The 262,048-nt window shown below is 46.7% G+C and overlaps 1 protein-coding gene across 2 annotated transcripts; it reads right to left on the bottom strand.

Moving 5' to 3' along the window:
• Nucleotides 1–97,541: 97,541 nt before the first annotated feature.
• On the bottom strand, nucleotides 97,542–243,562 carry LOC118207495 (chemokine-like protein TAFA-2). Of its 2 annotated transcripts, none has more exons than XM_035381135.1 (5): nucleotides 243,436–243,562; nucleotides 146,450–146,562; nucleotides 108,546–108,695; nucleotides 107,470–107,594; nucleotides 97,542–98,203 (listed from the first exon to the last, which is right to left on the bottom strand). In XM_035381135.1, exons 1-5 carry the CDS (start codon nucleotides 243,501–243,503, stop codon nucleotides 98,192–98,194), a joined length of 468 nt encoding a protein of 155 aa, XP_035237026.1. In that variant the 5' UTR covers nucleotides 243,504–243,562; the 3' UTR covers nucleotides 97,542–98,191. The 2 variants fall into 2 exon arrangements, with proteins under 2 accessions (XP_035237026.1, XP_035237027.1); XM_035381136.1 differs by lacking the exon at nucleotides 243,436–243,562 and adding an exon at nucleotides 208,509–209,062.
• Nucleotides 243,563–262,048: the final 18,486 nt, after the last annotated feature.

Consider the following 262,048-nt stretch of genomic DNA (forward strand, 5'->3'; position numbering starts at 1 on the left):
AACATTCATGCAAAGAAAACCTTTCTTGGGTGGGGCTTGCATACTTTATGTCAGAATACTGATGGTCACAATGTCATTACCACTCGTGGTCAAGAAGATAACTGTTTCGAATACATTTTTACAGATGAAAATGGCTCAGAGAAATAATAGCAGAAATAAGTTTTAAGAGTGCTAAGCCTATTCTTTAAGCACAATTCTGCCAGTACTATATATATACACACCAGTAACACGTGGTAAACCATAGCTTTGAATGACAGGTACCCTGTGCTCCTGAAGGAAGAGAAGTTCTATGTTTTCCTCTGATTTTCCAATGGGCTTTTCATGTTGACTCTGAAAAGTGGGGTGGCACAGTGATGTGCCACACCTACCTTCCCTCCCCCGAACACCTGTAGCAGAACCAAGGGGAAATTAAGGACCCAGCCTAGGCATCTGATTGGCTGAAACCAGGGAGGAGGGCAGGGTGGGTAGGCAAGGGTATAGGTGCTTTTTTCTGAGTCACCGGACTTTCAATACACAGAGAAAAGGAACATGGGTACCAGTGGGGCAAAACAACTTTGGAAAAGCTGAGGGAAAATGCACAGAGCTTCTCTGATCCTCTGAACTTCTCAGATTTTAGGTCCACATCCTACCAAGTGCCTTCAAAACCGCATACCTCATGGCCAGAATTTATGTCACTGAAAACATTTACCCTTTGTAGAAAATGCATTGTGACAAAGGTTAGTGAAGAATTGTGAACAATTTAACAATATGAGTTTTGATGAATTTTCACAAGTCGCTACCTTACACACCATCCCTGGAGGGAGGCATAACCCAGATTTATTACCACATTTACTCCCTTATCTCAGATCCTGTCAATGTGCGGCAGGTCAATGTGTGGCAGGTTATGTGCATTTCCACACCGTACCCAGAGCGCCCAAAAGACTGACACAAATAAAGCCGTTTCATATCGGTGATTTCCCCATATCCCGCTCGCACACGTCACGTAGAAACCAACGCTGTGATGGGGGACTTTCAGATAAGGTGCTCAGGAAGTGCCAGCAGTTCAGTGAGAGCGCGTTGCATTGTTAGCAGCCATAACAAGTGGCTGCAGCGAGCGCGCTTTTAATTGCGAAATGACCTGGGTATTAACTGAAAACCTCCAGGAACTTAAGATTAATCTGCCTGCCAAGCACTGAGATGATCGGGGATCTCTGAAAATGAGATTGGGAATTTAAGAGGGGCCAATTAATGGTTTTAAAATGAGTCCGCGCTCAAGACTCGAATTAACTGAATAAGAATGAGTTTTTTTTTTTTTGCGAGGCACAGTGTGAAGCGAGGAGGCCGGAAGGAGTCGGCAAACAAACCGCGGCGTTAATAAAGAGGTCTTCACCTCCGAATAGCGCACGCTACGGCATGCCACCGGAACCCTCCAGAATAACGCTTCACGGGGACTTAAAAATCATAGCATGCAGCTGACAGCCCCCCCCCCGACCCCCACTCAGCCCTTTGTCTGGCGGTCCGAGGTGAGCCCGTAAAAGGAACGGTACGCCTCGCGCTTTGCGGGAGGGGATTTGAACTGACCGAGGCTACTTATTAAAAGCCACCTGCCGCAGAAAAATCGATGCATCTCCAAGCAGGATCGATGGCTGCTTGCCTGTAGAAGTCTATGCGGGGATGGGGGAGAGAGGAGGAAGGGGGGGGGGGGGGGGGGTTGTTTCTGGCCTGCTGTGGTTGCGGTTGCCCTGGGGGCAGGTCATCCCACGACATTGAAGTGGGTTTTGAAGGGGTGGTGGGTGAGGGGGGGGGGGGTGGTGCATAAAAACCTCATCCAAGCTCATAACTCTATTGATCTCCTGCACTGGCCTCTGGCCCTTTGGTACTGTAGTTCCCCCCCCATCCCACACCCCCGTCCTGCACCCCCACCCACTGACACCTCACAGAGAGTCAGATCATAGCTGCAGTGCACTCCAACAGCAGAGAACTGACATTCAGAAACCAGAGCCCCCCCCGCCTTCTAACAGTTAAAAAGCTCTCTTCTCCGCGCTCACAAGCCGAGAGATTTACTCCGCTGTTTTTTGGCAAAGCGAGAGGGCAGCTCTCTGCCCTCCTTTTTTACGACGCAACATCCTTCGTGCCTCTGCTTAAAAAGACTTTGCCGGTGCACAGGAGTTGTTTATTTGAGGGTAACTTGCAGGCTGAATCGGGGCTCACATGAAATGGAATGCCATTGGAGTGTTAAGGCATATTTTTACCTTTGGTTTCAGGGAAGATCTGCTGAAAAAATCATCAAAGTGCCTTGACTTCACCATGCCTCTCAAACACAGGGAAGAAGTGTGCTTGACTCCAGAACTGCCTCTCTTTCTCTGTCTGTCTGTCTCTCCCTCTCTCTCTCTCTCTCTCTCTGTCTGTCTGTCTACCTGTCGTCTCTCCATCTCTCTCTCTGTCTGTCTGTCTCTCTCTCTCTCTGTTTTCATCCATTGCTGGATGATGCTAATATCAATATTTTTTTTTTGGAGAGATGGAGATCTCAGAAAGCACGGCCAGCAGTGGTGGGATGTGCGGAAAATACAAATCCAACAGTTTTGTCACCAGCACACATTTAATGTTTCCATGAGAGATTGCCAGGTCTATTAAGTCCCTAGAAACTGATATTGTGGAGTTTTCAAGCCCATACTGGAGCCACTGAAGATGGAGAGTGCATTCAGGTTCTCAAAGCTATAGAGGCCACATTGGCAGACCTGCTGGAAATTAAGGCACAGGGGGCATTGCTGAGATCAAGGTTTCAGAATATTTCTGAAATGGATGCTCCAACCAAATGTTTTTTTAGCCTGGAGAAGGAAAATGGCCAGTGTAGGATCGTTCACAGTCTTCGATCATCCACTGGTCAGAAGCTCACTAAGTCCACTGACATCCGGAGAAGGACTGTGGAGTTCTATACTGAACTTCATGTGTGTGAGCATAAGGAAGTGGAGGAGGTGGCAAAACAGTTCCATGAGGGTCTACCCCAGGTCTCTGTGGAGGTTAATAAGGAGCTGGAGCAACCACTGGCTCTGACAGCTCTTTACCGCGCTACAGGATATAGCAAATGGCCGTGCTCCTGGTATAGACGGCCTGTCTGTGGATATTTTCAAGGGCTTCTGGGAGGTGTTGAGCGCTGATCTCCTGGCAGTGTTTGATCACAGTCTGGCTGGTAGGCAGTTGCCAGTGAGTTGCAGGCGGGCAGTCCTCACCCTACTTCCAAAGAAGGGTGACTTGCAGGACATCATGAACTGGAGACCAGTGGCTTTGTTGTCCACAGATAATAAAATCCTTTCCAAGGTGCTGGCTAACAAGCTAAGGAAGATGTTGGAGCAGACCATACACACAGACCAGTCCTATTGTGTCCCTGGCGGCTCAATAATGGATAATATGTCTTTAATTTGTGATGTCATTGATATCTCTGGGTCATTGGGTTTAGATACTAGTCTTATTTCCATTGACTAGGAGAAGGCTTTCGACCGGGTTGAATACCAATATCTGTGGCAGAACTTTGAGGCATTTGGTTTCAGCCCTGGCTCTGAGGCCATGGTCAAAGCGCTCTATGGGGCCATTGAGAGTGCACTGAAGGTAAATGGGGGATTAAGTGCTCCATTCAGAGTTCTCAGAGGTATCAGGCAGGGGTGCTCTCTCTCTGGGATGCTGCACAGTTTGGCTATGGAACCCTTTCTATGTCAGGTAAGGATGAGGCTGCAGGGGTTGAAAGTGGCACTGGGGCTAGATAGGGTTTGTCTATCGGCATACACAGACAATGTGCTGATCACGACCGATAATCAGAGGGATGGGGACATACTGAGTGTTACTGCGGAGCAGTCTGAGGGGCTGTCCACACCAAGAGTGAACTGGGAAAAAAGCAAAGCGCAAATAATGGGGAAATGGCCGGATGGGGAGCCATTGCTGCCGGGTGGCTGAAAGTGGAACAGAGATGGTTTAAAGTACTTAAGGGTGTGCCTGGGGAAGGACACTGCAATGCAAAAGAACTGGGAGGGTGTCCTGGAGACTGTCCAGGGTCACTCAAACAGGTGGAACTGGCTAGTTCCACGCCTCTCGTATTGAGGGCGAGCGTTCATTGTAAATAACCTGGTGGCTTCAACACTCTGACACAGGCTAGCATGTCTAGAGCCACCTGCTGGCCTGTTAGCTAAGATCAAACGTTTCTGGTTGATTTTTCAGGGGAGGTTATCACTGGGTTCCACAGAGCGTATTGTTTTTATCAAGGGAGGAGGGCGGTCAAGGGTTAGCTCATCTGGCTAGTAGGACAGCAGATTTTAGACTGAAGTGGATTCAGAGGTTACTGTACACAAGGGGTAGTAATGTATGGAGGCAGCTTGCTGAGGTCGTGCCGAGGCAAGTCGGAGGGTTGGATCTAGGTTTCTGGTTGACCTCAGAACATTGCCACTTAAGGGTGTGCCACCTTTTTACAAAGGTCTGCTAAGAGTGTGGGGGCAGATTGATGTGTTGAGATCAGCCTAACCTGAATCCGTGGAGTGGCTCCTGGAGGAGCCGTTCGTGTACGGAGCACAGCTGGACATCACCACGGCAGCCACTCCAGGGCTATCGGACCTTTTAGGGAAATTGATTGAGCTGGCAGGGAGAAACCTTGCAGATGCTGGGAGGTTGGCTGAGAGGCTGGAAGTGAGGTCTGTACGGATGACCAGACAGATGCTGGAGCGGTATAGGAGTGCCTTGACCACAGAAGACTGGAGGCTACTGCAGGAGGGAGAAGGTCGGGACACTGACATGGAGGAGCTGTTTTTCAGGCTGCCGCTGGTACCTGCCACTGCAGAGAAAGTGGAAGGGTCTGCTCTAGACTCTGCAGGCAGCCATACAGGAGGCTATATAGACTGTTGGTAAACAGAAACAAGCTGGGCAACAGGGCTGACACCCCCTGGAGGGCAAGCCTGGAGGTGGGGCCAGAGGTGCGGCTTGCACGGACTGACCTGTATGAATTGCCCTCGCCGAAGGATGCAGGGGATTTGCAGTGGAGCGTTCTCCAGGGGCTGTGCCAGTAAATGCATTTGTGTTTCCTGTGAACCCCACAGTGGACAGGGGCTGCCCTTTCTGTGGTGTCAGAGAGACAATTTTCCACTGTTTTAAAGACTCTGCTAGGCTGGGTCCCCTTTTTAGTATGGCTGGCTCGTTGGTGGCTGCTCTCGGGGAAGTGTTCACGACTCAGAGGTTTATTTTTGGTATCCACAGCAGCAAGAAAAGGAGAAAAGTGGGCTCCATTGTTAACTTCTTGCTGGGACAGGGTAAGATGGGGGTGTACCTCAGCAGGTGAACATCACTGGGATGTACAAATCTCTGGTCAAATCAAGACTGTGTGTATTACAGAAGGATGCAGGACCTAAGTAACTGGTGCCATGGGGAGGCTCCGTGTAGACTGGAGGGAGGAGATTTCATATTTAATAACATATTAAGCTGATAGTGATATAAATGCTTATATGTTTCTTTCTGAAAGGTTTTCTTTCTATTGCTTTGTTTGAATTTTTCTCCCCCTGTGTGTGTCTAGAAATTTGTTGTTATTTTTGATTTGGTGGTTTCTTCATTTTGCTGTGACAAATGGCACTATGCACAATGAAGGTTTGTTAAAACTCAAACTCTCTATCGCTCTCTCTGTCTGTCTGTCTGCCTCTCTCTCTCTCTCTCTCTCTCTCTCAATTCAATTTTCAATTTCAAAGTGCTTTATTGGCATGGCAAATATAGGCACTTGTGTTGCCAAAGCAGTGGTTATAACATACAACTATATACAATGAATCCGTTATATAAAAAAATATAAAAATATATACAGAAATATCAGTAAGTGATGTTAGGTTTGTGTGTGTGTGTCTGACTATCTGTGTGTTGTGTGCATGAGTGAATATGTGCTTGTACGTGTGTATGCTGTGTGTAAATGTGTGCATGAGGTGGTCACACATTGTCCCTCAGAGTATGGCAAGAGAACACAAATTGTGCTGCTAGTATGCAGCAACCTTTTTCTTCTCCTAATAGGTAGGGTAATCTATCGTCATTGGGTGTATCATTGAATTGGGGACATTTCTGGATAATTTTTTGGTAGCATTCTTGGCGAATTTGGTCAAATTTTGTGCATTCCATTAGGAAGTGTTTTTCAGTTTCAATTTGGTTGCCTTTGCATTGTTGGCACAATCTTTTTTCTTCTGGCAACCATGATTTTCTGTGCCTGCCAGTTTCTATGGCTAAGTGGTGCTCGCTGAGTCTGTACCTCGTCAAGGTGGTTCTCAGTTTTTTGTCAGTAACTGTGGTCAGGTAGTTCGCTACAGCGTACTGTCTTTTACGACCAAATAACATTTCATTTTACTTTGCAATTTTGTTTTAGTTTCCCAGTAGGTTATATAATTCTGTTTCAGCTGTGTTGCAATTTGGTTTAATCTAATTATGTTTGTAGTTTTGTTCTGATCCTGAGCAGGTGAGGTGTTTAGTGTGTGTTAGTGTATGTGGGGAACTAAGGCTCAGGACCAGCTGAGTGGTCTCTCTCTCTTTGCTGGTCCGAGAGAGAGAGAGAGAGAGAGTGTCCAGCAGGCTTCACCACTGCAAGTCCCAGAAGAGCTGGAAGACTCCTCACTGGTGGCATCGAGCCCCCGCTTACCCCTCCTGTGCAGGTATCGGTGGCAGTGGGTGAGTAGCAGGATGGTCATGGGAAGCTTTTGACTTTTATTTCCTCAGAACTGTGAGATCTGAAGATCGTAAATAAATAAAAAAACTGTGTGGCATGCACAAAGGTGTAACATGGCATTTTTAACTGTTACAAAAGGTCTGGATCTGGAAGACCACACGTCCACAAGCTATAGGTGGAGGGTGTTGTTCCAAAGAGGTCAGGGGACCTCCAGTGGAGAATCATCCATGGAGCACTGGCAACAAACAGGCACCTGGCATATTTTGATCCAGCAGAGGGGATGGGGTGTCCTTTTTGTTTGTCACCTGAAACAATACACCATGTGTTCCTTCATTGTGCATGGTTGGGCTCTATTCAGGAGGAGGTGTGTCGAAGAGTGGGGGGTGCTTTTCCCACCTGGGATTTTTATTTTGGGACCAAGGTATTCAGTGAAACATAACCACAAGGTGCATTTTTGTTAACTTTTTGTTTGGACAAGCAATATGACTCACAAGGAGAAACAAAATTCAAAACAAGGGGCATACAAATTTAGCGAGCGTGCTGAAGGGGGTGATCTCAGTGCACTTGAGTTTTGAGTGTGCATACTACAAGCTGAATAACAATATTGATGTGTTCTGTGGAACTTGGTGTAATGGAGGTGCAGTCTGTGTGGCTGATGAGGAAGGCTGTAAAATCGCACTGTCATGATGTGGGGGCAGGGGGTGAGGTAAGTTTACAAAAATTGTGTTCATGATTTTTGACTTATTTTTTTTTCCTTTTTGATATTGTTTTTGGTTTGATACTGTGTGTATTGGTGTTTTTTTTGGTTGTTTTTATTTTTATCTTTATTCTAGTGTCAAAGTCTCTCTCTGTGTCTGTGTCAAACTTTCTCTGTTTCTGTCTCTATCTCTATCTCTCTCTCACTCTCTGTTAGATGAAAACCAACAGAAAAAAAAACATCCTACCACTGACTCATGAAAAATTCCACTTGAGTCTTTCGGTACCTCATTGGCAGCTTGAGGAAGGAAAAAAGTAATTACATGGAAATTGTTTTGCTGAAATGAACACGCAGAAACAGAATGCAAATTGCTCATAATATTTCCATTCAGTGAATCTTAATGTACAGAAATTCATTGGCCTCTGTGTCTCTTGGAGGCGTGTTTATGAATCGCAACGCATTTGTGCCAAAACCACGACCCCCCAGCTACGCCGAGATTCCAGGGCACTCTGAATCGATTTCATTGGATAACATATTATCGCGCAGAGCGGTCGATGACAGGACAGCTTTTCACTTTAATTACTGTTGCCGCACCTCTGAAAGCGTCTCTTTTTCAAGGTAGCTTCTTCTTTGGTCGCGTTAAACAGAGCATAGGCAACTAACGTTGACAAAGCTGATAGGCTAAAGCATGTAGTTACAATTTTTTTTTTTTCCCTAAATGGTTGTGTCTCCATTGATAAAACTAAAAAAATAAAGCTGCTGCCCAAGCCGATATTGACTGCTCCAAGGCCTGGACTTAATGCTAATAAGAAATGAAAGCCTATACCGTAGCCACAGCCTAACGGTTATGGACCAAACATTACGGTGCCCTGAAATAGGGGGAATGTGTATAAAAGTGCTGCAATTTCTATGACTTGCCTGTTTCTGTATAAAGAAACAGTATCGTAATCACAGAACATTAATATTAAACTGACTTCTTTATAATTAATTAACTTAATAGCTATTCACATTTTCCAATTTACTCACCTTGTTGAGGAAATATCAAGTTTGACAGCATAGTTAGTGTTTCCCTGCTGTTGACGAACTGTCCAATAACGCTCTCGTCTGTGCGAATGAACGTTGTCCAATGAAACTACTTTGCAGAGGCTTAGAACTGTCAGCAACAGCTAAGGGGATTGGTTATGGCAGAAGTTGGCTGGGGGAAAAAAGTCACGTCTCTTGGAGTTCAGAACCTTGGCTTCCTGAAAAGAATCCTGCATGCAGTCTAGCAGGTGTGCAGAGTCAGAGAGGTACTGTGGAATACTGCACATTGCAGCACTTTTTTTTTTTTAAAGACATAAATTCACAATGTACCAGGAAAAAAAAGAGGTGGAAAAATTCACAGGTTATGAATGGTAAAATTTCAACAGGCGTGAATGGTGCTGTACTCATCATTGCATGTCTTCGGTTCAGAGAAACTCTGCTGATGAAATGCATTTTCATGCGTGCTAAGCGTTACGCTTCACTGTCACCCTAAGCATGCAGACCCTCAAAACAACAAGCACTTAAAAGGGCTTATTTCACATGTGGAGTCACACCAAGTGATCCAGAGCCGGGATGCTCGATCAAAGAGCCAGCTGGTGACCACACATAATGGTGGCAGACCCACTGATGCAGTCCTCAGGTTAATGGAAGTTCAGGCTGGGAGAGTACATTACAAGGGCCATGCGGATTATTTAAAAATGAGTTAATCCAGGTGGCTCTTCATTTTTTTCCTCACAGGGGTGGGTTTGCTGGATTGTACAATAATCTGAACCCCTTGATCTGTGTGGCATTTTGTTGAAAAACAGCATATGGCTGAATCCTTATGATGTGGCTCATGTTTAGTGTTCACCTTTGTATCGCAGCTCTTGCTAATGCTAAATGCCTTATCATGGCTGCCCTACACCACCTGTGCAATGTACAAAAACGTCCTCTCACCCATTTCCAGCTTAAAACACTACATTCTCAGTCTCCATCTTGCACCTACTATGAAAAATTTGTGACGCACAGTAGGTTTATGTATTTACTATTTTAAAGTTTAGTTACTATTGGTTATGACCCTAATGACTCGACTGAACCTCTTTATATGCATATGTCATTTGCTCTGGATACGAGAATTTGCTAAATGCACATACTGTTAATGTAATTGTGACATCAATCACCCATGAATGTCGCTTGATTCTTTTTTCATACATTACAAAACACTTGTCACCTTAAAATTCTATTTTGCTTGACTATGTAACTCGGCAATGCAATTCCCATAAACTGTTTCACCAGCATCTCATAGACATCATATATAAGGACTTTGCAATGAACTATGGGAGCTTGAGGCAGGGGAAGCGCAGAAGCCGCTGCATAGCCTTTTGTGATAACCTGCTGATTTGGTTAACAGACAAGGACAAGTAGCCACACATGTATACACAACTGATCTTCAAAATGCAAAGATAATGGGCAACACCTGACAGCTGAATGCTGATGTGCGTATACTTTTCTTATTAATAAATCAGAGCTTTGTTCAAGGCCTGATTTCCATAAATGTCCAAGCTCATGTGACTGATTCCTGGATGTTATTGTGCAGGATGCTTCCTGTTTTTCAGCTCTGCGCTCTCTCCGGACCTGCTACTGCAGGAGAATACTGGCAGGGATTAGGGAGAAAGACTGTGCTTCTTATTAACTGGCCGTTCCTAGATAGAGAGGAGAGGGTAGGCAAGACTGGCAATTGACTCCCCCTTATTAATACAACAATATATGAAAATCAGCATTTCAGTGTGAATGAAATGCAAACTCAACGGAGGTGATTTGAAGGCGATATCCTCTATGAATTTTTATGGAGTCCTTGCCGGTTTGTGAATCTCGAGTGGCCTTTTGCTCTAATGCTGAATTAACGGGGGGTGCAGCACATAGCCACTCTAGCAAGAGGCATCAAATGGATCCATGACAGCACACTGTGGCTTAGTTGTGCGTGTGTTTGTGTGTGTGTGTGTGTGTGTGTTGTTGTTGTGTGCATGTAAGTATTTGTACACTGTTAACTCTACATAAAGGGCTTAAGTACCTAATACATGATTATTATTTAAGGATTCTTAAAAGAATTATTATTATTATTACTATGAATAATAATAATAATAATAATACGTTTATTTATATAGCACCTTTCAAGAGCAGACGTCACAAAGTGCTTTACAATAAAATCAACAACAAAATTAAAAGATGGCTAGGAATTGACCGTTACGCTTGGATATCTATGGTAGACAGAAAATTCAGTTCACATCCATTATTTCATCTCCACTTTTAACCCCATATTAATTATTGAAGGCAATTATTTTAGCCTTTTGGCCCGTCCTTCCAGTGGATCAGCTTTCTATTTGGAGCGCACAGTTTGTCTGAAATTTTGGAAGCATTCTGGCTCGACGAATGTTTCACTCAGGATTAAGATTTATAAAAATCTGTTCGACTACAGCAGCCAAACAGTTGAACCGGAGCACTGATGCTCATCTCTTTAAGGCCCAGTTTATGCTCTTGGTGTTCGCTACCAAACCAAAGTCCATGACCTTTAGATGTCCGTGACACCTGGAGCAGGTGAGAGGCTGCAGCTTTTTCTAATGGAACCACAGCTCAAGGGCCAGATTTATTGAGGAGAAGGTCGCAGCGCAAAACATTCGCCGCTCACAGATATCGACACATTAACGACCAATTTACCAAAAACTGACTGTATTTACACAATCAAATAAATTCAATAGCGACACATTAACGACTGATTTACCAAAACTTACTGTATTTACACAATCAAATAAATTCAATAGCGACACATTAACGACCGATTTACCAAAACTGACTGTATTTACACAATCAAATAAATTCAATAGCGACACATTAACGACCGATTTACCAAAACTGACTGTATTTACACAATCAAATAAATTCAATAGCGACACATTAACGACCGATTTACCAAAACTGACTGTATTTACACAATCAAATAAATTCAATAGCGACACATTAACGTCCGATTTACCAAAACTGACTGTATTTACACAATCAAATAAATTCAATAGCGACACATTAACGACCGATTTACCAAAACTGACTGTATTTACACAATCAAATAAATTCAATAGCGACACATTAACGTCCGATTTACCAAAACTGACTGTATTTACACAATCAAATAAATTCCATGCCCTCATTTTCATTTTTGCGGCAGGAGACACCCATAAAATGGGTCAGAAACACGTCCAGATTTTCAAACCGCTAATAAATAGATAATAAGCAACCAGGCACAAGTAGCAAGGGAACCACGAGAAAAAGGAACTTACATCCACAGATCAGGAAATATAGATAAGGGTCAATGAGGTGCAGCTCCACAATGCCATACTATGAAAGAACAATGGAGGATGTAAAGAAAATATGACATGATGTTATGTGGTATAAAAATAAAAACTTTATGAGGGCGGAAGACACGGGCAGTGGTCCAACTAACAAAAGAACATTAAGACTAAGAAAAGCTGGTGGAAAATCCCAGCAAAATGAGCAAGTCTTGGGAGTGGAAGGAATACACATGGATGAACTTATGATGGGAGAAGGCCACAGAGTGTCTGAAGGTGAAACTGCATTCACAATTCATTATATACAGTACTGAATGCATGCTGTACATAGAACAATTTTTTTACACTATTTAAGTTCAGAACTACATTTTTATACTATCTGTTAGTTGATGACTTCAGTAGAAGTCTTGCAAACTTTCAATTAAACAAACATAATTTCACATTATATCTGGAAATGAACAGGATGTGATTAGTAGGAACGTGTGAAACACGTTAAATCCTTCTTCCCAGAGCACTTTGCACCAGAGCAGGTATACATGCATCCACTCAATGAAGCCCACAATGGAAGATGATTTGATTACAGAGAATGTGCATATACAGGTACAGCTCGAAACCCTTCTCTGGCATCCTGTGTATGATCCATAGGCTATATCAGTGCAAATTGCTGCCTGCTTTCAGGAGTTCTAAGAATTCTCATGCAAATATTGCATGCTTTAGTAAATTAGACTGAATACTTAATTGGCCTAATTTACATAATATCCACCCTGTTTTAGCATGTTCTCTCCAGGTATACATATGCATGAACACATTAACTATACATCAAGAGGAAAGTTGCAGAGTGACTTAATCCCCGTGAAACACATCCTGATTCGATTTTGACCCATTGTGACAGTTTAGTAAATGTGAAATTGCAATGGCTTCAATCTGGCCTTAATTGTTTGTGTAATTGTTGTGTAAAGTCAGTCTGTGACCTGATACCATTTAAGATCCAGAGAGGCTGAAAGTAAGCTTTTGGTGCCAAAGTAAAGCAATGTCGTAATTTTCCCATCAGTCTATGCATAGCCAAAATCAGAGGTGGAAAGTCCAGGGATTTCACTAATTAGGTCCACCTCCTAGCTGAAGAATTGTGCTAAATAGCAAATCCAGTTGATTGGAACAAAATACCTTTACTTTCTGAACCTGGAATTTCCACCTCTGAAAGTCAGTGGCACCTTTTTTAGAATATTGGTAACACTTTATATGAACACTCCATCATTTGACCTATATAACTCTGAATTCTCAAAATGTCAATACCTGCACTTACTGTATGCTTATGCTGTGTAATGTCACTACTGATGCCACATGTGATATTACCATATCAAGCGAAAAGCCATATGCCATTTTCAGTTATTGACATGAACCAAAGCCTCAGAATACTGCATAAAAGGCTGGGGTAATGTTAGAAGAGTCTTCTAATGGAGGTTAGGCTGGCAGTGCATAGAGTTTCAGAGGAGGTTCACTTAGAGTATAGTGTCCAACCTACCCTCCCTTCATTTGCTAAATTAGCCAGAGTAAATTATAAGAACGTGGCTTAATTTGATAAGTCTTCTTTGTTTTATTCAGAGTTCTGAAAGCTATCGTTTAGTCTGAGGAAGTATCCTTTCAGAACCAGCACAGATGCCCATGGAGCCTGTAAGAGCCACTCTTCCACTTATCGCTTTACCCCTGAAAGAAAAGAAGCAAGAAAAGAGTCCAAGAAGAATAATGAAGACAGAAATATATTAATATTTAATAACGCTTTTATTTCAGGCTTGTACGCCAATTATTTTCGCGTCGCCTGCACATTCCTTTTTTGAGTAGTTCTCACATATATTTCAAGAGCTTTTAAAGTTTTCCAATAATGCCCCTTTGTGATATTTCATTTCATAATAAATGTCCTGGAAAGTCTTTTTCAGTCTATGTCATTACTTCAAAATAAAAGTATCCACATTCATGTCTTAACAACGTCCGTTTTTCTTTTTGTACAAACCGCAGTAGATGGATGAGTGAGTCCCCACCTTCTGCTGTTTTGACAGGCACCGTGAGGGATGTGTAAGGGTGCTCCTGTCCCCATCGTCCTCCCCCCTCAGCCTCTTAGCCGCCAGTGAAATGCTGATTAGCGGCTGACCTGTGAAACCGAACTTATGCTGCACATAAAAAGCACAAAATGAGCGATCACCTCAGACCTGAACTGCCCCGAGCCCCCAGCCCTCTGAAGCATAAACTCAACCAGCAGCACCCACACCCCCCCAGCCCTCTGAAGAATGAACTCAACCAGCAGCACCCACACCCCCCCCAGCCCTCTGAAGCATAAACTCAACCAGCAGCACCCACACCCCCCTCCAGCCCTCTGAAGGATAACTGAACCAGCCCCATCACCACCCCCCCCTCCAGCCTTCTGAAGAATAAACTCAACCAGCCCCATCACCAATCCCACCTCCAACCTTCTGAAGAATAAACTCAACCAGCAGCACCCCCCCCCAGCCCTCTGAAGAATAAACTCAACCAGCCTCTCCACCCCCCCAACCCCCCCAGACCTCTGAAACAAACTCAACCAGACTCAACCAGATACCCCATACCCCCCCAGACCTCTGAAGAATGCCTCAATCAAGTATTCCGATTCCCCCATCTCTGGTCGTCTGCAAAACAGAATCGAGCTTTCAGCTGACCTGCCTGGTGAAATAAAAAGATAACTCATTTTAATCCTGCAGCAGTCTCGAGCGTAGGCCCAGCCCAGGAGGGGAGCGTCGTTGGCGAGTTGGCGGGAGGGCAGACGAGCGCGTGCTGCTCCCGAATCGCGCTCCGCCATCGCTCTCCTCTCCTCTCCTCTCCTCTCCACAGTCCGCCGGCAGAGTGGCGTAGTTACCGCGGCGACGGGAGAGCACTCTCCGCACAGCTGGCTCACGCACGCCGCAGTTATCCAACTGACAGGAAGAGTTCAGTCTGCACGAGGAGACGGGGACGGCTCTGCGCTAAAACCCCCCTCCCCGGGCATCCAATTAGGGGGTGCCCTGCTGGGCCGGCAGCCACTGTCTGTGCTGGCACAGTCAGGGTTCAACAGAGGCTGACCTGTGTGTGCCAGACATGACTGCATGTATGGGCTCTCTCACAGCAGCTGCCCTCCACACTGAAGAGTCTCCGTGTCTCAGGCTGCCAGCTGCGTGGAAACTCATCGTTATCGATCACCGCAGTGCCAAATTGCACAGCGGCCGATTTGTAGGATTTTAACTGACTGCACTTTCACTGTAAAGTGAAAACCACGATATAAAATGTAATTTATTATTATTACTGTGATTTATTGCATTGTATTACTTTCTCCTTTGACTTAAAGGAGACATATCTGTATAACACTGTCCTAATTCAGATCTCAAATATTAGTTTATAATTCTTTCCTCCCTACTAATTCATAATCCAGTTGGCTTTCTCAACAAATTCGGTTTCCCTCAAAATACTGCATAATGTATTATTATGCTGATAATTATTAAATCATATCTACAAAAGTTGCGTGAGGTTAACAGAGTCAATATTTAACCATGAAGGTTGCACTTGGCTGGGAGGTTATGAGCCCTAAAACAGCAGAGCAGCTTCCACAGTTGCCGGGGGAAGCACCACACCATAATATTAAAATGAATTTGAAAGAGCATGACTCATTCTTACGATGCATGATTTATGCGACTCTGGCCAGAATGAAATGTGTGGTGCCATCTCGGTTCTGGTACTGTGGCCAATATCTAATTAGTGTCTCAGGTGTTACAGAAAACAAAAACGAACAGACGCATTAAAATGCATTTAAGTGTAAAATCAGTATCATTGGCGTGTTTAAATAATGGAAGAGGTATGAAAAGGGACGCAGTGGCACTTTAAAATGCTGATTTGGAGAGTCGATTGATTTGGGGTTGCAGTAAATAAGAGGAAGATGTTATCTTTGACAGGCTCGGTATGCAGGCTAACGGCGGGCTCTCCTGATGTTTTTGGGCAAGCTCTCCCTTACTGTGCGGTAGCAATCGCAATATTTTCAGACACTGATGGTTGGGAGGGCTTTTCCCTGGGAGTCTAAAACATCCGAATAGGAACATGCTGACTAGAATGAAATGCATTTTGAAATAAAATGTACTGTTGTGGAATATTTTTTCACTTAGCCCACATATTTATAATATATTGTGACACATTGCTTTTCTGTAAACATAAGGTGATATAAATGCAGGATATAAATATTTTTTATTACAATTATGCATCTTTGGTCCTGAATACACCACTGTGTGGTTATACTGTAATTGTTAATTATCACAAATAGATGCAATTGTTCCATCTCCTATTTAACATTTAATATTCAGAGGTTCCAGTTCAGTTCACTCATGCTTGAACACCTGTTAACTTCAGCCATTCTAAAATATTTAATCCACCCAATTAATCCCTCGACTCAGGCCTGAAGTACTTAATGATATTTTTAATTCCATTTGTGAAGTAGTGAGTTGGCCTTTGAGGTACTCAGTCCCTTCCTCCAGTGGAGCTACAATGGGCACAGGCACTTTATTTATGAGGCGTGTATTAGGCGTGTGGCTCTCATTAACTGGAATTAGAAAGCTCCAGGTAGAAAGCGCACGGCTAGGAATGCATGGGGCATGAATTCCTGAGCACAACCGAATGACTCATTGGCTGGGGCGTCCTAACACAAGCACATAAAACCGTGGGCATTCACCAAAACTGGGAATTCACCAAAACTGTGGGCATTCACCAAAACTGGGCATTCACCAAAACTGGCCATTCACCAAACCTTGGGCATTCACCAAAACTGTAGGCATTCGCCAAAACTATGGGCATTCACCAAAACTGTAGGCATTCGCCAAAACTGTGGGCATTTACCAAAACTGTGGGCATTCACCAAAACTGTGGGCATTCACCAAAATTGTAGGCAATCACCAAAACTGTGGGCATTCACCTGTGATCACTATTGGAACCACTCGTGCTTACAGTCTATACATTGCAAACACCACCATTACTATTCACCAATAAAACAGGAGTCTGCTGACATGGTTCTAGAGAGCCAGAGGTGTGCTGGTTTTTGTAATTACTTACCATTTATTTACCTATGCAAGTGTGTGTGTGTGTGTGTGTGTGCATATGCCTGTGTGTGTGTGTGTGTGTGTGCGTCATCTAAAGTAAAGTATTCCTGTACCGCACACCCATGAACAGCCATGCTTTCTTGCTGAGGGCAAAATGACTTATTTTGCAGCGGTTCCCTGCCTGCAAGACGGTATAGGGAGCGAAATCCCCCAGGGCTACATTTACTCTCATAGCACTTGCTAAGAGTTCAATTTGACCCACATCGAAATGCAGGGGACTCTGGGGGCGCCGGCTGTGCAGCGGCGGAGCCGGGGGCCCGCGCGGCCCCCTGGAAGCCCGGGGCAGTAATATGAGGTGCCGCTGCCGCGCGCCAGGCAGCCCATACGTCAGCCGGCGTCCCGGCTGCAGATTACGCCCGGGGGAAATGCCTTTCCGATTGGAAACAACAGCGGCGCGGCGCTGGCCCGGCCCAGAGCGGCGCGGGCCCGGCCCAGAGCGGCGCGAGCGCCGCGCGCTACACGAGAGCGATTAGGAAGCACGATTTAAGGCGGGACCTGCTCGGCGTCCCCCCGACTCGTGAATAAGAACGAGAGGGCCGTCCGTCGCCGCACGGAACGCAGGAACGACGGGGCGGAGGAAGCGCTCTCTCTGAACACGGGCGCGCCCCGTGCCGTTGGGGGGGGGGGGGGGGGGGGGGGGGGGGGGAACCGCGAGCTCAGAGGCGGCTCCCGTGGACGTCTCGCACACGCACTGCGCTCTGCACGTCACCACCCTCCTCTCTCCCAGGGAATCTTTTTCACGGTCACACTGCTCACCGATGAAGACAAATAGTTAAGAAAGCGATCTGGTTTTTTTTGTTGTTTTTGTTTTGCGGGGGAAAGCTACGAAGCTGAAACCAGCTGTGGGTATCTTTGCAGGCATCCGCCAAGGCAGCAGTCTGCCCACTAAAGCTCCCTTTGTCCTAGCAAAGATAATATCGCATTTTGGCTTCTGTGTACAGCACACATACACGCCCACCCAAAAAATCCTCTCTACACCCCATCCCCAACCCAAATGCCATGGACACTGTAGGAAAGGGAAAGGTTTTGCTAAAAACGCATCCATCCATGAAGAGTTATTGTCCAGAAAGGATACCACATGATGTCCAGGCAGTTTTTCCCTGTTGGGAACTCTGTGGGAAGCACGTGTTGCAGTAACCTTTCTATTCAGTTTCCCCAGATCTGAAATTTGCTGTAATCACGTAAGACCAGAAAACTGAGAGTCACAGGAAACACCCCCTGTCCCCTTTTTCACTGTGCGCTTTCTTTAAAGATTGATAGATTTATTTTTATATAGCCACATGTCCTGAGGTTATGAAGTCCATATAGTGATATTCTCCTTATTCGGAGCTATGGACCAGAAAAGGAGAAGAAAAAGATGATTATAAGAGAGTAGAAAAATACAGAGATACACCAGGACTGGCTGATAGGACACATCTTTCCAGGATCCTGGACACAACTGTCAACCCAACTCGACCACCACAAGCAAAAGTCCCTCCAGAACCTAAACTAAAAATCCTGGAGCCAGAGGAGCTTCTCGTTTTGTCCACATTTGATGGATACCTTCGTTACCCAGTCGGACTGCGAGGACAGTGTGAAAGTAACTACGCTGCCCAGAACAAATGCAGTTCCTGAGGAGGACGGGGTTTTCCTGGCTGACGGACAGCGGCTCACACAAAGAGCTCATTCCAGAATCTTCCGAGCTGGAGAGGGGTCTTTGGCCACTGATACTCCACTCCTGGATCTTTAATCACCCAATCGATCTTGCCTGTTGACAAAGGCTTCTTGGAGTCCCCCCTGCCAGAACATCTTTACCTGCGATCTCCCCCAGGGCCTCGGCCTCGATAGGACTCAGGGGGCGAGCAGCTTTAATCTACTGTGGGGGCCAGATCCAATTCCTGCCAATGGGCTGTCTCTCTGTCAAAAGGGCAAATGGTACACACGCAGTGGAGAATATTCAGTCCTTTTTTTCCTTCAGACACATTCAGTCACATTTTTGCACAAATCCTTCCCATCTCCCGGGTCCTTTTTTCTCTCTCTCTCTCTCAATGTCTTTTTCTCTCCCTCCCCCTCTCGCTCTCTCTCGCTGACACGTTCGTCCGTGATAGAACTGAACTCTGCAACTTGGGCGAATCGATGGGGTGCCGAATGTGGGGAATCAAGCTGATTGCTTTTAAAACATGCTGACCCCCAAGTCACACTGGTCATTGATCAAGGCAAGTCCCCCCCACAGCATGAGCCTTGCACCCCACCCCCCACCCCCCACTCTCACTTCCACTGCTTTCTGCTTTATGCAGGAATGCTGTTGGCAACACATTTGTTCCAGATGATGCCTTCCAACAAGTAAACCCAGCAATTTCCAAGCTTAGCAGCAATTTCAGAGTAACTGCCTATTTGGAAACAGAGCAGTGGAGCATTCACAAGCTGTAATTTCCTCTGCCGAGAAACAAAATGGCTGGAGACACATTGGGAGGGTAATCAGGTGTACACCCTGAGGGACTAAGAGCAGGTAGGCCACAGGTGCCCATGTTGTCACCTTCCTCAGTATGGGTCGCCTTTCAGGTAAGCTCCTCGAACTTCTCACTTACCAGGTTCCTTAGTTTGGATGTTCAATCGCTGACAGACGTTAGCACACAGGAGATGTAGCAGTATGAGAGAGATAATGTAGGCACAGAGCAGTGTACACACACACACGCACACACACACGCACGCACACACGCACACACACACGCACACACACACACGTTTTCTTATTTCAAACAAAGCAAGCGGCTAATCTGGACTGGAGTACATCACTTTGAAGAACAACTTTAGAGCTCAGAAGTCATACAGCATGGTATGTTGGACTTTTGTGTTTGCAGATAAGCATCTGTATCGGCTGAAAGGAAAGATAGTCGACAACTTGTTAATGGAAGTGGAGTATCTACGTCTGATGTGCCCTGCCCCCCCCCCCCCCCCCCCCCTTTGAGGATGTAACAGCGTCAGCGAGAAAAAAAGAAACACTATTAATCACTTTGTTACGGGGGCTGAGTTCCTCGTTCTGATCAGTAACTGAGTCGCCGTGAGTCAAGAAGGCGAAGATTGAAATCTAGTTCAATTTAAAGTCGCTGCTTCCTCACTTTTTGCTGCAAATCTAAATCAGATGTGGTAAATGTAGGTGCAAGAAAATGACAAAAAAAAAATCGTACATTTCAGGCTTAGAGAATTGCTGGAGGGAAACAGTGCATGAAACCGATCATTTGATATATTTGATTATGTTTATAGATATGTATAAAGTTGTACCTGCATGCTTGAGAAATTCAGTAGATAATGAGTTCCGGCATTGTCTTTTGAAACTACTGGATCACTGCACTCTAGCTGGAAGAGATTACAAGGGGGGGAACGACTCTCAAGGCTCTCCGCAGAGAATTAATTCTCATACATATTAAATGTAATAGATTCAAGTCTGAGTGCCGCACAGTATGGGTCTTGTACATAATTATGATTGCATTGCTTCAAAAGGATTTGTAGCTTTTAAAAAGTGTTCGATGTCTCTCTCATCCATGCCTTATGATGCATTTCAGAGAGAAGGCACTGGTCCAAGGTCACCTTGCCCACCCTTAATTGTAACCTTAACCATTATGAGACCAGTAAACAAACTGATCTTGCATCAGCACTTTTGGGAGATGAAACTTCTAGCACCTGGCTATTTTATGATTCTAGTGAGGCCTGACCACATATTTTATCCGACCAAACATGAATAATCCACACGCCTCAGCCACCGAAGAACAGACGTTTCTCTTAAAATGACTATCTGCTTCCTTGCTTCATGTTCCACAAGCTTCTCTCTCACCCTGCAGAAATGTGATACCACAGGCAGTCTGGACCTGGCAGTGGAGCAAGGGGGAGCATCACTTTGAAAGGAAATTAATGTGCCTGAAAGCACATATCCAGTGGAAAACTTAGGGAAGGAGAAAAGCTATTACTAAACAATCAAATTGTGACCGCACGCATTTCTATAGAAGGAAATCCATTGACGGGATTACAGATTGCATCGCTCTCCTTGCTAGCCGTCCATCCATCCTTTTCCAGCGAATCCCGGAGAGTGCAGTAATCAAATGGTCAACTGAAATGCTTTACGCTTTTCCATACATGTCCTCAGACATATCACCTTACTGACTCTACCACCAGTTTCCACCCCCGCTGATCGATACCGCTGCATCCGTCTGTAGAGCCTTGAGATCAGCTATGTTTTGAGAGGATCAAGGCCTCAAAACAAAGTGACACTAAAAAGTCTAATTAATGTCCTGTACTCTGAACAAGCAACAGTTCTTAAGATTCACTGGCAATAAAGCCTCATTAGAAATCTGACGAGAAGGCCGTTTGGAGTCATAAGAATCCCGTCCCTCTCGCTCAGGAGGCCCATTTGGCTCAGAGGCACATGCTGGAGTGCAGCGTCGGGCTCTTCGGTAACTTTCTTGCGTTGGTCAACAGTACTCCAGTCCTGCCTCATTAGGGCAAAGGGAGAGCTGCACACAGGGCAAGTACATTAAAGGAATGTGCTTAAGAACTTAAGAAGTAAAAAATAATAAATAAATAAATAAATCAACAGAGCATGCTCCTTCACCCCTCCAGCAGACGGTATAGCACTTCAAAGGAAACTGAGTCTGCTCATCAAGTTCTCACACAGTCAAAAAGCTTCCATTTTAAGGGCTGCAGGTACAGCAGGTATATCTGGTACAATTGGGGTACTGGGTATATAAAGCAGAGCGACTGGCACAGCAGGTATATCTGCCAGTTTTGAGGTACTGGGTATATAAAGTAGAGAGACTGGCACAGCAGGTATATCTGGTAGCATTGGGGTACTGGATATATAAAGCAGAGAGACGGGCACAGCAGGTATATCTGCCAGTTTTGAGGTACTGGGTATATAAAGTAGAGAGACTGGCACAGCAGGTATATCTGGTAGCATTGGGGTACTGAGTATATAAAGCAGAGAGACGGGCACAGCAGGTATATCTGCCAGTTTTGAGGTACTGGGTATATAAAGCAGAGAGACGGGCACAGCAGGTATATCTGGTAGCATTGGGGTACTGGATATATAAAGCAGAGAGACGGGCACAGCAGTGAGAAATAAGAAAGCATGCTTTGTAAGTCACTCTGGATAACAATATCTGCTAAATGCCAAAAATGTCATTGGCGATGTAATACCAACTTTCCACCAAATTATTCAGGGAAGACTTCAGAGTTCTGTAGAGGCAATGTATGGTGGGCCCATATAGGATAGAAAAAGAGAGCTCTCCATAGAAATAGTGGTATACAGAAAGAAAGAAAGAAAGAAAGAAGGAAAGAAAGAAAGAAAGGTGTTTGTATGGAAGATTGGTTTCACTGTGTTCTCACTGAATGTGAGCCAAATGGAGACTTCGCTGGAGAACGCGGGAGGACTTCTGGAGCTCATGACGACTGAAATCCAACAGACACCGAGCGCCGGTATGTTTGGGTTTGGGTTAGACAGACACAGAGTGCCAGTATGTTTGGGTTTAGGTTAGACAGATACAGAGTGCCAGTATGTTTGGGTTTGGGTTAGACAGACACAGAGCGCCGGTATGTTTGGGTTTGGGTTAGACAGACAGCGAGCACCGGTATGTTTGGGTTTAGGTTAGACAGACACCGAGTGCCAGTATGTTTGGGTTTAGGTTAGACAGACAGCGAGCGCCGGTATGTTTGATGGGACTCACGGTCCATGTTAAAACAAACAAGAAAAAACTAAAAAGCGCCCTCGAGCACTCCCTTCTGACAAACATTCGAAAGCAATAATTAATCTTTTATTACCGGTCGATTAGACACTCACAAGACCTGATGATATGAATGAATAAGTAAATGATCAGGACAGAGGCGTCCGCCACCCTGTGCACGCTCTTATTATTCTGGATCTCTCAGCAGCGAGTCCGCTGGCTCTGGCCATGCCAGCTGCACATGCAGCACAATGACTGGGTCTCTCAGCAGCGAGTCCTCTGGCTCTGGCCATGCCAGCTGCACATGCAGCACAATGACTGGGTCTCTCAGCAGCGGGTCCTCTGGCTCTGGCCATGCCAGCTGCACATGCAGCACAATGACTGGGTCTCTCAGCAGCGGGTCCTCTGGCTCTGGCCATGCCAGCTGCACATGCAGCACAATGACTGGGTCTCTCAGCAGCGGGTCCTCTGGCTCTGGCCATGCCAGCTGCACATGCAGCACAATGACTGGGTCTCTCAGCAGCGGGTCCTCTGGCTCTGGCCATGCCAGCTGCACATGCAGCACAATGACTGGGTCTCTCAGCAGCGGGTCCTCTGGCTCTGGCCATGCCAGCTGCACATGCAGCACAATGACTGGGTCTCTCAGCAGCGGGTCCTCTGGCTCTGGCCATGCCAGCTGCACATGCAGCACAATGACTGGGTCTCTCAGCAGCGGGTCCTCTGGCTCTGGCCATGCCAGCTGCACATGCAGCACAATGACTGGGTCTCTCAGCAGCGGGTCCTCTGGCTCTGGCCATGCCAGCTGCACATGCAGCACAATGACTGGGTCTCTCAGCAGCGGGTCCTCTGGCTCTGGCCATGCCAGCTGCACATGCAGCACAATGACTGGGTCTCTCAGCAGCGGGTCCTCTGGCTCTGGCCATGCCAGCTGCACATGCAGCACAATGACTGGGTCTCTCAGCAGCGGGTCCTCTGGCTCTGGCCATGCCAGCTGCACATGCAGCACAATGACTGGGTCTCTCAGCAGGAGAAACACATTCCAAAGGCAAATGCCGGCTGGCAGCACAAGATCTTTAAAGATAAAAAATGTTTTTTGTCGCTTTGCATTTGTTTAAGCTTTGATAGCCCAACCTGGACAAATAGTTAGACAATTCTGTACATGCAAGCTATGCATTTAGCATGTTCTATATTCAATAAGGGTCTATGTGTTACTGTTAATAACTGAGGAGTGGTCAAGGCACTGTCATGGCAATGCCGATAGCCTCAAAGAGCCAAGCTTACATACAGGAAAATGAACCCAGGTACAAGATGTATGGACTCCATAGCATTTGAGAGCCTTGTGGACACGGTTATTGAGCAGAAATTGATTCCTTGTGCTTAGCAAATGACGATTTTTTCCTCAGAATAATGCATGGCTCTTGAACATAAGTATACAATTCCTTTTTTTACCATCAATGGAATCTGCATAAAAGATGGTATGACCTTCCACAGTATGGTATACCACTTCCAAATGCAAGAATAAGTTAATATATTGATATGTACCTAGGACCAGACAGAGCGGTGACTACTAGATTACTACAGATTGTGGAGTTACACAATGGCAATCAATGCCCAGATGTACACTGTGGCCTAATAATAATACTGTTACAAGAGTTGAATTCTGGCAGTCACTTCATTTGACATCATTTTCAGTTACACAAATAAAGTATTTTTGTGCTTCACATCCCGAACTGTGACGCTGCAAGCCTAATACACGTTCAATTTTAAGAGACCTGTCGGTGTGCAGTATCAGACTGCACAGTAATCTGGTCATTTACAGCCATTTGTACAGTTCCAACATTTTGGCTGTTCTAAATTACAGCATGACAACGTGGTGATCTGTGAGGGGAAAAGCTAAATATTCCAGTTGTTGATTTGTGTCATACATTGCATGAAACACCTGTTCTGAACCAGACTAGAAAAGTCTGTTTGGGTAAGCAATGTCCGCACCAGAGATGTGTGTGTTTGGTTGGCAGGGTCCTGGTGCTGCTGCAGAGATGTGTGTGTTTGGTTGGCAGGGTCCTGGTGCTGCAGCAGAGATGTGTGTGTTTGGTTAGTGGTGTGGTGCTGCAGCAGAGATGTGTGTGTTTGGTTGGTGGCATGGTGCTGCAGCAGAGATGTGTGTGTTTGGTTAGTGGCGTGGTGCTGCAGCAGAGATGTGTGTGTTTTGTTAGTGGTGTGGTGCTACAGCAGAGATGTGTGTGTTTGGTTGGTGGCGTGGTGCTGCAGCAGAGATGTGTGTGTTTGGTTGGTGGCATGGTGCTGCAGCAGAGATGTGTGTGTTTGGTTGGTGGCGTGGTGCTGCAGCAGAGATGTGTGTGTTTGGTTAGTGGCATGGTGCTGCAGCAGAGATGTGTGTGTTTGGTTAGTGGTGTGGTGCTGCAGCAGAGATGTGTGTGTTTGGTTGGTGGCGTGGTGCTGCAGCAGAGATGTGTGTGTTTGGCTGGCAGGGTCCTGGTGCTGCAGCAGAGATGTGTGTGTTTGGTTAGTGGTGTGGTGCGGCAGCAGAGATGTGTGTGTTTGGCTGGCAGGGTCCTGGTGCTGCAGCAGAGATGTGTGTGTTTGGTTGGTGGCGTGGTGCTGCAGCAGAGATGTGTGTGTTCGGTTGGTGGCATGGTGCTGCAGCAGAGATGTGTGTGTTTGGCTGGCAGGGTCCTGGTGCTGCAGCAGAGATGTGTGTGTTTGGTTGGTGGCGTGGTGCTGCAGCAAAGATGTGTGTGTTCGGTTGGTGGCGTGGTGCTGCAGCAGAGATGTGTGTGTTTGGTTAGTGGTGTGGTGCTGCAGCAGAGATGTGTGTGTTTGGTTGGTGGTGTGGTGCTGCAGCAGAGTGGATGGTGTTGAAGCTGAAAGCTGCCCGGTTTGTTCCACAGAACTAAACTAATTACAGAGAGGGATGCATGGGCCAGCATGATTATCTCCCTGCCAGCCTCCTCCCATCTTTCCTGCTTTTGGAAAATCCATTATAGCTCCTTTAAATATTCATGCCTGACTCTGAAATATTGATATAGTTTTTGTAATATAAGAGGAATTAAAGGGAGAAAAAAGAGGGTTTTTTTTCCCGACAGCACAACATGTAATAATATCGGTTTCAGGAAATTTACCTTTGGTTCGAATTTCTTTCAGAAGGAAACGATGCTTTTGCTTTTCTGTGAGGTCATTTTGGCCTCCATCTTAGAGAGGTGCAAGAGCATACTTAGCGCAGTTGCTCTTCTGAGTCTCATCCCTGTGATCGATTCCTCTGCCAAACCCCTTTCTGAGACAGTTGAACGTATAAATATCCCTCATGGTGCACTTACTGTAGAGCCAGTAATAATACAGAGAGCTCAGAAGAAGGGATCTGCACTTAGGGACCACACTCCACAATGAATCCGTCTTATCTTGATGTTGACAAAGTGTTCTGGATAATAACCTGACCTTACAGGAAATCAACAAAATGGCTGACATGAACTCAAGACAAAGAATACCAAAGAAGCAAGTGTATGCTCTGGTCCAATATCTACCATGTCTGTGCTCTTACAATTAGACCCCCGCCTACAACAGATTAATAATGTGTCAGAAAATAGTGTCTCGCCACCTGTTGATAAACGGAACACATCCTCGGGGGGTCGGTGAACACATCCCATGTCAGAATGCCGACCCAGTCCGGCTCACAGTACTGCACAGTAAGGTTATGAGCCCGACAAGCGAAGCCAGAGTACAGAAATAAATATGATAATCTCTAGCTTAATAGCATTCTATAAATCAACATCTTACTCAAACAGCCCACAATTAAGGCCCGAGAACTGTGTGCGCTTATAACAGGTGTAACTCCATGACCAAAACATGCAAATAACAGAAGTAATGCCCAGCTGTACAGTATGCATGTAAACTAAATGTCATTGTTGCAATTATTAGACATCATGCAGGAAGTGAAAGTACAGTCTGCACCAGGGCCAGTGTCGGGGCACGAATCCGCTCGGGGTCCTGGCGTATCTGTGTCGCGTAACGAAGTGTCGCGACGCGTCGCATTCTGATTTCTGTAGTCTTTTAAATCACACATTCAGAACCAAGAGTCCACGGATTGCCATTCTCCATGAAGCTCACAAACTCCAAATTAATTTTCAGACGATGCTAAGGTGCTGATTAAGGTGAAGTGGTGGTGATGAAGATGATAAACATGTCAATTAAAAAGATGAGGATTGCACGAATATAAAATAATACGTGAGACTAATTCATCAACAGATTTTACGTCAGCACCCATTCATTTATTATTTATTGACTCTCTCATAATCCAGTGCGCTCAGCAAGCGTGAACATTTGCCTGTGCTGTGACAGACAATCGTGTCAGTGAAAGCAGGAGTTTGTGGAATGCCGCTGTTTTTGAAGGCACGTCACACCCCTGTTAATTGTGGGCTACTACTCGCCGCTTTTCGCCCCACCCCGGCTGTGCGAGGGGCTCCCGCCTGGCCGGACAGCAGGTGTCATCCGGGCGTGCGGGAGAGGATGGCGCTAAGCCGGATTTTTCCTGTTTTCGGTGTTGACAGTGCGGCCTGACACGGTGTCACGCAGATTGGCTGAGCGGACGGGAGCAGGGAGGAGCAAAGCGAGGGGAGGAGGCGCCCCGATCGATTTTCCCTTTCGCCGCCTGGGAGACGATGCAGTCTCGGGACGAGGTCAAACGTCTTTTAGATTTCTCAATTTAATTGGCCCTACTGTTTCGGATCCCATATTTTCAGTAAAACGCGTCTTTCATTGATTTTTTTTTTCTTTCCCAGCACCACTCCGGTCCTCTCCAAAGGTACTTTAGATCCCCATGTGTGCTTCTCTACCTGTGCAGAATCCAAACCCAAAGACTCCTTTGTGGGTATTTTCCATTCCCTGACAGTACCGTAACAAAGATTTGGATTCAGATCGAAGTCTTCTGTTTAACTGTAATGCCTCAAAAAATGTCTGAATACAATGTCAAAAAAGAACACAAAAAAAACATCCACACAGACATTGACACAGACGCAAATTCAAAATGAGAGATGTCGCTGACAGGCCCTTGGTTTTGCTACGGAACTGGCGAAGACAAGCGCACGCGAGCTGGAGCAGGATAAGCCGGGGAGAAGGCGTTGGGACGCGCGCGGAACAAGCTTCCTGACAGAAGAGACCGCGGAGAGCGGGGAGCGGGGGGGGGCGGGGGGGGGGGGGGCGGGCGCTGCTTGACATGCACGCGCGGTCCCGGCGCACACGTCCCACAGGTAACCAATGAAGGATCACATCGCTTCGCACAGGTCTGACAATTAATCACGCACGAACTCCCGCATCACTTACAAATGATGTCGGATCTCCGTGGATCGTGCATGCGCGGACTGGCAAACAGCAGATTACGGCAGGGCCCCCCGTCTCATCAGAGGAGTCGCAGCTCTGCGCAGCTCTGCGCAGCTCTGCGCGCCCGGGGGCAGCGGTGTTCTTTCACAGGGATGACAGGCTGACAGACACACAGATAGAGAAATATATTGACGATCACACACCAGAGGAGGCACGCCAAACACATACGGGGAAAATAATTACGGACTACGGTCTGTAGTAATAGCCAGAGAAGCTAAACTGAATGTACAAAGATGCACACATTTAAATATAAATAAATGCGCTGTGTGTGTCTGCGCATTGATACGGTAAATGATCAGTGTTAAATCAACCCTTACGGAACGTGGTCCCTATTGGACTCATATACTCTATTAGCTTTGAATTAACACGGGACATTTTACAGTGTATGTACAGTATATTATGGATTTCACAAGCAAAAATAAGATTTTCATTCTGTATATATGGATAGAGTTTTGAATTTCAACTGTAAAATCAGACCAGCTGAGCATATAAGTACCAATACCAATAACTGCAGGTTTCCTGTAGTCCATTAAATTATTTTTATATTTACATTCCAGTACGTATTTTGGTTAAGATTTATCCTCCAGCACAGCGATCCTATTCACAATCTTTGCTAAAGCGTCATCAATATTATAGAGGCATTGTAAAAAATTCCTACGCTGCTTGGTAATAATCGATATTATTAATAAAAAATGTACACGACTTATGGCCTGGCAGAGTTAATTGCATTAGCCATAAATGCAACATTGACCATAATTCAAGCGTTTATATAGCCTGTTCCACCTTTCATTGTAGGATATATAAGCTTCTGCCTTCTGCCCGGGCACTTACTCGCGAAATCTCCCATGTGGCAGAGAGTTCTCCCACCCTCTTCTCCCACTTTCCTCCTCTCCCACTCTTCCACCCTCCTCTCTCACTTTACTCTTCTCCCACCCTCCATTCCCACTTTCCTCCTCTCCCACTCTCCCACCCTCCTCTCTCACTTTACTCTTCTCCTACCCTCCTCTCCCACTTTCTTCCTCTCCCACCCTCCTCTCCCACTTTCCTCCTCTCCCACTCTCCCACTCTCCCACCCTCCTCTCCATACTCTGCACACTGCTAATTAGATTAATTAGGTTACCAAATGTCATAAATGCCAATGTGCCAAAGGATTGCACAAGTTTCAGCCACAGTGTGGACTTGGATGAACAACCACTAATTCAAAATGGGGGGGCGGTGGGGCGGTGCTTAAAAACAGAATGAAAGGTTAGCTATTGGACATCCAAGTTCAGAAAGTAAAAGTCCTCCCTATGGTATTTTGTTGCAATTACCTGGACAATTAGCACAGTTCTTCAGCCGGGAGGTAGAGCTAATTTGTGAAATCAGCTGGCTGCGGTCACAGGCGGAATAAACCCGCGGCAGTACTTTTACTGTCTGACCCCTGGACTTTCCAACTCTTTGGCAGGAGCTAGGCTATTAAGCTAAACGTAGCTGTTTCTTCCAGCGCAACGGCTGGTAAGTCCATCAGGTTAGCATGACACTCACACCGAATTCACAGCGTTTATAAATAGAAGCGCAGCCCTAGTTACAGAAACGCACGTGGCCGTTGTTCTGAGTGGTGGGAGATTGCATTATGGGGATGTAATGAAGTATCACTTCAGATGGGCTCTGACTGCCGCCCTCCACGCGATCCCACTCGTTCTCTAACATGCTCCCCGCCGTTGCGAAGCCTGAAACCTTAGAGCTTGCGTTGTAACTGACAGCGCTGCTTAGGAAGCGCGCCTCTGACAGCCGAAGGCAAGCTAGCACCAGTGCAGCGCTGGGGTATCACACGTGTATAAGCGCAGGCTGTAACAGGAGAAAGCTTTGTTCTTATTAGCACAATCAAAATGGCGGGGGCGTGGGTGGCTCCATGGAGACGGTGCAGCCTGAAGAGGAACCGATCGGTCAAAAAGCATTTCTGCAGAAGATGCCGAGAGCCAGTAGCCACGGTTACTGTACTTTTTATTTTTTGCACGCCTAGTACCACTTAATGAACAGAACGCATAATTGCTATTATCAAATGCGTTTCAACAACTCAACAAATAATAACAATTAAAAGCAATTGTTTTCAGCAAAAATACAGTTTGGCAAAAACTAAAACCAGCTAAACTGAGTTTGTGAAGAAAAAATATAACGCTCATGTTTTTGTACATCACAGTTAGGGACATGTATGGATTGACAACAGGCCATTGCTTGTACCAGCCATTCAGTAACTCACTATTGTAGTGAGCTAGCAGGGAAGACCTTGGTCTTGCTACAGGCTAATGGTTCTTTCTCCATAAAGCAGGCTGTACAGTCTAAACAATCAGATCCATTCAATTACAGCCGTTTTACTGGAACAATCCTTCCCTCTCGGTAGCGGTGGTTTTTATTTCCTGTTTAAATTGCTCGCTGCATGGTGCCCTGATTTAGGCCTGTGATTAGGCTTACCTGCCTGTGCGCTGCTCCCATGCTGCAAACGCGGCCAGCGCAGATGCAGCTCCCAAATATTAACTTCAATCACCCACCGACTCTAGTGCTTATTTTAACTTGAGTTGAGAAATTGCTGCCGACTATTGTGTGTGTGTGTGTGCGTGTGTTCGCTCGTGTGTGTGCGTGTATGTGTGTGTGTGTGCGCGTGTGTTCGCTCATGTGTGTGCGTGTATGTGTGTGTGTGTGCGCATGTGTGCGCGTGTGTGTGTGTGTGTGCGCGCACATGTCTGTGAGTGCACGCGTACCTGTGGAGAACACGGTTAGGTACAAACCCAATGACCCGCGCTGAGCACAACTGAGCATTGCTGACTGCCAATCATTGCGCGTCCCCACCAGACTTCCTGGTTCAGGAGCAGATTGTCAGCCGTCTCCCACAATCCCCTTCTGCACGGACGCTGCCAGTCACCCACCGAGGGGGCGTCCGCCAAGTCGCCGTCCTGACAGTCACAGCCGCACGTTAAATTCGGGAGAACGACCGTCAAATTGAGCCGGGGGTCCGAGCTTCCCGGCTTCATAGCTAGTCTGTCTGTTCTAAGACTGACAGAACGAGCACAGTTCTCTCTTTTTTTTTTTTTGGGGTGGGGGGTGGGGAGTCCTGACTGATCTACTTCCTTCAGTCTTGGGACATGCTCTCCATTAGAGCAGTGGCCTTTATTTCCCTGAAGAACTCGCTCCGCCCCAACCTCCCAGCGGAGCCCGCGATCATCCGAACGAAAAAAAAAAAGAAAAGAAAAAAAACAGGAAAGATGTAAACAAGTGAGAACTGGCCCCCGGAGGTCTTTGATCAATCTGATGGGAGGTGTTGTTTTCTTAAGTAAGTAGCCAATATCCCTGCTGCGATCCATTGGAGACAGAAGTGAGACGGTTTCGGGGAGCCAGGCCGGCCATTCCGGCTCTAACTGCTCATTTGCTATGAGTTAACGTATTGATCCGCACGCTCATTAGAGCCAATCGCCCGGAAATATTGGGGGAAATATTGTATTTATGGACTTACGATTGGGACTCAATGGCATGTGTGTGTGTGTGCGCGCACGTGTGGACAATGCAATTATGAAGAAACCCAATGATGTGTGTGTGTAAACTGACATTCCACACTGGCAGCTCGTTTTTTATCTCTAGGATAAATTTACGTTCTTCGTACACAACATTAACACAACCAGAGCAACAAAAGGGGCCAGACACAAAAGAAAAAGGAATTGGACTAAATATTGAGCTAAATATTGTGAATAAGGCTGATGTGAAACCAGAAATATCAAGGAAACGGAGCAACCACACTGAATAGCAACTTCTCTCCAGCTTGTCAATATGTATTTTGAAAAACATCCTGCCGGTATGATCTGTTGAAATGAAATTGGTGTCATCCCTAAATACAAGCATCCCTTTGTACACAGACATATTTAGACAGGATTCAGTGCTGAAAAGCATTTATTTATGATCGTATTGTCACAAATAAATGCTTATTTGACAAATTGATTGAATCCAGGACATTGTAATGAGGCATTCCTATGTTCATTAACGGTACTTAATGGGCCTCAGTAATTACCACATTTAGTTTCATGCACATGATACTGCTTGTGTTTATTGTGACAGCAATATCCACAAAACACAGCTTCATTATTTTTCATGAATTTCAGATCAAAGGTTTTTACAGTTCTGTTGTGTTTTGTGATGTCCTGTTTGGCACTGCAGTACAATTTCAATGAAGTGTTTCAGCAACATCTCCTTGAAATCAGAGACAGAAACTTTGCAATGAACAGTGGGAGCGAGAGGCAAGGGAAATATGACTCCATACACCATCCTTCAAGATAAAGGAATATGGATATCATCTAGTATTCGCCAATAACACACACGCACACACACACACACACACACACACACAAGCCCCTCACTTTTGTTTTTTCTATCTGTTAGTCTCTCAGTTAAGAGGCCATTACTCCACATCAACCCTACCACCCCCGATGGACAATTCATCATACGCACACACATACGCGATTAATATTATATGCGTATATATATGATGCATTTTTAATGGAAGTGAAGCTGCAGTGATAGTAGTGGAGTTGAGGATGTACATACACATACTTATCAAATACTGTAAAGCAGGAGTTCTTTCCAATGATACGTGATGTAATTTGTCTTTTAGGAGCGCTATTAAAAAAAATAATAATTTAAAAATGGTATTATGTGTAACATGCTCTGCATGTTTGCATTATTGTGTGCAGATAGCATCCATACCAGGGACTGGAATGCAAACAATGCGTTCTCACTGTTTCTAAGTAACTACTGCACACGTTCCATTTATGAACTTATTTCACTTTTAAAACATTGAGCAGTTAAGTTAATTAGATAGCTGCTTCCTGTCTAACAGCTCAAGTATGCCGTCACTGCATGAACAATTAAGAAAAGAGCACAACAAATCATAAGAGGACTTGCTGAGTTTGGAGATATCAGTTCTTCAGCGTGCAATTATGGATAATGTGATGCTGCTCGACACTTCATTCTCCTAATACCTCCCATATTATATTCCTTGTCTCGCTGAATACATAGTGATTGTCAGCAGGCTCTTCTGAATTAGCCCTCCTTTCTTGGACTGATAGATTGCTTTTCATTCCAGAAGTGCCAATGATCCTTTTAATTTAATACATTTCCATATTATGAATTGCATTCCCTCAAAGTTCAGCCAATATGCTCCCCAGGATGAAATTTATGGGACAGAGAGAGAGACAGCGAGAGATTAGGTACGTAAACTAAGGCTTGTGGTGAAACAATCTGAAAATAGATACATATACACTACCGATGATTGCCAAATGAAAAATGAAAATCGAAGGATGTCCCTGAACCAACACCTTCAAATCACGTCCTGTTTGTTTCACACGCAGTTGTCCACAGACGTACCTGCCGTCTCACCAGTTTATACTGCATGTACTACTGGTGTCAGGGTATATAAAATATGTTCCCATAATGCAATGCACCCAATAAATCAAGCCAAATGTAGCAAACACCATTAACAAAATGGGCAATAGATCAGCGCAGTGTGTCCATACTGCCGCACCGCCATTTCCTTCTCTGCGCCACAGAGACAGGCTGCGTCCGAATAGTCAAAAAAATTACATCCTATGTCTTTTCCTAACCACTTTTCCTTGACCTCGAAGAAAAATGTCGTGAGGTCAGTGAAGGAGAATTCTTAAGGACTTGGGAAAAGACAACCGCGGTGCTAAGAGAATCCGACTGCACTTGCACTAGGCTACGTAATTATGCAACGGCGAATGTTATTGACGTGGGTCTGCCGTGGTGAAACTACAATGTTCCGAAGGTGGACTATTAAAAGCGCATCTTAGATATTTCGCCCCGTGCGTTCTTACCGTGTCGTTTCATGCAAACTATATAAACGTGGACAACCCGGTGAAAAATATTACTTCATTACTATCATAAGGTTGGAAGTGAAATAAAAAAGTAATATAGGCTACCAGTCACAAAAGTGAAACGAAATGGTTGTCACATTGAGAATGGTTGCTCACGCTCACCCTCCTGTCCACTCATATGTATCGACATGAATCCCAATTAGTATGCTTGTATGAAAATAATTGTTAGATTTAATGCAATATAGGCATAACATGTTAAGACTACAAATCTACTACTGTAGGCTACATATCATCATTCTTAAGTTTCAAGAATATTGAATTAAAAACAACATCTGGCTAAAAACGTCTCGTATCCCTTTTTATTGAAAGACAGACTTCTGTGTTATGGTTAATATGCTTTGTGGGATGGCATTATCTCCTTTCCTTTTGTGAAGGACGGTCCAGTGTAGCCTATGCTAAAGGAGATAAGAAAGGAAGCACTGAAGCACCTTTCCTTAAAAAGGAGTCTCCCAAGCGACCAGCGACTGGAGGACTCTGCCGTGCGTCATTTTTCACGGCACCCCCCCCCCCACCCCGTGTCTCTTTCTGGGGTGGGGGGGGGGGGGGGGGATCTCCGCTCCTTACCAGCTCTATAACCCTGCCCCCCAGGGGAATAGTGCTGGACTGCAGGAACCAAAACGGGCCACTCCTCTCTCGGCATTTTAAGGTCTTGGGCCCCACCCCATGTGATCTGGAGGTAATCCTGTCGGCACGGGCCAGGGCGTGGCACTCTCCATTTGAGAGAAGACACGAGACAGACGTGCATCTGAAACACTGTAAATTAACTCATAAGATACAAATCATGAAAAAACAAAAAATCCCTGAGAAAAGACTAATTATATTTCTTTAAAAAAAAAAATGTAACTCTGGCAATCCATGGGAATGCTGCCCTTGTCTAAAGGGTGAAAGTACTTCAGAAACTCCAGTCCGATGGGTATTCCGGTGAGTGGGGTGAATGAGGGAAATGGATGTGGGATGAACGGCTAAAATAAGCTGTTAATGCTCTGAAACCCACTTAGCTGATGTGGAATCTCCCCCCGCAGCACCCCGCCCCCGCCCCCGGCCTGCCTGCTCTCCTAATGGGCCTCAGCTCCATCGCTGGCCGTGGGGGCGGGGCGGAGGGGTCCAATCTGCACTTTGGGTGCCAGCGATGCTTCTGCTGAGCTCCCAGCAGCCTCGTGGCGGGGCTGGGTCCTCCTCTGCGCCGCACGCTTCGCTCCGAAGCGCTCAGCGAAACCACGCGGACCCTCCTTCGCCTTCCCCGCAAGACCCTAATTTCACCCCCGCCCCCCTGTCTCCCATCCCACCTCCCTCCCTCCCATTCAGACTGTATGAAGTTTTAAAATCGATGAACATGCTCGGGTGCAGCCAGCGCGCCACAGACACGGGGAGCGCTTCGAAGCGGGGCCGAGGAGGGGTCGCGGGTTTCCCCCCCCGAACTCGTTCGCCAGCACGTCGGACACGCTCCCGCCGGCGGGAAGACATTAGCATGTCTTTCCCCGCGTGCATAATTGATGGGCCGCACCTGTTTATTGTTTGGATCCAGCTTGTATTTGGCGCGCTATGATTATTCATTACAATGGCCTTCCATCCAGGATGACAGAGTTTATTATGACGAAGTGCGCGCGGGATCTGGCCTCTGTGTTTCACACAGCTGAGCGGCCTGAATAACAAAGTTATTGAGCTCCACAGATGCGACGCGGGGATCCATTTGCGCATTCAGTCGTGTTGTCTGGCTGGCTTACAAGTGTTGTCATTATCCGGCAGACACTTTCATTGGGCGGAGCCTAAGATTAACATATGACAGACAGGGTCGCGTCTTAGCCCCATTAAAGAAAAGCAGCTCAGCGATTCGGCAAAGGGAATTTAAACGCTTCGTTCTCGGGTTCCAGACCAACTATGTTCATCGTTCGTAAAAAAAAATCGGGGAAATACATGCATTTGATGTAGCCTAGCGCCATTCACATTAGTCAAAACGATTTGCAGAGCTTATGATGCCAAACTACAGTTTGCACCGTCACAATCCGTATGAGTTCATGCGGAATAGACCATTAGTGAATGTTGGTTAGTGCATATTTTAGACTATTTGCAAATGACTAAAACAATGACAATTTTCAAACTTGCAGAACACACTGTGAATATTTGTAACCATCCAAGTGTCCTAGAATGCATGTCTTGAAAAACACAAGTTTCACATTCAATAACAATGATGCCATAGTCAGTGCATATACAGTATAATACTGTAAACTCCCACATGACCAAACTCAACAGACCAGAGGAGAGGCAGATGCATGAGGTAAGATAAACCAAATTCAAATAAGCATGGCAGCTGAAGCAATTTTAAATTAAAATGAATTAAAAAATCAACAAAACATTTCAAAAAGACTAATGACCAAAATATTTAATTGCACCATTTACAGCATTAAATATTTTTCAGTATGAAAACTGCCATAACATGAACCTTGGCCAACAATATCTCATGTAAAAAAAAAAGACCAATTATATTTTCTTGAGTAAAAAATTAAATTCTCAGCAGCATTGTTTCAGAATTAGCCTAAGTGAAACCAATGAATAGGCAACAGATTGTAGGCTGTCACACTTTATGAGTTGAATTAGCGTCCTGTTCAGAAATCAGACACATTGGGATTGTGGAATGAGAAAAAAATTAATGAATCATTGTTTGATGGTACCTGCACTTCTTTCAACCACAAGCACAAGTATGATTATGTCATTAACATACAGCATTAATGTAAAAAATTGCCACTTGCCCAAGCTGTCAATCTTGATTAGAAACTGACATTAAATGAGGGTGTAGGATCTGGAAGGTTGCTTAGGTGGTAGTGCAGGAGTTAACTGAATTTTTATTCATTATTGTTTTTTTTTTCAACTTAAAAATCACGTCTGTCTAGTTCTAAAATTTGTTCAAAATAGGAAATCAAAACCTCGAACATCTCACACAGGATACAAAGGTCTTTTGTTGTAGTTAACCCTACACTGATCATTTTGCATGAAACACTCATTTTGGCAGTTTGGGATAAGATTTAATTATCGTTTATTCAACAAGGATTGTAAAAGAACCCCCCTTATAAATCAAATTACTTACTGCAGTTTGTTATACATTTGAATTCTTTGTCAAAAATAAAAAAGTCAAAAGGGATTTGAGAATAAACCTGTGCAATTGTGTGCCTAGCGCATACCAGCAAAGGAATGCCTTTCAGGCAAGAAGCCTTTCCCCAGGCTTCAGTGTTGCAGAACTGCACTGTTCCTTTTGTGTCCTAACAAGCATTCCATTCATTTTTATCCGCACGGCCTCACGGGAAGCGTTCTCATCACACTACCGCGGTTGTAAAGACCAAGCCAAGAGAGCATCAGCGTGTTTAAACAAAGGCCAGTCAAGTGAATCATTGTCGCCATAACCTAGCGCAAGAGGGCTCTTAGCTGAAGCTAAGCTGAAGACTCGAGATCTTTGATATCTGTTAGCTTTTCGGCTACTCACAGAAGCATAGCGCAAATCAAAAGCAAGATGACACATCAAAAAAGCCAACAGTGGCTATACACTTCAAGCGGACGTCTGTGTAGTCCTATTCTTATTTCCAAATTGCCAGGGCCTATTTCACTTTTTTAACAATTTCATCATTCAATAGCGGGCTGTTGTCAGATCAATGAGTAAACTGCTCAGAGCTACAGTTAGGTGCATTTGTTTGAAGGTGGTTGAGAGGCAAGATCCTTTGATTCTCTTACTTTAATGACTCAAACCTGCATCAAAGAGAAGTGTTTAATTAGAGAAAATGTGAATAAGATCTTGCTAGAGATAATGCAGGAGACCAGAATGGGAAATGGTGTGATATCCTTTTGAGCAGACCATTATTCCCACATTTTAACTGAAAGCTCACGTCCAGCTTTTGGACATTTAGATCTACAGTAAATCTTAGATAATCCATTGCCTTCCTATTAAAAGGGATTTTGCAATACGGTCTGTAAATATGTATTACATAAGCCCTTACTAGGTTGATAACTTGTTAAAAAATGTTTTTTTTTTTTTTTTTTTTTTTAAATGTGGAGACCTGTCCTCACACAACTGCCGAAATGATGCAGTGATACTCGAGCCAGGCAGTCTTTGGTGTCCCTTTCAAGTGGCATCTGCTTCCCTGAAGCTTAGCTGGTGATTAAGCATTACCATTACCGTGAGAAGGCTACACATTCTCTGTGCTAGCTAGGCTGGGAGGAGTGGAATAAGCTGATCTTTATAGCAGACAGTACAGCACAAACATGTGGTGGTACAGCTCTCCCCAGACCCCAGCTGAGCAGGAACCAGTCTGAATGCTCATTCAGCCGCATTAAATAAAGGCTGTACAACTTTATAATAAAGTGAGGATGCATTAAACGGATGCCTCTTCAATATACATTCAATAACAATATCCTCTTCGGTTCTAAAGAAAAAGGTTCTCCCTTTTCCTTTATAATTTATAAGCTTTTCTTTTCTGTTTGAACAGCAAATAACAAAAAGGAATTGTGTGGATAGGAGGAGGTTTTTCAGAACTTAAGAACAAATAGTTTAGGCTATTCTAAAGAACTAGACTTGCAAAGATTAGCCAAGGCTAAGTCTGCTAGTCACCTTAGCTAATGTGACCCAGAAAATAGCTGGGTTTCCCTGAAATCTCTTACCACTTAACCTGACAACTAATGAAAAAAAGCAATGAAAAAAAAACTCAACTAGAAAGTCCTAGTTGGACTTTCTAGTTGAGTAGGATCAGAAATCAACCTGGTTATGTCATTTCCTGCACCTTTTAATGCCAACAGGAAGGGTGCTGTCACACCCTCATTGGACAAGGGAAAATGCATCACAGCTGCTCTCAATGACCAATTGAGACCAACTGCTAGACTCCAAGACACTGATCAACAGCTGATCCACATAGCCCTACAATTAAGTGTTGCATTAAAGGAATCTCAAATTGATTTGGGTTAGAAAATCAAGAAGAAATAATCGAACTAACCAAAAAAAAAAAAAAAACGTGCACAGGATAGGTGACTGCTACAGTTACACTAATTAAATTATTTAGCAAAGGATCCTACAAGATCTGATGGCTTTGAGAAAAGAGAAGGAAGTTATCACGAATGGCTGATTCTTCCTGCTACAGCTTGTGCAATGCCGGCAAATTTTTATGCTTCTGAGTCTTCTGAATGACACAACTTTCTCAACATGTCCATTTACTGATCTCCAGGGTTCGTTGTATAAATATTTATATCCTACCTCTTCACTTTCATCATCCCCACTAAGCATTCTGGCACAAAATGGCTGCCATGCCTGACCGGCAGGTATTGGCCGGTAAAATAAGTACACAATGGTTGGAGTTAAAATGCAACACGTTTCCTACTCTGTAAAGCACAGATGGCCCTTTGAAGAGGTTGAAACTACTAGCAAATGCAGATTCGCATAATAATTTTTGCTTTTGGAGTTATGTTTTACTATATTAGTAATGAATATATCAGTAATGAATTTACGTGGTATGCTTAAGGGTATAGGGGTACACAATGAGGACCAGTCCATTTTGAGATTTCATGGCAGCTTCTGATATTAATTATGCGGTAATTAGCCAGGTCATTTATTTGATCTGAACAATTTAATGATGTCATTAGCTTCAGACGCAGACTGCAGAGCTATCCTTGCAGAGAATGTTTTCACTGCACTACAGTACAGGAGGGAGTATTCGTGTATGCGGTTTTTTTTATGTAGTCAGAATAATTGGCTGGAACTAAATCTGTCACGTACACGAGCCCTCTGGTGCTTCCCAACTCTTGGAGAGAACCCGTTCTCATCTCTTATTCAATCAATTTTGCTTCACCATCGTTAGAGTAGAGCAGGTGGGCATCATCTGCAGATTGTTTCCTTCAGTTCCTGATCTGCAGATGACAGAGCTGAAGGATATTGACCTGCCCTGTATAGGTAAATGCATTTTCTATTCATTTTTTATTTTTCACCAGAATGTGTGTGTTCAGGGTGTGTGTGTGTGTTGTATATAAAATATATATAAAAGATATAAGATAAAAAATAAATACTTAAACTTTGGGTCATATCCACAGCAGAAAAACCCAAAGGAATAATCTGATGCACTTGGATTTGTTTCTCCCGAGCAGTGGAAGCAATAGGAAGCCGGTTAGCAGCGGCGCCAGAGTTTCAGTGTAGCGCCACCATTAGCGCCACGCTAACACCGCAGGTCTGCGGCAGGCTGCCGGAGACGCGTTCGCGGCCGCTGTGGGAAAAGTCACACCGGGCAGGGCGACGGATCACTGTGCCGGACGGAAGCCACCACCGCTCAGCCGGCGGCAGTCTGAGCGCGATCCGCATCGCCCCGTGAAAAGACAAACACCATCGCCGGTCTGCGCCAACCACCGGTCAGCGCGTTTATTAAAAACCCCGGGCAGCGGGGCTACACAGGACAGGAATCCCACGTCCCACAGACTGCGATGGAGGAGAGCGGGGTGCGTTGGGACGAGCCCAGCCCGTGAGCGAGGAGTCAGAGGGATGGACAGAGAGATGGAGAGAGAGAAAGAAGATGCAGAATGCAGCACAGAAGATGTGAAATGAGGTTTAGAGAGGCTCTTGTTAATTAGGTTTTTTTTTTTGTTTTTACATTTCAGCAAATTAATCAGCAGCTGCTGCACTGTTAGTTCTCGCTGTCTTACCCGTGACAAACAATCAAAGCCGTTCTTCTCTCTCAGATCCCAAACAGAGATGCAGACTGTACTGACTTCACCCGCACTGTGTTTACCTCACAGAAACTCTACTGAATGGACCCGCACTGTGTTTACCTCACACAGACTCTACTGACTGCACTGTCTTTACCTCACACAGACTCTACTGACTGCACTCGCACTGTCTTTACCTCACACAGACTCTACTGACTGCATCCACACTGTGTTTACCTCACACAGACTCTACTGATTGCACTGTGTTTACCTCACACAGACTCTACTGACTGCACTGTGTTTACCTCACACAGACTCTACTGACTGCACCCGCACTGTGTTTACCTCACACAGACGCTACTTACTGCACCCGCACTGTGTTTACCTCACACAGACTCTACTGACTGCACCTGCACTGTGTTTACCTCACACAGACTCTACTGACTGCACCCACACTGTGTTTACCTCACACAGACTCGACTGACTGCACTCACACTGTGTTTACCTCACACAGACTCAACTGACTGCACTGTTTACCTCACACAGACTCAACTGACTGCACTGTTTACCTCACACAGACTCACCTGACTGCACCCAAACTGTGTGTACCTCACACAGACTCTACTGAATGCACCCACACTGTTTACCTCACACAGACTCTACTAACTGCACTGTGTTTACCTCAAACAGACCCGCCTGGCAGCACCCACACTGTGTTTACCTCACACAGACTCTACTGACTGCACCCACACTGTGTTTACCTCACACAGACTCAACTGACTGTACTCGCACGTGTATTTCTCTACAACAGCTTTTTTTTTTTGGTAACAAACTCTGAAAACAAAGAAAGCGGAAAGAGTTTTTCCTCCTGACTGTGCAGTAAGGAGGGAGGGTGAGAGGGCAGCATCATTTTATAGGGTGACGCGTTTCTGTCTGTAATGTTGGCAGCTCACCCGCTGGCACAGAGATTTCAGCAAGTGGGATGGCGGAGGAGGGGGGAGGGCTGAACAAAGGAAGCAGAAATTCAGCTGGGGATTTTGACATTGTGAGCTTGGATTGATCACGGCTGGGCCAGCATATGTTCTGATAAATAAAGCAAAGGACGCTAAATAAATAAGCCTATTCTCGTTAGCGGGAGGCCCGTCAAAGTCCCACAGCAGGCCATGTGGGGGAACGGCGCACGTACCGCGATTCCCGCCACCCTGACAAACCCTAACGCTGGCTCCAGAGCACACCTGCGTCTGACAGGTAACCCAGGAAAAGACACGTTAACTCTCCCTGCACAGAGGCATCAAGGCATTGTCACTTAGCCCCAGAAGACCGCTTCAGTATGCTTTACCTTATTCTTTAACAACTAACAAGAACCTCCCCCTCCACCATTAATTGCCCACACATTGCATTGTCCATCCATCCATTATCTATACTCGCTTATCCTGAGCAGGGTCGCGGGGGGTGCTGGAGCCTATCCCAGCATGCATTGGGGAAAGAGGCAGGAACAGACCCTGGACAGGCCGCCAATCTATCGCAGGGCACACACACCATTCACTCACACACTCATACCCATGGGCAATTTAGGGTCTCCAATTAGCCTACCTTCATGTCTTTTGACTGTGGGAGGAAACCGGAGTACCCGGAGGAAACCCACGCGGACACGGGGAAAACATGCAAACTCCACACAGAAAGGCCCAGGCCAGATTCAAACCCAGGACCATCTTGCTGTGAGGCGACAGTGCTACCCACTGCACCACCGTGCCGCCCCACATTGCACTGTAACATTGCATTTTGACACCAAAGCAGCTGCTCTCTATACTTGGGTGGTTGGAAAACTGAGAATATTTGTTTGAGTATCTCCCCCCCCCCCCCCCCCCCCAACCACACACACTCTATCCTTCCCCTCCTCTCTTCCTGTCTCTACCCATCCTCTCATCCCATTACAGCAAGGGAACATTGTGGGATTCCATTTCTAGCTATATCCGCACATTACGCATGCAAGCCAATACAGCAAAAACACAATGGTTACAAATTTGTTTTTTCTTTTCTTTTTTTCTACATCACTCTGTAATACTTCCCATTCACACTGAGATATTAAAACATAATCTTCTTAGGTGCGGTGAATGCATAATCAATATTAACATATTTTACTGTTCTGTTTCTATTGAATAATTGATGTCCCACACACTCAGGCCGAGAAAGAAATAAGATGTGGAAGTATTAAAATAACTTCTCTGAGATAAAAGAAAATTGATTAAAAAAAAAGGGATCTCTAAAATTAAAGACAAGAATAAAGGGCCTAAAGGACTAGCTTAGCATATAAATGAATGAGAGAAGGAAGCAACTTCAGCAAAAGTTACGAGCCGTTTGTTTAACTCCCTACTTGGGGTTTTGTAACCAGTATTTATGGAAATAATTACATCTTTTTTCTCATTTGCTGTCGCATTATAGCCTCAGTCTCTCGGGACCCGCCTGCTAAGCCATCCCTGGGTGTTAGACCATTGTAATGTACCTATTTAATAAAATAATGATCACGGCAGTTATCAAAGTAAGCACACCTTTCTGGTACCCCGCCTCTGCATAAGCCAACTGTGGAGCGTTGGACTCCGCCTCCCAGTGTCAAGTCATTACATTACATTTATTTATTTTATCCATAGCGACGTACAAAAGTGCATATCATGGTCATTGGAACACCGGTTCGATAAGGTACAATACTCATTTCGTACAGCTATTTATAGCCAAGAACACAGTTCAGTTCACGCAGTGACCTAACTCATGCCAAGTCAAACTAGGGGGGAAGAACAAGCTACAATATTAGGACGAAAATACAAATTACAATAAGTAATTTGGTCAGATAATGACATACTTCTCCCACTGAACACTGATGGAGAAAAATACATGGGGCTGTAATTAGGGTCCTGTTTCCACACAGTCTCATTTCAGGGGATGATGGGTAACACCTGCGCACGTGCGACTGGCCACACCGCCGCAGCTGCCTGATTGGGTGGGGGAGGCACCTTCGAGGCCTATCAATTATTCAGCTGGTTTCCCTTTCAATTTACCGCGAGATCGCAACCCCGCGACTCTTTGTGGTGATTAGCTAAATGCCACCGGAGATATCCAAATGGAGGGGGGGTTCAGCTGATAGGTGTGAATGTCAGCCACTCAGGATCAAGCCCCCCCCATCTCCGTGGCACAGGAATGGAGGGTTAATGAACTTTATCTCGCGCGGAAGGTTTGACTCATCCTTTAGAGCGTACTAGCTGGTTAGCGGCTGCAGGTCCTGTGCTAAATGCTGTGCGGACCTCTCTGGAGCAGATTCAGTGGGAAGGAAGCGGATTTTTAAAACACTGGTGCCAACAGCGACTGCAGCAGACCTGGGTCAAATACATATTTGTTTCAGATTCATATAATTTTCTGTGCTCTATTGATCTTGCCTGGTGTAATTGAGCCTGCCAATATGACCAGACAGCGTGGTTTGCACTTTTTGAGAGTATTTCATTGGTTCCACTACACCAGACAAGATCAGTAAAGCTTAGAAAAGTATTTGAATACAAAACAAATATGTTTTTGACCCAGGTCTGGACTGCAGCGGTAGCGCTAATCGCCTCGGCTACTCAGACTCTTAAGGAAGGTTCCGGTTTTGCTGCGTGGAAGGGAAGTGGCAGGAGAACTCATTTGGGCTGTCATCCTCCAATCACATGACTGGATGTCAATTCTGACACATGGTTGTGTTCTGTTAAATAGCAGACTGACCCAGGGGGACCTAATTTGATTGCTTTATAATAGAAGTGTCCTCCTTGAGTCAGACATATCAACGATGCACATTATCCTTTTGCTACCCTGTTCATTGGAGAAGGACATTCGTTCAGTTTTCAACATTATCAGTGGCAACACAGCTCTGAGTTTTCTTTTTTCATTGGTAGTACTCTCAGATGAAGACCATGCTCTATACAACAAATAAGGGTAATATCCAGTATGTGCATTAAATAGGGAACACGCAACAGTTTTATGCAAAACTATTTTTTAAATCATGCATTTGCATAGAAAATGACGTTATTTTTGGCATCTAACAGTTTTAAATATTCTGTGACCCATTTATGAAGTTCTACTTTTTACCACTGAAGTAAATTACCTTGCTCAAGGGAACAACATCAGTGTCCATGGGTGATAATAAGCCTGTGCCATCCACTTTGCAGAAATCAGTATGAAAAATCATTCTGGTGCACCATAACAGAAAGCTGCATTCAGTGTATTGATAAACAAGCAATGGTAAATGGACTGCATTTTATATAGCGCTTTCATCCAAAGCGCTTTACAATTGATGCCTCTCATTCGCCAGAGCAGTTAGGGGTTAGGTGTCTTGCTCAAGGACACTTCGACATGCCCAGGGTGGGGTTTGAACCGGCAACCCTCCGACTGCCAGACAATCGCTCTTACCTCCTGAGCTATGTCGCTCCTGTCGCAATAAAAAGTGTCATGTATTTGTGGCAAACAAGCCTGCCACAGAATCAGAATCAGAATCAGAATCAGAATCGGGTTTATTGCCAAGTAGGTTTACACATACAAGGAATTTGTTTTGGTCAGGTGGTGCGTAACAGTGAACATAAAATAAGATAAATAGAGTAAGAAGGCCACTGAAGTAGCTTTCCAAGGGGCCCTCCAGCACAGAGACACAGGGAGATGATGTTCAAACAGTCCACATTTACGAGGGTGGCAAGATGTTACAGCCAAAGAGTAGATGTTAACACTGTCATGACCAAGAGGCTCTCCTTTGTGTGGGTGGGGATGGCAGATTTAACCTGTGCGCACCGATTGCCTCACTACACACAGGTGCAGCCACCCCTGTTCCCGGGTCCAATTAGCCTGGCAAATTATCTAATTAGCCAGGTCTAATTAGCTTGACCCAGGGCAGGTGTGGCTGCTTAAACCAGCCATCCCCACACCACAGTATTATTCTAGTACTGTAGTCTGAGGTTGTAGGCTTTGTACAACACAGATGTGCTCTTCTGTTAATGTTTTAACCAGCCTAGATCATGTACCTGTAGTTATTAGATACAAGGGACAACAGGCAACACCTCACAAGGGAAGGAAATTAACAGCTTGCTTGTTTGCTTGTTCAAGAGACAGTATCGGTTCACTTTGTTCACTGTTCGGATGTACTTCCATGTTTGTACGCATGTATATTTGCATGTGTGTATGTATTTGAGATGCAATGGTTCATGTAAAAAAAAACTGTTTGGTTTGCTTTGTTCTATGGCTGGCTATGGTTTTGAAATAGGCACTCTCAACTTTGTGCTTTTTTAATTTGTCATGTAAAGGTTATATCGGCCATTTCTATGTGATGGTCATACAACACTGAATATAAGGAATTCAAAGATCATTTAACTGCTCTTTTCATTTAAATAAAAAATTCCAGCAGAACTATTTGCATGGGTGAAGTTGTGGCGAGTGGGGCTTCTAGCAGAAGTTTGGCAGATGTGTGAGGAAAAACCACAGTTAGAGGATCCTCAGACTTGGAACTGAACCATGCATTGTGTGACCCTAGTATGTATGTTCATTATTTACCTTTATCCATACAGGGTAGGTTGACTGTGATTGCATGCTCTTTTGCAGAAACACCATGTGAAGGCCCTCCATATAGTCTAGTCTGCATGTCTTTGGACAGTGGGAGGAACCCACCCGGGCACGAGGAGAACAACCTCCACACCTTCTTGCTGCCCATGCCTGTGCTGTGTGTATATACAGTGAGCTCCATCATTTTTGGCATAAAGACATATTTCTTGATTTGACTCTCTACTCTGCCATTTTAAATTTGTAATCAAACAATTCACATATTATGGAAGTGCAGATACTCAGTTTTATCAAAGGGTATTTTTGTACATTCTGGTTTCACCATGTAGAAATTGTAACACTTTTTATATACAGTCTCCCCCCATATAAGGGGACTATAATGATCGGGACAAATGGTTTCATGGGTGTTTCTGATTTGTCTGATGTGTTCAGATGCTTCCTTGGTGCAGGTATAGAAGAGCTTTCAGTATCTAGTCTTGACTCAAGGCTTTTTATTGCCTTTGAAGTCTGCTATTGGTGTTTGTTTGGCCAGAGTTGTGCAAATGTAAGTCAAAAAAGCCGTTATGAGTGAGAGAAATAAGAAAAGAAAACAGCCAGAGACATAGGTCAAACCTTAGGCTTACCAAAATCAAGTGTTTGGAATATCATTAAGGAGCAATAGAGCTCTGGTGTGCACAGTAATAATGAAGAGCTTGGTAGGCTAAGGAAGATATCTACAATTGATGGTAAAAGAAAATTAACTCCCAAACACCTGTCCAACAAATCAGAAACGCTCTTCAGGAGGCAGACGTGGATGTGCCAGTGACTACTGTCTGCAGAATACTTCACAAACAGAACTACAGAGGCTACACTGTGGAATTCAACACACTAGTTAGCCACAAAACCACGATGGCCAGGTTATAGTTTGCTGTCTAGTACCTACTGTAAAAGAGCCTGCAGAGTTCTTGAAAAAAGTCTTATGGACAGATGAGATTCACTTGTATCAGAGTGCTGGCAAGTGTGGACACCAAACGGAACTGCCCAGGATCCAAAGTCTTTGCATGCAAAGGATATGTGACATCCTTTGTGACAAGTACTAATCTTGACTGCTTTCATTAACGTAACATTAAAATGTTCCAAACATTAAGGTTCCCTAAAATAGAGGGCTATATACTGTACATAAAGTACTGTAATTTCTACATGATGAAGCCAAAGTGTACAACAATACGCTTCAGTAAAAGCTTAGAATTTAACCACATGTGAATGGCTTGATTACAAATTTCAAATTGTGAAGTACAGAGCCAAAATAAATAAAAAAATATGTTGTTGTCCCAAATTTAATGGAACTCACTGTGTGGATGTATGTATCCATGTATGTATATATATATATATTATACATGAAGTACGTATGTATATATAAGACACCAGAAACAATGTAATGTAATACAATTTATTCATAAATGCAAATCTCAGAATTATAGAACAATTATTGTTTCTGTGTCCTTCAGAGTGCTGCGTTTCACTTTTCTGTGATGTTGTTCGGAAGATGGGGTGGGAAATGAATTGCACTCCTGTATCAGAATTCCTTCTGAGGCCTCACACACACTGGGAAATTCTGTGCTTGGCATGAAATGGTAGAACTCGCATTTCCATAATCATGATGGCATCTGGGACATATCATACATTCTGTAATGGTCTGGAACATTAAAAATTAAAGAAGATTCATACAAAAATTTAAAAAAAGATAATCCTGTGAAGGTGACATGTGTGAAGATCATAGGCTTGTAAAATTTTCTTTATTGTGATGTCATGTTTAGTGCCCACGTCTAATCTGCAAAATCATTCTCAGGAAAATAAATAATTAAATGGAATGCAATTATAAGAAATCATCACACTGTTATCACTTACATATCACTGCCATACTGTAGTTATTACACCCTGTATGATCTAATTTACATCAAAAATGTATTGTGTTGGAGAAGATGAAGAGGAATATGTAATAAACTTCAGCTACAAGCTGGTCTGACATTAAACTAGCTCTTTATTGTCTTACACACTTGGCTAGATCTAATCAAGTTCTCTTCAGCCAGCATATTGTAGCATGTACATGCTGCTTAAAAACAATTATACAAATGGTTGATTTTGAGAAGTATTCTTCTTCTGAAATCTGGCAAGGTCAGGTTTGAAACATATCTCTGGATCAGCTCTCTTTACGCATACAATTAAAACATATTGTGAGACGCAGGCCTGGATTCAGACAAGAATTATAACGAGAACTAATTCCAAAGCAGACAAAATGAAGAAAATAACAAAAAATAGAACAGAGAAAAGAAAAAAAAAACATTTAATTTAATTAAAAATTCAGACACAAACCAAATTTTGATTTTATCCAGGTCAGAAAGATAAACAGCATTTGCACAAAGAAATGTGTTTTGAAGTAATCTGTGTATACCCATAGCAGTCACTTCATATTTTGGGGAATAAGAAGTTTATTTGAAATGTTCACATGAAGTATTAATAAAAATGCACTCTGGGCTGTGTTGAATTGCACTGGCTTTCCTTTGCCTCCTGCTCTGGCAGGCCTTTTTCAAAGACATGCGATATAAAAATCTGTTAATGGAGCAGTCGTTTTTAACTTGATTTAACCTGATGTTAGAGAAAACTGAATGTTGGTACAGTACTGTGCAAAAGTCTTAGGCACCCTAGACTTTTAAATATAATATATAGTATATATTTTGTCTTAGATGTTTATTTTTGTTTTCTGCATTAGTGTGTCAGTAGAAAAGAGCAAATTTGAGATTTCCAAACATGCATTTTCCAAAAAATTAAATTTTACAGATACATTTTTGTATTTTGTTAAATAAAATAATATTTTAAGTAATAGACTACTTTTCAGATAAAAACTTGATCAAGGGTCTCTGGGATTACCTGGAGAGCCAGAAGCAAGCGAAACAGCCAAAATCTGCAGAAGAACTGTGGCAAGTTCTCCAAAATGCTTGGAACAACCTACCAGCCAATTTTCTTATAAAACTGCCAGACAGTGTACCTAAGAGGATTTATGTAGTTTTAAAGGCGAATGGTGGTCACAACAAACATTGATTTTCTATTTACTGCTCTTTATATTATTTTTTCACTATTTATAACCATTCATTTCATTATTTTTGAAAGCATCTTAGCTGTACAGCATTTGTTTTTACAGGTACAAGACTTTTGCACAGTACTGTATATTTATATGTGTGTATATGATTCACATACGTGTGCAAAAGTGTGTCAATACATATGTGTGTAGTGTATGTATGGACATATGTTTGTATAGATATGCATGTCTATTATGTAAATGTTTTGGCATCATATATAGTCAAATTATTTTCTTTGGAAAATAACTGTTATTTTCATTGGCCTGTCTGCTTGCCATAGACTACAACATACCAATGTGTGATACATGTGAGGGGCAACTCAAATAATAGCGCAGTAATCTGGCTGGCAATGTGTTATAAATTGCCACATAAACCATGCAACTAATGTGCATTCCATTTACAAATTCTAGTATATCACTGGTATGTTGAAATTAATTGCTTCTGCAGGAAAAAACATCATTTTGTGAGACACTTTAATTAAGACCGAGCAAATTCATAGTAGCTGTAATACTTTTAGCCATCGGTGTTGGCCCATATGTGTCATGTCTCTTAGAATTATGGTTCTTCCTCCTATACTGTAGCTCGTTTAAAAGAAGACACATTTTAAATGGCGGTTTGGGCTGAATCTGAGCATGCTGAAAACCGAACACTGGCCGACGCTTTATGAGAAACAGAACAAAGTGGGTGTGAGTGGGATGATCCTAACGCTTGAACCGCACGGCTCCTGATCAGGGAATCCGAGCAGACGGTTATGACCTGTCTGTCTGTACTTTGGATGATGAAAGAGGCGACAGAATTAGCATCAGATCACGCTGGTCTACATGGTACATTACAGCCTGCTCACACATACACAGTAAGTCTACCTTTTCTCCATGAAGTAAAATTGTGAATGTAAAATTATGAAAGAGGGCAAAACACCTACAGTATTTTCTGTTATTTTCGTCTGTCAAAGAAATATCTCTTTGTCAGGTACAGGAAGATGATAATAAAAGATAATAGCTTCCACACGGTAACAAAAACAGCAGTTACACGCAAGAGCAAAGAGGGACATATCACTTCCTGTTGCAAATGAAAAGATCCTGCCTACTTCTGGAGAATTCCTTATCAAAAGGATGGTAAATTACTGTTATAATTTATGAAAGAAAAGACTATTTTGACACTGAACAAAAACACTGTGGTAAGATAATAACCCTTCAAGGCAGATTTATCCTCACGCTCGTTTTGAAGGAGACGTGCCCACGCGTGCCTGTTTGTGCTCCTGTAGTGACGGGGGGGGTTTAAACGATGAGCTTGATCACACATAAATTGGACATCCCAAACAGGGTAAAAAAATATGGGTACAATACATTTTAAGATCTATCGGTCATATAAGTTCTTCTGTCATTGATTTAAGAGAGGGTACATGAATTACCCGTCACTTTTGCTGTTAGTTTTTTTTCCATTCGCGTACCATTGGCTCGCCAAATAAACCAATGAGGGGCTGTCATTTTTACACCACTCTAAAGTGTCCCTGTCAGCAGGACAATAAAGCAGAAAGGACAGTGGGGAGTTATTGTTTCTTCTCCACTTTGGCCATAAAATGCTGTTTTTAGGCATTTAGCTGCCTCTGGTGAAGCCCTTTACACGTAGAGCACCACACTCCACAGGGCCTGTGTGACACGCACGCCTTGCACAGGAGCGAAAGACCAGCTTCTGCCTTTAAAGCGAACAAATCCCGGTGGATTTTACAACAATACGTAACAAAACAACTCCAGCCTAATTACAAATATGCAATTACATTATTTTAATATAATTATATTAACAAAAAAATATAAATAAATAATACATAATAAAACTACTTTAAAATAATAATTTAAAAAAAATACTAATGTATGCATGCAATTACACGGCAGAATTTATTTGCCAATTCCAAAAGCCATAATCAAATTGTTACGCTTGAGTTTGTTTTTTTCGAAAATAACTGAATAGCTTGTTGAAGGGTAACTGTGCAGGTGCACAAGCACCTGTACAGATATACACTGGCCTGAGTCTCAGAGTCTATGCTAGCAGGGTTCATATTTTACCCACTGTTTGAGCCAGTGTCACTTTTCAGGCATAAAAACACGGGCAAACACGCCCTCAGCAGCAGAGGGGCAAATGGCAAATATAACTGGACAGGCAGATAAGCACTGAGAGGTACACATTATGGGCGGGAGGCAGCCCTATTGGCTGAGTGTGCTGGCACACACACGCACGCAGTGCGTCCTATTGGCTGAGTGTGCTGGTGCACACACGCACGCGGTGCGTCCTATTGGCTGAGTGTGTTGGTGCACGCAGTGCGTCCTATTGGCTGAGTGTGCTGGTGCACACACGCGCGCGGTGCGTCCTATTGGCTGAGTGTGCTGGTGCACACACGCACGCGGTGCGTCCTATTGGCTGAGTGTGCTGGTGCACACACGCACGCAGTGCGTCCTATTGGCTGAGTGTGCTGGTGGACGCAGGCGGTGCGTCCTATTGGCTGAGTGGGCTGGTGTACACACGCAGTGCGTCCTATTGGCTGAGTGGGCTGGTGCACACACGCGGTGCGTCCTATTGGCTGAGTGTGCTGAGAGAGAATTATGTAAAAGACAAACGTGAAAATATTGTGGAATGTACATGTTCTCACTTCTTCAGAAATACGTTTCATAGTACACCTGGACTGAGAAAATATTGTCTTTATAAATTTAGATATCACCATTTGCATCTCTGCGGAGACACCAAACACATGGGAACTTTTCTTTTAACTTTGTTTTCTCTACATGCTTGTTTTCTCAAGATCATGAACTAATTATTCTGTGATCACAAGATAACAAAAAAATGTAGCCAGGTCATCTCTGGCCTTTCAAACAATTACTGTGCTTTCCAGTTTTTATACAATTCCCTTTAAAATACCTCCTGAATTACAATCGATTTTTGAACCTGTGAGCTTTACCATTTTTTTCTTACAAAATGATTAAAGTGACTTTACGTGACCATATTCCAGCATGTACATCAAATGTACTCATTTGCCATCTTTTTCCCCCACAGGCCTGCGAGTTTTGCTCTTCCCATCATGCTCTGCAGTCGAGGTGTTGATAACTGCCAACCAGCAAGGCTTTTTTCGCACCGTGGGTCTGAAGCTGTGATTGGTGGCCGCAGAGTGAGAGCGTGTGGGTGGAGGAGCAGAGGCGGGTATGAGTGTACCCGCTCGCCAGGCCCTCGCCAGGCCCTCGCCAGGCGCTGGCGGCCGCTGCGGGCGCTTTTATCTGACGGTCGCGCCTCAGCCGGGCGGCTCGACCCGTCAACCACCACGTCTCTCAACTGCCGCGCAGCCTGTGCACCGTGGGCTGGGAATAAGGCCTCCCTTTCAGCAGGGCCTCCAGGAATAAGGTCTTCCCTTTCAGCAGGGCCGCCTGGAATAAGCCCTTCCCTTTCAACAGGGCCTCCAGGAATAAGGCCTTCCCTTTCAACAGGGCCTCCAGGAATAAGCCCTTCCCTTTCAGCAGGGCCTCCAGGAATAAGGCCTTCCCTTTCAGCAGGGCCTCCAGGAATAAGGCCTTCCCTTTCAGCATGGCCTCCAAGAATAAGGCCTTCCCTTTCAGCATGGCCTCCAAGAATAAGGCCTTCCCTTTCCGCAGGGCCTCCAGGAATAAGGCCTTCCCTTTCAGCAGGGCCTCCAGGAATAAGGCCTTCCCTTTCAGCAGGGCGGCCGGGAATCCGGGAAGATGGAGATGTCTCCTAATTCCTCACAGCCCTCAAATGGCTCCAATAAAAGGGGGCAGGCCTTCAAGTTGAAGATGGCACCCCTCATCCTCCTTCACTTCAGCAGAGCGAAGGGAGAAAAAAACAAGGACAGAGAGGGAAAGGGACTCAGGACTCCATGTAGGCCTTTGGATTGTTCAGTCTCTGAAGGGGGGGGGGTGTGTTTGTCCTGCACGGGACACGTAAAGGACGGACATCAAAAGGCCCTGGCCAGCCCCCGACCGACACTAGCGCTGTGCGTCTGCCCTGCCCCCGCTTGACAACTGGAAATTAGATGTCGGGGCCTGGGGAGGGACGGACACGCGGGGTGGGGGGGGGGGGGGGTGGGGAGTATGGCAGCAGCCGGAGAAGCGGTCTGGCACTCAGGACCCGGAGCGTCGCCAAGGGAGGTGCCACCGAACTCCTGCTCCTCCTCCTCTGAGATGGGGGTGAGGGGAGGATGAGGGAGGGGAGGAAAGGGGGGGGGGTGAGGAGAAAAACAGCCTGGAGGTGATGAATAAGCTTCGTCTCAGTGCGGGAATCGAACGGATTGATCCGAGCGGGTATCTTGCTGATATTTTCGCCCTCTGTCAAAGGGTTGCCAGGAGGAGATAGATTGTGTCTGATAGAGGAGTGGATTAATGGGACTGGGAGATAAGACTGCCCATTCGCACAGTGTTCCCCCCCCAGGCAGAGAGCGCGGAACTGTGCCAGTGCTCCCACACTAGTTTTATCTTTTTTCGGGGGGGCGGGGGGGGGAATATCCATCTCACTGTCCTAAAATAATTTTTTAAATAAGAGTTTAAAAGGCAAAGGACTCGGACCGGACTTTTCAGAGTTTGTGGCCTCTCTGTTTTTTTGGGATAAGCATTATTAATGGCTCAGAATTTTTATATATTTTTTAACATTCTGCTTTGCTCGAATACACAAACACAGGGGTATTAAAGTGATAAAGAGTTTATTTTCCAGCTCCATTCACATTAAGTATAATGACTCTCCCATCAAAACAGTGATTAAGCTGGATGTCAAAAGGTTGGATTTCATGCTTTTTTATGGATGATGTCACATTCTTCTAACAGAAGGACAGAAATTTCTCACTGAGCACCATTAACACCACCATCATGTGTATCTACATAATTAAACATTGTCTACGACTTATTATAGGCCATTAAATGTGTGAGTCCAATTAGCATGCAACTGAATCTGAATCTTTTTTGTTTTTTTTCACTGTAAAACCATTCAGTGTATACTTATGAGTCAGCCAAAACTGCTAAGCAACAGCAACAAGTTGCTTGTTTTAAAACTACTTCATCAACACCGCGGTTCGGCCATTTTGTGTTATCCGTCTGTTATTTTTAAATGAACGTGAAATCTATAACAGCTTAAAGCATCATCCTGACATTTTAAAGGACACATTTTAGGCTACAAAAAGCCACGGGCGTTTTACATACCATTTAATGGCTCAGATCATAGCCCGAATACATTTCTTCGATCATGCACTCCCTGTGACGGGCGAGATCCGAAATCGTAGAAAATATTTGCTGAACAGTCGCGGCTTCCCTTCATTTGGAAGACAGCCGGGCTCCGTAAAAAACGAAATCATGAGCGCGTGACCCACGCCGTCTCCCCTGGCTGTAATTACGGAAGACAAAAGACGTTTTTAGGGCTCCGTCAAAATTGCATATCGTTACCGCTCGGGGATCGGCTGTCCTGTTCTGCCGCGAAACATCGCCGGCGATTTCTCACCGCCGTGAAGCGCTGATGTTTACGGACCTTCCTGGCAGTCAGCGGAAGACGACGAGGGGGGGGGGAGGGGGGGGGGGGACGGGAGGGCATTCTCTCTCTCTCAGATTAATGAGGACTGAAATGCAAGGGGACAGCAATGTAATTAACAAGAACCTCCATTCCCACTTTTCGACGAGATCCCTCTTTGCTATTATCTAATTAAAAAACTGCATCATGGGATGCGCACCTCGCTCGGTTTTTTTTTTTCTGTCTTCTTCACGTCAAAAAAATAAACGGCTGTCACAACACGCGACAGAGGATGGCCTCACGTTACCATGGCAAGGAAGGGGGAGGAGCATTCTCTCATCCCAGACCGAGAGAAGAGCAAATGGAAGCCTGGCTTCGCTTTTAAACTGAATTTCCCATCTTGTATTTTTCATAAACTTCCAGGCACAGGAAAAGGGGGGCAATGGGGTTGAGGCAGAAGTGTGTGGGGGGGGGGGGTAGGGCACAGATGCCGTATTTCATGAATTTCAAAAGAAGCAGCGGAAGGTTCCCAGAGGAGCTGATCCACGTAGAACGAGCGCACCCAGGGGGATGTGACATCATCGCAGTGATGAGGGCGGGCGCCTGAAACGCTAAACAGCAGCCCGCGCAGAGGGCAGCATGGGATTGCGCTTCACAGACCGGAGGAGCAATGTGCCTGCTGGGTCAGGCCGGAGGACCAACGTGCCTGCTGGGTCAGGTCCAGAGGAGCAACGTGCCTGCTGGGTCAGGTCCGGAGGAGCAACGTGCCTGCTGGGTCAGGTCCGGAGGAGCAACTCGCCTGCTGGGTCAGGTCCGGAGGAGCAACGTGCCTGCTGGGTCAGGTCCGGAGGAGCAACTCGCTGGCTGGGTCAGGTCCGGAGGAGCAACTCGCTGGCTGGGTCGTGTCAAACAGGTTCCACACAGGAATCCTGCCATTCACAAATATCCGTGTTCCTCTTCCTGAAAGCGAGCCGGCCCAACTTCGAGAAGCCAGACTGTGTAAACCGCAACCTCTCCATGTAGGGACATTACCGTGCTTTTTCTCTGACGAGCGAGGGTTTAAAAGTCAAAAATACTCCTGAGTCCTGAGACAGGGAAGATCATGCTTTGACAAGCCTGTCACGGAAATGCACTGTCGAGAGAGAGGGGGGAGGGGGGAGGGGGGGGTCAGGGGAAGAGCTTGGGTCTGCTTCGTATCCCGTTTCCGTGGCGACCGCAGTGACTAGGGGCCTGCAGCTCTCTGACACGGACCAGGACCTGCACCCCCACCCCGGTCCCGGGGGCCTGCCTGTGGTCACCGTACGACCCCCTCAGAGCTCCAGCGTTTTCGGCTGAGGGCGGGTCCACCGGTCAGTCATGCCCAGTACCGCTGCAGACGTATCCAATCGCATCCCAGCGAGGCTGTGTGCGCTCTCAGAACCTCCTACAGTCTGATGAGCACTAAAGTGACCCCCAGCACACTGAGCTGTGTACTCCAACACTCAACACTCCATATTTACTGCAGCTACACAGATGAGGGGAGGTGCTTTGAATCTTGGGCAGATCCTTTTGGCCTCCAGACAGGATCTTTTATGTACTTCTTTGCAAACTTTAACCTGGCCATCCTAGTTTTGCAGCTAACTAGTAAAGTCTTCTATGGACAGTGGTCATTGGCACATACCCACACCTGCCTCCTGAAGAGGTTTCCATCTGTTTGGAAAGGTGTTTGGGGGTTTGTCTTCATTATGGTGAGAATTCTTCTGTCATCAACTATATAGAGGTCTTCCTTGGCCTACCAGGCCCTTTGCAATTACCGAGCACACCAGTACTCTCTTTATTCTTAATGATGTCCCAAATAGTTGATTTTGGTAAGCCTAAGGTTTGGCCTATGTCGCTGACTGTTTTCTTATTTCTCTGCCTCATAATGGCTTCCTTGACTGTCACTGTCAGCACTCTGGACCTCATGTTGACAAATGCCAATAACAGAATTCAAAGGCAATTGGATGCCTAGAATAAAGATTAGATACTGAAAGCTCTCTTATACCTGGACTAAGGAAGCAATTAAACACACCTGACTAATTACAATGTATAAAAAGTACTAGAATTTCTACATGGTGAAAGCAAAATAAAAATTCCCTTTAATAAAAGCTGAGAATCTGCACCTTAACCATATGTGAATTGATTACAAATCTAAAAATATGTAGTACAGAGCCAAATCAGAAAAACAAATATGTCTTTGTCTCAAACAACTTGGAGCTCACAGTATGCCCCTGATCTATAGGGGCATAACATTATTATGTTTCAAACTTTTTAATGGAATTCCCTTAATATTAAGCTGTGCTTGTAGTCTCATTTCTGTATATTTACAGAATCCTTTGTTTAATTTAAAAGCATTGCTGGCATTATCAGGAGTGGTACAGAATGTGTTGGGTGTGGCTGAAAAAACCTATTCTGTATATTTCATCAAGGGCTGTATTTTAGAACATGAGCTAAATCACCTTGTATCTTCACAGTGGCCACTGACACTGTTTTTTTGTCCCGCCCACTCAAGTGATTCATGGCAGCCATTTTGTACCGGAACATTCACCCAAGATTAGTTGGAGTGGAGAAACAAACGCTTTTACTGATTTGTGACATTTGTGCCAATAAGACATAAACCTGTCTTCCATGGCAGGAGCTTCCTTTAGTCACCTGCGATGGTGACACGTACATGCGTGGGAGTGGCCAGTGACGTGTCACCCGTAATTGGTGCTTCCGTGCCAGCACGGCGGTGCCTTCAACGACCCCGACGGCCTTTCATTTCGACGGGAAAATGTGTTAAAGCATCCCGATGCCTGCTGCCCCCTCTGTGAAACTCATCAGGGACTGGATTTAATTAAAACGCAGAGTTATTTTTTCCATCTGCGCGTCCTACTTTTAAGCACAAATTAGAAAAGAAAAAAAAAAAAGAACAGGAAAGCCTCAGCTCTAGATTCTTCGGCGTGCTCCAGTTAATTTGGCAGACGATTTCTCAGAAGCTCGCAGAAACGGGCGGCGGAGTGAAATCGATGGCGGCTCGTCTCCACGTTACTTTCTTCCCCCTTCTTTCGTTTTTTTGTTTGTTTTTCTGAATGGCTTTTTTTTTTTTTTTTTACGACGCTGCGGTGCTTTTGTGTGGGAGGGGAAGCGCCGCAGCGAGCGGGCGCGGGAGACTAGCCGGCGGGATCACGAGCGGTGACTGCGTTTAATGCCGCCGCTCTACAGGCTGCAGCCAAACCGCTCGCCCCGCCATGCCGTCGCTCGGTTACCGCCAAACCGCCGCCGATCTGTCTCCAGCGCCTCCGACTCCCGTCACAAGAAATAAATTGCTTTTATTTTGAAGTGGTCAAAACAACAGAAAAATGTCATTATTGTTCCAGCCATTGATCATACCTTCGGGGGAAAAAAGTCAATAGTTTCCATAATTGCAGTGTCTTCCGCCCTGCAGAGACACGTGGCATGACCTTTATTTATTTATTATTCATCAGATCTATTTTTTTCTGCCATTTTCATATTTACAGTGAAAGGTATGGGGGCCTCAACGTTATCTCGAGGGCCTTAACGTTTTCCCCGAGTGGGGGGTGCGCTCAGGAAGCGCGAGGCTCAGACCGAAGCCTTAATGAGTACTGAGACCTGCCTCTGCCTCGCTGTGGAGATTAGCAGAGCTTCGTAGAGGGATAAAGATCACTGCGCCGGAGAGGAAAAAAAGCACCGACCGCAGGTGATCCTGACAGGGGGGATTGGATGTGAAATGAGACGCGAGGTCAGGAACCAGAGGTGGAAAAATCCCGGTTCAGAAAGTAAAAGTCCTCTGCGGTATTTTGCTTCAATCATCTAGATTTCCTCATTAGTACGCTTCTGCAGCCGGGAGGTAGAACTAATTAGAGAAATCAGCAGTGTTGGTGAAACTACTTTGAAGGTGAAATTGTACTAACTACCAATTAGACGGAAAGGAGGTGAACTACAGTAAAGCTACCTTAAAGAGAAATGTAGCGTGAAAAACTACAATTACTCAAAAAATATAGTTCAAACTATTTTGTAAAAATTGTCAAGAAAATTTTGAATTGTCATGTTCCCCAGACATTATGTACATGTGAGAAATGCCTTTTTTGTACACAGGGAGAACCACTATACAGCTCAGTGGGGTGAACCCCAATACAGCTCAGTGGGGAGAACCACTATACAGCTCAGTGGGGTGAACCCCAATACAGCTCAGTGGGGAGAACCACTATACAGCTCAGTGGGGTGAACCCCTATACAGCTCAGTGGGGAGAACCACTATACAGCTCAGTGGGGTGAACCCCAATACAGCTCAATGGGAGAACCACTATACAGCTCAGTGGGGTGAACCCCTATACAGCTCAGTGGGGAGAACCACTATACAGCTCAGTAGGGAGAACCCCTATACAGCTCAGTGAGGAGAACCCCTATACAGCTCAGTGTGTAGAACCCCTATACAGCTCAGTGTGTAGAACCACTATACAGCTCAGTGTGTAGAACCACTATACAGCTCAGTGTGTAGAACCCCTATACAGCTCAGTGTGTAGAACCCCTATACAGCTCAGTGTGTAGAACCACTATACAGCTCAGTGTGTAGAACCACTATACAGCTCAGTGGAGAGAACCCCTATACAGCTCAGTGTGTAGAACCACTATACATCTCAGTGTGTAGAACCACTATACAGCTCAGCGGAGAGAACCCCTATACAGCTCAGTGTGTAGAACCACTATACAGCTCAGTGTGTAGAACCACTATACAGCTCAGTGGGGAGAACCACTATACAGCTCAGTGTGGAGAACCCCTATACAGCTCAGTGTGTAGAACCCCTATACAGCTCAGTGTGTAGAACCACTATACAGCTCAGTGTGTAGAACCACTATACAGCTCAGTGGGGAGAACCACTATACAGCTCAGTGTGGAGAACCCCTATACAGCTCAGTGTGTAGAACCACTATACAGCTCAGTGGGGAGAATCACTATACAGCTCAGTGTGTAGAACCACTATACAGCTCAGTGGAGAGAACCCCTATACAGTTCAGTGGGGAGAACCCCTATACAGCTCAGTGGGGAGAACCCCTATACAGCTCAGTGAGGAGAACCACTATACAGCTCAGTGGGGAGAACCCCTATACAGCTCAGTGAGGAGAACCCCTATACAACGCAGTGGGGAGAACCCCTATACAGCTCAGTGGGGAGAACCCCTATACAGCTCAGTGAGGAGAACCACTATACAGCTCAGTGAGGAGAACCACTATACAGCTCAGTGGGGAGAACCAGCAGTGTGTGGCAGCTGGCAACTATAATGTAGTGGAGTGCTTCTGACCAATCAGGATTAGAGGGGAAAGGGAAAGAGGTGGCAGTATTTAGTCAAAGTGGCTTGGAAAAAAATACATATTTTAGGGCCAAACGTAGTTGGTAGTTCCTGTTGTTTACTACTCCTGACAAAAAGGTCATTAACTACTACAACCACCACACAGATTTGAATGTAGTAAAACTACCAGCAAACTGCTGTGAAATATAATTAAACTCGCCAACAATGGAAACCAGCTGGCTGACTTCATGGGTGGAAGAAACACAGGGCAGGACTTTTACTTTCTGACCCCTGGACTTTCCACCTCTGTCAAGAACAGAACATTGCAAGAGACAGTTTAATCTATACCAGACTGGCCAACAATAGGGAATGACATTTATATGTATATGCATATTTTTCATTCGCATTTTATTAACAGAAAGAAAACCATCTGAGTCAAATCACGGCATCTTCCACTACTGATTTCGCACCCTTTGCCTGCTGATGTCTTCAGTTTGCGGTCGTCATAAACAATGAGCGATGAGCACAAAAATGTTATTCGTGAACACTGGGCAACCAGCTCCACGTAAATTCCGCAGACCTATCAGTCAGTGGGATTCGACAGCAATTTGTCAAAGCTGTTGCAAAAAAATAAAAAATAAATTTGCATCGCACGGCGACTGCATAATTAATCATTAGTGTCTCTCTCCTTGTTTTCATTATGCTGAATTTGTTAAGGGGAGTATCGGGATGTCGGATGAATGTTAAGCATGCCGAGGACAGTGTCGCCGCGGTAACGGCGTGTGCGCTCGGGCGGAGATGACACGTTCCCGTATCGGAGGCTCTCTCCGCTTCGCCCGCACGCGCGTGGCCTTCCCAAAGTGACAGATGTTGCCGTGCCAACCCTTGATTGAAACGTATTTCCTTCGGCGGCTGAGCCGCTCCGATACCCGTCCTCTCCGAGTCCCAGGACCTCGTCTGCCGGCACGCCCCTTCCGTGTTATTAGTCCTCCTAATGTAACCATCTGCTCTTACGCGAATTTATTTTAGGCGTGAAAACGGCGGGCGGAGGAAGGCTCGGGCGAGCGGCCTCCTCCAGTTGCTGCGCATGCATCAGAGCCAATTAACGGGTCACCTGGGCGGGGGGGACGCGAAGGCGGCGCTCGCGTGCGTCTGAGGGGAAATTAAAAACGGTTAACAGTGTGAGCGCGCTCAGGCTGAACGAGGAGGGGAACAGCCTGCCCGCTTTGGTGCCCCCCCCAGCACCGGTGGGAGAGGGACACAGACTCTGCCTCTCCCCTCCGCAGGGCTGCTCCTGGATATAAGGGCAGTGGCTCGGAAATATCTCGGGATGGCAGTTTGACTGTAGAGCAAATTTCACAAGCCAGAAGTGATAAGGGATAACTGCTTATCCGGGAAACTTGGGTTTAATTCCGTGAGGTCGAAGGAACCAGGCCACCTCGGATTCTCCTCTTCAGTATTCCGATGCTGTTCTGGAACTTTCTGCTAACGCCAAAAGAGACATAAATTGCCTGTTTACCAACCTGATGGTCAGCTCCATATTTAGCAGTGAAAGTTCTCTCTCCCCCGATTGTTGAAGCCCTGGTTCTCATGCCTATTCTGCATATTCATGAAGGGGTGTGGTTGAGCCCTGAACATTCATAGTTAGTGGTGCAATGCAGGCAGACACTGTGACCTCCTGTTACCTACTCGATTGTCTGGAATAAGAAGCTGAACGTCTGGTTTGTGCATCAAACATCTCTGGCCATAATGCCCACATGAAATAATGCCAAACAACTCCACACCTCACAGGATGGCCCATCAGGTTGAATTCATTTGGAAGAGATCACCAAGGCAGTTCTGGAAGATTTGCATAATTTAAAAATGACATTGGAAGATCTTTTTTGTCACGTTCCACGCCAGTGTATATTCTCTGCACACAGTCAAAATCGAGTAAGTTCCTTTTTATTAATCCATCATAATCTGTGACAAATTCAGAGCGATGTTTATGCAAGTGGGACCATCTGGTAAAATCATGTAATGTCATCACTGAAGAAGGCAACCGATACAACACAAGACATTACAGATGTACGAGAGTAACAATAGTCACTCAAGATTCCTGCAGTTCATTGTGTTACTGATATATTCCTGTCAAACAATTTATGCACATATGAAATGCTTGACCTTTGTGGGAGGAAAAATTTGTACAGCAAATCTTTTGCAAACCCCAGGACAAAGAAAAGGTTTGTTTGAAAGAGAATATTTACCTTATTTTATGATAACTAAAAGAACGAAAGAAAGAGAAAGAAAGAAAGAAAGAAAGAGGGGAAGGTTTCTAATGTGTAAAATGTCACTGCGCCGTGTCGGAAGCTCGATCCTGGAGGATGTCTCCTGCTCATCTCTGGGGTTAAGGTACAAACACAGAGAGAACGGAAAGGCGGTCGAGCGTGTGCTAATTTATTTTCGCTCCCTTTGGATGACGCGTATCGAAATTGTCTGACTCCGCTCACATCTAGGCCAGCGTGGCAGAGCTGCGTAAGCCGTGGGGTTCCATTGGGCCCGGAAGGGCGCGCGCTGGCTCGCTCCGGGCCTCCGCGTCAGGCCGGAACGCCGTTGTCTCTCTGTGTTTCGAACCTTTTAAAAAAAAAAGAAAGCTGTGTTTCCGCCGGGCTCCGGTCTCTGAAACATTTATGGGCCGTTTGCGAGACGACGCGGTCCGGCTCGACGCTCTCAGAGAGCGGATGTCTGCTGTCTGAATAATTCATCGTAATAAATGTGGCAACGCTTTATTTGGCCGGGCGGCGTTTCGCTGAAAGCAGATTACGCTAACGGAAAAAAAAAGTGTGGATCAAAGACTATTTGGCAACAAAAAAAAAACAGACTGCCGCAAATATATTTTCATTCAGCCATTTGCAGTCATGACTGAGAAAGAAACAGAAACATCAGACGCAGGGTTTTCCCGCACTGGTGGCTTGAAATTGAGCATTTCAGTTTGTGACATATCGGTCTTCAAGTTGTCATTAAGGACCTTCGAGAAAGCAGTCACCCAGAGGGCAATGGTCTGCATGATTATCTGTGTTAGAATGGTCCCCGCAATGACTGTGTTCACTGCGGTTGATTCCAAATAGCGTTTGCCTGTCACTTGATACGTGACTTATCCCTGAGTCTATATGCTGGGGATCCATAGCTTGTCATAACTTTTAAAGCCATTTTTAAAAATGTGCTATCGCGAGCAACAGGGACTATAGCTTTTGTCAGCATTACATGGAATATGATATTAAATAAATGACTGAATCTTTCAATTACATTTATCCATAAGCCTTAACTTATTCTGGCAGTTTTGTTGATGTGGACATCTTATTATTTAATGAAGCCACAACATTTATATGTATAACTTTTTTGCTGTTACTTTTCCCCATCAGTATGTATTTATTTATATGCAGAGGTCTGTCTTTTAATATTCACATTGTGAAACAAAAATATTCAGAGTCAATATGAATCCATCCTTGCGCATAAAAATATAAAATGTGATCAATATCAATAATATGATACTTCCAGCAACTATATTAAAGTAATGACATTGTTGTGATTTTACTTTCATTGTGCTGATTTAGCTGGAAGGCATGCCATGTATAAATTTAAGAAACAGCTTGAGGGGGAAATTTGTAAACTACTTTCTTTTCTCCATCATTAACCGGAAAACCTCAAGAGCCAGCCATTTACACTGTTCAAATTCATGCTTACAGACCTGTATAAGAAATAAATAAATGTCATTATTTTTCTTGAATTGCCTCAATCATATAAACTAGCAGCACTTTATGTTTTCATATAAATCATATTTAGAACATTTTCGATCCATTTGGCATCACCTCGGTCTTTTTAGCTTTTTTGATGAGCAACAAACAAGATGTAGCGTTGTTTTCATATGCTTCAGAAAGCATCGTGTTGGCCTCTGAAACTTTTATCTTTTGTAAATTTTTCTAGAAAAAGAGAAAATATTTATATTTTATTTCTATCTACTTCTTATATAAAATTTCTATCATGACAGCTGATGTGTATCACTAGGAATGTTAATATTTTTTTATTAGAAAGTTCACTTTGTTAGTTTGTTGGATTTTGCATCCTTGGAACATATTGTTCAGTGCAAGGACTGCAAATGATAAAACTCATATTGATTTCATAAATATACAGATATTCCCATATCGCCAGAAACGGATTGACATATGGCAAAACTGGACAACAAAATTGCATTTCAATCCACCCTTTGCAACTGAACAGCTATAATTCTAAAATAAAATAATAAAATTAATCATTCTTAATCCAGTGAATCGAAATATATCATTTAAATCATTCTTAATCCATGAATCCAAGCCACTCTGGAAAATATTAAGCAGAATTAGATCAAAAAGTCTTTACAATGATGGCAAATCTAAACAAATCTGCTAATTATCATCCAGAGTGCCTGGCTTTCATGTTTATGTTGAAAACTGTTAAATTATAACAGTTTCCTCACAAGCTTCTTTAACCTTGTAATTGTTTTCTGTCACATTGGTGAATGCTCTGTTATCAAAGAGCGCTTGGATCACCCCAAATTACAATGCTTCACGTTTTGATGTGCTTTATTATCGCTTTGAGCACTGCTGTGCGTGGTTGTTTTTGTCACATTTTTTGTATTTTTTCTTCCCCGGGAAAATGAACCAGAGTGCACTGCTGGGCGAAGACGCCCATCAATCACCAAACTTCCTGCAAAGCTGGATAAACGATCTGCATAGAAAGCTGTAACAGAGAGGGGTAGATGGAAGATGGTGTGCGAAAGAAATGAAATTGCCATCTGCACAGACCGTGATTAGACCAGCTGAAGACGAATGGTCGTTACTTTCATTCAAACTGGCAATGGCACTAGCAACTTGAAAACAGTTTACAGAACGAAAGACAGAGGACTTCATTTTGCTTTATGATAATAAACCTGCGATAATTAATTAATAACTAATTGTGGAATGTGGTTAGGGAAGCCCATGTGATGACAAGGCTTTTGTCATTCCTAAAAAAATAACCATTTCCACAAGTCGTGAAGATAATTTACCAATGAAAGATGTGCTCTTTCCCTTTGTTGTGCAATTGTATCAGCGTTAATCAGTGAGAATGTTATGTATTTTCAGGCTGAGTTTGTCTCAGATTTACTGAACTTGTCTTCCTTGCTTTATATCATCGCCTGGCTGTTTGTCTTTGCTCTGCCTGAATATTACATTTGATGTTAAACCCCCTCAACCTTTTACCATCATTTACGATATTTAATGATGCGGATGGGAGCAGTCACGTTGAGCTGAGGGCTGATGCCCCTCGAGTTAAAGGGATTCTGGGATAGACACGAGGAGCCAAGCTGCAGTTTTCTTAAACGACTGAAATGGCGGCGAGTCCTTCAACCTGTGAGAGAGCAGCGGAGAGCCGATCTCTCCCGTGAGATCAGACAGGAGGACAGAACACGTCTCTCTGCCTCGAGCCACCATTCATCACCCCCGCAGAAGACCAACGATGGGCCAGTCAGAGACCCTGGAGGGCTCAATTCTTCCCGTGACTCCTCTCCTCCCCTCTCCTCCCCTCTCCCTCTCCCTCTGTCACTATCACTGATTCCCAATGGACCCACACCACCACCGAACCACCGTTAAATTCACCTGAGGGCCAGGTGGGCGGGGCGTTCCCTTGTCTTGGCGCCTGTGTGGATCAGGAGGGGCAGGACTCCTGCTGCAGCTCAGAGTTCAGCCCCTCAGGTTCGGCTAGCCGCCCCCCCCCCCCCCCCCCACCTTTTTACCCAGACTGGGGGGCACTCCCACACCACAGGAAGTACACCTGTACCCACCTTACAAAAAGAAAGGGGGGGAGATTGAGAGATGCAGGGGAGGCTGCACTGGGCCTGTGGCTGCATGCTGCAATAGGTCATTAACAACGAACATCTGTTTCATAACTTTCCCTTCGCATCTCATCATTTTCTTTCCATTAATGCGTGATAAAATGTTTTTTTTAATGATGCTGTGATGTGCCATAGATACTGTGGGGAGTAAGAGGGCCAAAGGCCTTCCCTTCCACTAAGACACAGTTGGCTGAACAGTAAACTACAAATGTAAATATTCTTATTCTAGCCTGATTATCTGTCATTGTGCTCTGATAATCAGCAAAAACGGCAGTAAAAGCACACAGGGTGTAGTGCTAGTATCAGTGGACACCATGTCACAGATTCTATCATCTTCTGAAAATTGGGTGACCGCTCATCCTCTGTGGAAGGGGGTATGGTTATCTCAGGAGACACGCCCTACCTGCAGAAAAGAAGTGCTTTAACATGGAGAGAAGACGAAGCAATGGTTGACACCAACCATGCCTTATAAGGGCATGAGTGTGCCAAACCATGCCTTCTAAGGGCACGAGTGTGCCAAGCCCTGCCTTATAAGGGCATGAGTGTGCCAAACCCTGCCTTCTAAGGGCATGAGTGTGCCAAACCCTGCCTTATAAGGGCATGAGTGTGGCAAACCATGCCTTATAAGGGCATGAGTGTGCCAAACCCTGCCGACGACACGCAACTCTTTCTCTCCTTCTCCCCATCGGACACACAGGTCCCTGCCCGCATCTCCGCTTGCCTGAGGGACATACAGAGCTGGATGGACAATCACCACCTGAAGCTCAACCCAGGAAAGACGGAGCTAATCTTTATTCCTGCTCTATCCTCTCCCCTCCTCGACTTTTCCATTTCCTTAGGGGACACCGTAGTGACATCATCACCCTGCGCCAAGAATCTCGGAGTGATGATGGACAACAGGCTGTCCCTCTCCAACAACATTGCAGCAGTAACCCGGGCATGCAGATTTTTCCTATACAACATCCGCAGAATCCGCCCCTTTCTCACCACCTACTCAACCCAGCTCCTGGTCCAAGCAATGGTTCTATCCCGCCTGGACTACTGCAACTCTCTTCTGGCTGGACTACCGGCATCTGCCACCAGACCCCTGCAGCTCATTCAGAATGCTGCGGCTCGTCTGGTCTTCAACCTCCCCAGACACTCCCACGTAACTCCCCTGCTCACTACCCTCCACTGGCTGCCTGTTATAGCTCGCATCAAATTCAAAACATTGGTCCTAGCATACCAGGCAGTCAAGGGATCAGCCCCAGCATACCTTCACAAGATATTCAAACCCTACATGCCAGCCAGATCCCTCCGTTCTGCTACCTCAGGACGCCTAGCACCTCCCCCTCTTCGCACCTGCACTTCCAGAACACGTCTCCTGTCTGTTCTGGCCCCACGATGGTGGAATGACCTCCCTGTGGAGGTCAGAACAGCTGAGACTGTGACCCATTTCAAACGACGACTGAAGACCCACCTCTTCAGGCTGCACCTCTCCCCATCCCTCCCTTCCCCCCTGTAAATGACTAAAACTTAGGGTTGTAACTAGGCAGCTGTTTCATAGGTGACTTAGTCGATGCGCCTGTCTTAACGACTAATTGTATTTTTATTTATTTTTTATTTTTCCATAGATTGCGTTGTTGCCGTTCTCGTTGTTAGTGTTAATCAGTTTAACCATCAGGGTCCAAGTTGAACTATGCGGTTGTTCCCTGTACTTGGACCGGTACTTCTCTCTAGGGTTTTCGTCATACTTGTTCCTGGTTATGATTATACACTTTGTTGTACGTCGCTCTGGATAAGAGCGTCTGCCAAATGCCTGTAATGTAATGTAATGTTATAAGGGCATGAGTGTGGCAAACCCTGCCTTCTAAGGGCATGAGTGTGCCAAACCCTGCCTTCTAAGGGCATGAGTGTGCCAAACCCTGCCTTCTAAGGGCATGAGTGTGCCAAACCCTGCCTTATAAGGGCATGAGTGTGCCAAACCCTGCCTTCTAAGGGCATGAGTGTGCCAAATTGTGCCAGGAAGACGTGGCCTGCAGCTTTATGGAAACAGCAGAATCCTTCACCGCCCAAGAGCCACAGACATGCAACCTGTGTTGTCTTTCCATTTAATTTCAGTTGTGACTTTAGTATCATCATCCAGCACAGGTTGTGTAGTTATGTAATGGTGTAGCATTTAAAAATTAAGTTTTATGTCTTTGCAGAACTTTTAAACCAAACTGGAGGTGCCTCGGATGTACAATGAATTCAATACTCTTACAATATAACAAATTATTTCTTTTGCTGACAGAGGAGTTTTCTCTCAATGATATCTAAATATTAACATGGAGATATGATTTTCATTAACTGCTGAAGAAATGAGTAGACTGGCCTGTACCTTGGAATGAGAGGAAATGTTTTATGTTCATATTACAATGTTAATTTTCAAGAATTTTAAACTATTCTCTGTCACGCACTTGTCACGTTATCTCTCCTTTAAAGAGTAAGAGCGATGTTTTAAAAAGCGTATCACATAATGGCGCCTTTGAACGCGCTCTGCGCAAGATGATACGATCTCCTCTCGAGTCAATTTTGTTTGAAATGTGGACAAATGCTATCTCTGCGAATAACATCAGAAGCGAAGCCTGATATCGCTCCTCATCCGTTCTGATTATGAAATGTGACATCCTCCTTCACGCGCACGGATGCCAAGGCTGACACATGCGTGTGCGAATGTGAAACACTAGTGCCCTCTGCGCGTCATGTGCAGTCTCCCTCAGCGCTGAACAGTCTGAACCAGTAACGGCCGACAGGCATTTCAGAACCCAAAACCCACCGGGCCTGAGCGGCCCAATCAGATCCTTCAATCAGGGCGGTTTGCCAAAAAAGGAACAACATTTAGACTCGCGACTTCAACTGTGGCTTATTAATGCAGCCAAAATGCTTTCAAAAATGCATGAAAAAAACGAAAGATCCCCAAAAAAGGAACCAGAGTTGTAGACCCTGAAGGCTCATGTGCTGCGTGAAAACCACACCTTTAAATGCCCACATCTGTCTCAAGATGTCTGCAGGTAACGCATCACATATTTACATATTTGATGAATTTGACAAAGAATTCGCACATATTTACAAAAATGATCATTCTTTGAAGCATGTGATATACCACGTATGTGGAGATCACCTGACAGGTATTTAAAGATGCCGTAGACCAAAGCACAATGTGCAGGTCCAAACGCAGTGCGTAGACCCAAACAGTGTGCAGGCCCAAACACAGTGTGTAGACCCAAACAGTGTGCAGGCCCAAATGCAGTGTGTAGACTCAAACAGTGTGGAGGCCCAAACGCAGTGTGTAGACCCAAACAGTGTGCAGGCCCAAACGCAGTGCGTAGACCCAAACAGTGTGCAGGCCCAAACACAGTGTGTAGACTCAAACAGTGTGCAGGCCCAAACACAGTGTGTAGACCCAAACAGTGTGCAGGCCCAAACACAGTGTGTAGACACAAACAGTGTGCAGGCCCAAACACAGTGTGTAGACCCAAACAGTGTGGAGGCCCAAACGCAGTGTGTAGACCCAAACAGTGTGGAGGCCCATACGCAGAGCGTAGACCCAAACAGTGTGCAGGCCCAAATGCAGTGTGTAGACCCAAACAGTGTGCAGGCCCAAATTCAGAGCGTAGGCCCAAATGCAGACCTGGACTCAATCAGAGTTTCTCCTTATCATTGACCCCTGAAGTGTGCATTCTTTTCTTCTCAAACACAGTGTCACAAGTTGCATTTGGCAGTCACAGAAATTTCCAACTGCATTTGTGAAGAGCAAACCTGAGGCTTGCATTTAATGGTGAGCCAAAGTTCAGGCTGAAGGTTGATCGAATCAGGCTGCAGTGTCTGGACTTCACATAGACTTACAGTACAGTACTCTGTCAGGTGCTGCTGGCCCTGGCCTCACGGTCCATGTGACTGCTTCTCCGTCCATTTCTACACGGTGATAAAAGCTGCAGCTAGCGTCCCTCTCGTGCGCTGTGTGCTTTAGCTGTGGAAGTGATCAAGGAGTGCACGTTTACCTTCAGAGACATGAGTTAGCCTGTCCCTGTCTGCCGCAGAGTGTGACATCACCCCTGGAGACCCAATCAGAGTACGATTGGCTCCTTTAGCCGGTGACGTTGGCCTTTAGCTCAGAGGACCAATCACACGGTATCTTTGCTTGTGTGACGGCAGCTAGCTATGCCCATGGTTTCAAACACACTTTGTCCTTGATACACAATTTTGCTTCTGTGAGAGTAAAAATGCTTTTTTAAAAACATTTTTTTTTTCTGATTGGGTACACAATTCCCTGCTTGCACTTCTCACTTTGATTCCCAAAGTTGTCACTGGAAAAGAGGACTCAGTTCTCAGGTGACCAACCTGATTAAATAAAGTTAGAATAAGAAAATAGGGGATAAATCCAGAGTAAGTAAGACAAAATTGGTCGAGAGACTGGGAGTGTTAATACATTAATACCGACAAGACATTCAAATTAACCTTGCAAGCATCATTAACCAGGAAGGAGAAGCTCAGTTCATTCACACCTCTGAAAAAAGGTTTCTCAGATGTGGATGCTGCATGTACAGTACTTCATTCATACTTTACAACATATCAAATCATAGATCTCTCATAGACTGAGGCTTGTAATGCTTGTGATATTATCTGCAATGTGTTGACATCTTCGTTCATAATTGATATGCGAATTATGCATTCATAGATCTATGCTTAATATGATGTCATGCTGACAGGATGAAATCTCCATTTGTGCGTATATTACCAATTTGAAGTGTTTTTATTACAGCCCCAGCAGTGGGGAGCATCAAACACACCACTGCTTCTTTCCAGCTATGCCCTTCTGCCAGCTCTATCTCCAGAAGAGAGAAATTGCTTTATGCTACTCCAGCAGTCAGCAAGTCATTTTGATTTCTTTCACGCTTAACTGTGGGACGTTATGATTAAAGATCTTGTCGAAGACCAAAATAGAACTTTATTTATTTTTTTTTTTAAGTCAAGCATTCAGTTCTTTAATGCCTCCAAGCCAACCGTAGCCAAGTTGGTTTATCAGTTGCTCAGAATAAAAGAGTTTTCTGTTATTATTTCACATAATGCTCTGCAGTTCTTTTCATATTTCATATTTTGATGAACTAATGCTGGGCCATATCTTGTGATTCTCAAATAAGAGATGGCACAATAACCGCAAACCTGAAATGTCGGATCGTTCCCTTAAATGTGCAAACAAGTCATTTGAACAAAGACATTTGATTCAGAGCAGATGCGCTCAGCCACAGTTACCTTCATTCTGGTGAGTCATTCAAGTCTGCTCATGACTGACTTCATTATTAACTGAACTGTATGCTCACAAAATACTGCGAGACAGATGACAAAGAGATGAGCTGCGTAGCTAGTTAGCGCCTTCTGAAGTACTCATTTTCGCAGCACTGTCAAACTCATTACTGTGTCACTCCATTTCAAAATTGATCCGTCCCAAGGCCGTATTTCAACCAATGATTTGTCCAATGAGACAATTTTAAGGAGCAGGGGATGTTATTTACCTGGAAGTCTCAACTTGTCCGACAAAATGATTACCCGACTCATCAGATGACACCCACTTACCGCTTATTTGCCCATTAGCCGGCAATCTCTGCCACCGCCCCTCAAGAAGCTATTTACAACAACGACACGCGCAGAAGCACGTAAAGAAGCGAGGCGAAGCCGAGAAAAAGCAGTTAAAAAGCCATCAAAATGTCATCTTCAGCCTCTCCCGCTTTATCGCACAGCCCAGATATGTATCATTTCTTCCCCTTGACCACTGCCATTAACCTGTTCATAAGTTGCAAAGAAGACCAGTAATTTTCCCCCCATCTCTCTCTCCGTCTCTTGCTCTCTCTCTCTATAGAGCTTTAAAATGTCCCGCCCTTCCCTCTCCTCCCTCCCCTCCCTCCCTCCCTCTCTCTCCTGCTCCATCCCTCTCTCAGTAAGTATCACCCAGAGATAATTTCCTTTTAAAATTACCCCGACCCCCGAAGCTGACCCCGGTCGGCGTGGTTACGCGGCGCAGGCGCTAGGAGTGCCGCGGAGGGACGGTCTGAGCACGTGCGAAGCGCCGTGAGCGTGCGCCGCTGGAGAACCCTCATCTGTGAGGAGCCGGCCCAGAGCCCGCCTCACAGCCGCACAGGAAGTGATGTAACCGCCGCCGCTCAGCCAGATGACCGGATTTCGACCAGACCGTTCGGTTTCAAAGCCTTTGTACAGGTCCAGTTATGGTCCCAATTGGTCAATACAACATCTGACTGATTAAAAAAAGGGACCATTAATTCGCATTTGCATGTGAATGCCCCCAGCCTGTGATCCGTTCTGATAGGTAAAGCTCCAGTTTACAAACCGTTCCATAATAGCAACTCCCCCCCTCCAGCTCGATTTGTCACAGCTCCCTACCTTGTTTGTGATTAAGCTTCCAGCTCATCATGTTGTCCACACACAGAGTGTCTGCACACCCCACACACAGTGAGTCTGCACACACCACACACAATGAGTCTGCACACACCTCACACAGTGAGTCTGCACACACCACACACAATGAGTCTGCACACACCTCACACAGTGAGTCTGCACACACCACACACAATGAGTCTGCACACACCACACACAGAGTGTCTGCACACACCACACACAGTGAGTCTGCACATGCCACACACACCACACACAATGAGTCTGCACACACCACACACAGAGTGTCGCACACACCACACACAGTGAGTCTGCACATGCCACACACACCACACACAATGAGTCTGCACACACCACACACAGAATGTCTGCACACACCACACACAGAGTGTCTGCACACCCCACACACAGAGTGCCTGCACACACCACACACAGTGAGTCTGCACACCCCACACACAGTGAGTCTGCACACACCACACACAGTGAGTCTGCACACACCACACACAGTGAGTCTGCACACACCACACACAGTGAGTCTGCACACACCACACACAGTGAGTCTGCACACCCCACACACAGTGAGTCTGCACACCCCACACACAGTGAGTCTGCACACACCACACACAGTGAGTTTGCACACACCACACACAGTGAGTCTGCACACCCCACACACGGAGTGTCTGCACACACCTCAGTGCCTCTGAAAGCATATCAGGGGGTAAAAACAGGGCGTCTCATTTACGCTATTCTGCATCTCCAATTGACAGGGGAGGTTGCACTGATCAGCATGAACACACACAAATTAGTCATTCCGAATTTGAAGAAAATAGGCAAATCGTTAAAAAAAAGAAAAAACTCAGTAGTGTTAAATGATCTCTTATTTTAAATTTGGCATCTCCAATCCCACCCAAATTTGGAATGTCCAATTCGCCAACTATATACGGGCATGCTCATATGCGGTCCCTGGTGCCGGCTCGGGAGGGTGAAGACGACTGGCGGTTCTTCTCTGAAACACGCGGTGCCAGAGGCTTCTTTTCACGCCGCGGCCACACAGCAGCGGTGGAGGAGACCCGATCATACGCCTGCGCAGAGAGCACGACCACGGTCACACAGACAGGAGTCGCCTGAGCAGTGAGCGCAGCTCTCCCCTCTGACTGCGCCCCTCCCACGTCCCAGAGCGACGCTAATTCAACCATGCGCTACCCGTGCAGGGCTGCCGCGGCCGCAGCCGCTACCCTACCGGGCCGGATTCCCTCCGAGATCCTGCTGCTCACTCACGCGCCGCAGTGGCATTTACAAAATGAGCCACCCAGCGGCCCTCTGAGTTTCTAAACCAGCTTACAGAGTACATATTACCGCAGGGATACTCAAGCCTGGCCCTGGAGGCAAGCGGAGCTGCTGATTTTCATTCCTCCCCTCTAATCAGGCCTGATTTAGACCTGAACGCAAGGCGAGTTAAATCTCTCTGCCTATCAGATATAAAAGAACGTCAAGCTGCACTACTGGCATTGAGGGCCAGATCTGAGTGCCCCCGTGTTGCACGGAGGGTATATTTATAGCCCATGGACTTGCATAAGCACTGTTAGTGTTGAATTAACACCAAACGTTTTCCTGAGCAGACGACAAGCACAGCCACCAGCTCCTGACAGTGCCATCTGAAAGGCCATGTGCCACTGCAGCGACTCAAACCGCCTTTTCCCTCAGATCTGCATTCCTGAAGAGATTAAGCTCTTCAAAAAGGTATAACTTTGCCCCTTAATGATTATCTGCTCCACTGTCTGTCGCCTCTCACCAGGCAGAGCGTCTGTTAGATCTCTATTTGTAGAACCTTGTCCGGTCTTAAACCTCCTAAACCATGAGCTAGACAAGGAAGTAAAAAAAAATGTTTTTCCTAAGTTATAAAAAGTCACGTGAAGCCGGGCGGTGCTGAGAAATAAACAGGTCTGCCAAAGCTTGACAGATCTTCTGAGGGTAGAAGGAGACAGGAGCGGCTTCACGGAGTTAATAGGCTGAATCTGGGAGACATCAATCAGCGAGCTCATGGTTGGGAAAAGGAAAGGGGTGGGAGTCGGGGGGGGGGGGGGGGGGGGGGGGGGGCGGGGCGGGGCAAGGCATTCTGGCTCCAGTAACTCTGTACTGACCTCTACCAAGGCACACACACCCCGCACCACAATCCATCTCCCTCGTTGACTGGCGGGCAGTAGGTTTTGACTAACGTATTCAAATGTCTTTCTGTCCCCCCCCCGTATGCCACCTGTGTATCCAACGGCCTGTTCCAGCAGCCAGCCGAGACCCCCCCCCACCCCAGCTCCCTCTCCCACCTCCCACAGCCAATCTGCAGAGGGCATTTCTCAGCTGCTTCAAACGGCCAGGCTGACGGGGGAAACGCGCCGCCACGTCCTGGAGAGGCAGACTTTCTTGTCTTTTTTTTCTCTCCTTTTTTCCACGGTCCCTTCTTCTTTGTGAAGAACTGCATCCCCGGCGGACGGGCGGGGGAATTATTCGGGCCCGGTAGCCGTTTCACTCAAGCCTGAAGAATGATGAAATGCCGGTGGGCAACCCGGCTCTCTGGGTCTCCCTTGGCTCCGGCTCTCCGGTGTTCATTAGGGTCGGAAGTGTAGGCAGTGGGCGAGAGGCCGGTGAAACCATTTTCCTTTTTTTTTTTTAAACAATTCATATTCTCATGAATCATTTCTGGCTTTCGTCTCATATAGAATAAGACCCCCTGGATCGCCTGCCTTTTAAGAAATCTGATGAATTACTATTTATTCATTTCTCCAATGTGCCATCAAGCCACCCAATGAGAAAGCTCGGCCTGGGATTCCATCTAACTGCTGCTGTGCATGTTGCCCTTAACATAGGAAAAGCTGAAATACTGTAATCTGAAATGGAAACCAAACCATGGCCTAGATTCAATAAAACTGTGTCAAACATTTGCTCTAGTTTCATTCATTCATATGAAAATATAGGGGTGACAATACTCTGAATGACTCAACTCACCAAAGCGCTTTGTTGAGAAAAAGACTAACATTACATTTAAGGGCGAAGGTCGACTGAATGCCGGTCTGTTAAAATGATACATTTTTCATTTTTTAATGGTACTCAGCTTTCCATTTTATTCAGTTCCATTTTTAACTGAACTGAAGGATTGGGAGCATACCGGCATTCTCTTCAATTACGTGAGTGCAAAGGGATATTGTCTTCCGTGATTCACCAAAATGTTTTTTGAGATTTGATTGTTTTTCATTACAGTCTGTCAGGTTTCATTACAGAGAGGGAACAATTAATTTCAGCCAGTTATCTGACACTTTTGCAAACTAATTCACCTTGCCGAGATCCAGCTTCATCTAACTCAGCAGATGTTGTCAGTAAAGTAGCACTTCATTTTTGTTTTATGAATAATACAGAAGGCAGGCAGAAGCAAGTTGATTAGTTCTTTCTTTTATGGTTTGTCCAGCCTGACAGTGATTATCTCAGGTCCTGGAATGCAGATGGGATGCAGATTTTCTGGTTGAGGGTGGAGGGATGGGGGCATAATAAAACTATTAAAACCAAAATTATCCAGCAACATGTAAATTGATCTGTCCTATATTAACAGGAAAAGTAATATCTGTTTTGAAGGACAAAATACTGACAAAACAACATGCTGATGAATCTTAAAAACAAATTAATTGTTAAGGCTTGTTTAATCAAGCAAGTCAACTTCAATGTTGATCGATACTGAGAATTCTAGGTCCATAACCCTGGATTAAATCGACATTTGTCCTTATATTTATCTTCATTAATAAATGCAAGCATTTGTTTTGTTTTTTTCACAAGAACCTTTTGGCGAGTTTACTTTGGTTTTTGAGATAACAAAACAAAATTAAAAACACCACGGAAATACTGAGTCAAAGCTAAGGACATGTTGATTGAATCCAGGCCTTCCTTTGTAAGTTTTCATTTATTAATCCCAAGTCCGTCATGCTAGAACTCTTCAACAGTTTCTCTCCCCACCTCATTCGCATTGCCGAATCTTCCCCTTCGGCTAGACCGGAGCACTTTAAAGTGGAGGCGTACAGTACATACACAAAGCAGGAAGTTTGGGGTTTTAATATTTATGGAGCGACAGAGCACACAGAGGTTAATTTTCATATCTAAGGGAGCGTTTTCAAAAAGCTGGCTCCTGTGTGGCACGGGGGCCTCCCTGGAGGAGGGATGTAAGTGTTCAGAACACCTCCCTTCCCTTTCAACAAAGGGCAGCTGAGTGTATTACCTTCTGATTAGTCTCCTTTAATTATGCAAATGGGCTTTTGTTATCTCGAGCGACTCAAAAGCGTTTCAGTAGTATCTATTTATTATCACACTTCTGAATTACCCATTACCATCATGTGCTGCTTTTTCCGCCATTGCAGCGTTTGGTATTCATGCCATTTTTAAATTAAACTCCTGGGTGGTCTCCGGTGCATTGTACACCAAACGATTTTTGCACCAACAAAATGCAAAATTAGTCATTAATTTAATGACTTTTTAGTAAACAAGACCGTAGGCAAGATCCCTCACCCATCAACCCCCCCCCCCCACCCCCCCATCCAATCTTTCAGAGCATGTCTCCTTAATTGACTCTTTTCTCCCATTCATTCCCGCCCCTCCCCTTCTCCCACCTTTGTAAATTAACTTTGTTATTAGTGGTCTCCTGTGGTGAGGGCTCCTTTTTTGTGTGAGAGCAGGGAAATTGTCTTGTCATTGTACAGGTGCCAACGCAGAGGCTGGTAGCCTGTGGGTCTTGATCCTGGGTGAGTGGATGACTGGTAAGTGACAGGAAGCAGCCGCATTAAGACACAGGGCTTATGGTTCCAAAATTCAGCCCTGGGGGACCCCTATGCAGGCTGGGTTTCATTCCAACCACAGCTGCAATCCCAGAAATATAACAAGCTGTTATTTTTCATAATTACGCTTGCAGTGTTTTGAGGGATTATTTCCTCTCTTAAACCATAAATTACTATGCATTCCAAGAAGAATAAACCCCATATTTACATTGTGCAATATTGCAAATGATCATATAAAGAGGTAAAATGTCTCATTAAACACTGAGGGGAATCAATAGCCTCTTAAATGGTGAAAGTGTGGACACATGGCCACTAAAACCAGAGACAAAGCAAATGATAATGAGCCAAATCTCTGCTGTGTCTGGCACTGGTAGAGTCCAGACTCAACCCAAGAGTGTGGGGCTCACCCATGCACTACAGCTGAGTGCTTTAAATGAGCGACCCCAGCAAAGTTCCTTCATTTACAAATCCCAAATAACTGATAAACTTACATTTAAGCATTTCACCGCCTGGGTGCAGCATGACTAAATGTCCAGCTGCACTTAACAGTTAATGAATCAGTAAAGCTCATGTTAAGCTCATTTGTTTCATTTATCAAAGTAAGTTAGAATGTTTATTGAGATGGAGAATTCCAGCGACCCAAGGTTGAATTAATTAAAAAAAAGTTTTTTCTTAACTTGGCGACGACTGAACTAATTAATTAATTTTATTTTTATTTTTTTGTGAAGGTAAAAAAATGTCCTTGTAATTTTGAGTCAGAGTTGAGGACAAATGTTGATTACAGCCGGCTCTACGCATTGGCGTAGGAACCGGGGGGGATGGGTGGGACGTGTCCCCCCCAATATTTGTAAAGAATCGAATTGTCCCCCCCAACCATGACTGATCCCTCTCCCATGTAAAGCTTTCATACAGTAAAGGCTGCAACAGCAATAAAAGATGACTTCAAAATTATGCGGGAAGGTCTGTAACGCCTGTAAACATAATGTGAATTATTGACTCCCCTCTTCACACAGTAGCAATTTTACCCCCATGGCCACAAATGGGATATGTAGTCAACAGTTAGAGGTGATTGCTCAAGCCGATCATACTATGGACTTCACTTCCCATAACCCTTATAGAACCCTTATAGGTAAGAAGAAATTTTAGGATAGCGCTTCCGATTTTGCTTGTGTCGAAAGTTCTGCGACGGAAACAGCGATAGATTTACCCACTAGCATCTGTCCAAAATGTAAACTAGCCAGGCAGTTTTCACCATAGACATATACATGTCTATGATTTCACGGTCGGGAAAGCTTTTATGACAACGTCACCTAAAATCAGTTACTCACAGAAAGAACGGTAACGGTAATCTTATATTTGTAACGTTACCTATCAATATGCCAGCTAACGTCACTACTAGCTAGCTAGTTGTCAATGAATGAACCATGATATCTGATAGTATGATACGTAGCTAGCTAGTTAATAGCTGTCGGTACACTGTCTGAATGTGATGTTCACAGAACTTAGAAAACTACCTGGCGAGAGCTGCACTCGGTTGCTAAGCAGGGAATTAACGTGCCTCCCCATGTTGCAGTGTTAGTATTTTAGCCAATGTTTTGTGTACCGTTATGGACACGTCACAAGTTTGCATTTTAAAATCACAAGTTTGTTTTAGCTATCGATATCTCTTTTTAACGTTAGCTCCCCCTCAATATTTAGAACATGTGCATTTCTCCCCCTGAATTTTGTGTTTTCCTTTATATTTCCACCATAAATTGATGCAGAAAAGGCACAAATTGGTGCATAAAAATTCACAAGAATGCAGGAAATGAAGTGTTTGACGCTCAAAATTCCTGGGGGAGGACCCCGAGACCCCCGGCTTAATGTGTCCCCCCCAATGTTCAAACGAAACCTACGCCACTGGCTCTACGTTCATGTAACTCTCTGTATCTGTAAGGTTAACTTAGTTGAAGAAACAAAAACAACAATAACTTTAATGATTAACTTAATCTAACATAACAGAATAGTGTGTCATTTTTATTTGATCAGCATTAAAGTTGCATTGTTCTGTTCTTACCACAAAGTTAAGTCCTAGACTTAAATTAGGGAAAGCTCTTAATAGTTGTTAGAAGGTCATGTTCAGTTTCCGTGGTCATATATCTTGCAAACATAGATACTGAATTGGACATCTGGGCATTTCCAGATCAAGTGTATTTCAATTGCCAAAGGATGTTGATGCATATCACAAATAAAACCAAGCATATTGAGAACATACTTCTGTTAGGACCTAAAGGTCCTATGCCACACTTGGGTATGATACTGGTTTGTAAATATGGAATGTTATTTTGAAATGGTTTGGTTTATTGCTTTTATAGTTTGATGAAATCCATTGGAGACCAATTGTGTTTAACATACTGTGAATATTAGTGGGATTGGCAAAAGCACAGTTTTTGTTGAGCACAGAGGATGTTTGGCATGAACCGACAGTGGGAGGACCTGGATAGTGGCCATATGACCATGAATTATAAGACCATGAATTCTAACAATGCATGGATTTAACATACTTGGCTTCAAATTTGAATAATAACTGCTAATACAAATCCACATCCATCCATCCATTATCTACACCTGCTCATTCCTGGTCAGGGTCGTGTGAGGTGCTAAAGCCTATCCCAGCGTGCATTGGGCGAGAGACAGGAATACACCCTGGACAGTTCACCCATCACAGGGCACACATGCCATTCGCTCACACACACATTCATTCCTAGGGGCAATTTAGACTCTCCAATTCACATAAATTGCATGTCTTTGGACTGTGGGAGGAAACCGGAGTACCTGGAGGAAACCCACGCAGACACGGGAAGAACATAAAAACCCCACAGAAAGGCCCAAGCCTGAGGCAACAGTGCTACTCACTGCAACCCCCAAATCCACATTTTTAGGGAAATTTGACAGTTAAAATGCATTTTTACACTTGAAAGAACTTGGCCAAACATTAAAAAGATGACCATTTGAGCACATATTTTGGAAATGAACTAATCTCCTCCATTCATTATAATAATTTGTCATGTAAAGAGAGGATGACCATTTCCACCTTCCATTACATTTTTGTGCATTATCTAGTGCCATGAAAAAAGTATTTGTCCTTTGTTATTGCATATTTGTTACACTGAATGGTTTTAGAATTTTAGACAACATGAAATGTTTACCTTAGACAAAGGGAAACTGAGTAAACACAAAACACATTTTAAAAAATTATTTCATTATTTAATGAAAAAAGTCATCAATCACCCATATGACCCATGTGAAACAGTAATTGCACCCTTAAACTTAATAAAGGTTGGACCACCTTTAACAGTAACAACAGCAACCAAACGTGTCGTATAATTTGATAAGTCTTTCACATAGCTCAAACACTTATCAAACTGCAGACAAATTGGTTATCGAGCATTAACTGCTCATTTCAGGTCCTGCCACAGCATCTCTATTTGGGATTTTAATTAAACCACTCCTAAACCTTATTTTAGTTTTTCTTTAGCCATTCCGATGTGGTCCAGCTTTTATGTTTTGGATTGTTTTCTTACTACATAACACAGCTTCAACTCACAAACAGATTATCAGACTTTTTCCCTAAGAATGTTCTGGTAAAGAGCGGAATTCATGGCTCCTTCAATAATGGCACGTCATCCAGGTCCCGAGGCAGCAAAGTATCCCCACACCATCACACTACCACCATCATGTTTGACTGTTGGTATAATGTTCTTATTGTGAAATGGTGGATTTGCTTTATGCCAGACATAATGGGATCTGTGTCATCAAAGAAGTTCCATTTTGACTCATCTGTCCATAGAACATTATCCCAAAAGGCTTGGGGATCCTCCAGTGAGATCAGCTTTGACGCTTCCCTTGGTTAGCAGTGGTTTCCGTCTTGCTGCTCTCCCATGAATCCCATTTTTGCCCAGTCTTCTTCTTATTATGGAGCCAGGTCTACCTTAGCTGAGGCTAGAGAGGCCTTCGGTTCTTTGGATGTTCTTTGGGATCTTTTCTGACTTCCTGCATGAGTCGTTACTGTGCCCTTGGGAGAAATTTTGGCAGGCCAGTCACACCTGGGAAGATTCATGACTGTTCCAAGTTTCTCCATTTGGAGATAATGGCTCTCACTGCAGATCTGAGGAGTCACAGAGCCTTAGAAATGGCTTTGTAACCCTTTCCAGACTGATATATTTCAACAGTGTTTTTTTTCTCATCTCTTCTGGAATTTATTTTGATCATGGTATAGTGTGCTTGCAGAAACATTGTGGTGACTACTTCACTCTGATGGAATGGTGCAATTTGAGTAAGGTTCAGATTCTGGAGGGCTGGCTACAATCAAGCCTGGCTGTGTTCACTCAACTGAATCTAATTATCTATTAAATTTGGTTAATTGGTTGATTGAGTAACAATGACTTTTTCACATGGGTGATATGGGTGTTTGATAACTTTTTTATTAAATAAATGAAATAATAATTTAAAAAATGTGTTTTGTGTTTAGACACAGAGTATTACATTTAGGTAAATATCGAAAACCATTCATTGGGACAAATATGCAATAATAGAAGAAATCAGGAAGGGGGCAAATTTTTTTTTTTCACGCCACTGTATACACTGAATAATGAAACTATGCTGAGTAGTAACTATATTTCATTAGTGATTCCATCAGAACTGCTCTTTTGCTGTTAGTCTGATCATAAATATAGTTCACAATAAACTGTCCAATTTGGAATTTCTCTGTTGTTATAAGACTGCCTGCGTGGCCCACAGAGCTGTAAACTTACCTTGAATGACTTTAAGTGATGCACACCCCCTAATGTCGACCGATTATGGAAAGGTCACCCAGGACTGTAAAATCATGAATGGTTCATAGTCCAATCATCATTTAGAATCTATCTAATAATAAAAGAATGAACAGTGTTTTAAAATAACCCATGCTTATTTACTTGTAAGACTTTTCTATAACTACTCAATTCCAGTCGGTAAACTGTTTTTGGATTCACACTGAGGTCTATGGGGCCTAACTGCCACTAGCACCACAGTCCAGATACACATGTTCTGAAATGCTTCAGCTAACATTTATGAAATGCAGCGTTTCAGAGAGTAAAGGTACAGTATACTGTGAAAAGCAGATGCGGATCTTTAAGCTTGCGTTTTTAGAGCTGCTGGGGGACTCATCCTATTAAAACGCTACTTCAGCGCACTGGGCCCCACAGTCTGGTATCTGGACCAAGCCAGTGCCACCTGCGACCCACGGCGTTGCATTATGGGATTTTGAGTTTCCCAAGGATGGGGGGTTTCAGTCCACTGGCAGTGTCTTGTCTCATACCAACACCCCCTGATGGTCAACTGAAGCCCCAACTAAGTCGATGAGGTGTCCATAAATCTGCCTGTTGAGATGCACATAAAAGTACACATGCAATTCCTTTGAATGGAGAGAAATGAGTTTTTAAAGAAAGCGAAAATGTATATTGTACCACTTTACAGTAATATTTTGCAGTGCAGGTTATGTGGGTATAAGCAGGTATAGCCTTGACACACCTGTTCCCTCATTATCACTGCACTGAACAACTGTTGTGGTTTATGCATCCTACGTTGTTGCACTATTAATAAATAGCAAGAGGCTGTTTTTTTTTTTTTTGGAAGCATTTTAAGGATCATTTTAAACCTTGTTCTTTTCCTAAGCTGTTTAGTCAAAAGCAATGTTGTTTTTCACACTTGCACAAATTGTGTTCGAAACACAGTTAGCAGTTAATGCAAACGGTTGGATGCCAATTAAAATAGCATTTCAACAGCGTCATCCGTAGCCTTTTCAAATGCCCCTGCTCATCGCTCATCTGGAATTATGCTCTGTGACAGTAACGTGGGGCCACTGGACTGATACGTCCCAACGTGGGTTTCAACATCTGAATATTAATGTATGAGTTGTTTCCTGCACTCTACACATCTTTTCATCACTGGTAGCCTGTTTTCATACAATAGGATTTCCTTATGATCTGAATAATGTATCGCTTTGCTCAGCGTTTTTAATTGCCCAGCTCCATTCCCCACTGCTATTTGAACTCTGAGCCTTTTTAAGTGATTACGTAGGAGACTATTGCTGCGTGTCACTAAAGTATTCAGCACGCTATAAATACACACCGACCACATGAAACCACAGTTCAAATGGTAATTGCATCGGTTACCTTTCATGAAGCATCTTTTATAATAACCGTTCGCAGTCATGGTTTCTGTGTCGCTTGTTTAAATGGATGCATCATTCAAACAATCAGTACTATGAAGCAAACCGTGTCTCAACCGAAAAGCCAGCTACAATAGGCCACTAATTGTAATGAAATATTTTGAGCTATTATCTGCTATTATCTATTTCCTTTTACATACATGTTTTACGGTAATTATTTCTGCACTATGAGCCATTAGGATTTGTATTAAGACTCTGTTAGCAACACATGGACCAGCAAATGATTCATAAAATATTTACCCTCCAGAGGTTTTTTCCATCTCACCAGACATAAGAAATTAAATCTTTTCACACTGCAGTTATTTACAGGAGGACAGACAAAAGTTTGCAATATTTAAACAACTCTTGTCCCTCTGAAGCAGTGGTACAAACACAACGGTTGTAAAGGGAACCTCCACTGGAAAAACAGTAACTCCTATGGGATTTAAGAGATTATCTTGTTCCTGATCCAATTTTGATCCAAAGGAGAGAGATTCTTGAATGAAATTCTCAGAATTTTTAGTTCATCATGTTTCTATTTCCTGGAGAAATTCCCTAAAATGGTGGGGTAGGGAACATATTCAACTGATTCTATACTATAAAATTGTATGTATGAACATACATGTATAAAGTTATAGTGTATCCATAGATGACAATAGACCAAAATTCTAAATCTTTGCTGTTTTTTTTCTTTTCTTTTTTTAACATTGTTAGGAGGTATTCTCGGAAAACGTTAACACAAATACCTCACAGACATCCCCCCCCCCCCCCCCACTCCCCCTCTCCAAAAAAACAAACAACACAAACAAACAAAAAACTTCCCAGAGCAGCACACTCAACTGGAAGGTCAGCTATACTCACAAATCAGGTCAGAGAGTGAAAAGGGCAAAGAACAGTAGCGCTTCATGACAGAGAAACCAGGCACATGCCCCCAACAACGGGAGTGACTCCACCGGATTAACGTTAACATAGTCACACAGGCAGCCTGCACAGACACACTCTAGTGAAAGTCACACAGGCTGGGCCTGCACAGACACACTCTAGTGAGAGTCACACAGGCTGGGCCTGCACAGACACACTCTAGTGAGAGTCACACAGGCCGGGCCTGCACAGACACACTCTAGTGAGAGTCACACAGGCAGCCTGCACAGACACACTCTAGTGAAAGTCACACAGGCTGGGCCTGCACAGACACACTCTAGTGAGAGTCACACAGGCTGGGCCTGCACAGACACACTCTAGTGAGAGTCACACAGGCCGGGCCTGCACAGACACACTCTAGTGAGAGTCACACAGGCAGCCTGCACAGACACACTCTAGTGGAAGTCACACAGGCTGGGCCTGCACAGACACACTCTAGTGAGAGTCACACAGGCCGGGCCTGCACAGACACACTCTAGTGAGAGTCACACAGGCAGCCTGCACAGACACACTCTAGTGAAAGTCACACAGGCTGAGCCTGCACAGACACACTCTAGTGAAAGTCACACAGGCTGGGCCTGCACAGACACACTCTAGTGAAAGTCACACAGGCTGGGCCTGCACAGACACACTCTAGTGAGAGTCACACAGGCTGGGCCTGCACAGACACACTCTAGTGAGAGTCACACAGGCCGGGCCTGCACAGACACACTCTAGTGAGAGTCACACAGGCAGCCTGCACAGACACACTCTAGTGAAAGTCACACAGGCTGAGCCTGCACAGACACACTCTAGTGAAAGTCACACAGGCTGGGCCTGCACAGACACACTCTAGTGAGAGTCACACAGGCTGGGCCTTCACAGACACACTCTAGTGAAAGTCACACAGGCTGGGCCTGCACAGACACACACTAGTGAGAGTCACACAGGCTGGGCCTGCACAGACACACTCTAGTGAGAGTCACACAGGCAGCCTGCACAGACACACTCTAGTGAAAGTCACACAGGCTGGGCCTGCACAGACACACCCTAGTGATCAGGCCAGGACACAAACATCAGTGAGACAGACGGGCAGGGTGGCAGAGCAGAGGCATTCATTTCCACACTGGTTTCTGCTGTTCTACTTCATATTTCATTTCCTATTAATTTGTCCCTTCACTTATTAGCCCAATCTCTCAGCACCCTTTAGTTTATTCATTAAATGCTGCCTACATGTTCCACCATAATGCCCCCCCCCCCCCCCCCCCCCACCCGATCACTCACACCCTCCTCCATCCTCTTTTCTCCTCGTCTGCCAGTCAAAGTTTCATTCCGCAGCTATCTGTGTGTAATGGCCAACGTGTTACTTTGCTTCATTTGCCAGACAGAACACACAGTTTGGTCTCCAGCCGCTCGCCTGCACGGCACTCGCCATGCCGCTGCGCAGCGACGTGTGGAAACGTGACAGCTTCCACGGTGTCGCCCCTCCCCTCCCCTCCCCATTTAATAAACCCGTATTTCTGTCTGCACATTTCCAAGCTGCTGCTGCCTCTCGGGTGAGCTTCCCTCATGCGAGTCAGGGAATTTCTGAGAGCTGATCATCGCTCCACGTCTGTCGACTTCACAGCTCACATCCGTCTGTTTTTCTTTTGTTTGCTTCTTTACCTCGCCTCATTTATCCTTTATCTGCATTGAGATAAACTTTATTTTCAAGAGATCCCTGGGCAGGATGGCAGCAGTACCCCCATAAGGTTTCAGTAAAAATAGAAATAATACAATAGCACAGCAATGTAGCAATGTATATTAACACAGAGAAAGACTATTAAAGTCTTAAGCATATGTTATCTTATCATTACATTCTTTGGATACTGTCCAACATTTACATTTTTTACATTAATAGCAGACGCTGTTATCCAGAGCGACATACACAGATGAGATATATACATTTTTACAAACAATACATTTACACAGATTATTTAATGAAGAAATTTGGGTTGAGTACTTTGCTCAAGGGTTCAACTGCAGTGCCCCAGCTTGGAATCGAAGCCACAACCATTGAGCTGCAATCACAGTTCCCATAACCATTGAGTAATGTGGACATCACTTCCATGCACATACACACACATGCACACACACATACAGACACCTACACACACACACACCTAGACGCACATACAGACACGTACACAAACACACACACACACGCACATACAAACACCTACACACACACACACACACACACACAGACACCTAAACACACACACACACAAACACATACAGACACCTACAAACACACACATACGCTCAAACAGACACCTACACACACATGCACATCCAGACACCCACACACACACATACACACCTACACACACACACACACACATAAACACATACACGCACACACACACACACACATGCACATACAGACACCTGCACCTACACACACACATGCACACATACCCACACACACACACACACACACACAGACACACTCACACACGCACACACCCACACACAGATCCACTCACGCGACGCATATCCAGCCGCTTCCTGTAAATTACCCGTCTCCCAAAACAGTGTGATTTCCAGAGCGAGAATGAACCTGCATTTTGATAAGGATATTAACAGTGATGACGGCAGGGGAAATATCTATTCAGGGAGGCCCTATGGAGCTGAGGCGATGGTACGCACCCTCAGCCTCCGCAGATTACAGCCGGGGCACACACGGCGATCCGCGGCGGCTTAATCCCCTCCTGACGGGGGCCCACGCCCCTCTCCCGCTCCCGAAACCTGCGCGTGAATCCTGCGCCAGGTTTATTTTCCCTAATCTTTTAATGACATGCGCTAACTATGCTTTCAGGATTTCTTAAAAGCCAGGGCCATCCAGCGGATTCTACTGGGAGATTAGCCAAGTAGGAAAAGCATCTTAGTCTGTGGGGTTTAATACAAGTAATGAAGGCAATGTTTAGATTTTTTGTTAAAACCCTTAGCATTCGTAGTGGAAGCTCAAGGAGCTAGACTACACTCTTGAATTTAAGTTTTCATTTTTTTATTGTTGTTATTATTCTGCATTATCTTGTAAGTGTTATTGTGCATACTCTGGATAGTACGGAAGCATATTGCATTCATTCTGAATAATTCTTTCTGGCTATGTTGTAATTACGAGAAAATCTCATAACTTTGAGAAAGGACATCGTAATTTTGAGAAAAATATCTCGTCATTTTGAGTAGTTATGAGAAATGTGGCCTTGTGAAATGAATCGTTTGTGGAAAGAAAGGTTGATTGAGCTGTAGGTTTAATGAATAGTCAAGCAAAACGATTTGGTGTAATGTTAATTTAATTCTATTTCCATCTTGTTCGAAACATTGGGAGACAGCATCTCTGACTATGAGATATTAGGGTGTAGCCTATTAATGTGTTTAAACAACAGCTGTTTATGGAGTACAGAACTTAAAATGAAGGCATTTCAGTTCTTTGTGTTTTGACAAAGTAGCCGTGAAGTCCTATTCAAGTCCTAGCCAACGATTTCTCCCCCTTCTTGTTTATGGGGCTTATATGGGGTTTATTTCCTGGAATTAGGCATACCAGTTATGAATATATAGAAAAATTGCGCCATCAAGGTGGAATTGATGTTATATTGCCTGGGACTGGCAGAAGGGTATGAGCTTATCTGAGCAGAGGACTGTTGGAAGTGGAGTCCCACAAGGATCGGTTCTGGGGCCACTGCTTTTCTTCATTTATATCAGTGAGATTGACAGGGACATATAAAGGACTTTAGTCAAATTTGCAGATGATACATAACTAGGAGGCCCAGCTAATAGTTTTGAATCTACTAAAGTAATCCAAGAAGATTTAAAATCCAGAAGTGGGCGGATACCTGGCAAAGTAAATTTAATAAAGCCAAATGTAATTGGACTGCATTTATATAGCACTTTTATCCAAAGCGATTTACAATTGCTGCCTCGCATTCACCAGAGCAGTTAGGGGTTAGGTGTCTTACTCAAGGACGCTTCGACACACCCAGGGCGCGGATCAAACCGGCAACCCTCCGACTGCCAGATAACTGCTCTAACCTCCTGAGCTATGTCGGCCCTTATAGTTTTCTTCATTAATAAATGCAAGCAAGTTCTGCATGTGGGAAATTAAAACATTAGACAGGATTAATTCAGGGGAGGAACAAAATTGGACTGTGGTCAGTTTGATAAAGACTTGGGAGTAATGGTTGATCAAAGCCTTTCAGGTTTTAGGCACTGTGCTGTAGCAGTAAAAAGAAAAAACAGGATTCTGGGATATATAGCCAAACGTATTGAGTATAAATCCAAAGAAGTTGTACTTATTTTATACAATACATGTTAGACCACACAGGGTATTGCGTGCAGTTCTGGGGACCGTACTACAAGAAAGATACAGAGGCTCTGGAAAAAGTTCAAAGAAGAGCAACTAAATTGATTCCAGGTATGAAAGATAAAAGCCCTGTGGAAAACTGAAGATGAATCACATTTATTTGTTAGCCACACAGATTTTCATACTTTATTTGAAAAATATAATTACATTGTCTTCAATGATAGGAATGCACTTCATGTATCACTGGCTAAATTTCTTCCTCGTCATCAATTATGTTACTGGAGGGTGTTTGTCACAGAATTCGTGGGGGTCACAGAATCCTTGACTTTTTCCTTTTCTGGCAGTTCCGTGATTTTTTGGCATTTTTTATTGGTAACTGTCAACGTAGCCTACAGTGTGACTAGTATAAGCATTTTAACCATATGGCCAAATGCTGGGAGAAGCAAAGCGTGACAATGTGCACAGACTCTGAAATGCACTGGGATCAAGATTCTCGTCCTTGTCAGTTGTTGCAATCAGATGTGTGACAGCCCCTGTCGACACTGTAGATGCCAAGCACTCCTTACCCGTTACGGTAACGTTGTCAGTGGCAACAGGAGCGGCATCAAAGGCTCAAACCTCCCAATGCACAACATGTTGTACCAAAACAACCTTTACAGAAATAAAAACGTGGTAACACTGTTTTATCATTTTAGTAATGCAATTGCTCTGTTTCTAACAATGGGCCTCATTCACCAATATCTTCCTAAGTTTTTTCTTAAATTTGTTCTTGAGAAAGGTCTACGTCAGATTCATGATGTGTTCTTAAACCGCAGAATTGTTCGCAACCGTGTTCTTATAATGATGAATCTCATTGTCCTCGTAAACTGAAAGCACGTGCCAGTTGTTCCAAATTAGCATAGGTAAACGCCCCATAAAAAAAGATGCATGGGATGCTATTACTCGTTCAGTGAACGATGTATCCGGAGAAGTTCGCATAACTGATTAAGTAAAAAAAAATGGTTTTATGTCAAATCTGAGGCAAAAAAGAAATGCTGGTGGGCGTGGGCGCAAGGAATTGCGTGTTATGCATTCAAACGACAAAGCGCTTCTCGTCACATTAATACTGCTAATTAAATCAACCGGCAGTAAACTGCATCGGGGACATTAGCTGTTTCAGCTCGTCGTTACACAAAACACTGCACAAAAAATTTATTTGCCAGTCATTTTAGTGTCACCCCCCTCTGATGGTGTCACCCGGTGCGGTCCGCACCCCCACTAGTGACATCTCTGAATAAGTGTTATTTTCTTCAACATGTCCGTGTGTTTAAAATGTGTTACCTAAGTGCTTAATTTGTATTCAAAATTTAAACATTTGCTTTTGCAGTATAGACCAAACATTGCATAATTGAAACCCCCAAAAATAAAAGGTCACTACAATGGTTTGATTTTTATCATTTATTTACAGATGAACTCCCGCTGAGGCAATCACCCTCTGAGGTGGAACCTGGCCCCTTAATGCTTTGTAAAATAATGAATTATTTAAAAATTATAAATGATAAAAATATTATTGTAATTTAAATCCTATAATATTATACAACTGTAGAATTGAAGAAAACGCAATAACCAATTATTTTGCACAAACATGTCGGCACACAAATGTGCTCTTGAGTGTGCGTAGATTCTGTTCTTACCTAAGAACAAATCCCAAATAAGAAAACATTGGTGAATGTCAGAATGTCACGGTTGAGGAGGGTGGGACGCAATTGCGGACCGAGGGGGATCTAAAAGTTAACCCTGAGGGGTAACCACAAAGTCACCGAGCGATAGAAAGGGAAGGGGAAAAACCAAATAAAGAACCAAGTAATCGCTCCCTCCACTCACTGAAACTTCTGTCAGCGGGCTCCGAACACTAAAAGAAATGAAACACCGCCGCAGCGTAGCTACCCAGAAAGAAAACCCCCACTAGAAAAACAGAGTGGAGTCACTTACAAAAGAAAAAGGACACGCGCAGCCTGGCGGGTAGAAAACAAAAGGAAAACTAAAGAGACGAGGGCAAAATGTCCTCCACAGCGCGAAGAGATAAACAGCTTGAGAAGAAACTAAATGGTGATCAAATCTGGCAGATAGGATCAACACGGTAACTTCTGCCGATTCTCACACCCCTACACACCAAGAGTCTGACAAACAATGAGTCTGCGCTGAACCCCAGAAATAAGGGGCTAGATATAGGCCTCCCACACCTGACCCTCATCAGGGACAATTAGCTCAGAGCAAATGCCTGTGAGGTGCCATCACCTCACCATAGCACTCACACACCTGCCCCTCGTCAGGGTCAATTAACCCGCAGAAATCAGAGTGAGAGGTGCCACCACCTCACACAGAATCGTCGTGAAAACTGCGTAAGGGGGTTTTAAGAAGAAAATTCTTCTTAAGAACGGTTGGCGAATCTTGGTGAATGAGGCCCAATGTTCTCTCTTTTCGTGATGGAACGGTCAAGCGATTAAATGCACCAGAACTTCAACACTAGCCATCATTGCACGTAATTCCGATCGTTTCATGTTGCTGCACATGAAATCTATTAATCAGGTTAATTTAATAAAATTCAATTGATTTGTTTTCAACAGAGATGTTAAAAAATAGTACTTCAAACTGAAAAGAACTGTTATCCTTGTATCGTAATTACGAGGTCTTTTTCTTGAAATTACAAGATCTTTCTCTCAAAATTGAGATCTTTTCTAAAAAATATTAAATGTTTTCTCGCAATGAAGAGTTTTTGTTTCTTGAAATTCAGATCTTTTCTCGTAATTACGATATTAGGAGACAATTTTTTTTTTTAATTATGCTCTTGATCTTGTAATTACGACATAGCCAGCAGGAAAATAAATAATTCAGAATGAATGCAATACGCTTCACGTACGACAAAAGTAAATGGAGCTGGCATCTTCTTGAGTGAATTACCGCAAGAAATTACAGGTGGTTACAGGTGGTTTTTTAAAGTATAATTCAGTATCTCCGTGAAGTACATTTGTGTGTGGAGTGTGGCACAGTGGGTAAGGAACTGCGCTTGTAACCGAAAGGTTGCAGGTTCGATTCCCGGGTAAGGACACTGCCGTTGTACCCTTGAGCAAGGTACTTAACCTGCATTGCTTCAGTATATATCCAGCTGTATAAATGGATACAAATGTAAAGTGCTATGTAAAAAAAAAAGTTGTGTAAGTCGCTCTGGATAAGAGCGTCTGCTAAATGCCTGTAATGTAATGTAATGTAAAGTAGTTTGGCATGATACAATTGTAAATAATACATGAATAGGGGGGAAAAACATCAAACTGTGATTATGCACCATTCTAACAGGGTTAAGTTTGTTTTATGGTGTGGCAGTGACTACTTAGCTACGTCCACAGGGTTGGGAAAGGTATGGTTCAGTCTTCCATAGATAAAGTGCTAAAAAAGATTCTCCGCAATTAGCTGCTCTCGTTGAAATAACAGTTCTATGGCAAGGTTTGCAAAGAAAGTAGCCAAAAAAGCATTTGCTAATGTTATCCATCCATGTTTCTTATTTTATTTTATTATTTGTTATATTGGTTTAGAAGGCTTTCCCTTCGCCTGCACAAAGATGCTCACAGGCTAACGTTAAGCTTTTCTTTGTCAGCTCACAGCTGCCTATGTGCTGTAATGGTGAATTTGATAAATAAACTTTGATTTAATCATTCAGCTAATTACAGCTAATGGACTAGATAATGTTATCTGATATTATTAATAGGCAGAATAGTCTTGCCTTTATCTTACCTTCAAGCAAATGTATGTGTGTCTGCCTAATGTTATGGCATTAAGCTGCGAGTGTGGTCATCCATAACGTTTTATCCACAACAGATACATTTCCAAGGTTTTCTTCGGCCAGCAAAATGGAATAAAAAATAAAAGTTATTAGCTACAATGCTATCAGTGGGACTGTCGGAGCTAGATGTTGGGGGAAGTCATGCATAGCAACCATTTCTTAGCAGGGATTGGCGAACTGCAGTGTCAATCATATATGTTCTAATAGTCAATTATAGACAGGATCAAAGTGGGTCCCTTATTGAGGTTGACCTGCTGATATTAAAACTCCACAGTTGCAAACTTTCTGATAATAACTTGATCTCAAGGATTATTTAATTGCACTAACAGAGATATTCAGTTATTCCAATAATTAGATTAGATAGCATTGAAAATATTAGAAAATCCCTCATGAAAGACACTTTGATTAACTCAGCATAACATCTTTGTAACTAATTCATAAACAAAGGATGTGCGTAGGATGTGCATAGGATTGACTGGTGATATCCACAAATTAGGGATAGTGTTTATGTTTAGTATTATTAGTATTGATAGTATTACCTCATAATTCATAAAGAATTTCAGTAGATTTTGAACATTTTATTTATGATCCGGTGTACCAGACGTTAACAAATTCCCTCCCTGTATATGGTTCCAGAAAGCATTGTGTAAAGTGTGACCAAATTTAACCAAGGGTATTGGGAACATAAAAACAGCACAGCTCTGGGTTTCTGTTCCACACAAAAGTTTATTGAGTTACACTAGCCGATAGATATATAAAATATCTTATGTACAATTTTACTTACAAATCCAGCACTCCCAGTCTCAGGCTGTCTTATGCCTCTGAACCCCATTACACAGCCAGCACTGTTGCTAATACTTATGATGACATCCAGAAGCCATACAGTCAGTGGCACAGGGCATGGGGAGGGGAGGGGTGGGGGTGGGGGTGGGGGTGGGGTGGGGGGTAACCCTTGGTCCTAGAGAGCCACTGGGACGTTGTCTCAGCACTTAAAGCAATTAATCAATTAAATTAAGTCAATCAATTAAAGCAGTAGATTACACAATTATGCATAGACCCTGCTGTCCTCAAATTGTGAGGGTTGGGCACTGCTGGTATAGGGTATGTCAATGCACCCAATCATAGCCAATATCGACAAGTTACATATGAGCCACCTTGTTAGCATACCGTATTCTACACTGCACTTTTTGACCAGGCTTCTCCAAAGAGGAATGCTACATCATTCACTATAAGTCATGGCCAACATGAAATTAAATCACTGTTGGGGCTTTGTATACTGCTGTATAAAATGTAATTATACTGTTAAAGAATAGTCTCTTTACTTTTGCTGCTATTGAGTACATAACATTATAAATGCTTTGAAAATTATTTCCAGGACAAGAGGTTATGTTCTTAGTTTATTTTGTCAGCAAGATTACAGCTTGGATAAAATAAACCAGAACAGCCCGAAAAAAAAAAAAATGTTTGCACTCAATATTCAAATGCTGAAATTCCGTTCTCAGCAGTACGTGTTTCGAGGAACCTTAAAATAGAGCATCACTGTGTAACCTGATCGACTATGAAGAAAATTAGTCCAACCGTAGTTCAACCATGCCAACACTGTGGAAAGACACAGCATCACTGTGGGGGGTCCACGTGCCACGAATAGATAACTCCACTTTTTTGTAATATAATTGAGTTTCACATAAAAGAAAGAAAGACAAAAAAAACCATGAAAAAATGTCAATGACTTGTTTTCTGAAAACCGAACAAAAAAAAAAATCTATTAAGCAGGAGCCGAAAATGATCTCGGCTAATTCGAACCAGACGACTCGTTTTAGCAATGCTGTCGATTATTCAGGGGGCGGAGAAAAGTGTCAATTGAATTGTTACAACTCAGAGCTGCATTCATTCAGTTCAGTCCAGACGACAGAGTTCAGTGTGAAGTTCCCATCACCGCTCGGTGCATGTATAATTTCATTTTATGTTTGACTTTTTTTTTTTGTTGTTACAATGCAGAAGAATTCTGGATATTTGCAATATTTATATATGTATAAGTCAAAAACCAGAAAGACCACAGCAGTAGCCTACTAATAATACTTTAGTAATACATATTGTTTATGGCAGTATACGGCCATACATGTAATTGTGCTATGTTTATGGAAAACATTATACAAGCAAATTGACAACCATATACATAGTCCTAGAATTGTAAAATGTAATACTGCTAACTGTTAAGAATCAGTAGGATGTAAAATAGCTGACAATAGTATTCGGGGAAAAAAGCTTGTTTTTATCATGTTAATGTTTTGGTGCATAAATACATGACTATAATAGTCATTAAGCTGATATAATATGGGTAAATGTGATTGTGTGGACATCCTCCCATTTAAAATCCTGATGGAGTGGGCCCATTTCAAATCAACTCTGAGCCCATTTCATTTATCCCACAGCCACCAAAGTCAAATCAGAAATTACACAAATAATATAGCACCACGTTCCAAATGACATTATGCAAATATAATTTCCTGTACTTTTTCTAACCCTTTCTGACTGACATTCATTGTTTACTTTCAATAATTTTCTGCTCAACTGCAAAAAAATAAGAAAATGGTATAGATAGATGCCTTGAAGGCATAAGAAACAAGTCGTTTTATTTCACCCCTAGTTGCTCCCTATTTGTAATGGCCGATTTGTGCATGTTTGTGCTGAACGCTGTGGTCGACTCGACCGGTTTGTGAGCGCAGACCGTTACGCTCTCTCCTCTGAACCGTTATGCTCTCTCCTCTCCACCGTTACGCTCTCTCCTCTGAACCGTTACGCTCTCTCCTCTGAACCGTTACGCTCTCTCCTCTCGACCGTTACGCTCTCTCCTCTCGACCGTTACGCTCTCTCCTCTCCACCGTTACGCTCTCTCCTCTGAACCGTTACGCTCTCTCCTCTGAACCGTTACACTCTCTCCTCTCCACCGTTACGCTCTCTCCTCTGAACCGTTACGCTCTCTCCTCTGAACCGTTACGCTCTCTCCACTCGACCGTTACGCTCTCTCCTCTCAACTGTTACGCTCTCTCCTCTCAACGTTACGCTCTCTCCTCTGAACCGTTACGCTCTCTCCTCTCGACCGTTACGCTCTCTCCTCTCGACCGTTACGTTCTCTCCTCTCCACCGTTACGCTCTCTCCTCTCCACCGTTACGCTCTCTCCTCTCCACCGTTACGCTCTCTCCTCTGACCGTTACGCTCTCTCCACTGAACCATTACGCTCTCTCCACTGAACCGTTACGCTCTCTCCTCTGAACCGTTACGCTCTCTCCACTCGACCATTACGCTCTCTCCTCTGAACCGTTACGCTCTCTCCTCTGAACCATTACGCTCTCTCCTCTGAACCGTTACGCTCTCTCCTCTGAACCGTTACGCTCTCTCCTCTGAACCGTTACGCTCTCTCCTCTGAACCATTACGCTCTCTCCTCTCGACCGTTACGCTCTCTCCTCTGAACCATTACGCTCTCTCCTCTCGACCGTTACGTTCTCTCCTCTGAACCGTTACGCTCTCTCCTCTGAACCGTTATGCTCTCTCCTCTCGACCGTTACACTCTCTCCACTCGACCGTTACGCTCTCTCCTCTGAACCGTTACACTCTCTCCTCTGAACCGTTACACTCTCTCCACTCAACCGTTACGGTCTCTCCTCTGAACCGTTACGCTCTCTCCACTCAACCGTTACGCTCTCTGCACTCGACCGCTACGCTCTCTCCTCTGACCCATGAAGCTGCGGCTCCTTCCCGCTCCTCAGCACACTGAGCGGGCTCATGGAGACGCCGAGTCGGCAGACCGTGGGGCTGCGACTGACCAGAGGGGGCGCTGTTGTGCGGTGCGACATGGATGCACCTGTGACGGGCGGCACTACAGCCAACTATGAGCCCCGACCGCAGTTGGCGCTGTTCAGATTCTACACCAGCCAATGAGGTCCATCCATAAACTGGAATACGGGCTTAACAGCATGACCAAGGCCTAGCTCATAAGACCAAATCAGACCTATTAAAGCACACATTACATCAGTACACAAATGGAAGATAAATCGGGGCTGCTAATACAAGATCTACCATATCAAAAGGTTGTACATCTGTAGCAATTCTTTTTTAAATTTCGCCCCAGATCCAAATGGACGGTTCCAGTTATCAGCGATCACTGCTGTAGCCTCCTCTATCGATTGAGGAGAGCTCAGACAAGCACGTGCTCTCCTCCAAGACATGCGACGTTACGATGCAGTACTTTGCACAGACACAAGTCAGTGGAAGACACTTCAGATCAACAGACTGACCTGCAGGTGCCCGACTGACCAGGTGGGGGTCGCTAGTGAGCACAGACCCATGGACCCACCCCTAAACACCCCGCACCCCCAAGCTTTACCTGATTTTGCACTCTCAGAAGAAAGGGTTGCAAAAGGCTCCACAGAGGAACCCTATCGAGGTAAAGAGTTCTTTGTAGGGCTCAAAATGGCTCAATCTGGAGGCATTCACGCTTTTCAAACCTTCACACGAGGACTGAAAAGGGTTCCTCCAGGAAGACAAGCCAAAGAGTCCTTTTAGAGCTCTTTTTTTTCTGAAAGTCTGGGACTGAAACACAAATGGATGCTAAAAATGTCAGCTGTCGGCAATCTCTGACTTGGGAGCGGTGTTAAGACTTCCATGTGGGCCAACTGTTCAATGTCATAATCACATTAAAGGTCCATTCAAGAATACTTGCAAAGCTCTGCCATTGTATTAAAGGCTGTATATGACTCAATGGAGGCTTGAGCAGGGGTTGAAAAGGAGCCCTATTTTTGATGTGAAATAAGACATGAAGATGAATATGTTTTACCCACAAGCCAAATAAAATGTTTCTTTTGAAATAATTTTATTTGAGATAATACTGACACACTTACTCAATAGCAGTTACCAGGCTTTTAAAAACACAGATATGAAAACTGCTGGAGCGTAACATTTTATTCTGATAAATTCTGTGAACCTCTTTATACACTCGTACATATGCTTCAACATATATCATAATATCTACTATGGATTATTCTGGCCTTTCAGCTGAAAAGCTTAACAATGTCCTTTTCAAAAAAAAACAACAACAAAAAAAAAAAACTCAACTAGGCCGGTCATCAGATGCTCCAAAGGCGGAAACAGCTTTTTTGGGTTTATTTGTTTTTGTTTTCGTTTTTTTTTTTTTTTGCTGAAAAATCCTTGTTTTCTTCTTCAAAAAAAGGAGAAAATTTGTCAGCTTCAAATGTTAAAAAGTCTGAATGTACTGTAAGCGTTTACGGGCGAAATATATCCAGAACACAATTACATCGGGAGCCACTGTACTGGGCGTGGGTTTAAAAAAGAACCGTTGTCAGGTGTCAGAGATCTAAAGTGGGCATTATGGTACAGTATCCCTTCAGCAGGCTTGTACAGTCCCGGGTATCACCACTGTCTGAAGAACTGCCATTAGAGACTGGTGTCCCAATCCAAGGTAAGAATGCAGCACAAAGAGAAGTACAGTAGCATGTATAATAAAGACAAGGAATTGGAATTGATTGGTAGTCCCCGTGTTCCCATGTAGTCAAGTAGACAGAGCCCTCCAGGTCAAGTCCGTGCTCCTGCTCACACCGATTCCCAAACCTTTTCTCTGCGTTGCTCGGCTACGTGTCCCACCCGTTTCCCAACGCAGGCCAAGCCTTTTACGTACCCCAGCTCGCACAGCCAAATTTCACCGACGATCCACTCTTCTTACAGTCGCTATACATATACAAAAGGATGTCCATGATTGGATGTTCTAGTCGGAAGGGGGCGGGACTATCGTGTGACCTGAAATGCAGAGGGCACAGCGGTTAGACGCGTCGGTCGTGGATGGTTCTCCTCCGCAACTGCAAGAAAAGGCAGATGAAAAGACAGGAGGGCAGCTAAAGCATTAATCAGCAATTTGTCTTATTTTAAACCAATTTTGGTTCGTTCTCCAGCCCGCCTCCCACCCACCTGGTCATGCAGGAATATAATGCCTGGAGAAGCAGTGTAATTACTGTGATTAAGGCCCGTGGCTGACACGTACCCAGAATTATCCTTCAGACGTTAACGGGCAGGTTTAACAATTAATCACCGGAGGGCGTAAGACCGAAAAAAAGGCTGATCAGCATGTCGGGGTCAGACTGTTTAGACGTGACAATCATCTGCTACCGCGGCCCGAGCCGTTCCTCCGGAGGGGATCACAGGCGCGACGACACCTTCACACAGAAAGAACAGCGCTTTTAATCGATGACACGGGGGGCGAGGGAGCGGCGACTGCGCATGTAGACCGCCACGGCTCGGCAGTCCGCCGCCAAAGAGCGCATACTGAGCCCGAAAGATCCGAAACGCGGCGATATTTACGGTGGTTAAACATTCGCGAGGCTGGGGGAAGCGGCCCGTGGAAGCGGCGGAGTGATTAACGCGGCGTCGGCAGCGCGGGGCGATGGCGCGCCGTTTCACCGGCGGCATACGGCACAGTCGGCGGGGGTTCCCCGCATCCGGGGCTTTCCCGCCGAGCGCCTTGGCACCTGTTAGCGTCGTTCACTTAGCCGCGGGCGTGGGCACAGTCGTGGGCACAGTCGTGGGCGCAGTCGCCTCGGCCAGGAATGGGGCGGGGAGGCGGGCGCCGCCGCCGGCGCGGCTGGCAGCCCGCGGCGTCTCCGCGCGCGTTTGGGCCGGGGGCCATTTTGTTCTTCCTCCCCCCCCGCGAGCCGGCTTTACCCGCCGCGACTCCGACGCCCCTGAAAACACGCTTTACCCAGGATCTGGCGCGGGACAGAGTCTGGACAGATGGCCAGGTGCCCCGGCCGCACCCCTGCTGCTGCGGGACGCCCAGTTTAATCCTCACCTTTCGGATGGGGGTCCGCAGGACGTCACAGGGGTGCTGGGACAGCCTCACCCTCCTGTCCCTGGTTCCTGGGATACTGAGGAACGCTGAAGCACTTAACTGGGCCCTCTCCTCCCCCATTAGTGGACTGCATGGTCAGCCTCTCTCAGCTAACCAGCATCCAGATCACACAGCTTCTCTTCCCCTCCACCTCTTCTCTCCTCTCCCTCCTTCTCTCTTACCCTCTTACTCTTTCTCTCACTCTTTTCTTTCTTTATTTTGCTTTGTCAAATTGGGTATGGGCCCACTTCCAACCCGGAAGTTACTAATAGCTCCGAAGCAACACTTCTTCCAGCTGTTGCACAATTGACAACAACTGTACAAAGCTTCTAGCAAACTAGCTCAACCGTAAAATTTGAACAGTCGTATTTGACAGCACCGAAGTGATACGCTTTTAAAAATGTAATGGCACTTAAGCTAGCTGGCTAGCCTGCTTTGATCAATATGAACAGCAGCAAATGTATTAACATTACATTTAACAAAAAGAAAAATAGCAATAAAGCTAGCTGTTTAGCCTGTTCGGATCTTTATGAACATTAAAATACATACATTTTACAAACATACTTCATGTAAACATACTGAAAGAACAAGGATGTCACTCCTGTGGTGTTTGTTGCACAGGTGCAAGCGACAAACTTAACATCACATTTAACAGAATGTTACAGCTGTTTAATTAGGGATGTGAACAATTTGTTGATTCGTCGATTGTTAGTCGTGAGCACGCATGTCGAATGTTAAATAAAATAACCAGAAATTGTTAAACAATAAATAAATTAAAAATATGACTAGTCAGTTTCAGACAGCGACTAGCCGATGGTCAGGAATGTGTGTCGTTCACATCCCCTTGTTTTAATTTGCTAGTTGAGCAAAACGGTATGCTACAAAAACGAGGAGCTTGGCTTTGCACTGCTGTCGCCAGTCGCTGGTAGACCTGTTTCTCCCACCTTTGTTCTGCCATCACAAGCTCTGTCACTGGCAGCCTTTCTGGGGGAAACGCTGCATTATTTTATGTTGTGCTGTTGTATGGTGTTGTTGGCTTGCTATTTCAGCGATCGAGCTCTATTCAGGCTTAAAGTTTGGCTGGAGCTCGTCGGGTCGGGCTGGGTCGGGTTGGGCTGGGTCGGGCTGGGTCGGGTCGGGTCGGGGTGGTTCGGGTTGGGCTGGGTCGGGCTGGGTCGGGTTGGGCTGGGTCAGGGTGGTTCGGGTCGGGGTGGGTCGGGTCGGGCTGGGTTGGGTCGGGGGGGTTCGGGTTGGGCTGGGTCGGGTCGGGGTGGGTTGGGTCGGGGGGGTTCGGGTTGGGCTGGGTCAGGGTGGGTCGGGTTGGGCTGGGTCCGGCTGGGTCGGGTCGGGGGTGGGTTGGGTTGGGGGGGTTCGGGTTGGGCTGGGTCAAGGTGGGTCGGGTTGGGCTGGGTCGGGTCGGGCTGGGTTGGGTCGGGGGGGTTCGGGTTGGGCTGGGTCAGGGTGGGTCGGGTTGGGCTGGGTCAGGCTGGGTCGGGTCGGGGGTGGGTTGGGTCGGGGGGGTTCGGGTTGGGCTGGGTCAGGGTGGGTCGGGTTGGGCTGGGTCAGGCTGGGTCGGGTCGGGGGTGGGTTGGGTCGGGCTGGGCCGGGTCGGGCTGGGTCGGGTCAGGCTGGAGTTCGTCGGGCTTAAGTGAGCTCAGGTCTCATTTCTAGCCCAATGCAGACCTCTAGTCTTTTTCAACGGCATTTTGGATTGGAGTGCCTCTACTCTTATTATCTAAAACTTATGACACTGTGCAAGATGAAAACAGACTTTGATTTAGATTTTGGCACAAATTCGTATCACTGATAATACGGCTGGCTTATCTTATTCAGAAGCAGCTTCCTGTCAGGAGACTGACAGAGCCGACTGTGATATATGCGCCGTTCGAGTGTGCTGCTGATCTCAGCTGTCACATCCTGCGTGTGTCACGGGGGCTTGAGCATGTCGATGTGGGCGCCGCTCGCTCCCTCGCTCGTCCTCCTCGCTCACCCTCCTCGATCGCCCGCTCTAATGCCCGCTCGCCCTCCTCGCTCGCCGTCCTGCTCGCTCGCTCTCCTCGCTCGCCCGCTCTAAAGCTCGCTCGCTCTCCTGCTCGCTCGCTCGTTCTCCTGCTCGCTCGTTCTCCTGCTCGCTTGTTCTCCGCGCTGGCGTCAGGCTCCTAAGCCGACTTGCAGAAGCAGCAGGTTTGGGTTTTCCCACCATCGTTCCGAACGTGGAGGAGTGTAAAGGAGGTGAACCTCCGGCGACGCGGAGCACAAAGAGTCACACGGCAAATTACTGCTGAAGCAACGTGTCAGACACACACACACGAGCACACACCCGTTATGTACAGTGTGTGTGTGTCTGTGTCTGTGTGTGTAATGAGAGATGAGAGAGAAGAGATAGAGAGACATGAGAGAGAAGAGATAGAGAAGATATATAAACATATATATATATATATATATAAATACTGGGGGAATGAGACAGAATATAGCTGTGCATATATAATGTATGTGTGTGTGTGTGTGTGTGTGTGTGTATATATATAATATATATATATATATATATATATAAGAGAAAGAGGGAGAAGGATAGACAGGTGATAAAGCCAGCATTAGCGAGAGAGCAGGAGAGGTATTAGCATATGCTAATTATTAATGCAGCCGTGTGGGTGTGGAAGGAGCACATCTGCTGAGACCGTGCCGTGCTGAAGGAGAAGCAGCGGCTCCGTGGCGGTAATGAAGGTCTCCTGGCTTTGACCTTTGACCTCCGTGTCCCAGGCAACCCCGCCGCGTGACGGCCGGCTCCGTCCCGAGCCGAAATAAAAGGCTGGGCCCGACCCCGGCCCTTTCAGCCCCCCGCTCCAGTCCGAGGGAGAGGCGCTCGGAGGAGGAGGAGGGGGGCGGGGACGCGGACGCCCCCGCTCTCGTCCGCGGGATATTATCTGGCATCGATCGACGCCGCGCTCCAGCGGAAAGTGAAAGATGGGGGGACGGGGCGAGCGACGCGCGTTCGGCCCCGTGTCCGGGGGGGGGGGGCTCCCGCCGACGGCCGCGCCCCGGCAGAAAGCGCGCCTCTCTGTTATCCGCGTGATTTATCGCCGCCCCCTCGCCCGGGGGCCCCGCGCCGTCCATTTCGATTTACGGCCCCGCGTTAACGGGGGCCACGAGGACCGCGCCCACGCCATCGACCCGCGCCCCAGCTGCGTCCTGACCGCCGCGCGTCGTCAAAAAAAAACATCTCTGAAAATATGTACTTGTGTACGCGCGCATTCGCGAATATGCCGTACTGTACACATGCACGCACCGTTACTCAGAGGTATTAATTGATGGAATTGATTGGTTGTGAAAGCAAAGCGCTGATCACCGGCCGCTAAGAAGCCTGGGATACGGATGAAAGCTTTGAGGAGTCTAATGGACGGTCTGAGCAGTCCCAGAACTACAGAAAGAGCGGAATCCCCCATGATGCTCATACGCTGGTACAGAGACCGCATAGTATGCGTCTCCACCCCTGTGCTAAGCTGAAATGGCTGAAACAAAGACCTACAGGCCAAAGAGATGCCACACCACTGACCGAAAAGCACTTCTACCCGTCCATCACCACCCCCCCTTGCCCCCCCCCCCCCCCCAACCCCCAATTCACCCGCGGGGAAACCTGCCACTAGAAAAGGAAACGGCGGCGATCGCTTCGCAGGGCCCAACAGGAGCAGCTGTTTGTAAGTCCGCCATGGGCGGGCCGAGAGGTCAAAGGTCCCTCAGTTAAACGCGCGGGTGTGCGAGGGGTGGGGGTGGGGGGGTGTGACAGCCGAATCCCGGCCCCTTCCCAACGAGGGGTCCCGCACCACCACCGCCCCCCCCAACCCCCAGGTCGCAGATGATGGTCACGAATTCAAACATCACCTCACATCCCCCCTCGCCCCCCCACCCCCCCCCCCACCCCTCGGTCAGCAGACACGCCGATGGCTCTGTCTCGCTGCCGCCGCTCCCCTCCGTGAGCCGCGCCTCGTCCCTGCGAAATTGAAAGCAGTCACCGGCTCTTTGTTTTGGACAGGTGACTGATGGGAAGGAAATGAACGTCGGGGATGTGACTTGACTGACATCACTGCCGGGGCTTTTTTTTTCGGGAAAACCGCGCGACGCTGCCTGCCGGCGGACTCTCTCTCCTCCGTCTCTCGGATGTGAAGCGGGAGGCGGGCTGATCTGTATTCAGCGGGAGCTTTCGTACTGCACTTCAGTAGGACTGGAATCCTTCAAATTAAGTCTCGGGATGTGCATTCAGTCCTGCATTTGCAATCAAATCGGAGTGTTTTTGTTTTTTTTTCTTTTGTTTCAGGAGAGGAATAAAAACAGTATTTTTATGTGTAGGGGAAAAACAGTGAATCCATTAGTTTCTCAAACAGTTCCAGTATAGGTTTTCTAGGCACTGTGAGCCTCAATAACACTAAAGCACAGAATTACAATGCTGAATAAACTCAGGTGGTTGGTGTGAGGATAAATAACTGCATTTTGTTCTTGAAAAATGCGTACGCCCTCATTGGCTCTCCCCAGTCCTGCTCCCAGGAATATTTTTGTTATTTTGTATATTTTGTTATTTTTTAAACTTAAAATTTAAGTTTAAGTGTAGGCCCAACACTGGGGGCCTACACTAAAGACAAAGGGCCCCACACTCGGGGCCTACACTATAAACAAAGGGCCCCACACTCGGAGTGTACACTAAAAATAAAGGGCGCCACACTCGGGGCCTACACTATAAACAAAGGGCCCCACACTCGGAGTGTACACTAAAAACAAAGGGCCCCACACTCGGGGCCTACACTAAAAACAAAGGGCCCCACACTCGGGGCCTACACTATAAACAATGGGCCCCACACTCGGGGCCTACACTATAAACAAAGGGCCCCACACTCGGGGCCTACACTATAAACAAAGGGCCCCACACTCGGGGCCTACACTATAAACAAAGGGCCCCACACTCGGGGCCTAAACTAAAAACAAAGGGCCCCACACTCGGAGTGTACACTAAAAACAAAGGGCCCCACACTCGGGGCCTACACTAAAAACAAAGGGCCCCACACTCGGGGCTTACACTATAAACAATGGGCCCCACACTCGGGGCCTACACTATAAACAAAGGGCCCCACACTCGGGGCCTACACTATAAACAAAGGGCCCCACACTCGGGGCCTTCACTAAAAACAAAGGGCCCCACGCTCTGGGTGTACACTAAAAACAAAGGGCCCCACACTCGGGGCCTAAACTAAAAACAAAGGGCCCCACACCCGGGGCCTACACTATAAACAAAGGGCCCCACACTCGGGGCCTACACTAAAAACAAAGGGCCCCACACTCGGGGCCTAAACTAAAAACAAAGGGCCCCACACTCTGAGCCTACACTAAAAACAAAGGGCCCCACGATCTGAATGTACACTAAAAACAAAGGGCCCCACACTCGGGGCCTACACTAAAAACAAAGGGCCCCACACTCGGGGCCTACACTAAAAACAAAGGGCCCCACACTCTGGGCCTACACTAAAAACAAAGGGCCCCACACTCTGGGCCTACACTAAAAACAAAGGGCCCCACACTCGGGGCCTAAACTAAAAACAAAGGGCCCCACACTCGGGGCCTACACTAAAAACAAAGGGCCCCACACTCTGGGCCTACACTAAAAACAAAGGGCCCCACACTCTGGGTGTACACTAAAAACAAAGGGCCCCACACTCAGTGCCTAAACTAAAAACAAAGGGCCCCACACTCGGGGCCTACACTATAAACAAAGGGCCCCACACTCGGGGCCTACACTATAAACAAAGGGCCCCACACTCAGTGCCTAAACTAAAAACAAAGGGCCCCACACTCGGGGACTACACTAAAAACAAAGGGCCCCACACTCGGGGCCTAAACTAAAAACAAAGGGCCCCACACTCTGGGTGTACACTAAAAACAAAGAGCCCCACACCCGGGGCCTACACTAAAAACAAAGGGCCCCGCACTCAGGGCCTACACTAAAAACAAAGAGCCCCACACTCGGGGCCTAAACTAAAAACAAAGGGCCCCACACTCTGGGCCTACACTAAAAACAAAGGGCCCCACGATCTGAATGTACACTAAAAACAAAGGGCCCCACACTCTGGGCCTACACTAAAAACAAAGGGCCCCACACTCGGGGCCTACACTAAAAACAAAGGGCCCCACACTCGGGGCCTACACTAAAAACAAAGGGCCCCACACTCTGGGCCTACACTAAAAACAAAGGGCCCCACACTCTGGGTGTACACTAAAAACAAAGGGCCCCACACTCAGTGCCTAAACTAAAAACAAAGGGCCCCACACTCGGGGCCTACACTAAAAACAAAGGGCCCCACACTCGGGGCCTACACTATAAACAAAGGGCCCCACACTCGGGGCCTAAACTAAAAACAAAGGGCCCCACACTCGGGGCCTACACTAAAAACAAAGGGCCCACACTCGGGCCCTACACTATAAACAAAGGGCCCCACACTCGGGGCCTACAATAAAAACAAAGGGCCCCACACTCGGGGCCTACACTAAAAACAAAGGGCCTCACACTCGGGGACTAAACTAAAAACAAAGGGCCCCACACTCTGGGCCTACACTAAAAACAAAGGGCCCCACACTCTGAATGTACACTAAAAACAAAGGGCCCCACACTCTGGGTGTACACTAAAAACAAAGGGCCCCACACTCAGTGCCTAAACTAAAAACAAAGGGCCCCACACTCAGGGCCTACACTAAAAACAAAGGGCCCCACACTCGGGGCCTAAACTAAAAACAAAGGGCCCCACACTCGGGGCCTACACTAAAAACAAAGGGCCCCACACTCGGGGCCTACACTATAAACAAAGGGCCCCACACTCGGGGCCTACACTAAAAACAAAGGGCCCCACACTCTGGGTGTACACTAAAAACAAAGGGCCCCACACTCAGTGCCTAAACTAAAAACAAAGGGCCCCACACTCAGGGCCTACACTAAAAACAAAGGGCCCCACACTCGGGGCCTACACTATAAACAAAGGGCCCCACACTCGGGGCCTAAACTAAAAACAAAGGGCCCCACACTCAGTGCCTAAACTAAAAACAAAGGGCCCCACACTCGGGGCCTACACTAAAAACAAAGGGCCCCACACTTGGACCCTAAACTAAAAAGAAAAGGCCCTACACTGGGTGGCCTACACTAAAAACAAAGGGCCCCACACTCTGGGCCTATGCTATATGTAGTGCAGCACAGCTTTGATTCCAGCAACAATCACTTGGGTTTTTTCCCCTCCCGTTTTCATCAAATATTTACCATCACAGCAAGCTTGTTGTTTTTTTTTTGTTGTTTCTGCATCTTGTCCTTCTCCTTGTTCTTCTTCTTCTTCTTCTTCTTCTTCTTCTTCTTACCCCCCTGAATGCTTTTGATGTGGGATCCAAGGCGGGATTCAACCCAAGCTCATTTTTCTGGCTGAGCACCGTGGCGAGAGTAACTGGGTCAGTCCACAGTGGGTCCCGGCCAGTTCCAAAAATGGCAGTGGAGGGGAAGGGTGCCCGACAGTCTGCTTTCAGCTGATTGGCTCATTTCTGACTCACAGTGCTGTCGGGGGAGGAGGGGGACATCACAGGCAATCGCATCCTGTGGCGGGGGGGGAGGGAGAGGGGGGCGCAGTTTCACCATAACCCCGGTAACGGGACGTTACGATTGGCGCCGGGACTCCGGTAGATATTCGAGCCAGCACGCACGTGGGCGTCCCCCCTCGCCGCTCCCGTTCCCGCCGCTCCCCCAAACCGCCAGACGTTTAACGGCTCCCGCGCAGCTCCTGAGAAACCCCCCCCCCCCCCCCCCCCCCCACGTGCACGTTCGCGTGGATAATAACTCCGCCCGGGCCGGCGCGGGCGAGAGCGAGAGCGGCGTTTGATTTGTGCCGTGACGTTCCGTGCGGTAATACCGATTAGAGCACATTTGCATTCAGCGGACGGCCTCATCCGCAGCGAACGCGCGGCTCGCACGTTCTGCTTCTGCATTTTACGGCGCATCGACGCCGCTGTTTTCTGGATAAATTTTACAGAAGCAATTCCAGTCAAGTGCCTCGCTCAAGGGCACAGCCGCAGTTCCTCGCCCGGGAATTGAACTGGCAGCCTCCGGGTCACGAGCCCGGTTCACTGCGCGTTTACGGCGCCGCCCTGCAGGCGGGTTTGCACCCACCTTGGTGGTCTTGACCTTGTTTCCCGTGCTGCAGCTCCAGCCGGTGCGATCGGGCAGCACCTTGCACTCCTCCCCGTCCAGGCAGGGCTGCATCTGGCACCACCACTTCTGAGCCACTATGGAGGCTGCCGGAGGAACACACAGAAAAGACTGCAAATGAGCATCCAGCGCGTCAACTATTCAACAGCAGGGAAGGCGACTGACAGCACTTCAATCAGGACTATAAACCCCTCAAAAATACTACAGCGGAGAACAATGCAACAGGATTAAAAAATCCTTTCACACAACCACGCAGTGCTCATTACCCAAACGCCAAGAAAACAAAAATGAAATGGGTCGCACGTGGAAAAAAAAGGAAATGTCAAAGGGCGGAGCGTGAAGCTTTCACCCGGACGTGGCGATGGGGTAGATCTGCTCTGTGTGGTTTCTCTGGACTGAATCAGAGACCTGATTCAACATCAAAAAGATGAGCGTTCTGGCCGGAAGGAATAAACATCGCGCCTCGCCTGTGAGCTCGGGGGTCAGAGAACGCAGAGGGGCAGAGAAGGCCAGAGAAACGGGAGGCGGGGGGGGGCTTATTTGACATTTCCGCACACTGCGAGCATTGTCAAGGAGGCAGAAGCCAAGCAAAAGCTGTTACAGTAAAGAAAATAAGATAAAAATCGATCGGGCTGTCAAATGGACACTGTTGACACAGTATTAAATGACTCGCCCCTGCCTTTGGTCTGCCAAGAATGAAGCCAGCGCTTTTATTGTGAAACACCAGGCCAGACACCCCCCCTCATACCCTCGCCCCCCCCCCCGCTGTCTTTTCCCGCACCTTCTCAAACAGCGAGATGACTGTCTGCGATCGACATTGGACAGGTTTCAGAACAAGTGCCTGTGTTCTGTAATATCAGCTAAGAATCCAGCGAGATGCACCTTGTCTAGAAGGACAGGTTACAGATGCAAGGTGTGGAAGTGCATACGGGTTTGAAACAGGAAATAAAGTTAGAACCATGCCTGCTAAAGCTGAGCTAAGCTTGTCCGGTGAGCTGCGCGTGGTGAGCGACAAGGCAAGGGGGGAGTGGCCTTACCCTCGACGCAGGAAGGGGCGGCTCTCGTCGTCCCGGCGACCTGCCCGGGGAAGCAGGAGCACTTGACCGTCTGGGACCGCTCCTCGATCTTGTTCTTGTTGCAGCAGCGGTGGGCCGCGATGACCTCACAGGTCCCGGCTTTCACGTGCACTGCGGGCGGGAGGGAGAGAGAGAAGCCGCCATTTTGAGAAAGTGACGCAATGTCCCCGTAACCCCTGAAACGCGCCCCCTCCCGCTCAGAGGGGCGCACGCAGTCTGTTTACAGGCGCTTTTTTTAACATTCACGCGCGCAAGCATGAGAAATAATTCAGACACGGTTTGAGCACAAGGTAACAGCAGTGCTGTTATACTGTCTACTACTGTGGGAAAACACGAGACAATCAGGATGCAGAATCTGTGAGCACCGCGGTCTGGTCCTCTCATCATGACCACATTAAAAACAGCAGCGCAGTCAGGGTCCTGCTCGCTTCCATTTAAAGTGGCATGAAAGCGAAACAACAAACACGGCGAGAATGGCAATAAAACAACTAAAAAAACCATCTGAAAAATTCATCCTGCTTTGTCAAGTGGATCTAAAGGGAAGATGAGGGCATAAAAGTTAGGCCAGACGGATGGTGGATACGCCACCATACGACTGGGATGTTCTTCATTTACACGACTACAGAGAGAGAGAGGGAGAAGCAGCAGGGCCTTCTCTCAATCTGAGGCTTCCTTCTCTCATTCTCTCACCGCCATTGGCCGAAGCGTGGCTTCAGGAGGGGAGAGGGGCGGGACTCCCCCAGTTAAAACGCTTATCTGTGGCCCTTTCTTCCGCCCGTCCACAGAGCTGGCTCATGAATGTACAGTTACAAGGGACCGTGGCGACTAAAGAAACAAAAAAAAAAAACCTCTGTTCTGCACGGGCTCATTTGGGTCATTTTATGAACCAAGTTGTTTTCGTCTCAATTCAGTGACTTGGACGGCTAGCCTTTTACATTCTGCTCACATGCAGAACATCCCCTACAATCAGAGGGACGCTTCCTCCTCTGGGCACCGCAAACGCAGGGAAAATAGCACGCTGCAGCACGTGGCAAACCGTATCCGCGGTTTCCGACTCAAAACATAATTGCTCGCTGAACACATGAGCCGAGCTGTAGGTGCAGCGGAAACATTCCTAACTCACAAAAATACAGCCATTGTTTTGGTTTTTTTTTGCTTTTTCGCTATAATCACTGAGCTGTTTTGACAGTCCGTTGAAAAAAACTTGCAGTAATTGGACACAATAGAACAGAATCTGACCAAACTCATTAAAGCAGAACTGGGGAAACCAGCAGGTATCGTGGATGTGTTATAGAAGGACTGGCTAAAAAAAAAAAAAGAAGCAGTCCAAGGTTGCTTTTATTCTGCCTTGTTTTTTTCTTCTTCTTCTTCTCTTTCTTTTTGTGTAATGATGGAGCAGACAACCATTAAATATAATGGCCTTTATGTCATCGAAGGTGACTGTGCCCATATCTGGCAATGTTCATCCCTGTCCCTCTTTTTTGAACCAATCAAGGCTACAGTATTTTCTCAGCACAGCAAAACAAAACACAATCACTTTCAGTGAGCATGCGACAGCTCATCTCACTTGTGTCTCAGCGTCTGTACTTGTGCGTTCTTGCGGCCTTGTGAACCTGCATGACATAATATTTAACGGCCCAAGTACTATTCCAAAAGCAAGAAGCAAAAAGAGTTAAAGATCCCAGAAGTGGTCTTGATTCCCCTGAAATATGGAGGACGCATCAGATGCACTGAACTCAATGGGTGCTTCTCCTTTCCTGACAGTCCCCTTCCCTGGTGTATTCTAGTTTCTTTCAAAGGCCGCTTTACATTGGTTTGGGGTGTAGTTTTCATTTCAGTTGTAGGCTACCTAAAAGTGAACAAAACGTCTCTTTCATCCGCTATTCTCTAGCTAGCTAATACATTTATGTTGGTTCATTCACAGTTGCATTCTATTCCGAAAAAAATCTATCCACCTACAGCAGCAAGGGCAGGCTAACTCAATGCAGAGGCTAGTACTGGCTACGAGTTAGCTGAGCCAACACTTTTTAAGTTATTCACAGCAGATTTATTTAAAATTAGTTCAAATTCAGCTATTTTAACACATATTCCTTGCCTCATTTTAGTTCATAGACGATCTTAGTCACATGTATTGGTGCAATGAAAACTAAAGAAGTTGAACTGGCTTGGCTAACACGTAAAATACTATCCTCTGGCTACGAGTTGCTCTGTAGGTAGTCTAACCTTGTTGTAAGTCGCTCTGGATAAAAGCGTCTGCTAAATGCCTGTAATGTAATGTAATGTAATGTAACCGACTCAACTCTGAGAGTTCATGTCATGTCAAATTAAATATTTTTAGTTATATGTTGTATGCCTAAAATTAGCTGAAATTCAGCTATTATAACACATATTTCTTGCCTAATTTTCATTGTTAGAAAGATTTTCGTGACATTTACTGGTGAAATGAGAACTAGAAAAATGAATTGTGAGCTTGGCCTGTCTCGTCTGTCACTGTACAATGAATGGTGGGATATTAGGTCCGTTCTCGTTGGGATGCATCCTCGATATTTGAGGGAAATTAAGACATCTTCTGTTTCTTTGCGTTCTTGCTTTTGGAACAGGACTGAAAAACTGGTTTAATTGTCTTAGATGAAACTTTAAATACATCCATATAAATCTGAGACTTCGAACTTGATATAAACTAAAAGCAAAATGACCCCCCCCCCCACCTTCTTAAATGTGAGTAACTAATAAACCTCATCCATGATATTAAACCATTCCTCCAAATACATAATATACTGCTCACATTCCAAAACAAGACTAGAGCTTTATGCTTTCACACTGTATACAACAACCTTCCGATATTAAACCATTCCTCCAAATAAATCATATACTGCTCACATTCCAAAACAAGACTAGAGCTTTATGCTTTCACACCATATACAACAACCTTCCGAGCAAATGATTATACATTGACTTTCAAACTTTCCCAACTACACACACAAACTTTACAATTTAGAGTTTAAACACTTGCCTGTGCTGTCTTTGTGTTCAAAATGCATATACTGTGCAGTGTAAGACCTTTAGGCAAAACAAATATAAAAACTGCTTATGCAAGCTGCAATTTGGCTTGGTGCACCCAAAGGTTTCAAATTCATTAAAATCCATCTATACTTTTCAATATCCTACTTAAATATATGCAAAATGTAAATTACGAAATGTAGATGCAAGAACTTAATGTTTTGAAACTGTGGGTGACTGGGTGTGGGGTGAGCAGGAAGACAGGGAGACTTTGCAGGATGGAATAGCACTAGTAAGGGTGCAGGTTTAAATCTTAGGCCTGCCTGGGTACCCTTCAGCCTGTTTAACCTAACCTGAATTATGCAACTTAACCTGAAAATATTCACCTGTGTAAATGCATAACATGCAGAAACTCAATAATGGAATTAGTAGATATCATACAGGACTACACACCAAACACATTACATATGAGATACATTCCAAGCAGTTCTAAGCAATTAAATATGAATGTTGTTATTATCATTATTATATTACTGTCCTCGACTTTTCATCTTCTTCTTCTTATTATTATAATAATTATTATTATACAGCGTACTGAAAACATGCATGAGACAGGTTAAATTTAAACTGCACAACCACAAGGTCAGAGGGATTATGAGCAGTTTTAGGAGAGGAGCTGGCTCCCTCCCCTTCCTGGCGTTTCTACATTCATACGGCGTGAGGTGGGGAGATGTGAAGTGTGCAGGGCAGCTCAGGCAGAGCTGCTTATTTGCATTGATTAAAATGGATTTATAAGCCATGTAGGTGCACTTCTACTGTTTCTAAGCGCTTCCTAATAGCGCGGGATCCTGGCGTGGATTTGACTGCTGATTCAGAAGCCAGCAGGTGCTACAGTGAGAGCGGTGCTGGCGATGCCTCCCTGGCAGGAGCGTGCCTTGCGCTTAATGCTGATTTACAGCCAGCAGCGGAGGCAGCCCCGCCGACAGAACGGCGCACACTTTCCCAGACTCTCCGGAACTTCTGAGGCGGGAGGGAGCTCAAAGGCAGACGAGCTCGCTGGTTTGTGACACGGAGAGATGAACGATCTGGCTTTGGAAGGGGGGGGGGAAATCGAAGAAAAGAAGAAAGGGATATCAGAGATGCTCGTGCAGGCAAGCAGCACGGCTGTCTGCGGACGGGTAGCAACTCCACAATCAGAAAAAAAAAAAGAATACAGTTTTATGCATGTCCCCCGCAGTCACAGTCCAGACAGCCCCCCACCCTCTGGGTGTCCTCTGGGACAGCTGTAGGGCTGCCCGTCCCTCTGGGACAGCTGTAGGGCTGCCAGTCCCTCTGGGCTCAGCTGTAGGGCTGCCCGTCCCTCTGGGCTCAGCTGTAGGGCTGTCCGTCCCTCTGGGCTCAGCTGTAGGGCTGCCAGTCCCTCTGGGCTCAGCTGTAGGGCTGCCCATCCCTCTGGGCCCAGCTGTAGGGCTGCCAGTCCCTCTGGGCTCAGCTGTAGGGCTGCCCATCCCTCTGGGCCCAGCTGTAGGGCTGCCCATCCCTCTGGGTTCAGCTGTAGGGCTGCCAGTCCCTCTGGGCTCAGCTGTAGGGCTGCCCGTCCCTCTGGGCTCAGCTGTAGGGCTGCCCGTCCCTCTGGGCTCAGCTGTAGGGCTGCCAGTCCCTCTGGGCTCAGCTGTAGGGCTGCCCATCCCTCTGGGCCCAGCTGTAGGGCTGCCCATCCCTCTGGGCCCAGCTGTAGGGCTGCCCATCCCTCTGGGCTCAGCTGTAGGGCTGCCCGTCCCTCTGGGACAGCTGTAGAGCTGCCCATCCCTCTGGGCTAGGCTGTAGGGCTGCCCATCCCTCTGGGACTGCTGTAGGGCTGCCAGTCCCTCTGGGCTCAGCTGTAGGGCTGCCCGTCCCTCTGGGCTCAGCTGTAGGGCTGCCCATCCCTCTGGGCTCAGCTGTAGGGCTGCCCATCCCTCTGGGCTAGGCTGTAGGGCTGCCCATCCCTCTGGGCTCAGCTGTAGGGCTGCCCATCCCTCTGGGACAGCTGTAGGGCTGCCAGTCCCTCTGGGCTCAGCTGTAGGGCTGCCCATCCCTCTGGGCTAGGCTGTAGGGCTGCCCATCCCACTGGGACAGCTGTAGGGCTGCCCATCCCACTGGGCTCAGCTGTAGGGCTGCCTGTCCCACTGGGCTCAGCTGTAGGGCTGCCCATCCCACTGGGCTCAGCTGTAGGGCTGCCTGTCCCACTGGGCTCAGCTGTAGGGCTGCCCATCCCACTGGGCTCAGCTGTAGGTTTGCCTGTCCCACTGGGCTCAGCTGTAGGGCTGCCCGTCCCTCTGGGCTCAGCTGTAGGGTTGCCCATCCCTCTGGGCTCAGCTGTAGGGCTGCCCATCCCTCTGGGCTCAGCTGGCCCCTGACTCTGCAGGAGGCCCACCATGGCAGCACAAGTATAGAGCACAGCATACTGCCTCATAGATGACCTAATGACCGAGAGGCTGCGGGTTCATATCCTGGGGTGGGGTACTGCTGTTGCACCCTAGACCAATAATAATAATAATAATAATAATAATAATAATAATAATAATAATAATAATAATAATAATAATAATAATAATAATAATAATAATAATGTATGTGGCTGAGGTACTGGAGCACCAGTTGCATGGATACTTCAATTTGATCAAATACACTTTGCGTGTTGGAGCACAGCCTTGTTTTGCAAGCCCTAAAGAACAGCAGCTGCAATCGGGAGGACCAGCAGTGAAGACAAAGTGTGAAGATTTGCACCAGGTAGAAAGGCCCGCTATAGCTTAAACAAACCCATCTACAAACAGGTGGCCGAAAAATAAAAACACCGCTCGGGTATGCGACAGCACAACGGGCAACACGACGACCGCATCGCTCTCCTCCGAGCGCTCCTTCAAGGTGGACTCAGCCCTGCGGGCGGGGCGTCCGTTCCTGTGATCAATTCCGTTCCCACTTAAGCCACTTAACGTGCGATCAGTCAGAGCTCTGCGCCTCCGCGCCAGCGTGACAGCGCGAGCCGGCCTGCGAATGGCTCTCATGCTAACGGGGGCGCAGAGCGCGAGCCGGCCTACGAATGGCTCTCGTGCTAACGGGGGCCCCGCGCTGGGCTCCGGAGCACCAGCAGGTCGATCCCGCTTCAGCGCCCCACTGCTCCCTGTCCCCCACTCATATCCATCGACCTGCGATTGATACGCATCTCCGGGTGATTAGCAGCTCTGCTGGCTTCCGAAGCCCCGCCCACAAGGGGAGGGGCCCAGGGAGAGTGGCGCGGCCGAGGGAGAGCCGCGTCTGCTGATCTGCGTCTGCGCAGCCTCTCTGTGACTGCAGGGAGCGTTTAGCTGCGTCTGCGCAGCCTCTCTGTGACTGCAGGGAGTGTTTAGCTGCGTCTGCGTCTGTGCAGCCTCTCTGTGACTGCAGGGAGTGTTTAGCTGTGTCTGTGCAGCCTCTCTGTGACTGCAGGGAGCGTTTAGCTGTGTCTGCGCAGTCTCTCTGTGACTGCAGGGAGCGTTTAGCTGTGTCTGCGCAGTCTCTCTGTGACTGCAGGGAGAGTTTACCTGCATCTGCGCAGTCTTTCTGTGACTGTGACTGCAGCGAGCGTTTAGCTGTGTCTGTGCAGTCTCTCTGTGACTGTAGGGAGCGTTTAACTGTGTCTGCGCAGCCTCTCTGTGACTGTGACTGCAGGGAGCGTTTAGCTGTGTCTGCGCAGCCTCTCTGTGACTGTGACTGCAGGGAGCGTTTAGCTGTGTCTGCGCAGTCTCTCTGTGACTGTGACTGCAGGGAGCGTTTAGCTGTGTCTGCGCAGTCTTTCTGTGACTGTGACTGCAGGGAGCGTTTAGCTGTGTCTGCGCAGTCTTTCTGTGACTGCAGGGAGCGTTTAGCTGCGTCTGCGCAGCCTCTCTGTGACTGCAGGGAGCATTTAGCTGTGTCTGCGCAGTCTCTCTGTGACTGTAGGGAGCGTTTAGCTGCGTCTGCGCAGTCTCTCTGTGACTGCAGGGAGCGTTTAGCTGCGTCTGCGCAGTCTCTCTGTGACTGCAGGGAGCGTTTAGCTGCGTCTGCGCAGTCTCTCTGTGACTGCAGGGAGCGTTTAGCTGCGTCTGCGCAGTCTCTCTGTGGATCATAAGCCGGGTCTTATGAGGCCAGACAAATGAAAAGCTGCCGTTTCACAGAGACAGTGCGGACTGCAGCACCTGGTAACTTATTCAAGAGAGTTATTATCTTTTTTTTTAAATAAAAAGGACGCCCTCATGAATACCCACAAGGGACAGGAACGATTCTCTTTGAGCATCTGTAAGGTGACTCATTAAATCCATTTTTGTTTCATTATATGCAGAGAAACTTCTATTAATGCAGGGGAGAAGCAGCGGCAAAAACCTTCATCACTTTTCAGACATTTACGCTTACATCATGGTTAATGGGATGTTTTTTTCCCCCCCTCGACCAATAAAAGACTAATGTTCTGAGTGAACAACATCCTGAGAACTGACACGCTCTCACTCAGGGGACGAGGAAGAGAGAAAAAAAAAGAAATCAAGAGAAAATGTCAAATGCAAATTTCTTTTTCTCGGTAGTGTACAATGAGAGAAACACCTTTTTTGATACAGACCAAACCTAAGGTCTGTTTAAGCTCGGCCTAGTACAGCTACTGAGACACGGCGAGATCGCGGAGGCTTAAGAGAGACTGCAGAACCTCCTGAGCGGCTGAGCCAAGCCACTGCGTCCGTTCGTTAGCGTGGAGCCAGAGACGGCCCGCGGGGAATGTTTCAAAAGGCTCGCCGTTGTTTATGGCAGCGGGCTAAATTTATGCGCTTGCGTGTCATTTGAAACAATGGAATTCCACAGAGGTGTGGCCTTTTGTTTTTTGTTCCGATGGGTAGCGGCGTACAGTACAAAAGGTTCGGGGTGCTCGTCTCCCCCCTTTTTTAACACTCACGAGCGACTCGCGTTTCAGGTGCTGGAGGGGGAACCGCGTTTCGGATGGCGCTTTTCCATACCGTCGGGAGCGGGGAGCGGAGCAGTTCGTCACGATCGCGCACGTGAAGACGGGACTCCCAAACCCGCCCCGCATAGCCCGCGCGACGGCAAGCAGAAGCCCTCATCGGTCAAATGCCCCGCCCTGCATAGCCTGCGCGACGGCTAGCAGAAACTCTCATCGGCCAAACGCCCCACGCAGCGTAGTGAGCCATCACCACGTCGCGTCCGGATTTCTCCATTTTGTCCTCTGCTACCTCCTATCCCGTTTCAGGGTGCGTCGAATGGGCAAATGTTGCTATAACCGTACGCCCCTATCACATTCAATCTTAATGGATATTTTTGGCGTCGGCAAAGGATGTCATTGCAAAAGACACGTCTTTTCCTTTTTGTCTTAAATGCACCGTATAATTGGGAGGGGGGAAATACAACACCGGCTTTGAATTGCTGCTTAGCATTGGGCTAACTCTAATAGGTTTCACCAACAGGGCTGCCACTTGCTGTCAAATGCGGTTAGACTCCCATTGTCTTGAACCCACGCCCGTCTAATGCACTTTGGCAGCCAGAAATGTCTAACATCTACGTGACATTCCCGGCAAGCGTTTTAAAAATAAAAACGGAGCCGACTGCAGAATATGATGCACAAAGGGAGGTTTTTTGATGCCCGAACTTTCTTTTCATCTTTTTCCGTGTCGCATATCCAAGAAATGAGGTCTTTGAATTTGTCTGTCAAGGCTCGGTATAAATCATTAGGTGGCATATTGACCATAAAGAACCTCATCTGAAATGGCGGCTGATTCCTAATATTTTTTTTCCTCCGCTACGAAAATTAGCATTGCAGGCTCTCTTTATATTTTTATGCGTGCAAGCTACTGTAACAATGACACATCTCATTATCTCAAAATAGCACTTCTCGAGCCTTTCCACTGAGTCACAGTGGCAAATTTGATGGATAGCCTGTCATGCTGCAGTCAAATGGCAATGTAGATCAAAGGCACACGAGAAGGAGGGAGGAAGGGAGTGAAATAAGAAAGACAAGAAAGGCAGCAGACAGGAACTGAAAACTACTACTACAGCAATGGAGAATATTCCCTCTGTGTTCTGTTTAAAAAGAACAGCTTGGAATGCAGGCCTTTCTATTAAATTGTTAAATCAATTGAAGTCACTAATGCAATGCCTAATAACCCCATTTAAAATAGTAAAAAAAAAAACATCAACCTCGTCCCAAGAGTACTCATCATATAAGCTGAGGAAATGGTTTATAATCATCCAAAAACAGAAACAAAACATAAAGAAAAATAAACAAAAAATCTCAATAAAATGTTTCGGCGAAGCAGCGTAAAGCCGAATTCCATTGCCAATTTATTCATTATCTCCGCGCTCATGTTCCAGAAAGAAAGAGATTTCGGCGTATAAAGGAAGTATACGGTGGCTGCTTCGATAAGATACCCTCTTAATAAAGAGGGCGATTGTTAGGAGGGGAAGACAAGCAGCGCGCATTAGGGCTAAATAATGCATACGCTGGCTGAACGCCGGGGCTTTGTGGCTGGAAAACTTTGCAGCTACAGCTTAAGCTCCCCCCCCCCCCCCCCCCCCTCCCCTCATAAAAGCCTAAATGAAGCGTCCTCACAGCCCCGTCGTAAAACAGGGGCCCCCACGGGCCCCCGCGGGGCCCCCGCTGCGTGCTGCCACAGCAATCCGGCAATCTCCGAGGGCCCCCGACGGCAGTCAGCGGGGCCCGATTAGCATCCGCCGGGCTTCCTCCTCCGCCCAGGCCCGGGATAACGTCGACTTACAAAAAATAATAATAATCATAAAAAAGTGTGCATTCGGGGATCCCGCCCGCCCCCACGCCCCCACGCCCCCCCCCACGCACACTTGTCAGCTTTTATGGACTGTTTTATTGATCCTTATTGCTTCCTCCTCAGTGTAAAAGCGCTGCTCTGCTGTCGTCTTCGGCTGAGTAACGGTGCCGCATCACGGAGGAGAAGCCGTATCCCTCCGCCGGCCGGGGGTGGGGGTGGGGGGGACCCGCGCCGGAACTTCGCTGCTAATTCAGTGCAGCCAGCAGAGGGGCCCGGCGGGCCCGGCATCGCGGGCCACACATCACCAAACAAGCCCCATTACTGGAAAGCATTACTCCCTGAAATATTAATACGCTCCTAACTCACAGGAAGCATCGCTGCTAACAGCTAACCTTGTTTGAAGTGCAGGAGAGAGGAAGAGAGAGAGAGAGAGAGAGAGAGAGAGAGAGGACAAAAGAGTGTGAGAGAGGGTAAGAGAGAGCGATTATGCTTATTTTTCTTAATATTACTTTCACGTTTGTTTAGGCATGTCTACATATTCCACACATCTCTTTACATGTTCAGTACGTACTCTGGAATCAGACTGGCTGTCCTGCTAATAAGGCTTCACTGAGCTGAACTGAAGATTCGGAGAGAGAGAGAGCAGAGTCCTCAGAGCCTCGGCCGCAGACGGACGCGCGGACGTCTCTTCACCGTAGCGGCCGGTTCGAGAAAGCGCCCTCCCTTTTAAATTCCGCCGTGCGGCGAAAAGCGCGTCCGAGCACGCGTAGCCGCTCCCCGCCCGTCCTCCTCCAAGCACGGCGTTTAAAAACGAGGAACGGGAGAGGGGGGAGGCCAGGGAGGACGGCGGGCCCGAGCGGGGGAGCGGAGGGGCAGTGCATCACAGAGACATTTCAATTACGGTTACATTAGCCAGGCGGGTTAGCGCGTCGGCCCGGCTCTTAGAACGATAGCGGGACGAGAGGCGAAGCTAGCCGCCCGGGTCGCGCGGGACTGGAGCGGAGGAAACATTCGGGCCGAAAGCCGAGATCTCGCACCGTCGAACCGGCGTGCGAACATCTAACGCTCTTCTTTCCCTGGTTGTTCTGTGAATAACGGGTCCTCGCTTTCGGGTTCGATGTTATATTTTTAAAAAACCCCACCGGGCGTATTTGCTCGCTGGCTTTATGGGGCAGAACTGAAAATCACTTTCCTTTTGCGCCCAAACTAACTTAGCATGTAAATGCAGCCCCTCCCTCTAAGTATGCACGCTGTGACCCCCCTCCCTCTAAGAATCAAATCTGTGACCCCCCTCCCTCAAAGAATCAACACTGTGACCCCCCCTCCCTCAAAGAATCAACACTGTGCCCCCCTCCCTCAAAGAATCAACACTGTGCCCCCCTCCCTCAAAGAATCAACACTGTGACCCCCCTCCCTCAAAGAATCAACACTGTGCCCCCCTCCCTCAAAGAATCAACACTGTGCCCTCCCTCAAAGAATCAACACTGTGCCCCTCCTGAAAGAATCAACACTGTGCCCCCCTCCCTCAAAGAATCAACACTGTGCCCCCCTCCCTCAAAGAATCAAATCTGTGACCCCCCTCCCTCAAAGAATCAACACTGTGACCCCCCTCCCTCAAAGAATCAACACTGTGACCCCCCTCTCAAAGAATCAACACTGTGACCCCCCCCCTCAAAGAATCAACACTGTGCCCCCCTCCCTCAAAGAATCAACACTGTGTCCCCCTCCCTCAAAGAATCAGTGCTGTGACCCCCTCCCTCAAATAATCAACACTGTGCCCCCCCTCCCTCAAAGAATCAACACTGTGCCCCCCCCCGAAAGAATTAACACTGTGACCCCCTCCCTCAAAGAATCAGTGCTGTGACCCCCCTCCCTCAAAGAATCAGTGCTGTGACCCCCTCCCTCAAATAATCAACACTGTGACCCTCCTCCCTCAAAGAATCAACACTGTGCCCCCCCCCCCGAAAGAATTAACACTGTGACCCCCCTCCCTCAAAGAATCAATGCTGTGACCCCCCCCGAAAGAATCAACACTGTGCCCCCCTCCCTCGAAGAATCAACACTGTGACCCCCCTCCCTCAAAGAATCAACACTGTGCCCCCCCTCCCTCAAAGAATCAACACTGTGACCCCCCTCCCTCAAAGAATCAACACTGTGACCCCCCTTCCTCAAAGAATCAATGCTGTGACCCCCCCCCTCAAAGAATCAACACTGTGACCCCCCCTCCCTCAAAGAATCAACACTGTGACCCCCCTCCCTCAAAGAATCAACACTGTGACCCCCCCTCAAAGAATCAACACTGTGACCCCCCCCCTCAAAGAATCAACACTGTGACCCCCTCCCTCAAAGAATCAACACTGTGACCCCCCCCCTCGAAAGAATCAGTGCTGTGCCCCCCCCCCCCCCCCCCCCCCCCACAGTCTCCAGAGCAGCAGCCTGCCACAGACGAGAGCAGAGATTGGACTTTAAAGCAGAAGATCTGCTAGTTTCATTTCGCCATCGATCCCGGCGTGGCTTTTATAAATCAAACAATCCTCTACAGAAAAGCACGCAAAGCCCCAATCTCACCTCCCCTGTTCTCCCCGCCGAGCGGATTGTGAGCCGACGCAGACAAATAGCGGGGGGGTGGGGAGTGCGGGGGGGGGGGGGGGGGGGCAAAACAACACATTCAGAAAATGAAGCGCATCGGAGCAGAGGTCCAGCTCCAAAAGCCAGGTCTGAACGGGGGAAAGACGGAGACGACGATGAATAAATAATGAGGAAGATCATCCCGCTAAGCCGTTCCTGAGACGCCCGAGCGGAGACGGCGGGACCCCGGACGTGTACCGTCGCCGGGGCTCAGCGTCGGGCGGGAGCGCCCGCCCGGTACGGGCCGTCCCGACCCCGCTTCAGAGGGGGGATCCGCGCGCGGCAGGGGATCACCAAGGGGGCGGGCCGGCGGAACGCCAGCGAATCGGAGCAGGGAGAGCGCACGTCAGCCGCCAGTCCCGCGAAGGCCTTCTCAGCCTCGCCTCGCCTCGCCTGTCAGAGATCAGGCAGACTCAATCGTCCTGTATGGGACGGAGATCTCCTCTGGACCGCAGCGGCTGATGCAAGCGTGAGGTCGGCTCAGTTTTGGGTGGAGGTTGGGCGTGTGAGGTGCTCTGAGTGAAAGCACAGTTATCAGCACGATAACCAGAGTTACTGGACCCAAGCAGGTGCTATTGATCCATGATCACCCCCCACCGCCCATCGCAGAAACACCACCACCAGTCCTGAGGAGTGTCACCAGACAGCCCACTGCTGGCATCAGCAGTCTGACGGGAGAAAGACAGGTCCTCCAAAGGACCAAATCAGCTGACCTGTGAGGCACAACCAGCACATGACCAGAAGAAGAAGCTTCAGCAAGATTAATGCAAGATCAAGATGAAAAGAAAGCTGACACACCACACGGCGGCAAGGGTTATTACTGCTGCCCTAACAGATCCTCTTATTCCGACTTTTAAAGGAACAAAAATGAAGCTTGTCAATGCAAACATTTTCAGCCATTTTGAGAAGATTAAAAACCAAAAAGCCCCAAAAAAAAAAAGAACTTTAACTCCCAGAAGTGTGCTTAAGAATCACATGTCTGGGTCACGTGACACTGTTGCTAGGGAGACTCAATCATTGAAACACGGGGGGGGGGGGGGGGAATAAAGTAGGAGCTTCGCCGTGGCAACGAACATTAAAAAACAATCAGTTCAAATGCCACAAGGGCCATGGCATTCCAGAGGAACTTGGGAGGAATCTCCGAGGACCTGCCTTTAATTAGATTACATTACTCAGCAAGATTGACTCGTCTGTCTGGAGACTTTACCCCGCGCAGCCGAAATTAAAATTCAATTTAGGAACGTGCCAAGAAATTAGCGTGCTGTAAAAAAAAAAAGGCCCGCACCTCGCTTGCTGAAAACCATTCTCGCGGATTACTTTCTCCTTTTTTAATTTTTCAGTAAAATAAAAGGAGGTGAAAATGCTTGTAAGCGGAAAAAAAAAACGAGAAAAAAAAAAACACTGAAGCCAGTTCCCTGTGAGCCACGAGAGAGTTCCACCTTGTAATAACCTCATCATTGTCGTACGTCTTGTTCTGCTTCCAAGCTTCCTCGCAATAAATAAAGAGAATAAACAACAAAACAGGGCCTGTAATGACTCTAAATTACCATCAATATTATCCCGGCAAAGTTATAATTTGTGGAGCGATTAGAATTTCTCAGAAGGCTTGAAGAGAGGGAATACATCCAAGCCTCTGTGTGCAAGCCGGTGTTGCTACACGCGGAAATTTATTCTCGGATTTCTACTGCTTAACCAACCGTCGCTTTGCTCCCGAAATTGAACGAGTTTGGTTTAATAACATAATACCAGGGTTCTCTTTTCCCTGTTCTCCTTTAACGCTCGGAGAGTGACACTGCGCTTTGACAGCGAGAGCTCGTGTCAACCAGCGCGCCAGCCTGGCGTGAATTATTAAACGCGGATCCGTCACGTGACGAACAGAACGTCTGACTCACAGAAAGAAAAACAACAATAAAAAAAACACGGGCAGACGAAGCCCTGGTCTTCACAGCCAGGACCCTGAGCGGCGTCAGGCCCAAAAAGCCCACACCATCGTTCTTGTCTGCTCTCCTTCTTTTTCTTCTTCCTCCTCTTGTTTTTCTTCCTCTGTACTCGCGCCCCACATGTTCTCTGTTGGGCCGTGCGGAAGACACCATTTTGGAGGGGGGGGGCAGGGGGGGCAAACAGATGGCCCGGCCCGACAGGGCTCCTGGAGTAGACGGGCTCCTCGTCAGCGCGACGCGTCCCCCAGCTTCTGCGCGGGGGCCACTGCCGACCGATCCATTACAGGGCCCTCGAGAGCCCGCCGCCCCTTATAAGTTAATGGCCCCCAAAAGTTATTAAGTCCTGGAGCGGCAGCAGCTAAAAAAAAAAAAAAAAGAAAAATAGGGGGAAAATCTCAAGCTGTCGTGGAAACTGAAGGCTCTTTGTCATCATTTGATTGCCGTCCTGTGGACACACATCACTTGTAAATGGAAGCGGAGGAAAGCATTATTAGGAGCCCAGCTGTAAGTGCCTGGGAATATATTAGTGGGATGTGTTGGCTGCGTCGGGGGGGGGGTGGAGGGGAGTGGGGGGGGGGTGGGGGGGTATCACTAATCCCCGACAGCCTCGTTCAGCTCTCTCTCTACGGGGATATGTGCCCAGCTCACGCCCCAAATCCCCCCCCCCCCCCCCACCCGGGCTGGGGGTCCCGCCCCACCGGGGTGCAGATCCACGGGACCCGCGGCAGCACGCGCTCCTTCTGTCCTTAAGAGGGGCGCTGAGAAGTGCAGATTAAAGAATAACACTCATTTGACGGTGAAAACCGCGGCAGACGCAAAACAACCAGCGGCCGTGTTCACACAGGATGTGTTCACACAGGATGTGATTACACAGGATGTGTGCGCTTCCTGGCAGCACTGGGCCAGAGTAAAGGGCACTGATTATTGCTGCATCTCACCAGGGAGCAACAACCCCTCCCCCCCCCCGACCCATCCCCACCCCCACCCTCTTCCCGTTGGTATAATGGCATTTCACAGGTAAACGGCTCTACTTCAGCGATACCCCCGACCAGTGGAGTCTGGCAGCAGCGGCTGTGATGTTCTGCTTCCTCCAGCCCACCATTACAGTACCCCAGACAGGGGGCAGGAGGCACTGGGGCAGGAGGCACTGGGGCAGGAGACACTGGGGCAGGAGGCACTGGGGCAGGAGACACTGGGGCAGGAGACACTGGGGCAGGAGACACTGGGGCAGGAGACACTGGGGCAGTAGCCCTCTCATTTCAGTGCCCCAGACAGTGGGGCAGGAGACACTGGGGCAGTAGCCCTCTCATTTCAGTGCCCCAGACACTAGGGCAGCAGACACTGGGGCAGTAGCCCTCTCATTTCAGTGCCCCAGACAGTGGGGCAGGAGACACAGGGGCAGGAGGCACTGGGGCAGAAGGCACTGGGGCAGTAGCCCTCTCATTTCAGTGCCCCAGACACTAGGGCAGCAGACACTGGGGCAGTAGCCCTCTCATTTCAGTGCCCCAGACACTAGGGCAGCAGACACTGGGGCAGGAGCGCTCTCATTTCAGTGCCCCAGACAGTGGGGACAGGACGGGAACATGACGGGGAGACGGGGCGATTCAGCGCTGCTCTCTGAGTCCTGGCAGCCCGCCTGCCCATAAAGCTCTAATGCAGATGAGACGTGAATCACCCCACCCAGTATAACTCCAGCCCGAGATCGCCAGGTTTCACTGAGCAGCTGCGACTGCCCCCTCCATGCCTACACCAGCCCGAGATCGCCAGGTTTCACTGAGCAGCTGTGACTGCCCCCTCCGTGCCTACACCAGCCCAGATACGGCCTCCTCCCTCCACTTTATATCAGGCCAGAATATTACAGGTATTAATTCTTAATAACCGGCAATATATTAGCAGAACATTAGCAGAGAACCATTAACCTGCGACTGGCTGACCTCTGCTCGTGATTAATTGCATGTTCCTGGTGAAAAGGTAGATTGTCTCTGAAATAGGCGCTCGCTTAATTCATAACTCAGCCTGCTTTGATTGTCAGTCGTGCTGCCGGTGACTCGAGGTGACTTTCAATTTGGGGCGGGGAGCGCCCGATCGTCTCCAGGGCGCAAAATGTCCGCTGCTCTCCCCCTCCTCTGTCTCCCTACTGCCCCGGGGTGGCAGAAATGTGCACGAACCAACGGAATGACTTTTCCCGGCTCACCCCTTTAAAAGGTAGCCGACGCCCCAGTGTTCTCTTTTCTCTGTCGTCCTTCCCCCCCTCGTCCCGTCCTTAAACGTCGCTCCCTCCCGCCGCAGGGCGTGCCAGGAAACCCAAGGTCGCGGGGCGAAGGCGAGAGTCGCAACGGCGATCGATTCGCCACATTTTCAGACCTTGTGTTTGGCTTTTATTCAGCCGATGCGCCCCCCCCCCCCCCGCTCCAGGGAGCGGCCCCCGAGACGCGCCTGAGACTCGCCGTGAAGACGGACGGGGGCGCCGCGCTGCGTTTCGCTCGAGCTCCTCCCGAGCGTGGGCGGGGGCGAGGACGCGCGCTCGTAAGCGTCCGCCGGGGTTTACGGCGTTTCGGCCGGAGCGGCGCGAGCGGGACGTCCCGCGGGACGCTCGTTAGAGAGACCGCCCGCCTCGCGATTCGCCGCTCTCAATCAGGAGCAGCAACGGAACAATTTAGGAAAGACGCTTTAGTGATCCTACAATAATGTCTGCCATTATCTGCACCAGGCTGTTGACAGGTGATAAGCTATTTAAGCCCCGCCCCCCCAAGGTTTAAATTTGGGTCAAAAATACACTGATCCTGTACAATATTTCCTTGATCCATTGCACAAATACATAATTCTTTAAATGAATGCAATTTAATTGCATGAAAAATGTCCCTCCGATTTAACGAGATGACTAAATGTGAGTAGTTTATTAAATGTAATAAAATCACATATCTGAGGTACACAGCTCTTGCATAAAATGGCTTATTTGGTCTATTGTAATTCAAACTGGTCACGTCAAACTATTATTTTTATGTTTGTTTTATTTCATTGAAATCAGCTATTGCCTGTTTTGGGATGGTGTGACTAGTTTGTGTAATTGGAACGATATCTGTGGTAAACATAGAGGCAATGGGTAAAACTAACATGAAAAGAATAGGTTGAGATAACCAGTTTAAACTGCATTTGACCAAATAAACCATTTCAAAGCTACTGTATATACTTCAGTTATGTTTGATTTAAGTGATTATATATATATTTTTTTTTTTATTCACAAAACATTTCTTAAATTATTCTTACTTTTGTTCTTAAAAATGTTCCAAATGAACAACCAATATGGCATTATGACGCAGTTGCAGACCTTTGCTTTTGTGCGTATCCCAGGTGTGTTAGATGATGAATGCTGGCTGTTTGTAAATTTTATGCGCAATCCTGTTCATGTGATGAGCATAAGGAAGCAGCCATGAACAAATACAGATAAGAAAAAATGATAAATGCAAAGATGTTTGTGGAAACGTCCTTACACACAGTTTACGATGAAATGTGATCGTACGCATGTTTCGTTAATGAGGTCCACAGGATTTAATGAAACCGCACACTTTTAGTTGGCGTTGAGTGTGTAAATTTGATGGTAATTGGTCATTTAATGAAATAACTTTCATGTAAAATATCATTTTTGAGCGTATGATTTCATTCTAAGAAATGTAATTAACCAAACAAATAGCTCACGCTGTAGACAGCTGTGGATTTTTAAAAAAGCTGTTTTCTAAATAGATTGTCCTGTTCCAGATTCAACCTGAATTCAGCAGCTGATCTCGACCCACGGTGGGGGTGTCGGTGTTGGAAAGCAAGCCGGTCTCGCCGCTGTCCTGCCAAATCCGATCCGATTTGCATTCCTGGCAGGGCACACGTTCTGGGGCTGTTTGGGGTCACCCAGCGTGGTCCCAGACGGGGTCCCCACACCACCCCCACGCTGACGGGGAAAAAGGCTAGCGTATGCAAATCGGACCCTGCACGGGAATCAAAACATCAGAAACGTGTGAGGTGGCTGGAAAGACAAAATGTCCGCACACAAATTGGACCGCAGAGAGGCCGGCCATCTCCAAACGTCAAAACGGACGACCGAACACCTCGTGTCCCCCCACCCCAGAGCCAGGACCGGGGGTCCGCCTGAGATTTGAGAGGAGTCCGAAAAAAAAACATTTTCATAAATCACTAGTGACACGCAGTTGGGATCAGTGACCAATTTGGAAGGTGACACGCTTTGGCGCGGGCCTCAGCGGAGGGCGTCCCATTAACGAGGCGACGCTTCGCTAACTTGAAACGCGTTTTAATTGGCCGGTTAGGGCTGACTCTCCCCGTATAGTCCAATTAGCACAACGCTGTCAGCACTTTCCCGCTAATTGTATTCATCAGCGCAAATCGTTATGGGCCCCTCCGATCTTAATGAAAATTAAAACCCGACGTTCCTTTGAATCGCAGGATAGCTGGAGGTAAACTCGCAACGCAGAGAGGAGTAACGGGTTTAGATTTTAACCCTAATTAGTCTGCCCATGTCTGCACGCTCGGAGACGGATGGAGATATCGGGATTAATGGAACACGGCGGGTTTTTTTTCCTCTCCTCTCCGTGGTGACGGACCGCCGTGGCGGAGATGGCGGAGATGGCGGTGAAGGCCGCCGGCCGCCGCGCTCTCGTCGCGGTAACCCGAGTCCTTCTGCGCGGGTCTGGGTCCCACGGCACACCGCGCGGAGACGCACTGGTGTGGCGTAGCCCGCTAGGCTAACTAAAGCGCGTCAGGTCACAAACCCACATGAGCCCTCCTGTGGCCCGGAGGCACAGCTACGTAGCAGTCATTTTGAAAGGGTTTTCAAAAAAGAAACACAGGATGTCGAGAGGTAAATACACACTCGCGTTTCTCGTCTGAATCGGCGTTCTCGAACGAGGCGAAGCAAGTCATCCGGAAGTGACGCTTAAATGTAGTAGTGCTCTGTGAGGACCCGCCTGCTGTGTGACATATCGCGCTTTTCCATGAGCGCGGTGTCAGAGGAGGTAAGGATTTCACTGAGATTTATCCCGCAGTCGACGTGTCTGACGAACGCTGGAGCCCGAGCGGCTGAGACGTCGCTGTCCCGCCCGTCGTCCCGAGCTGACACGCAATCTTCCCCCTTTCGAGCGAGATGGCGAAAGGGGACAGTGATCGGGGATTGAACGTTCGCCGCTTAATACAAGACTCGGAGAGCGTTTAACGTTAAAGTCGGATTAGTTAGGAAAAGCCGGATTACCATTTTTCCTAGCAGTTGTGTTTCATTTATCTTAAGATCTAAAAAAAAAAAAAAACAACAAAAAAAAAAAAAACAGCAAAAAACCCAAAACAAAACCCTTTAAGCATATTTCCCTACCACATAGAACTGGACTGTCACAGCTTCACAGCAGCTATTGTGTGTTTTTTAATGCTGATCCCGTGTGGTTTACCTGCCAAGCTGGGGAAAAGCACGTCCGGCAGGCTTATTGCTACGCAATCAGGAGCTGGGCCGAGGTCAAGGGACAGAACTCCTGAGCGCTCGCGTGATCCGGCAATCCGATAGAACTCCTCATCCTGAGCGTATGCTCCGGAGAATCCGACAGAACTCCTCATCCTGAGCGTATGCTCCGGAGAATCCGACAGAACTCCTCATCCTGAGCGTATGCTCCGAAGAATCCGACAGAACTCCTCATCCTGAGCGTATGCTCCGAAGAATCCGACAGAACTCCTCATCCTGAGCGTATGCTCCGGAGAATCCGACAGAACTCCTCATCCTGAGCGTATGCTCCGAAGAATCCGACTCCATGTTTTATTATTTAAGTCAATCCGGAGGAGGGGGGAAAATGAGAATACAGCTGGCTGTGGATATCAGTGAGATCAGCGGCGTGTTAACTGTGAAATGAGCTGGGGGGGGGGGGGGGGGGGGGGCTGCACGGGCACATTACACGATCATTTCCCCCCCCTCTACAGCAGCGACCGCTCAGCCGCGCGCGTTAATCACGGCGGCGTAGCGTCAGAGCGAGGAGAGGCTCGTCCATCGCTCACGATGTGGCCGTCTCCGTCTGAACCGCCGCAAAGTACGTCAAGATAAACAATCCAATCAAACATGAATACGGAGGAAGGCATTTATGAGGCTGAGGGCCTGACGGACAGGCCTGCGTACATCGTGAGGACCTGGAAAGCGTATGATTCATACGGGCTAGCTTCGGGTTCGCAGTGAGCCGGCCACCACATCATTCCCAAGCAGCGTATTTGTTACCATTGAACCATCGAAATGGAACAGCATTAGGCTCGCAGGCCTACTCCATCAACATTCGTTCACAACACTGAATGGTATTTTAAGTACTGATAGATGATGTGGTGACTTTACAATGGCTGGTATAGGGTCACTTTTTGTGGGTTTGTGATATGAAGTAAGAAAATACACCTTGCGTTATCTCCAAAACAGCTTGTACAGGCAATGTTATGTTCCCAGAGGTTGGTCATGTGTATACTGTCCAATGCTTTTTTTTTTTTTTAATGAATCAGTTAGCAGCATGGGTACAATATAAAAACTAAAAACAGCCATTTAAGTTTAGTATAAACAGTATAAAATTAATGTGTTTATGTATGAAACCTCTGGAAACATAACATAACATTACTGGATATGCAATGTTTTTTCTTTTTTTTGTATCAATGTCTCAATACCAGATAGTAAAGTCAGCAGGTTGTCAGAAACTTCTGTATAAAAACATCCTTTTAAAATATCCTTCATCAAAAGAACAACACTGTCTGGACCAATAAAAAAGTATACTAAAACTGAAATAAAACTCCAGCGATTGACGTATCCCTTTACATTTAATGCGAGATTTGCTTTTGTAAATTAAGTTTGGTGTCTTCCAATGTCAAACACAACCTGAGCTGCTGAAGATAAAGAATCTTATTTCTTGAATTTAATTTGAGGGAACGTTAAGGACACATTTTGATTAAATCTGAGAGCCAGCCTTCGCAGATCACATTTCCCAGGACGAATGAAACAAAGCCGTACATGTTCGACAAACCGAAGAACATTCCGGAAACAAACGGAAGGTAAGGGGGGGAGGGGTGGGGGGGAGGGGTCGGGGGAGACCCCGGCACTGAGGCGACACGCGTCTTTTCACTCGAGCAGGCTTTAGCTTGCACCCGCACGTTTCCACGGTGACGCGCTCCCTGCCGACTCCGCAGCCGCCATACGCACCACCTCTGAGGCTGACCCCGCCGCGGCTAACGGCTAACGGCTTGCAGGCGGCAGACCCGCGTGAGGCCCAAACACCGACCTGTCGCCAGGGGGCGCCGTGAAAGGCGGGTGAGGGGAAGGATGGAGTCGGGCTCTTGCTCCGGGGTGCAGCGGCGCTGGCGTCGGAGGCCGGGGGTCTGAGGAGTCACGCGCCATGCGGGTCCTCGAGCTCCGAGAGGAGGGAACCCGTCAGAGACGCGTGACATTTCGATAGCTCTCCAATCCCAACCGCTGTTATTTCGCGCCCCGCTTCGGAGACGGGACCTTTTGACCCCCGCCCGTCGGAAGGCTCCGGAAAGGCTTTTGTTTTCCTCCCGTCTCTCCCCCGCTCCTCATCTTGTCATCCGCCCGCTCGCCAAATGTCACGCCGCCAATCGGTCAGACCATCGAGACCCGCGCCGGCGACCGGCCTCTATCTGCATCTCCTAATATCTCTGGGGTAATGTGTGAGCTGCTCTGCGGTCACAGCTTGGAAATGCTTTTCTGATGGACTGACCCCCCCCCCACCCCGACAGTGTCAGTGGAAGCTGGAGAACACGTAGAACATCTACAGCAGCAGTCCGGAGCAGGCTCTGAAGGGCAAACTCCTCACACAGCCAGGACCCAGTCAGACACACGTCGTCTCGCACATGCTTTGCCTCGGCTATCATGCAGGGGTGCACAGCTCCACTCCAGGCTGTGGCATTTCCATCCAAATCTAGGCCCCGGACCCCAGCCAATCGCTGACTTACACGAAGCCCTTGAGCTCTGAAGCACACCCGAGAGCAGCACCCTCACCAGCCTCTCGAAGTGAAGAAACCCGTACCAGCCGCCGTCATGGCGACGAGGGCCAGAGCGAGGCTGCTATCGTCGTTAGCTGTGAGGCTGCTATCGTCGTTAGCTGTGAGGCTGCTATCGTCGTTAGCTGTGAGGCTGCTATCGTCGTTAGCTGTGAGGCTGCTATCGTCGTTAGCTGTGAGGCTGCTATCGTCGTTAGCTGTGAGGCAGCTATCGTCGTTAGCTGTGAGGCTGCTATCATCGTTAGCTGTGAGGCTGCTATCATCGTTAGCTGTTGATTAAGTTTCACGGGAACAAAAAAGCGGTGAAGAGCGAGAGCAGATGGGAGGGGCCGAGGAGAGGAAAAAAACCAATATGGGTTGTTATCTTTTTTTTTTTTTTTACTTGCCTTGCAGAAATCTCTGCTGAGAAAATTGATTGAAATCCTTAAGAAGAAAAAGAAAAAGAAAAAAACATTGTAATGGCTTGGCAATCGAAACCGTGTCTGACACGACGGAAAGGTAAATTATGGCCACTGGAGAGGATGATTTGTTCTTTTAATGCGACCCAAATGTTGCGGGTGCTGATCTGTCATTTATTTTCTATTCCCATTGTGTGTGCTCTTTGAGCTGAAAATGGCCTGCCCCACTTTCATAAACAAGTCTGCCCACTTAATTTTGAAGGGAAGCATCTCTGTAAGTCCCTGCGACACAAAGTAATGTAATGGACGTTAAAAAAAAGACTCTTTCCCCGCATCTTGGCGGTCTAACGTGCTCGTTCCACTATGCCGAGACGAATGCATGCGAGATGAGCGGCTAGTAGCTAACGATTAGCTCTAATGAATCCAATGAGACGATACTGACGAAGATACTACATAAACAGAAAAGTATAAGTGCTCCAATTTTTGTCAGTTAACAATGATCATTACTCAGTGAAAGACCAGTCTCAATTAAGGTCCATGGCTGAGTTTTGTTGGAGTGGATGTTCTTAAACAGAGCACAAAGCAAAAGAACACCATGAACACCACTAATAACATTTCCAAGGGTGCTTAAAAAATGAATCTTGGGTTTTCTGTCCAAAGATTAAAGTAATAATATGCTTCTTGCAATATCAAAAAGATTACAACCTACAAGGTTTACAATCAGGTCACAAATCGTGTGCGCTAAAAAAAAACCCCCCAAAAAAAACCAGTGTTGTCTTGTTCTTTGGGGCATTTGGAAATGGTAATGCTAGCACACGGGCAGTCCCATGTGACCTGCTACATGCTGAATGTTGCCTGTGTGGTGGGGTGAAAGAGTTCAGGAGAGCTCTATGGAGCTGTGCCTTTCTCCTCCCCGCTGCCGCTAATGTTTGAGCTGTTCCTGCAATACCAGCACTGACCAGAGGGGGAAGCACACACCAGAGCAGTAGCACAGCAGCCCCAGGGAAAGTGCCGGTTTAACTCCTCCTGTTCGATGACAGAGCGGCATAAAACACACAGCTTAGGTCACACCTCGCTTTACATCGCGGGAAATTTCCACTGTAAAATTCCAAAAAGTTACAAATGCAATCTGACACCATTGTTGGATCTTCTGGGGAATCAAATGGACCTTTTCAGGCTCAGTATGTGTATGTGTGTGTAGAGTGTACTGTATGTACACTTGATCCAATTTTTTTTTTTTACTGATAATGGGATGCCTTCTGTTCCTAGAATAAATATGAGACAATGAATGCATGGGCTGCCCTTCCTATACATTGTTAAGCACTGAAGAAAGACCACTCATTTGCATATCAAACGCCCTCTGAGCATGTGCATATACATGGCTCCTATACACTTGCATAGCAATGCTGTATTTCAAAAGGTTATGGTATGCAAAGAATTGTTCTAACCCTGACCCAGCTTAACTCAATCATACATAACATGCAAAATAGCACTGCTAGGAAATGAATAAAATATAAAATAAAGTGACATTTATGTGTTCCAGAAGAGAGAGAAGGACCGAACTGACTGCCCAAACACGCCCGGGCACGAAACCCTGCCTTTGCAGAAACGAGCACGCGTGCAGCATGCGTGACTTCTTTCTTCTTTCCTGCAGAAACGCGATTACTTGCATGTCTGGAGCCCGTCTTCCACACGGAGTCTCCTCCGGGCGACGAGCCGGGATGTAAACCCGGGGACTGCAGCACAATGCTGGGGGGGGGGGCGTGGGGGAGGGGGGGGGGCGGGATTTCACAGGCTAAGTTTTAATTCTGAACCAACTCTCCCGGCCGTATGGTTGTCTTGCGTGCGCCAAAGCCGTCGCCGGCTTTCTGAAGTGGAACCCGGGCCGCGGCGGAAGCCGGGTCTGAGGGGAGGAAAGCTGCGATCGCGCTGCATGCGGCCGGATCAGGAACGAACAGCTCTGTCTCTACAGCGCAAAGCCGCCGCTGACCTAAATGCAGCAGAACAGACGGGTGGCAAATTTAAAGGAAAACCCTGAATAAACGAGTGGAGAAACAGATGCTTCCATACAAGCGTCCTGCATGATACAATGAAGCAATTAACATCCTGTCATGCTCCGTGGCTTGTATAGAAATGCTGAGCAGGTCCAGTTGACCTTGGTTTTGGATTAAGATGGCAAGAGAAAAAGAGATTTTGAACAAGGGTTCATTATTGGGGCACAGATGGAAGGATCTTCAGTCACACTGGTCAACTGGCCAGTGTTTCAATAGGAACAATTACTAAAGTGACATCGGCATTTAGATCTATGGGAAAGACCTCAGTAATTGGGTCGGAAATTGCTGTCGAAAGCCCACATTCAATGACCATGATGCTCGTGCATTTTCTTCTACCGCCTTGATCCAAAACCAAGGTCAACTGGGCCTGCTCAGCATTTTTATTTTTATACCTGCCACAGAGCATGATAGGATGTTAATTGCTCAATTGTATCATGCAGGACACCTGTATGGAAGGATCTGCATTTGTTATGTTTCTCCACTCATTTATTCAGGGTTTTCCTTTAATCTGTCACCCGTCTGTACGTCCCCGTCGGTGACCGACGAGTGCAATACCTATGTCCTCATTGGCAGACATGTCCTCATTTTCTTATTAATATAATGCAAATAGCAACCGTGAAGTAGGAACTGCAGAGGAAAGCCCCCTCATCTACCACGCAGGAGTGCCGTGCTTTCTTTCCTCTGTCCAGTTAATTTAATCATCAGTCCACCTCTAAAGGGCAGATCCCATTATGGCCAATTGCAATTGTTACTGTGCATCCAGACTCAATTTTTCTTTACCTTCAGTATTTTCATTTGTCTGATGCTCACCACTGATGTTCATGTTATAAAGGACTGAGTGCTTTTTAATGCATCGGTGGGATATAAAAATGCATTTTCCGTAGTGTATGCACTGTATTCCAGGACTGAACTACTTTGCAATGCAAGGCCTTTATATCTGCTTATTCAGAAGACATTAGAAACTGATGTAATCTTCATTAAAATGACCGTTTATCCTCCCTTCCATCCCCTGGTAAAATGGGACTGTAAGAGTCAAAAGCAGGAGATGCATCCTAATGTTTTCTGCCTCTCTCAGTTCGTTTAGTCATAACCATATAGGCAGTACTGTAGATTGGACAAAATTAACTAAATTGAGCCTTTCCAGTTCATCATCATGATTCATTTTATACTGATACTGACTACTGAATGTGTACTTTTTCATAAAGTAATCCTGATGTGTGTGTGTATTGTTTTTTTTTTGTTTTTTTTTAATAGGTCTGAAGAATTTGTTCAGGAGGTAGCAAGCCCTGCCTGACTTTAATTAAATTAAGTCTTGTTTACTCCAAAATGGCACAAAAGTCATTCATAGTCAAATCAAATTAAGTTGTACTCTCTCGAAATGAAAATTGCATTAACAGAACTCATCAACAGACTCCGGAACCAGCATAAAGCGCAAACTGATAATTGGGCCTCAATCCAATTGTTGTTTAAATTAAATCATCGGCGGTCCTGATGAAGGGGTCGGCGTGGTCCTGGATGGGGAGGAGCGTGTGTTTAAAATGTAACCTACGGGCCGTCGAGCTAATGAGACATGGCGGCTAGTCGAAGCGTTTCACGCTTTGCTCAAGTGTAACATTCTGTGTCATCGGGCAAGAGCCCGAGTCAAGTAGTGGCTGTCGGGGGGGGGGGGGGTGGGAGGACAGACAGGACAGTGTGGTGAATCACTGGTGTTTTACGCACACATCATTTAACCCTTCTGGAGAATTCTATGGGAACATACGGTGTGTATGGGGCAGTAGACAAACATGGAATCCAACTGAAAGACTTTCAGCATCACCATCTCTTACTAAAGAGAGTAATCATAAAATAATGTCATATAAAATAGTTTTATGAGGTTAATTTGAATTCAGGCAGACTTTTATAGACCTACCCTTTGCTAAATGCGGGAGAAGAATCGGTTTTCAAACACCGCAGTCAAATGTATGTGCGCATGCAGGGTGTCTGTGCCAAATATTAACAACATGGCCAGGGTGTGTGTTCCACATGTATTTACATGTGCAGTGTGTGTGTGCGTGTGTGTGTGTCACAAATATGTGCATGTCCAATGTCAAAGTCAGACATGTATTTCCATGTCTGGGATGTATGTTAAGTCACTGCATATGCTTGATCTATAAAGCATATCATTATTTATAAAATAAAGCACAGTGTAACACAGATCCTACCTTTCAAATGCTGCTAACTGCTAAGCACTCACTTCTGGCTCACTCAGAAACCTGCCATCTACCTGCTACAGAGTGATTTTTGGGACTGTGGCTTGTGATCCACGTGAGGTATTTCAGAAGCTAATGATGAATAAGGTTAGCTTCCAGTATTTTCCAAATCAGTTTTATAAAACATAAAACATAAACATAACCAGCTGGCAAATTTATTCCAAGTACTACATCATTTCACTAATGCAGGGTTATTCACTACAGTAATAACAATACTGATAATACACAATACACTACTACTACTACTACTACTACTATTACAACTACTGCTGCTACTACCACTACCACTACCACTACTACTGCCACAACTACTAGTACTACAACAACTACGACTGCTACTGCCGCTAATAATATTATTATAACGGTGGTTGCTTTACACTAAGCAACCACCTGCGCGATGCATGGCAGCCATTTTACAGCTGACCACTCACCACACGTCAGTGGGGATGGGGAGGGAGGGAATTAAGATGATTGATTTGTGGGATCGTTAGGTGGTCAGACTCAGAGAAGCCAGAACACAAGGGATCCTTAATGGCGGCCGTGAGTCAGGACCTCGGGTTTTAGCGTCTCGCTCTGAAGTTTGTCTCCAGTCCGAGCGCTGACCGGGCCCTGCCCCGCTGAGCTTCAGCCAAAAGGACATTATCAGCGCTGAGAGGCTGATTGCAGCTCTTTGTAACGCCTCTGCCTGGGGCAAAAGAGACTACAGTTCCCAGCAGGCCTGCTCTGATTCCACCTCCCTTCCCCGCGGGGAACTGGTGCTCAACGCGGGAAGTGCTGGTGACTGCCCAGCACAGGGGCCACTGGGCAGGACATGCTAAAGAGCTAAAGATGATGTCATGGGTGACTATGAGGCACACCCTTCCCTTAAACAGTCTGCAGAGAATGGCTGTGACACACTTTCAACAGCAGCAAAAAGAGTTTTGCAGATCAGAGCTTAGTTCAGTTGTGAAAATAAATATTTTAACCAAATAATCAAAAGCAAATTTTTTTCATTCGTACATTACATTTAAGTCATTTAGCATCCAGAGTGACTCACATAGCGTAGATTCTTATTCTGTATAATGCATTTCTGCATCTGGATATTTCCTAAATAAATTCAGGTTAAGTACCTTACTCTAGGGTACAAAGGCATTGCCCCACCTCAGAATCAATCCTGCAACCACGGAGTTGCATTACACTTATTACATCACACTGCCACCCACACAGTGGTCCATTTAGGTGAAGTTTCAGCTGAACGTTCGCAGGGGCCCGCATGAGCTCTCTCAAATGGCACCAGCGCGTAAAAAGCCGAGAATATTAATGAGGCGTTTGACCCAGGTCTGGATGGCGGCGGTCAGGTGCGGAGAAAGGCACTGTGGGTACTCACACCAGCCAAGGTCAGGCTGCCAGGATTGATTTTGGCAGCAGCCAATTACAGCCTCCAGGAGAGGTCACGACCTTTCAGTGATGCGGTCAGGCTTCAGCTTCCAGCCGATTCACTGCAACCACATTCCACTCAGAGCTTTTTACTGCATATATTTACAGACCCACTATCAAATAAATGAATCGACGTGATAAAGGGGAAATATACAGAATATATGCACATATATCATAATGTAGAGAGTGAAAATCTGTATAAAAGGGGTGGTGGCATCATTCAGCAGATATGCTTGTTTTTAGTTCTGGGGACACTGACCACAATATTGCCAGAATTGGGGGGTTACGATCAGCAGGATGCTCCCCATCGCATCACAGGACAGAACCTCCTCTACGCCACTAGGCACCAGCAGTTTACCCTCTCGCTCCTCACAATGTTCCAGCCAATCCAGCGAAAATGACCTCAGGAAACGTTCTAATACAAAATATCGCTGGCAGCAATTAGAAACCACGGCAACAACCAATCAACTACTGTAAACCACATTTAACTTAATGCACCAACAGATTAGCTCACTAACTGATGATTGAGTCGTTATGACTTCTTCATTTATGCCAGTAGAGAAAAACACATAAATAAGCCACAGGTCTCTACGCAAACATCTTCTTTCCAAGGACCACGCATGCTCCGAAATTGAAAGATTTAGGAGCACACCAGTGTATCCCAATTAGTAGATGTGCTGCTGAATTATTTTTCCAGTTAGCACATGTCTATTTTCGGGAGCAAATGCTCCTGAAATGGGAGCACTGCAGAGCTCTGAATTAGCTCCAAATATCCTGTAAAAAGGCGTGAATTAGAGCGGCATACTCTTCTCCAGTTCAGCTCGTCTCATTCCTGTGTACAGCGTGTAAGATTAATTAATAATTCCATTAATAGGACGCTACTTGTTTTGAGGTGAAGAATGTCAGGCACACCATGTTCCTTATAATTGAACAATTACATTTAATTATACATGCTAATTAAATCTGAAACATAATTATACGTAATACAGTTGTTCTAGCACGATTTAATGAGAACAGCTGATGCTAATTATTTAGTACATTGTTGAAGTCATTACGGATCCTAAAATTCAGTTATCATTGACAAATCATTTGAAAACATACCATACATAGAGCTGAACTCTCATTTTGTGAACGTTGTAATGTCATTGCATTAGCATTCTCTGAATATGAATAAGACAATTACTCTATTTTTTGTAAATTGAAAAGTGTAAAGTGTAAAATGAGTGGCACAAACATGTAATTATTTGTAGAATATTATTTGAATCATCTCAGAAAAAATGTCATGTGATTATAGGTCGCACATTTACCACCTCTAAATTAGAAATGTATCTTTATAACATGCAGATGTTATAGTCCATCAGCATGCCTCCTGGGATTCTGATCTGCACTCTCTAATATTTTTGTCGCAGAATTTATATCTGCTCTGGGAATTACACAAAAAACAGATAAATCTAGGGGTGGCTTTCAGAAGGAGCCACAGAAATCTGAATGAAAAGAGTGTGAACTGGAGAGAAAAATAAATGATTGTATTTTGTTAAATCTGCCAATATAAACCTCTCCTGTTTCCAGTTCAGCTCTCATTGCAAAACAAATTAAAGCACATTATGGTCTCCATTCAGAAATAAAAATAAAGAAGTATAAATGTTCTGCTGAAATTGTGTCAAAGTCGTAAGAGAGGCATTCAAATTGTACAAATTTCTGGATCCGTTGAAAATTATTTCAGAACGTTTTAACCAAAGAATTAATTGGAACAATTACGAGCGTGTTGAGGGTCACACTGCGGAGAGCTGTGAGCGTGGGGTTCGCTGTTTAATCAGAACGGTTAAACCGGAGCTTATTAACCGTGGAGAAGGTAGCCGAGTAAGTTAATATACACAGGGGCCCGGAAATTACAGGGGAGAGCTTCCAGAGCGAGCGCGGTACTGCTCAGAGCTCTGCGAAACGCATCCTCCCTAATCAAAAGCCCTGATGCTTCGCTGCTGTTGTCTTTTCTCTGTAAGGTTTCATTCGCTCAGCTGCTTATTGCAGTGAGTGGAGCAGAAGAGGCGTTCTCCCAGAGAAAGGCCGTGGGGTGTAGACCTGGTCAGAACACACACAGATTATTTGCGGTGCTTGGGGACAAAAAATAAATGATAATCATTGTTAATATGAGAGGATGCTGAACATTGTTAATATGAGAGGATGGGATGCTGAACATTGTTAATATGAGAGGATGCTGAACATTGTTAATATGAGAGGATGCTGAACATTGTTAATATGAGAGGATGCTGAGCATTGTTAATATGAGAGGATGGGATGCTGAACATTGTTAATATGAGAGGATGGGATGCTGAACATTGTTAATATGAGAGGATGCTGAACATTGTTAATATGAGAGGATGCTGAGCATTGTTAATATGAGAGGATGCTGAACATTGTTAATATGAGAGTATGGGATGCTGAACATTGTTAATATGAGAGGATGGGATGCTGAACATTGTTAATATGAGAGGATGCTGAACATTGTTAATATGAGAAGATGTGATGCTGAACATTGTTAATATGAGAGGATGGGATGCTGAGCATTGTTAATATGAGAGGATGCTGAACATTGTTAATATGAGAGGATGCTGAACATTGTTAATATGAGAGGATGGGATGCTGAACATTGTTAATATGAGAGGATGCTGAACATTGTTAATATGAGAAGATGTGATGCTGAACATTGTTAATATGAGAGGATGGGATGCTGAACATTGTTTATATGAGAAGATGTGATGCTGAACATTGTTTATATGAGAGGATGGGATGCTGAACATTGTTAATATGAGAGGATGGGATGCTGAACATTGTTCATATGAGAGGATGGGATGCTGAACATTGTTAATATGAGAGGATGCTGAACATTGTTAATATGAGAGGATGGGATGCTGAACATTGTTAATATGAGAGGATGCTGAACATTGTTAATATGAGAGGATGGGATGCTGAACATTGTTAATATGAGAGGATGCTGAACATTGTTAATATGAGAGGATGGGATGCTGAACATTGTTAATATGAGAGGATGCTGAACATTGTTAATATGAGAGGATGCTGAACATTGTTAATATGAGAGGATGGGATGCTGAGCATTGTTAATATGAGAGGATGGGATGCTGAACATTGTTAATATGAGAGGATGCTGAACATTGTTAATATGAGAGGATGCTGAACATTGTTAATATGAGAGGATGCTGAACATTGTTAATATGAGAGGACGTGATGCTGAACATTGTTAATATGAGAGGATGCTGAACATTGTTAATATGAGAGGATGCTGAACATTGTTAATATGAGAGGATGCTGAACATTGTTAATATGAGAGGACGTGATGCTGAACATTGTTAATATGAGAGGATGGGATGCTGAACATTGCTAATATGAGAGGATGCTGAACATTGTTAATATGACTGGGTCCGATGCTGAGCATTGTTAAGGGTAGTGGACAGCAGCCCAGGGGGTTGTAGGATTGAAGGCATGGCGAGCCGTCCTCCATAAGGCCATCGTCGTAATGACAAACGACAGCACACAGTGTCTAACCCGTGTAATATTTGGTCTATGAGATTTTTCATCCTTGATTCTGTCAAACAGCTCTGATTAATGCGGAGCAAGCTCGGAAACCAATTCCGTTTCCTAATCAGCGCGCGTTACAGACAATATTGTAAAGCCAGAGAAATAATGGGACGTACCAGCTTCGTTTTCATAATTGCCTTCCCAGCGAAAAGTGGGCGACTAATACAAACTGTTGAAGTATGCAAATTGAATAATTGCGTTCTTTTTTTTTTTTTCACCGAAAGATTGCCACATCCAAAAAAAACCTTGGCAACAAAACCATACTTAACCCCTTAACCCCCCCTCAAATTTCCTTCGAATGTCTTTTTTTTTTTCTTAGTTCGATTGCTGCAGGTTGTTCTGCTCCTGGTTCAGTCTACAGCAGTCTTTTCAAATGCAACACTCTCAGAAAAAAAGTCATGAAAAAGAGCCTATAAAGGTACAAACACTTCTCACTGGGGTGCTACCCTATAGGTACATGATACTGATCCCCTAGCCAGCAATACATTATTCATTTGTACCCTTTTTTGCTTGTAAAAGGCACTTATTAGTACCGAAATAGAGCATTATTTTACTTTCAGTGTACGTTCAGCAAACTTGTTCCCTAAAGGACAAAATTGTACCTCCACTCTACTGTGCAGAACTAAGGGTGTTGTTTTTAGAGGTATGTGTGGTGTAGTTGCAGTACACTGGGGGGGACTGTACCTTTATGTATCAGAGTGCAGAAGTAAGGATGTTGTTTTTTTAGAGGTATGGGGGCTCCAGCTGCAGTACAGTGGGGGGGGGGGCTTGTCCTGTGGAATCTGCCTCCCTGAAGGGAACGAAGGAGCAGTGGAGCGGCAGGAGAGACCGTCAGAAGGCAGAAAGAAGGAGTGCGACAGGGGAGGTCTCGTTTGCATCAACCATCGAGGGGCCCGCCCCGCCGCCGACCCCCCCCCCCCCATGCCCCCCCCCCCCCTTTCCGGCGCTTGTCCCACTGAAACCTCATTACATCCGTGCCCGGCGCTATATTTTTAGTGTTTTGAAGGCTCTGGGACAGATGGTCTGCTCCGCGTCCTTTTCTTCTCCGAGAGAAACGAAGGAGAGGTGAATGAAACAGAGGCGTGATCCAACCTTCCCCTGGAAACCGCGCGCATTCGTCCCCAAAATGGCGGCAGAGGACGTCATTTTTCTCTGCTCGCCCAGAGGCCAAACCAGCTTATTGTTCAGTGTCATCTGGTAAAAAGGACCTTTGAGTGGCCTGGAGGCTCCACTGAGAGTTACAACGGGACCCATAATCCTTTGTGTTGTGCTCAGGTTATGGTTTTAGGCTGAATTGCCTCAATCAGACCTACGCCCTCAGTAAACCCTTCAAAAGGGGAAAAAGAGGTTTATTTATTGAGCGGCTCTCACCTTGGCCTGATCTTTGAGGCTGTATGAGATAATTATCTGATTACCTCAGTGTTTTTCCTGGCTGTTGCAGGCTAGCGACGGCCGTGATTGGCTGGCTCTTGAAGCTCACTGATTGCAGCTTGCATCGTAATCAATCACTCCCCTGTGGGGAGTGTGTAGCAAAGCCCAGGGGAACAGCTCTCCAAAGAGAGAAAGTTACTAACGCTAAAGCTATCCTTACCGAACAGAAAATATACACAAACATTTGCACACGCGCGCATGCATGCACACGCACGTATACACACACACACAAACACACACACACACTCACACTCACACTCACACTCACACACATGCACACTCACACACATGCACGCACACACTATATTTTTTAATATACACCAAGGTAACTTGTTACGTAATGGAAAAGGATGTCATCATGCATGTCAAACTGAGAATTTGAATTTTTCTTTGGGGGCTTCATTGCTATACAGTAGTGCTGCACCTTCCTTTAAAATATTAATTGTGATGATACCTTCGCTGTTCTGGCCAATTAAAAATGCTCACCTTTCACGTCACCTTTCATTTTAATTACTAAAATCTGTCAAGCTATTTCGGTGCTTGGAAATTGGTACAAATTTAAACGCCCCTATAATTGGGGAGCTAAAATTAGCGAGGCGCAAGAGGGCCTCTCTTGGGGGGGTCGGCCGCCCGGTGAAATTCGGCACCTCTCGCTGCAGGAGCTCGGACGCTCCCCTCCAGCGGCACGCCCCGCTCCCTGCCTCCTTAAGCTCACTTCACACCACCACACAAACAGCCGTCTGGACAACAAGGCTCTCCAGCCACAGTAAGCCATTAACGTGCCGTTTCCTACAGGAAAAACAAAGTTGTGAAGACATTTTTTTTTTTCTTCCTCTGTTTCACCCACATTTCTGTGGGGGCAGTAGAGCAAAGAATTATTAGCACAGCGATAAACATCTCCCCTGTCAGAGGAAGGAAGCGCGCTTCTCTCCCCAATTACAAACCCGGGGAGGAAACACAATAAAATCCTTTGAGAAAAGCTTTCCTCGAGAAAGGAAAAAGGCCCGGAAAAAACCACTCTGCGTGTTCTGCAGCGGCACCGCAGTCATGATGCAAAGCTTGTCGAGTGTTGTGACATCTCCTTTTTATTCTGTTGTCAAGTGCATGTAGCAAGCTAACGGCATTGCCTTTGATCTGAATTTTAATTGGTGTCCAAGTTAAAATAGTGTGGACAGTAGGGGACGGTTTGAATTATTAGATGAATATGCAAATTGGAGGTCATGAAAGCAAACATTCCATAACACGGGAGATGTGTCGCTTTAAATTAACCGGGTTAATTAGTCTAGTTAACGTCTTCATGCTGTGACAGGGAGCAGCGTTCGCTGGTTACTCTCCCACCCCGAGGAACAGTTAGCGACCGGCTGAGGCAGTGGTGTCCCGATCCCTCCCCCCATCCCTCCCCGCCCGCCTCGATCGAGGCTCATCTGCGAGCGGCGAACGCACAGGACACGCCCGCCTCGGGTAATCGAGGCTGGTGCAGACGCAAGCGCCGTCCCCCCGTGACTTTGAAAGAGGGAGAAACGGCGGGACGCGTTTCGCAGATCAACCCGTCGATGTTTCCGTGTCTGAGGCGACGGAGGCCAGGGGAACGACAGCATCGGAAAAGGCCAGCGGTGGGCGGGAAAGGCACTATGAAGTCTGCATTAATTACAAAACAAGCTGCAGATTAGTTGACGCGCAACCTGGGGCCAAAGCAGTTATTTTAATCCAAAACAGAGACAGTCCTTATGTCACTTATAGCATTGTCACTGTCTATTCTTTCCTATACGAGTGATCTTCCTACACCCTATAAATGTGCATTAGTGCATATTACTACTTTATTCAGTATACTATTTTGACAACTGACAAGGTAGCCTGAGTAGATTGGTCTTAAGTAATTTTCTTAATAATCTGCTTTGGGAAATATTAAATTGAATTTTGATTAGATTTTTTTTTTTTAAATAAACACTGCAATATTTAATTGACAATTAAATTAAATTAATTTTGATGAATCCATTACTAATTCAATTTCAGTAAATTCCAATGATGGACTATTATGTACACGAGTCAATTTTAAGCAGAAGTTTTCTGTAAATTATAGAATACACAGTGTCCTGAAAAATATTTCCCCCCTTCCTTATTTTCTCTTTTACTGCATAATTGTCAGATTGAATATTTAGACAAAATGTAATAGTAGGAACCTGAGTAAAGACAAAATACATTTTAAAAATAATTTCATTTATTTAATGAAAAAGTTATCAAACACCCATTTCACCTTAAACTTAACTAGTTGCACCACCTTTAGCAGCAATAACTGCAACCGAGCAGTTCCTATAATTTGATATCAGTGTTTCATATTGCTGTGGAGAAACTTTAGCCCACTCTTGTTTGCAGAACTACTTTAAGTTGGTAGGTTTTTGAGAATGAACTGCTCATTTCAGATCCTGTCATAGCACCTGTATTGGGATCAAATCAGGACTTTGACTAGGCCTCTCCAAAACTTTAATTTTCTTTCTTCTCAGCCATTCAGATGTGGTCTTGCTTCTGTGTTCTGGATCATTGTCTTGGTGCAAAACCTGAATTGCACTTCAGCTCTGAACAGGTGACCAGAAATTCTCCTTTAGATATTTTTGGTGCAGAATTCATGGCTTTTTCAATAATGGCACGTTGTCCATGTCCCGAGGCAGCAAGGCATCCCCACACCATCACACTACCACCACCATGTTTGACTATTCTTTGACTATGATGTTCTTACTGTGAAATGCTGCATTCACTTTATGCCAGACATAATGGGAGCTGTGTCATCCAAAATGTTCCACTTTTTACTCATCTGACCATAGAAAAATTTCTCAAAAGGCTTGGGGATCATCCAGGTGCTTTTTTGCAAATTTAAGATGAACATTTATGTTTCTCTTTATTAGCAGTGGTGTCTGCCTTGCTACTCTCCCATAAATCCCTTTTTTGCTCAGTCACTCTCTTATTGTGGAGACAGGTGGACTATACCTGGCTACAGTCCTGCAGTTCTTTGGATGTACTTCTGGGATCTTTTGTGATTTCCTTGTTGCTGCATTCTTTGAGACATTTTGGCAGGCTGGCCACTCCTGCAAAGATTCACCACTGTTCCAAGTGTTCTCCATTTGGCGATAATGGCCCTCACTGTGCTTCACTAGAGCCTCAGAGCCTTGGAAATGGCTTTGTAACCCTTTCCAGACTGATATATTTCAACAACTGTTTTTCTCATCTCTTCTGATATTTCCTTATCCTAAATTCATAATTTCCTGGCATAGTCTGCTTGTAGAAACTTTGTGGTGACTGCTTTACTACTGATTGTAAGGAACAATATGAGTGAGATTTAGATTCAACAGGGCTGTCTGCAATCAAGCCTGACTGTGTTCAATCAGATAAATGTAATTATTAATTACATTTGGTTAATTGGTTGATTGAGTAACTGAGGGGGCAATTACTTTTTCCACATGGGTGATATTCATTTTTATTTTTTTCATTAAATAAATGAAATCATTTTTCAAATAAAATTTTTGTGTTTACTCAGTTTCCCTCTGTCTTATATTACATTCTGTCTGACCTGAACCCATTCACTATGACAAATATGCAATAACAGAGGAAATCAGGAAGGGGGCAGATTATTTTTCAAGGCACCATTTATAAAAGGAATTAATACTTTCATGTTTGCGTTTAAGCGACCTTAGTACCTTAAGTACCTTAAGTATCTTTTATTCATTTAAAAACTTCACACAAGTCATAAACACTGCCATTATCGGTTATTTTTTTTCTTCTCTCCGCATTTTTTTCAACATTGGGGGGAAAAAAAAATTATTGACATAAAAATATCCATCTCTCTTCTCTTCTGTCCACGGAGAAGATTCATATGTAATCATAGGGCCCCCTTATTGGATTTGGGACCAGTCTACCAAATTACCCATCTGAGAAATCTCCAGAAGGTCACTTCGCTTTCCGGGGGCGATAATGTGCCTCCTCACGGCCTCGCCTCTCCAGGAGAGGGGCGCGGCGTGACCTCGGGACGCCCTCTCAATGTTCCCTCCTTACTCCGGGATCTATGGACCGTCGCTGCCCGACCGCATCGATCGCCAGAACGCCGATAAATAAAGAGCACGTGCTGTAGCAGCGAGAGAATCTTTTACACGGCGGACGCCGTTCCCTCTGTCAGGAAGCGAAACGTTTTTTTTATCTTCATCGTTTTCCTTCTTTTACTGGAAAGCCAAGCCGGCAATAAAAAAGAGAAATGCTTCGGGACACGCCATCTTGTGCAAACTCAGGCACCGTGCTGTTCCAGCTGTTCAGCAGCAGATCCACCTTTTGCTCCCCCAGAAGGAATTGACCTTTGACCTACCTATGTGACTTCTGTGCGAAGATGCCAGGGCCAGCCTTCCCCAGAGAGACATCAGGCAGAACGTCAGGAGCAGCACCCACTTGCACATGCTCTGTAGGTCTCTCTTCCGCATTCTGCAAAGCAGGCGCACACACACACACACGCACACGCACGCACGCATGCAGGCACACACACACACACACACACACGCACGCACACACACACACAAACACACAGAAGAAGAAAAGAGAAGTCAGCTGGCTGGTCAGTCAGTTGAAATGAAGACTGAAGAACATGGCTGAAGATCAAAAGGCCCGGGTTCTTTCTCCCTGTTTGTCATGCAGGTTGTCAGCCTTGTCGAAAAATGCCTGCTTTACAACAAAGCCCGAGGGGGGGGGGGGGGGGGGGGGGGTGGTTCACAGCGTCTTCCACAACCACGGCACAGCCCCCCCATCCCCAAACCCCTCCCCCGAGTCCCCCATCCCTACACAACCCCCCCAATCCCCATGATACAGGTAATGTGGAAGCCCGGAGCGTCTGTTTTCGCTCATCTCGTTTTTGCTTCCTCCCGCTGACCCCCCCCCCCCCCCCCAACCCCCCCCGCCCCCACGGGCCGATGGGCTGAATTTATCCGTAGGACGGTGCGAAAGCAGACTCCCCCTTTTCTGCGGCATCGTTCTGCATATCGCTCAACCTGGCGCCCGCCGCACCCGCGCTTACACACGCTCCTCCCAGACAAACATCCGCACACCGCTCCACACTCTCACCCTTTACCCTCCCAGACAAACATCCGCACACCGCTCCACACTCTCACCCTTTACCCTCCCAGACAAACATCCGCACACCGCTCCACACTCACACTCACACCCTTTACCCTCCCAGACACACAGCCGCACACCGCTCCACACTCACACTCACACCCTTTACCCTCCCAGACACACAGCCGCACACCGCTCCACACTCTCACCCTTTACCCTCCCAGACAAACATCCGCACACCGCTCCACACTCTCACCCTTTACCCTCCCAGACAAACATCCGCACACCGCTCCACACTCTCACCCTTTACCCTCCCAGACACACAGCCGCACACCACTCCACACTCACACACGCTCCTCCCAGACACACAGCCGCACACCGCTCCACACTCACACACGCTCCTCCCAGACACACAGCTGCACACCGCTCCACACTCACACCCTTTACCCTCCCAGACACACAGCCGCACACCGCTCCACACTCACACACACTCCTCCCAGACACACAGCCGCACACCGCTCCACACTCACACCCTTTACCCTCCCAGACACACAGCCGCACACCGCTCCACAATCACACACGCTCCTCCCAGACACACAGCTGCACACCACTCCACACTCACACACGCTCCTCCCAGACACACAGCTGCACACCGCTCCACACTCACACCCTTTACCCTCCCAGACACACAGCCGCACACCGCTCCACACTCACACACACTCCTCCCAGACACACAGCCGCACACCGCTCCACACTCACACCCTTTACCCTCCCAGACACACAGCCGCACACCGCTCCACACTCACACACGCTCCTCCCAGACACACAGCCGCACACCGTTCCACACTCACACACACTCCTCCCAGACACACAGCCGCACACCGCTCCACATTCACACCCATTACCCTCCCAGACACACAGTCGCACACCGCTCCACACTCACACCCATTACCCTCCCAGACACACAGCCGCACACCGCTCCACACTCACACACGCTCCTCCCAGACACACAGCCGCACACCGCTCCACACTCACACACGCTCCTCCCAGACACACAGCCGCACACCGCTCCACACTCACACCCTTTACCCTCCCAGACACACAGCCGCACACCGCTCCACACTCACACACACTCCTCCCAGACACACAGCAGCCTGTTCCGTGACACCAGACTGACTCCTCAGCTGATTAAATATGATCAAAGACAAAGTGCTGCAAGGTGCAATCTGCTCCCCGACAGGTGCCTGATTTTCTTTGGGGGGAGGGGGGGGGGGGGGGGGCATAGACGGCAGACAATGCACACGCACCCTGGTTGCTTTACAAATAAGGAGGCTCAGCCGATTTCAAATGAGGCCCAGGGTCATTACCATAGGCCCGACCCAGCAGTGCTTTCTGCTGGGAATGTGGTCTGCAGGAAGTGTTACTCTGCTGGGCATCTACAGAGGGCTGGAAGTGTGAGCTAAATAAAGCATCTGCCTTTCCTCCCCTCTGCCTGAGGGGCACACAGCCGGCTGGAGTCAGGGACAGGGAGGGGGAAAATACATCTACAGCGGTTTACTTTTTTAAAAGCAAATATATATAAAACACATCAGCACTCGGAGAAGGAATATCGAGCACCAAGCTCATCTTCCTGATACTGAACACCACTCCAGCTGCTGTAAAGTAATTATCACCTTGGAGTGGAAGAGAGGAGGGATAAATAATGCAATAACAAGTCAAACGCAAAAAAAAAAGGAAATCTTTTTTATTTCTGCTTATATAGAGCTTGTTTGGTGTCTGGGGAGTATTATATAAAAAAAATTTTAAAGAGAAGAATCGGGACCGCGACAATCTGTTCCTGATGTCTTGCCAGTCAATTTGTACAGATTATTTCCCTGTGAGGAGCCCAGGTTTTGTGCTCAGCAGAAAATAGATAAAAAGTAAATGAGGCGCTAACAACTTCGCCGCCGTTTGCTGCGGGTGACGGATGCGGGAAGGGCGAGCGGCGCTCTGCGGACTCTCTCTCCAGCCGTTACCGGGGAGAAGAGGAGAAATGGATCTCGGCGAGAGAGGAAGCGTCGCAGTCGAGCCGGCGCGGTCCGCCTTCCCCCCCCCCTCCCCCTCCCCCTCCCCCCCCCATCCCCGTTATTAATAGAACTCTTCATTGGGTTGCCAGATCTGACGCGGGGAGCTACGAGCCGGTGCCCCAGCTCTTCAGGCAAAGCAATTAACTTTCCAGATGAAAATAACTCCCCAGCTGGGGGATTCGGAATACCGACGAACTGCACAGACAGGGCATGGGGGGGGGGGGGGGGGGGTGAGAGGAAAAAAAATCAGCAACACAACACGAAATTGAGGGGGAAATTTTGACGTACCCCAACCCCTGTAAGCAGTGTGTGAGTTATGGGCCTGGCTAATCCAGGCTATTCCAGGTACAGTTTTATTTATTTATTTTTTTTGGTGGGGCGGTCAAAACACAAATGGCAGTTCATCGCATTAATGTCTATTTTTTGTGTCACAAAAAAAAAAAAATGTTTTTCATTAAAGAGCTGAGAGATAACTAGCCTGCCCAAGAAACTCACATCTCTCCCTACACAAGTCCAAAGCTCGTTATTAAGAGCTCAGCTGATGACTACCTTTCAGACCTACTAACTTTTTTTCCCCCTCCCTTATTAGTACCCATGGCAACGGGGACCTGTGCATAGAAGAGCACCTATGATCAATACCCGCGCCAAACCGCTTGACTTTGCCTCCGTGTGCGAGGGGATCAAACAGCCAGCCCGGAGGAAGGCTTCACAAGTTTCCTGCTGCTCGAGCCTTCTTAAATTCTCACACTCAAGGACACCGGCATCCACTCACCTTCTTTTTAATACATTCTTTTTTTTTTTTTTTTTTGAGCAAAAACACTCGATGCGGGCACTCAATTTGCAGCAGTATTGATTTCAACCCCCGGGGGCGCTCACGCATTCCATTAATTTGATCTTGATCACTTTAGAATAACCGGCTGTGTGTGGCTGACTGTGGGCGTGCATGAGTGTGTGCATGCGTGAGTGCGTGCGTGCGTGAGTGAGTGAGTGAGTGAGTGAGTGAGTGAGTGAGTGAGTGAGTGAGTGAGTGAGTGAGTGAGTGAGTGAGTGAGTGAGTGCGTGCGTGCGTGCGTGCGTGCGTGCGTGCGTGAGTGAGTGAGTGAGTGAGTGAGTGAGTGAGTGAGTGAGTGCGTGCGTGCGTGAGTGAGCGTGCGTGAGTGTGTGTGAGTGCATGCGTGCGTGCGTGCGTGTGTGCATGCGTTCCTCGCAGTAAGGCTGCTGGGACGCATCTCGTGACTCCAGATGAATAAATCAAAACAAATGCAAATGCAGCCCCTTGCCCAGCCATTACGAGTTCATCAGACTGAGGAGAAAAGACGACTTTTTTTCCACTGCTGTTTTTGTATGTGACTGGAGACGCTTTGGGGTCAAACCTGAGTGGAGTCTCTCCTATAGGACGGTGGGGGTGGGGTGTGTGGGGGGGGGGGGGGCTGCGGCACATCCAGCTCATTTGCTGGAAGGGAAAAAGGGGGGTTTCAGATGAGTGCTCCAGCCTGCTGTGGTCTTCTAATTAGTCCCTTTGGAATCCCATTTCCTATTTTGCAGATGGTAAGACCACCATGGCTGAGATTTGCTTCTCCCCCCCCCACCCCCTTACCTCCCACCCCCCAAACGTCACACTTTTATCTCTGTTGCACGCGCGTGAGAGGACGGCCTCGCCGGGCACAAGCAGGCCACCGCCCTGTTCGATGAAGCGTGGTGCGGGGGGGGTGTGGGGGGAATGATGGTACGCACAGAATGGGTGGATGGGGTGGGGCGGCGGTTGTTAGGGGGGTGATGGCAGGTACGGACGTAAGGGGGGGGGGGGGGGGGGATTGTTTGGGGGTTGACAACATTCACGGAAGGGTGGGGGGGGGGGGAGAGAAGGAACTGCCAACACTGAGTTTCCTGCAAATTCTCCTCCTGGGATCTTGAGAGCAGCTCAGAAAGCCATTATAGCAGCTGCGTGCGTGCGGGAGTCAGGAGCTATCACTATTAGTGAGAGTGGAGAGGCTAACTGTACACCTTTCTCCCCATCGCTGTTGTGAAACACGCTGTGACAACTTTGTCAATGGTGTTATATGCTAAAACAGGAATCAACTGATTGATTCAGTTACTCACTGGTGTTGAGTATGTTTGTGATCGATTGACTCAGTGACTCATGGTGGAGAATGGGATGTGTGATTAACTGACTGACTCAGTGTCTAATTGGTGTAGGGTAAGGTATGTGACTGATTGACTCAGTGACTCATTGGTGTAGGGTAAGGTATGTGACTGATTGACTCAGTGACTCATTGGTGTAGGGTAAGGTATGTGACTGATTGACTCAGTGACTCATTGGTGTAGGGTAAGGTAGGTGATTGATTGACTCAGAGACTCATTTGTGGAGAGTGTGATATGTGATTGATTGACCGGTTCAGTGACTCATTGGAGGGGGGATAGGGTACAGTATGTGATTGACCGACTCAGTGACTCATTGGAGGGGGGTAGGGCACAGTATGTGATTGATTGACTGAGTGAATCATTGGTGGAGGGTAGGGTACGTGATTGAGTGACTCAGTGACTCATTGATCTAGGGTATGGTATGTGTGGAAGAGTTAGAGTAGGACTGCTGAGGCCTAATTTCAAGCACTAGTGGTGTCTTTCGGTATTTGGGGATTTCTGGAGGACTTCTGTGGAGGCTTTGGAGAGCACGGCCGCTGAATTTAACCACTTGCTCAGCAGCAGGGGGCGCTAGACTTCCCCGAGAGCCCATCATGTGCGAGCTCCATAAAACACTCGAGCGAAACTCGGCAGCTGAAGAGTTAACCTTCGAAGGGGTGGGGAAGTCGTCTGGGTTCCCGCTGATGCATTTCAGAGTGCACAGCCTACAGCGCTGGTCTTCCTCACTCTGTGCAAAATCACTGACATTTTCATGTCACACTTCCAATAGCTTCATCTATTTCAAAAGGCTTTCGGCTTTTTGTGGGGCACTGCTTAATCCAGGAAATGAATAAAACAGAAGGTTTAGCGAGAAAGGAAGGCAAAGAACATGCCAATCACAGAACACGGATAGCCCCAGGATGTGCCAACCACAGCACCTTCATTTCCCTGGAAAAGAGGCAGGGCTGTGCCAACCACAGCCCCCAGAGTGGACCTGGATTTGCCAACCACAGCCCCTAGAGTGGACCTGGATTTGCCAACCACAGCCCCCAGAGAGGACCTGGATGTGCCAACCAAAACCACCAGAGAGAACATGGATGTGCCAACCACAGCCCCCAGAGAGGACGTGGATGTGCCAACCACAGCCTCCAGAGAGGACCTGGATGTGCCAACCACAGCCCCCAGAGAGGACCTGGATGTGCCAACCACAGCCCCCAGAGAGGACCTGGATGTGCCAACCACAGCCTCCAGAGAGGACCTGGATGTGCCAACCACAACCACCAGAGAGAACATGGATGTGCCAACCACAGCCCCCAGAGAGGACCTGGATGTGCCAACCACAGTCTGCAGAGAGGACCTGGAACACCTGCAGAACCCTGGATCAGGTCCAGACCCATAAAGTTTCAGAGTCTCCTCTCAAGCCACTTAGACTGTCTGAGTGGCCAGGTGGCATAGCCTGGACGTGAACCTGCAGTATCCATTTTAAAGCCAGACACAGACTCTGCTGAGACATCACACAGCAGGTTTGATGAAGAGAAACGCACGCAAATCGTGCCTCGCTCACAGACAAGCGTGAGGCTAATTAAGCCTAGCGCTTTCTGAGCCTGAAGAAAGGTTAATAGACTTCTTTCATGCACTGTCATTTAGGGGAGTTTGTTTTTCCTCCGAAACATGAATTTTTCTTTTCAAAGATTTTTTTTTTTGCTAAAATAATGAAAGGTTATAAGCCCTAGACACATGAATGCAGATTTAAAAACTGTGACTGGAAGCACAGCTGCTGTGGGGGGAAAATTCACACTTTTGGGCTTTCTGTGAGAAAGAGAAAGAGAAAGAAAAAGAGAGAGAGAGAGAGCCAGAGAATGAGAGCATGCTTTTTAGCTGTAGCAGATTAATTGCAACCTTGAGTGAATTCAGCCTGATTAAGCCAATGAGTGCCTGCCAGTGGTGCAAAGGGAGGGCTGAGGAAAGGCTCACTGACGAACGCCTCTGTTCAGTCCTCCTCGGCTGCATCTTCCACGGGTGCATTCAGAACACGTGAGAGAGCGGAGGGAGAGGGAGCCTGCAGGCCCAAATGAAGCCTCCCACCAGGGCCCGTAGGGGGGAGGAGACAACTGCCGTGTTCCTCCGAGTGCGCTGCGTGGCGTCGAATCAATTAGAGCTGGCACCACTGCGCTCCCTGAGCCTTGAGTACTGCGACTACTACGCGCATTTAAAGATGCGCTCGTCTGAGTAGCCTACTGCGACTACTACGCGCATTTAAAGATGCGCTCGTCTGAGTAGCCTACTGCGACTACTGTACCGCATTTAAAGAAGCACGCTCATCTGAGTACTGCGACTACAGTACCGCATTTAAAGAAGCACGCTCATCTGAGTACTGCGACTACTGTACCACATTTAAAGAAGCACGCTCATCTGAGTACTGCGACTACAGTACCGCATTTAAAGAAGCACGCTTGTCTGAGTAGCCTACTGCGACTACTGTACCGCATTTAAAGATGCGCTCGTCTGAGTAGCCTACTGCGACTACTGTACCGCATTTAAAGAAGCACGCTCATCTGAGTACTGCGACTACTACGCGCATTTAAAGAAACGCTCGTCTGAGTACTGCAACTACTACGTGCATTTAAAGAAATGCTCGTCTGAGTACTGCGACTACTGTACCGCATTTAAAGAAGCACGCTCATCTGAGTACTGCGACTACAGTACCGCATTTAAAGAAGCACGCTCATCTGAGTACTGCGACTACAGTACCACATTTAAAGAAGCACGCTCATCTGAGTACTGCGACTACAGTACCGCATTTAAAGAAGCACGCTTGTCTGAGTAGCCTACTGCGACTACTACGCGCATTTAAAGATGCGCTCGTCTGAGTAGCCTACTGCGACTACTGTACCGCATTTAAAGAAGCACGCTCATCTGAGTACTGCAACTACAGTACCGCATTTAAAGAAGCACGCTCATCTGAGTACTGCGACTACAGTACCGCATTTAAAGAAGCACGCTTGTCTGAGTAGCCTACTGCGACTACTACGCGCATTTAAAGAAGCACGCTTGTCTGAGTAGCCTACTGCGACTACTACGCGCATTTAAAGAAGCACGCTTGTCTGAGTAGCCTACTGCGACTACTACGCGCATTTAAAGAAGCACGCTCGTCTGAGTACTGCAACTACTACGCGCATTTAAAGAAACGCTCGTCTGAGTACTGCAACTACTACGTGCATTTAAAGAAACGCTCATCTGAGTACTGCGACTACTGTGCGCATTTAAAGAAACGCTCATCTGAGTACTGCGACTACTGCGCGCATTTAAATAAACGCTCATCTGAGTACTGCGACTACTATGCGCATTTAAAGAAACGCTCATCTGAGTACTGCGACTACTATGCGCATTTAAAGAAACGCTCGTCTGAGTATCGCGACTACTACGCGCATTTAAAGAAGCACGCTCGTCTGAGTAGCCTACTGCGACTACTGTACTGCATTTAAAGAAGCACGCTCGTCTGAGTACTGCGACTACTACGCGCATTTAAAGAAATGCTCGTCTGAGTACTGCGACTATTGCGCGCATTTAAAGATGCGCTCGTCTGAGTACTGCGACTACTGTGCACATTTATTAGAAATGCTCGTCTGAGTACTGCAGCACGCATTTAAAGAAGGCTGCTTATTGAGATCTCTCTTCTGGCACCGCAAGACTTTTCTCTCTTTCTTCTCTCCTCTGATCTTCTCCATCTCTATCTCCCTGTTTCTTTATCTTCTTATTTCGGTTTACTTCTCTTTTTAACATCCCTCTTTCTCTGTCTCTCCCTCTACATTTCTCCCACTCTCTGTTTTTCATTCCTCCCTCTTTTTTCTCTCCCTCTTGGCTTCTCTTCCTTTTTTTCGCTCTTGTGAGTTTATCCAATATTCTGTTTTATTCTGTTTTATTCCCATGCTCTGGGTGTGTGTGAGTGGATTTTTTTGTTTTTGCTTTTAATAATCTTGGCTTTTCCGCTCTGTGCTCAGCTGTTCCACCCTGCACTGGGCTGTTCAGCCCTGCACTGGGCTGTTCCGCACTGCGCTGGGCTGTTCAGCCCTGCACCGGGCTGTTCCGCACTGCTCCCAGCTGTTCCGCACTGCGCTCGGCTGTTCAGCCCTGCGCTTGGCTGTTCCGCCCTGCACTGGGCTGTTCCGCACTGCGCTCAGCTGTTCCACACTGCGCTCGGCTGTTCCGCACTGCGTTCAGCTGTTCAGCACTGCGCTGGACCTTTTTTAAAAAGCCTATTCTACAAACACCCCAGGCAGCTCTGTACTTGAGTTTATCAACTTATCTGCATCTTATTTGCACAGTTTGGGCACAAATAATGCCAGATTCCCACAGGCTTCAGAAAATAATGTCTTTTTTATAATAACTAATATGGGACCTAATGTATTTATTTATGTATTCTTTGACTGAAGACAGTGTTGAACATTTCTTATGCTATTGGCACCAAAGCATGCGCGTAATGAGCCAATCACCATTTTCCTTCCCTTCAGCCTGGCTCTGATGTGATAAAAATATGCTGCTTTGCTGATGCTTGCTAAAGACCCCAGTCAGAGCGTGCCTTTGAAAATCTCAGACTCAGAAAAGGTGCACACAGATGCTGGCGAAAAGAGCTGAAAGGACCAGTTTTTGTTCTGCTTATAATTGCCACACGCAAAGTGCTGTACTAGTCGCATTTTGGTCTGACAATATGACATCTACTGCTCAGTTTTGGTCTCTGTGACCTGAGATGATACTTTAACACTTCAGGCTCCAGTAAAGTGCCTGAGGATGACTGACAATTTAAAAAAGAAAAAAAAGAAACTTTGATCAATCAAATTTTATTCACACAGTGCGTTTTGTAAGGGATTCATCACAACACGCTTCACAGTTTACCCTGGTCTAAACCCCCTCAGAGAGAGCCAGAGGCAGCAGTGGGGTCTAAACCCCCACGGAGAGAGCCAGAGGCAGCAGTGGGGTCTAAACCCCCTCAGAGGCAGCCAGAGGCAGCAGTGGGGTCTAAACCCCCACAGAGAGAGCCAGAGGCAGCAGTGGGGTCTAAACCCCCACAGAGAGAGCCAGAGGGGGCAGCAGTGGGGTCTAAACCCCCTCAGAGAGAGCCAGAGGCAGCAGTGGGGTCTAAACCCCCTCAGAGAGAGCCAGAGGCAGCAGTGGGGTCTAAACCCCCTCAGAGAGAGCCGGAGGCAGCAGTGGGGTCTAAACCCCCTCAGAGGCAGCCAGAGGCAGCAGTGGGGTCTAAACCCCCTCAGAGAGAGCCAGAGGCAGCAGTGGGGTCTAAACCCCCTCAGAGAGAGCCAGAGGCAGCAGTGGGGTCTAAACCCCCTCAGAGAGAGCCAGAGGCAGCAGTGGGGTCTAAACCCCCTCAGAGGCAGTCAGAGGCAGCAGTGGGGTCTAACCCCCCTCAGAGAGAGCCAGAGGCAGCAGTGGGGTCTAAACCCCCTCAGAGAGAGCCAGAGGCAGCAGTGGGGTCTAAACCCTGTAAGAGCGAGCAAGAGGCAGCAGTGGGGTCTAAACTCCCTCAGAGAGAGCCAGAGGCAGCAGTGGGGTCTAAACCCCCTCAGAGAGAGCCAGAGGGGGCAGCAGTGGGGTCTAAACCCCCTCAGAGAGAGCCAGAGGCAGCAGTGGGGTCTAAACCCCCTCAGAGGCAGCCAGAGGCAGCAGTGGGGTCTAAACCCCCACAGAGAGAGCCAGAGGCAGCAGTGGGGTCTAAACCCCCTCAGAGAGACCCAGAGGCAGCAGTGGGGTCTAAACCCCCTCAGAGAGAGCCAGAGGCAGCAGTGGGGTCTAAACCCCCTCAGAGAGAGCCAGAGGCAGCAGTGGGGTCTAAACCCTGTCAGAGAGAGCCAGAGGCAGCAGTGGGGTCTAAACCCCCTCAGAGAGAGCCAGAGGCAGCAGTGGGGTCTAAACCCCCTCAGAGAGAGCCAGAGGCAGCAGTGGGGTCCAAACCCCCTCAGAGAGAGCCAGAGGCAGCCGTGGGGTCTAAACCCCCTCAGAGAGAGCCAGAGGGGGCAGCCGTGGGGTCTAAACCCCCTCAGAGAGAGCCAGAGGCAGCAGTGGGGTCTAAACCCCCTCAGAGAGAGCCAGAGGCAGCAGTGGGGTCTAAACCCCCTCAGAGAGAGCCAGAGGCAGCAGTGGGGTCTAAACCCCCTCAGAGAGAGCCAGAGGCAGCAGTGGGGTCTAAACCCCCTCAGAGAGAGCCAGAGGCAGCAGTGGGGTCTAAACCCCCTCAGAGAGAGCCAGAGGCAGCAGTGGGGTCTAAACCCCCTCAGAGGCAGCCAGAGGCAGCAGTGGGGTCTAAACCCTGTCAGAGAGAGCCAGAGGCAGCAGTGGGGTCTAAACCCCCACAATTTTCGGCTGTCTGCTGGGGTGATTTTCAAACTTTCCCAGCGGCTATTTGAAACACAAATTCGACCCAAGTCTGGAGTTTTGTAAGTGCCAGTGTTTCACAACATGAACACCGTTAGTTCCATCCCCTCTGTGAAGTGCACCATTTAGTTTCAAACGTTGAGGCTTGTTTAGAACAATGAAAGCACAAGTACACCATTGCACATTTTATTTATTTATGATCACCAACCATAACCAGTCCCTCATCAAGCAGAAAGTCTGTTTATGGTTTAGCCAACTGCTCTCTCCTGACTCAAAATGGCCTGTTATTCATCCAATATGTTTTAATTAAATGCTAGACAACACTGCATTTATAAACAATTTGCTCAGTGCTGTCTATGAATATTTAAGGCAGTGCCAACAATACAATTCACTGTGCAAATGAAGGTGCTAATTGTGATACATATACTGTACATGCTAAGATTGGTACTTTTTGTCAACTTTGGTTAACCTTTTGAGATTTGTCAGTGTGTTTCTGAAGTGGGAAAAACAGAAACGTGTTGATTGCTCCTCCCACACATTGTAGTGCTGTCTATGTGTAGCTTTTATTTTTAATTTCCTACAGATGGCTCAAAAGGGAAATATCCAGCATTTTACCAGACTATAATATTGTTTGGTACGTCAGTCCTTGGTCTTCCTGTTACTCTCAAATATGTTTGGGGGTAGCTTGAAGAACAACTGATAAATATCATCCCCCTGCTTAAAATACCAGAACAAAATGTTTGGACTCATAGGTGTAAACTTTTTGGTTTCGTTTAATATAAAAGCTTTTTTCAGTCAGACTACAGGAGGTCTGTCTCTGATAAATGATTTATTTAATACACATTTACAGCAGCAAATATGTCTAGCTCTCTCGCATGCCTGGTGCGTCTGCCATATGCTTACTGTGCAAAAGCAGAAGATTGTGTTCCTCACCACGCTTTTATTTATTTTTTTGAATGTGGGACTTTTAAAAGCAAAGCCACGCCCCTGGCTTTATTTCAAAACGCAAATTGTTTTCCAGGTTCTGCCTCCTGGTGAGTGTAATGTCAGGTTGCTTCTCAAGGAAGGTGACTCATATCCAATGACACTGTGACAGGAATCAAGAGCAGGCATGGGATACGCACTGTGATACAGCCACGGCTCAGTGGAGCCTGGGGAGTTATTTCCATGATTAAAGCTACATACTGGGTTTTCTGGGGTGGGGTATGTGTGTGTGTGGGGTGTGTGTGTGTGTGTGTGGGGGGGTCAGGGGTGATCCAACATGAGAAATAAAGAAATATCAATCAATCATAAAATAAGTCCTATGAATTTCCAAAGGGTGCATCACATTTTGATGTGTGTACAAGGAGACCTCTGAAATATCATCTGTTAATGTTTTGGTTTTTTTAAAATCACACTAATGAAGCTGTCACAGGAGCAGGAAGCTGTCACAAGAGCAGGAAGCCGTCACAAGAGCAGGAAGCAGTGCGCCAACAAGGCCTGGGATGAACGCTCGGCGTGTTACTCTCAGTGAATCAGAACCCGGGGATGCGGCCAAATGCGCCATTCCTCCACGTCCCCTCTCCTGGCCCACAATGCAGCGCGGGCCTTCTGCTGGCCGTCTCACGCTGGCAATTACACCAGTGGCTGGCAGAACACCCCTCTCCCTCTCCCTCTCCCTCTCTCTCTCCCATTCCCTCTCTCCCTCTCTCCCTCTCTCTCTCCCGCTCCCTCTCTCTCTCTCTCCCTCTCCCTCTCCCGCTCCCTCTCCCTCTCCCTCTCCCTCTCCCTCTCCCGTTCCCTCTCTCCCTCTCTCTCCCTCTCCCGCTCCCTCTCTCCCTTTCCCGCTCCCTCTCCCTCTCCCTCTCTCCCTCTCCCTTTCCCGCTCCCTCTCTCCCTCTCCCTCTCCCTCTCCCTCTCCCGTTCCCTCTCTCTCTCTCTCTCTCCCTCTCCCGCTTCGTACCCTTTCAGAATTTCATTTTTCATCAGATCGCTGCTCTCTCGAGGAGCTACACAGTCTTGATTCTTTCATCGCCTTCGGCGAGCAGTTTCAAAGGCGCGCTCGCGCAGTCTGTCTGGAATTGGCAGAAGATGACAGCAACCAACAAAGCCGCGCTACTCGCCTGGTCATTAAAAAGCCCTCATCACCAGACTAATCACGCAGAAAAAAAAGATTTTCAAATGGCGAACCTGCTATATCACCTTGAGCACAGCAGCTCCGTAATGTCCCCAGTAACAAAAGCTTCTCTTTCATGTTACAGCGAGCGCCAAAGAGAAACCGCTAAAAGCCCACAAAAAAACGGGAATCCCGAGTGGCTTAATTAGCCGCCACCTTTAAGCGATAAACTCTGGGTCGGGCGAGAATCACATCTGGAAAATGACAGATGATAAATCTGAGAGCTGACAGGGGGGTGGGTCACAAACCGCGTTTTAAAAGGCGAGCCGCCCTCCTCTGAACATCAGGGCCACAGAGTGGCCTACACGAAGAATGGAGGAGTCATACGGAGTCTCAGCTCTGTTTGGAGGAACGGCCATTTTGGCTCTGTTTGGAGGAACAACCTTTGGGCTCTGTTCAGAGGAATGGCCATTTTGGCTCTGTTTAGAGGAACAGCCTTTTGGCTCTGTTTGGAGGAACGGCCATTTTGGCTCTGTTTGGAGGAACGGCCATTTTGGCTCTGTTAGGAGGAACGGCCATTTTGGATCTGTTTGGAGGAATGGCCATGCATTACTGGCGAACTAAGGCCAATACCGCGCCTGCCACGAGGTGGAGGGTCGCAGTGAGCATGCTCAGTGGCCGGCTGTGCTAGCGGCTTGTGCTGCAATGGCTGCTTGGACGACAGCATAAGAATGGCTGTTGTGGTGGGGTGGTGGGGTGGTGGGGGGGGGGGGGGCAGTTGAGGAAAGGGCAAAAAACATAAACCCGAAATTAAGAAGTTCCCCTTTGTCTGGGCATGTTGCCACAAACCCTTTCAGGCAAGAAATCAGGCTGTCAGATTCTGCTTTCTTTTTTGTGGGACACTAATCTTTACACTCTACGATCCAAGAAAACTGCAGAGAAAACTTTATGAACCAGGTCCCTAGTTGGGTGTGTTCATACTCAAGAGCCTGTTGTCTATCAGCGGTCTGAACCCGACTGTTCATTTTCACGAGGGCCTGTTCACTTCTCCTGTTCATTTAATTCACAGACCCCCCAGGTTCCTCCTCAAAAACAGGCCGTGTCCAAGGTGCTCGGGACCAGCCCGGCCGGAACTGATCGTACGTTCTTAAAAGCCTCCTCCTCTTCATACCCGGCCGCTGAGCACAGGAGCCAAAATGGCCGTTTCTACTTCACTCGGCCGCCTCATTTGCTTAGCAAGCGACTCCGTCACCCCGTTCTCCCTCCGAAAAGCGCGCAGAACAACACCGCTGGACGTTTGACGGGGTTCCCTGACACGCTCGGACTAGCGGATAATCGGGGCGTTTCCCCGTCCGGCGTCTTCAGCGCAAGCGTAGCGACCACGCAGCCCAGCGAGCAGCGCGCTCCACGCACAGCCAATCGGACACGAGCTGAAACGCAGGGTCGGGTCGGGTCAGGTCGCGCGTCCCCCGCGTTTGGACAGAAACGAGATATTATTCGCAACGACATATAATACGGCGCACAGCGAACTATTCTTAACGTCGCCCCGATGAAAACCCGCCGTTGCTACGACGACACCGACCCGTTGGCGGGAGGTTCTGATTCGGCCCGAAAACATCGGCCGCCCGCGTTGAGTCTTTCCTGCGCGTGGGGATTTCGCCGGGAGTTTCCACGCGGGCGAACAGAGGCGGCGGACCGTTTCCGCGCCCTGTGGGGGAAGGAGCAGGGCAGGGTGATCATCAAGAGCTAAGTGCACATTCGAAATTCTGACCAGCTTTAAATGGATCCTTAAAAGGAGTCGGCGGAGGGAATAGCGGAGAGGCACCGGAGCGTTCATCTACTCACCGCCCCCTCTGTACTCCCCGCGCCGACCGAGGAGAGCGGCCTGTTCGCAGCCTGCCGGCTTTCTAAAGGCCTGGTCCTGACACCGCTTTAACAGGCCATAATTGGGAAGTTAGGGTTAGGTTTCTGAGGGGTTAGGGTCAGGGTTAGGGTTAGGAGAGCGGCCTGTTTGCAGCCTGGTCGTGACATCGCACTTATAGACAGTAATTGGGAAGTTGGGGTTAGGTTTCTGAGGGGTTAGGGTCAGGGTTAGGGTTAGGAGAACAGCCTGTTTGCAGCCTAGCGGGTTTCTAAATGCCTGGTCGTGACACGGCTTTAACAGGCCATAATTGGGAAGTTAGGGTTAGGTTTCTGAGGGGTTAGGGTCAGGGTTAGGGTTAGGCTTTCTAAAGGCCTGGTCGTGACATCGCTCTTATAGACAGTAATCGGGTAGCTAGCGGGAGAATGCGCCACACGCTCACATGCATGCTCACTCAAGGCAAACCTCGGAAATAGTTAACGAGCTCTTTACTTCTGTGTGGGAATGCATAACGGTGCCTCAGGCAATGCCCAAAACGCTCTCTCTCTTCCTCTCTCGCTCTCTATCTCCCTCTTTCCCTCTCTCCCTCTCTCTTTCCCTCTCCCTCTCTCTTACTCTTTCCCTCATTTAGTATTTAGGCCGATCGTTCTCACTGCGACTCCTGGATTTGAGCGCTGAAGATGTCTCTGGTGTGTGTGCCATTGTGTGTGTGTGTCTGTGTGTGTGTGTGTTTTTCAGCAGGGGCACAACAGGAGATCTGACTACACTAATGAGAGTTTGCCCCCTCTTCTCCAATGGTAAGGTCAGCATAACTCACTTTCTTTCTCTTCCTCCTGGGTTATCTCCCTTTTCAAGTCCTCTCTCTCTCTGTGTCTCTCTCTCTCTCTCCCTCTGGCTCTCTCTTTCTCTCTCCCTCTCTCCCTCTCTCTCTCCCTCTCTCTCCTGCTCTCTCCCTCGCTCTCTCTCTCCCTCTCTCTCTCTCTCTCTCTCTCTCTCTCCCTCGCTCCCCGGCGCAGCTGTGTGCGATCTCTGATGCCATCATCCCGGGTCATCTGACCCTCCCAGAGGAAAGGGGGGATTGATTAATTCTGCGCCAGCTGATATTTTTAATTACAGCGTCAGATGAGCTGTTGGCGGCCCAATAAACCCCGCCGCGCGTATTCATTTCTGATGTATCGGCCCGCTCGCCACCGGCCGGGCGCGGACGGCGGCCTTCCCACACGTTTCGGGGTTCGGGTTACGCCTCGCCGCGGCCCCCCGCGTTCCCGTCGATAAGCGGGCCGCCCGCGTCTTCCCGTCCGCCGCTTCCTGAGTGCTGAGCTCCGACCGGACCCGAGACTCCTCAGAGGTAGGCCGGTCTCGGGAAACGCTCTGCTCTGTGACTGTGAAACGTGACGACGGATTCTGCGCTCGGGTCAGAGCTGGCATGAAGCACGGTCCTGTCTTGTGTCAGTCTTTTCCATGTGGCTTTATACATTTAATCATTATCCAGAGTGACTTACAGCTGACATTGTATCCATTTATAAGCTGGAGGTGGATATTTACCGAAGCAATTTAGGATGAGTGACTTAGTACAACAGCAATGCCCCCACTTAGGATTTGAACCTGCAGCCTCAGAGATACAAGGCACTAGACTGTCCTAGCATGTACTCAGAGTGACATACAGCTGACATAGTATCCATTTATAAGCTAGAGGTGGATATGTACTGAAGCAATTCAGGATGAGTAACTTAGAACAATAAGTTGTTCTAACAACAGCAATGCCCCCACTTGGGATTTGAACCCGCAGCCTCAGAGATACAAGGCACTAGACTGTCCTAGCATGTCCTCATTTCACCTTCAAGTTGCTGAGAAGGGCTACACTGCGGTTTTGCTAAGAAAGTACAATCCATTTCTGGCAATAAATATATCATTACACTCACAATGAGATATACACACAGCAGTGAAGCCTGAACAGTGGTGGTTACCTGCAGTCGCTTCTTTGGGGAATCTGAGCCTGTAGCCACTAATGCACAATTCACTGCACATGGATAAGCTACAGGGATAGCTTATGAGGGATCTGTAAGAAGGACAGAGCCAAGAGGACAGAGCTAGAGCTATCAATGGATATACTAATAATAATAATTATTATTATTATTATTATTATTGTTCCTCAATTAATCAGGTAAGTCATCTGAGAACTGAATACTTATTTACAAATAACAATCTGGGAAGACAGAGGATCCTATGTGGATGATGATGAAGATCAAGAAGATTATTATTATTATTATTATTATTATTATTATTATTCCTCACTTAATCAGGTAGGTCAACTGAGAACTGAAAATTTATTTACAATAACAATCTGGGAAGACAGAGGATCCTATGTGGATGAAGAAGAAGAAGAAGAAAAAGAAGAAGATTTATTATTATTATTATTATTATTATTATTATTATTCACTTAATCAGGTAGGTCAACTGAGAACTGGAAATGTATTTGTAATAACAATCTGGGAAGACAGGGTCTTATGTGGAAGAAGAAGAAGAAGAAGATTATTATTATTATTATTATTATTATTATTATTATTATTATACTTTCTTTAGGATGGCAGCTCAGGCAAAATGAAGCGAATATAAGTGTCTTAGTTAATGTGTACTGTGCGCTTGTGACTGATAGCCATTGAACTTGCTTGGACATGAGTAATTTTATCTCGCCTCTCGTATTCTCCAAAGATACCCACCCAGGCTGTCCAATAACAAGCTCATTATATGACAGAATTGGAGAAGTACTGCTATAACATAATTGGAGCTCTTCAATCACAAAGAATACTATCTTTTAATGAGAAAATTCTGAAATGCCCAGAGACCGATTACGTCAAAGCCATCATTTTGATTTTCAAGTAATCAGTAGTATTTAGCAATCAGTAATATTTAATAAAAACAATAATAGGTATGTTTTTAATCAGTCACTCATTGAATGATGAACATATTTGTTATCATGCATTTTATAGAGTGTGTAATTTATGTTTCAGGAACAAAACAAGCACACAAAAGCGGCCAATTGGACATGAAGTGGGGAAAGTTTCCATGGTCGCAGGAAAAATTCAGCCTACAGAAAAAAAAACTCCTAGAAAACAGCGAAACTTTGCTTTATATTTTAAAGCACGAAACAAACGTGGACAGAGGATCAAAAGCGGGAGTGTTCAACACCAAGAAACGGCCGACAAAAGCCTCTATAACGATTAAAAAAAGCGGTGAAAGCTTTCCTGGGGTGAAGTGCGGACACACATATACCATTACAAGGCTTCTCATCTGTCAGCTATCCAAACCATTTTAGAGCTAACGCGGGAGGTACCATTTCAGCACAGCCAGCCTGGGCAAATAAAGTAATCCACTTCCCTCTTCACACCAGGAAAGCCATTTAAAACTTGCGGTAATGACATTGCCCAGTGACCCTTCATCTTCAGCATAACCAATAAAAGTACGCTTTATTAAACGGGGATCTGGCTTCCTCTCTTTCAATTAAAGTGCTCTTTGAAGCGTGCGCGCTTTCCGGGTACATTTAAACAAAGACAGCCAAATGGCCACCGCTCCAGTGCTCACATATTAATTGGTGGAACCCCCCGCTTACCCCCTCTTCTTGATACCGGACACCTCTTTAAGCACAGCTAGCCGCACGACAACAACCGGCGGGATATTAAAAGCAGAGGAATAAAAATAAAAAAAAGTCTGGAAAAAAAGTCAAATTAATAACGTGGGGTTTTATCGACCGCCGGCTCATTTGCGGTGTAATTCTGGGAATCATTCGGCTTTCTGAACACGCGATGGCACGGCGAGACGCGATAAAGCGACGCCCTCGGGTGAACGATGTAAACCGCGGCGGAGAGAGGGCCGGGGGACGGCGTATAGCGGTATCCCTTCCGTACGAGAGCACGGCGGCCTCGAGGTCGACCGCAACGTGAACACGGCATGAGAAACGGTGCCACCGTCTAGCAATCACGCGTTGGCCACGGGGTCACGGGTCGCGGGTCAAAGGTCGTGCTCTTAGCGCAGGTAAGTGAAAGGGCCTCCTCAGTGGGGACTGCGAAAACGGTAGCAGAGCCGCGTATAGAAACAGAGGCCCGCAGCGGTTCGGCCTGACGGACGGGTAAGTACAGCGGGGGGAAACGCGGCCACAGTCCGGAGACGCGCACACACACAAACCCACAGATTAATAGCGCTGTCTGAAGATGGCCCTGACTCAACCGTATGCAGCCGTGATAATGAAGAGAGACAATCGATATCCGGGCCCGCCGAAACTCCTGGGCCTCAATTAAAGCGCAGCATCACAGAGGAAACAGGCACGGGAAGCCTCGGCAATCAAACAGGGGCCTCCCGCCACGCCTTCTTCGTTTTAGGTTTGCGTGCCCGTACCGCGACAGCGATGCCGCTCGCGCCCCGGCATCAGACCCCAGATGAAAATGCGATGAATTTCAGCTGACGTGGGCGGAGAGTGACGGAGTCGTGGGGAGGGGGGGGGGGGGTTGGGGAAAGGGTGCGTAGCAACTGAATCTCGGTGTGGGGGAATGTGTGGACACGGAGGAAATACATCATCGGCGTCATGCAACAGCCTTATCACCGAAAAAGAACATTTTCAGAAACAGAAAAAAAAATATATATACATAAAATGTTCCAACACAGCATTATGGTTTAGTCACAGACAACTGTGAAGAAAGGCAATTTGCAAAAGAGCATCCTGGACTTCAGCTTCCGTATGAGTAAGACGCGTACACACACACATTAATGCCTGCGGATGCCTGTTCCTGTTGCAAAAGGCATTGGGACATGTGCGCATTCAGAAAAAACACCTCACGGGTGCTGGGTAGGAGGTCACCGTGGAGACACACACAAAAAAGTCACGGCCCCTGTCGTCTGAGCTTCTGCATTTTTCTGCTCATTAAACCCTTTAAGGTGTGACATCACAAATCTGTGATTAGAATGTTCTTCACCCAACATTCTAATGCTGATGTCACAAGCACTGCTGGTAACTGAAAGAAACAGAGTTCTAGAACACTGGCTTCCATTCCAAAACAAAAAAAAGAAAAAAACGATTTTCAAAGAGTTAGACACCGTTGGGGGCATCAAACAGAAATGAGATGTTCAGTAAGTAACCCCCCCCCCCCACCCCCCCCGCGCTACGATACACTGGAGCTCCCACTGGCTCAGACCGTTGGATAGAAGACATGGTAGTAGGACAGACATGCTCCTCTAGGTTTGTAGGGTTAGGGTTAGAGAAGATGTGAGAGCCAGCTGGTCCCCACAGAGCTGCCAGGCTTTCCTGCTCTTAGGAAGCTCAGTAAGTGCTGCCTGCTCAAGGTCTCCCAGAGGCCAACGCGCAGCCCCATAGAAATAACAGTCCCTCGCTCCGGACTCAATTCACTCCAGCCGGCCCAGTAATGGGAGGGCCCCTGCAGTGGTGCCGCGACTCAAAAGAACCGCGCGGAAATCCATTTCCGAAGGCCTGCGTTCTCATAAGCGCGAGATAACGACGGGCGGGCGGGCGGGCGCAAGGACATCGCCTCTAAATACGCTCCGCGCGCCCCCCCCTCCCCCCCCCTCCAAAGCCACGGGCAAATCCCGAAGCAAACCGCTCTAATCCGCAGCGCCTACCAGACGTTTATTAGGTTAAATGCTGCCTAATTCCGCATTCAAATCGCCGGCTCTCCGAGGACACTCGCATTTCCATATCAATGGTACTTTCCGGGTAGTTTCAATTCCTAACCTCAATTTCCTGCCCCAGCCACTTCCTGTGAGCTGTGAGCGACGGCTCATTAAAAAGGAGCCGCGTTTCAGACCCCGGCCTCGCGTCCGGCTCTTCCCCGTGAGCGATCGCTTAACGTGATGTCACAGCGAGATCACATGGGTGGCCCGGGGAGTGAGGCTGGAGACACTATCCTTGAAACGTAGCTTAGCATAATCAGAGAAAAAACGAAACTCCCTTAATTGAAAGGCTCGCTAGTCAAAGTCAAAGTCTGTGATATGGTAAGTCGCAGATTAGGTGCGGAAAAGTAACTTGCTCGTTAAGTGACAGAATCGCGCTTTCAAAATCACAGTTGGTTGTGAGCTGAATCCTCCCCCCCCCCCCCATCCCCCCTCCATACCCATCTCTACCCCACAAGTAACCAATGATATAACAGGAGCTAAAGAAGCTTAAAGCTGTTGATGGAAACCAGTAGGAGGAAGTGGGAGGCCAGAGCAAAGCCTTGGATTGGCCCTTTAAATGGTAAACCATTACATACCCAGTACACAATAAGACTGTTACATAAAGCGCACAGCGGGATTTAAATGCAAATGCATCTGCATTTACATAAACAGAGCTGAACTTTGATTCATCCTCAGCTTTGCTTTCCGTTCAGCTGCCTGTAATTATGACAGAGCTGCAGAGGCACTCCTGCGGGAAGCCGTTTACGTGCAAGACGCATGTGCCTCTCGCCCCAAAATTACACCCATGGTTCATCCTGAGAGTTATTCTTTATTAGGTTCAGCGCTAGTGTATCTTGTTCCTGATTGGCTCAGACAGGTATGCGCAATGAAGGATATTTTAGATACATATGTTTCTGATGACGAGCCATCTTTACAATGGCTGGCACAGGCCAGGAATTGAGAAAGGTTGTCATTTAAAGCAAGGAAATGCACTGGAAGTGTTGTAACTACAAAGCAGCTTGCGCAGTGAAGTTATGCCTCCAGAAGTTGTATGAGGGGATATTACCCCCCTTTTAAAAAAAAAAAAAATATTACATTCAATCTTATTTTATGTATATAAAGTATTTCCTGTGGCACACCACTGCACACAAGGAACGCAGTGCCACCATGATATGAAAACGGACATTTATATTCATAATTGCTAACAAATGCTATAAGTGTCACAAAAAACCCTTTTCTCTCCAAAAAAGAAAAAGGGAACCACACTTAAAGTTATATCACACTTTCACTTTCTCAATTTGCCAACATAACATTATTTTTTAATGGTCTCTGGTTTAAGCACAGCTTTGAACCAATTTCATTATGTGTTGAGTTGTGAAACGTTGGCAGTACACAGAACCGGGTGAGAATGTTCAATGTGTGTTTAAGAAAAACCAAAACAAGAAAATAACTGACATATTATGAGGGCGGGGGGGGTGGGGGGGGTTTAGACTGATAATATGTTCAGGACTTCAGGCCATAAATACATTTAAATAGCATTAGGAGGCACCCAGATAGTTGACAATTACCCATAATTCCCGTAGTGTCCACCCCCAAAAAAAGTTGATTTGCGGAGATGAGGCCGGCTCTGTTACTGAAGAGCTGCGGGGAGCTCGGGGGGTGCGTCGGGATTAAAAGCAAAGCTCGCAGACGCGTTCGGGGGTCATATTTCGGGGGGCTCAGCTGACCGAGCTGACAAGCTTCGGAGAGAGCGAACCCGTTTTAGACGCTGATTACAGCCTGCACCAGCGGACACAGCGCCAGTTACGCTCCCGCCAGCGAACTGGAGGCTGGAAAAAGGGCGGGTTTCAGAGTAAAACTCGAGTTTTACTCCTGAACCCTGAGATACTGCATCAGTGCATATTTTAGCTTCGTTCTCACTACGTCATTGGGTTTATTTTCTGCAATATGCTAAATATAACGAAAGTTTCTTTTTTCAACATGACCGTGTGAAAAACACACCAGTGGTGTGAATTCAAACAAACCTTTCTCTTTTTCCCTTAACTTTGAGTCACAATTTAACTGAAGTGTTACATTTTGTAAGGAAAAAATGTATTCGATTTACATCAAAGTTAGGGACAATACTGTTTGAATCTAGGCCATTGTGTACAAGCATAAAAGCTCCTTGATGCATTGACCTAACTCCACAGTTTTCAGCCAGTCCGTCCCTTATTCATATCACAGAACTTCAGGTGCTTAAAATTTCCCACAATGCAATGCAGGACAGCTGGACACATACGGATTCCACAGTCCTGCAGCAAGCTCTGTTATATGGCTGAAGATCTTACAAAAGAACCTCAAATCTGGAAACAAGGCATTATAATAACTCCTTGTTTGAAAAATAGATGCCCATTACACACTGCTGTAAGAGATGTCCGTATGAGAACATGATGTATAGTGTTTTGCATTGCTAAGAGATACCAGGATGCAAGCTTTACCGGACAGAAAGGAAGAGGTTTTCATGTTGAGTACATAGTGTTAATGGAGGAACAGCAACAGAAGCCGCTGGAAGCAGCTACTTGTGTAAACGCTAATTTGTGCTGAGAAACCAGACATAAACAAAATTTAAAAAGACATTGCAGAATGTGGATAAGACCACGGCTGGGCAGACAGGGACAATCAGGGTGTGTGGGGGTCTGCCCCTCCAACTGAGACTTGAACCCCCCTGAAGGAAGTGAAAACTAAAGGTTAGGGATGGTTCCAAAATCTTTACATAAGCTGAGTAATTCTAACAGTAAATATTCAAATGTGTTTCCCCAAGTTCTGTTTGAAGTAAGATTGTGCCACAATTTTGAACACCCCTATGATGGGTCATACCATTGTTACCCTACAGCTGTTGAGATTGCTTGTGTGACATGTGCAAGAGGAAGGGGAGTGATATACACCAGTTCTTTGGTCAAAATATAAAAGTGAGTTTAGAGGCATGAGAAATTTAGAGATGGACGATATTCAGGGAGCCATGGGAAGCTCAGCCCCCCCCCCAAACAGACCTGAGCCCCCCACTCTCACCCCCATCGCCCCTTCACCCCCTCCCCCAACTCAACCAAGCTAAAACTGAGATTTTTCTCCTGTATAGAAAATGTTTCTGCGACAGCAAAAAATTGTGTAGTGTACTGTAGGCATTAAATGTTTTCTGAGATCACAGTTATGACACCAGGAGAAAGATTAAAAAAATAATTCCTGGACCCAGCTTCATATAAGGGCCACAGGATAAATCAATACAACTGCACAAAGGATGGAGAAGATAGCAGTATCACCAAGCCTTAAAATGACAACATATCAAAAACTGTCAGGTTGATTCGTTCACAGTAACTAGAGAACAGAATGAAGTAACTTCACATACACCCACACTCTCCTCCTAGTATACTACTCAAAGGAACATCACTACATTCATCGCCAATCTGAGACACCGTAACAGAAATGGATCCCTTCCTTGAAATATACATTTATAATCATGTTTTTGCTGCAATAACATTATTTCAGCAATATTCAATGCAAGGAGAATGAATGATTATTTGAGACCATTGTCGAGTTTAAAAGGACTCTGTATTTATTGCCTTGCTGGACAGTCTGGATCTCTTGTAGAGCTGAGCCATTCCAGAAAACACAAAGTTAAAGCATTAAGCTGACCAAGATGCTCATTATACACAGTGGAAACCAAAAAGACCAGCTATATATTTGTGTTAGATTTATAAAACATTCCTGGCTCCAGCTTCCTCTGTGTTACCAGGACTACTGAAATATTTTACCATAATTCAAGGTTAGAAAACAATTTTAATCTTGCTCAAAATGCAGTGTGTAAGAAAGGCATTTGATTTCTGCCTGTGGTGTGGGAGGATTTTCTTCATAACTAACTCAGGATAACACAATTGGCTTCGGCATTATATAACCACATACTATATAACTATATAACTTTGTACACTGTTGCTGCTTGAGAACATACTGGTGTTTTTCAAAAAGAAACAAAAGCATGTAATATATATGATGTGTCTCATGCATTTGTGGATATTAGGGAATCTCATTTAGTATTATTGGCCATTATTTATTTCTTTTTTTGCATCCATTCATTATCAAATCAGGGGGGTACCAAATTAGTGTATGGATAGACAATTGCATTACATGAATAGATAATTTCATGACAGACTGTAGCAAGTTTTATAAACAATTCAAGAGGAGTTGAAATAAGCTCGTATTCTTGAAGCCAAATTGTCATTTTTATTCTTGGTTTCTTGCACAGCTTCATACTTTATGGATCACACCCAGGCCAAAAACCTCTCACAGGACTTTTACTCCTTTGTCCTTCTCAGCATGACCAGTTATTGCCATTCAAGAAAAATTACTTACTCTGAAATAACAATGTTCCATATTTCAATATATTTTATTCATCACTGTCTTGGTAAATACCTGTCTTGCATTTTTGAGGCATTTAACCAACCAGTACACAGATACAATATTCAAGAAGGACAGCTGAATTAGCATCCATGCAGGGGAATTTTTAAAATAATATGCAGTAGAAAAGAATTTGTTACAAAAGTTATATCACCTTATTTTAGGTAGACAATGCATTATGTTCTTGGTGATATTCCAGAAGGCTGCATTGTCAAGTACAGGTATCTTAAAAGCTGTGATATATTTGTCTAGGCTACCATTAATAAGAATAGTTATTACTGCTGTTAGTATTGTCACGGCCCTAGACATGGGGGTATTTCACAGAGCAAAATAAAGAATTAGCAGCTAGTTCATAAATATTTTATAATACTCTAATCAAACTTTCATCCCACTGAAAATATTTCCAAAATTTAGCCTGCCAAGTTCTTAATTTCAATAATGCCCTCCTTCCTGAAAAGACCACTACACAGTGTACCAAGAAAGCAAACCTAATATACAGTATACTACAAGATCAGTGACAACCTCAAAATTCAGGAAAAAATTAATTGACCCTTCAGTACACCCGAAGGCTATACTGAGAAGTTTTTTTAGAATTAGATTTTTTTTTAATCAACCGTAATCATGTATTTTAACTTGCACAGATATTTAACAAGAAAAGTTAAATATTAAAAAGTATTTCAGAAAGCTTTAGCCTTAGATCAGATGGCTACAATTAAAATGATTTACTGCATAGCTACTTAGTTATTCATCTTATGGGGTTTGCGCTTTTTTTACAGACTATGACGATCATCTTGTAACATAAGCATGTGATTTGTATTTTCGGTATTTATGTGTAATCTAGTGGTAAGGAGATTTTCCCCAGTGGGGATCAATGGTCGATTAACATTTATTTCTGTACAGTGCCAACAGGCTGTCTTCCATGTTCATGTTCCATTATTATTATTATTATTATTATTATTATTATTATTATTATTATTATTATTAATATTAGTATTATTATTATTATTATTATTATTATTATCATTATTATTATTATCATCATTTCTTTTTTTGCAGAACAGAACAGAAATACCATGGAAACTCAGATGAGCTTTTCCCTTTCTCAGTTACAGAAACACTCAGGAGGTTAACATGTATCCTTGCAGATAGTATCCGCTGGGGCAGATATAATTAAAACCCGTCCTTGTTGAGGAATGGGCGGTGGTAGTGGAGTCAGTGCTGTGGATTATTTTAAGCCCGCTGTTTGTTTTGGTGCTGAATTAGACATGGCTGCAGAGAGAGAGAGAGCCAATGAGGCAGCCCGGAGGACAGCTGTGCTGGCCAGAGCAAGAGCGAGGGGCCAGCCGGAGGTCTGAGAGAGAGAGAGAGGGAGAGGGGGAAAGATAGAGCGAGAGAGAGAGGGAGAAAGAGATTGGGAAAGAGAGAGAGCGAGAGAGAGGGAGAAAGACATTGGGAAAGAGAGAGCGAGAGAGAGGGAGAGAGGAAGAGGGAGAAAGAGATCGGGAAAGAGAGAGGGAGACAGCAGGAGAGTGTGAGAGAGGGAGAGGGAAAGAGAGAGCAAGGGACAGTGAAATAGAGAGAAAAAATATATAAACTCTACTTTCCCCAACAACCCAAATATGAGGGTCAATGACTAATTATCAGCAATATTAGGAGAAGCAGCCAGATATGTAGTCACTTGCCATAAGATGAGGGACATAAAAAGAGAACACTCTCTGCATCGAGTATATATATTTAGCAAATACATTTTAGAAAAATGTAACTAGTCTTTTTATTATTATTATTATTATTATTTTAACCTGTACTATTCATATGTCTGTAATATAGTTTTTTTTATTTTTTTTTTATTTTGTGATGTTCTTCACACCTTAATGTTATTTATTTATTTTTTACACTATGTGAATATTATTATTATTATTATTATTATTATAGTGTTGTGGGTCATGTTGTTTATGTGGTTTCCATGTTTCTGTGTCTTACATGTGTTGCTTTGGCAATATGACTGTAGTTGTCCTGCCAATAAAGCAAACTGAGAGAGGAAGAGAGACAGGGAGAGCGAGAGCAAGAGCAAGAGAGAGACAGAGAGAGGAAGAGAGACAGGGAGAGCGAGAGCAAGAGCAAGAGAGAGACAGAGCGAGGAAGAGAGAGTGTGAGAGTTAGAGGTTTATATTATCGCTATCCAACCTGAGTAAGCTGTGTGTGTGTGAGGTGTGTGTGTGTGAGAGAGAGAGCGAGGGGGGGGGGGCGGGGGGATATAACATGGCATGGCATGTAGAGACGGCCCTCGACTGTGCAGGGTAGCCATTTACCATCACCTCCACATGGGCTGAGTATCCAAATAACGGCCGAAATCTAACACCCACCGCAAATAAATAATACAATATAACAGACAAAGTAATAACTTTACAAAGGACTCGAAAAGCAGGTCAATCGACCTTTTCCACTTTTCAGTAAAATATTTCATATCAACTCAACTCTGACAGATGTCCTCCAGGTGTACTCTATTAGAGATGACTCAGCACTAAAGATTTAACTGTGCAGTTGTGATATACGGTATAGGGCAAAATTCCACATTGCTTCGACAGACTGCGTAGATGATCACATTGTATCGTTGTTTTCCCATACATGCCCCTTCCACATGAGTGCCGCTTGTTCCAGTAAGCGGTTTTGTGTATAATGTAAACGTACATCCCAGTACATCACAGATACTCTTACTCTTACTCTGGAGTTTAGGACGATAATAATTTCCTAAAAAATAAAAATGTAAAGACTTAACTCGAGAACTTAACTGAGAACTTAACTGTGATATTTGAATCATTAAAACATACTAGAACATTCCATCTCAATTTTCCTTGTCTTCAGGCTTTTCTTCTTTATAAAACAATCTGCTTTGGGATTGATCCCATCCATATTCTGTTCTTGCTCATTTGCATGCATTTGCATAAATTGCCACTTGTGTCCACAAGTAAACTAATCCTCTTTATACACTGCGAGGGGAAAACTAGCCTATAAAACCTTGTAGGTCAAAACTAACGTTTCAAGGTCAAATTTCTCACTGACTCGCTAAGCCCTTGCATGCATCTCAAAATAAACAGCAATATGGTATTGCATAATATTCAGAGTATTCAACTCCAAAACGGGGATGCAGTTAAGCCATTTAGCAGGATGTAGTTAGGATCAATTACTTTATGAAGGGATTAGCTGACAAATTAATACATGACAATGAACAGTAGGTAATTCCAGTCATTTTAATACCACCTGAGATTTTTCATTAACTAAAATCCTTATGTGCATAGAAAGGCTAATCTCCTAATCACAGGACTAAATCGGTTATTTAATTACATTTATCATATCTATACTGTACTGTACGTTGAAGACTGACATTAGCTACATGACAAAACTCTTTTCATATAATTATAAAAATAATATGTAACATTTAGCAAGAATTGGAATAAACATAATATTTTGTACATTGCATTTTGTTCTCTTACCAAGGTAAAATGCAAAATGGATATTAGCATATAAATATTTACTGAATGGAAGCATCAAATTCCTTCCTTCAAGACATGCCAAGCTATTAAAGATTCAACACATGGAATAAAAGATTGTTGTTCTTAGACATCTTATCGGAAAAGTCACTTCGCTCGTGCGCGCATTTCATACACGGTCCATTTTTGCATTACTGTTTCGAATGCAATATTCCAATCTTGGCAAGCAGGTTAATAAAGTAGACATCCGATTTGTGCAGCGCGTGTGAAATCGCTCTGAACTTGTCTGACATCGCAGGCCACATCAGCAACTCTGGAATAAAAAACTTGGGTTCTCTGATTTACTTTGGTCTGTTTGCTTTCTTATCAATCTCACCAAGACATCTTGCTGAGAGGAATAACTCCGTTTCTCTTTGCTTTTTTTCAAGGAGGAAGCGGAAAAATCAACACGGAACATTGCGTGACCGACCTTACATTTTTCATCTCATTTTGAATCCTCCCTACACGGTCAGCGGTTGCCTACCGAAACATTAAAACGAATCGAGTGACCAGTCATTGATAGGCTATAGATGCGAAGGAGATATTCAAACCGCATTTCAAAAGCCGTTACATTTTTTTTTTTTTTTTTTTGAAAATGTTCAACGGTGCAAATCGAGGAACGTCAAGGCGAGATAAAACGAAGCGGATCTCACGTGGAGGTTCAAATTCAATGCGCATCTCTTGGTTGCAGCTCGTGCACAGCGCCGGCTTGTTTTGCTTTAGATTTGCTATTCTGCTTATCCACACTGCGATCAGAGAGCGCTTTTCTCTGGAAACAGAAGAGATCTTCTTCTGAGGTTCGAGGGTTTTGCTGATTCTTTCTTTCAACACAATTTAATCTTCAACATCTTACCAAATGCTAATACGCGAATGGCCGACAGCAGGGCAATTTAGAGCCTTCTTTGCAAAGCATGGATGGCTTATGAATATATAAAAGCTCTTGCTTTAAAGTCGTAGTCAAATCCAAAAAGAAATTTTGCCCTGAGAGGAATAAAACAATTGCTGGGGTATAAAATTGAAAATGAACAATGGTGCTGCAAGAGTCGTTCTGACAGATTTGATTTCCAAGCGGAAAAAAGAATTATGTGATAAAGTTTTGGGGCCCAAAATCAGAGCATCTCTGCTTTAAAAAAAAAAAAAAAAAAAAAACTCAGTTTCACCCAGCTACATAGGAAACAGTGAGCAAATGCAGTTAACACCAGCCACCCAGGAGTTGGGCAGAGACGCGAATCATATTTTCTTTCTTGTTTCATCTTGAGCTGGGGGGGTGACGTTCCCGGGTAATCTGTGTTCTCACTTTCCCGGCTCGTGACTGGAGTCTCAGAGGCGTGTTCGTATTCAGGGGGTGTCGTATTCAGCGATGCGCAGATCTGCGCCGCTCCCAGTTGAGCGGCCTTGACACGGGGATAAAAAGAGTGCAACCCAACACCTGGCACAGAAACGCCGGCAGACACAGACACAGACCTGGCGGCTGGCCTGGTCCCGGCGCATCCGGCAAGACAACAATCACGTTCGGGCCGTCTGTTCTGGGGATCTGAGCGGTGCAGAGGATTCATGCGTTCGGCCATGAATTACAGCCCCTCGTAGGGACATAACTAACACCCGCCCCAGCCCAAACGCACCCCTGGTGACTCCCCTCTGAGGCTCAGGCTCTGGACCGAAAGGTTTTCGGGTTGGACCGAGTCCCGCTGCAGCCTCACGCTGTGTCTGCAGGGCTGCTGGGTGACCTGAGTAGTGCCTTTTCAGAGAGTGCGGACGAGAATCCCAAACTGGCCAGGAAAAAAGCTGGCAGAGAAATATTTTTAAAAACTACAGAACTACATGAGATGTGAGTAACTTTATGGGACCATGTCCTGTTGCCTTGAGAGATAAACACACTGGAACATGGTCACACTGCACTCAATCAATATTCCTCCAACACTGACTCATTAATGCAAAGGATTCCCATGATGCAATGGAATAAACTGCCAAAAATGTTGTATATAAATATATTTCACAGCAAAAAAGTCCAGTATATTGGCTAATTTAGCATACATAGTGAATCCTTGCAATATGTTCATAATATATTTTCTATGTTTTTTTTTTTAACAAGAAATGTGCTGGAACTTTTTGAACTGTGAGACAAATTCTAATAGATTCCAGGTCTGAGAATATGCATACTGACTGGCTGGTGGGCTACGGACTCAAAACGGGCTGAGGGGTGCGTGCGGTACTCAGCATGGCACCCCCGAGGTAGGACGACGGGCAGAAGCAAACAGAACAGTTTGGGCACTTCGCCCAAGATGGCGGAGAGGACCCACGCAGAGCATACGCGCGCAATTTATGACAAAAAAAAACTCACCAAAGTCTCAAAGTCTGCTAATGGACAGGAGGAAAAAAAACAGCCAAACGAAGGAGCCCTTCACCACCTGCCCTTCACACCAGGAGCCCCGCCTTCCTGTCCTCCCCCTCTCCCTTTCCCCCGCTCATTATTCTTTCCGCAGGATCCCGCTCTCCGGCTTTTACAGCTAATTATCCGAGGTGTATTCGTTACCGTGGAGGGGCCTCCAGACCTCCCCGGGAAGAACAGAGAAAATGGATTTCGCCGCCGTGGCGCGATCTGCATCGGCACAAGAGGAGAGAGGGAGAGAAGAAGGGGGGGGGAAAACAAAAGAAAATAATGACTGGAAAAGGTTTATCCCTCACAGAGACTGCCGTGGGAGGCAAAGCGTCATCCATTTTCTTTTGTTGTGGTGTCACCGCCTGGCGCAGGTAATTTCTCTGAAAGCGTTTCGACGGCGACTTCGAAAGTCACGCCGGTTTGATCAGCTTTCGCGGTTTTTTGGGCCGCTCGTCTTGCACGGCGTGGATTTGCATAACCTTTGAGGTTTTTTAACTTCTACCCAGTTTTAAAATGCGAGATTCTGCTTCCAGCAGACACCTGTCTGCACGTGTATTCAACGGACTCATTGGATTAACAGAGCTGGATGAACAAGCAGGCTGGATAACATAATGCAGTTTGGAAAAATGGATCATAAACAGGCCGGTCTTTCCTAATGACATTCACCGCTCCAGGACCCCTTAAAAGGGTGGGCAAGGCACGCTTTCATGCAATAGTTCATCCGCTAATATTGGCCTTGGTCATTTAGATCCTCTCCTGTTCTCCTTTACGTCACATGTCACAAAGCAACATCTTCAAAATAAAAAAAGCCTATTTTTGTCAACGTGATATATACATGAATCCGCAGGGTAAACTGCCCTCTTTTGCAGTAACCTGGCAACCACTCTTCAAAGAAACACCGCCATAAGACGCAACCTCCGGAATCGCTCTCAGAGCCACAGCAGCGACGATACGAAGCAGCGGTGGAGTCCCGCACAACCTTTTACTCACTTAATTTTCTCCACTTAAAATGAAGATGCCTCCACTTACAATGAATACGCCAAATACATAACAACGCCAGTAGTAGATAGAAATAGGATAATCTGTGGTTAAGAGCAGGGGTGGCCAGTTCTCGGCCTGGGGGGGCCGGTGTGTACGCAGGCTTCCTGTTTACAGTGCATTTATTACCCTGGCTAAATTAGCTAATGGGCTATGTACACTAGCACGCAGATTAGATCACAGTAAAATACTTCATATAGAGACACAAGAACAGTCTTTGGTTTTCATTCATGTCCTTATAAAGAAATGTAGCAAAAATGTCGGATGGTGTAAATTTTATGGATAATTAAGTGATTAATGGCAGAAGTTGGCATGGAAACCAGATACAGACAATGCCCTCTTTCCCCGCCTCTGGGGAAGAGACTGTTTGACTTGAAATGATGCAATGGAATAAAACTTTTTAAACATGTATTTTTTAAGTTGCAGGACTTCAGACACAGTGTGAAAATGTTTAATTTCTAGTAAACTTCATAATTTTCTTAAAAGAAGAAGAAGAGAGAAACAAGATCTTCTATGGGTGAGGGACTGATGTTTGGTCTGAATGTACGCAACGCAATACGATTTTTAAAGTTTTGTTTTGAAGAGAAAGCACTGTGGGGACAGTACGAGTGCAGAGTCCAGGTTGCCTGGGCGGATGCTGCTGCTGCTGCAGTCTTCATTTTCAGTACCGGTCCTCCTCCGCCAGGAACGGACCGCTGCTGACCACACTCTGGCCCACGACAATCCTACCCCCCCCCCCCCCGCCCCCCATCCCCCCCAAGACTTCCCATGAGGCCGCACTCCAGGGGGGGGCTCCAGAGGCACGGACTCAGCCCCAGACCGGAACCACAGAATGGACCCAGCCCCAGACCGGACCCACGGAAAGGACCCGGCCCCAAACCGGAACCACAGAAAGGACCCGGCCCCAAACCGGAACCACAGAATGGACCCGGCCCCAAATCGGAACCACAGAAAGGACCCGGCCCCAAACTGGAACCGCGGAAAGGACTCAGCCCCAAACTGGAACCGCGGAAAGGACTCAGCCCCAAACCGGAACCGCGGAAAGGACCCGGCCCCAAACCGGATCCACAGAACGGACTCAGCCCCAAACTGGAACCACGGAAAGGACGCGGCCCCAAACTGGAACCGCGGAAAGGACTCAGCCCCAAACCGGAACCACAGAACGGACTCAGCCCCAAACTGGAACCGCGGAAAGGACCCGGCCCCAAACCGGAACCACGGAAAGGACCCGGCCCCAAACCGGAACCACAGAAAGGACCCGGCCCCAAACCGGAACCACAGAAAGGACCCAGCCCCAAACCGGAACCACAGAAAGAACCCAGCCCCAAATCGGAACCACAGAGCTCCGTGGCCTTGTCAGGCTCGGCCGAGCACAGAATGGAGTTTTCATCGACAGCTTCACAGCAAAGTATTTTTTTAAATATCATAGCTTATGCGGCAGGAACTGTGGAACTATGGAACTGTGGGTAAGGGTACTGTGAGTGGACACTGCAAGGAGGCAAGGATCAGCAACTCCTGCTGACACCAAAATTAACCGATGGAGATGCCTGAGTCAGCAGCCCCTGCTAATTAAATTAGCAAGGCTCATTTCCAAATAAATAAATAAATAAATACATAAATAAAAAATAAACAAGGGAGTGGAGTTTCATTGCTGGGATCCACAAGGTGGCAGTGAATGAGCTGATGAAGAATAATTAAGGAGGAGGAGGAGGGGGGTGGGGTTGCAGGTTGTTATTGGGCTAAGGTTTGCTAACTGCTAACCCTCAAAAACATACTGTAGATGCAACTAACCTTCTATCCATCTGACCTTCACCCCCAGATAAGCCTCAAGCGGTCTCCCCAAAGCTGTGGTCACGCGAAGCGGATCATGTGACCATGGTTTTGGTCACCGACGTTCCTCCCTTTCAGGGAGATGGGGTAGGAGCAGGAGGACTCCGGGAGCGGAGTGGACGTGTGACATTTTGGAAATTGCTGGCGTACGCGAAGCCCTGCCCGGCCACTCCAGCTCACGAGAGAGGAGAGGGGGGCAGAGACGCGAAGGCTTCCCGCTCTGCACCGCGACGCGGGCGGCGCATTACTACAGCTGGAGCCCTCTCCGCCCGCGCAAAAGCGATACGGGACCGGACGAGAAGCACGCTCGCCGCGGCCAGACGTAATCGCACGCGCGGGAAAAAGCGCGAGTGAATAACAAAGTGCGAGAGGCGCGAGGCCCTGATTTCGGCAGGGCTTACGATTCCACACAAAGGAGAGAGAGGGGGGAAAAAAAACGCACAGTTGGTGCCTCAGCGCATTCACGAATCGGCTCCTCGGGGGCACTGAGGACGCAAATCGGCTCAGTTGGTGCAGCGGAGGAGTTCAAACTGGGTAGACTACAGGACGCGGGGGGTAACGCCCCCTGCCCCGCAGGGGTACAACACAATCATTACTAAATCAGTTACCATCTAATTAATCCTTAATCACACGTTGCCAAATGACAACTGGTCACTGCGCGTTAATTGAGGGAACGGAGAATTTAGGACGTAGTGTAGCACAGTGGGTAAGGAACTGGGCTTGTAACCGAAAGGTCGCAGGTTCGATTCCCGGGTAAGGACACTGCCGTTGTACTTGAGCAAGGTACTTAACCTGCATTGCTTCAGTATATATCCAGCTGTATAAATGGATACAATGTAAAATGCTATGTAAAAAGTTGTGTAAGTCGCTCTAGATAAGAGCGTCTGCTAAATGCCTGTAATGTAATGTAATGTAATGGAACAAATAACCCACGTTTCCCGTAAACACCGAAGGAAACGGCCTCGTAAACAACCCGCTATTCCGACGCCCGCTGCTTGCAAGCGCAGGTTCAAGGTGGCGGGGATTGGGGTCCGACGTCACGCGCGTCTCTCCTCTTCCGCTCGCGATGTTATTTATAGATCGCGCGGCGGAAAAGAAGCCGCTGTGCCTGGAGGACTGAACTTCGCAGCGCCGCGGTAACGCAAATCCGGTGACTTTCATCGCACGCTGGAAAAACAGACACGTCAGTCTTCATCACGAAGACGTGATTTTATCCGAGCTCACATACTGGAAAAATTGCATGAAGAAAAGGTGCTAGGGTGAACAAACAATTCTGCCGGTTGTTTCATTTGATTACTTTTAGATTAAGCATTGCGAAACAATGGCCAGGATTCCAAAAATGTTTGTCCAAAACGAATGCGCGAATGTTCACAAAGGGAAAAAAAAAAACTTGCTACTCAGCTAATTGCTTGTAATTGCGAGTAAAAGATAAGGACACATATTGACGTCGAGTCAAGTCGTTTGTGTTCATAGTTCAGGGACCGGATTTCTTTCTCTTCTCAGTTCTGCCGATCACCTTCCGAGCCGATATCACAGGATGCAGATATGCGGGGTGGATGCAGAAGGATAACTAATGCGCAATTAACCCACCATAATACTACATCTGCATTCTGTGTCACTAAAAGCAATTCCCCAGCAAGGCGCTCCTGCAGGACGGCTGTCGGGACAGCTGTCGGCCTGCCAGCGCTTCGCCGATCGGGACAGCCGCAGCCCGCCATCTGTGGGCCGCTCGCCCGCCACTCCGCATTCTTTCGGCGGCTGAGCCTCACCTTCACTTCTCCGCCTCGACAGTCTGCTGGCGCACTGCTGTAGCGGCCCACTGCGCAACTGCAGCAGGCCGGCGATGGGTCCTCTGTTAGCACGACCCCGGGCTGCTAGCTGGCTCTGCGTGTTAGCTGGGTGGGTCCTCTGTTAGCACGACCCTGGGACGCTAGCTGGCTCTGTGTGTTAGCCGGGTGGGTCCTCTGTTAGCACGACCCTGGGACGCTAGCTGGCTCTGTGTGTTAGCTGGGTGGGTCCTCTGTTAGCACGACCCGGGCCGCTAGCTGGCTCTGTGTCTTTGCTGGGTGGGTCCTCTGATAGCACGACCTGGGCCGCTAGCTGGCTCTGTGTGTTAGCTGGGTGGGTCCTCTGTTAGCACGACCCCGGGCCGATAGCTGGCTCTCTGTGTTAGCTGGGTGGGTCCTGTATTAGCACTACCCGGGCCGCTAACTGGCTCTGTGTGTTAGCTGGGTGGGTCCTGTGTTAGCACGACCCGGGCCGCTAGCTGGCTCTGTGTGTTAGCTGGGTGGGTCCTGTGTTAGCACGACCCGGGCCGCTAGCTGGCTCTGTGTGTTGGCTGGGTGAGTTCTCTGTTAGCAGGACCCCGAGCTGCTAGCTGGCTCTGCGTGTTAGCTGGGTGGGTCCTCTGATAGCACGACCCCGGGACGCTAGCTGGCTCTGCGTGTTAGCTGGGTGGGTCCTCTGATAGCACGACCCCGGGACGCTAGCTGGCCCTGCGTGTTAGCTGGGTGGGTCCTCCGTTAGCACGACCCGGGCCGCTAGCTGGCTCTGTGTGTTAGCTGGGTGAGTTCTCTGTTAGCACGACCCCGGGCCGCTAGCTGGCTCTGTGTCTTTGCTGGGTGGGTCCTCTGATAGCACGACCTGGGCCGCTAGCTGGCTCTGTGTGTTAGCTGGGTGGGTCCTCTGTTAGCACGACCCCGGGCCGCTAGCTGGCTCTCTGTGTTAGCTGGGTGGGTCCTGTGTTAGCACGACCTGGGCCGCTAGCTGGCTCTGCGTGTTAGCTGGGTGGGTCCTCTGATAGCACGACCCCGGGCCGCTAGCTGGCTCTGTGTGTTAGCTGGGTGGGTCCTCTGATAGCACGACCCCTGGGCCGCTAGCTGGCTCTGTGTGTTAGCTGGGTGGGTCCTCCGTTAGCACGACCCGGGCCGCTAGCTGGCTCTGTGTGTTAGCTGGGTGAGTTCTCTGTTAGCACGACCCCGGGCCGCTAGCTGGCTCTGTGTCTTTGCTGGGTGGGTCCTCTGATAGCACGACCTGGGCCGCTAGCTGGCTCTGTGTGTTAGCTGGGTGGGTCCTCTGTTAGCACGACCCCGGGCCGCTAGCTGGCTCTCTGTGTTAGCTGGGTGGGTCCTGTGTTAGCACGACCTGGGCCGCTAGCTGGCTCTGCGTGTTAGCTGGGTGGGTCCTCTGATAGCACGACCCCGGGCCGCTAGCTGGCTCTGTGTGTTAGCTGGGTGGGTCCTCTGATAGCACGACCCCTGGGCCGCTAGCTGGCTCTGTGTGTTAGCTGGGTGGGTCCTCTGTTAGCACGACCCCGGGCCGCTAGCTGGCCCTGCGTGTTAGCTGGGTGGGTCCTCTGTTAGCAAGACCCCGGGCCGCTAGCTGGCTCTGCGTGTTAGCTGGGTGGGTTCTCTGTTAGCACGACCCTGGGACGCTAGCTGGCTCTGCGTGTTAGCTGGGTGGGTTCTCCGTTAGCACGACCCGGGCCGCTAGCTGGCTCTGTGTGTTAGCTGGGTGGGTCCTCTGTTAGCACGACCCTGAGCCGCTAGCTGGCTCTATGAATTTTCCAGGTGACCAGAGAGTCTCTCGCTCAAGGAATGCACACTAGTTCAAAGTGTCAGTTCAAAGCGCTCACCGTGCTGTGCATTTCATACGAATACGTCACTCCTGATGGGACGTCGCCCCGTCGTCTCGGATGGCTTATGACCCCTCGGAGACTTAGAGAGCCGCTGGATACCAAACGCACCGCACAGCAACAGAAGGCGAAGCACCTCCCCGCACCCCAACCTGAGCATCTGCTTATGATGTCCGATCCAGTGCCGTCATTACTACACTGACCACACTGCTGATTCATGCACTTCGTATTTATTCCTATCTGTGTTTTGTATCTTGTATGTTTTGTATCTTGTATCTATGTTTTTATTTACATTATTATTATTGTTATTCTTATTAGTAGTAGTACAATTAGAAGCTGCGGTAGCAGTATTTTTGTAAACTGATATAAAACCTTCAAAAGCAATATTTTTATTGTAAACAATATTTACTTTGATTGCTTTTATTAAGCAGCAGCAGAACTGTACAGTGTCCCAGCAGTGTGTTCAGCGCTTGATCTAAATGATGTAAAGCTGGGACCAGCACACGTGCCTGGTCATGTGACTCAGGGATGGGGGGGGGGAGGTGTACTGTAAGTGTACCGTGAGTCAGTCCACCTCTGGGGCGGGGGCGGGGCTTGGCACCGGCAGGAGCCATACGGGCACGCGGCCGGCCTTAATCTGAGACAGACTCCCGCCACTGCCCCCCCGAGCGCCGCCCCCACTCCGGAAAGCGAAGGTCAGAGCGGCCGGGCCGTGGGGGCGAGGCCGGCCCGGGGGGGTCACAGCGGTAGGCGCGGCTGAGCTCCCGTGGTGACTGCCCCCCCCCCCCCGCGTCTCGCAACGCCGCCGCCCCGCCCCCCCCCCCCTCGCTCGCGTCTCCGCGCGCCGCTGTCGTTTATCTCAATCCCCCAGCTGAATGCCAGGGCCCGATGGGCTCGCTTCCCTTCCCAGGCTCCTCTCTGATGGAGGGAGCGGGTGACGGGTCCTCCATCGCTCATCCGCGGCTCCCCCGAAAACAAATGGCCTCGTTTCAGCCAATCGCGCTGAGCGAGCCGGTCACGGCTTTCACCTTTCTGTTTTCTTTCTTAACCCCCGCCTATTGCGACTACCAGCGCCGTTAAAAAGCCCCAGGCTGCCTTTCCTGTGAATTATTACCCCTCCAAAGCCTTCATCCTATATGCGCATATGTTGCACAATCTTAAAAAACTGCAATAAAGCCAGTAAGAACACTTTTTATAAAAAGTGCTTTTTTCCAGGAACTCTCTTGGCCGGCATTATTAAATTCAAGACACGCTTTACTCAAGCACATTCATTAAGAAACGAATTCCGCCTGCAGCCGGGGCTGTGTTCCTGGTCCGGGTCCCGAGAAGTCCCAGCCGGGGCGGCCGAGAGGCTTCTGAAGCCTGCGCGGAGGAGACGCCACCTGACCCCCATCGCCCTGGCGCCATGGGCCACAGAGAGAAGCGCTGAACCTCTGGCACTCCAATAACCCTTTACGGCGTAAGAATGTGATTAGAATGCTCTCAGCTGAACATTCTAATGCTGATGTCACAATCGCTGCCGGTAACTGAGAGCAATGGAGTTCTAGAACACCGACTTGGAATTTTGAAAATACTTTGCAAAAAAACCCTTCAAAGGGTCAAAGGTCAGCCCATCTTTCTGCAGCTGGCTCTCGACAGAAAGGCTTCCAACCGACTGGAGGGGAGCTGCTATCTGAGCTCTTACTGCGAGGCTCACAGTAACATTTATACAGTCACAGGCCAGCTCTTTGCTAAGGAGAGTCCCCCCCCCCCCCCCATATCCCAAACACGCTTGTTTCTGAGGGGCGGTTGGGAAGAGGCGGGGCACAGACAAATGGCAGGTTTAACGAGCGCTCCGACAGAGTGGCAAATCAATCCATCCGCTCGCCTGGCCCCGCCTCCCTCGGCCAGCCAATGAGGCGTTCCGCCATCACCCTGAAAACGAGGAACAGTTCATGAGGTGGGGAGGGGGGGTTGGTGGAATTCTCAAGGCTGGAGAGATCTGTCAACGCCCCCCCCCCAGTATGACTGAGGCAGTAGCACCTGTGTGCTTGCCGGGTGAGTTCCCTCTTCTCCAAGCGCTTATACATTTCCTCCCTCCCCCCTGATCCGGTTCTTCCGCTTGGTGGAAAGACTAACCCTCGGTTCCCTCTCACACTCACACTCCGCACCACGCATGTATGCTCGAACGCTGGTGGCCACTGCTTGCCATTAGACTCACTTGATTGGATCGCAGCTTCGTCATGTGACCTCGCTCCATCTGGAGCAGAACAGCGCTTCCCGTCTGGCTGCTCCTTTGCGAGCGCGGATTTGCTAATCCAACGCTACGTCCATTACGCCATTAATCTGTGATTATCGGTGTGGTATATAAACAGCACGGATCGCCTGAAGCTCGATTAAATGAAAACACGTTTTGCCATTTTTGCTCCTAGTTAATGTTTTGCTGCTGGTAGCTAAATTGTCTCGGTTAGCAACACTGCACTTGGATGAGGTTTGGACATGGTATTTTATGAGATCATCACAATGGATTCAATGAACTTTCGCATTAAATTTGCATTGACTCAAGTGCATTTCTTCTTCACAAACAGTTGGGCAAATTGTGCCATGACCAACATTTGTGTGAAAAGACTAGCGACAATACCAACTACACGTGAAAAAGTCTTAATTAAGGGCTAATGATGGTTTAAACCAGGTCTATGTTTAAAATGAACAGAGCCGTATGCAATATTGCAATGAGGGAGAGAGAGACTGAAAGAGAGACAGAGAGAGACTGAAATAAGGAGAGAGAGAGAGTGAGAGACAGAGAGACAGTGAGAGACTGAAAGAGAGAGAGAGAGACAGAGAGACAGTGAGAGCCTGAAATAAAGAGAGAGAGAGACAGAGACAGTGAGAGACTGAAAGAGAGAGAGAGACAGTGAGAGACTGAGAGAGAAAGAGAGAGTGAATGATAAGGGCATCTCACCCTTCAGCGGTGCAGGTTGCCCTCAGTGTGTGTGTGTGTGTGTGCGCGTGCGTGTGCGTGTGCGTGTGAGAGTGTGTGTGTGTGTGAGTGTGTGATCCTGCAGAACAGTGGACCCCGGTTTTCATGCATGGGGGGGTGGGGGGGGGGGGGGTTCTGGTCGCCCTTCTCCCAGGTCCCCCAGACGCCCTCAGACGCGTGTGACAGCACGCCGTCCACCTCAGACTCTCTCCGTCTCCCACAGCCCCCCCCCCCCCCCCCCGCTCCCAAACACTGTGGGAGCTCAGCTACCCATGTCCAACCCCTCCAGGTGAGTCACCGGAGATCAAAATGGGAGCGAACCCCCCTGGGCCTGGGCCTGGCGGGGGCCGGCGGGGGGCCCGCTCACGGAGGGAGGGGCCTGGCGGGGGACTCGCTCACAGAGGGAGGGGCCGAGCGGGCGCATCGGGGTGGGGCGTGTCACGTGTCACGTGTCAGAAGTCAGGAGCCGCTTAGCCCCAAAGGGGCGGTCCATTGAAGTCTGCCTGTCACTCACAAAGCATATCCCATAAGGCTGTCCAATCACGATTCTGTGTACCCCAGCTTTCACATTCCCACTTCAGTGCCTTCACTGAGATCATTTCAGCACACAAACTCAAATATGGAATATATCACTCATATTTTTTTTTTAATTATTACAAAAATTATTGTTGAACAATGTATTTCATGCTTCACTTTTTCCAATATGAAATATCATCCCTTCATGACCCTGCAATAGATTGGCGGCCAGTCCAGTGTGTATTCCCACCTCTCGCCCAATGCATGCTGGGATAGGCTCCAGCCCCCCCCCACGACCCTGCCCAGGATAAGCAGGTATAGATAATGGATGGACGGATCCTCTCACGAGGAGAATTTTCAAAAATTAAGGAAAAATGAAGTTTATTCTTTTCCTGGTGCAGAATGGATAGGGTTAGCCGTAGCATGGACACATCTGTAACCCTAATTTGAATGAATGCGCACAGTCTTAACCAGTGACTGGAAGTCTCACAAATGCATGCAGAGCACTAAGTGCTCGTTGAAAGCCTTTGAAATGGCCTCATGCTTTCATGCAGATCGTTTCCAGGGAAGGACGCTACGAACGAGGACTAATGTCTAATGAGTTTCACCGAGAGGACAGCCGCTCCGGCTCAGGGCAGAGCAGCGCTGAAGATACGAGCAGGGCCAGATCGTCCACCATTTCGTCTCAGGTGATGAATCGCCCCTTCATTTTCAAACAGTGATAACGACGCGATACGATTTCACCCGTACAAAAAAAAACGTGTTTCCTGACATCAATAACCATCTATTGTTAACACGGGGGGTGGGGTGGGGTGGGGTGGGGTGGGGTGGGGTGGGGGGGGGGGGTGAACCCGATATTCATCAACATTCTTTCCCCTGCTCCTTAACCTGTCCGGCAGCCGAGCTGAGGCCAGTAACTTAACCCGGAGCCCAGAGGAACGCAGCGCGTCGAGGCGCCGTTCGAGGGCGTCTGTTCGTTTTTAACGCCGCCTTCGGGGGAGTCTGACGCGTAGAACCCTTACCACCTGCCCAGCGACGCCGGCACCATGGCTGAATAACAGACAGCTCGCCGCTGTCGGCGAATCGATCTTTCATCGCGCGTTCGCACTCAACACGGCTCGGTCTTTAAAAACGCGACTTTTTTTTTTATAGTCCCCGTGAAAATTTTAAAGCCCCTCTGAAGCGAAAAATATATATCAGTGCCACGGTATCTACTGAGGCCACTGAAACGGAGCCCGCTTTAACGAGGAGATAAGCTCACCCAGCCCATTAATTAGAGAGCTTCGCCCGCGCGGGAGTGGCCAAGATTTCCAAAAGCACCGCACGTAAGCAGGTTACCCCTGCATAGTTATTCATCGGGCTTCCATTATTTATTATTCGCACTTGGCTCAGTTTGCACTTATTTTGTCGGCCTGTATTTCGTAAGACGGTATAATTGCCTCACTATTTTCTGAATTGATTCTTCAGTCGAGCGACACACAGAGCGCTCAGGACCTCAGAAAAAGCAGCCGTGAAGGTCTTTGTGCTCGGGCTGCTTCTCTGCTGCCCTGCTTAGACGCACTGCCTTTGTTTATCAAAGACTGGATGTACAGGGAATCTTTCCATTGGCTCCGGCACATTCCACGGAAACTTCAATTTAACTGTTACCTATATACAGCTTAGTCTCTTTGGTCTTTGGGCCTAGCGGTCCCATATATCAAACATCTTTTAAACAAAAATGGGGAGACGTGGCAAAATGGGATTGGAGTCTGACTGCGGAATGGTGGATGGGGAGGAGGACCCTGTGGTGGAAAAATATAAACGCAGAAAAAAGCTGTCTTGTCCTTTTCCCTCACACCCCTCCACCCAGACCTTTTAAAAGCAGCCTCTCCCTCTCCAGAGGCCCCGCGAAAACGCACTTTACAATCCCGTCGAGCGATCCTCTGACGCAGCGTCCTTTCCCGAGTCCGAGCTGCCGCTTGTCTTGGGGGGGGGGGGGGGGGGGGGATTCCTTTTTTGAGTGTTTTGAGCGGAAATTTGAGGTAAAATGGAGGACACGAGTAAGAGAAAACGCATTAAGCTCTCAGCCAGGACCGGCGGCATTAATTAATGAGACGGGAGCCCGGGGCTCCGCCCACACACTCTCTGCCCGTTATCGGGGGGGGGGGGGGAGGGGGGGGCATTAATAATTCAGCTGCCCGTTCGAAAAGTTAAAATGAACGAGGAACCGCGCGTGCGGGTCGTTCAAGACACGCAGCCCAATGGATTGCCCTTAAAATATCTCCATAATGCAGCTAATTATAGTCCGTTAGCGCTGAGCGCACACGCTTTAGTGGTCTGATATATGCACATAAAAACATACAGAAGAAATCCAATTCCGTTTGGCGTCTCCCGTTCAGCACACAGCCCAGCTAACACAAGGGTCCCGTCTGTGTTTGTATTCCGTACCAGCAATGGTGCAAGAGCTGTAAGGACAACGCAATAATGAACACTGATTACCCAGTTCAGACCAACGCTAAAACAAACCTCTAACCATCCAAATCACTGTTCTTACCGGTTGGTCAAATTGCTCAATACTCACCAACAGCCAAGCAGATCGCTGATCAATCCAAACCATTTAAAATTTGGTGGAAATACTCAATACTGTTACAAACACTAAAAGAAAACACACACGAGTATTGAGGTCCACTGTAAATGCATCGTTTGTCATTACATATAAAGAAAATGATTGCCGCACACATCTTTTATTTTTTAACTGATCGAATTTGAAGGGACAAATAGACACTGTCTGTGATTACTGTGTCTGCTTGTAATCTGTGACCCTCCTCATCGATGGATCGATGGTTCGGCTGCTAGCTGCAGTCCAGCGAGTGTCTCCTGGGTACCCAGCCCTAGTGTGCCGCGGAAAAGCCTTGAGTAACGCTGGGTTTGGGTCCCCCCAGTGGGTTATTTCCAGGTTAAAACTCTGAGAAAATGTCTGCTCCCCATGACATCAATACTGACTGGAACACGCTACAATAATTATTGCAAATGGTTTTCATTCGTTTCAGCTTTTATAGACTTTGAACTGAGGCCAAGCGCTGCTTTAGGAAGTCTAAGGGTGTTAGCCTCCCCCGAAACCGACCCAGCCAGCGAATGGGCTTTACCCAGCAGCGCCCCGCTGTGGACATGGCTGTGAGAGCGCACGGGGACACGACAGCGCCCCCCTGTGGACACAGCTGTGAGAGAGCACGGGAAACACAACAGCGCCCCCCTGTGGACACAGCTGTGATAGCACCAGCACCGCGCACGGGGACAGGACATCGCCCCCCTGTGGACACAGCTGTCAGAGCGCACGGGGACACGACATCGCCCCTCTGTGGACACAGCTGTCAGAGCGCACGGGACACAACAGCGCTTCCCTGTGGACACAGCTGTGAGAGCGCATGGGGACACAACAGCGCCCCCCTGTGGACACAGCTGTGAGAGCGCATGGGGACACAACAGCGCCCCCCTGTGGACACAGCTGTCAGCGCGCACAGGGACGCAACATCACTCTGCTGGCGGTCGGCTGAGGCCCGACGAGGCCCAGCTATCAGGAGCAGGTGAAGCGGCTGGCGAGCGGCTCTGCCGCTAGCGGGCCGCCGCAGTGCCGATGTGCAGAATCCCGTCGGGCTGACGGGCGGCTGCGATGGCGGTCGGTGGCGTTCGCTGGGTAACGTGTTACTTCAAGGCCCCCGCTTGGAACCCTGTACCAAATCTATGAGTTTGCAGCACATGATGGCGGTTTGTTTGGGCGGGAAAGCCAGTCTCACTGACTGATTACTCTAGCTATTGATCTGGGGGGTGGGAGCCTTTAAACCTGGGGGGTCCAATCATATCCCAAAAGGGCCTGTGTGGGTGCAGGTTTTAGTTTTAGCCCTACACTAAGACACCCGATTCTACTTGTCAACGTCTTGGGCTAAAACAGAAACTGGCACCCGCATTAGCCATTTTCGGACAAGACTGGAAACCGATGCTTAAAACCTTGGTAGAGTATTATAATCATACACAGTAGGTGTGGGAAACATTTTTAAAAGTGCAGCAAAAAAGAAAGTACAGTAACAAAATGACATCAAAAAGTACAAACAAGGTTCCACTGAAAGTGTTTGCAAACAGGCTAAGTATGAGTTTACACTCCTAAAGAGTGTCCTGTAATCCTTGAGCGATTACACAGGATTAAATTTTGGCGCTTGTCAGAGAGTAGCAGGAGTCGCGCGGCACCGGAATGTCTTCCAGGAGGAGCGAGCTTCTGTGCGCGGTAAGGAATGGTGTGTCAGTGCTTCCGTGCGCGGTAAGGAATGGCGTGTCAGTGCTTCTGTGCGCGGTAAGGAATGGCGTGTCAGTGCTTCCGTGCGCGGTAAGGAACTGCGTGTCAGTGCTTCTGTCTGCGGTAAGGAACTGCGTGTCAGTGCTTCTGTGCGCAGTAAGAAATGGCGTGTCAGTGCTTCTGTGTGCGGTAAGGGACGGCGTGTCAGTGCTTCTGTGCGCGTTAAGGAACGGCGTGTCAGTGCTTCTGTGTGCGGTAAGGGACGGCGTGTCAGTGCTTCTGTGTGCGGTAAGGAACGGTGTGTCAGTGCTTCTGTGTGCGGTAAGGAACGGCGTGTCAGTGCTTCTGTGCACAGTAAGGAACGGCGTGTCAGTGCTTGTGTGCGCGGTAAGTTACGGCGTGTCAGTGCTTCTGTGTGCGGTAAGGAACGGCGTGTCAGTGCTTCTGTGCGTGGTAAGGGACGGCGTGTCAGTGCTTCTGTGTGCGGTAAGGAACGGCGTGTCAGTGCTTCCGTGCGCGGTAAGGAATGGCGTGTCAGTGCTTCTGTGTGCGGTAAGGAACGGCGTGTCAGTGCTTCTGTGTGCGGTAAGGGACGGCGTGTCAGTGCTTCTGTGTGCGGTAAGGAACGGCGTGTCAGTGCTTCTGTGTGCGGTAAGGAACAGTGTGTCAGTGCTTCCGTGCGCGGTAAGGAACGTGCTTCCTTGTGCGGTAAGGAACGCCGTGTCAGTGCTTCCGTGCCCGGTAAGGAACGCCGTGTCAGTGCTTCTGTGTGCGGTAAGGAACGCCGTGTCAGTGCTTCTGAACGCAGAACTAAACGGCGCTCAACTGACAGGCTTTTTACTGAGCCAGACTCCGAGCAGGCTCCACAGTGAAACGCTCTACCATTCCTTTCATTCCAACAGAGCTCGATATGGCGCATTTGATCACTCTCACACTCATAAAGAGTGAAATGCACACTGCTAGAGTACATTTAAAACCGAACAAATGCAACATTGTCGGAAGCACGCAACTCTTGGCATGTTCATATAGTATCACTGATGTCTGTTATTTCGTTTTCTGTGTACATTAAGTTACCCTCATGAGCAAGACTCCACATCTCAGGACTGCCTATTGGTTGGTAAAAGGTTAAAAAAAAAATTTAAGAAATAAAAACATTTTTACAGTGCCATGAGCACACAGTAATGGCCAGACCCATATAGCGCACGACTCTGGCAAAGTACTGGCACCAGCTGGCCGATTCTTGGCAAGATCTAGATGCAAACGGCCCAAATCTGGCCTAAAACAGGTCTAATCTGCAGGTCGGTTAATAAGGCAAGCTATCTGGCCCAACTGCAGGCCAGCTCGGGCCTACGACAGAAATCCTTCCATGTAGGAGCCGACACAGACAGCACATACAGCAAACGTTTCAGTTCCCAGCTGCTCCCTCAGGCTCAAACCTTCCTGTGACGTGATGTGTTTGATGTGATGGATCTGATGCGATGAACCAAATCCTGACGATGAGATCTGTGTTCCTGTGATGTCACAAGTCAGGTGAAATGCGCCAATAGCCTTACTCATCACATGTCCTGTCGGGCCAATCGGAGAACACCACACCCCTTAGTGGGCGTGGGGACACTTCTGCTGCATGACAGGGCACACTACAGTATATCTCAGCCTGGACTGCAGGTGGAGATTCGACTGCACAATGGCTCGCCTCTGGACTGGGTATGGCAAAAACATCTGGGCCATCTGGACCGAAAAGGGAACACCTCTCTCTCCCCGCTTGTCTCATTCCACCCTGGATTACAGAATGTGACCGTATGTCAAAACCAGCCATCCAAGGTTTGTGGGGGAAAGAGAAAAAAACAGACAGACATTCGATCAAAGGGCCTGGAGGACAGCGGGCAGGGAGGGGCCGGGGGGGGGGGGTGTTCAGCAGGAAGGAGGAGCCTCTGTGGAGCCCCTGCTCTTGGGGGGGGGCTCAGCTGGTGTGTGAGCTTGTGGCAGATGAGTTGCCACAAGCTCACACACCATCTGAGCTTAAGCCAGCAAGCCCACAAGAAGGCCCGTCACCACTTCCAGTCAAACCGCGTACATGAACCAGGACAACCGTGAACCGCGACAACCGTGAACCAGGACAACCGTAAACCAGGACAACCGTGAACCAGGACAACCGTAAACCTGACGGTGACCTCAAACATACCGAGCCAGTCGGTTTTTTCTTTCTTCAGCGTTCCCCTCGTTGGGAACTGGTGTCCATTATGTTACGCTGTGTGTCATGTTCTCAGCTGCTTCTCATGTTAAAAATTATGATGACAAAAACTATTATGATACCGAATTTGTGCTTGAAGGGAGTTGCCTGTGGAAAGTCAAGGCAATCTTTTTTTATACCAGAGGGAAATTTCTTGCACGGACCGGGTCAATAAAACAACCAGTCATGACATAAAGGAACATGGCTGAACAAGACCTACAAAGTCAATATTATTCAAAATAATGTGGGGAGATTGTACCACTGCAAATTTTGGGGTATCATATCAAAAACGTCTTCAAATTTACTTGTATAGATCCTTTTATAAGCAAAAATAAAAACACCAGATGAATTTAACACAACGGCAATTCAAGCAATGAATACTTATATAATATTTGATATAAATTATGTAAGCCTACATTTACATTCGTAGCGAGCACAGCATACTTCTGCATAGCATTGCAGTGTCATTCTTTACTGCTATTAAAGATTAAACTATTTCACGTTCGGAAGACATAAGCAGAACTGAACATCTCATTTTAAATTTCCCTGAGAACGTAATCAGATGTTGACTTTCGTACTCCTCTTGTCAGTGTTGACACAGTGTCATTCTCTAACACATCAGTCCAGTCATTCAAGAGTCATAAAGGTGATTTCATGAGCATTTATGAAGATTACAGCCATGAAATATTGCATCTGCACTGAGGGAAAGACCGTAGCCTTATTACAAGAGGTGTCAATATTTAAAAGCTGATAAACTGTGCACACACACTCGGAACCAATGAATAGATTTATTGAAATCTCCTGGAAGTTATCGCTCCGGATTGAGTTATGAGCCGTCAGCTCGATCAGTGCCAGGAGCGAACAAATACGATAAATCAATCCTGTGTACTTCTTTTTTATTTTCTTTTAATGAGGTGGCTGTGTGAGATAAGGACTGACTCAGCCACGCCCACTAAGGGGTGTGGTGTTCTCCGATAGGCCCGACAGGACATGTGATGAGTAAAGATACTGGTGTGTTTCACCTGACTTGTGACATCACAGGAACACAGATGTCATCGTCAGGATTTGATTCATCGCATCAGATCCATCACATCAAACACGTCACGTCACAGGAAGGTTTGAACCTGAGGGAGCAGCTGGGAACTGAAACGTTTGAGAAAGGAGAGTCACGGCCCTCAACCCGAATCAGTCAGCCGTCCCTCTCCGTCAAACAGATGAGAAAACATACAATTAATGGCCTAATTACTGCGTTTTATCCCTTCACGTATAATTATGGGTTGCTTTTGTTTTCCCCTTTCTACCAACAAAGAATAACAAGCCTTTCTAGTACAGTATCACAGGCACTATTTCAGCTCTCGAATTGCAAATTTCAAACCAAACTGCAACACAATGATTACAGCAATAAGGTGGAGCTTGAGAATAAACACAAAAAAGAAAGAAAGAAGAACAGAACTGTAGAGAAACTAACTGCATGTGAAAACGAAAGAAAGAATTGTTCCCTGAACCTAAAATGAGGGTCTGAGTACAGGCCTCCCTTAAACCTTAATTTTACAGCCTTTTGAATGTCCGGACATTCCGGAAAGCTGAAGTACAGTATCCCATATCACCAGAGAAAATAAGACTCTGGAAAAGACGAGAAAAAAATATTTTTTTAAATGCATTGAGGGTGTGTGGATATGCCCAAATTCCAGAGAAAACAAAATGGAGAGGAAAAGAGAGGTCGGGAGAGGGAGGGATAGAGAGAGACAGAGAGAGGGAGGGAGATAGACAGACAACGAGAGAGACAGAGAGATGGACAGAGAGAGACAGAAAGACAGAGAGAGAGACAGAGGGAGGGAGAGAGACAGAGAGAGAGCGTGACAGAGAGACAGAGGGAGGGAGAGAGACAGAGATAGAGAGTGAGACGGAGGGAGGGAGAGAGACAGAGAGAGAGAGTGAGAGAGAGACAGAGGGAGGGAGAGAGACAGAGAGAGAGAGTGAGACGGAGGGAGGGAGAGAGACAGAGAGAGAGAGAGTGAGACGGAGGGCGAGCTGAGGCTGCTGGTAGTGCTCTTGCTGCATAACGTATTCAGAAGCTCTGCCAGGGCGCTGGCCTCTTCTTACGCCCTGTGAACACCAAAGGGCGCCCGCTCTCTCCAGCAAAGCTGCGGGCTGCAGGGTGGCCACACTCCTCCTGTGCACTGGGGGGAAAGGGGAATGCCAGGGGTCCGGGGGGGCAATGAGGGGGAGGGCAGAGGACCGCCCCTCCGTTTCCGGGGCGATGCCTCTCATGACGGCCGGTGACCTTCTTCAATTGCGGCTCGGCCGCGGTAACGAACGCACCCCCGCGGCTCCGCGCCGGTTCTGCCGCAGCGTGGCGGGGAGCAGCCCGGCAGCCATCCCGCTCAGCGGCTCCAGCGCCAACCGCTCCCGCCAACCGCACTGCACTGCAGTGAGCCTGCTAACCACTCCCGCCAACCGCACTGCAGTGAGCCTGCTAACCACTCCCGCCAACCGCACTGCACTGCAGTGAGCCTGGAGCCCAGCTCCACATAGCCCAGTTCAGCCCAGCTCCACACAGCCCAGTTCACACACACACACACACACACACACACGGAGCTCTTTTATAAAACAGGCAGTGTGTACGGTAGCCTGGAGAGGCCGATATGTCACAGAAACATTCACAGCAGTGCCAGGCCCTGCAGTACTAAACTCCCTAAAGGCTGCTCGTCCACAGCTGTGCACATCAGTCTGAAACGGGACGCCGTATGGAAGGTGGGGCCCGAAAGGTGCACGTCCTATGGAGACCATCTCCACACAGAGTCCTTCACCACAGAGTCCTTCACCACAAAGAGTCCTTCTCCACACAGAGTCCATCTCCACATGGAGTCTCTCCACACAGAGTCCTTCTCCACAGAGTCCGTCTCCACACAGAGTCCTTCTCCACAGAGTATGTCTCCACACAGAGTCCTTCTCCACAGAGTCTGTCTCCACACAGAGTCCTTCTCCACAAGAGTCCTTCTCCACATGGAGTCTGTCTCCACACAGAGTCCTTCTCCACAGAGTCTGTCTCCACACAGAGTCCTTCTCCACACAGAGCCCTTTTCCACACAGAGCCCTTCTCCACACAGAGTCCTTCTCCACACAGAGCCCTTTTCCACACAGAGCCCTTCTCCACACAGAGTCCTTCTCCACAGAGTCTGTCTCCACACAGAGTCCTTCTCCACACAGAGTCCATCTCCACATGGAGTCTCTCCACACAGAGTCCTTCTCCACAGAGTCCGTCTCCACACAGAGTCCTTCTCCACAGAGTATGTCTCCACACAGAGTCCTTCTCCACAGAGTCTGTCTCCACACAGAGTCCTTCTCCACAAGAGTCCTTCTCCACATGGAGTCTGTCTCCACACAGAGTCCTTCTCCACAGAGTCTGTCTCCACACAGAGTCCTTCTCCACACAGAGCCCTTTTCCACACAGAGCCCTTCTCCACACAGAGTCCTTCTCCACACAGAGCCCTTTTCCACACAGAGCCCTTCTCCACACAGAGTCCTTCTCCACAGAGTCTGTCTCCACACAGAGTCCTTCTCCACACAGAGCCCTTTTCCACACAGAGTCCTTCACCACAAAGAGTCCTTCTCCACACAGAGTCCATCTCCACATGGAGTCTCTCCACACAGAGTCCTTCTCCACAGAGTCCGTCTCCACACAGAGTCCTTCTCCACAGAGTCTGTCTCCACAAGAGTCCTTCTCCACATGGAGTCTGTCTCCACACAGAGTCCTTCTCCACAGAGTCTGTCTCCACACAGAGTCCTTCTCCACACAGAGCCCTTTTCCACACAGAGCCCTTCTCCACAGAGTCTGTCTCCACACAGAGTCCTTCTCCACAGAGTCTGTCTCCACACAGAGCCCTTTTCCACACAGAGCCCTCCTCCACACAGAGTCCTTCTCCACACAGAGCCCTTCTCCACACAGAGCCCTTCTCCACTCAGAGTCCTTCTCCACTCAGAGCCCTTCTCCACACAGAGTCCTTCTCCACTCAGAGCCCTTCTCCACTCAGGGCCCTTCTCCACACAGACTCCATCTCCACACAGAGTCCTTCTCCACTCAGAGCCTTCTCCACACAGAGTCCTTCTCCACACAGAGCCCTTCTCCACACAGAGTCCTTCTCCACAGAGTCTGTCTCCACACAGAGTCCTTCTCCACAAGAGTCCTTCTCCACACAGAGTCTGTCTCCACACAGAGCCCTTTTCCACACAGAGCCCTTCTCCACACAGAGTCCTTCTCCACACAGAGTCCTTCTCCACACAGAGTCCTTCTCCACACAGAGCCCTTCTCCACTCAGAGCCCTTCTCCACTCAGAGACCTTCTCCACACAGAGCCCTTCTCCACTCAGAGCCCTTCTCCACTCAGAGACCTTCTCCACACAGAGCCCTTCTCCACTCAGAGCCCTTCTCCACTCAGAGCCCTTCTCCACTCAGAGACCTTCTCCACACAGAGCCCTTCTCCACACAGAGCCCTTCTCCACTCAGAGCCCTTCTCCACACAGGGCCTTTCTCCACACAGAGTCCTTCTCCACACAGAGTCCTTCTCCACTCAGAGCCCTTCTCCACTCAGAGCCCTTCTCCACTCAGGGCCCTTCTCCACTCAGAGACAGACTCTGTGTGCTGCCGTTTGAGCAGCCAGCCGCCCAGCCGTTTGGACACGCCACACCTCGTGCCAAGACCTATTTCTCGCTCTGTCAGCTCGGACCGGACCCAACGACAACACGAGAGCTCCACTCCTGTAATTAGGCACGGACCAGGCCGCTTAATCAGGATCTAAAGCCGGGGCTGGACAGGCACGGGACAGCTGAGACCAAATCTCCCGTGAAATTAAAGTAGGACACTTCCCCCTTCCGTCGTGACCCCAGCCCAGTCGTCCGCAAACCACCCAACGGCAGGGCTCGGATTTTAATTATGCGCAGGGAAACCCCGCCCACTCTCAGGCCGAGCCTCTTCACGCAACAGTGTGGCTAATGCAAGACAAGGTCACACCCCCCCTTAAGGGAAAGCCACATACTACAATGTATTGCATATGTGGGCTTTTTTGAAAATATAATAAGGCATATTTTGGAGCAGAGTGATACATTGCAATATGTTGCAATAATTTATGTATTGTCCCCTGCAGATTTAAGCTTTGGAATATCTTGATAATGTATTTTGTTTCGCCATAGTTTCATTATTTTCCAATTCTCTAAAGCAGTGCTTCTGAAACCAGGTCCTGGGGCCCCCCTGTGTATGCTGGATTTCATTCCAACCACAACTGCAATCCCAGAATTTTAACAAGCTGTTCATTTTTCTTAATTACGATTTTCATGTTCTGAGGGATTATTTACCCTCTTAAGCCACACTACGTCAGAAACAGCTACGCATGCCAGGAAGAAAAAAAAGCCCATATTTACATTATGCTTATTTGTGCTATATGCAAATGATTACATGAAAACAGGTCTAAAAAATGAACCTATCAAATTAAAGATGAATCAATAGGCTTCTAATTTGTGAAAGTGTGGACACATGACCACTAAAACTAACCACTTGGTAGAAAGTGAAGAATTCAAATTCAGAGCAAATAATAATGAGCCAATCCTGCAGTGTGTCAATAAGTTTAAGGAATAAATGATGAAAGATCTTTAACACCCTTGTTCAACAACCTTTATTGAGCAACAGATTGGCTGTAACAACAACCAGCATACACAGCGATGCCCAGGGCTGCTGTAAGGAAAATAGCTAAAAGCTGTATTTGTTGTTGGTTTGACACGAACACCTAAATAATCAGCATTTTCCACCCACTCTAACACCGGATATTTTTTCTTTTACTGTTCAGTCATTAAATTAGATTCTTTTCCTTTGATTTGCTGGCCGGTAGCAGCAGCGCGGTGTAATGTCGAGAGAACTGTGCTCATAATTCAGAGGTTGCAGGTTCGATCCCTAGCTGCTGCGCTGCCGTGGCACCCTTGAGCGGAGTGCTTAACGGGAATTGCTCCAGTAAAAATATCCAGAAGTAAAAAATGGATTAGATGTAAAAAAAAAATATTGTGCGTGAGAACCGCTCTGGGAAAGAGGGTCTGCTAAGTACCCGCAGGTAATGTCTTTTACCCGACCGTACGAGGCTTGCGCACGCCGAAATTAATCAGACGGGCCAGAAACAAGAGCGCGGAGCACCCGAACGTTTCCTTCGGATCTAAAAACAGATCACGCGGCAGTTCGGCAGATTAAACGGACGCCTTTTGTCCGCGTACCCAGATTACAGCCGGTGACTCGGGTGAGGTGTCACTCGATAATCCCTCATGAAAGCGGAATTTACTGCAATACGTCGCAAACGCACACGACCGATAGCGATAAATATTTCACCGCGGTGCATCTTTTAGAAATACACCGCAGTATTTTACATAGCGCAAATGAGGCAATCGCACGTACGTTTGCCGGTATATTGACGTGCGTGTTGCATTATCATGGTAATATATTTCATTTGCACGAAGGCTGTGGGGAAGAGGGTAATCCTATTTCAGTATAAACACGATTCCGCAGCCACGGTCATGCAGTGATGCTCCAGCTCACCGGCTTTGTAAGAATGTGTCCAGGCAGAACAGACAGGGCTCTCTCTATAGAACTGCTCTCAATCACACACCACAGCACACCACATATATACAGCATATACTCTGCACTCAGGGAAAAGACCAACACGTGCACTCACAAAGCACACGCCTCACTCATACCACGCACAACCAGAAAGACATGTACACACACAGACACACGCACGCACGCGCACACATGCACACACACACGCACACACACACACAGACACACGCACACACACGCACGCACACGCACACACACAGACACACGCACGCACACACACAGACACACACACGCACACACACAGACACACACGCACGCACGCGCACACGCACACACACAGACACATGCACGCACACGCACGCGCACACACATGCACACACACACGCACACACACAGACACACACAGACACACGCACGCGCACACACACAGACACAAGCACACACACACACAGACACAAGCACACACACACAGACACAGACACACGCACGCACACACACAGACACAAGCACACACACACACAGACACAAGCACACACGCACACACACGCACACACGCACGCACACACACACACACACGCACGCACACATCGTCATTGTCATTCACTTCTCCACACATCACTTGAAAATGAAACACCTTGTATTTCTCCCCTCCTCTCCCCCCCCTCCCCTCCCTGGTAATGGAGTTGAGCTGCCTGTTCCTCTGCCCGTGGCTCCATAAACAGCGCATGGCTGAACCCTGTGCACCGGCTTCCCCTGCCAGCCCCGCTGCACGCACCTACTTCACAAGGTCTTCTCCAGGTATGGCTGAAGGCCAGTCTCCATCACGCCACCCCCCCACCGCCCCCCCCATACCCCCACCCCCCCCGTCAGTTCCCCCACCCACTGTTGTGAGGACAGACTTAATCTTCCACCCAGCAAGACAACAACAACAACAACAAAGAAACGCGGCGGTAAAGCAGCGCGTCTGTCTCAGCGGCGGGCTCCCGAAACGCTTCGGCCGGGGCGCCCGAGGGGCGAGGCGGGGCCCGAGGGGCGAGGCGCGGCCCGAAGGCCGTGTGAAACCCGGAAGAAGTCGTCGTTTCGCGAGAGCGGCGCTGTAGGTTCGCCCCGACGCCGCTCCCGTCCCCGTGCGCTGAAACGCGAGCTCCCTCTCGGGCGCTGCCCGCCGCCGCGCGGGAGCGTCTGAAATATCAGCCGCTGGCTCGGCCTCCGGTGTCCGCTAAAGCGCGACGTGTCCGCTGCACGGACGGCTGCCGCTCGGGCCCTTCCACCCGCCGCTGATATTCCGTGTCCTCCGGGTTCAGATTTGTAAACGGAACCCGAACGGCGGTCGAACAATCACGGTCCCGCCGCTGCCTCAGCGCCGTAGGGCGCGCGTGTACGAGACACGCCGACAGCCCCCGCGACCAGACGCCGCCTTTAACATCCGCCTTCTCTCGGTACTGTTGGGTTTCTTTTTTATTCCCCCCTCCCCCAAACACGTATTGTAGGATCACTTTAGCAATTTACTGAATCAGGCAAACTGTTTCTGAAGAACAAAAACAGCTGCTTTGCCTAAATCTAAAGTCTAAGAACTAATTCCGCCTTAACCCAGGTCACTGCCATAACAATGAATTTCAGATGTGTGACAGTTCCTATCTGTGAATCGCATTAGGCTTTCAGCCACCTGTTGAGAGTTGAAATATAGCTGAACAAGACTCTCCTGCCATACAATACCTGGAAGGATCTTAGAGTCGCAGTGACACCGAACCAGTAAGACGATCACGGCACGTTTGATTTCTGGTCCTTAAGCTAGTACCTTATCACGGCAGGGACTCCAAAAAGCAGCGAGTCGAATGTGAGTCCAGAGATGATGTGACGACCACACCCTCACCAGCCCAACACTGGGCCTCTTAACGGGAACGTTAACGCCCCTGTCCCTGCCTGGCCGCTGGTGGATGGGCGGTCAGCCTACGCTGTGCCGGTATCGGTCCAGGCCAGACCCGTCCCACGGTCACATCGCAGGCCCATGAAGCTCAGGAAGGTGGGTAAGGCGAATAAAGACCAGCCAATTTAGCGGGAGAAGTTCACCGAGGAGGAAGCAGCGTACTGCGTTGGCCTCTCAAAGGCGTCCCGCTGCTGACAGGTCAGACAGGCAGGTCTAATGGGCCCCCGTGAACCGCCTTCAGTGTGGGAATGCCCTCTGACCTTAACGACCAGGACCTTTATCCGAACAACACAACCCCCGATGCCGAGGTCCCGGGTTTCGCAGAGTCCAACCTGCAAGGGTTGAGGTCCCGGGTTCGGCAGAGTCCGACCTGCGAGGGTTTGAGGTCCCGGGTTTCAGAGGGTCCGTCATCTTCATGGACCTTCCAACCCTTTAAATGCCCCTTGGAGGAGCTAGGAGACTCCCGGAGGATGCTTGAGGAAGGAAACACGAGTGCATCCTTTGCAGAAGTATTTTTTTTCGGAAAGACGTGACGTATAAAAGATCGACCTGCGGATTCCCTTTCCACATCTGCCACTTCCGTAACTGATGTGGCTTTATTACATTACATTACAATCATTTGGCAGACACGTTTAACTAAAGCGACGTACAGTAAGTGCATACCGAAGGTCATTGGAACAACTACAAAACACAGGTACAGTAAGGTACAATAAGGTGCAATACTCATTTTGTAACAGTTATTCATAGCCATGAACACATTAAGTCCAGCTCATACTCTCTGACCTAACCTATGCCAAGTCAAACAATCAAACAATCAAAAATGTTAATTGGAGACAGTGAAGGAGCCACGTGCCAAGCTCCACGCTCTGCCCCCCGCCAGCTTCTGCTTCTTTTAAAACGGAAATAAAAGCAAACCCCCTGCCCCCCCCCCCCCCCCCCCCCCCCCCCCCCGCCCCCTCCCTCCCTCCCCCCCACTCTGCTGAGTCCAGAGAGTACGGGAGAGGACAGGTGAGTGAGACAGGTGAGAGCCATCCATCCTCACGCCGTCTTCCTCCTCACCAACGCAGAGGTCCTCTCTCCAGATCACTCCCCATTAATTGTAGAGGTGTCTTTTATTGTGGGGGGGGTGGGGGGGGGGTTTAGGGGGGCCCAGAAGACAGTGTCCCCACCCCACTGAGGAGGTCACAGCATGGAGGTGCTTCATCTTGTCTAATGAGGGCGGATGACAGTGAGGAGTCGGGGGGGGGGGGGGGGGGAGGGTGATGGGGGGGGTTGTCAGCTCTCTGGTCTGTCTGCGGGGTGGGGGGGGGGGGGGAGGCTGGGGAAAGCTGGCCAGGGAGGTGGCCTGGGCATTAGGAAGAGAAACCAGCGCCAAGGCCGAGCAGAACGCGGAAAGTGGAAATCCCCGGGCGAGCCGCTTTCAAAGCAATTACCCGAAACCACAGACACAGGAGGAGGAACAGGAGGGGGAGGAGGAGGAGGAGGAGGAGGAGAAGCAGGAGGTGGAGGAGGAGGGCGGTGTTGGAGGACGAGGGTGGGGTGTTCAGGCTCGGCAGCACAGGCCCAAAGCCTCTAAATCTGTGATGCTGTGGGTAGAGGGACTGCTTCTCGCTCGCTTCATAACAGGTCTTATTTGGAAAAACAAACAGGCCAGAATTCCTTATATATGCACTTCTTTCTCCATGACCAATGGATCTCTGAGAACATTGTGTTCACTGTACATATTTCAACAACATAAAGCCACATTTCACTGCATATTGGGAGGATTAGGAATGGCGAATAACAAGGCAGAAATAATAAGTCAGCCAAATGTGCCATTTTCCTGACTGCTAAATCATTTTCATTTTCCAAACTGCATACGACACACCCCCGACAGCAGAGACAGCATTACACTTAAAGAAGGACTCATTTTCAGTCAAAAAGAATTTGCTTCTCGGTATGTTGAAAGAAAAGCAGAACATACATAAATTAGCTTCAACGCATCTGCATTTGACCCAAAAGCTTGCGTAGAGGAACTCATCGTGCTGCATAACATTTGCATAGGATTAGCCGAGCTGCGTGCTGAAGCTCCACCCATCCCCAAACGCGTGAACTTTCACGGGAGTTGCGCTTAGAGAGCGTTTCTGAACGGGCCCCATTTTTCTCCAGCGTTCCTGGCGTGCGGCGAAGGTATTTATAAGACACTAACGACCCGAAACACAGGACATAAACGCTGTGCGCTGGGAGGGACAAAGGCAAGAAATGTTTCGTGAGGAAAATGAGAAAATCTGCGGCCTTTATCTAAAAAAGAAAAGAAGATGATTGTTGGTTTAAACAGTGTTAACACGTCTCTCTGTATCGATCGCGCGGCGTGAGTGTGCGCCGCCGTTGGCGGACGGCGGGATTAACCCCGGCTTCCCCTCCCCGACTGCAGGCCACGCCCCCGGGCTGGCGGAACGTGCTGGAAGGAGAGGCGCGGCGGCGGCGGACGGACGCGGCTCGCGCGCCGAAGCGATCCCAGTCCGGCCCTCACCCCCGGCCACCGGCGGGGCCCACAAATAACGGCGGGGTGGCAGTAAAACCCTCAGCGCGTGGGGGGGGGGGGGGTGTACAGGCGGCTGGGAGGGCCGCCGCCGCCGCCGGCCATCCATATAACAACATAATAGGTCAGTTGTCAGGCCCGCGAGAGGACGGAGAGCTACAGCCGTCCGCCCGCTCTCCCGGGAGACTCCCATCGATCACCGCGGGATCGTGCGGCCGCGCTGTGGCGACCGTGAGGTCATCACCGCGCCGCCACTCGTCAGGCCGGAAAGCCACGATAGCGCTAACTGCGAAAAATTAAAAAAAGAAATAAAAAGCCGACCGCCGCGGCGTGCAATGCGAGGCGGATGAACGACGGAGGGAAGAGTGAGAGAGAGAGAGAGAGAGAGAGAGAGAGAGAGAGAGAGAGAGAGAGAGAGAGAAAAGGAGACGCGGTAAGGAAGGGCCCCGTCGTCACGACGGCAGAGCAGCGACTCTCCCTAAACGCGGCCTACTATTCACGCCCCCGAACGAAATCAGCGCCCTCCGCGCCTCCGCCCCTCCGCGCCTCCGGCCACCCGCCGCATTCGCCAGAGAGCCGCCGCGACGGAGCGCCGGCCGCCGCTCGCCACAGAGAGATGGAAGAGCCGTCCCGGTGGAGGAAGCGCCGCGGCGCGGATAGCCGCTGAACCGCGTTAGCTACACGCGCGCGCTCCCACCCCCCACGCTTCCAAACACTCCAGAAATAAAATAAAAAAACTCAAATCTGGAGGAAATGAAGCTCGTAATCAAGTTATTTTTCACAATTTAACATTGCAGCCGCATTGGTTTTCCCCATGATTAACCTAATTAGAGCCACCACCCCCCCCAAATGCATTAGCAAAATTAGAATCAGGCCACTTGAAGTAACAGTCAAACTTAGATTACTTACAGACATTTAGCAAAACAAGTGTGCAATCAATAGTAATTTGTGATTAGAACGCATGCCACCCCACCCGCAATTTGGAATTATAAAGCCCACACACACACACACACAGCCACACTCACCTCACACACACACACACACACACACACACACACACTCACCTCACACACACACACAGGAGTCTGCAGGCTTTTTAATATATAAGGCTGTGCGTCATAATTTTTTTTTTTTAATACAACGAAGTTGAATGGAAAATAATGACACAGGCCTAAATACCGTATGAGAAAATATGGACTCAAATTAGTGCCGTTGATGTCACCCTGCCCCAACACCCCCCCTCCCCCCCCATCCAAATCTGCAGATGCATATGCACAGCTCCTGTCTTCATGGACATGATGTCATACCTGCGGACAGGGCCGTTAGCGTTCGTGGAGAGTCTCTACAGGGTAACACTGCGGTCCCCTCTCCCCTGAGACTACCCCACATCCAAGAAACCGTTTCACAGCGTCTCTGTGCTCATTCCTAATCACAATGCACAGGCTCTGCCCCTTCAAAAGTGCCTGCGTTTACACAAATAAAAACGAAATGCCATTTGCTTGACACCGTGTGCAGTTAGGATAGTAAGTGTCGTTTCAAAATATGCTTTTTTCTAAATGAAAATGAGCATTTGAGAACGACGAGGACTTCAAATGTATGTCAGACCATTATAAACTGTGGTAGCAAACTGTTATAGCATGATTAACAGTTATAGAGTCCAACCATTTTTCCCCTCCAGTATTTCTGGAGCTACATCTACTGTGTTAAATCTTTAAGTATAGACACTAAATCAGAACTGGAGATTTTACCACAGATCTCGCATGAGATTCTGTGCTTTGTAACCATTGATTTAAATTTTTTCACTTCCCACTGTGTTTAGCTGGATTATAGTGGATGCATACGTTCAAAACTCAATTTTCATTAAGTGCAAATATAAACGAGGACACTCAACACCACTCCCTTTTCAGAACGGTTCGGCAGGCTGCAGCACATTCACCCGACCAGCCTCTTCAAATCCGTTCATGGAGCTCAGACTTTAAAAATCCGTCTATGCACCATAAAAGCAAGTGGACCACAGCTCACATAAACGTATAAATAAATAAATAAATAAATAAATAAATAAATAAAGCCTCGAGTGTGAGCGAGTGTGCGCGCACAAGATGCCGAAACTGTAACGTTCAGCAGTAGTTTCTGGTCTCGCGCTCTGATTAAAGGGCATATATTGTGCATTCTTGCCAGCGCGTAAACAATCTAAATACGTAATATTACCCCAGCCAGTGCTGCCATTCAAATATAAATTCCATAATGCACTGGAGACCCATTTCAGCGTTAGGGGAATACTCCAATGATGGACTGACGGGCGAGTATTTGACATGTTACCAAGGAAAATCCAAGTTTGCTTGTTTTCACCAAGAACGTCGCAAACCATTCATTTTGCGCGACTAAGAAATACATCCCAAAAACAAATTCACAATGAATATGAAATGGTGTCATATACCTATATACTCTACCCATACAGGCTATTGGGCCAAATTTAAAAATAAAAAATTAGTCTGACGCAGAGCGGTGATCTCTGCTCATATTTCTCACCGGGAGCTCGTTTACAGTGTTATTTTACCTGCCCTGTCCTGTGTCCTAACTGTTTTTCTGTGGAGAATAAGCCTTTTAACGCGAACGTTGGGGTTGTAACATCAGAGAAGGCACTCCCTGTTCGGCTTCGCAGAGTAACCCGTTAGCTAGCACCCTATTGATTCATGCAGCGGTCGTATACAGTAAGCTATACATTCGACATCCCCAGCGCTCGTGCAGCAGCACTGCTGCGCTGTCCACTGCGCACTAAACTCAATTTTGAGTCTCTTGAGCCTATCCAATGCCTTTGGAAACTCGTTATTTTCTGGTAACCAACCCTAAAATGTTTGCGAATAGCGAATAGAAACGAATAAACTCATGATACCGAAGTTATTAGAAGTACCCAATAAAAATAAATAAATAAATGTTTCCCAAAAAATCATGTCTCAACGGTGGGTATGGTCCTATAATGGATGGATAGATAATTAAAACAGTACAGTACAGTTTTTATTTTAAACTCTACACACACACACACACACATATATATATATATATATATATATATATATATATATATATATATATATATAGTATAGTATTTATACAGACTGTTGCCGCCGTTATTAGGCATGAATTCAAATTAATTTAATCATTTTGTTAAAGTGGAAGGCAAATCAAATACCAAAGACATACATTCAACATAGATTTGCAACGTATAGCTACGCTTAAGTCCATAAAACATGGTGCTCAATTTACGGCAGTCTGGAAAACGTACCTGTTGGTGCGGTGTTTGCAGCTTAATCCAACGAAAATACCCTTTTTATTAGCGCTCCATTGTCGAAAATAAAGCGACAAGAAGTATCATTTCCCTTACATGAAGAGGCTCCGGCGACACACATCACCTGGAAACTCGGAATGTAATTTAAATTAACCAAAATATTCAACCTTCGAATCCCGAGGAGTCTGCAATAAATTCGGCGGCTTTTTTCTTCCGCGCGACCAAACTCCCACTTCGGACGCACAGGTGAGAAGTGAGGACGGGCCTCGCAAAGTTCCTACCCGCTGCAGTTCTCTCTTAGTACTTCGTCGTCGTAAAAAGGTTTTAAACTTGTAATCAGCGAGCGACTACCATGTCGTGTAACAAATTATACCCAGCGTGAGAATAAAAATCTCAATCCTCTCTGTATTCCTCTTCTCTGCGTTTGAAAGCCACTTTCGTCCGTTGAGTCTGGTTCTGGAGATGCCGTGGAAGGGATGCTGTATGGTCCGATGCGCTGTGGTTGGAACGAAAGGCAGGTTCTGGACCACAAAGATGTTCAATATCTTGCATCTGTTCAGTTCTCCGGGGCATTCAGGGGGATTCTGGACTCCACAGTGACTTAGTGCCACCTTGCGGCCAAAGGCTTGAATGATTTCAAATAAATTACATCGTGTGCATTCACGTGTGCGTGTCAGACGAATTCTGTACAGTACTTAACAAGCAGACACGTGTAATGTAAGCAAGTGGCAATACATCAATATCTTAAATGTTAAAACTGAAGCCTGTTGACATTTGAACGTTTCTGGGTGACATAATACTGAAGAATGGATTCATTTAACAGCAGCGCATGGATGTTATTCCATAGGAGATCTTCTCCCTTCGTGTACGCTGTCAGACTTCAAAGCGGACATTACTTTGATGGTGTGGAGAAAGCTGAAAACGTACATTTGGTGGATTCTTGAAACCTATTTATCTTTAATTACACATTGACTAATTAGCACTTCGAAGTAAACAGAATCGACTCCAAAAACATATCCAAGAACACTACAGTGAACGTGCTACAAATTCAAATGCGTATTCAGTCACTTATTTATATGAATATTTTCATGCAGATTGTGTCCATCTTAATACAGAAAAAACATAAATGGTTAAAACTTTACATCCATGCTATAACACGCAGTTTGACCCTATCCTTTCAGCCTGTGCACGCGGGCCCAGCGGAGGAGTGACACAATGGGAACGCATAACCAACCATTAACAGATGCTTTTCCCGCGTGAATTTAATGAGACTGTTATACTCGAGCCAGCCGCCCCCCGATGTTCTGCCAAAGAAAACACCGCATGATGTCAGTTTACAATCCTAAACGACTCAGAATCCATCTCATTCCTACTCAAGAGAAAAGCACAGCACAAACAGCCTTCCTGTAAGCACGGGGCTTTATTTATATTTATTTATTTATTTATTTTGTATTTTCAATTAAATAAAGGCACTCTACGAGTGGGAAACTGTACACCGCAAACTCATAAATCACAAGGAAAAGCCTCCAGCAAATTCTCTCTGAGTGTTTTTGAGCGGCATAAATTTTCCTCCATGGAAAATGAAAAAGCCGGATAAATCCAATTAGAGTTCCTGGGAATGTTACAAAGCTGTTTTTCAAAGGCCTAATTAATTTAGTACACCCAGGACCGGGTCTGGACCTAGCCGTTTAAGGGGTGAGATGTTAACGAGGTGGCCGAAGGGGAGGAAGTAAACGAGGCAAGCGTCTATTTCTCAGAAAGCGCCGCGCGCTGGAGATTGCGCTAGCCAGCACTGGTAATTTCGCTGAAAGCGTCTGATATTTGATACGCTCGGCGGTTCGTAATGCTGCCTATCAGCCTCTCCGGTGGATGCGGAGTTCTCCGCACTTTTTTAAGGAGTTAAACCCTTACGGCTTTATAGGACTTTGCTATAAGCTCACCTCTTCTGAAGGGCAGGCCTACTCTAATACACTGACGTCTCAGTTTCGTGAGTGTTACTATTTCCCATCGACAAATGTATTCAGGAATGTAGCCACTGAACATCCTTGAAAAAAGTTTTTTAAAATTGCATTTTTATTATTTTAGGAAGAACGTGAATGGTAAGAGGCTAAGCATTCAACATTACCTACACCGCACTCAGTGTAAGAATCACAGCAAAAATTTGTCTTGCTGGTTGTTAATGGCATCGCTGCACAGCTCATTGGCTACCCTTTGTGCCAGAGACAGTCGTCCGCCAATGTGGAAGCGTAAAAATCAGCCTGCCAATCATGAAGCTGATCGACCGACCCATCAATCACAACTGCAAGATGGACTAACCCCCTAATCCCGACCGCGAGATGGACTAAACCTCCAATAATTTCTTTGAAGTGGATCAATCCACTGGCCAAGTGCCAGGCGTGGTTTTTAGTGCTGTTCAGTCCCAGAAACCCCGTCGGGTGATGGTTGGGTGATGATGGTAGTGTCCCTCCGAATCCCTCACATGGACTTGTTCAGCTGAAGGCCAGTGTCTCTGCACTGGTTGCACACACAGGCAAGGCCAGTGAATCGCAGGGTCTGCTGCAGCCTGGCCATCACTCTCAGCTGAATTCACTGAGACCTGGCCGTGCGTGACAGATCTCAAACTGCAGAGAGTCAGCGACAGGCTGGAGAGTTCCCACGGCTTACCTGCAGGGCCTCAACCGGCGGCAGAAAGCCCTGCAGACACTGCAGCCTGAACCGGAGCGCGGGATCCGTGCCGCGTAAACGCTCCTCGGGCCTCACGGATTCGCCCATCCCGCCCAGCATCTCTCTCTCACGCACACAAGGGATTCTCCACTACTCACTCTTTGAAGCCTTCGTTTTTACATTTGAAGGCTTCCTTTTCACCCAATTTCCCAGCATTCCCCCATTTCCCAGCATTCCCAAGAATTCCCCATTTCCCAGCATTCCCTCATTTTCCGGCATTCCGCCATTTCCCAGCATTCCTCAATTTCCCAGAATTCCCCATTTCCCAGCATTCCCTCATTTTCCAGCATTACACTATTTCCCAGCATTCTCCCATTCCTCAGAATTCCATTATTCCATTATTTCCCAGCATTCCTCCATTTCCCAGCATTTGAGTTTCCAGCATCCCCCTTTTTCCCAGTTTTCCTGTCTCCCTCAGTTTCCCAGCCTCCATGCTTCCCAGCCTTCCCGCTGCCCCCCTGTCTTCCCACAGCGTGACCCCTCCGCGCCCTGGCTGCGCCGTGGCGTGTGCAGGTGTCCCCCGCGCTAACGAGCGAGGAGGGAACACGATTCATAACACGGAGCGGTGATCCGTGCCCACCTCCCCATCAGCCTCCCCGCCCGGATCTCCTGGGTCGGCTTACTGAAGCAAAAACGCACCCTGCTGGGTATAATGATATGAAATTCCCCGCTGTGATTGGCCGGTACCCACTTCCTACCTCCATAAGATTTCACGAGTGCCATCCAGTGACCTACAAGCAGGGGCAGACGCACAGCGTATCTTTATTTGACAATAATTCAGAGCCCGTTTTACACGGCTTTGCACAATTAACAGGTCTGTCAATTTTAATGAGAATGAACCGCAGGCTCAGTCTAATTTTACATCATCACATATAATATATTCACTCTGCCCTATTGCTTCATTTAAATCACTGCAGTTACAACAGCTGTTTGTTGCAGTTGTTTTTTATTTTATGTAAGGCAATGTTATTCTACCTTCTTCCTCTTAATCATCTTCCTCCTCACTTAATAATAATAATAATAATAATATTACAGATCAATGGGGACAGTCATAGCTAGGCAGAGTAGAGTGAAGTGACTGCTTTTATTTATACAAAGATGCCTTTCCAAAGTTCGAAAACAAAGAGAGAATGAAGCATATTTTATATCGAATTAATAAAGTTCATTCAGACCCCTTTCCCCAGTCTCACCGATCACAACAAAACACAACATCACAAATACAGCTAGGCTATATTCAAATAGCCCAACCCAAATACAAAATGCAATCTTACATTTTCATAATTTTAAGATTTTATTCAAACTGGATAATGAAAGCATTAAGCACAAAATTAAGCCTGGTCAACATTTAACGAACCCTACTTCCTGTCAGAAAATCATGTATTTCAACTCAGAACATTCATAAAACGTTGCTGGAACGTTGTTGCAGAGTTATCGCCGCGGCACCGCGGCGTTGGCGCTCACTGGCACACCGTTGCGCTGGTTCCCACCGTAGGTGAGTACTGCAAACCTCCTGAAAACGTCGGCGGAACGTTGTGGCAACGCTTCACCGCTTCAACGCTTCCCGACTTTCCCATCACAGCCGGAGCAGCGGCGGGACACGCGCTCAAACGCTCCCGCCCGGGTGTGGGACAGGGGCCACGCCCTCTCCGTCTGGGCCCAGAAACCCCCAGGAGCGCGTGACCGCCGAACCGGCCGTAAATACACCGAACACTACCCACGATGCCCCAGGGCTCCGCAGAACGGCCTCAGCATCGCCACAAGCCCTGTCTCCTGAAGGAATGTGTTTTCATCCTCACTCTCCTTTCCTTTTTCCCCAGTTTGGAATTCCCAATAGCACTGGCTCTTACGCTTTTTAATGTTGGGGCCCAAATTAGAAATGTTTTTTTTTTAATGTTGGGACTCAAATTAGAAATACTTTTAACATCAGGACCCACCAGCTGAGCTGTCCAGCTGTCAGGCAGGTGGACTGTCTCACATACGCACCTGGCGCAGGCGAAACGCAGGGAGAACACAGGCAGAACACAGGCAGAACATTGGCAGAACACATGCAGAACGCAGGCAGAACACAAGCAGAACACAGGCAGAACACAGGCAGAACGCAGGCAGAACACATGCAGAACGTTGGCAGAACACATGCAGAACACAGGCAGAACACATGCAGAACGCAGGCAGAACACAAGCAGAATGTTGGCAGAACACATGCAGAATGCAGGCAGAACACATGCAGAACGCAGGCAGAACACAGAGGGAACGCTGGCAGAACACAGGCAGAACACATGCAGAACGCAGGCAGAACACATGCAGAACGCAGGCAGAACACAGAGGGAACGCTGGCAGAACGTTAGCAGAATGCTGGCACCCAGGCCACCAGAGAAAGGTGCTGCTGTGTGAGTAAAATTGTAATCCCCTGTCCTGCCAGAGCAAAATAATGGGCAATTATACCCTTCCCAGCACGACTCATTGGACTCAGCCAGCAAGCCGACCCAAAGAGAGTTACGCAGCTTACACAGTTTTTTTACACACAATCCATTTATACAGCGGGGCCTTTAACTGAAGATGTTCAGGTTAAGTTACCCTGCTCAAGCCCAGCTCCCCAGCCCCTGTACTACGCTACCAGGCCTGGACCTCCGCGGTCCAGCATGAATCAGGACTGGAGTCACGTCCCGGTTAGCAAGCATGCGGTGAGCCCCCCTCTAGCTGCCCCCCCCCCCAGCTGGCCCAGCAGCACTCTGAAAACCTGCAGCGCTCCACTAGCCGACAGGCCGACGGGATGAGGAACAGCTGTTAACCCTTTGAAGAGAAGGGCTTTTTGGAATGTTGTGTGCAGTCAGTGCTCTAGAACTCCACTGCTTTCAGTTGCCAGTAGTGATTATGACATCAGCATTAGAATGCTCAGTGAAGAACATTCTAATCACAGATTTGTGATCTTACCCATTAAAGGGTTAAAAGGGGGCAGGGCAGCTGAAAAACGGTCCTGCCTCCGGTGGTTCGCCGCGGCAACAAAACGTGACCTCTGGCAGTCCCAACAGGTGTTAATGTGCTGCGGTCGCTACACCAAACTTATTATTATTGATTAACCTTTATCTATACAGGGAAGGTTGACTCAGCACGCAAGGCCCTTAACTCCCACACTTCAGGAGGGTGCACCACCACCCCCCCCCAAAACAGGTTTATTTGTTATGCTTTTCTCAGCAATGCTAATGCTCAATAACTGAGCCGTTTCTGAAAACGCGCTACACAAAGTCATGGACCTCCCCCCTCCCACTCCCCCTACACCCCCCCCCCCCACCCACCCACCCACCCACTTCCAGCACTTTCCCGCACACTCCTCTCCGCTCTCCCCCTGCGCCCTGATCGATACGTCACGCTCCTGACCTAATTTACAGAGCCCCCCCCTGCTCCCCCCCCCCTCCACCCCCAGGGAGGGAACACAGAGGCCAAAGGTTCCCCCGCTTGCAATGCCTTATCGATTACCGTGACTCTGCTAAATATACCAGGCGCGGGCCGAACCTCACACACAGACACCGCACACACCCTGGCGGTGCCCCCGTTCCGTCCTGTACAAGGGACGTGGTGAAGACAGTCTGATGTTAGCGAGAAAATGGCGAGTGGAAGAAGAAAAAAAAAGAGAAAGAGAAAGAAAGTGGAGCCATAATGGCCTCCGGGCGGCAGCTGAGCATCAATAATTCAGAGGCGGCTGCTGCTAATGCTCTTCCCATTCAACAGGTCTATCGACTTTGATCCTCCGCTCCTCTCTCTTTCATTTCGGGCCGCAGAAAAACTAAAGGAAATTTAAGGGGTAAGAAAGGGGGGGGGGGGGGGGTTTCGCAGTGCCATATTTCGTTTGGCCGTGACCCCGGAGCTCACCGGAAGGCTGGGGGGGGGGGGGGGAGGCCAAAACGCTTGAGCGCATGTTAGGCGTATTCTCCTGCTCCGGAGTCTGCATCAAAACCCCGTCCTCTGCGCTAGTCATCATTTTGTGCATCTGACCCTCGGCGGACGTGGAGCGAGCCAAAACGAGCTCTGACCGACCGAGGAGGGGCCCGGATCCGCGGAGCGCTCGTCTTGGGCTGGCCCGAAAAAAAAAAAGGCTCAATTTTAAATAAGTGAGCTGAGGGCACCGGGGAAAGTGTTGCAGAACTGTCAGCCGGAAGGTTTTTAGAATTACTCTGAGATCAAAAGACGGATCGAATCAAGCCATCACTCACCCCCCCCCCCCCCTTCCCTCACCCCCACAGCCCCACCCCAACCCTTTCTATCAGCAAATCAAAAAGTTGGGAAAAGATTAGGCCCCCCCACCCCATCACCCCATCACCCTTTCAAAAGCGCAGCTGAAAATCCCATTAGACTGGCACAGACTGATACAAAAGACAAGGAGGGCTTTTAAAATGGCCGCCGCGGCTCTGGAGCGTAATCACTGTAAGTGACTTTCACCGGGACTGGGCTCTGAGCAGAGCAACAGGGCGGCCATTTCAGGGACCCCGCCCGGCTCCGCACACCTGAGGGAGCTGTTATTGGGCCCTTACCCCCGACACACGCATTTTCAGGCAGACTCCACCGAACCAGAGAATCCTGGGAAGGGGGGCAGGGGTGGGCGGGGCGCTGCGATGCCCGTCGCGTGATTCGGCGGTAAGGAGATTACGGGCGAGCAGGGCGAGCGAGGGGACGCACGCTCGGGAATAATCGCCCTTTTGTTGGGGAAGGTTTAGCGGTGTAATGCCTCACCCCCGACGCCATCTTTCCAAAGCAGGGGCGAGGGAAGGGCGAAGCGTTGCATTGTGGGAATTCCACCGTTGCTCAGCACCACCGGGGATAGAACGCCAGACACAGGCACCAAATTGCTGCGGACTGAGGCGGCTGTTACCAGCAGTCTACAGCTTCCCTCACAGAGGGACAGGCATTACGGGCCTGATTTACTGAGACCTTTAGCACACGCAAAACCAATAACGCGACCTATGATTGGTCATGGCATTCGCTTTGCACCAATCACTGGTTGTGTTATTAGTTTTGTGTGTGCTAAAAGGTTTTTCACATCCTAAACTGCAGTCTTAGTAAATCAGGTCCTAAATGAGTTAACAGACACCCCGTGATTCAGTCTGACTGGTTTCCAATTAGAAGGATATCAGGTAGTACACTCTCACTCTATCGCACAGCAGATCTGGCCCAAACTATTATTTCTAAAGGTTTTCCCCTGTAGACCCCAATGACATTCAAGCAGATCACTGATCATGTAAAAAAGAAAAACCTACTTTCATCAATATTCAGTACAAACCATGTTTTGTTGAAAAGATCTTAATAGTTATTTCCAAACTTTACCAGCATCAAAACAGCCATTTCATCCATGCCTATCCTACAGCATTTATTTACATACCAGAATGAAGTCAGCATGATGTAGATGAGCAAGATGTAGTCCTTACTTTGTTATTTGTGTGAGCGCCTGTGCCTTGTGTTTCATAGTGACAAAAAAAGCCCTATGGCTCTTCAGAATGGGTAAAATTCCCGACAATCTGTCCTTTGTTTAAGAACATCAATAGGGTTGTAGGGGAAAATAGCAATTAATCAAGTACTGGATGAATCTTGCCCTACTGTAAATACCCTTAAAGGCTTTATGCAACATGATAATCATGCCGATTTCCACAGATCACTGTTGAACAAATAAGAGCAATATTTGCTTTAGTACCATTTCAGAATGACACGCTAAATCAGAAGCCTAAGGTGTAAAGATGGTGAGCATGCAGGCAGGAGGGCACAGCAATGTCTACTTCTGCTTTAAGGTAAATGTTACCTATAGCAGTATATACAGCAGCTATTTCACTTTCTCCTGCCAAAGTGAGTCGTTTAACTAATTCTGGGTCGGATCAAACTTTTCTAGGGTTCCAAGCAAATGACAGCTTCCCCTTGAATGGCAATAAGAAATTCATTTCTCACTGTCAGGCAGGGAACCTGCGCCTATTGTGAGGGGGGATTTGAAAATCATTTTTCATTTGAGGATTTCATATTATATGTGGCACATTCTGAAGAATAATTTCTCGCTCTCTCCAAATGAGCTATCTGATCTAAATACCCTGGCTGCCTGTTACAATTAAATTCTCACTCATTTCCCGAATTGATTTCCTGATTCAATAGAATGACCGAAAGTCTGAGCAAAAGCTATTGCAGCTATTCCCAACCCAAGTATCTGATATATTTTTAGATCAAAGGGACGTTCAAAATTGGTATAAATTGAGCTAAATGACAGTGTGTGTGTGTGTGTGTGTGAGAGAGAGAGAGAGAGAGAGCTTTTGGATACAATTTGTGCGTGTGTGTGTGTGTGTACATGTGTGTTTGTGCGTACGTGTGTGCATGGCATATGCATGGGTTGCGTGCATGCACATGTGTGTGTTCTGTAGCCAGTTTTTGCACACGGAGAAGAAGAAAAAAAACACAAAGAACACGACCCTTCTTGGCATTCCTAACACGTAGAAAGATTAATCCCAACGACTTCGGTAGGAAGAGCTTCGCTCCTAATGAACCCAAATGTGTACATACATCAAAATCAGTGCTCCGGATGGCTTGTCATTATGCTCAAGATTTCAAAACTGACAGTCAGCACGTTCGCAAGTATTCGTCCCGCCCTGTCGCTCCGGTGCGTCAGCAGAATGTTCCGGGTTTCTGAAACGCGGAGATGTCGAAAGACGGTTCCTGTTTCCAGGCCTCAGGCTCCCATGGATGGTGAAGTCTGATGTCCGTGAAAGTGCGAGATGGGAAGTGCACTCCGAGACCCAGGCGGAAGACCGCTTCTTCTGGAGCGTGACGGAATTTTGAAAAGGTAGGATTTAGAAACTGAAGAAAACAAACGATCTGAGGTTCGAAGAACCACCACAAGCATAAGCGGCGGCGTACAGGTTGAAGGAAGTACGGTGAATTTTTAACTGTCTGGGAAAGACCAATCTCGTCCCTGGATCCCCTGAAAACAGGCCCAACATGGGTGGGTTATCAGCACTGATCATGTTCTTTGTGTGGACCTGCAAGTAATGCGATTCATTCATCTGCAGGCCCATCTCTGGCTCAGAGAGATTACTCCCGAGCCTCTTAATGGAAAAACAGAAAGAAATGCTCTCCAGTTGAAAAGAGCGATTGTTCTCAACAGCAGATTTTTTTGTTTTTGTTTTTTTTTTCACCCACAGGATAAAGAGCCACCAAACTTCTCCTCGCCGCTGTAAAAGTTGAAGATTTAATCTCTGGTTTGATAGATGGTCCCATATTCGGACGTCGGCGTGATTGATCCACTGGGTACAAATGTGTGACCCGGGACCTGTCGTATATTATATTGGAAACGCGGAGACCGACGGGTGAATTTGTTTCCTTGACAAAGACTTCAGATAACTGATCTTTTCCTCTCCCCCTCTCCTTCTTACTCGTTCTCTCTCTCCCTCTCAGCAGCGCCACTCCCATTCTTCCACTCCTTGTCAAATTTACTTCTCCCACTCTCTCAATCTTTTCCCTTCTCTCCTTCACTCCACACCCTTTAGCTCCCTCGCTTCTCGCTCTCCATCTTTCTCCCTCCTTCCCCCGTCCACACCCCAAATTGCACAGGAGTGCATTTTTCTGACAGCAGAAGTCCATGTCATTCCGAACAAAGCCAGGAGTGGCTTTATATTTTAGCAGTTTTTGGCAATGCCTCACACAACCATGACAGTAAATTTACAGAGAATGTAGTTGATTGTGTTCTTTCAGACAAGTCCTCATGACAAAATGACTTTTCTTCTCACCTGCCCCAATGACATAGCCCAGTCACTAACGCAGTCACTTATGACCTCATGCAGTCATTAATGCAGTCGCTTATGACATCATGCAGTCATTAATGCAGTCTCTTATGACATCATGCAGTCATTAATGCGGTCATTAGACAGTCTCTACTGCAGTCAAAGATGACATAATGCTGATGACTATCCCATGCAATACATATACGATGTAGAAGAACACCGCTGGGACCACTAGCCTCATTGTATTCTTCTTGATGATCCATTGGGGATTGGAGAGGGATGCTCATTGAGCTGGTATCACGTTAAAAAGCATGTCCCATATTGTTTAGAAAGTGCAGAAGTGGCACCGTTATCTTCCCATAATGAACATACAAGCCATATTCATGTCTAAAAGGCATATTAACCTTGTAAGCGAGATTAATACGCCATATTTCAGAATTATATATTTATTTCTCCGCCTCCTCTAATCTCCTAAATTAGATGTGCTGCACTGAGCGCTTTGCCTGCAGGTTTGCAGTATATTGTTATCCATCGAATTATTCTCGTCATAATGCTGTAACCTTTGCCCTCAATCTCACACGCACACATTTCACACACACACACACATATCACATACACACACACCACACACATATCACACACATCACACACACACACACACACACACCACACACATCACACACCCACACACATATCACACAGACACACACACACACACACACACCCACACCACACACATATCACACACACACCCACACACCACACACATATCACACACACACATCACATACACACGCACCACACACATATCACACACACGCACACACACACACACACCACACACATATCACACACACACACACACACACACACACATATCACATACACACGCACCACACACATATCACACACACACACATCACATACACACGCACCACACACATATCACACGCACACACATCACACACACACGTATCACACACACACACACACACATCACAAACACACACACCATACACATATCACACACACGCACACACATCACACACACACACACATATCACACACACACACACACCACACACATACACACACATGCACATACACACACATATCACACACACGCACACATATTACATACACACACATACACACACATATCACACTTCACACACATGCACACACACACGCACACACACACTCAAACATACACACACACATCACACACGAACACACACGCACGCGCGTACACACACAGACACACACACACCACACACATATCACATACACACACCGCACACTTATCACACACACCGCACACTTATCACACACATATCACACCACACACATATCACACACACACCGCACACTTATAACACACACACACACACACACACACACACCATTGCATTGTGGGCATCCATCTCTAGGCTTGCTGAGAGGCTGGCTGCTTTGGAGGGCTTTAATTGCATGTCCGGCTGACGGAGAATAACTCAAAAGGCCCCTCCTGATGATAAGAGCCAATTTAATATATATTGGCCTGGGGGAAAAAAAGTGAAATGGCCTTTTGCTGGAATGAAATAGTGAGTTTTATCCCCAGGGGACTGAGCTCGGGGGGAAGGGGGGAGGGTGATGGGGAAGGGGGGGAGGGGGCGGCTGCTTAATTGTTAAGCAGATTACAGAAGGGCAAATGAATGCGGCCTCTCTCCACCTGCGTGATCTGAATGCGCGTCAGCGTGACTGCAGCAGCTAGCAGGGCATGCTGGGTACAGGCAGTCAGCCCTGTCTCACTGCGCTTTCTAAGTAGTACAAAAAAATGAATTCATTAAAAAAAAAATAGGTCTGTCACCGTGTGTATTGTTTGTCACATGGGATTCTTGTTATGCGGTTCATTGTGTGTGTGTATCACCGGAGAACCCACATCCAATGGGAGGCAGGGGCTGAGCAGACCCGGCTGGAATGCCCAGTCCCTGGACCAATAGCACGGTAGGGTTGGGGGGAAGGGCTGGTGGAACCTTCCTCTGCTGCTCTCGACTCTGCCCCTCTGCCTTGACCGTTCCAGGAAACTGTTCAAATATAGTTTTCCAAACTGGTTACCACACCCTTCATGAAGACGTCTGAGAACAGCATGGGCGTCACTGACTCACGCAGTTCACGGTTCCTATCTGAACAACCTGTAATATCGCTGAATGATCAATAAAACAATAATACTCATAATACTCTATGATGGCTGTGGAGAACAATGGCTTGGAGACTGGGCTTGTAACATAGGGGTTGCACGTTCAAATCCCAAGTGCTGAACTGCTCTTGTAGCCTTGAGCTTCAGTAAAGCTGCCACCTGTATAAACAGAGCTGGATTAGGGGCCTGCTAAGCAAATTCATTCTCACATTTAGGGTGATTTTCCCAACCTGGTCAGTTTCAGTAAAATTTCATCAGGGCTATGACGCTATGCATCCATTCAAGGCCATCCATCATAAAACACCGTGTCCAATCAGATTAAATACGCCATCCGGTTTAGAATGTTGAACAGTCTGAATGCATTCGGTGGAAATAACTCAGGCTATTAAAGGCCACCTCGAGTACCGCAACTGTAAAGAAATTACATTTCATCTGACAAGGATCCTTCCTCCACACCTCAAACGTCCATTAAACTGATCTGGGAAAGAGGAGGAATCAGGGGTTAACGTGATGAAGCCGTTCGGCGCGAACGCGGCCAGTCGACAGTCTTCACGGGGCCGGCTTAGGAACCCTTCCCCTGGATTCCTCTTTTTCTCCGAGCGGTTTCGACGTCGCAGTGACTCATCTCCTTTGACGTGAAACACGGGTTTTCTCCGGTGGAAGGCAATCCTGTCACCACACAAAGAGCGGCTCAGAGCAGCGAGCCAGCCCCGCTCGGGCACGCTGGCAGCCACAAATATTATCATTTTCATATGAAAGCGCCCAGCTGGGGCGTGTTTTTTTCTCGTTTTTGCCCCGGCTTTACACGCGAAAATTAGCTCTCGTCGACTGTGAAAGCCCACATGACATTTAATTCGGCGCCGAGCATCTTGTTTACGAGCCATTTTCCGTACAGATAAGGGACGGACGGACGCTTGGCAGGGGGACGGGCCGCACTCAAATCTCAGCGACCAAAACAACGAGAAACAAAAAAACAGCAGTTTTATCATTTGAGGAACTGGCTGGCCAATAGCAACAGCGCTATTTAAAGCCTTCGAAGGAGAGAAGGAACGCTGCTGTTGATTTAAGGCGGAGCTGAAGAGCATCGACGGCGTCTCGTACCGGGACCTTCCTCTCCCAGAGGCGCCGACCCCAAAGAAACATGGAGGCGGGGAGTCTCCGCTCCAAGAACCCCGTGTGTGGAGGAGAGTCCCGCTCTGCTGCAGGCGACAGGAACGCAGTCGTGCTTCACCAGGGCCTGCAGTGGAACCGGTGCTTCCATGCACACGAGGACATGATAAATAATGAACACTCCATTTCGAGGACAGCTGTAACAATTGCTTAAACAAACGCAGTCATTTTAGGCATTGTTGTGTTTTTGCTCATTCTATCGTTTCGTAAATCCTTCTAAGCATCTCTGTAGGAACGCGCGATTCTGGCAGGGCGGTTGTAAGATGAAAGATTTCTGGGGAGGAAGATTATCAAAGCCGGGGAGGGGGGGGGGGGGTCCTCTCTCTCTCAAGTGCTCTTTGACAACAGCCCCCGCCCACTCCCACCCCCCGCATGTGCCTAGCTGCGCCACACAGGTTCAGGGAAACTTAATCCGCAGACAAAGGATCGCGTTTGGAAGAAGGCGAAAAGGCGCCATCGATTCGGAGACGCAGAGGCCCTGGGTTGCGCGTGGTTACATCACGTGCCGAGCGGAATATGCAGATGAGCCAAACGCGCCAGCGCCCAATAGCAGCAGCTCTCTGGAGCGAAGCAGGGCCTGTACGCATCATCCGCTCCATCAATCAGCGAGACGGCGTGGCAGGAAGCTACAGGTGGGCTGAGGAGGAGCTGGATTTCACTCAGGAGGAGCGGGATTTCACTATAACCGCACCCTTTCACAAGCCCTTCATTTTTGGGCTGTGCGCCAAGTGTTTTTAATTATGCTTTCAGCAGATAGTTCACATAAAATTTTAGGTATTCTCTATACCTGTACTTCAACAAGAAAGGGATTATAACAGGGTACTGACCAATTTACTCCTGTCCTACTTGACTCAATGCAAACCTCATAATAAATAATAATGAGTAATATACAAGGGACCTCACTTCAGACGTTACAGTAAATCCCTCTTTGACTGCAGTGCCAAAATATTACTATGCGGGAAGGCAAACTGCTGACATTCTTTTTATCCTTTAACCCCTTTGAAAACGTTATTTTTAGGAACCATTGCAAATTGGAGTGGGGGCACGTCGGGCTTTGCCAGGGGATTGAAACGGGGCCTGCGTTTGAGCCCGCGTCGGGGCGGTTTGCGTTGTTCTCCTGCCGGATCGAAGCGCTTCGGTGAAATTTCATCATATTTTTCGTAGAGACTGCCAAGATTAAAAACGGAAAAAAAAGTCGATTGAAAAGCCAGCCTTCTCCGCCGTACAAAGAGGCATTAAGTACCGCAATTTCATGCTTAATTAAGCTCCATCTCCAGCCGAGTGCATGTGCTTGTGCTGGTACATACGAGGTAATTGAGTTCTGTAGAGCCAACCCTTAAAAGCCCACGGTATATACTCGGTTCTCTTGGCTCCAATGTTTTACAACATTGTGTGGAAACATTGTCTGCTAATAGCAAATGTTTGACAGCTGCGCAGACTTCAACCTTTAATGGGACAGGAGACCTTCGGCCTCGTCCTGAATTAAACACAGGCTCCGAATCCAGCGCCACGTTCTACATGAAGCCGACGCTCCTTACAAACTTCAGGAAGCTAGCATGACGCTCCTTACCACAGCGTAACATCATTATGAATCATTCATAAATGTTGTTGTGTCGGAGTTTTGGAGCGTCGTGCTACGCTCGATTTTGTAATAATTTTCTAACACAACACGTGTCCTACAGATGACTGCGTTCGCTTAGGAATGATTCATAAATATCTTATGGCATCTCAATGAGGCATTATGTATGCTTCGTGGATGCACTCCACATGAACCTGGCAAAATGCACTCCAGCACACAGATGGGTGTAGAAGCACATTTTAGGGAAATGGCTGGCTTCGTATGAATACGGTTACATGAATTAGCCTCACTTTCTGGAGATTTTATTGGCAGATGCGTTTGAAAACTTTAAAACCAGCAGCAATGAAACAGAGGCGCTCCACGAGAGCTGATGAGGTCTGTGAGATTTTACGGCATTTGTGAGTGCAGGCATTGATGCCCTAGGCCTGTATATGAATAAGGGCCCGTAGCGCAGAAAGCTTTGGACCGGTCCCACCGGGGAACGCTCCCGGACGGAGAGAGGACCACAGAGAGGTGCCCATCGATCTGCCCGCTGCCCGCGGTGCTGGGTTTCCGGCGCTTGCAGGAAACGGCGGAGACGGCCGTACCTGAGGCCAGCGAGGGAAGCCCCCGCAGAACGGCACTGACCACGGGACACGTTACCGGGGAAACCTCCACTGCGGGAATCGCAAACTCCGGCACAGGAGGGCCACGGCTTCCTGGGCTTCCGCTGTGTTTCGTTTAGGTCGCTGATTGGCTAAGGGTTCACACGCCTCGTTTACCAGGCCTAATTTAGCTGCCGATTGAAAGCAAACCACAAAACAATTTAGAGTTTGAGATCGCTGCTCAAACATATAAACCTAAACTTTGCATTAGATTATCAGTGATCAACAGTTTTTTTGAAATATATTTTTATATTTTTATATTTGCAGTTCCATTGTATTCTGTAATATAGCAATAATAAACTGCAGCTTTAGTACATTAAAGTAAAAGATATTCTAGTTTCTATGTGTGTCTGTGTTTATTACATGATTATTACTACTTCTATTTATACAGTTATACTGCAATTAATTATTGGATATATTTATTATTTATTTAAGCTCCATGATAGAAGTTGCACTTAAAACTGCATCATATATGCAGTTTTAATGCACTATTCTCTATATATATTAATTTATTATTCCTAGCTATGCACTTTTATTACAGACTATCAGAGGTATTTCTGAGCCCTTTATGAATGAGGGTGAATGGGGGGCGACATAGCTCAGGAGGTAAGAGCGGTTGTCTGGCAGTCGGAGGGTTGCCGGTTCGATCCCTGCTCTGGGCGTGTCGAAGTGTCCCTGAGCAAGACACCTAACCCCTAATTGCTCTGGCGAATGAGAGGCATCAATTGTAAAGCGCTTTGGATAAAAGCGCCATATAAATGCAGTCCATTTGCCATTTACCAATGAACTGCTCGTATGCAGTGCATCTGAAGAGCTGCTGTATGTGACTGAGGCTCCACTGGACACACATGAAGCTCTACAGCACGCCACACTGCAGGGCCTGCGATCCAGCCTCATCCCATCCGTCCAAAAAACAACAAATAACAAACTTCTGAGCACATTTTAAAAATGACGGCGAGCTTAAAATAGACAACAGCGGGCTGTCACATCGTTCCCTGAGCTGACTGCTGTCAGTGTTCAAAAAGGCAATGGTCTGGACACGGTTTGAGGCAGCTTCAGTGAGGTCCCAGCACTCCCCAAGCAGTGTCTTTGAGCGTACTCTTTTGCATGTTTGTTTTTTATTATTACAATTTATTCAATGTTAAAGAGAAAGCAAGTTTAGTGTTCATAGTTAAAGGCTAGTGTCCAATACCAGCCCCACCCCAAGGCCCACCACTCCCCCAACCCCACCGCTGAGCCCCACCACTCCCCCCCAACCCTGCCCCTGAGACCCACCCCAGGCCCCACCACTCCCCCAACCCCGCCCCTGAGCCCCACCCCAGGCACCACCACTCCCCCCCACCCCGCCCAAGCCCCACCTCGGGCCCCACCCAGGGGCCCAGGGGGACACAGTGACCCCAGGCGGCCGTGGTTTGGGATAAGCGTGCTCCTGCAGCCCCTCGTTCATAGAGCCCATCCGAGCTGGGGCCTCTCCCTGTGTGCTGGGAATAATGAGCCACTGGAGAGGCAGGAAGTGCACCAGGAACCAAAAGCAGGTTTAGAGGAAAAGGCGCTGTGGAGTTTGCCACATGAAGAAGTGCCTCAAAAAAAAAAAAAGGCGAATTTGGAAACCCACGCATCAGTCACACAGAAAACAACCTGAAATGGGTGTGCCGCCATTGCTGCCTTTCGCCTGAGTACAAATTAACCGAAATTGACCCATTTCACATTGCTTTCCTTGTCCCATTAAAAATATTTTACACCATTTTAACATTTGAATACCGAATGTTGTGACTGTAAGGATTTTCTCCGTAGAATAAAGGCTTTTGGACATCCGCCCACAGGTTTTATAGCTTTAAGTACTATGCAGGAAAGGGGCATATACACAATCATTATAGGTACTACCGCTGTATTTACTGTGTAATTATAATCAAGCGGGTAAGTTGCTTTTGATTCCTTCCCATTGAAATGCTGATTCTCTGCCCCGCCTCCATCTGGGCCGGAGCGCTCGGATTGGCCGGCTCCCCACAGTGGGAAAAGCACCGCCAGCGCCACTTCCCATAACCCCCCTGGCTTTCAGCTTTCAGCTGGAGGAAGAAACCCGGCCACATCACCTGCATATGTCCATCTCCGCTTCCAACACCCGCTACGCATCACTGACCCGCCCAACACCCGCTACGCATCACTGACCCCGCCCAACACCCGCTACGCATCACTGACCCGCCCAACACCCGCTACGCATCACTGACCCCGCCCAACACCCGCTACGCATCACTGACCCGCCCAACACCCGCTACGCATCACTGACCGCCCGCTACGCATCACTGACCCGCCCAACACCAGCTACGCATCACTGACCCCCCTCTACGCATCACTGACCCCGCCCAACACCCGCTACGCATCACTGACCCCGCCCAACACCCGCTACGCATCACTGACCCCGCCCAACACCCACTACGCATCACTGACCCCGCCCAACACCCACTACGCATCACTGACCCCGCCCAACACCCGCTACGCATCACTGACCCCGCCCAACACCCGCTACGCATCACTGACCCCGCCCAACACCCGCTACGCATCACTGACCCCGCCCAACACCCGCTACGCATCACTGACCCCGCCCAACACCCGCTACGCATCACTGACCCCGCCCAACACCCACTACGCATCACTGACCCCGCCCAACACCCACTACGCATCACTGACCCCGCCCAACACCCGCTACGCATCACTGACCCCGCCCAACACCCGCTACGCATCACTGACCCCACCCACAGCTGTGAGGTAACCCGTCTGAAAGGGGTGCGGGGAGCTGGCGCAATGGACATGTTCTCTGCAGTCTGCAAATCATTTGAGAAGACAAATCGTTGTGAAGGGCGCAAACTGGCTGCGCGTAGTAACAGAATCGATAAAAACTTAAAAACATGGGAACATGAAACGCGTGACTCATCACTCACCTACAGTCAGGAGCAGCAGTGTACAGACCGGGTCTTCGCTATGGAAGACAAAGCTGTTCTGATGTTCATCGATGTACAGCAAAATTTGAATTTCAATGCAATTCGCTACATGAACAAAAAAGTCATCATTATTAGTCAATTACTATTCGCCTATAGTTTCTTCTTCTTCTGCTTCTTCATATTCTTCTTCAAATGTAGTAAATGCAGTAAATGCACAAAATGTTTGCACTACTGGGCTTGAGCACTGCGTCTGGACTTTACCTGCGTGAGTCTCCGTCTCGACTACACAGCCTGGCATCTGCTCTGTGCATTCTATCCCTGGACTTTACCTGCGTGAGTCTCTGTCTCTACTACACAGCCTGGCATCTGCTCTATGCGTTCTATCCCTGGAGTTTACCTGTGTGAGTCTCTGTCTCTACTACACAGCCTGGCATCAGCTCTATCCAATTTATCTCTGTGTACAAAAACAATTTTTTTAAAATACTGATATCAGTGCAGAAGAAACCTCAGCTTACAATAAAGGTGCACTCGTCTTGAAGGGCTGGCCCATATTCTGGTTTTTGACCCGAACAATTTCAACTGACCCCGAATTCATCCTCTTAAAAAAACTGTGCGGGCAATGCCGGTTCACTGCCATATTGGATTACAGGGAAATGCTTTCGGCTTTCAGTGCAGCCTTCAGCTATAGCTCAGGCTTTTTAAAACGTCAAGTGCATACAACTAATGAAATAACCTACCCTTGCTGAGCACCCCCAACATTAGAGGAACATCCAGATCCTAAATCATTGTTTTTTCTATTATTTCTACAAAATTAGCGAGTACTTCCATCAAAGGAGTGAGCCAATTAGTGAGTGATTCAGAATCCTCTCCGTTCATTAAGAGGCTGGAAAAACATCCATTTGACTTTAACGGGGTCAAAAACTTGTTTCCACAGAGTTCAACCCTTTTTGCACCCAAGTTCCACAAAAAAGATTCAGTTTCGGAATCATCGGTTGCCATGAAATGAACCGGACTAATCAGCTTTGTTTTCAAGGAAGAGAAGCGCACACCCGATTCTCCTGATTCTGTATTTCAAGACAGCCACTGTTTGCCTGTGCATTTGAAATTTTAGTCATGATTTCAGACAGTGGGAATATTTCAAAACGAAGAGGAACGTGGCGGGGTGTATAACAAATGATCAGATCTGCAGCACCGGAGAGCGCAAGATGTGTCACTTCATTCGCCCCGACAGGTCTGCTTTACCCGAACAAGATCAACGAACGCCAAACAGTTCAAACCGAGCCATGACGAATCGAATGACTGGCTGACAGGAACCAAGCCACCAACCACTGTTTTCCCATGGCAGGCATGAGAAATACACCCGGGGGGGACGTCTCTGACACGAGACCCATCACACCCACAAACAAGTCAGAAATGATCCTCATTCATCTCCGAGAAGTCATTTTTCTACCTGGATTCAAAGCACACACTTCTACCATGAAAGGGGCTAGGATGTACCGATGAAATTTCACAGGGTAAGCTCAGTACCAATTTTGCATATCAAAAAGAACGGAGAACATAAAAAAGCATTACGTTTAGGCTGCAGCAACCAACTGCTTCCAGGGCTCGTGAAGAATCTACGTTGCTTCCCTCGAAGTACACCAGATATAAAAATGAGGTCTTGCTCTGAAAGATACCACCCAACAACAGAAATCATTTTTTATGTTTCCATCAAAGACAACGAATGGCTGCACTCCACAGCCTCCACACGCCCCTAAAAGAGAATGACACCTCCTCCCTCACGAAGGGGGATCAGATACCACTGGGGAGTCACTGTCACGCTACCACACGCTATTCCCACTGAATTTACCCACACAAACAAGCAGAACATTTCTATAAATACAGCAGGTAGAGATTACTTATTATGCATTACACTGCTTTATTTGTTAATTTGGAGAATGTCTATCTCCATGTTTTCACGTACGCTAATGTGGATTGTACTGTTAAATACTGTTTTTTTAGGGACCGCCTGTGATGAAGAACTGTAATCGCTAATTACAGTAATAGTACAGTAATTCTAATCATCAGTAATTGTAATCACCCGTTACTTGATGTATAATAATAAACCACAACATTTTTGCCAAACCCGTACCTGTCGGGTAAAGTCATTTAATGTCAATTAAAGTCATTTAACTGATATAAGAGTTTTGAATGGGCATCCAGCTGCACTAGACCTAATGACTCAACTTTGTAACACGCCTTTCACTCAGAAGTTCTCACAGTGATGGGAGTTACCCACCACATACATCAGCAACGTACACTGCCTTGGCTCGACACTCTCTCTGTGGAGCATCTCGAAAGGGAAGTTACATAGTTATGACATTGACTTCCACGAACGTGGTTGGTTCTCTTGTGAATGACCGCGGTCATGCTACTGGTCAGATGCTGATTCGGCTAGAATCCGCACCGTCTGTAACTGCCTTGCCGAACACAAGAACACGATCAGTCAGAAGCAGTAACAGACCGCTGGTTTACCAGAAAAGCCCATCTCTGAAGGTTGGGTTTGAGTCCTCACAGCAGTCTGGTCAGGATCACAGTGGTGTGAAGTCATGAGCCTGAAAGGAGGCTGCCGATTCATGGGTCTACAGCACCTTTACCCACCTCAGCCAAACTTACAGCTGCCTCTCATGTCTCTTCCCCACAGACTGGCTAAATAAACTTTTATACTGTTTTCCATATATAGAATGCTGAAATAGTGAGACTGAATCTGGAAATTATACAATTTAGCAGTGAGTGAGCGAGTCTCTGCATTCAGTGAGTGAGTGAGTCTCTGCATTCAGTGAGTGGGTGAGTCTCTGCATTCAGTGAGTGAGTGAGTCTCTGCATTCAGTGAGTGAGTGAGTCTCTGGAGTCAGTGAGTGAGTGAGCCAATAAACCAGTGAATCAGTGAGTGAGTGAGTCTCTGGAGTCAGTGAGTGAGCCAATAAGCCAGTGAATCAGTGAGTGAGCAAGTCTCTGCATTCAGTGAGTGAGTGAGTCTCTGGAGTCAGTGAGTGAGTGAGCCAATACGCCAGTGAATCAGTGAGTGAGTGAGTCTCTGGAGTCAGTGAGTGAGTGAGCCAATAAGCCAGTGAATCAGTGAGTGACAGCTGTGAGTGTGTTACTGCAGTCAGTGAGAGAGTGAGTGAACGTGTCACTGGAGTCAGCGAGTGAGTGAGTGATGTGTGATAGTGTCTCTGAAGTCAGTGAATGAGTCAGTGAGTGTGTGAAGGAGTCAGTGAGTGAGTCTCTAGAGTCAGTGAGTGAGTGAAGGAGTCAGTGAGTGTGTCTCTGGGGTCAGTGAATGAGTGAATGAGTCAGTGGGTTTGTCTCGTGAGTCAGCGAGTGAGTGAATGATTCAGTGAGTGAGTCTCTGGAGTCAGTGAGTGAGTGAATGAGTCAGTGTGTGAGTCTCTGGAGTCAGTGAGTGAGTGAATGAGTCAGCGAGTGTGTCTCTGGAGTCAGCGAGTGAGTGAATGAGTCAGTGAGTGTGCGAGTGGGCGTGTCTCTGGGCTTACAGTGCTGTGAAGCTTCCCCATTGGTTACGGTAAAGGAATCTGGGACATGGCTGACCACCCAAACAGCAGTGAAGTTCATTGTGCATAATCTGGATTAAAGGTTTCTGGCACAGACATGAAAAGGCAGCACATTCTCTTTTCACGAGCTCAGCAGTGTCCTCGATTGCTCTGAGGAAGCATCAGAGGAGATGCTGAAGAAGTCACTTTTTCCCCCACCTCCTTTTCTTTCATCTCTTATTCCGCACATCGTGATTATTCATACACGGGCACAAAAAAACCAGAATTTGCATGAGCAAAAATTATTGCTCTGCTGATGAAAGTGGGATTCTACCTTTTGTGAAGGGGGAATCCAACTTGGAAGATCAAAAGCTGAAGACAGCCGTTGAAGTAAATTGGTAATGTAACTACCACACCATTCACCACTCGGTATATAAGACAGAAGAAAGAGGAGAGCGATGTACTGTAAGACGCAGCATCGACGGCAATGTCAGAACCTGAAGTCCAATCCACGCATATTCAAATTGATCATAATTCCACAAGATGGACATATTACAAAAATAAAAAGAATTTGCGGATCACAACTGACATACCTTTGCATGCTAATATAAAAATGTGTGTGGGTGGAAAGTGAAACAGAAATTGGTTTAATTAATTGAGGGATTCCACAGTAATGCGACTAATTGTACGCCTGTCTCGTTGATGGGGAAATAATTACAGCCCATCTTTGAAGCGGAAAAATCAAGATGGCGTCATCCAAAAGTGGCTGTCGGGGACTAACGCGCTGCGGCCTCTCCAGAATGTCGCGGTGAGAGCCTGAGAGTGGAACTGCCGCGGCGTTTAACATTCACCCGGGCGGCACTCAACACCTCCAGCCATCAGTGATGATTAACGCAGCTGCTCGTGCGTTCGGTGGGACGTGACCGACAAATTCCATTTCTACATCGTTGTCCGTTTGAAGGTAACATCGCCCATATGTTACCCAGAACAATATTGGTTTCTAGTGCTATTGGAGGAAATTACAGGGCAGATAACTGAACAGTGCCTAATGATCCCGACGAACAGCTGCATTTGAAGGACACAGGAGCATTGTGCATGAAGAGAATCCAGATAAGGACACAGGAGCATTGTGCATGAAGAGAATCCGGATCAGGCCACAGGAGCATTGTGCACGAAGAGAATCCAGATCAGGCCACAGGAGCAATGTGCATGAAGAGAATCCAGATCAGGCCACAGGAGCAATGTGCATGAAGAGAATCCAGATCAGGACACGAAGAGAATCCAGATAAGGACACAGGAGCATTGTGATTGAAGAGAATCCAGACCAGGATGCAGGAGCATTGTGCATGAAGAGAATCCAGATAAGGACACAGGAGCATTGTGCATGAAGAGAATCCAGATCAGGACAAGAAGAGAATCCGGATCAGGCCACAGGAGCATTGTGCATGAAGAGAATCCAGATAAGGACACAGAAACATTGTGATTGAAGAGAATCCAGATCAGGATGCAGGAGCATTGTGCATGAAGAGAATCCACATCAGGACACGAAGAGAATCCAGATAAGGACACAGGAGCATTGTGATTGAAGAGAATCCAGACCAGGATGCAGGAGCATTGTGCATGAAGAGAATCCAGATCAGGATGCAGGGAGCGATTGTGTTTTTCTCAAGTGATGCAATGGGTGTCTGAGCTTGCCTTATTACATACCATGAGCGCTGTTTCGACACGGAAAGGAACAGATTTTTATCTGCCTATTTTTCCATTTCCAAAATTGAAAACAACAAAAATCAATGCAGCAAATATTCCTTTCCCCCAAAATGTACTCTAGAATTAATTAGTTTGCAAGACCCTGTAAAAATCAGCTGTTGATCTCATTAGTTCATGAAGCGTGGTTCTCACAACCCAGAATGACTTTCTATTAGTTTACAATGTTATACATTCCATTTGGTGAACTGGTAAATCTATTCACCCTGGTTGTATTTCCCTGTCAGCTTGTCCGACTGTCACTCCTGTGATTCAAAATACGGATCGACACAAGCTGCAGTAAAAAGATGCCCCCCCCCCCCCCCCAGCCCCTTTAAAACAGATGACTTTGCAACATGGCATATGCCTAAACAAAATATTCTGTATATTTACAAGTAAATCTGCATTGCAAAAGACAAAGGATCTTTAAATTCTGATGTGCTAAGACTCTGAGAAAAATGCTGGAAGCAAAATGGAGCATTAGGTTGCGATCATATAGGATGCGCATTTAACAGCTGGGGGGGGGGGGGGGGGGGGAATGCTTTTAGAATATAATTTTTATGAGTTTGAAGCATTTTCTACTCTGCTTTTGCATACCAGGCATCTCACGTTAATTCGCTGCATGTACCTGTTTGTTTTTAAGGTGTGCATGGACATGATGCACTCCTACGTCACTGTCATTCATTTCACAGTTGTCCAATCGCATGAAAATAGAGGCGGGCCCCTGATCCTGCCGTTAGCTTCCACTGCAAACAAAGAAAAAGGAATGAGAAGATCCTTACGTTTTCACAAAGTATGAATACCATGACAAAAATAAGCAGTCCAGAGCATGACCGCATGACCAATGTGGATAGTAAATTATTCTCAGGTGAAGTTAGTGAGCTAATGCCATTAAAGTGATGGACAGGAGTGGAGTGTGGTTGCTTAGCAACAGTAGAACAGACGCCTCCAGCTACATTTTTCAGAGTAGGTTTCTTAAAATCAAGCCAGGTAGGGCACCTCTCTCTCATGCTTTTAAGCCTACGAAGCATGTGCTGTGTGACTATTTCCCATCAATAAAAATATTAATTATAACACGCACATTCGGGATTTGTAATCTTCATAGGACGAAAAAAGCAACTGCTACAGGAGATGAGCAAGACATCTCGTGTGTGTAACACTGAAAGTTTCCTTCCACTTTGGACAGGAAGTTCTCATTCGCTTAACGCAAGCTTGCACATGGTGTCTTTAAGTAAACCAAATTCAAGTCTGAACACAGATGCTGTTTTTTTTAAAAGACATGATAGTGTAAAAGCAAAGGTGAATACAAGATCCAAGCTGAAATAGCAACTGGTTTTTCGTAAGCACAGTTTTGGACCTGCAGTCCCTCCCCTCAGGTCTGGTCTCCTCTAATGGCTCTGTACGTGGTTCTGAACCCGGTTTGCTGGCTCACCTTTCCCACACAGCACCGCCTAGCACAACACTAGGTGTACCATCTGAGGAGCATTACTTGGTTTGTTAAAAACTAAAATTGTTCCCCCAAAATATTTATCCATTTAAAATTCTTGATTATAATAAGTGAATAAAGCCAATGTGGCTAGGCATGTAGACTATGAATGAATACACTTGTCCTTTGGCTTCTCCAATAATAGCAGGAGTGCTTTTATTTTAGCTGTGTGGCTGCTGAGGTTGTGGCTTCTTGGGCAGATGGATGATGTCATTTCAGCTGCGGGTTTTGAAACGGGCCTGGTAACCGTGGTAATGGCGGCAGCTGTGCGGCATCCCTCCATCATAACGGGCCTGCTGACCAGGCCTCGGGCCAGGCGGACTCCGCCAGACGCCGAGAGGAGCCCGCTGCCCCGGACAGCTGCTCCGCAGTCGCCGCTCTCCACCGGACTCCTTTCTGGAAGGTTCTGCCGGACAAACTGCCGGGCGTCTTCCACTAGAACCCCCCCCCCACCCCCCCCCCCCCCCACCTATCCGTCCGTCCAGACGAACAGCCGCTCGTTTCAGATCACCCCCGGGTCCCAGCTGAGCTTTTTTTTTTTTCCAGTGTTTTCTGTTCTCTTCACAAACTCCAGTTTACGCTGCAGAAACCCCCAGACTGCCTGCCCAATAAAACACAGCCCTGTGGCAGTACAACCTTGGCGTACTCAACTCCCGCTACACGGCTAAATGTGAAACAGGAAAAAGCCACGAGCGGGGCTCTATGATTGGGTCTAGCACATGGGCGGGGTTCTATGATTGGGTCCTGCACATTAGTGGTGCTCTATGATTGGGTCCTGCACATGAGCGGGCCCTTATGGTTGGATCCCACACATGAGCGGGTCTCTATGATTGGGTCCCGCACATGAGCAGGCCTCTATGATTGGGTCCCGCACATGAGCAATATCGTGCAGTGGATGAGATCTTCGCTACCAAAGGCAGAGTCTTCACATTCAAAAACACATCCCCAGGGTTAAAGTACGTATGAAGCCTGTTTAATACAGATTGCATATCTGAAGACATTTTAAGTCATTCAATAGATGCACAGGGTCTAAACCTCCGATTCATCTGATTCACAAACGATCTAAAGCAAGGAAAGTGTACAAATATTTTTCAATGTTTTTTGCTCAATAATATTTCCTAAAAAGATAATCTTGTGATTTCGACAACCTAAATAGTTAGAGCAACCACAATTTCTCCAGTAAAAACTAATTACGCAGACAGGACTCAATTCTCATTTCTTTAGTGTGAGCTCCCTCTGCTGGAGAATATTTTTTTAATTCATATTCTTAAAATAAGGGGGACATACTTTGTGAACAAAAAGAGCAAAAATCAGCTTGCTGAGATATAAATGCGTGCAGTTCATACCAAGCATGAATTCACATACCGAATATGATTTAATCCACAGCTTCCCCGCCAGAAGGGCTCTACTTCCTGAGGACATTGTGACATGGTGTCAGGTGTGGCCAGTGGGTCTGGTGGTAAGAGGACAGATCAGACAGAGAAGCTGCAGTGAACAGCTTTAGTCTGTTCCTGAAGGGAGGGGGGGAGGGGGGGAGGGGGGGAGGGGGGAGGGGGGCGGGAGTAAAGAAAGCAATATGAAACAGATTCAGGAGAAAGACAACCTGTCCTGCCTTCTGGGTTGAACGGTTGGCAGGGCTAGTAAAAGTAGCTCAGCGCTCTTCCAAAACATCCCCAGGTCTGAAGGAGACGAGAAGCCACACACGAGCTGAGTCAGTCAGACCCTGGTGCGAGTGCCTGTTCCGTAGGCCGAGAGAAAGACTCCAAGCAAGAGCACTACCCAGGTGCGTGTGCCAAACAGGACTACAGAATTACGCACAGGACGGAGCATTCTGCTCTGGGAATAAATGCGATTTGTTTTCCTCCCCAAGACTGTCATAAGGTAGCTATTTTACTCACAAAGTAAATATGATTTTAAAAGAAATAATGTATTAGAAATACTTAGGTGGCCAAGGGCATATTCTGATGAAAATGCAAATATGACAATAAGTAATTCTTAAAAAAAATTAATTTAATCTGACATTAGAGCTGTTCTTCCTTGTGCATATTTATGAAGTTGGTTTGACATTTTTCAGGAAGTTACCTTGCCAGATTAAATCACTTAATTAATTTTCTCATGCTGTCACATTTCTTTGGTAGTTTTGAAGCAAGCTCTCAAGATCACAGTTTTGCTTAATGCATTTGTGCTTCCTGAATATTCATGTTAATATTTAAATGCCTAGATTGCTCGATTTCAACACATGTGCAGCAAGTTCATATTCCATTCCCCACTGGCTTGCAACCTTACATTACCATCTTGTTATTTATTCACCATCTTTGATATGGGTGGGACTGGTACTGTCCAAGGGCCTGAAGGCCTTCCAGGCTTTGGGAGACAGGACGTGTGACAGGAGATGAAAGATGAAACAGAAAGGGGATCTGATAATTCTCTTTTTTTCTGTACTGTTAAATGACCCTCAAATATCGTGTTACTCTTGGGTCAATAATCTTAGACGCTCAAAAATAACAATGTTCTCGAGAATATGAATATTTGAAAGTACAAATATTAGATGTGACAAAGGTTGTCTAACACACACACGCGTGCACACACGCACACACACCAAACAACTGAAGACATTCAACCAAAAAAGATTACGGCATTTGTTTGCACTTCTGAGAAATAATCCATCAACACACAGGAGACATAATATCTCAGATCAAAGCCTGTTTTTCCACTTAGTTGCACTGAGGATTATCTGTGCATTCATGCTGAGGAAAGCGTTCTATTGGCACAGTGCCCGAAGATGATAAATTTGCAGCATAAATTTTAGGAGCATTGAGGAAAAGTTAATAACCCTCGACTGGCAAACATTTGACATGGTTGCTTAGAAAACTGCAACAGAGCCCCTACTTTTGGCTCTCCTTTTGTTGATTAAAAAGAGGTGGTGTTTAGCCGTACCATTTCACTCCCTCTCATTAAACTTGATACACCCCTCCACTTTGTCACAAAGTGTCCGGTCATCTCGCAAGAGTACACATTGCGTTTCTTTTTCCGGCATAGATTACCCCACCCACACGCATGAATTATTCATGAGGCCCTAAGCGATAAAGAACAAGCATGTTCTCCAAAGTTAATAAACACTCATGAATATTAATGTAGCGTTTCCGGGAGCAACAACTTCACTTCATTGAGTGGAGCCAGGTGTAAACACAACGGCAGCACTCAGTGGGAGTGATCAGAGCTCTGACAACAACGCCCCTGAAACGATTAATTCTGGGTTTTACGTACCTGGCGTTTAAAATGACATTTTATGGAAATCATCTTTTTATGTACTTGAATTCTGCTGACATACTAAAAGGGATAGTTCACATTCCTTAGACACAGGTCCGTTGACCTAGCTACTCACCACAAGTGACGTGATAAATCGAGGGACCACTTGTCTTTTAAACGCGGTTGTTCTTCATGACCGTTACTAGTGGCTGCACGACAGCTGATCAGCTTGCAGTTGCTTGGCAACGGCCCATAGCGTCATCTTTGTAAACAAAGTTGACAGCTGACACAGAATATCTAGCTAGTGATCCTTTGCCCTGAGAACAGAGGCACTGCAGATCAGTATCTCACACCGTACCCTCCACTGCTAACCGCTTCGGAGAAAGAAAACCTGCTTTCTGCAGGCAGGCAGACTCCCATCTGAAAACTAAACTTCTGTTGCTTTACTCCATTATTTACACTGTTAAACTGATCAAATCCTCACTCAAAGATCACATAACATTCAAAGTTCAATCCACATACACTTGATCAACCGTTTACATAAACTGATCCAACTGCATCAAAAACATTTAATCAGATAAGAAAGCAGAGATGGTTTAGAAAACATAGAAGAACTTGGGAAGCTCAGCTTTTCGGTACAAGGGGGTTCAACGTACACAGCATTCCTTTGTAAGCCAGTACAGTTTTCAAAGTAATAGACCAAAACCTGAAAGCATTACAAAATCAAGCAATTACACCATGGACCAAACAGTAGCTTACTGCCTTTCATACTTGTGGTAAAATAGAGCTACTGTGCGTCTCCGATGTGGACAGACAGAGGTAGAGCAATTGGGTAGAAAGTGTAAGTTGCCTTGTAGCTTAAGCCACTGGTTGTATATGCAATACATGTAGAGATGCACAAAAAAAGCCCAACTCTCGTGTTGTCTTCACATTATCAAGCTTCAAGTCAAGTCAAGTTTATTTTATATAGCACATATTCATACAATTGAACGCAATTCAAAGTGCTTTACAGAATAGTGAGAATTATCCATGCAGCCTGTGTCCACAGGGACAAAAATGACTCACCCTCAACAGACCCCCTGCGATAAAGCCTCTTCATTGAATTTTAAACCCTAAGTCAATATTTTTCATGTATAAACAACCTGTCACGCATCAAGAAATTGACAAATTACAAAGAGACTGCATTTTCTCAGTCTACACCACCTGTTTTTACAAAAAAACAAAACACACATCATAATTTATTTTTTTCTGTAATTGATATGTGGGACTTAACTGTGATTATGACTTCTGATTTCATAACTGCAGTCTTAAAAAAGACTCATAAGTCAATCTTTGCACCCTGATGGTGTACTACTTTTATAAAAATATAAAAAAGGGAAATGTTTTACTTTTTCTAATGGTAAGATCACTCCAGGAAAAGGTAATCAAATTGCATGCATATTTTGGTGGTTTTCACTGCAGTCAAACTCAGGATTGGGTCATTTTTTACACAGAAAACAACATGAGGGTGAACCCCACACACAGCAGTTTGCGTTGCTTCAGAATAACTGCATTGTGGTGCATTGAACATAAAGGGGAAAAGAGGCCTGCACATCATTCAGACATATGCCTGTCTCTTCTCTTGTGCCCATTGTTATAGATTCTAAGCATTTTGCCTAATGCAGAACTTGCCGTATTGCACCAAGACATTACTGGCCCGTTTATCAGTGGTTACTGCAGCACTGTGTCCATTGTGAGATGACCAATCACAGCATGCTTTTAATTCCACCGCTCTGCCACCAACATGCACACATGAGCTCACCCAGGAGCCAGATTCCCTGCTACAAGCCATCAGCTACAGGAGAGCTAGCGCTGATCACAGTACAGCAACCTGTAGGGCCTGGGGAGCAGATACAGGAGAGCTAGCGCTGATCATAGTACAGCAACCTGTAGGGCCTGGGGAGCAGCTACAGGAGAGATAGTGCTGATCATAGTACAGCAACCTGTAGGGCCTGGGGAGCAGCTACAGGAGAGCTAGCGCTGATCATAGTACAGCAACCTGTAGGGCCTGGGGAGCAGATACAGGAGAGCTAGTGCTGATCACAGTACAGCAACCTGTAGGGCCTGGGGAGCAGCTACAGGAGAGATAGTGCTGATCATAGTACAGCAACCTGTAGGCCTGGGGAGCAGCTACAGGAGAGATAGTGCTGATCACAGTACAGCAACCTGTAGGGCCTGGGGAGCAGCTACAGGAGAGATAGCGCTGATCATAGTACAGCAACCTGTAGGGCCTGGGGAGCAGCTACAGGAGAGCTAGCGCTGATCATAGTACAGCAACCTGTAGGCCTGGGGAGCAGCTACAGGAGAGCTAGTGCTGAGCATAGTACAGCAAGATTTGACGAGTTAAAAATTGATGCCTGCAGTGGCCATAAGCTTAACAAACTTAAACTTGGCAGACTGCACTGAAGAAAATCTTCCAAAACCACCCTGTCAGCTGATTTATTTTACCTGAACTGGCTTTCAGCCTGTACTTGTGGTGAACACCTTTTTCAACATTTTAATTTATCATCAGTAAAGCAGAGCCTTAGTCAATATTATCCTCAACCTTAAAGATAAATTTTTGTGTAACTGTCAACAAAGAACTAAATCCAAACCACTGAAATATAAATATGCGTAAAATTAAGACTAAACTAAAAAATGGGAGTCTTGACAGCCCTGTGGTGTTATTTTTGTTTTTGTTTTTGTTTTTTGAGACCAAAAAGAAAAGAAATTTAAATAATTTTTCTATCACAGCAGGGAGGATATGGTGAAATACAAATTCGGAAAAAAAAATAAGTGCAGTATGAAGAACCTAAACACATAAGGAGAGGCAGTAATAAAGCTGTTCTCCTTACTTGCTCTTGTTCTGAGGTTGAATACACTGAGAAACATAAGGGAGTTTGTGCAGAAAGTATGATACATAACTGAGTCTTTACCATAGAGCAGGGCTACCCAATCCAGCTCCTGGAGATCTAATGTCCTGTAACACTCCAGGAACACGGTTAGACAGCCCTGCCCTAGTGGTTTGGTGGAAATAACGACTGGTAAAACTGACCTGTGATTCACGGTTGGGTGTAGGAGGACCCATTCTTGGCTCCAACACACATTTAGCCTACCATATCACAGTTCTCTGAAAAAATAAAGCCCAACTTGTTCTTCAAGCTATGACATGAATGCCGAGTCTCTTGTGGGAAGTATTTTGTCATTTTTATTTGTTGAAACAACATATACGGAAAACAATGAGAAGGGAAACCTGGAGGAGCAAAATGGGTTGCCAGAAAAAAAGGTTTAATCCTAAACCAATGTGACATCTACCATCCAAATAAGCCATATTAGCCAGTGTTGCGCTGGCTCCATTAGCAAATTCAGCTGGGAAACAAATCAGATACTTTTACTGAAATGTAAGTAAAACTAGCAAGATGCCAGGCTGTCTGCAGTAATGGAAACTGGTCTGAAAGCCAAAGCAGGATAGCAATGATTTTTAAAAGGTTAAACACTCAAACGAAATGGCTGGACGCAAGGGAGCTGGTAGACTGCCTTATGCAGGTAGACTGCGTTCAGTTTACACGGGACAGCAAGCTTTCGTATTCACCCCCATTTTAAAATAGAGCTGCGTTTTGTTTTTGTTTTTTTGTTTTTTTTTTTTATAAAGAAAAGTCACAATTATTGGGAGATGGAGCCAGCAGTTCCATCCCATAAGTCAACAACAATCAAACTTTACCTGGAAATTTTCCTCTGGCTCCCTTTCGAGAAACAGAATGACCAATCAGAAGGCTCCCCAGGAAATGATGTGTGCCAAACAGCCAACGAGCAGGCTAAACGCCAGCAGACCCTCACCTGTGATTAAGCGCTGATTACTCAAGTGCTTACAGCTGGGACAGACTGGGGCACACACTGAGAGCCTGGTGTGCAGGTAATGACTGCTGATCGGTCATTACAGAAAATAAGGGGGGGGGGCGGGGTATTTCATGAAACAAGATTACAGAGTTATGCTGGCCTCATACTTGTCAATGTTTCAAGTGATTTCACAGGCTTGGAAGTCATAGTCTTACCTCAGTCGATGTGTGCCCCCATCACGACTCGTGTGTATTAATATGGCTCCTACTGAGTTTGAGTCATTTTCTCATCTTGAGCGTTCCGATAAAATCAAACACGTTTAATATTTATCGTAAGTCTTTAGTCTTGGCTCAAAAGATTTGTGATCCTACTCTGCCAACAGCAAACAGGTGCACTGTCTGACATCAGCACACCAGAGAAGGGCTAAGCTAAAAAAGCAATGCTTTTGGAGTCTTATGGTCTGTGAAGCTGCATGATTTACAGTCTTTGCGCAATCTTAAGATGTGTGCACCTCTAGGACTAAAAACTCATGACTGTTGTTAAATGTGAGAGAGTGTCAGACTATCGTTGTTTAGAACTCATCTAGTTTATGGCCAGCACTAGCTGGATAACTGCACGGATAAAACCCGGAACAGCTCTTTTTTCTGAACACTCCTCCCTCATCTCCACTGCTCTCTCTGCACTTCCTCCTCCTGCTTCTTTATCTAGCCTGCCAGTTGACCTTGCTACCTCCACCTTCAACTCATGCATCTCCCAGTCCCTTGACTCACTTTGTCCTCTTGTCTACAAACCAGCACAATCATCACCCCCTGCCCATGGCTGACTGAGTCACTACGCTCCAGCAGAACATCACTGCAGGCTGCAGAGAGGAAGTGGAGGAAATCCAGATCCTCTGATGACCTGACAGCATATCAAACCCTGCTGGCAACTTTCACATCTGTCATTCAAATTATATCTGTAAACTAGAATATACAAATATTAATAAGATTGGTTTACATGAAAGAACTGTCACAAAGCAGTATGTCATTAAAATCTGTGCCAGTGGTTTCAAAGTCACTCAGTACTCATGAACAATTTCATCTCAAAATACTGAAGTGCATAAGAATGTCCGAATTCTTAGGAGCACCTTCCTCCTTTCCTCACCTCCTCTCTTCTCCCTCGCTTTCTTGTGATAAGGCACCGACCAAAGGCCTCAAGGTGAGGAAACAAAGAAAATGTATAAAGTATTTTTGTCTAACTGCTGGAAAGTACACCCGAGTCAGGGGCATGGAGTTAAATACATTGTACATATTAGCTTCGTAAGCATGACATTTGAGGTCCAGCACAGTAATAATACCGTGGCTGACCTTACAGAAAGAGGAGTGTCCTTTCTTGTCCTGCTCTTTGATAAAGTGGTCTTATAGCGATCGTTATGACGTGCTGCAAATGAGCTTTGCATGGGGGCAGACTTCACGTCTCCGACCGGGCTGACCAGCTGGCACTGTCCAACTACGCGGCTCAAACAAAAGCGTCGGGAGACGCAGAGACATAACCCACTGCAGGGGCAGGGCGTTGTCATTTTGTGTGAATAATTTGGAGAAATTTGTATTGTGTCACCTTCGAGTGTAACCGCGGGTTTTCAGACCGTAGCCCCCGCGGTCTGCAGAGAACTGCAAGGGATTCACTCAAAGACCGCGTGCCCCAGCCAAAGGCTTTTAATCGCACTCTTATTCAAACTCCAGGTGGTGACGTCACCATCTGTTACATACGTGTGCGTGCCAATTTTTATTTTGCATGCGTTAGGAATTATTTTACCTTGACATTTTACTGTAAGGCGAAGCAAATGACCCAAGGTAATAGAAAACAAAGTAATCTCAAAATACAATAGGATGGTTTATATTGCCGCATACCCAATCGTCACATAGGCCTATTGACTAAACGTGGCTCACCTCGGATATTGACTCCTAACCTGCAGCATTTCCCTACAGCTAGAAATCACCTGTTGTATGTTGTGCGACGAAAATGATGCATTTAAAAAAAATTGAAACTACAAAAGAAAGAAAAACTAAACAGCAGGCCAGCACAGGAGTCCCTCATACCTGCTTTCCTGCAGGAACGCGGTGACCGTTTCCAAGGTGTGTAGGCACAAAAGCGTGACCAGCTCCATCCGATACCTGGCGGTCAGACTGAAAGCGTCTTTCTCCGTTTAGCTGAGTTTTATGTTTCGCGAAGGGGGAGCAGGAGGCAAAACAATGTGCGCACGAGGAAGGGGAGGACCGGCAAACCTCCAATGAGCAATTAGCAGAATCACTCCGAATCATTGGACGACTTTTCCACAATATAATATAAATCTGAACTGCTGCTACTACTGCAGCTTTTTAATCTTCTCTTCTGACTGTGCGTTTCCCTCACTTTAAGCCCTCCTAGGGAGAGGAAGGTGCGTCATGTACCAGAGAAATAGCAATAACGAAGTGTTACTGTGCCAATCAAATAATCTTTAATGAGAACAACCTGTTTTGAATTTTCTACCACCAGAGGGCAGGCAAATGAATAGAACTTAGTGAAGCAATTCACTGACAAGACCAGGTTAAAACCTAGTATATGGTTGGACCTAACACACGTGATCCGGCCGACCAATGGTGTAACTTCATCACTCAGTCACTCAGTTACTCAGTCACAGACATTCACGCTTGTAGGGCTAGCCCGGCTGTTGCGGTCCAGCCAAAAACGTGCCAAATTGTTACAAGCTGCGGGATGATATTGTGGCTTATTTTCGAATACTATTAACGAAGAATATATATATTTTTTTTTTTAAACAAAGTGCGGTTTGGTCAAAAACCTTGAAGTTTGTATTTTATGCAAATATATTACTCAAATTAATTTATTATCGGGCCTTTTGCGTCAAGTGTATGTAGATTTCTCTATGACAATGCCAAATTCAAACTTGTTTTACAGCACCGTCTCTCTGTTTGCTGGCATCATTAGTCGTTATACCAGCATGACAAACATAATCAATGGCTCGATATGACTAGACTTGAGAGTGGGTTTTAATGTGGCATTTTAGACGCCATATTTGCTGTCCAATAAATTCAGTCAATGTAATTCATTACATGGGATGAAGGTAAGAGCTTTCCACGAGCAGTTGTTTTTCAGGAGAACTCTAAAATACTGATGTTATCCAGCTCCATAATGTTGGAGAGAGAAAAGGGCGAACAAACCTCTCTTGTACCATTCACTTTTCTCTACATGCTAATGTTACACCCATCAAGGACAAGTAAAACACGTTGTTGTTGTTTTTTGTTTGTTTGTTTGTTTTTTAATCTTCATTTACAATGCGGTGGTGACAGGGTTGTTATAACTACGACGTTCTGCCGCAATATGCCACATGCAGTATCTTCATGACCTTGCTCAGCCAGACAGCGCCAGGGAGCCACTAAATCCTGTCGTATGAGGAAACTAAGGCTGCCGGTATAACATTACCATTTTTCTACATCATTGGACAATGAAATTAAGTAAATCGTAAAGTATTTACTAGACAATGGCTTTTCAGGTTGATTTCGTGGTGATTTCAGACTCTTGGCCTATTGGGACCCATTAAATTATTGGTTCCACCCACGCATCCTTCTGCTGCCCTCTAGTGGCAGATATGAATTTCAAGTGCAACTGGAAAGTGAATGGGGCTAGAGTGGAACCGGTAGTCGTAAAAACACTATGCCTAAATCAGTTGTGTTTGCGGCTCTACTCTGGGGATTCATAAAATATTCTTTATCAGTATGATGTATATACCCCCTCGGTTGCTAGAAACCGGTTAGCATAATCAGTCGGATCCTTTTCTCTGCATTATGTATGGCTGGCTATTTAAAGTCAGCCAGCAGGTAGCTCATTCTGATTCCGGTATCGGCAGTTCCTTGGCTGACTTCCAGGCCGGAATAGTGGGTATCTGTGACTTTTCTCCTGGGTTTCGGGTGTAGGTAGGGTGCTTGACTGTCCCTGAAGAACAGAGGCATAGTTCAAGTTGTCACACTGTCATTTAATTGCGCCATAATGTTGTGTTTTTCGTGACTAAAGAGCACTTACCTACGTTATCAGAAAATATTTCATTTTTATTTTCCAGTCTCTATTGATCTTTTGGTTTCTTGTTTTATTGTGGAGTAGCGTAGTTAATGGGAAAATGCCTTCGGTTTTGTTGACAATTATCATTTGTAGAAGTGTGTAACGTCTGTTTATTGTGGTTATGGTCATCATATCTGCTGAACCAAATAAAGTGAATAAGGTTGATAAAGGTTTGCATGTTTATTTGTTCAAAATAATTGAATCCGCAATTTTACAGGATGAAAAATTCCGGAATGGTTCATGTTCAATATATGAAGAAAGATCACTCAAATATACCAGAGACAAAGCATCATAAATGTGGAAGTTTTCAGCATTGTATGCATTACTATAAACTAAACACTATACGGCACTATTAGGCTACAGATTAAAAGTCACCATTAACCGTCTTAACCGTTTTTGATCATTTCAGTTAATTATCAAAATAACAGTTCAGTCAAGTTTGCAGTTTGCATTATTCCACTGTACAGAAATAATATGACAATGGAATGGAGTTAGTAGTGTCACCAAAAAGAGAATGAGGTTTCTAGACAGCATAGGAAAATACTACTTTGGTACAGTTCAATTTGCCTTGGTAAATATCCAACTGTGTAAATTGATTATTTAAAACATAGCGAGGAAATGCAGTCTAGGTGGTGGAGAATGTTTGTTGCTTTGAGAAGAGGCAAAAAGGCATAAACTATATAAAAAGATACATGCTACTCATGTAAGGTGAAACAAATATCCCATCTGTTTATTGTAATGCAGTGCTGTGCGAGACAAATAGTGCACAGTAGGTGCTCTACACAGGCGGACAGTGAAGAAACAATACTGGCGATAACCACTTGCACTCAGTGTGATTTGCGGCAGCACGTTTCTACCAACCGTTCTCCTCCAGGTCGCGGATACGCACAGTAAGTCACCCGGGATACAGGCATCTGCTAAACAAATAAAGGGCGTAATGCGAAGTGACACGGTTATTGGCCACTTTCAGAAGGCTATTAAAACGGCGCAATTTAACCGCTGCTTCAGATCAAGGTGGTAGCACAACGGGTGAATGATAAACGGCGCATGGTTCAGCACCTTCCCCGATGCCCCTGATAACAGATCTGCTACAGTCCTGAAATCGCTTTCCACAAAATCTAATTAACTGTTCATGTTTAGACAAAATCTTTTTAGGCTGTTCCTGGTGGGCCATGCCTTTTTCTAGATTTCAAATTTTCTCTTAATTGTTAAATTAAGATCGTTAACACAGTTAAGTTCTATAGTAGTGTGCTTATTTCAGCACGTTGCAGCTTTGATTACTATTTACTTTGAACTTTTCATTTTCTACAAATGCGTTAGATTCAATGACCAGGTGTTTGCGCTTTCAGCAGAACAAAATCAATAATTTTCCCCGGTACATTACAGAAAATCAAACCATCAGTTGTCCAAGAATTGACCTGAATGATCAGTCCTCAAATGAATATGGAATATTCCATCTTTGTAACATCAGTATCTATTACTGACAAAAGAGGATACGTCATCCCTCATTAGACATTTAAAGTATCTAATGAAAAATCATTAACAGCTTTTTATACTTTAGGAATCGCGGTTTAGGTTGGAAGAAAAACCAGCAGGTTGGCCCTATAGGCTCTGAGCGTTAATTGCACGGTACTACCACCCGCAGTTGAGTAAGATTGACATAATAACTAAATGCTGGAATAAATTATGTTTGTTTCAGGACAAAAGCAAAGCTCAAAGCTCTGAAATGGACGCAAATTATTTTTAGGGTATGTGTTTGCATTTAGGCCATAGCAAAGCATATTCATGCCAGTGGTGTGGTGCCATATGTACTGTACTTTCATACTACATACATTCAGCCATTTAACTGTGGTTACTACCTAAACCTCATTACTGTTGTAGACTACCATTATAGCCTAAATACACAAACACTTCCATTTGAGATGTTTCAGGCAAGAATGATTCATTACCTTCACTTTAACTTTTTCCTCTTATAAACACCATGTATACAAACCATCACCCTGTATTGAGAAACGTACCAAGTGTGTTATATAACACATATTCTAAGGTAGTTCAGCTAATGAATGTAGCTTGGCAATATCATCTCCCTTGTAAACTTTCCAGAGCAATTAAGTCCCCTTTTGATGCCACCTTTTGTTTATTCCAATCTGATTCATTGCTCAAGTTGTTTTTGATTTTTGATTTTTGTTCCATCTTATTGATACACTTAAACTCAAAAGGCAGTAGGCTTTCAATGATGTTAGCTACTTTTTTCAAATGATTTTGAATGAATATAAAACAGGCACTTATGCAACAATTCCTTATTTTGGCCTGACCCGCATTACAGATCACAATCTTTGACGTGAAACTGAATAGTAAACATAGTCATCATGTATTCAGTTCAGCTAGACTTGATTTGGAAACAGCAGCAAATTCAAATTGACTTGGACATTGCAGGTTATTATTCATAAAACAGGCTTTGAATTATGGATGAAAGATGGTATAATGAGGCAAAGAAATATCCAGTGCGCAGAAAAAAATCATTCTCTCCATGTAAGGCTTCCAACACATCTATTTAGTTATTTTCATAACTGTAATGTAGGGTGCATTCTAGCAGAAATAGATTTAAATACATGTGGCCATTGTTTCTGTGCAAAGTCTTCAGGCCAATAGACTGGGAGTCAGCGTTGCAGTCGGTTGCTGTAAACACAGTGGTGTTGCAGTCGGTTGCTGTAAACGCAGTGGTGTTGCAGTCGGTTGCAGTAAACGCAGTGGCGTTGCAGTCAGTTGCAGTAAACACAGTGGTGTTGCACTCGGTTGCTGTAAACGCAGTGGCATTGCAGTCGGTTGCAGTAAACACAGTGGCGTTGCAGTCGGTTGCAGTAAATGCAGTGGTGTTGCAGTCAGTTGCTGTAAACGCAGTGGTGTTGCAGTCAGTTGCAGTAAACACAGTGGTGTTGCAGTCGGTTGCAGTAAACACAGTGGTGTTGCAGTAAACGCAGTGATGTTACAGTCGGTTGCAGAAAACGCAGTGGTTTTGCAGTCGGTTGCAGTAAGCGCAGTGGCATTGCAGTCGGTTGCAGTAAATGCAGTGGCATTGCAGTCGGTTGCAGTAAACGCAGTGGCATTGCAGTCGGTTGCAGTAAACGCAGTGGTGCTGCAGTCGGTTGCTGTAAATGCAGTGGTTTTGCAGTCGGTTGCTGTAAACATAGTGGTGTTGCAGTCGGTTGCAGTAAACGCAGTGGTGTTGCAGTCGGTTGCAGTAAACGCAGTGGTGTTGCAGTCGGTTGCAGTAAACGCAGTGGCGTTGCAGTCGGTTGCAGTAAACGCAGTGGTGTTGCAGTCGGTTGCAGTAAACGCAGTGGTGTTGCAGTCGGGTGCAGTAAACGCAGTGGTGTTGCAGTCGGTTGCAGTAAACGCAGTGGTGTTGCAGTCGGTTGCTGTAAACGCAGTGGTGTTGCAGTCGGTTGCAGTAAACACAGTGGCGTTGCAGTCAGTTGCAGTAGATGCAGTGGTGTTGCAGTAAACGCAGTGGTGTTGCAGTCGGTTGCAGTAAACGCAGTGGCGTTGCAGTCGGTTGCAGTAAACGCAGTGGCGTTGCAGTCAGTTGCAGTAAACGCAGTGGTGTTGCAGTAAACGCAGTGGCGTTGCAGTCAGTTGCAGTAGATGCAGTGGCGTTGCAGTCGGTTGCAGTAAACGCAGTGGTGCTGCAGTGGGTTGCAGTAAACGCAGTGGTGTTGCAGTCGGGTGCAGTAAACGCAGTGGTGTTGCAGTAGGTTGCAGTAAACGCAGTGGTGTTGCAGTCGGTTGCTGTAAATGCAGTGGTGTTGCAGTAAACGCAGCGGTGTTGCAGTCGGTTGCAGTAAACGCGGTGGTGTTGTAGTCGGTTGCAGTAAACGCAGTGGCGTTGCAGTCGGTTGCAGTAAACGCAGTGGCGTTGCAGTCGGTTGCTGTAAACGCAGTTGCGTTGCAGTCAGTTGCAGTAAACGCAGTGGCGTTGCAGTCGGTTGCAGTAAACGCAGTGGCATTGCAGTCGGTTGCTGTAAACGCAGTGGCGTTGCAGTCGGTTGCAGTAAACGCAGTGGCGTTGCAGTCGGGAGCAGTAAACGCAGTGGCGTTGCAGTCGGTTGCAGTAAACGCAGTGGCGTTGCAGTCGGGTGCAGTAAACGCAGTGGTGTTGCAGTCGGTTGCAGTAAACGCAGTGGTGTTGCAGTCGGTTGCAGTAAACGCAGTGGTGTTGCAGTCGGTTGCTGTAAACACAGTGGCTGATGCGCAGTCACATCGCTCAGTCAGACCAGCAGTCAGGTGAGCCATTGTTTTTGCTCCATTGCTCCCAATGAAGGCTCTTCCCCGCTCAGTCCTGGGTAGCTGCTTTTTAGGTTTCTTGTTTTCTGGTCATAAATACTCCAGCCCTGTCACTGTTTAGGTTAAATGGCCTATGTCATGTCCACATGCTTACATACCGTACAGTACTCTCTGTTTTAACCTCTGCCTTTGGACCTGCAAGGCTGCACATGGCAGAGGGGAGGAAAGGAACGGCTTTCTTTAAAAAAAAAAATGTGAATTACCCTTTATTATGTCCACTGACATTTATTTCCAAAGCCAGTAGCAAAGATTATTACAGCTATTACATACAGTATTAGGGTAGATTTTGCCATCATTAATACTTTGTTTATGTTAATAAATGTAACCTTGTCAGAGAGTGTTAGCTAACATTATTTGCATAGTAGCTGCCCTTCAGTCAGACTGACTCACTGCGGCTACTTTTTTACATGCTGGCAATTTACACAGCCAGATATTTCTACGCAAACTGCAGGTAAGGTATTGCTCGAAGGCAGTGCTTCATCTGGGATTTAAACCAACAACCTCTGAGTCATAAGCTCCATTCCCAACAGCATGCCAAGCTCAAATCTGTCAAGACAAAGCATGTAATTCTCTTCTATTCTGGAAAATTCTCTGACTGATTAAATTAGCGAAAGGCCAAGCTGGCATAAATGCCGGTAGAGACTTGCTCCACAGAAACAGGATTCAGGATGGATGTGCCAATATAAAGAGTGTGTTCCTGTGTGTCAGAGGTAGCTGCTGTCTCTAGAACAGGGGTGAAGTGATAAAAATTGCATTGCATATCTTTAATGAGAGGGAATTTTCAGTAAACACGCTAATGCCTTTTCCGCATTAAGGACTGTATGCGGGCATGGCAGATTTACGCACTTGCTAAAGAGGCTTCTTCTCGTTTAGCCCATTCAGCATCTAAGTTGAAGTTGCGCATGTTTTCTAAGCAGGTACTCAGGCTTGCCTACCGCAAATGCTTATCTTTCATAATGGGATGCACTTCCTTGCGCACCCAGGAAAATATACATTTGCTCTGGTTAAGCACACACCCATGGGTTGGCAAAAATACCAGCACAGGAATTCCACTTGCACTACATTTCCTGAATCTCCTCTAAACATCGATGAGACTTTAAAGGGGCAGTTCACCAAAATTAAAAGTGAGCTACAGTATATTTACACTTACCCAGAGTGCTGTCTGTCCATACAGATCATTTTGCGGAGATTTGGCAGGTTTTCTGCACATCCGCTTACGGTACGGTGTCTGCATTGCTTTGATCAGTGTCACGTTCACACCGCGCCCCAGAATACTGGCGTGCTTCGGTTGAGACCGTGCCTGGACATACATAGTCGGTGTACTTTGATAGAAAGTAGTGTTTGATGAAACCGCACACAGCAAAGTCTAAGGGTGTATGTGAGTGACCGTGTCATTATATTTGGTAAGAGATGTTGCCGGTGACCTTTTCCAATGTAACTTTTTGTCGCTTTGAGCACCACAAACATTGTCCCCAATGTTCCCAGCGTGAGCTGCAGTGGATATCCAGAAAACTCATCAATTCTCAACAAAAATATCTGGATGGATAGATAGTACCCTGGGTAAGTGGAAATATAGCTTTATTTTATTTTGGGGTGAACTGCCCCTTTAATTATGAAAAACTAAGACATTCGTTTTTATACATCTGCAGTGAAATATCAGCAGAAATATGCAACTTATAGCTGAAAAATATTTTAAAATAATAAAACACAATCAAAAAATGATCAATAGAATGTACTTTACATTAGTGAGCCTTTGGAAACAATAGCCTATCAAAACAAGAAGCAGCTCCACCCTGTTAAAAATATTCAATTTATGCATTGATTTACTGCCTATATTTTGTTTCTCTTTTATCAATGTAAGAAGAGTGCATTTTACTGGTCGTCACCATGGATACGGGGGGCAAATTGATCATTTATTTAAATAATGAAGCCTCAGACTACCTCAGAAAGCATGCTTATCTCCCTCGACTTTATATTCTGAATGCGCAAAAAGGGTGAAATAGGCAACAAATTATTGTCAGGTGAGCTTAGATTGTGTGTAAATCAACATTTGATCAAAATAATTTGTCAGGTTTATAATGGTGTAACAAATTGCCCTTTGCTTTATGTGAGACAATGCTGGGCGGGGTCACTCAGTGAGGTGGTGATTGAACCAGATTCAGGAACGCTGGCGGCTTACTGCCTTGTATTTGCTCCTTTAATTCACAAAAGAAACTCCACAAAATCACAATTTAACAAGGCGGTGTCAAGGCAAGTGCCAGAAAGAGCCCAGAGTTTGGCTATGCAGAACACAAAGTGGTTGGGTTCCCAATGGGTCTCCTTCCTAGGTCTAAAAGCTAGGCCTCTCTTATAGCAGCTGCCATGATTAACAATAAGCCACAGCTGCTAGCCATTGCCTATAACAGGGGCGGGCGCTGTCCGTGGTCCTGAAGCTCTCCCAGGGTGCTGAAAGACCCACAGTGCTGAATGGACAGCACCCCAGAACACAGCACCAGGCCACACCCTTCCTGGCATCACAGGTAGCACCTACCCCAGAAGCGAAATCAGCACCCTAGAACCCAGGACCAGTACCTGCCCCAGCAGCAAAATCTACTTCAGATGTACAAGAGGCGAAGCTAAATTTATATATTTTTTAATGCAAGGCTAATTAATTAATGAAAGAACACTCATGTAGTCCTCACTTAAATCTGATTCTACTTACCTTGATCTAACATGGGACAGATCCTCAAACTGCCCAACACACTCTGTCTGGCTCCCCTTCACGTGTACACCATTTAAGCACTCTGTCTGGCTCCCCTTCACGTGTACACCATTTAAGCACTCCACTGTGAATTTGCTGAAACAGCCGAGACGCAAAATTTTGGAATGCAATCGACTTTGTGTGAGTATCTCAAATCTGAATATAATATAATATGATCCTAAATACGCTGCTGTGTAATTGCCTCCATTTATTTTGTATAATGATGTGAAAAATTACAAGAGCCTGCTTTGTACTTCACGCTGAGAGATTGCTCCCTATTCTCTCTTTTCCTCTCGTTCTCTATAAGGCCTAATGGTGGAAAGGTTTCGTATTGCACCTGTAAGTGTTTAAAAATAATAAGCTATGATGTTAAAGTTCAGTGTAAAAGCCAAAGACAACTGCATGCAGAACAAGGTGGTGGTCAACACGAGTTGGTGTTTTTAGATAGAAGGCAGAGTTATTCGGTAGGATTAAACCCATTGATTCTTGCACAGCATCTGTCACAAAGCCCTGCAGTGACTCCGCACAGAGCCCTCGGCCCCTGAAGCAGAGTCAGCCGTAAAATGGCTGCTGCGCGTTTCTTTAAAAATGTTGTGCTGCGTTCAAGTGCAGCAATAATTACCTCGCTAAATGGAAACTGAGTTGGCGCACTTCAGTCCTCATTTATTGTTGCATATTGCCATTTATCTTCTCTTCTGCAATGCACTCTCTTCTGATTGAACGTGTTTTCCCTCCAGGGAAGAGTTTCCTGTTAAAAGCAAACGGTGGTTTGGGGGAGGGAAAGACTGATCAGGAGAGCGTGTGAGCTTGCAGCCTTTCAGACGGCTCTTTCATGTTCGTTTGATTTGATTCAGTTATATTATATCTGTCTGCCGTTATTCTTTAATGTTCTCTGGATTTGTCTTTGCAATATTGAGTTTGAAATGATTATTATTTTTATTAATAGTAGTAGTAGTGGCAGTTCTAGTAGTAGTAGTAGTAGCAATATCAGTAGTAGTAGTAGCAGTAGTAGTAGAGTAGTGGTAGTAGTGGCAGCAGTAGTAGTAGTAGTAGCAGCAGCAGTAGCAGTAGTAGTAGTCGTAGTAGTAGTAGTAGGAGCAGCAGCAGTAGCAGCAGCAGTAGCAGCAGCAGCAGCAGCAGCAGCAGTAGTAGTAGTAATAGCTGCAGTAGTAGTAGTAGTAGTACTGACAATAAAAAGAAAGTTAAAAGAGACAGAACTGGAACTACCCATCCTGGCATTAAACAAGCACTCAATTAACACTCTTGAAAATGCAGCCATTTAAATTCATTCGGCCTCATACCACCTATCCAATGGCATGCCCTGAGGCATTAGAGTATGAACTGCCACCGTATTGGCTGTGCTTCAGAGATAGCCACGCCCATTACACTTTCAGTAAGCTCCTTCAGCTCTGCACCAAGGATGCCACTGCATCTTTTCAGAAGAGAAATGCAATGAGAGTTCCCTTAAGGTGTTTTCTTTTAAAGTTGCTACATTTCTTCCCTTATCACATTAGTGCATGCAATCCTCAGCAGCACGGAATGATGTTTCAGTCCTGTCTGTGATTAGATCAAAATGGTAGAATAGACACCCTCTGTGAATCGAAATCTCATTTTTAATTTATCAATAAGTTAACTGTAGTTAACATGATAGCATCCCAGAGACCTAGCCCCGGGCGTGGGAATGGATCAGACAAGAAGATAGGGCCTTCAGAATGTGAAGGAGAACAAATTTTCAAAAAAGTGGAAGACTTTTTCATTTTTCTTTAATTCTTTTTGTTTTATCTGTTGAGTCAATCAATTTATATAATGCAGCTGCTCCTTAAAAAAAATCTCAGCTAAGAGACAAAGAGCTTGGAGCTGCAGTCAAATGATTTAAACTTTATCCTTTGAGATAAAACAACGTAAATTACAAAATATATACAAGATAGAATCATTTCTTGAGAGATTGTAAGCCTGGGAAAACAGAATGAAACGGCTGGCTGGGGAGGTTGGCTTTAGCTTGATCGCTGGTTTGGGTTGGGGTGCCATGGAGCCGGGCGGCGCCTGTGCTGCTGGCCTTAAATTATTGTAATAACTGAAACGATTTACAATAACAGAAATGAACACAATATAAAACATTTGCTGGGTTCAAAAATCATCATTGCATTACAGAAAATTGCTTTAAGTATGTACAGTAAATGACTACCATTAAGTGATTTTCATTTTGTGGCCTTTCTGTGTAAGAGCTGTTCAAAATGTAATAATAATAGTTAAGAATTGATACATTTTCAGTGGCAAGGTGCAGTACAACCAATTCAGCAGACTGGACTGATGTAGCTGGAATGGTAAAGTCCACGGAGCAGCTGAATATTTGTGTTCCTTTTCCTTGTCTTCTTCAGACAGTCCTTCAGCAAGGCGAGCAGAAATGATGCCTGGAACGATGGATGGCGGGGAGACAGGATAAATATCGCAGTGTAATTATTTGTCTTGTCCCCACTCAAAAGATGGAGAGAGATAATTAGAGCCTCAATTAAAACCGCCCGCGGTGCAGGTCTGCTCTGCCGTGTTTGTACATCTGTCGGCGTGCTTTCAAAGCCCGGTAATTGATGTGCGCCGATGTGCCTGCATGTGTTTTACTGTAAATAATTACGCCACTTGATTAAGCCCGGCTCAGATTCGCTTTGATTGAAATACGTGGGACGTTCGCGCTCGCTTTCCGGGGTCCTCGGGTTCACGCGAAGGAACATCGCAGAGAGAATGCTCCGCGGCGCTGCAGCGAAGAACGGGCTTTTCAGATGAACGAGACACCGAGTGTCCCTGCAAGAGGAAATCATTCCACGGAGTAAAATGTTCATCGTCATTTCAACTCTTACAGGTTAGATGAGCCTATTAGGGGTCAGAGAAAAATTATTATTATTATTATTAATACTGCATGTTCTGCTGTGTAGGACTTTTCTGAGTGCTAAATAACTAAATAGACACCAATGTATGTCATAGTACATATACTTTGTTTAGTGAATTAATATTCATGAAGCCACTGGCTTACACACACACACGTACGCACACACACACGCATACGAAGATGCATGACTGGAATTCACAAATAAAGTGCAGCTGACTGGGCACTAGTCACGTTGTGATATAGCTCTGCGGGATGTAACTGAGACCAGCAAAGGAACCATTACTTCTGATTTTAATTAGCCTTAAGTAAGGAGAATCTCAAATCACTTCATTCTTGTAAGTTTAAAACCATCTTTTAAGCCAGCAGCCATACCACAATGCACTCTGCTCCTGCCGACTGGCTGAAGCTAAGCAAGTGTGGGCTTAGTTAATACTTGAATGGGAGACCACCAGGGAATACTGAGTTGCTGCTGGAAGTGGGCCAGCAGGGGGCAATCTTCCCTCTGGTCAAATAAACCCCAATGCCCCAGTGCAGTGACGGGGACACTGTGCTGTAGGAGATGCCGTCTTTTGGATGAGACGTTAAACCGAGGTCCTGACTCACTGTGGTCATTAAAGATCCCATGACACTATTCGCAAAGAGTAGGGGGTTCCCCGGTGTCCTGGCTTAAAACCCCAGATCTGGCTCTCATAAAAACTTGCCACCTAATCATCCCCTGATTTAATTGGCTAAAAAAAATGTTATCTCCTTCCAGTGGAGCTGCTCAGTGGCCAACAATAGAGGATTGTGGTTGTACTGGGCAGCTCCCAGTGTGAATGTGTATGAGTGTGAAGCAGGGCATTGCTGCAAAAGAGCATCCGTGCTCAGTGAACCTACCTTGGGTAAATAAAAGTTAATTTTTTTTAAAATTAAAAAATCTTTCAGTCCAAACTGCACGCAGAACCAGGAATCAAACCATGTTTGTTCTTCCCTCTTTCAGCATGTCATCGTACAGCTGAGTCAAGCATTGCATCTGCATCAGCATCTTCTCTGAATGCATATTATAAACAAATTGTGTGGGGTAGAGGACAGGTGATTGATTTATTTTGTTGAAGCAGTAACTGTGTTTGATGGACATGCATAATTTATAATACAAACTGCCGAAATAAAAGTTTCATATCTTTGTGCTGCATGAATAAATATAATATTTGAAAATACTAAGAATTCATTCATTTCACCAACCAACTAAATCAAATCCAATAAAGTTATACTTATAGACATATTTTTCCTCTGGAAGTTTTTCATTTAAGCTATATGATGTTAGCATCCTGCCTGTTTAATATGGTAGGACAAGATATGTTTTTAACTCCGCCAGGCCTCAATAGGTAGACATGAACACGTAAGTGTTATGATGATATAAGTGGCATGATTTAGCACACATGTAAGCATATGATTTAGCTCTCATATTAGCACATGATTTAGCTCTCATATTAGCACATGATTTAGCTCTCATATTAGCACATGATTTAGTTCCCAGAGGAAGGTGTTTGGACAAGCACACTGCACACTTGCTTATTATTATATTATAATACATTTTCTTTATAATGTCGCTTTCATACATGGACTACAGTGCAAAGTGCTTTAAAATTTTGCACTGAACAAGAAAGGAAAATGAAATAAACAGCAGCTTGATTAGTGTTATATCAGGCTTAGTATGGCATGATGTCAGCGTTATGGTGCGTGCGTATGATGACCGCAGAAAGGGGGGACTCTGATGCTCTCCAGTCCGGCTAGCCTGTGAGTTCACCTGAGAGTTCACCAGCCAGTTCACCTGTGAGTTCACCTGCGAGTTCACCTGTGAGTTAACCTGTGCGTTCACCTGTGAGTTCACCTGTGCGTTCACCTGTGAGTTCACCTGCGGGTTCACCTGGGAGTTCACCTGCGGGTTCACCTGGGAGTTTACCTGCGGGTTCACCTGCAAGTTCACCTTTGAGTTCACCTGAGAGTTCACCTGTGCATTCACCTGTGAGTTCACCTGCTAGTTCACCTGCCAGTTCACCTGCAAGTCCACCAGCCAGTTCGCCAGCCAGTTCACCTGCTAGTCCACCAGCCAGTTCACCTCCATTCAATCACGTGTTGCGCTTCCTGCTCTTACTGGTGGTCCAATCCTCTCTGTTTGGATTGAGAAATCCGCCCAGGATCAACCTATCAGAGGTGCCCTGGCGGCCTCTCTTTTCTCCAAATCAAACACTGCATTCTCCTCCCCCGTTGTGCCACAGCGCCCTCTGAGACGTGGCATTTACATGCTTTGACAGGTGTCTGTGAGTACTCAGGGCAGGGCTCTGCCAATCTGTCAGAGACGTGTCAGGAAGTGGCAGCTTTGTGAACACGGCCTCCTTCAGCGAACGCCGTGCGTGCTGCGGCTCGTGGATAATGATGAAATATCAGAGTCTGTTTCAGAAACCCATTTCACATTGTGTAAAACTCTCCTGTGGCGCGTGGAAAGCACTCGTCATAAAAATGCTTCATGGTCATTGCGCTATTGTGCGAACGACTGCTCAAAAGTACTGCAGCTTGCAACAAATAAGTAAAAATATGTGGGATGGAACACGTACAGTCATTAATAAGCTCTATATGCGCAAATCTGTTTTCTCTCTGCGCTCGACGAGAGCTGTGAATATTCCTGATAAGAGATTATGGATGCCGTTGAAAAAGCAGCTCAGCAGCGCCCATAAATAATTGTAATTACCCGTCTAATTCCAATTAGGCTCCAGTTGTTCTGGGGTAATGGCAGTTTGATATGACATGACGTGCTGTAATCCTCAATGAAGGACTGAATCGCAGCTGACTGCGATGAAAGCATTGTAACTGTCACCATGCAAATGACGCTAAAACTCACATATAACGTTTAGTCTGTGCGGTTAGCCCAAACCTACATAGAAAATATACAGCGGACGCTAGCAGCCCACCGATGGTCAGGACGATTACCAGTGGATAAAAGAAGTCAAAATATTCGGTGAACGGTCCTCCCGCTAGCGGAATGCTGTCTTCCCAATCGCAGACAGTCAGCCGGCACCAATCCAGTGATCGCTTGTTGGGAATTTACCGATGGTTCCGGCTTTGGAGGTTCGTTGAACAGATGGATATTTTTAATTCCATCTACTCGTTAGTACTCATGAACCCCACTTATCTGCGTTTGGCCATGCTTCGGCTGCAAAGGGTACATTTGTATGTTTTGTGATGGCATTGTGTACAGGCAACTGACCACAGAGTCATCTATCCAAAGTTTTATATGTGTTTCTAGTTAACAGTGACTTTAAAACCGCCAAGTGTAACGACTACTGCTAACAGCAGTCGTTAACAACAAGAGATACTGCAGGGATACTTTAATAAATTTATTAGCCTATATGGTAAAATGCTAGACCATGAACAACACAGTATACAGCACCATTCTACAACATACAATCACTGTAGCAGTACTCAGAATGATAAGACTACTATGGGCAAATGGGGCACAGGAGGGCATACTAACAAATCTGCCCAAAGCATTTGAATTTCCACCCTATACACCCCACCATAAAGGAAAGGCTGAAGAATAATGACACCAGCTGGGGGAGCTGTGTGACAAATGGTGAAGCACAGCGCTGACAGAATAGCAATAATGCAAACATTAATAAAGGATCACTCTGGTATTGCCTTGTTCACGCATCACATCACACAGATGGGGTCCTTCCCAGTGTTCCTTTTTGAAAGGCATTCCCAGATCTCCATTAAACACCCACCACCCTGCATAAACAATGATGCTAACTTGTTGCTCATGCAGTTCCCTGTCCAACCGCACCAAACATGGCTAGGCAGCATATGGCCGATGTACAGTGTGCAGAAGCTGATTCAGAGATTTGGTCAAGAGGATAACTCCGAAAGCAGCCCCCTGGGGTTCATGTTTGTGAGTGAGTGTGTGTGTGTGTGTGTGTGTATGGGTGTGTGTGCATGAGTGTGCATGTGTGTGTGTGTGTATGGGTATGTGTGCGTGTGTGTGCATGTGCGTGTGTGTATGTGTGCATGTGTGTGTGTGTATGTGTATGTGTGCATGCGTGTGTATGTGCGTGTGTGTGTGTGTAAGTGTGCATGCGTGTGTATGTGCGTGTGTGTATGTGTGTATGCACACACACACATATGCATACCCACCCACCCACCCACAGACACACACAGACACATGCACACACACTCACCCTCCCACACACACATGCACATCCTCTCACTGTGGGCCTCCAAGTCACTGTTTATACTGTGTTTTGAAAGATAATACCCATGATTCCTATTGTTTCAAATTATTCATACTGCTTTCTGGGGAAACGCTTGGCATAGCAATTCGAGCTCTGGGTTGTAACTGCTGCTTAAAATTTTCAGTTAAAGTTCTTCACTCCAGGAAAACAGGGAATATACTGCAATGCATTCTAAATATGAGACATTCTGTTCATCTTTATTCTGGCTTAATTTATTTTTTATTTTTTGTATTGTATAATGATAAATATATTTCACAGCAGTGTGCAGCATTGTTTCAAGCATATAGCCATGCAATCTCCAATGAAAATAATGGCAGTAGAATGGGTCACACTGAAGAGCTCAGTGACTTTCAACATGGCACTGTTACAGGATGCCACCTTTCGAACAAATCAGTTCATCAAATTTCTGCCCTGCTAGAGCTGCCCCAGTCATCTGTAAGTGCTGTTATTGTGAAGTGGAGACGTACAGGAGCAACAACAGCTCAGCCGTGAAGCGGTAGGCCACACAAGCTCACAGAACGGGACCGCCGAGCGCTGAAGCGTGTAGCACATAGAAGTCCTGGTTTCCAACGCTCACTACACAGTTCCAAACTACCTCTAGAAGCAACATCATCACAAGAACTGTTCTTCAAGAGCTTCATAAAATGGGTTTCCATGGCCGTACACAAGCCTAAGATCCCCATGCACCATGCCAAGCATCGGCTGGAGTGGTATAAAGCACACCGCCTTTGGGCTGTGGAGCAATTGAAACGCATTCTATGGGGTGATGAGTCACGCTTCACTATCTGATAATCTGATGGATGAATCTGGGTTTGGTGGAATGCATAGTATCAACTGTACTGGCCCAAGGAGTACCAACTAGTAAAGTTTGGTGAAAGAGGAATAATGGTGTGGCACTGTTTTTCATGGTTTGGTCTAGGCCCCTTAGTTGCAGTGAAGGAAAATGTTAATGCTACAGCATAAAATTACATTTTAGAGAATTGTGCGCTTCCAACTTTGGCAACAGTGTGGGGAAGGCCCTTCCTGTTTCAGAATGACAATGCCCCCATGCACAAAGTGCGGTCCATAAAGAAATGGTTTGCTGAGTTTGGTGGGGAATAACTTTTCTGGCCTGCACAGAGCCCTGACCTCAACCCCATCAAACACCATTGTGATGAATTGGAATGACAGCTGAAAGCCAGGCCAGATAGCCGAACATCAGTGCCCAACCTCACTAATGCTCTTGTGGCTGAATTGAAGCAAATCCCGGTGCCCGATGTTCCTAAATCTACTGGAAACCCTTCCCAGAAGAGGGGAGGCTGTTACAGCAGCAAAGGGTGGTCCAACTCCATATTAATGCCCCTGATTTTGAAATGAGATGTTTAACAAGTACATATGGGTGTGATGTTCAGGTGTCCACATACTTCTGGAAATGAATTATATTTGTAGTATATTCCACTACCTAAATGGGTGAATTCGCACAACCACAGCCGTCACAATTATATTCTTCTGCAGCTGATGCATCCAGCTCCTTTCACTCAGTTCAGTTCAGGAAATTAACTGAAATTCAAATGACAAACTGGAAAAACGCTCATACTGCTCTGTGAGGATTTTTCCATCAGCAAAGCGAATTTCAGTTCATTTCCTGAATTGACCTACTTGAAACAGGGCTGACCTACAACGCTGCCAGGGCACCACTGCTTTGTCCATTAGCAACGTCCTTCACCAGGGGAACTTCCGAAAGGCCCAGCTGTATGAGCGAATGGCAGGAAGGGTACAGAATTCCCGGATAACAGGATAACTCCAGATCCTGCATTCGATGGGAAACATCTTCAGATCGTGCCCACTGTGTTCGGATGAAGCCGCTGCCACTTGGAACTGGGTCAGCAATCCCAGCTGTGTTTGTACTGCGCGTGAAACACAGCTGCCAGCCTGTCGACCTCTCTCTGCCATGTACCATCTTCCCAGCCGCCCAGCAGAAAGGTCCCCTCCCTATTTCCCTATTTTAAATCATTGGCCTCCTCCGCTGACGCCCCTGCCTCTATGGAGCCCTCTGAAAAAGGGGGCAGATGTTGTTCTGCCATAAAGGGCCACCGGGGCCCTCAGGCTGTGTAAGAGGCCTGAGTGGCTCCGCCCTGCAGCTGTGACTGGGCCTGGCCACACACACCAGCAGGGCTGTGATTGGGCCTGGCCACACGCACCAGCAGGGCCTCACTGGGCCTGGCCACACACACCAGCAGGGCTGTGATTGGGCCTGGCCACACACACCAGCAGGGCTGTGACTGGACCTGCCCACACACCAGCGGGGCCTCACTGGGCCTGGCCACACGCACCAGCAGGGCCTCACTGGGCCTGGCCACACGCACCAGCAGGGCTGTGATTGGGCCTGG

This window comes from Anguilla anguilla, chromosome 11 (genome assembly GCF_013347855.1).
Source record: "Anguilla anguilla isolate fAngAng1 chromosome 11, fAngAng1.pri, whole genome shotgun sequence".
NCBI lineage: Eukaryota > Metazoa > Chordata > Actinopteri > Anguilliformes > Anguillidae > Anguilla > Anguilla anguilla.

Bases quoted from the DNA above. Each gene is read 5' to 3' on its own strand.
- LOC118207495 (XM_035381135.1), bottom strand. From the start codon at position 243,503: ATGGAGCTGGTCACGCTTTTGTGCCTACACACCTTGGAAACGGTCACC. The intron at 146,563-243,435 runs GTATGAGGGACT...CCTGCTTTGCAG, and splicing joins GCGTTCCTGCAGGAAAGCAG to AATGCGGAAGAGAGACCTAC. The intron at 107,595-108,545 runs GTAAGGCCACTC...TTCCTCCGGCAG, and splicing joins CGCCCCTTCCTGCGTCGAGG to CCTCCATAGTGGCTCAGAAG.